This window comes from Sorex araneus, chromosome 5 (assembly GCF_027595985.1).
Source record: "Sorex araneus isolate mSorAra2 chromosome 5, mSorAra2.pri, whole genome shotgun sequence".
In the NCBI taxonomy this organism is placed as follows: domain Eukaryota; kingdom Metazoa; phylum Chordata; class Mammalia; order Eulipotyphla; family Soricidae; genus Sorex; species Sorex araneus.
This window is the reverse complement of record NC_073306.1, coordinates 57,166,856-57,382,997: the sequence shown is the minus strand read 5'-3', so window position 1 is coordinate 57,382,997 and position 216,142 is coordinate 57,166,856. Positions and strand designations below refer to the sequence as shown.

The 216,142-nt window shown below is 49.3% G+C and overlaps 6 protein-coding genes and 1 pseudogene across 9 annotated transcripts; 3 read left to right on the top strand and 4 right to left on the bottom strand.

Moving 5' to 3' along the window:
* Nucleotides 1-29,382: 29,382 nt before the first annotated feature.
* Nucleotides 29,383-117,892, top strand: SPEN (spen family transcriptional repressor). Of its 2 annotated transcripts, none has more exons than XM_004603362.2 (15): nucleotides 29,383-29,860; nucleotides 48,566-48,886; nucleotides 52,135-52,611; nucleotides 91,342-91,502; nucleotides 91,938-92,138; nucleotides 94,223-94,374; nucleotides 95,807-95,932; nucleotides 96,291-96,404; nucleotides 98,984-99,097; nucleotides 101,742-101,842; nucleotides 106,096-114,232; nucleotides 114,597-115,106; nucleotides 115,588-115,782; nucleotides 116,382-116,540; nucleotides 116,975-117,892. In XM_004603362.2, exons 1-15 carry the CDS (start codon nucleotides 29,778-29,780, stop codon nucleotides 117,104-117,106), a joined length of 10,983 nt encoding a protein of 3,660 aa, XP_004603419.2. In that variant the 5' UTR covers nucleotides 29,383-29,777; the 3' UTR covers nucleotides 117,107-117,892. The 2 variants fall into 2 exon arrangements, with proteins under 2 accessions (XP_004603419.2, XP_054995559.1); XM_055139584.1 differs by having other exon boundaries at nucleotides 29,414-29,860; nucleotides 91,321-91,502.
* A 252-nt stretch (nucleotides 117,893-118,144) lies between these two features.
* ZBTB17 (zinc finger and BTB domain containing 17) lies at nucleotides 118,145-146,669 on the bottom strand. Its single transcript, XM_012931636.2, has 16 exons — nucleotides 146,522-146,669; nucleotides 144,403-144,489; nucleotides 125,567-125,773; nucleotides 124,546-124,734; nucleotides 123,469-123,609; nucleotides 123,157-123,276; nucleotides 122,389-122,645; nucleotides 122,159-122,301; nucleotides 121,758-122,058; nucleotides 121,411-121,498; nucleotides 121,202-121,318; nucleotides 120,995-121,115; nucleotides 120,664-120,794; nucleotides 120,127-120,336; nucleotides 119,928-120,017; nucleotides 118,145-119,846 (listed from the first exon to the last, which is right to left on the bottom strand). The coding sequence occupies exons 3-16, from the start codon at nucleotides 125,769-125,771 to the stop codon at nucleotides 119,563-119,565; spliced, it is 2,397 nt and encodes a 798-aa protein (XP_012787090.1). The 5' UTR covers nucleotides 125,772-125,773; nucleotides 144,403-144,489; nucleotides 146,522-146,669; the 3' UTR covers nucleotides 118,145-119,562.
* A 5,767-nt stretch (nucleotides 146,670-152,436) lies between these two features.
* Nucleotides 152,437-156,392, top strand: SRARP (steroid receptor associated and regulated protein). Its single transcript, XM_004603657.2, has 2 exons — nucleotides 152,437-152,563; nucleotides 155,515-156,392. Exons 1-2 carry the CDS (start codon nucleotides 152,482-152,484, stop codon nucleotides 156,057-156,059), a joined length of 627 nt encoding a protein of 208 aa, XP_004603714.1. The 5' UTR covers nucleotides 152,437-152,481; the 3' UTR covers nucleotides 156,060-156,392.
* Nucleotides 156,393-157,040: 648 nt separating this feature from the next.
* On the bottom strand, nucleotides 157,041-157,449 carry LOC129404958 (peptidyl-prolyl cis-trans isomerase NIMA-interacting 4-like; annotated as a pseudogene).
* Nucleotides 157,450-167,967: 10,518 nt separating this feature from the next.
* Nucleotides 167,968-171,643, bottom strand: HSPB7 (heat shock protein family B (small) member 7). Its single transcript, XM_004603364.2, has 3 exons — nucleotides 171,379-171,643; nucleotides 170,807-170,940; nucleotides 167,968-169,454 (listed from the first exon to the last, which is right to left on the bottom strand). Exons 1-3 carry the CDS (start codon nucleotides 171,566-171,568, stop codon nucleotides 169,275-169,277), a joined length of 504 nt encoding a protein of 167 aa, XP_004603421.2. The 5' UTR covers nucleotides 171,569-171,643; the 3' UTR covers nucleotides 167,968-169,274.
* Nucleotides 171,644-176,004: 4,361 nt separating this feature from the next.
* On the top strand, nucleotides 176,005-187,303 carry CLCNKB (chloride voltage-gated channel Kb). 2 transcript variants are annotated; one of them, XM_004603365.2, is made up of 19 exons: nucleotides 176,005-176,114; nucleotides 176,623-176,751; nucleotides 177,378-177,506; nucleotides 178,156-178,295; nucleotides 178,465-178,542; nucleotides 178,628-178,706; nucleotides 179,052-179,177; nucleotides 179,675-179,759; nucleotides 179,834-179,935; nucleotides 180,416-180,500; nucleotides 180,700-180,873; nucleotides 181,607-181,676; nucleotides 181,816-181,926; nucleotides 182,268-182,481; nucleotides 183,540-183,673; nucleotides 184,659-184,747; nucleotides 184,926-185,009; nucleotides 185,629-185,715; nucleotides 186,592-187,303. In XM_004603365.2, exons 1-19 carry the CDS (start codon nucleotides 176,015-176,017, stop codon nucleotides 186,637-186,639), a joined length of 2,064 nt encoding a protein of 687 aa, XP_004603422.2. In that variant the 5' UTR covers nucleotides 176,005-176,014; the 3' UTR covers nucleotides 186,640-187,303. The 2 variants fall into 2 exon arrangements, with proteins under 2 accessions (XP_004603422.2, XP_004603423.2); XM_004603366.2 differs by lacking the exon at nucleotides 177,378-177,506.
* Nucleotides 187,304-187,413: 110 nt separating this feature from the next.
* On the bottom strand, nucleotides 187,414-205,644 carry FAM131C (family with sequence similarity 131 member C). 2 transcript variants are annotated; one of them, XM_055138748.1, is made up of 7 exons: nucleotides 205,147-205,639; nucleotides 193,481-193,581; nucleotides 192,205-192,240; nucleotides 191,872-191,965; nucleotides 189,544-189,726; nucleotides 189,330-189,440; nucleotides 187,414-188,176 (listed from the first exon to the last, which is right to left on the bottom strand). In XM_055138748.1, the coding sequence occupies exons 1-7, from the start codon at nucleotides 205,166-205,168 to the stop codon at nucleotides 187,896-187,898; spliced, it is 828 nt and encodes a 275-aa protein (XP_054994723.1). In that variant the 5' UTR covers nucleotides 205,169-205,639; the 3' UTR covers nucleotides 187,414-187,895. The 2 variants fall into 2 exon arrangements, with proteins under 2 accessions (XP_054994723.1, XP_054994724.1); XM_055138749.1 differs by lacking the exon at nucleotides 192,205-192,240 and having other exon boundaries at nucleotides 205,147-205,644.
* Nucleotides 205,645-216,142: the final 10,498 nt, after the last annotated feature.

The window sequence follows — 216,142 nt, the reverse complement described above, 5'->3', positions numbered from 1 at the left end:
GGACACAGGGCAATGGGATGAGGAGGTATGTTGTTTATGTATATAAATATTTTTCTATAAATATTTGTTTATATTTGTTGTTGGTGGTGGTGGGACCATACAGGGTGCAGGGACTGTGTGCAAGGCAAGTGCCTGATGCGCTGTACCATCTCTCTAGCTCCGCTTTGTTGGTTTTCACCCCAATAGCGTGAAAGCTAAAGCTGATTACTTGTCTGATGTGGCTGAGTAAGTCAGCTTCTGTCAACTGCCACAAATGAGTTTAGGAAGCTTCACTGGGCAGTCACTAAGGAAGGTGGCTTTTTTTTTTTTCTTTTTGGGTCACACCTGGCAATGCACAGGGGTTACTCCTGGCTCTGCGCTCAGGAAATTACTCCTGGTGGTGCTCAGGGGACCATATGGGATGCTGGGAATTGAACCCAGACTGGCTGTGTGCAAGGCAAACGCCCTACCCCCTGTGCTATTGCTCCAGCCCCAGGAAGGTGGCTCTTGATCTGAAAGACATTAGGGCAGCTTTCGAGTCACCAGGAGGCGGCTGATCAGACAAAACAAGCGCTCCTCACATTACGGACAGTGGGCCTCGTCGGACTCATGGCACTCACGCGTCTTTTCTGATGTCTACAGCAAGATGCTTCTCCTCATCTTAGATGAAACTCAAGTTCCAGTGACTGATACACCTGTTATTTAGTAAATTACTACCTAGGGCTGATACCACATTTTTCCTGACCCACAACCAAAGGTTCATTTGTTAAAGAAGATTATCAAGTGAACTTCAATATGCTGCCAAACTGGTAACCGGTGGTGGGGAATTGGCTTTTGCCTTATCTCATTCCCACTTTTATTTTTGGTTTTGGAGCCACACCCAGCTGTGCTCAGGGTTTATTCCTGGCTCTGCTCTCGGGGATCACTTCTGGCGATGTATGAGGGTCCATGCATGATGCTTCGGATCAACCCTGGTTTGGCCACATGCAAAGCAAGAGTTTTCCCCACTGTCCTCCGTGGCTCTGGCCCCCGCACTATTGCTCTGACCCCTCTAATCTCTTTTTTAGGTCCTATATCAACTTCTCACTTTGCCTTTACAGACCCACCAGTCCTGGGACCTCTCTTTATCTTGAAGTCCATTTGCAACCTGCTCTCACCTCTTCTTTAATATCAAGTGATGGCACCCAAGAGGTTAACTCAATGGACTTAGCATGTGGTTTGCATGCAGAAGACCCAGGTTCAGTCCTAGCCCTGCATGATCCCCTGAACACTGTCCGGGGTAACTTCAAGCACAGAGGTGAGAGAAGCCCCTGGGTAATACCAAGTGTGTCTCTAAGGGCAAAACAAACCCCAAACTCAGATTATGGCCAAGTTAAATGTATTATACCAAATACAAGAATACAGCATTTGAATGAGGAATATTTTTTTAATTTTTGTGTCACACCCAGTGGTGCTCAGGACTTACTCCTGGTTCTACACTCAGGGATCACTCCTGGCAGAGAGACCATATTGGCTGCTGGGGAATCGAGTCAAGGACAGTCTTGTGCAAGGCAAGTACCCTACCCACTGCATTATCTCTCCGGCCCCCGCTTTTACAGTTTTCAGTGGTTAAAATAAGAAGTTGAAAGAGGAGGCTGGGATATTGCTTACGTGATAGAGCCTGCCTAGCTGGGGTGCACCTGCATGGCACCACATGCCCCTGCTCTCAACACTTCCAGAGTGGCCTGTGGCCTCCAAGCAGCACCAGGCTGAGCAGCACAGTAGCACCAGGACTAATACCGAGCATCAGACCCAATTCTATGGAAATGATCCTGGGCGCCATCAGGGTCCACTATGTATAGCCTCTATTAAAAAAAATAATAATAACAATAGGGGCCAGAGTGATAGTACAGTGGGTAGGGTGTTTGCCTTGCATGCGGCACACCCAGGTTCAATCGCTGGCACCCCATATGGTTCCTTGAGCCTGCTGGGAGTGATCCCTGAGCACAGAGTCAGTAGTAAGCCCGCCCTGAGAACCCCCAGGTGTGGCCTCCAAACAAACAAAATAATAAAAGTGTTGCCACATCTGGTGGGACTCAGCGGGTACTCTGGACTCAGGGATCACTGATGGCAGTGTTCAGGGGACCATGTGGAACCAGGGATAGAACTTGGGCTCCTGCATGCAGAGCAGGTACTCCAATCCACTGGGTCATATCCCAACCTCTATGTAAAAAATTTTTTTTAAGTTGAGAGGGCTAAAGCACTGTTCTGGGAGTAGCTCTTGAGCACCACTTATGTGGTCCATACACACATACATATGCACACACACACACACACACACACACACACATAGTTGAAATGGTCCTAATGGTACTCCAGGATGAGGTGAGCTACCAGGAATGGAACCTGGGCCTTGTGCATGCAAAGCGCGCACTCAGCCCTTTGAGCCATCTTCCCAGTTCAGCATGTGAATATCATACAATATTTAATTTTGTAACAATGTTTTACTGGGGGATCAGAGAAGCACAAGGGTCAAGGCACATTACCTTGCATGTGGCCAACCCAGATTGGATCCCTGGTTCCCTATAGTATCCTGAGCACTACAGGAAGCAACCCCCAGCACAGAGCCAGCAGTAGCCCCCAGTACCACCACATGTGACCCCAAAACAAACAAGCATTTGATTGGAACACTCCACATTAATTTGCGTACATTTTATCCAGGGCAGCTTCTGAGTCAAATACTTGCTACAGAGAGAATACAGCCCACAAAGCCTTAAATAGTAATTATTATCTGGTCTTTTACAGAAAAAAAAAAAAATCCCTGACCTCTGAACTAGACTTTTTATCCTATTTGGTGGGAAATTGACACAGGAAAAGTGGTAAAAAGAGATTCCACTTGCCAGTGGATGAAATGAGAATGTCTCGTGCTCTGCACTATCATCTACAAGCGAACAAGCCAAGTGTCCTTAGTTTATCACAACAGGTCACTTGGTTCTGTTACATATTTTCTCACTGCTCTTTCTCACATCCTGGAAAAAAACAGGTTTCCATGCAGGCATCCACCTCTGTAACCTCAAGAGGGCAGCACTGACTCCAGGGACTCCCCGAAGCAACCATTCCAGAGGAAAAAGAACCCAAACAGAATCTGTGTGCTGTTTGTTAGAAAAAAAGGAAAAAGATCAAGAACAGCATTAACTGCTTTCAATGATGATAACATACATACTACAAAAAATGTAAGCTCCCACCACTATTTTGTTGTTGGTCCAAAGGTCCGAAGGTGAATTTTGGGGGCTGGAGTGATAGCACAGAAGGTTTGTCTTGCATGCGGCCAATCCGGGTTTGATTCCCAAATGGTCCCCTGAGCACCATCAGGAGTAATTCCTGAGTGTATGAACCAGCAGTAACCCTTGTGCATCACCGGGTGTGACCCAAAAAGCCAAAAAAAAAAAAAAGGGTGAATTTTGTGCAAGTTAAAAAATCTCTGTACCTGGATTGAAGCTACAGTACAGCAGGTAGGGCACTTGTCTTGCATGCAGCTGACCTGGGTTCAATCCCCAGCACACCACAGGGTCCCTGAGTCCTCCAGAAGTAAATCCTGAAAGCAGAGCAGGAGTAACCTCTGAGCACTGCTGGTATGCCCCGCACCACCTAAAAAAGTTTCATACCAAACAACAATATAAGGTTCAGAAGACAAGTTGGAAGCCAAATAAAGACAGGCATTTTCAGAGAGAAGAATCAGCTTATTGAAAAATACCTAGTGTTGGGGGTAGGAGAGAAAGGGGGCATAGAGGGAGAATTGGAAATCAGAGTGAGAAAAAAGGGAATTAGAAATGAGAGAATGAAAGTGAGAGAGAGGAAGAGAGGGAGGGAGGGGGAAAGAGAAAAAGAGAATTAGTTTTCTTGAGAGAGGGAGAGAGTGACAGAGAGAGAGAGAGAAAGGGAGAGAGAGGCAGGGAGGGAGAGACACAGAGAGAGAGAGAGAGAGAGAGAGAAAGAGAGAGAGAGAGGAGAGAGAGAGAGAGAGAGAGAGAGAGAGAGAGAGAGAGAGAGAGAGAGAGAGAGAGAGAGAGAGAGAGAATTAGTTCTCTTGAGCCCCAGGGACAGTTTTAAGTAGGCGGACAGGCTGTGCTCATGACCCAGATTTGTCCTCATTCTGAGTGGGCTGAATGGGGCCACAGAGACAGTACAGCAGGTAGGGTGAATGCCTTGTACGGGACTGACCTGAGCTTAATCCCTGGCACTGGCTATGGTCCTCTAGCCCCACCTGGGGTGATCCCTGACTGCAGAGACAGCAGTAAGCCCTGAAAAGAGCTGAGTGTGGCCCAACCTCCTCCCCAAACGTAAGCGGGCAGAGGAAGAGGTTCCATCTTTTCATTTGGGGGTGCCTAATCATAAAATGGGGGCAATGGGGCTTGCAGTCTGGATTCAATGAGGTATTCATGGGCTATAAATCATGTTTGTAACAGGTTTTGAGATCCTCTAGATTAAAAGGTGACTTGTGCAAGGTGCAAGACGGACTGGGGAGACTGTGAGGGCAGAGAGATTTTGTAGATGTCACCCCCGTTGTTCTGCACCGAGGCAGTGGGAAGGTAGGTTAAAATGAGGTGACATAGGCCAGAGAGATAGTAGTGAGTAGGGGACTTGCCTTGCACATGGCCAACCCGGGTTCAATCCCTGACACCCTATATGGTCCCCTGAGCACCCCTAGGGGTAACCCCTGAGCATTGCCAGGTGTGGCCAAAAATAAAAAAGGGGAGGCTGTGTCCAAAAAGAAAAAAGGGGAGCAATAGCACAGCGGGTAGGGCATTTGCCTTGCACGCGGCTGACCCGGGTTCGATTCCCAGCATCCCATATGGTCCCCTGAGCACCACCAGGAGTAATTCCTGATGCAGAGCCAGGTACAATCCTGTGCATTGCCAGGTGTGACCCCAAAAAGCAAAAAAAAAAAGAAAGAAAGAAAGAAAGAAAGAAAGAAAGAAAGAAAGAAAGAAAGAAAGAAAGAAAGAAAGAAAGGAAGAAAGGAAGGAAGGAAGGAAGGAAGGAAGGAAGGAAGGAAGGAAGGAAGGAAGGAAGGAAGGAAGGAAGGAAGGAAGGAAGGAAGGAAGGAAGGAAGGAAGGAAGGAAGAAAGAAAGAAAGAAAGAAAGAAAGAAAGAAAGAAAGAAAGAAAGAAAGAAAGAAAGAAAGAAAGAAAGAAAGAAAGAAAGAAAGAAAGAAAGAAGGATGATATGGAAAATTTAGATGAGGTGGCACATTTCTTCAGTGTGACCCAGAACTGGGCCATAGGAGACTTGTGCAGGCAGAGAAATGCCACTGAAAACAGATAACCCCCACAGGGAGAATGGTTAGCGTCAGGACATATAATCATGCCTTGGAGAAACCTGGCAGGCTAATTAGAAACACACACGGCTCTCCGAGGGAAGGGATGGAGCTGCTTTACTCAGCTAATATCTGCCTCCACCTGCCACTTGGCTTCTGAGGTTTTTGGAGAACTGAGTCCATTTTTGGATGTAATCCTGAAAGGCTTGGTGCTGTGTAACAACAGGAACTAGGCTAGTATCCTCATTGAGCATCCCCGCATCGCAATACTCAAACACACATAAGGAGCCAGAGCAATAGTAGTGATAAGGTGCTGGCCTTGTGCATGGCCGACCCAGGTTCAATCCCCGGCACCCCATATGGTCCCAACCCCACGTACCGCCAGGAGTAATTCCTGAATACAGAGCCAGGAGTAAGCCCTAAGCAGTGCCAGGTGTGGCCCCCAAACTAAAACAAAAAGAAAACAAAAAAAAACAAACATGTACAGGATCTAATTCGGCTTCTAAGGTCTAGTTCCTAAATTTAATCCTAAAAGATTCCACTGAGGAACCAGAGAGATAGTACAGGAATTAGGGCACTTGCCTTGCATGCAGCCTACCTAGGTTCAATCCCCAGTATCCCATAAGGTCTCCTGCTAGAAATATTTCCTAAGTGATGACCAGGAGTAACCCCTGAGCACTGCTGGGTGTGTTCCCCCCAAACATTTTGTTTAAAAATAAAATGAAAGATTCCCCTAAATTCTTTCATGACCTGAGCAAATTATGGAATAGCTAATTGTTAGTGACAATGATCTCATAAAAAATTTAAATGATGGCCTGAGTTCACACATGTCTCCTTGTAGATATTCATTCCACAAGGATTAGAAATAGTCTTAGCACAGGAATAATCCATGTAAAAGAAATTATTCTCAGGGGCCAGAGCAATAGTACAGAGGGCAGGGTGCTAAGCTTGCACTCAGCCAACCCAGGTTCAATTCCCAGTTCCCCATATGCTCACCCAATTCCCACTGAATGATCCCTTAATACAGAGCCAGGAATAAGCCCTGAGCACTTCCAGGTGGACCCTAAAACAAAAACAAAACAAATAGAAAACACATTCAGTCAAAAGATATATTGAGGGGCTGGAGCAATAGCACAGCGGATAGGGCGTTTGCCTTGCATGCAGCCGACCTAGGTTCGATTCCTAGCACCCCATATAGTTCCCTGAGCACCGCCAGGGGTAATTCCTGAGTGCAGAGCCAGGAGTGACCCCTGCGCATCGACGAGTGTGACCCAAAAAAGCAATAAATAAATAAATAAATAAAATAAAGTAAAAAATACATTGAAATACCAGACAGAGGCGGGGGAGCTAGCTCAAGGGTCTAATGGCATGCTTTGCATGTGGGTGCCCAGGGTTTTATCCCCAGCATGGGCCTGGCCTCCAGTACTGCAGGGTGTGGGTATTCCAGCCTCCACCCCTCAAAAAAAGTTAGCTGACTTAGATAGTTTTAGATGTTTTTTGGTTTTGGTTTTGGTTTTTAGTTTGTGAACCAACACGTGGTGATGCTCAGGGGTTACTCCTGGCTCTGCACTCAGGCATTACTCCTGGGCAAGTGTGGGGGGCCTTATGGGATTGAATCAGGGTTGGCAGCCTGCAAGGCAAGAGCCCTACTTGTACTGCCACTCAGCCCCCAGATGGTTATAGTTTTGAAAAACCACTGTTTTCCAGGCATGATTTTAGCTCTCTGAGAAAGGGAACAGAGCTGTTACTCAGCTTATATTTGCCTCCACCTGCACATGGCTTATTCTGATGTTTTTGAAGTATTGAGCCTTATTTTGGAAGTAATCCTAAAATGATAACCATTTAGTTACATACCATTCAAATACAACATACCAAGTCTACCAGAAATATTTAAGTGACTTGCCCAAGAACATAGAAAATAAATGCAAAATGTTTTGATTGGTGTACTGTATCATTATTCCCATCCTCTTTCAAGGGGCATGGGTGCACATCTGCTTATGCTCAGGGGATATTCTCTGTGCCCAGCGGCCACTCCTGGCAGTACCAGAGATCAAACAGGGGTTAACTGCATGCAAGGCATGCCTTAACCCCCTATACTATCTCTTCAACCCCATTATTCTTAAGTTGAGCAAATTAAGCATATATAACTTATTTGAAATTATTCTGTTTCTAAAACATATTACTAGTATTCTTATATTGACTTGTCAATCACATCTTTTAACCAGAAGTTGCTTTTGTACATCAGAATCTCCTGAATTCCATTCTAGGGAGATAGTTCCTCAAACTTAAAATGATTCATCACCAATAGAAAACCAGTGAACTGATAGAAATAGTTGTGCTGAGGGCTGGAGCAATAGCACAATGGGTAGGGCATTTGCCTTGTACACGACTGACCTGGCTTTGATCCCTGACATCCCACATGATCCCCCCAGCACCGCCCGGAGTAATGCTTGAGTGCAGAGCCAGAAGTCACCCTTGAGCATCACTGAGTGTGATTCAAAAAGCCAAAAACAAAAGAAAAGTTGTATTGAGAAGATAAAGGAAAAACAATGCTCTCTATAAACTGGAGAAAGCAATACTTCATGAGTAATTAGAATATAAACAGCTATACAATATGCCAGGATTTATATTTCAGCATAAATATACAGATTTCACAAAGATTCCTTCAACAACCATAAAACATTAATATGCCAGGATAAAACATGCATAATACTTTTCATCTGTAATTTATCATGTTCAATTAAGGAATGATAAAAACAATATAACTGATGATAAAATTTTGACTTCTATATTTATTGGTACATTGTACTCTAAAGGTGAAACCTGAATCCAGGGTAATAAACACATTTGTTAATAAAGCATGTCGCCAGTTTAGTTAACTATTGCTCATTTGTGGAACTAGAGCAGGTTCCAGTAGGGCAAGGGAACTCTATTAAAAGAAAACATTAACTCTTAGGGTTTTATCATTCTGACAGAATCCATTTACCATCATTATTCTAATTTTTCTTTTTGGGGCAGTGCTGGGAATCGATGTTCTAATTTTTTCTTTTACTTTTTTTTTTTTTACAAGAAGTCCAACAAAACCTGCAAAGTCATCAGTGATTATTGAGGTATATGCTTGAGAAACTAGGGCAAAGTCGGCTTTGCTGCATTTCTAAGCACTGCCTGACTGGCTGAATCACCTCAGACCACTAGTGCACACTGACGGTTATATAAATTCCCGGAAACTCTACTAGAGTTTTTTTTTCCAAGCTAGATTCTTTGTCCTACTGACCAAATTCTTCCAAGTACTGACCAAATCCCACACAGGTTTACAGGAAGAGAATTCTTTTTGAAATAGATTATTTACTATTCATGTCCTTATGGAACAGATACAAGGCTAGAAGTAGGTCCTGTCCTGCTCTGATCCAGAAACTGTGTGCGCATGTGCCTCACACAGGGAAGGGGTGTGTCCTTTTTTTTTTTTTTTTTTGCTTTTTGGGTCACACCCAGGGATGCACAGGGGTCACTTCTGGCTCTGCACTCAGAAATTACCCCTGGTGGTGCTCAGGGGACCATATGGGATGCTGGGAATGGAACCGGTCGGCCCTGTCTGCTGTACTATCGCTCCAGCCCCAAAGGGGTGTGTTCAACTGCTCAGCCATATCCCCAGCCCTCCAGAAACTTTGAAACTTTCTATCATCACAGTCCCTGGCATCCATTGTAGGACGTTTTCAAAGGTCAAATTCCAGGCTCAGTGTTTTCCTTCAGCCCAAGCCAATCAAGCTTTAGCCCCATTCTCACCAACACTGCTCTTGTGAAGGTCAGTAACACCCTTCTGGTTCCAACAGTCAATTCTCAAGCTTTATTTTCTCCTATCAGCAGCATTCCACAGTGGTTCACTTCCTCCTCCTTCCAACGTTTTTTTCCACCCTGACCTCTGAAACACTACCCTCTCTGGTTTAGTCTCCTACCTAACTGGTTACTTCAAGATTGACTTTGCAAGTTTCTGTCCTCTGAAACTCTGAAGTGTGAAGTGCCTCAGGGATTTCTTGGTTCTCTGTTCTGTGTCTATATTTAGTTCCTTGATGATCTCACCCAGGTTCTGGCTCAAGATGCTCTTCAAATCTGACAACTTCCAAATGTATACACAAAGAGCATGTATCTCTTAAGCATATCTCTAAAAAATTATATCTAAAGTTCATCAACATATTGATCTGTAGAACTCCACTGATGCCCAACAGCCTAATCTACTTTCTCTGAATATCTAATATCTAAAGATGAACCGGTCTCAAACAGTGAGAGAGCTCAGTTGGCTGAGCACATGTTTTTTATACAGGAGGACCAGGTTCCAAACCAGCACTGCTGAGTGTCGCTTCAGTACCTCTGGGTGTGGCTCTTCCCTCAAAAAAAAAAAATCAACAGGGGCTGGGGCAATAGCACAGCGTGTAGGGAGTTTGCCTTGCACCTGGCCGACCCGGGTTCGAATCCCAGCATCCCATATGGTCCCCTGAGCACCGCCAGGGGTAATTCCTGAGTGCAAAGCCAGGAGTAACCCCTGTGCATCGCCAGGCGTGACCCAAAAAAAGCAAAAAAAAAAAAATCATCAAAACCCCCAGAACTTATATTCCCTTAAAAAAACATACCATTAACCACAAGAGTGTGTGGGACTGAGGGGTAGATAAGATACAGAAGAGACCAGTATGACAATAATAGCTGGGAATGATCACACTGGACAAGATCTGAGAGTTAAAAGTAGGTAAAGGGATTCTTTTGATAATCTTTCAGTATCAATATTGAAAACCACAATGCCCAAAAGGAGAGAGAGAGAGAGGAGAGAGGAGAGAGAGACAGAGAGAGAGAGAGAGAGAGAGAGAGAGAGAGAGAGAGAGAGAGAGAGAGAGAGAGAGAGAGAGAGAAGCGCCTGGCAGGCATAGGCAGATAGGCAGGCAGTGAGGGGGTGGGGTGATGGGAGGGAACCTGGGGACACCAGTGCTGGGAAATGTACACTGGTGGGGGGATGGGTGTTGGAATACTGTATGACTAAAATTTAATTATAAGCAGCTTTGTAAAGTCTATCTCACAGTGATTCAATAAAAAGTTAAACAAAACAAAGCAAAACAAAACTGTTCCATCCAGCATTGCACATGGCCAAACTCTGTTTAATCCCCAGCATCCCATTTGGCCCTCCGAACCCTGCCAGGAGTGATCCTTGAATACAGAGCCAGGAGAAAGCCCTGAGCACCATGGGTGTAGTCCAAAAAACAAAACCAAATCAAAACAAAATAAAACTTTAGGCTCATTTCTCTTGTTGTTGTTTTTGGGCCACACCTGGCAGGAGGATTCCTGGCTCGGTACTTGGGGGAGTCACTAACAGCAGAGTGCTTGTAGGACAATGCGGTGCCAGGAGGCAAATGCTCTACCATTGAGTCATATCTCTGGCCCTTCAAACTCATTCTTTTTTGTGCCATACCCAGCAATGCCCAGGGTTCACTCCTAGCTCTGTGCTCAGGGATCACTCCTGGTGGTGCTCAGGGAACTAAATGGGATGCAGGGGATTGAACCCAGATTGGCTGCTTGCAAGGCAAATCACCCTACCCACTGTACTATTATTCCACCATATTTTGCTTTTGTTTTATTTTGGGGTTTGAGGCCACACACGGCAATGCTCAGGATTTACTTCTAGCTCTGACATAGGCCATCGTTCCCAGTGGTGCTCAGGAGACCATGCGGAACCTGGGTTTGAACTAAGCTTTCCGCATGCAAAGCATGTGCTCAATCTGTTAGCTTATCACTTCTGCCCTTCTGCTTCTCTTCTTAGTACACTTTCAGATCCTTCCCAAAACTTAAGTCATATCATAGAGCACCTTCTTTTCAGTAAAAAGCCGAAGTTCTGCTGTGTCTTATCTGTGTTCTGTTCTATAGATCTGCCTCTTAGTCCCCTTCCGCTGACCTTATCTCTTATTTTCTCCTCTTTGGTCATCCTATTTCAGCCACAGTTTCCTGAATTTCCTTGATATATTTTCTCCTCTTCTCTCTCTCTCTCTCTCTCTCTCTCTCTCTCTCTCTCTCTCTCTCTCTCTCTCTCTCTCTTGCTTATACTCCCTTAGTTCCTTCAAATCTTCAAATATCTTCTTAATGAGACCCACCCTAGCCACTTCATTTAAGATGGCAACATATGCTTCTTCTTTCTTATTGTTTTCATTTTCATGGCAGCACCTTTGTTCATTATCCTTTTGTTTTGTTTTTGGAGCCATACCTAGCAGTACTCAGGAGTTACTCCCTGTTTGGTGTTTGTTCCTGGTGGTGCTCAGGGAACCATCAGGTGCTGGGGATCAAAATTAAGGCTTCCAGGGTGGACTGGTAGTACAGAGGGGAGGGTACTTGGCCTTGCAACTGGCTGATTCAGGTTCGAGCACCACATATGTTCCCCAGCACTACATATGTTCTGCCAAGCCCACTAAGAGTAATCCCTGAATGAAGAGCTATGAGTAAGCCCTGAGCACAGCCAGATGTGGCCCCCAAACAAACAAACAAATAAAACCACTAGAGCTTCTACATGCAATGCATGGGCTCTAACTCTTTGAGATAGCCCCCCAGTCCCAACTCTTATTACTTTTATTTACTTTCTCATCTCCTTTCCAGCACTACTCCATGTGCCCCACTGGGTTAAGTTTCATGAGAATAAGAATCTCTTCTATGTGTTGATATATACTAAGTACTTGGAAATAAATCTGGCATAAAGTTGATGCTCAAACTTATTTGTTAAGGGGAGGGGATATAGCTCTGTGGTCCAGTGCTTGCTTTGCATGTGTGAGGCCCTGAATTCTTTCTCTTCCACCACAAAAAAATATTTAAAAAACAGAAAAAGCGGGGCTGGAGTGATAGCACAGCGGGTAGGGCGCTTGCCTTGCATGCGGCCGACCCGGGTTCGATTCCCAGCATCCCATATGGTCCCCTGAGTACCGCCAGGGGTAATTCCTGAGTGCAGAGCCAGGAGTGACCCCTGTGCATCGCCAGGTGTGACCCAAAAAGCAAAAAAAAAAAAAAAAAAAAAACAAAACAGAAAAAGTTAAGTTTTAAAGGAAATATTATTTATTAACTAAGGAAATGGCTAAAGACTTTGAGTGTGTTTTTTTGTTTTGCTTTATTTTGTTTTGACTGCACCCAATGGTGCTCTGGGCTTACTCCTGGCTCTGCACTCAGCAATCACTCCTGATGGGGTTCAGACTCGGGGACCATAAGAGGTGCTGGCCTTGAACTTAGGTTGGCGGCATGCAGGGCAAGCACCCTACTCACTATACTATTTCTCCAGACCCAACTTTGACTTTCAGAGACAGTTATATCTTGTGTAATTAGAAGTTTTAAACTATGATGCCAAAATGATAGATACAAGTTTCACATCAACTGAACAAATTATTATGATAGATTTTTTTGTTTTGTTTTCATGTCACACACTACAGTGCTCACCTGGCTCAGTGCTTGGAGGATGCTCCTGGTGGTACTTGGAAGATTGTGAGATGCCAGGGATCAAAAAAAGGTCTCTTACAGGCAAAACATACAATACAACCCATTGACCTATCTCTCTGGTCCAGAATTTCTTTTTTGGCAGGGTGAGAGGGGTTGGGAGTTTAGAGGTTTGGCAGTGGTTGTGGAACCAGGTGCTTCAACCCATTGAACTCTCTGTCTTACCTGCTCCCTTCTCTTCCCTCCTTTTTTTTTGTTTTTGGGTCACACAGGAAGTACTGTGGGGTTACTCCTGGTTCTATACTCAGGAATTACTCCTGGAGGTGCATGGGAAACCATATGGTATGCCAGGGATCGAACCCACATCGACTATGTGCATGGCAAGTGCCCAATCCACTGAACTATACCTGTAACACCCAGACCCCCACAACACACTTTTTTCCACCCTGTGCTGAGGATCCTTCATAATGCAAGACAAGTGCTCTATCACAGCTTTTATGATAACGATTGTTTTAAAAATGAGCGCTTGGGGCCAAAGAGATAGTAGAGGAGTTAGGCACTTGCCTTGCATTCAGCCAACCTCAGTCTGATCCCCTGTACTATATATGGTTTCATAAGCGCTGCCAGAGTTGTCCCTTAGCACAGAGGCAGGAGTAAGCCCAGAGCACAGCTGGATGTGGCCCAAAAACAACAACTACAAAAAATAGCAACAAGCACTTGTACTTTGGCAGGACAAACATATATTGAGTTGTCTCCGGAGTATTTGTTTTTATAGATGTATTTCTGCTTTTCTTAAAAACATATTGTTGGCTGCAAGGACTTTATTCTTTGAATTCCAATACTTCTGGAGTGCTGAACTGATTGCCTCTAAGGGGGAAAGACCATGACAGCATGTAGGAAAGCTAAGCTACAGCCAAAAATAATTTGATGAATTTCCCATATTACTAAGGTCTCTAAAGCAGCTCATTTATCTTTACCAGGAAAAAGCTACTATTATAGGTCAAAGTCCCTCCTATACTAGAATTTGGCATGAAAAGTGGTCCCTTCTCGGAACAATGGATAAAGTTATTTAGTATTTCTGTATTATAGGTTTTTTTTTTTTTTTTTTTTTTGCTTTTTGGGTCACACCCGGCGAGGAATTACTCCTGGCGGTGCTCAGGGGACCATATGGGATGCTGGGATTCAAACCCGGGTAGGCCGCATGCAAGGCAAACGCCCTACCCGCTGTGTTATCACTCCAGCCCCTTTTTTTGCTTTTTTTTTGCTTTGTATTATGGTTTTAAAAAGCAGAAATCAAGCTTCACCAAATGCCAAGCCATAATCAGGGGCTGGTGATGTAGCTCAGTGGTACAGCACTTTTCATGCATGTGTAAGTTCCTGGATTTGATCTCTGACACCAAAAAGCAAATAAATAAACAAAAACCAAGTAAAATCAAAGGTGTGTGACAAGGGGCCTAATGCACACATACAGCTTCTGTTCCAAATTGTCTTAAGGATCTGAGAATAATGAACGGTTTGGTTTAGGGGGGCTGGAGAGATAGCACAGACGGTAAGGAGCTTATGTTGTATGTGCTGTTATCCACGTTGTCCACCAACCCCCACTCAGGGGTAATTCCTGAATATTGAGCCTGGAGTAAGCCCAGAGCACTGCAAGATTGTGGCCCACAAACAAACAAACAAACAAACAAACAAACAAACAAACAGAAGCTGAAAGATTTACATTTTAGTTAGATAACACCTTAATGTCTTTCTGGAAGAACAAACTGGTGCACATTCAGAACATAGGTTTTATTTCATTACTGGAGAGCGTCTATACCCTTGATGGAGCATCACATTCCTGACTGTGCTCAGGAAGCGACCCTTGGTGGTGTTCTAGGGACCATCTGCTGTGCAGGAAATTGTAATGGAGTCTAGAGCATGCAAAGAAATGCCTTAGAAACTATACCATCTCGGGGGCTGGAGTAATAGCACAGTGGGTAGGGAGTTTGTCTTGCATGTGGCCAACCAGGGTTCGATTCCCAGCACCCCATATGGTCCCCCGAGCACCACTAGGAGTGATTCCTGAGTGCAGAGCCAGAAGTAACCCCTGTGCATCACCGGTTGTGTCCCAAAAAGCAAAAAATAAACAAAACAAAACAAAAAAACACCTTAAAAATCAATGAACCAACAAACAAAAGCTGTACCATCCTATACCATCTCTCTGGTACTATAGTAGTTTTAATATATATATATATATTGCTTTTTGCTTTTTGGGTCACACTCAGCGATGCATAAGGGTTACTCTTGGCTCTGCACTCAGGAATCACTCCTGGTGGTGGTCAGGGGACCATATGGGATGCGAGGAATGGAACCTGGGTCAGCCACATATAAGTCAAATGCTCTCCCTGATGTGCTATCACTCCAGGCCCTATTTTTATATCTTTGACCCCACAAGTAGTGCTCGGGATCACTCTAGGTGGTGCTCAGGGGACCATGCTGTGCCAGGGATTGGCTGCATGCAAGGCAAGTGGCATTAACACCAACAATATCTCTCTAGTAAAAAATAAATAAATCACAGGATTAACGAATTAGTAATCCTGGAATTCAGTAGTTCCTGCCTGATTTGACAAACTGAAATGAGAACTAGAACTACATGTACGAATGCATTTTTAATCCTGGGGCAGATCATGAGATTGGGTAATTCAGAATTTGTTTATTTGAACATGATTGGGGGTGGGGTTTGCCACTTCCTGTAGTGTTTAGGAACTACTACTGGCTTTGTGCTCAGAAGTGACCCCTGGCGATGCCTGGTGCTTATTTAGGGGAACCATATGTGGTGCTAGGACAGAAACTCAGGTTGACTGAATGCAAGGCAAGTTCCTTACCTTCTGTTCTGTCTGTCTGGCCCCCATGAATTGTTTCAGTTTGTGTGTGGGGAGTTTGGACCACAACTGCAGGTGCTCAGGGGCCACTCCTGGGACTGTACAGTGACGGGGATCAAACCTGATCCTCTCACATCACTCTAGTGCTTTGAGTCACCTCTTGGCCTTTGAACACAATTCTTGAATGATTCTTTGTTTAAAGTTCATTTGTTTAGGAGTCAGGGAGATGGTTTGTTTTTGTTGGATCACACCTGGAATTGCTTAGGGTTTTAACTCCTGGCTGCGTACTCAGGGATCACTCCTGGCAGGTTTGGGGGACAATATGGAATGCCAAGGATTGGAGTTAGGTTGGCTGCATGTAAGACAAACACTGTACTGGCTTTCAGGGGGATGGTTTAAAGGGTTGAAGCACATGCTTTCCATTCTGGAGACCCGGACTAGTTCTCAGGGCACCACACATCCTGAGAATACTCCCAGGAGTAACCCCAAGCCCCAAAATCTACCAGAATAGTCCAAAATCAACAAAAGCAAATTTTAAAAAGCAATAAAAAGTTTAACAATGCTTGGGTTTTTTGGTATAGAAAATTGGAAAATATTTAGAAGTTTAGGTTGGGGGAGTAGAGTTATTTCTAAATTTCTGTTCAACTGTTTATCATACATACATGGTATGGTCATAAGGAGAGGTGTACAGTCCTTTTGTATCACAGACTTAAATAACATAGATGGCAGGTTGGAGAGATAATACAGCAGGTAAAAGGGTTTGCTTTGAATATGGCTGATGAGTTCGACCTGCCCATTTGGTCCCCTAAGCCTTGCCAGAAAAGATTTTTTTTTTTTTTTTGCATTTTGGATCACACCCAGCAATACACAGGGGTTATTCCTGGCTCTGTACTCAGGAATTATTCCTGGCGGTTCTCAGAGGACCATATGGGATACTGGGAATCAAACCCTGGTTGGCCGCATGCAAGGCAAACGCCCTAACCGCTTTGCTATCATTCCAGCCCCCAGAAATTATTTTTGAGCTCAGAGCCAGGAGCAAACCCTGAACTCCAAAACCAGGAAACAAAACAAAACAAAACCAGAGCCCAGACCGACAGTATAGGGGTTAAGGCAACGCTGAGTATGAACCAAACCCAAATATATAAATTAAAACTAATACTAGAAATTAGAATGTTTAAACAGATCCTTTTATGTAAAAACCAAAAGGATTGTGCAATCATTCTCTTAATCTCAACAGCTTGCTAATTAGGGACAATATTGTTATATCCTAAATTTCCAACAAAATGAATAGGTTATATACTGTTTAATTTTTGCGGTGCAGGGAAAAAGTACAGTACTTAAAAGTACTTAATACCTAATAAGCTCTCACCACACCAGTGCATGCAGTATTGATTTACAGAATCTTGATTCCCATACAAAACCAATAAAATACTATGCAGTGTTTGTGTATGTGTTCTGTTTTTGGACCACACTCAGCGATGCCTGGGGATCACTCCTGGACGGCCTTGGGCAATTATATGTGGTGTCCAGATTTTAACCAGGGTCGACAGCATGCAAGGCAAGAGGTGCCTTAATTAATATTCCTGTCCAATCTTTCCGCTGCCCCCTCCCCCCAGCAGCTCAGCAGGGTTTTAGTCACAGTGGAAACAAAATAAAATTTGTGTTTTGTGTGTATGTATATATTTATATACACACACATATATATTAAGGTCGCAGGATTAATCTCAGCAGTGCTGGGGGACCTCGCCAGTGCCTGAGGGTCCCTTATGCCCGGCACTCCCGCATCATTCAGATCTTTCAGCTATCTTTTGGACCCTAAAACAAAATTTGGAATCTTCCGCTCTTACGTTTCTTTCATCTGGAAACCGTCAAACCCTGATTCCCTCAATAACATACTTTTTTTTTACCTTTTAATCCTGTCATTATGAGCTTAACCCCTCCACCCCCATTACTGAAACAGATAACCAACCGCTTATAATTATACATAGCAAGAAAAAAACAAAACAAAACAAAGCCTACAGTAACTGTGACACCCCAGATCTTGAACCAGAACAGGCAGGATTGCTTATGAGCTCATTTCTTGCTGTGAAAAATAACAAACTTAAAAACACGAAACAAAAATACCTTGCACAGAAAGCTAGGCTGGATGACAAATTTAGCAACATTACTCTTGAATTTCCTGGCTTTGTTGATGCCAGTCACAAAGTTAACATTACAACGCTACGCTTCGCATTTAAATATTTCCCTTGAAATCAGAAAAACAATAGCTCTTTCAGGATTTAGAACGACAGTTGGAAGACACATAATAGAAATTTTATTGAGTCAATCTTTTGTTTACATACTCATAAGGGATTTGAAAAAAGAGGTTAAACGGAAGATGTTCTCAACAGACAGAAATAAGATCTTCTAATCTATTGTTCCAGTTTAGGGCTCAGATATAAATAATGGGCTATAAAGCCTGATCTGAAAATAGTTGCGCAGTGCGTGCTTAGCGGCCAGCCAATGAAAAGCGATCTCTGGCTTTCCTAAGGCTGACAGCACTTCAAAGTCACCACTTTTTTTTTTTTTAAAGTGACCGACCTCGCGGTTACGCTGCTCCCCGGCACCTTTGTTGGGTTTTCCAGCTCACGAAACCCCGCCGCTTGATTTCAGAGTTGCAGAGTGCCGCTGTGGGTCAGAGCCTGCCACGGAAATCGATCTGCTACCCCCCACCCCTGGGACGGGGACCCAGAAAACGCTTTCATTCTCAGGGTGAAATTACAGCTTCCCACGGTGGCGTTCCGATCACTGCCTCATAAAATGTATTCCTTCCACAGGGCGAGGGTGGGGTGAGAAATCCCACTTTTGAAGGGCTTAAAGGGCAGAGAAGAACGGGGGACTCCACGCAACGCCTCTTGGCTTCTCGTCAGGGGTTCACACGTCGCGTCTCCGGGGCGGTCCGCGCGGGCGACCCAGCCCGAGCCCGCAGGCGAAGAACAAAGAAGCGGCGCCGTTCGCCTCCCCGCCCCGCCCCGCCCCTCCCTTCCGAGGGCAGCTCGGGCGCCGGCGCCGCCCCGCCCGCCGCGGGGGCGCGCGCCCCTCCCCCCGGCCCCGCGCGAAATGGCGGCCGCGCCACAAAATGGCAGCCAGGCCGGGCCCACAGCGGCGCCGACGGAGAAATAAAAGGCGTCGCGGACCCCTCCCCCCACAGCGCAGCCGAGCCCGCCCGTTTCCTCCGGGCGGCGGCGGCGCGCCTCCGCGGCCCCACACGGCCTTCCCACGCCGCCCCGCCCGGCTCTGCGCGAGTCCGCAGGCGCCGCCGCCGCGCCGGGGGGGCTGCTGTCCGTGCCCTTCCGGGTGCCCTCCGCTCCCGGGGGCTCGTGCTGGAGGGATAAAGGCTTGGGAAGGACCTGCGCGTCTTCGTCCCCCGCCCCCCGCCCCCCGCCCCCCAGCCCGGGCCTCGGCGCGAGCTCTTTTCAAGAGACTCCACACACGCAGCTTCAGCGGCAAAGTCGCCGAAGTCTCCGCTGGGGGTGGGGGTGGGGTTAGGAGGCAGGCGCTGCAAGCCCAGACCCGTCCACCCGCGGCCACCCTCCGGAGCACAGCGACGAGCCGCGGGTGGCTCCAGAGGGCGGAATCCGGCTTTCCATGCAGTGAGCGCTGAGGCTTTTCATCGTTCTCCCCGTGGGGAGGGGACACAGGCTAAGGACGCAGCCGCGGCCGTGGGTCCCATTATCACCCTGCCCTCTCCCGGCGTGGGCTTGGTGGGCTCGGGCTTGGCTTTGGCCTCCTAGAAGCGAGGCAGGGCAGTGCGCTTAGAACTTTTGCGCATTCTCTCAAAGGCTCGTTGCTTGCGCTCCCCATTCCCCCGCACCCACCCCCCCCCCAACCTCCAGTTTCCAGAAACTTGTCAGGGAAACGGAGCAGGGAGCCGCAAGCGCCACCACCGCCTCCCTCCGGAGCATGCGCGGCGGGAGGGGCGGCCCCCCGGTGCGTGTGAGAGTGGCGCGTGCGCGCGCGCGCGCGCGCGTGTGTGTGCGTTTCCGCCGCGCACGGCGGGGCGGGGCCGGGCGATTCTCTCACAATGAAGGGAACAGGTTTTTCCCTCCCCCCACGTTCCAGCGTTGCGCAAGCGCGTCGAGGCGACGAGCCCCCGCCTTTGAGAGCGGGGTGGGGGGGAGGGGCAGGGCCGGAGCGCTCGAAGCGCCGCTGCGCGCGCCTGCGCCTTGAGTCGTCTTCGCGCAGCAGTGTTTTCGGCGCTGCGGGCGGGAGTGTCTCTGCTGTCGTGTGCGTCTGAGCGGCGTCTCGTGTGTGCCCTACTCCCCTCTCCCCTCCACTCCCACTCGCGGAAACTGCCGCTTCTCGGGTTGGCGGGGGGTGGGGGGAGGTTATTAAGTCGGCACACGGGGGTTCCCGGAGCTTAGCCTTCCCTTTGTGTCTGAGGGCTGAGGGTGAGCCGGGTCGCCTTGGTCGCTCTGCCACTCCAGACTGCGCCATGTTTGGAGTGGTTCCGGACTGGATTTCGTGACTAAGTGTGTGTGTGGGGGGGGGGAGGGCGGGGGGCGGGGTAGCGCCTTCTCCAAAGCAGGGGTGGGGGTGGGGAAACAGCCCCGCCCTGAGGACTGGATGGTCCTGGCTTGTGCTGTGCACTGATCCAAAATAAAGGTGTGCTTAGCTTGCAGTGTTGCCTGGGATCGTCGGCAGAAGCATCTGCTCGCGCTGGCCGCCCGCTAGGTTGGTCCTCGGTGTGTGCACGCAGACAAAGAGAGGGCCAAGGCGTCCAGCTCCGTCTCGCTTTGCACAGGGGAGCTGGGAGATTGGTTGCCAAGAGCAACCGCGTTGGCTCGCTCTGAAAGTGCCACCCCACCCCCACCCCACTTTTAAGCGTGAAACGATTATTTCCAAGGTTGGGCATGCTTCATCCTCTTCTCCTCCCCCGCCCCCCAAGGGGGTCACCTTTATTCCGTTTGCCTTGGAAACCCCCTTTTTCCGAAACTGCGTAGGTTAAGTACGATTTCCTTGGAGGGGCATGGAGCCCGCACAACGTCCTGAGTGAGCTTTGTTTCCTGCTCTCAAGCCCCTTCCTTAGAAGCGCCCATTGCTTCTCTAGATTCATTCCCGTAGCTTGCACTTTCAGGTCCACAAAGAGGTAGGGTTCACAAGGGGGAGCTTGTTCCGAGGCCAGTACTTTGGAGGCACCTAACACTGACGTGGCAGTTGCAACTTGACATTGACATTTTTAGCCCCCCTCCCCCTCCCAACGTCCTGGCGAAGCTCATTTGCCTGCAGGTACCACTGCACCGTTGACCACGCCGGAGTTGAGGTCAGTCCAGGTCATCGTTGTGGGCGGAGCCTAGAGTTCTAACAAAAGGAGACCTTATGCAGGCTGGGAATGCAGAGTTCATGCTAAATTCTGGCTGGACCTCTTCGTGCCTAAGAACAACCTTATAAAACAATGACCTCGAGATGTTTGAAGAACAAGCAACCAATAGAATTGCCCCCTTGTTTATGAGATTATCACTTGAGGCTTGGGAATGACCAAGTCGAGTGTCCCTTGAATTTAAAGAATTTCTGTTATCAATCCTGTCCTTAACAAATTGTGGTTGAGAGTCCTTAAAAATCAAAGCCCTTGGAATAATTCCTGAGCGCAGAAGGAGTAACTCCTGACTACCGCCGGGTGGGCCCCCCCCTCTAAAAAAAATCCTTTACAGTAAGGGTAGTGCTAACTGCTAAATAAGGGGAAGGAAATTTGTAGTGTGCATGTCTTACAGTTTTTAAATACAAAGTCTAATAAATAGAATCTCTGCGAATTGATCTCCAGGCGAACAATATATGTAGTAAGTTGAGAACAATGAAGGACAAAGGTATCCTGACTTAAAGCCGCATTCCAGGTGCGGGTTTTTTTTTTTTTTCAAGTAAGATTTCTGTTTCCCTGAACACCTCCAGGAGTGATCCCTGAACACCACCAAATGTGGCCCCAAAACAAACTATTTGAGAAAATGAATGTGCACTTCTTTTTCTTGAATTCTCCAAACTAGAGGGGGGCCTTTAAGAAGAACAATAGGGAAGTCTTAAATGCAAAAATTGGAGCTGGAGAGATATGTGCATGCTTTACATATAGAAAGTTCTGGTTTTAACTCCTAGGATTGGTTTTTCCAAGCGCATCCAGGAGGGCTCTGGAGCACTGAGCTGGGAGTAGCCTTTGACCACCCTAGTATAGCCCCCCCTAAAAAAAATGCAGAAACATTAAAAGTATTGATAATTTACATGTATTATATTGATAATTTACAAGTTATTAAGCATTTATCTGGAGGGAGCAATGCTGGTTTTGGAGCCCTACCTGGCAGTGCTCTGGGCTATTCCCAATTAGAAGTTTCAGGAATATGTGATGCTGGGGATCAGACCTAGACCTTCTGCATCTGGGCATGGTCATTCGCCCTTTGTGGCCCACTAAACATTTTTTTGGCATTTTTGGTTTTGCAATTCCATACATATAATCTTTTCTGAATTAGTATCCTTCATTACATTAATTATATTTTCATTTCCTAATGTTTAAAGTTACAGTCTTCTAGACCTGAGGTGTTTGGGCTTATAGGTAGGAGGTTAACTTTTCTCCTCACTTAGGTTTAACTCTAGAGCTTTAAAAATTGAAATCTCTGGACTGGAGAGATAGCCAAGTAGTAGAACATATCCTGCATGAGTTTGATCTGCCAGGACCTCCAGATATAGACTATAGGTATGAAAGATATGAATTAACAGATAATAAAATTTTATTCATAAAGTATATTTAAATATGTTGATTTAATGTGTATATAATCAACTGTCAGCATTTGATAGGATCCCCTTAACTAAAGTAGCCCAGATGGTGACTTCTAAAAGTCATTAAAAGTTTTTCTTAATTGTTAGTATTAACAACCCACATAGTCCCCAGACATTTCTGGGAATGACTTCAGAACAACAAGCCTGGAGTAGCTTCTGAATACTACTGGGTGTGGCCCCAAAATAAAAAAGCCCAAAACAAAACACTTAAGACCCTCAAACATTAAAAAAAAAATCTTCTGCAGTGATAAAATGATTATGATGAAATTCTGCCCTAGTAAATATTTGTAACAAAGGCAGAAGCAAAGATAAGCTTTCCAATATTTCCTGATACAGTTACTATAAAAATGAAAAGCACTGAGAACATTAAACAATTGATTTGGGGCAAAGAGCATACTTCTCAGTTTTGTTGTTAAGAGCTTTGAGATAGCAAGAAGTTCAAGAAAAGGAGTAAGATGCAATCATTGCATATTGATTTGACTATCATACCTGACTAGTTATGAAAAGGGTATAAGTTTTTAATGACAAGTGTTTAACTGATGCTTTTGATATTGATATAAAATGATCAGTTAATAGTATTCATAATAATTTTTGGTGTTACTTCCAAAATTCTTATATATATTACCTCTTTGATACATCTAGCAATAACTCTTCTACATAGATTTTATTTTCATTAATATTAGGTTTTGAGGTCACACCCATGGTATGCAGGACCTACTCCTAGTGTGTAGTTTTGGGTTGCTTCTGGCATTGCTCAGGGAACAGTATGTTGCTGGGGATTGAACCTGGACTTCCAAATGCTTTGCATACTAGCTTTTTGAAATATCTCTCCAACACCAGAAATAAATTTTTTTAAATGATGTTATGGGGTCAGATGATAGTCTGTAGGGTATAGCTTTTGCATACATCCAACCTGGGTTCCTTGGCATCCCATTTAATCCCCGAAGCCCACAGGAGTCATCCCTGATCACTGCTGGTCCCACCCCCCAAAAAAAAAATTAGTTGAAGAACCAGAATGATAGTACTGTGAGTTGCTTTACTGTGGCTAAACCAGGTTTAATCCTTGTCCCTGTCAAGAATGATTCCTGAGCACCACAACACCCAAAAGGAAAGATAGACATCAAATTGGAATGCCCCGCTACAGAGGCGGGGTGGGGTGGGGGGATGGGACTGGGGGGTGGGAGGGATATTGGGTTCATGGGTGGTGGAAAATGGACACTGGTGAAGGGATGGGCTCTTAAACATTGCATGAGGGAAAAACAAGCACGAAAATGTGCGAATCTGTAACTATACCCTCACTGTGACTCACTAATTAAAAAAATAAATTAAAAAAAAAAGAATGATTCCTGAGCACAGAATCAGAAGTAAACCTTTAGCATAGCCCTGTGACACTTCCCTTACCCACCCCAAAATTAGTTGAACATGTTGCTTTTTAGTGCCACTTAATGACTTTTTATTTCTTGTACTATGGAGAAAGTATTATAAATACACATGGTTATTTTGTTTTGTTCTAGCTTATCCTTTTACATTAGAGGAGCTCTGTGGGAGTCATAGAAGAATACAAAATATCATATTTTATCATTTGCCATTAAGTCGTTTTTTTCTCAAAGGCAATTTTTTAGCTCTTGAATTTCTCTTCAGCATGATTTTAAGTGAGGGCTGCATATCAAAATGAGATATGCCCTGTGTTTCTCTAATTGAAAGATGCTATTTTCTGAATCTCCCTCATTGTTAATTTCCTATATTGTTACTTTATTTGGGTTACACCCAGCTGTGCTTAGGGATTCCTCCTGACTCTAAGCTTAAAGATCATAATCCTGGTGGCTTTTTTGGGGCCATATTCTATTGGGGATTGAATTTGGGACAGCTGCATGTGAGGCAAGCACCTTACACCCTATATTGTCTCTCTAGCTCTTAGCTGTCTCTCTCTCTTTTTTTTTTTTTTTTGCTTTTTGGGTCACACCTGGCGATGCACAGGGGTCCCTCCTGTCTCTGCACTCAGGAATTACACCTGGCGGTGCTCAGAAGACCATATGGGATGCTGGGAATCGAACCCCGGTCGGTTGTGTGCAAGGCCCTACCCTGTGTGCTATCACTCCAGCCCTCAGCTGTCTCTTTTAATGCACTTGAGTTTAATATTGTCTATTATTTGTGGTTACACTTTGATCATAGACTATTTGATCAAGACTAATTTAAATCTATCAGGTTTGGGACCAAAGAGATAGTACAGAAGGCAGGGTGCTTGCCTTGCCCTGTGTGTGGTCCACCCTGGTTTAATTCCAGGTACTCCAGGCCACGCGAGAGGGTCCCCTGAGCACAGAACCAGGAGTAATCCCTATGCACTATTGAGTGTGGAAAACAAAACAAAGAGTCTATCTGGTTTTATTACTAATTGTTTTTATCTATCCTTCTCTATTTGTTGTTGTGTTGTAATTACAGTGGCTGGGGTTGCATTTTTGAGCCAGTGTTTGGTTGTAGTGCTTGTTGGGGGTTGGTGCACTTTTTTTTTTTTTTTGGTGGGGGAGTTGGGCCATAACCTTTGATGCTCAGGGCTTACTCCTGACTCCGCACTCAGGAATGACTACTCCTGGAGGTGCTCTGGGGACCATATGAGATAGAACCTGTATTGGCTGCATGAAAGGCAAGTGTCCCTGTGCTGGTACACTTTAGTTGTGGTGCTTACACATACTTGGTTTCTGTGCATTGGAGGTCACAAACTTTGTTGTGGCGTTTGGGATTCTAAGGGGCAACTGATGGGATAATAGTTGGCATGTAGTGTAGTGTTGAGGATCAAATTTGTGGTCTTGTGTCTGCAAAGAAGGCATTGTTAGTACTATCAGATTATATATTTATTTACTTGTTTTTTGGAGGGAAGGGGTTTATATTCTGAGGTATTCAGGGATTACAGCTATTTCAGGGATCAGTAATTTCACTATTGGTAGTGCTCAAGGGATCATCCAGTGGCAGGATCCAACCTGGGCTCCTGCATGAAAAGCCTATAATCTAACCAGTTGAACTATCTCCCTGGCCCTGTTTATTAATTAGTTTTTTTGGTGTGATTCTGAAAATTCAACCCTTAGGATAAATATAATTGGTGTACTTATGAGCTATATTTCTAATCTTCAATTTATGAGATTTTTTTTTTTTGTGGGGGGTCACACTCGGAGGTCCTCAGGGATAATACCCAGCTCTATTCTCAGGCCTCAGTCCTGGTAGTGCTTATAGAACCACATGGTGCTAGGGATTATACATGGGCCTCTTACATGGAAACTATATATTCAGCACATTAAGCTATCTTTCTGTCCCCAATTTATCATATTTTGAATGAATAATTTACACAATTTTGTAGGTGGGGGACAGGCCACACCTCGTGGTGCCTGGGGGCTACTCCCAGCTCTGTGTTCAGTGATTTCTGCCAGTACTCAGGATACTATGCAGTGTCAGGGATCGAACCTGAGAGAAAAGTAGGCATTCAGCCCTTTGAGCTATCTTTCTAGCCCTTTTTATTTGTGGTGCTGGGGATCAAACTCAGAGCTTCACACATACACAGCAAGTACTCAACTGCTGAACTACATTCCTGGCTATTTTGAAATAGGTTTTAGATTGTGCTTGTTTGTGTTGAAATTCACGCTTCATGGAAAAACACGTCAGTTCAGGACTATGAGAAGCCACATCTACAGAACCAAAGTGTTTGTGAGTTTAGGTAATAAATAGTGTGCTAGCCTAACAGTTTTTTTTTTTTGTGGAGGAGGGGATATACCTGGTAGTGTTAAGGGGCTATGCTGGGCTGAGTTTGGGGATTACTTCTAGTGGTGCTAGGGGGACTATTAAGTTTGGACCTTTTGCATTACAAAGCACGCACTAAGCTCATTCAGCTGTTCTTCAGCCTCTGATACTTCTTAGTGATAATTGGGAAACAGCAAATACCACTTTTGACATATCCTTCATCTGGGTGTGGGTTGATTTGTGTTTACTTTTACTGGGGAATCAGTTCTATGATATTTTGAAGAACAGAAATTTCCATTTTATTTAACTACTCTGATTTGCATGAAGAGCAAATCAGTTTTGGGGATGGCACTAAATATCTTAACTAAATTATGAATGAGTGGCACTACTGTGGCAGTGCTTTTTCTGTTTCTAAATTTTCTAGACATCTTTCTATTTTGAGTCTTACTGAAGTCTCCAAAACAGTAAAAAAGAAAACAAGAAAAAAAAGAAAATAGGGCTGGGTATGTAGCTCAGTGGTAAAGCACAATATGGTAAAGCTTATCGTTCATGAAACCGAGGTTGAGTTTCCAGCACTAGGGGCAGCAGGGGGGAGGGAGTCAGAAAAAGTAAATAGGATAGAAAACAAACAGGTTAAATTACTTGGCTCAATCTAGACTTCTATTTACTTATGTTTTTGGTTTTTGGGCTACATGCAGCGATTGCTGGGAATCAGTCCATTGGACTGCTTGCCCCACTATTTTATTGTATTATATTGAGTCACACTTTTTTGGGGGCTTGGTTTGGGTCCCACTTGAGATGCTCAGGGTTCACTCCTGGCTTTGTGCTTAGGGACCACTCCTGGTGCTCAGGGGACCATATTGGGTGCAAGGATCAAACAGCGTCAGCCATGTGCAAGGCAAGCACCCTGTCCAGTATACTGTTGCTCCAGCTCCCTCTGTCTCACACATTAAGAAACTGATATTAGACTCCATGACAAAAAGCTGTTTGAACAGCTTTTTCTGTGGAATAAACTAAGCACAGGTGACTCCAGGTATTAGTGTCATTCCTTTGGCGACTATATTCTCCAATTCAAAATAGATTAGTTTGGGGGCTGATGGAGAGTTGAAGAGGTAAGGTGCTTTCCTTGCATGCAGTAAAGTCAGGCTAGTTCCCTAGTGCTGCAAATGGTCCCCCAAGCAAAGTCATGGGTCACTCCTGAGTATAGATAGAGCCAGGAACAGCCCCTGGGTATGACCCACCATCACTAACAAAATAGCATAGTTCGGAAGGGAGAGACAGCTCAAGGGTTGAGTGCATGCTTTGCACACAGGAGGTCTTGTTAGATCCCTGTCACCACACAACCACATAGTTCCCCAACACAGCTGGGAGTGACCCCTAATAGTTGAATGAGAATGGGTCTCTTCAACCCCCAGCATCACCAAATGTGGCCCCAAACACCCCTACTCCACCTCCAAAGTAGAACTAAGTAGAAGTTTGTTAAATTGTTAAATTCCATTGCTGAGAATGAAGAGGTATAAAGTAGAGTGGCCACAATAGCGGCTGCACAGTTTTTGATTTCTGTATTTTAGTATTTTAGTAACTAAGTCCAGAGAAATTTCTGCCAGAAATTGCATCATTGCAAGCTCGTATCTCTCTGCTACTTTATATTCCACATATGAGTCTTTCTATGTCTGTCTCTTTCTTTCTGACTCATTTCACTCAACATAATACTTTCCATGTTGATCCACTTACATGCAAATTTCATGACTTCATCTTTTCTGAAAACTGCATAGTATTCCATTGTGTAGATGTACCAAAGTTCTTTTAACCAATCATCTGTTTTTGGGCACTCTGTTTTTTTTTCCCCATATTGTGGTTGTTGTAAACAGTGCTGCAATGAACATAGAAATGCAGATGTCATTTATACTATACCTTTTTGCCTCTCCGGTATATATTCCTAGGTATTTTTTCAGTTTTATGGGCCAAACCCATTGGTGCTCAAGGCTTACTCTGGCTTTGCACTTTCGTAAGGATTTCTGCTGACAGTGCTTGGGAAACCCTATGAAGTGCTGGGGATCAATCTTGGGTCACTTGCATGCAAGGCAAGTGCCCTACCCTGATGTACTATTGCTTCAGCCTGGTAAGTTGTATTTAAAGAGAACGAATGGGACAAAATATTTGAAATCTGACCTGTACCTCCAAACACACCAGATTTTTTTGGGGAGCCACACCCAGTTGTGCTTAGGGCTTACTCATGACTGCAGGCTCAGGGATTACTTCTGGCAGACTCGGGGGAGTATACGGGGTGCCAGAGATCAAATCCAGCTGGGATGCACGCAATACAGGTGCCCACTGAGCCTTCTCTCCAGCCTCACATCTGATATTTCTATGGAAAATAATTGTTAATTCCAGGCAATTCAACTTTTCTGGATTCAGTACAGCTGGTGTAATTTTGTGAGTTTCCCTCTAGCTCTTAAAGTGGACCTTTACAAAAGTTTAATTGTGAGCCGGGACTGTAGCTCAGAGGAAGAAACGTGTGTGCGAAGCCCTGGGTTCACTCTCCAGCACCGTAAACCAAGCAAAACCACCTCCCCAAGACACTTTGCCCCAAAGCCCCCAACACCAAAATTATATGGCTTTAGAATCCCTTAGCCCTGATGACTTCTGTTTATTATAGTAAATCCTTTGAGGGTCACAATATTAACAAGAGATATAAATGTCCCGTTCCAGTTCCATGTCTCATTTTAGTTCGATTCCGAGTATACCGTAATGATCAGCAAGGATATCTTGCAAGAGGTTTCGCAAGACCTTACGTAAAAATTAAGTCGTTTAACGAGGCAAGCTAATGATTTTTGAGAAGGATGGGTTTCTGACTACGTCGTTGCTCAGCTGGGCGGCGAGGACGGCCTTCCTCGGACCACTTTCCCAGGCGGGCGGACTTTCGCGAGAAGGGGGTGCCTAACTTTCCCTGGGAGAGAGGTGCAGGGCCGCCGTGTTGACACGCAGCCCTGTCAGTAACGGGCTTTCCTCACTTTTCCTCCCCCTGGCTGACACCTGGGGCCCTCGTCGGAGGGGCTGGCGGCAGCGCCGTCAGTGGCCCGCACGCGACGCGCCGGAGGCCTGACAGAGCGCCCGCCCCAGGGCCTCTGCCCGGCGCTCCCGCGCGCCTGCGCAACGGGACCGGGCGCGCGAGCGTCCCTTCCCGGCGCCGCGTTCCTCTCTGTCCCGCGCGCCTGCGCGCCGGCTGGGAGGAACTCGACGTCTCGGACTCGGCAGGCGGGCGGACGCGCGCGCGCCCGCGGCGAAGGAGGTGGGCCGCGCGCGCCGGTGGGAAGCGTCCGGCTGCCTCAGCGCCGACTTCGTCGTAGTCGCTGCCTCCCGGGTCCCTCTCGCCCCTCCTCCCCGCTCCCCCCGCCCGCCGCCGCCCGGGCGCATGCGCTGCCGGAGCGCGAGGGTCGGCTTCGGGTGTGTGGTGGCGGCAGAGCGGAGCTGCGAGGCCCGAGAGTCAGAACCTGGGGGAGAGGGATGGTCTCTGCACGGGGGGGAGCCGGAGGAGCCGCCGCCGCTGCCGACGCCACCGCCGCAGCCGCCGCCGCCGCCGCCTCGGCGTCCGCCTCCCGACGCTGACGGGCTCGTACGAAGCCGGCGAGGGGGAACCCGCACCAGCGGTCGCCGGCACACCGCCCAGCATGGTCCGGGAAACCAGGCACCTCTGGGTGGGCAACTTACCAGAGAATGTGCGGGAAGAGAAGATCATCGAGCATTTCAAACGGTGAGTGACACGAGGCCCGGGGCCGCGCTCGCTCGCTCGCTCGCTCTCTCGGGCGCCGCTGCCCGCTCCGGCCCGTTGCCCGCCCCTCCCCGTGCGCCGAACTGGCGGTGTGGACCCCGGCCCGCCCGACCCCGCAGACGGGTGCGGGGGGCGCGCGGGCTGCCCCGGCCGCCGCTGTCCGCGTCGCGGCGGCGTTGGGCCTCGGCGGAGCGGGCTCGGCGGCTGCCCCGTCCCTTCCGAATAAGGAGACCGCGCTCGGCCTGGCCCCGGGGAGCCGGCGCCGGCAGGGTGCCCTCCGGAGCTGGCGAGCTCGCGCTGGGGTCGCGTCCTTGCGCGCCGCGCTCGGGGCTCCCGGCGGCCGCCAGCCCGCCGGCCCGGGACCGAGCGGCGCCGACCCGAGCCCGCATCCTTGCCCGCGCCGGCAGCCCTGGTCCTCCGCCCCGCCGAGCCCGGCCGAGCCCCGCGACGCGGGGAAATGTCTGACCCAGGGAGGGAAGGTGATACAAAAGCCCCAGTGGTAGGTAGCGCGGGGCCGCGCCGCGCCGGGCGGGCGCTGCCCGGTTCTGGGGCTCCCGGCCCCCCCAGCCGGTGTTTCTGTGCGGCGGTGGACGGGTGTCCCGACCCAAGTGGGTTTCGCCTGTGTGGGCTCTGTCGCCCGCCCGCCTGCAGCTCCGGGGCCCCGGAGGAGGCGCAGGCGGAGGATGGGGGGTGGGGGGGAGGTGTGCATGCCGGCCCTGCAGGCACCTCCGGAGGGGACGGTGCCCACCGCCCGCCCGCCGGCGCCGCGGCCGTGGGGTTTCCCGCCCACCCACACGCCGCTCTGTTGTCCGCGCTTGCGAACAAGCCGGCCCGACAACTTCCCCGATGATGCTTTGGGGGGAACAAGGAATGAATGTTCCTGGCGGATCTCCTCGGGGCAGGTAGCGCCTGCCCTCTTTGTGGGACGTTTCTGTGCCCTCCACGTTAAAAACAAGCAAACAAAAAAAACGAACCCTACACTTAAAAAGGGATGGTCTCCTTAAACGCTTGTGCTCGGGTGCCAGTTGAGGGGGACCGCAGCAAATCTGCGATCGCCCGCGGAAATTACGGTTGCCTACAATAGACGGGGCCCTGCAAGATTTTAGGTCTGATTTACGCTTCATTCCCCTTTACTATCAAGTGAGCGGAGGAAATTATGGAGCGCCCTATTAGTGATTCACCATGGGAAAATGAGATCGCGCCGCTCGCGCCGGAGCTGTTGGGTTCGGGAAATGGAAGCAGCGGCAGCCCAGCTCAGCTCCTCTTTGCCTTTTTAAATGGAGGATCATTGATTCTGTTGGTGGTTGCTGTTACTGGGGTATTAAATCTTCACCGCTGGAGCGCGCGTCTGCGCGTGTCCGCGTGTGAAAAGAGCTGGGAAGAGTGAGGCCATTCATAACCTGCTAAAGCTGCCCTCGCCGGGCTGGGGGAGGCGCGCTTCCAGGGACTCTCCTGGTGTTTACTACGTTGTTCTGAGAAACCCGGCGAGGGGAAGGCCGGGAGCCGAAACACGCCTCTGGCAGTGGTGATAAAGGGGAGATCTCAGGGCGTATTTGGGAAACAGGAAACTTTCTCTTTGCCCCTTAAGGATGACTTCCCCCTCACCCCTTCGTCATTTGGGTGGGAAAAAGATTAAGCGCAGGTTATTGGAGTGGTAGAGCCACTTATATCTCCACTTTCATCTTGTGGACTTTCTCTGTAGGTCTTTGCTAGGGAAATACATTTGCACGGATGTTCGAGCACGTGCATTGCAGCATTTGCTTTGCCCATCAGTGTTAGGTAGCCAGATGTGTCATTTCACTTGATGCAGACTGCAGAGACCTTGCTTCTTCATCGCGGGGAGTTTGGCACCCCCTCCCCCCTTCAAGAGTAAGACTTAGGGAGAAGAAAGAGAAAGCCGTCCAGGGGAATTTCTGTAAGATTTGTAAGTGGTTGGTGCTGCGGTCCAGCTTGTGTGAATGACTTTCTAAAATGGCGGCCAGGACCCACTTTATGTGGGAATCAGCCGAGCAGATCTCAGAATGCAGAGGGAGGAGGGGGCGGAGGATGCGGGCTGCCTTGGAAAGCGCCAGTCTGGAGGAACGTTACCCTGTAAGAGGGTTTAGCTGGCATACTGCTCACGACTGCATTTAAAGGAGTATTACCTATAGCAGAGCAAAGCAGGTGCTGATAAAAGCAAATTAAGCAGACCACGTGTTCCTGAAACATTTTAAAAACAATTTAGGATATTTTAAAGCCTGTCTTTATTCTTTGAATAGGGAGTACATTATTTTATGGTTTTGAGTGAAAGGGGGACCAGGAATATGGCTCAGTAGTAAAAAGCTTGTCTTTCATGCATGAAACCTGGGTTCAAATCTTGCTTGAGAAAAATCTCCCCTTCATTCCTTCCTGACTCTAGAATTCCCAGTTCCCATCTTCCCCTCCCCCTCACTACAGGTAATCTCTTATTTCTGTTTTTTTTGTTGTTGTTGTTGCTGTTCTTGCCTGCCTGTACAAGAAATGTTCTAATATTGATCCAACTGTAGCGCTCACTCTACAGGAGCCGTGAAGGAACTCAGACCTTTTATCTCTATTGTTGAAAGTGTTTTTTAAAAATGTGTGATTGCTATTGGAAAAGAAGATAGATATGGAAAATTTAAGTGAAGGGGATAAAAAGGTAGTTCTACCAGAATGACAGCTCTCCCAGAAAACTAAAGTATCTTCACTTAAGGTGTCTTCTAGAGATAATTATGAGAAAAACTGCAGTATCTATATTATTAAAGTGCCTGCTTTTACCCATTTCCCTAGCTGATTGCGACATTAACTAATAACTGTTTTACAGGATTAAGAGGTGTACACTGGGAATACATTATATGAAATGTTTTCAAAATGAATGTTCTCATAATAGTGATTAGGCTTTTCTAGTAACTGTTTGGATTAAAAAAAAATTAATCCAAACAGCTTTGGGAGTATAGCAGTTTAGAGGGATGATGGAGCCACTTTAAGAGGAAGATCAGTGCAAATTCTTTGTTTATTATTTGTATTTTGATCAGTTTTGGTAGAATATGGGTTGCGGAAAGACTGCTGATTTTTTTCCCCCCTTTTCTCAGTGCCATAAAAAGACCAATCCAACCGTAGTAGTCTGAGCATTTTCAAAATTTGGCTTTATCTTCTTAGAATAATAATCGTACATCTATTGTATTCATTATCTTTACAACTTTAAGTATGCTGGTTAAAAAAAAAATAAAACATGGACTATTTTTGAATCAGATTTTAGTTAACAAAGATCCATTGCAGGGACTGAATTTACACAATAGAGTTAAGTCCTTTCCTTTGTATGTGAGCTTGGTTGAAGGGGGGAAGGGAGGGAGTTATACAACAATTGATTGCTGTCTTTGCTCTCTTTTAGTTTTAAGAGGGAGAGAACTGTGTGCTAAGGCGACTCCCTGAATTAGAATGAGCAAATGAATAGAACCCTTTAAGGAATATCAGATTTTCTATTTTTAATTTTAAGACTTGTAGTAAATCACACTATCAGTTTCTATCTCCCGGCTTTTAGAGAATAGGTTGAAGATTATGTAGAAGTTTTGGGATGTCCTTACACAATATAAAATACAGTATAAGTGTTTCCATGTCCTTACATACACCCTAGAGATATTTTTAGACTTAAATTTGACTCACTAGTTCCTATATCATTGCTACATCTTTTCTTTTTGAAACCAGTCAGTTTTTTTGTAGAAGCATCTCTGGTTTTCAATCTTTTATATTTTTTGTTTGTTTTTTGTTTTTCTGCCATACCCAGTGATGATCAGGGGTTACTACTGACTCTGAAATCAGGAATTACTCCTGGCAGTGCATGAGGGACCATATGGGATGCCTGGGATTGAGCCCAGGTCGGTTGTGTGCAAGGCAAATGCCCTGCCCCGCTGTACTATGGCTCCAGCCCCTTATAATTTTGAATATCTATTTTATGATGGGCATTTGCACATCTTACCCCCCTCCCCCTTATGGTGCCAGGAATCAAATCCGTGGCCCCCTTTTTTGGAGGGAAATGAATTTGGGCCAACTGAGGAGTGTGCAGAGGCTGCTCTTGGCTCTAGGTTAAGGGATCACTCCTGGTGGTCTTCAGGGGAACTTTTGTGGTGCAGTGGTTGAATTAGAGACTGCTACATAAAAGGTAAGCATCTTATGTAGTATACTATCTATTTAGCTTCAAAACCCTGGATTTCCTAAAAATATAGCAGGCAGTCTACCACAGGGCTACATCTCCAGTCTTTTGCACATTTCGTTTTATGGGTCTACCTGGTAGTGCTAAGGGTTTACTCCTGGGCTCTGCTCTCAGAGATCACTTCTGATGGGGCTTGGGGAAACCATATGGGGTACCAGGGGTTGAATCTGGGTCAGCCATACACATGGTCCCTGAACATTTAGGGAATGTATTCTGCTACTTGAGTTATTTCCTCAGGCCATTTGGCACATATTAAAACTAAAATGTATGGTGTTATCATGATAATGAATACAGAATTTTGAAATGCATTTGCCCTCCAAGTAGAATACTTCTGGCAAAGTTGAAGGAGAACATATAGCTCAATGCTCGGAAGAATGATGGTGTTAGACCTGTTTAGAGGGCACCTCTCCAAGTACTTTTCTTACAGACTCTTGATTGCTCAGGCTTTGTTTGGTATGTTTATGAAGAAATTTCAGACTTGATTTTGAGACATTCCTAATCTTTGAGCAGTACTGCTTTGGAAAGATTTATATGATAGTTAACAAAGATATTGGTAATATGAGTTAAGATATTTTTCAAGCCCCTTCCCTCCCTCCCTCCCTCCCTCCCTCCCTCCCTCCCTCCCTCCCTCCCTCCCTTCCTTCCTTCCTTCCTTCCTTCCTTCCTTCCTTCCTTCCTTCCTTCCTTCCTTCTTCTCCCTCCCTCTCCTTCCCTTCTCCCTCCCTCTGTTTCTTTTCTTTCATTCATTCATTTTTGTGCCACAGCCAGCTGTTTCAGGGCTTACTCCTGTCTGTGCTTAGTGATCATTCCTGGTGGTGCTTGGGACTGTATGGGGTGCCCCAGGTCAGTGTGTGTCCTGCCCACTCTGCCATCTTTCAGCCCATAGATTTCTATTTTGTTGTTGCTGTTGTTAGGGGTTGTGTGTGTGGGTAAACCTGGTGGAGTTTGGGAGCTACTCCTTCCCCATTTTATGCTCAGGGAACCATGTGATACTGGGAATGGAACCTGGGAATGGGCTTCCTGAGTGCAGAGCATGTGCTCAGCTTGTTCTGTTACTTTCCAGCATCCAAATAATATTCTCTCAATTCCCTTTTGTGAGTGTGAGTGGTATGTGTGTGTGTATGTGTGTGTGTGTGTGTTGCTGGGGACCAAACTCATGGCTTCAAACATGAAAGGCAAGAACACTATCACTGGATACATTCTGCTGACTGCCCTCCCTTAGTTCAGAGTTTTGCTTGCAGTTTTTAAAAGTTTGAGTTATTTCTTGAAAATTAGCATCCAACTGGAGACATATGTCTTTTTTTTTTTAATTCCCCCATTTTTATTTTTTGTTTTCTTTTTGGCCACACATGACAGTGCTCAGGACTTATTTCTGGTTCTGCACTCAGGGATCACTCCCAGTGGTGCTTGGGAGACCATATGTGGTGCTGGGGATCAAATCATGTGCAAAGCAAGCACATCTTACCTGCTGTACTATCTCTATCTCTCCAGCTCAGGCTATCTACATTTTGAGCAAAAATAACATACTCTTGCAAAACCCAATTAAAATGTTTGACTGTTTTATTAGAACCAGTCATTTTTGTGTGATATCTATCTGATTTCAAGTGTGTGGAAGCATGTCTTGCTTGAAAAGATGTACTTGTTATAATTTTACATTATCTTGGAATAATTTTAAAGTGTTGCATTATTCCTATTTTTACCCTTCCATATCTCTGTCTGCCAAGCTAAATTTATAATAGAAAAACTGACAATTGGATATATTTGTAAAACCCTAACTTAAATTTAGTGAATTCTTGGATTTAACTATGATTTTATGGTTTTTGGCCACACCAGGCAGTGGGCAGGGGTCACTCCTGGTAGGGCTTGAGAGACCATATAGGGTGCCAGAGAGTGAACCTGAGTCAACTGTGAGCAAGGCAAACACCCTACCCACTGTACTGTCTGACTTCCTAACTAATTATGATTTTATTTCGAGTATAGAGGTGAATTGAAGTCTAGCATATTTAAAGATTTTATTATGTAATAAGGAATTGCTCTAGTTCTTACAGTTAAGGACTATTTGTGAGATAGTTCAGATGGGAAAGTTTTTGGATTTTGGGCTATCACTCCTGGCTGGATTTGATGGATCCTAAGTTGTGATAGGGATCAAACCATGGTCAACCAGCGCAAGACAAGTGCCTTACCTGCTCTACTATCTCCTTGGTTTTTAACTGTGTTCTGCTTAAAAACCTAGGATTTGATTTTTTTTTTTTTTCTTTTTGGGTCACACCTGGCGATGCACAGGGGTTACTCCTGGCTCATGTACTCAGGAATTACTCCTGGCGGTGCTCAGGGGACCATATGGGATGCTGGGAATCGAACCCGGATTGGCTGCGTGCAAGGCAAACACCCTACCTGCTGTGCTATTGCTCCAGCCCTGGATTTGATTTTCTTATTAAAAGTAATTTGTTTTCCTGGCTCTGTGCTCAGGAGTGACCCCTGGCAGGTGCTTGAGAAACCATAGATAATGCTAGGGATTCATATTGAGGTTGACTGGATGCAAAGCAAGCATCTTTTATTGCTGTTGTTTAGACACACCTGATGATACTCAGGGGTTACTCCTGGCTCTGCACTCAAGATTCACTCCTGATGGGTCTCAGGGAACCATATGGGATGCCTGAGATTGAACCCTGGTCAGCTGTTTGTAAGGCAAATCACCCTACCCGCTATACTATCGTTCTGGCCCCAGTAAAGCAGTCATCTTGACTTCTGCAGTATCTCTTGAGCTTCCAAAAACAATTTAAATTTTGGGGCTGGAGTGAAGAGATAATACAGTGGGTGGGCACTTGTCTTGCATGCAGCTAACCTAAGTTCAATCCCTAGCATCCCATATGGTTCTCCAAATCCCAACAGAAGTGATCCTTGAGCTCAGAGCCAGGAGTAAGCTCTGAGCAACACTGGGTGTGCCCCCAAACAAATAACAAAGCAATTTGTATTTTATAAAATTATATTTGGGATTTAATAATTTGTGTGTTTTATAAATAGAAATGAATAAACTAGTAGGTGGTATTTTTTCCCCCTCAGCCATGGTGGGGGGAAATTTTAATTTTTTAAAGATGGTGGTTTGCAAAAAGTCTCTTTCACATTTAGGATTTTTTGTTATTTTTTTGAGTTTGGGGCCACACTTGCAATTGCGCAGGGTTACACGTGGCTCTGTGCTCAGCACTACTCCTGGTGATGCTTGGGGGACTGTCCATATGGGATACCTGGAATCAAAATGGGTTGGCTGTGTACAGGGAAAGTACCCTCTATGCTGTACTATCGTTTTAGCTCTGCTCTTACAAATTTCTTACTAGAGTTCTTTTAGTTAGTAGGGTAGCATAACTGGTATCCATAGTTTTTCTACAAGCGTTAATCATCTGTTTTCATATTTTCATTATCATTGTATCACTGTCATCTCCTTGCTCATTGATTTGCTCGAGCAGGTGCCAGTAACGTCTCCCATTTGTCCCTGTCACGGTCAGGGGAATGAGGCCCATTATTGTTATGTTTTTGGCATATCGAATACATCATGGGTAGCTTGCCAAGCTCTGCTGTTCGGGAGAGCTCTTATTCGGGAGCTTTGTTTTATAGTCTCTGGATCTTGGCCATTGATGAAATTACATGGTGCTGGGGGCAGTTTGTGGGTATGACTGCCAACCTACTGGAAAACTGGGGACCTGGGTGGAGGAGGCCCAGTCCCTATCCTAGCAGGCTTGGAGATCTCAGCCACAGGTTCCGAATACCTGGGTTCCTCTGTCCATTCCTTCATGGGTAAGGCTCGTCTGAGCATGTGGAGAGTGGTCTTGAGCATGGCTTTGGCTGGGTTCTGGAGGTTTTCAACTGCTGGGGCTCTGCTTGGGGCGGGGAGGGAGACTTAACCCATCCCATCCAAGGAGGATCTGGTGAAGACAGCCTGGCGCAAGGACAGAATTTTCATTGTAATTGTCAATATCTTATTGTGCCCCTCATGACTTAGAAATTATAGCAGTTGTGTGTTTTAGGTGGATTTAAAGTGTTCTGCCTTGGAGAATTTGAACATAACACAAAAAGTAGGAAAAAAGTAAATGTGCTCTGCTCATCTTTAAGCCCCGACAATTACCAACTATTGTCTGTTTAGCTTTCTAAGAAAAAAATAAAGCAAAGTAGGGGGATAGAGCACTAAATGGTGTGAGAGTGCTTTATATGCCATAATGAAGGTCTGCTAATGCCTTGATACACTCTTCTTCATGTTTTATTGTTGACACTTCAATGACAGATGAGGCAAACAGCATGGATCCATCCTACCATTGGTAATTTGATCTTTGATCACATAGATTAGTGTCTTCACCATTTACCCTTGTTTGTTTAGCATTTTTATTGCAAGATTTTTTTTTTACTATTCTGATAGTCATTTCCATCATCACCCACCAGCCTTTCCCTAGACAACATTTTCCTGTATTGTATGCTTCTGTGATTTTGCCAAGTGATTATTAACTGTGATTGTTCTATATTTATTCTACTGTTGGTAAAAAATTTCCTGCATATGGTAGAAAGATATAACTCAGTGGAGTGCATGCTGAATTTGATCCTTGGCACCACATGGTCGCTTGAGCTGTGCTAGATGTAGCCTCTTTGCCCTTCTGTTCACCCCCTTCCAATAAAATAACTTTCCCACATATATAAAACAAATATAACACTCCAGAAGGTATTCATGATTTTTTTTCTTTCCCCAATGGATTTTTTTTCCCCCAATGGATTTTAATCTAGGACTTCTTTTGGCATCCACATCCTAGATTTGACCAGTGGAAGCATCTTCTAACCAGTGTTTGTAATACTGTATTATTATTATTGTTGTTGTTGTTGTTGTTTTGCTCTTTGGGTCACACCCGGTGATGCTCAGGGGTTACTCCAGGCTTTGCACTCAGGAATTACTCCTGGGGGTGCTCGGGGGACCATATGGGATACTGGGAATCGAACCCGGGTCAGCGGCATGCAAGGAAAACGCCCTACCCGCTGTGCTATCGCTCCAGCCCCAATACTGTATTATTTTTATATCTTCCCATCAATTTTTCCCTTCCACTTCCACCTTCCCCTTATTCCTTTACATTTATTTCTGGCACTACTAAAGCTCATTGTTTACTTTCCCTGTCCTAGTTTTGGAATTAGCCATTTTTCCAATTAGGGCTCTGATTTCTCTTAGTGTGTGTGATGGACGGTATGCAGAATTTGGGTGTTTAGTTTACCCATAGCCACAAAATTAAGATGTGACTTGTGCAGGCTTGCTCTTCAAGCCCATTTCTGTTCTCCCTTGAACACAAATATCACTTGTTTGTCTCTTTGCTTGCTTATTTCTCCATTCTGAGGAAGCCCATGTTCTCTCTTAAACACATTTTCCCTCCCTCTCTTCCTCCCTTCCCCCCTCCTTCTTTCTCTCACTTCCACCTTTCTTTCCCAGCTGTGCTTAGGATTTACTACTGAGTAATGTGCTCAGGCCTTACTCCTAGCTCTGAGTTCAGGGATCACTCCTAGCAGGCTTGGGGGACCATGTCAGGTGCCAGCTCAGGGTTTCCTCCTGGTTCTGCACTCAGGGATCACTCTTGGTGGGCTGGGGGATCATATAGACAGTCAGAGATTGAACCCGGGTTGACCATGTGCAAGGCAAACACCCTACCTGTTGTACTATCTCTGTCTTTCCAGCCGCCTCAGACTGCTTTTCCCTCCATCCTCTATATTACTCTTGGTTCCAACCTAAGGGAGTTTGTTAATGCATTAAGACTCTTTTAATTTATTTTTAATTTTTTTGGTTGCACACCTGACTGTGCTTAGGAATCATTCCTAGTGTATTCCAGGAGACCATATGTGGTTCCTGGGATTGAGTTTGAGTCCACTGCATGTAAACCAAGCACCTCATTCATTGTACTATATCTAGCCCCAAATTTCTCTTCTCATTTCTCTCTCTCTCTCTCTCTCTCTCTCTCCCCCCCCCCTCCCTCTCTCTCTTTGTAAGTGAAGTAAAATAGTTAAAAAAAAATAGCTATATAAGGGGCTAGGGTGATAGTACAGCGGGTAGGGTATTTGTCTGGCTTGTAGCCAACCCGGGTTTTATCCTCAGCATCCCATATAGTCCCCTGAGCCCCACTGGGAGTGATCCCTGAGTGAAGAGTAATTCCTGATGTTTGTATTTTAATACAGTCCCTGAACATTGCTGGGAAAATGCTTAAAAAAAAAAATCTATTTTAAGTGTGGAGTATGTTAAATTTGGGGGAAATGTGTGTGTCCTTTAACCACCACCAGAATCAGGATACTGTTGTTTTATTTATAGGGGAATACACCCAGTGCCTGTAGTCTGGGACCAAGTAGTACTAGGGCTAGAACTCAGGTTCTGGGGCCAGAGAGATAGTACAGTGGGTAAAGTACATGCATATGGCCAACCTGGGTTCCATTCCCAGTACCACAGATATTCTTCTGATTCCTGCATAGTGATTTCTGAGTACAGTCAGGAGTAAGCCCTGAGCACACACTGTCAGGTGTGCCTCCAAAACAAAAAACAAAATCAATAAATCAGGGTCTTGCTTATGTTATGCATGTGCTCTACCATTTGTAATAGCTCCTTGACCCCCACACTTTATGTTTTGATGTACATTGAGTTTTTTTTTTCTAATACTTTTTTTTTTTTGCTTTTTGGATCACACCAGGTGATGCACAGGGGTCACTCCTGGCTCTGCACTCAGAAACTACCCCTGGTAGTGCTCAGGGGACCATATGGGATGCTGGGAATCGAACCCTGCTCGGCTGCGTGCAAGGCAAACGCCCTACCCACTGTACTATCGCTCCAGCCCCTACATTGAGTTTTTGTTTTAAGGTTTTTGGGCCACACCTGGCAGTGCTTGGGGATTATTCCTGGCTCAGTGCTCATGAATTACTTCTGGCAGACTCGGGGCACCTATGAGGTTTGGGAATTGAACCCAGCTCAGTCTTGTGCCAGGCAAGTTCTGTTGCTTCAGCCATGAACACTAAGTCTTTTTGCATGGGTGGGAATTGGAGCCACCAGTGCAGAACACTGCAGGTACTGGGCAGTAGGGCATGCAATGCAGGGATGCAACTTAGGTCTTTGCACATGCTGAGTTTGTATTTTACGACTTACTTCCCTGGCTACAGTAAACCTATATTTTGATGTTCATGTGTGTGTGTGTGTGTGTGTGTGTGTGTGTGTGTGTTACTTTTGACTTTGCACTGAAATTCCTCCTGACATTGCTTGAGAAAACCATATGGGATGCTGGGGATTGAACCGGGGTGGGCTGAATGCAAAGCAAGTACTCTACCTGCTGGTCTTCTCTCAGCTTGATGCTTTGGTATTGTACTGGAGGTGTTTGGTAGTTGTGAGGCATTAGTGATTGAACTTGAACTGGGACCAGTCTCCCTGACTGATTTTTTTTTTTTTTTTTTTTGCTTTTTGCGTCACACCTGGCAATGCACAGGGGTTACTCCTGGCTCTGCACTCAGGAATTACTCCTGGCCATGCTCAGGGGACCATATGGGATGCTGGGATTTGAACCCGGGTCGGCTGCGTGCAAGGCAAACGCCCTACCCGCTGTGCTATCTCTCCAGCCCCTGATGTTTGTATTTTAATATTCATTTGTTTGTATTCTTAGGTATTTTATTTTAACATGATGCTGAGAAAGGGTTTTATAGGACTCACCAAATGGTTAAAGTAGTTCAGAATACTTTGGAATCTTTAAAAACCAGAGCAGTAGATATAGCCGAGTAGGCTGAGTGTATGCTTTGTATGCAAGAAGTCTGGGCTTGATTCTTGCACTGCATGGTTTTATTGGTACCATATGATAGATCCCTTGGCATCACAGAATGTGATCACTAAGCACAGAGCTGGGAGTAGCTCCCAAGTACTGCTGTCTGTGGCCCACAAACAAAAACATTACCCCCCTCCCCCATAAATAAAAAGGTTAAAAACCACCAGTTTAAGGTTGAGGAGATAGTTCAAAGGGTTGCATATTAGGTTTGATTCCCAGCACTGCATCTTCTGAGAACCCCTAGGTGTGTTACCCAAATATCAAACAAAACATAAAGAACTATTGATTTTTAGAGAAACTATTAGGTTGAGAATAGAATGCTACTAGCATATTGGGTTGTTTAATTTAGCTTTGACATAAAAAGATTGAGGTGGAAAAATTTGAAACATTAGAGTGGGTTGAGTATATTCTTTGCATGTAGGAGGTCCAGGTTCAGTACTTTAGGGCAGAGTACCAGGAGTAACCCTGGAGCACTACTGGGTGTGGCCCAGAAACCTGAAAAGGAAAAAAAAGAAGTCAAAACTGACCCCCCAAAAAACTGCTTATTTTTGGATTTTGCTTAGGCCTTAATACTGACTCTGCTCAGGAATCATTCCTGCTGGGCTTGGGCACCATTGGGTGTTGGGGGTTGAACGTGGGTAGGCCGTTTAATCACCTTGCCTCATATACTATCCCCTCTGGCCACTAAAGTGCTTATTTTCCTATATTCCTAATAATGTAGATATAACTAAAATTTTCCTCTCGGAGAGCCCGGCAAGCTACCAAGAGTATCCCGCCCGCACAGCTGAGCCTGGCAAGCTACCCGTGGCATATTTGATATGCCAAAAACAGTAACAAGTCTCACAATGGAGACATTACTGGTGCCTGCTCAAGCAAATCCATGAACAACAGACGACAGTGCTAATAGTGCTAAAATACTAAAATTTAAGTTTTTGTGTTACTGGTATTTTCTTTAAAAACATTGGATTTTCAAAATTTTGAGTGTTTTTATTATTTGACTATATTTTGCTCTTCAGGAGTTTTAATTTTTAATATGGCTTGATTTGTATGGTCTTTTCCTTTATGATTTATGGATTTTACCTCCCGCTGAGAGACTTTCTTAGACACATAATTATATAACAAACTAATAATTTTTGAGGAAGGGCAGAGAGAAAGAATAAATTAGCAAACAGTTACAACTCTCCTTTGTTCTTCTGCCACCCCCTGCTCCTTTCAACTAATCAAGTAGAGGAATATTTACGGATATGAGCTTTGCCCAAATTGAGACTAAGCCTCTACAGCAGATATCCTTTTGCTGACTTTAGTGATTGTCTCTTGACATCTTTAGTAATTACTCATATTTAAAGGAGTGTGACTAAGGATCTGGAGAGATAGTACATGGGTAAGGTGCTTGCCTTGCGCTCAGCCGACATGGATTCAATCCCAAGCACCACATATAGCCCCTAAACCCTGCCAGAAGAGTGATTCCTGAGCACAGAGCGAGGAGTAAGCCCTGAGCCTCTGAGCATTGCTGGGTATAGTTCCCCTCCTCCCCCAGAAAAAGATTTAAAAGGGCAATGTATTAATCAATACAGTTTTTAAGTTTGTGTTGTTCTGGTGATCTGGGAATCAGACCCAGAGTATAACATATGCAAGACAAGTGCTCTTACTGCTGAGTCACATTCCCTTCCTTAATAACAAGTTGTTTTATAAATTGTTTCATGCATAAGTAAAATTTACTGTAGATTTCCTATGACAGAATTCTCTATCATCATGAAATGAAGATATATTTTCACTGTTTATCTTTCCAGCAAGGTACGCTTGAAATAGAAAATGTCTTCCCAGTTTGCCTAGTTACAGGAAATATAGTATACAGTTGATTTATGATGCAGGCACTGGCAATTAAATGTCGAGATAACATTTTTTGTATTTAAAGAACAAGCTCTTTATATTTTCTTTTTAATATGTCTTAAGTATAATCCACACATAAAACTAACATTTTAAGTATATAATTCAGTTGTTTTTATTCTATTAACAGTGTTGTGCACTTTTAGAAATTTTCATCTCTCCATGATAAAACCCATAGCCATTAGTAGTCACTCTCTCTTCTCTCTTTTTACACCCCCAGGTAGCCAGTAATCAATGTACTAGTTATTTGAATTTATCAGTTTTAGGCCACATATATATACATATATTTATATTTCAGGGGCTGGTAAGGATAATCAATGCCTATTATGTAACTTATAAAATGATGAAAGGAGATCAATCATTGCAACAAAACTGGCAATATTGGGGCAATTTAAACATTTGTTTGGAAATTTAGAATATAGCGTTGATTAATGTTTTTTGAATATTATTATTATTATTATTATTATTTTTATTATTATTTTTCTTTTGAATTTTGGGCCACCCCTGGTAGTGCTCAGGTCTTATTTCTGGTTCATTACTAGGGAATCTCTCCTGTTGTTGCTTAAGGGACCATGTGCTAGGGATTGAAAGGGCACCTCCCATTTGCAAGCACTTCGGGAAAAACATTTTTAAAAAAGTTTGGGTCACATCTGGTGATGCTAAAGGGTTACTTCTGGTTCTGCACTCAGAAATTATTCCTGGTAGTGCTTGCAGGACCGTATGAGATGCTGGGTCAGTCGCATGAAAGAAGCACCTTACACTGTACTATTATCTTTCCAGTCTCAACTCTGGGAAATTATTATCTATGATTTCTTCAGTTAGTGGTTCTTCAGTAAATTTGTCTTTTTGTTCTTTAGGGACACCAGTGAATTTTACCATTTCTCTTGAACAATCTCGGAGCTCTCTCATATGCTATTTCTTTTATACTTCCCCCCCACCCCTACCATCTTTTAGATATTATCTACATCTTGGAAATATAGCATACAGGATATAAAGGACCCCCCCCCACCCCAACACACACACACACACAGTTATTCTGCTGCTTAGATCTACTATTGAGTTTTTTTTCTTTTTCCTTATGTTTTTTGTGCCACACCTAGCAGTGCTCAGGGGTTACTCCTGGCTTTTGCTCAGGAATTACTCCTGGTGGGCCTTGGCGTATCTGTATGGTGTTGGGTATAGAACCTGGGTTGGGCATGTGAAAGTTAATCATTTGTCTTATCCATTATACTATGGCTTCACCCCCTCTCCATTCACTTTTGTATTTTAACAAATATTCCATATACTACATTTTTAAAATCCGTTTTTAGACCATTGATGAACACCTGGATTGTTTTCATCTTTGGCTTATTTTGAAAAATGCTATAGTGAACATTAGTTTACATAAAGCTATTTGAGTTCCAGTTTTCCTTCTGGATGTATACCTAGAAGTGGAATTGCTGGGCTATATGGTAATTTTTTTTCTTTTTGGGGTCACACCCAGCAATGCTCAGGGGTTACTCCTGACTCTGCACTCAAGAATTACTCCTGGTGGTGCTCAGGGGACCATATGGTATGCTGGGGATCGAACGTGAGTTGGTTGTGTGCAAGGCAAACACCCTCCCCGCTATATTATCACTGCCCCTCATATAGTAATAATGCTTTGAAACCGTTCTGAACTTTTTTTTTTAAACCTTTTTGGGCTGCACCTGGTGATGCTCAGGGGTTACACTTAGAGGACTATATGCTGGGAATTAAACATGGGTCAGCCAGTGCAAGGCAAGTGATCTTTTCACTGTACTATCTGTCCGGCCCCAGTTCCCAATTTTTCAACAAAAGCGAACATTTATAGTCCTACCAACTATGCATGGGGGGTTCTGCCCTTTCCCTTTCTCTTGCCCCTTTCCCTTGCGCTTCACTTTTTCCTTTCCCTTTCCCTGTTCCTTTCCCTTACCTCCTCTCAGTACTACTCAGGGGCTCTTCCATTCTTTGTGCTCAGGAGTGACCCCTGGTGGTGTCAGGGGTTGAACCATGTTTGACTGCAGCATGCAAGGAAAGTGCCTTATTTTATTCTCTGTACTATCCAGCCCAAGGGTTCATAGTTTTCTACCTCCTTGCTAAAGCTTGTTCTTTCTCCATCCTTGTGGATGTGGGTGGTCTCTTGTGTTTTTGTGTTTGTGGGGGTACACCCTTAGTGCTGAGGGAAAAACATTTCCAGCTTGGTGTTGGGAGCCATTTTGGTGGTGTTCTGAGGGCCATTCAATATCAGAGATCAGACTGAGGTTTCCTTCATGAAAAACATGTACTTCAGCCCTTTGAACCATTTCCTTTTCCTCATTGTGGTATGAACTTGCGTTGTCCTTATGCGTTTTGAGCATTAGTGAATGAAATGTTCTGCCCATTTTCAGATGTTGAGAGGCCAGAGAGATAGTGCTGGGTTTAGACTTCCCTGGCACTGCTTAGTTCTCCAGCTCTGCAGGTATAATTCCTGAACACCACAAGGTGTGGCCCAAAGTAAACAGATTGTCTGTTCATAAGATTTCTTATATCCCAGATATATGTCCTTATAAGATGCACTGAAGGATATTTTATGGTTTTGGTTTTGGCGGTGCTCAGGGCTTATTTCTGACTCTGCACTCAGGAATCAAACCATGGTCAGTCATATGCAAGTGCCCTGCCCACTGTGCTCTCTCTCTCCCCAAAAGTTTTTTTTTTATGTTTGAAAAGAACTATTTCAATAGAAACCAGAGCTACAGTGCAGTGGGTAGTATGCTTGTCTTGTGTATGACTGACCTGGGTTTGATCCCTGGAACCCCATGTGGTTCCCCAAGCATTGCCAGGAGTGATCCCTGAGAGCAAAGCCAGGAGTAAGACCTGAGCACAGCTGGGAGTGGACTCCCCCCAACTATTTCAATTGAAAAGATTCCTTTATCAGATTATATAATTATGCTACTTCTAGTTCAGTTGTCTGATCAAACTGGATTTTAAGATTGTTTTCTTTGTAAGAGTTAATGATGATTTTTACCAAAATATAGGAAGAAAAGTTCTGTTTTCAGTTGTCAGCTTCTTCAGAGGAAGTTAAAATAATGATCTTGGATTGTCAGCAAATAGAACTGCTATATTTAAAAATGCTGTTCCTTCCTTACTAATATTACAAATTACATGTAAAGTTCAATTAAAGATACCCTAATATATTTTATTTACATGAACAATAGATACTTTCTGATTATTAAAAAAAGAATATGTGCCTCAAAGTATTATTTTCATTTATTAATATATGAAACATAATTATAAATTATGAATTCTAAGTTTTCTCCTAATCCTAGGAAAAAGAAAATTAAATATAGAAATATATTTAAAGTCATACTATCAGGTTGGGGAGATAGCTTCAGGACTGGAGCACATGCTTTGCATGTGAAGACCTGGGTTCAGTTCTCCTAACACTGAGGGAATTTCCCTTGAGCATGGAGCCTAGAGTAACTCCTGAATACCACTGGGTGTGCTCTCCCCCAGCCCCTCAAACTGAACAAACAAAATTACACTGTTGAAATATAAATGTAGCTTAGTGGTTGTGCACTTGCTTTGTATGTGAAGCCCCGATTTCAAGTCCACATGCACACGTATACATAATTAGGCTGTTACTTGTAAATAGACAAAGTAAATGCCTGAATTTCTTTTACCCTCAAGTAAGAAGTGTTTGAAATTATTTCACATTTCCAGTTTTATTATTTTACTTTAAAATCAAAATGAGAAATAACAAGGTCTAGAGAGATGACTCAATGATTGGAGAGCATTTCTTGCATGCAGGAGGCTTGGGTCACTTTGAACACTGATAGATGTGGCCCTAAGACAAAATAAAACAAAATGAAAATGAAACCCATAAAATAGCTATGTCCTAATGAATTTTTATTAAATTTAAATTTAATCCTTGAGTACAGAGCTAGGAGTAAGGCCCGAGCACTGCTGGGTAGGGCCCCAATTCCCCCTGCTGTCCTATGTGTTTTTTTTCCTTGGTTTTTGAGTCATACCAGTGGTGCTCAGGTATCACTCCTGGTGGGGCTCAGGGTGCCATTTGGGGTGCTGGGGACCAAACCCTGGGTAGACTGCATGTAATCCAAGTGCCTTACCTTCTGTACTATCTTTTTCACCCCAAGAATATGAACATTTCTGAGGTCTTGGCACTCATTTTAGCAAGTATTCTAGAAGGTAAAGGGTACTTTGGTAAATGTATTTAAGAAATAATAGCAATAAAATAGTGTGGTTAAAACAATTGCCTTAATAAAGGAACAAATATGGGACTAGAATGATAGAACAGTGTGTAGGACATTTGCCTTACATGTGACCCAGGTTCCATCTCTGGCCTCCTATATGGTCCCCTGAGCACTGCCAGGAGTAATTCCTGGGTGCGGAGCCAGGAGTAACTTCTGAGCATTGCCAGGTGTGGCCCAAAACCACCACCACAACAACAACCACGAAAAGAAAAAGAATGAGTATAGATGCATGTTGTTTGGTTTTGGTTTTGGCTTTGACTACAGCTGTGTTCAAGAACCATTACTGGAGTGACCTGGGAGACCATATGTGGTACTGGGAATCGAACCAAGGTTGACTGTATGCAAGGCAAGTGGCCTTCTTGCTATACTCTATCTTTGCCCCAAAAGTCATTTAAACATCTGCCCTGCCATATGAATATAAGTTATATAATGTCCTTTCGCATCAGAAAATAAGGTGTCTGAAAATAAGATATTTTCTAAGACTTTTAGAAGGTTATTGCTATCCAACAATAATGTCGACTCTATTTTTTTCTAGATATGGCCGCGTGGAAAGTGTCAAAATTCTCCCTAAAAGGGGATCTGAAGGAGGAGTGGCTGCCTTTGTGGATTTTGTGGACATCAAAAGTGCACAGAAGGCTCATAACTCAGTCAACAAAATGGGAGATAGAGACCTACGCACGGATTATAATGAACCAGGCACCATTCCGAGTGCTGCTCGGGGATTGGATGATACAGTTTCCATAGCATCTCGTAGTAGAGAGGTTTCTGGGTTCAGAGGAGGTGGTGGAGGACCTACTTATGGCCCCCCACCATCACTTCATGCACGAGAAGGACGTTATGAGCGGAGACTTGATGGGTAAGTTCCAAGGTTTCTGTAGGCAGGTATTTTATATTTGATATGGTGAGAAACAGAAACTCATATTTAGGGGCCCCAGATGGATTTAAAGTTGGGCATTCTCAATGTTTCCTATTTTGGGTTGGAAACGGAAGTGATTTCTATCACAATGGCTGGTATCTTATGGAATCGTAGTGGATATTTCCTGCAGCTGATTGGATATCTACTCCTGAGATCTTAAACAGAAGATTTGTATGGCAGCATCATTTTTGGAGTTACCTGTCTTCTAGAATTAATTATTTCTACTTTTGGATAATGTTAAGGCCTTCCTTGGATATATTCCTTTTACCTGATGGAGCTATTTGGCTACAGATTTTGTGGTTATGCTATATGGAATATTCCTGGAATATTAGAGTCTACAGATTCTGTTAGAAGTTGTGTCTCTCCTCAGTTTTCACTACATAAAATGTACAAAATTGGATTGTCTCTTACACACACACACACATACACACTCACACACATACACACTCACACACCCCTTACAGACCAATATGATTCAACCTCTTGGATTCTACAACAATACTTCGACCTGGAAGTGTGTACTTGGATGAAGAAGAGTGAAGGCAATGTTTGATTTGTTCCATTTTGGATCTACACAGTTTCCATGTTGGAATTTACTCCTTGATTACATGGGGAAAAGTTGAGATGATGGACGTTCCTAAATCCTGGAATATAGCCATATTTATTGCTGGGATGTCTGGGATGTCATACAGTCAAGATTTCCATTAGCCCAGGGAAGAGGATTACCATCTTGTTTTACTAAGCAAGTTGTGGTCCAGTTAAAGATACTTTAAAAATCTTTGAACACATGGTGACCATCAGTTGTGGATACAGCAATCAAAATTGACTGGGCTGGATGGCTACAAAAGTGAACTATTGGCGAGCAACTGTGCCTTTCTCATTTGATGGAATCGTAGAGGTGATTTCCTCTTCTGTCAGCTGCCTGATTGATACTTAGGGATGGAAATTTTTATGAATGTGGATCAATTTATATTGGCTACTATCTCAAGAAAGAAGTCTGGGGGTTGAGAGTTACAGTTTGTCTGGGACTACTTGCATCCAGTGGAATTATTTTATCTGGTCACTAAGATTTTTGTTTTTTCTTGTGGTTCATCTAAATATCACTTGACACCCTTGCCCATTAAGAAGGTGGATTACCCCCATAAGAGGGGCCAAAATTGGGGAAGTTATATTCACAATTCTCTCCCTAGATTTAATTGGGATTATAGGTCGTGTTTCCACACTTGGAAAAGGTTGGTATGTCCTGACCTGTGTATATTAGCCCCTCTCCTAACCCACGTCATACTCTTTTTCCCACTAACTCTAGAAGTATTTAGTACTAATAGATGAATCAAAGAATAGCTATTAGATTTCTGAGCTCTGCTAGCTCTTGTGCCTGCCTTCTGTATCTTCTTAATGGATAAAGACTTTATGTATTTTAAAATATCAACAGTAGTAGTAATTCTACAACTATTGCCTATTCTATTATTAATAATTGCTTTTTGTGGTTAACATTTGATAGAGTGCTAATTGAATCATTTCTAAATTTTTCTTTAAGTTTGAAAATAATTTTTTTGTTAAAAATTGAAATATTTAAATTCCGAAATATAGTGAATAAGAACAAAGAAAGGCATTTAGTAAATTTATATAGGAAAATTGCATTTTTTTAATCATTGGAAGTTGTTTTTCACAAGAAAGAAGCAAAAACTTCTTGTTTTTGTGTATGATTATGAAGTTATGTATGAAAATAAAGATAGCAGAGCGATTCCAAATCTAAACATGTCTTGAGAATATAGTATTGTTGTAAATTTTTGCCAGATATTTTCTTAGTAATATTTTTTTGTCAGATATTCTTCATTGGGGAGATTCTTATTTGCCTGTTGTTTATGATTTCTTAATCTTTTGATAGACTGTAGATCAAAGATTAGATTGAGAAGAAACTCAACCTCGAGTTGATATTCAAATGAAATAGTCTTTTAAAAACTTGGGAAATGAGTTTTGCTCTCTTTTCTGATTTTGGCCCACACCCAGAGGTGCTCAGGCCTTACTCCTGTTTTGAGCTCAGGGATCACTCGTGGCGGAGTTCGGACCATATAAGGTGCCGGAGATCAAACCTGAGTGACCACATGCAAGGCAAATCCCTACCCACTGTATTATCTATCTCACTCCTGAGGTCTACTTTCTTATATAAATTAAAGAATTTTAAGATTTCTTTTTAGGATTAGAATTGGTTTGTAATAATAATGCATGTGTGTAATTGCACGTGTAACAATTTTTGTACTCTTAAGTTGACATTCATAGTTACTGAAATATTTTAAAAAGTTGAACCATTGCTAAATAGCAACTTCAGATTATCTTAGAGTTTTTGAAGTTGCCTAATTTTATTAGAGGCAACTTATATATAGCTAAAATGTAAGAGAATCTACTTCCTTAACCGTTAAGTACATACATTAGCAAAATGGATCATAAAAAAATGGAGATGATTGAGATAATCCATAATTTTTAATTAAATAACTTGGTAAACCAATACTTTGACTTCCTAAGAGATTTTTGTTTTTCTTCCTGATTCCATTTTTATTAAATAACATGATTGCTTGGCATAGCAGCTTACATCATACTTTAGTAATTTTTACAATTTTCCAAGAAGTCAAAAGTTAATGAGAAAAAGTTACATATGAATTACTTTTCTAGAATTTTTTTTCCTGGACTTTTTAAAAAATGCCCTACTACTACTGGGACTTGCAGTGCTATAAGGCTTTCATGTCTGTGTTAATGTTTATCATAAAAATTTTGCCTAAAATAAATCTGCGAAGTAAATTGAAACTTGGCATATGTTTTAATGAAATGAAAGTATAGAGAACTTTCATGTTACATTTACATTTTCTTATTTCATTAAACTTAAAATAATGGAGATAGATAAATGTATTTATGTATATAAGAAAATCCTTAACAAGAGCAACCAATCTGAAGAAGACAAGTCATGAAAGCCCAATATTGAAGCAATGATTGCTCAGCTGTGAAGACAATATTTGGAGTCAAGTAAAATATTAAGCTTGTTAATGTTTGCTTATTACGTAAGTCAGTGCTGTTTAGAAAATACTCAGTTGCAAATTCAAAGACAATGCTGAAGTGAATGTTTGCATGACTTGCTTTTAGTTTTGCTTGCCCCTTTCTGATTGATTAAATATTTTTCCCCCTCCTAAATGCAGGGCTTCAGATAACAGGGAGCGTGCTTATGAACATAGTGCCTATGGACACCATGAACGGGGGACGGGAGGATTTGATCGGACAAGACATTACGATCAGGATTACTATAGAGATCCTCGAGAGCGGACCTTACAACATGGGCTCTATTACACTTCTCGGAGTCGAAGTCCAAACCGTTTTGATGCTCATGACCCCCGATATGAACCTAGGGCTCGGGAGCAATTTACACTGCCCAGTGTGGTACACAGGGATATCTACAGGGATGATATTACCCGGGAGGTACGAGGCAGAAGGCCAGAGCGGAATTACCAGCACAGCAGGAGTCGGTCACCACATTCATCCCAGTCTAGAAATCAGTCTCCTCAGAGGCTGGCTAGCCAAGCATCTAGACCCACACGGTCCCCTAGCGGCAGCGGCTCTAGGAGTAGATCCTCCAGTAGTGATTCAATCAGCAGCAGCAGTAGTACCAGCAGTGACAGGTAGGTTAACAGCCTTTTGTTATAACAAAGCTGTTGGATAGTTTTTTATAAGTTCTTTATCATCAGTTGTAATGATTTTTAGAGTAGAAATGTTTCTAAAATAAAAGTTTTGAATTGTGTATAATGAGTGAAGAAAATTGATTGCTTATGGCCTTTGAATTAATTATTCTGTACTTCAAACTGTGATGATTTGCAGAGACTTTCATCTTCTAGAGTCTCAGTAAATATAAAACTTACATTTTTATAAAGGAACAAAGTAGTAATTTTAGCTGATGGAGTGAATCTGAAAGTATTTTCTTAAAATGTCTGTTTGACTGAATATGTCTCTTGCAAGTATTTTAATTTGTTACTTATAGGATATTAATTTTTATCATTTTGTTGGAAACTTATAAAATGATTAACAGTATATTGGTGAAACATTTATACATTTCTAAGCAATGAATAAATTAACTCATTGTACACATTTTAACCAATTTTGATATCAGTGTGGTAACCAGTTTATAAACTAAAATAGAAAACCTTTAAGGGCACTTGTGATATTTCTGTTGTAAGGTGGAGTAAGCTAATTTCAGTAAAGTGCAAAATGTTTTACAAATGAGTTTTATTCTGAAAATGAAAATGATAGGCTGGAGTGATAAGTCCGTAGACTGAACAAACATTTTGCATTGTAGGAAGCCCCAGTTTGATCCCCAGCACTTTGTGGTTCCCTGAGCACTGTCGGTGATCCCTGAGCACCTCTTCATGTGACTCAAAAACACACAAAAAAGGTGGAGACAGTCTTTTTTTGCTGGGGGCGGGTAGGCTTTTTGACTCACACTCAGCAACCACATTCAGTGGTTTCGCCTGGGTCTGCATTCAGGAGTTACTCCTGGCAGTGCTCGGAGGACCGTATGGGATGCTAGCGATCGAACCTGGGTCGGCTTTGTGCAAGGCAAATGCCTACCCGCTGTATTTGGCTCCAGCCCAGGTAGAGACAAATTGAAGGCAATCATAATTGAAACTTAAAAGTTTTTATTGTTTTTTTTTGTTGTTGTTATGGGTCACACATAGTGAGCTTGGTGCTGCAGGATCACTCCCTAGTGGTACTAAGAGACCATTTGATTGATACTGGGTATCAAACCTGGACCTTACGCAAAACATGTGCTACAGCCCTTTGAGCCACATCCTGGTGTGTGTGAGTGTGTGTATGTGTGTGTTGAGATACTTAAATTACAAATCCAGTTAGATAGTATACCTTACTATTTTTGTGATGTTGGACAAGCTATTTATTTATTTATTTATTTATTTATTTTTAAAATTCTTTTATTAATTCACCATGTGGAAAGTTACAAAGCGTTCAGGTTAAAGTCTCAGTTATACAATGCTCAAACACCCATCCCTTCACCAGTGCACATATTCCACCACCAAGAATCACGATATACTTCCCCCCTTCCCACCTCCCCAGCCCCCCACCCTGCATGTGTAACTGGTAAATTTCACTTTACTTTCACTTTACTTTGATTACATTCAATATTTAAACAAAAAAAATTCACTATTATTGATTTGGAGTTTCTCCCCCCTAAAGTCGATCTGCTGAAAAGAAAGCATTTGGTAATTTGTTTTCCATTGCTGAGAATGATGAGATATGAAGTCAGGAGGCCGCACTAGCAGCAGCATAGTTTTGGATTTCTGTATTTTAGTATTTTAGTAACTAAGTCCAGAGAAATGTCTGCCAGGAATCGCAACATTGTAAGCTTTGGACAAGCTATTTAAAGCCTTCTCTCCTCTTGCTCAACTTTTATTATTTATAAGCGTTATACATGAAGTTATTATGAAAGTTTTAAGCAAAAGATGTATGCAAATTGATTGTTAATCAATTGCTTGTTTAATAATTGCTGCCATTAGTTATTGGTATTATTATTACTACATTAGATATTGATAACATTTGATCAATGTTCTCTTTTTTCAGTTATTGTTACCAAACTGAACCTGTTAATTTCAGATATTCTACTTTTATTTATTCTTGTTTGTTTTACACCAAATCACTCCAACTATGACTCCAGCCCCAGATATCCTTATTTAAAGTTTATGTGGTTTTGTTTGTTTTGTTTTGTCTTGGGACCACATCTAGTGGTACTCAGGGATTACTCCTGGCTCTGAACTTAGGCATCACTCCTGGCCATGCTTCTAGGGCCATATAGGATGCCAAGGATTGATCCTGGGTTGGCTGTGTGTGCAAGGCAAGCATCCTACCCTCTGTACAATCACTCCAGCCTCCAGAATTTATGTGATTTTTAAAATTAAGAATTTATATTTAAAAATTTTAGATATATTTAAAACATATTTTACATATATATTTTAAATATATTTTATATATTTTTAAAATATATTTTAAATATTTGACCTGATTAAAATTTTTTTCTTAGTATTTCTGCTTAGAATTAATTTTGTGTATAACTAATGATTTCTTGTTGTCATCTAAAATTTCTGTTTCAGAATAATGGAGCATTTTGTATATTAGTCTACTTAGATAAGTCAAGCAATCAGGCAGGTGGATCATGTTATATGAAACAAGCAGTTTAGGAAATCAGAATGGTTAGGTTCTGTTTTCAGCCTGAAGCTCTGACAAGGGTGATAATCTTTAATATCCTTTTTTATTGGAGGGGGGGCGGGTTGGGTTCCAGCCACACCTGTGATGTTCAGGCCTTACTCCTAGTTCTGTGCTCAGCAGTCACTCTTGTCAGGGCTCAGGGGAACTATATGTGGTTCAGGGGGTTGAACCCAGGTTGACTGTGTGCAAGGCAAGTACCCTACCCACTGTACTCTTCTTCTGGTTCCCCTTCTCTTCATTTGTATTTTTTTTTTATTTTGAGCAGGGTTTAGTTTTTGGGCTACACCCAGCTGTGCTCACTAACTTCTGGCTCTACACTCAGAAATCACTCCTGGCTAGGTGCTAGGGATTGTACCTTGTCAGTCTTTTTTTTTTTTTTAACATAGGAACATAGGAGTACTATTTATTCAGCTGATTGAAGCAGGCATGAATTCTGCATTACTTTTTCTTAATTTTGAAATTTAAAATTGTTTTCATAAAGTTGTTCACAATAATCGTTTACATTCAATATTTCAACAACAGTCTCACCATCACTGCACCTTCTCACCACCATTACTTTGAATGTTCCCACCACCACCCCAGCCTGTTCCTTAGGCAGGTGCCACATAATTTATTTTGTAATTGCTTGTCATGAATAGTATGATGTGTCACATGTCTGTGAAAGTGGCTGCGTGCTCCTGGAATTCTAAAATTTTTAAATATTTGGGGTCCAGAGGCATTGTGGTGTGTTGCTTTCATCCGAGATTTATTTGTAAGTCTCTGAATCATGGCCATTAATGCCCTTAAATAGTTACCCAGAGGCAGTTCTTGGGGCGTGACTACCAGGAAACCAGAATGGCAGGGAGATGGGGAAGGTCACCCATCTTTGACTCTGTGAAGCCTGGAGTTTTCAGCGACTGGTCCCCTGCATATCTTTTATTTTTTTTTTAAAGCAGATTCATTCTTGTGGTGGAAGGAGGTAGGAGTTGTGGGTGGGTTTGGATGAGCCTGTGAAGGTTGGCTGTGAGCATGGTAGTGATTTGGTTCTGGAGGCTTGTGGCTGCTGGAATTTATTTGGGGCAGGCGGAGGGACACACCTGCCCCACTCTGAGGTACCCCAGTGAAATCAGCCTGGCACGGGGTGGGAGACATCTCTGCAGCGTGCTGCTCTCCTCCGAGATTGACTTGTGAGTCTCTGAATCACGGCCATTAATGCGCTTAAATGGCCTGCTTTTGATCTCTTTTGAGATTTATTTATGGGTCTCTGAATTAAAGCTGATAAATGAGCTTGATTAGCTGACCCGACTGTTTAATTTCTCGGGAAACTTGGTACTGAGTTATTGGGATCCGGTCAGGGGCACGGCGGCAATTTTGGGGTATTAGGAAACCTGAGGGCACCATCAGGCTGCTGAAGCACTTGCCCTGCAGGTATAGGTTGGCTTGCTGGGCTGCACCGTGACCCGTACCTTGTCAGTCTTTTGCAAGGCAAGTGTCCTAAATGCTATACTATTACTTCAGTCCCATTTGACATAATTTTTTTTTTTCTTTTTGGGTCACACTCAGCAGTGCATAGGGTTTACTCCTAGCTCTGCACTCAGGAATTACTCTGGGCAGTGCTGGGGGACCATATGGGATGCTGGGAATCCAAACCAGGTCGGCTGTGTGCAAGGCAAACGCCCTACCCACTGTGCTATCGCTCCAGCCCCTGGCATAATTTTCTAGACAAATGATTGACAAGAATAATTTGAACTTTATAGTGATTATAAGATCTCTTCCCTCCCCCCCGCCACTTTCTCTTGTATAGAATTGTCTGAGTTATTTAATTTTAGTAATTTCTTTCACACCTACTCCAGTATAATGGATGCCACTATAATGGATCATGATAAAAGCTGGGTGGGCGGAGAGATAGATACAGAGGGTAGGGTAGGGTGCCTGCTTTACACGTGGCTGACCTGGGTTCTATCCCTGGCATTCTATATGGTCCCTCAAACACCACCTGGAGTAATTCCTGAGTGTGGAAACAGAAGTAACTCCTGAGCATCAATGGGTGTGGCCAAAAAATTAATAAGAAAAAAGGAAGCTAACCAGTTGTGGAAGCGTTGGCTAGAGGAATTGATGCAAAGAATTTAGGATGACATTTTATATTGGTGGACATTGCAGTTGTGGTTTTGGGCTCTGACTCTTGAACCCAAAGGTTATCTGATAAATTTGATGTGCTCATTTTTATTTGTATAATCAAAGTAGTGTATGCGGAATATCTGCAGTTAGAAAGGTAACTAGAAAGCAGAATGAGCTTAGAAAATCTGTATGGGGTGGGGCTGGAGTGATAGCACAGCGGGTAGAGTGTTTGCCTTGCACGCGGCCAACACGGGTTCGAATCCCAGCATCCCATATGGTCCCCTGAGCACCGCCAGTAGTAATTCCTGAGTGAAGAGCCAGGAGTAATTCCTGTGCATTACCGGGTATGACCCAAAAGGAAAAAAAAAAAAAAGATCTGTATGGGGACTGCATTATTATAGAAAAATATGTGATCAAGAAAAACCACTTCCCTGTTTCCCCTTCGTTGTTGCTGCAGTGACTGGGAGTTCCAGACATACTAATAATGATGCTTGTTCATTTATTGTGATGCTTTCACAATTAGTTGTACACCTAGCTGCCATGGCAGCCGAAATCATTTGTAGTGCCAGGGATTACAGCAGAGCTATTAGGATTGTGTTTGGCAAACATGACAGCACTGCGTGTTGTTGTTGTTGTTGTTTTGTTGTTGTTGTTTATTTTTGGCATGTGGTGAGGAAGCACATTCAGCATGCTCAGAGCTTACTTCCAGTTCTCACTCTGGACTCACTTCTGGCAGGGCTCAGAGGACCATGTGAGATGCCAGAGATTGAGCCAGTCAGCCACAAGGGCCCAAACCCCTGTACTGTTCCCTCCTTCCCTCCCTCCACCATTTTTTGGGAGCCACACATGGTGACTTGGGTTACTCCTGGCTCTGTTCCTCAGAAATCAAGCCTGACGGTGCTCGGGGAACCATATGGAATACAGGGGATCCAACCGCAGTGCCATTCCCTCTATACTCTCTCTCCACTCCTCCACTCCTTTATAAACAGCAACACCAACAAAAACTGTGTAAAGGACTATTCTTTTGTTAAAATGTAATCTTCCCCCTCCCCAAGGATAGGAAGATAGTTCAAAGAGCTCGAACAAATGCTTTGCATGCAGGACCCCAGGGTTAGATTGAACATCACTGGATGTTTCTTCCCTTTGAAATACTTTCTCCAAATACTTTCTCCTGAGAAATTGTTAGTGCATTCTACTTAGGTTACAGGTTATCTTTTACTATTAATTCATATTGTCTAGATTTCAGCTTTATAGATTGCTTTTGGTGTAGGTTATTTGAGCCTGTTATTGGCTTAGGTTTAGTTTCACTGGTTACTTTATATAAGGACTACTCTGTAAACAGCAAAAACAGTATGTGAACAGAATCGTTTTTATTACTGAGGAACAACTGGGAGGCACTATTGGGCTAATAAGGGTGTATAGAACTTGAACGAAGGAATTAAGTTTTAGGCTATATAGGAAACATTGCTTCTTTTGTTTTTTGGATCACACCCGGTTGTGTTCAGTGCTTACTCTTGGCTCTGTGCTCAGGGCTCACTCTTGGGGGGTGGGGTGGGGATCAGAACCATATGGAGTACCCGAGATCAAACCTGGGTCTTGCACCCTACCCACTGTTCTGTCTCTCCAGCCCTTAGATAGGATACATTGTGAGTAGAAGGAAGAACAGTTTGAGAAATACAAGTGGACACTATTTTGAGAGCAGTAAGTAATTTAGAATGACTTGACCATGCTAATGATTTTGGATTTTTGTTGTTGTTTCGGGGTCACACCTGGCTGTGCTCAGGGCTTTTCTCCTGGCTCTCTGCTTAGAGATTCTCCTGGCAGGGCTTAGGGGACCATATGGGGGGTGGGTTCAAACCTAGGTCAGCTGCCTGCATGGCAAGCAAGTCCTTTCCTGCTGCACTATCTTTCCAGCTCGCTTGGATTTTATTCTTTTTGTAGAGAAGAGCCATCAAGGAATTTGAGAAAGAGGATAGCTTTTGCAGATGTGCTGTGGAAGGGCCCTTGGTGACTTAGATTTACAAACATAGAAATTCTGGTTAGTAAATCAATAACTTGGAAAAGGAAAGCTTGGATTATGTGAGACTGCCTAACTTGGGACATATGGGAGAGATATTATACTAAGAAGAAAATTATGGTGATTTATGAAAACAGTGAACAGAATTAATTTTTTTGAATTAACTTTTACATCTTATTGCTGAATGACAGATGATTCATTTGGTGCTCTCCTCCAAGAAAGGGCAGGCCCAGTCTTTGTTTGTAGTGAAGAACTTAGTATGTTGATTGCCTTTCTCTGAGCTCTTGTTCAAGAAATAGTTGAAGTGCTTAGATAAAATTTTTATTTCCTCCCCTCCAGCCTCTCTATTGCTGATTCATTGCTTTGATTTGGGCTCACATTTGCTGATTGTGCTGCTTGCACACTGGTTGTGTTGATTGCTAAGGAGTCATACACTTTTTATTTTTTGTTTTGTTTTTTGTGCCACACCTGGTGGTGCTCTGGGGGTACTTTTGTCAGTGCTTGGTGACTGGGATTGAACCTGGGTCAGCCATGTGCAAGGCAAGCACCCTACCCACTGTGTTATCGCTCCAATTCCAGTCATAACTTTTTGGTTTTGTGCCACACTAGATGATGCTTAGTGACTACTGACTCCATGCTTATGGCACCATGTAGTGCTGGAGATCGAATCTAGGCATGAAAAGCATTGTAGTTATCTCCCTCCCTCTATATTTGTTATAACTTAAAAGCAGTAATTTCAGATGCAGTGTGGATTTAGAATGTTGCATCCTTTTTGAAGAACTAACATTTACATTTTATATTTGTGATTGTGAATCTGATATTCCAAGTCCTTAAAAATGTTAAGAATTAAAAAGCCCAGGGACGTAGCTCATCAGTGAGAATGAATACTTCCTATGTACGAAGACCTGGGTTTAATTCCTGTTATCTCTCTTTAAAATGAACATTCTTAATGGACAAAGTAGAACTTAGTTTTATTTATTAATAGAAACATGAGTGCATGATTGAAGGAAAGGGAAGTTAATTAAACTCTTTCTTGAGTGTAGGGGTGTTGGGCCACACCTGGCAGTACTGGAAAGTTATTCATCACGGTGCTGGGGATCATAAGCACACTCATAAGCAGTGCAGAGGATCAAACCAAGGTTAACCACATTCAAGACAATTATTTATTTTTAAGGGGGCACATCCTGGCAGTGCTCAAGGCTTATTCCTAGCTCTTTGCTCAGGGGTCACTCCTGGTGAGCTTGGGAAAGCATATGGAGTGCTGAGGATTGAACCTGGGTTGGCCACATGCAAGGCAGGCACTCTACCCGCTGTACTATTTCCCCAGCCCCACGAGGCAAGCATGTTGATACCTGTACTATTGCTCTGGTAGATTCAAAGTCAAAACTGTATTCCTATACCACAAAAATTAAATAATTGGTTTCCTTTCTAGTTCTTCTATTGCTTCATAAATTTAAAAACATTCTGAAACGAGGGAGAATTCTGTGAGCTGAATCATTCTACCTAAAAGAGGTCCCGGTATTTTTATAAGTTTAAGATTTACTGAATGTTAGTGTGATGGGGAAAGACAGGATTTTAGTAGAGGAGGGAGTTGAGATTTAGAAAATCCAAAATCTGTTCACACATCTCCTCCAGCGAATTACTTCCCTAAATCTCTTGGGCTAAAGTTAACTTTCATTTGTTTTTGGGTCACACCCATAACTCCCCAGAGCTTACTCCTGATTCTGTGTTTAGGGGTCACTCTTAGAAGAGCTCTGGGCATTGTCCATATATAGTACTGGGTATCGAACACTGGTGAGCTACATGCAAGGCAATTGCCTGACCCTACCTTTAAGTGAACTGTTATGTAGTTCTTTACTGTACATAGTATGCTTATTTTGAACAGCTGATACATATATATTTTTTATTTACCAAAAAGAGAAAAACCTAATTTGAAATTGAAGGCTTTTTATTATAGTACATAGTTTTTGAAGACCATATATTTAATTCTGAAAAATCAGCCTTGAGGATATACTCTTTCAATTAAAAAATTAGAATTTAGTAATATTAGTTATAAATATATGTACATACATACTATTTTGTGCTAGGAACGAAGCCTGTATCATTCATTATGTCTGCTACCAGAGTATTAGTAACTTACCACCTCTGTCCTAAGATTACCTCTCCTATGTCTCCTTTGTTGCCCACAGACTGCTATTCTGTTGGCATTGTCTCAGAGCTTGTTTCCACTGGGGATAAAGTTAATTTTTGAGCTTACATTGATCCCCTCAGTAATTTAAAGAAAGCTGTTTTTTATTGTTGTTTTTGAGCACCTGTTTGAACAAATTAGAACGTTATAACAATTGCTTTTTCTTAAAAATGTACTGAAACCTAAAACGACTTGATTTAAAAATATATTCAATCAAATACCCAAATATTTTCTTTCTATAGTTATTAAACATTATTGGGATTTCTTTTTTAATTATGTTAGGAGATACAGGCAAGTGTTTGGGCATAGGAAGGAAAAGAGAGACAAATAAAATCAATTTCCAGGATAAGCATACTGAAGTATAAAATAGTCTTTGTTATTTGTTTAAAGTGACAAGCGTGAAACTTAGAGCAGACCTTTTTATGCCACACCCAGTGGGTGCTCAGGGCTTACTTTTGGCCTTGTGCTCAGCAGTCTTCGGGGACCATATGGGTGCCAGGATTGAACCTGGGTCAGCCATGTGTAAGGCAAGCAGTACTGTTGCTTCTGCCCTAGAACAGATTGTTCAATTTTTATGCTGTTATTTTATTTTGTTTGCTATCTTTTTTTGTTTTCTTTCTGGGTCACACCCAGCAATGCTCAGGCTCTGTGCCCAGGAATTACTCCTGGCGGTGGTTGGCGGACCATATAGGATGCTGGGGATTGAACTCAGGTTGGCTGCATGCAAGGCAAACATCCTACCCACTGTACTATCCCTCTGGCCCTGTTATTTGATTTAATTTCATTAAGTGGCATAGGGGGTAGAGATTGGCCTAGGACCACTCCAGAGATGATAGAGAGGATCTCTGACAGTGCTTGGATGTGTCAGTGCTGATGTCTAACAGTGGTGCCAAGGATTGAACCTACTACTAGTCACATATTCTGCCATTTGAGTGTCCCCGACCCTTCTCATTCTCTCTATAGAAACATAAATATAAACATATATATTGATTGTTAGTTTAAATGTATGTGTTTGTATTGCTTTGTTTTTTGGGGGGCTGGAGTGATACAGCGCGGTGGGCAGGGCATTCGCCTTGCACGTGACTGACCCACGTTCGATTCCTCTGCCCCTCTTGCAGAGCCTGGCAAGCTACCTGTGGCGTATTTGATATGCCAAAAACAGTAACAACAAGTTTTACAATGGATAAGCTACTGGTGCCCGCTCGAGCAAATTGATGAGCAACAGGATGCCAGTGACAATGGTTTTTTTTTTTGTTTTGTTTTTGCTTTTAGGGTCATACTTGGTGATGCACTCAAGAATTACTCCTGGTGTTGCTCAGGGAATTTTATGGGATGGTGGGGATCCAACTCGGGTTGACTGGGTGCAAGGCAAAAACACTCTACCCGATGTACTATTGCTCCAGCTCTGCTTTGGTTGTTGAACCACACCCAGCTATACTGAGGCCTTACTTCTGACTACGAGTACAGGGTTCTCTCCTGGTGGGCTCGGAGATTGAACCCTGGTCTCCTTTACTGTAGTATTCTTTCTCCTGTCCTCTGATGCTATATTAAGATATGGTTGGACTTAAATTCTTTTCTCCCATATAATATATTAGCTTTGTAATAGAATATTGTGCCCATTTAGTTTAAACTTTTACTTTTTAAAAAATTTTTTATTTTCCTATTCCTTTCACTGTTGTGATGACGAGGAGTTACATTCATATGTCTAGCTGTGGTACTCACTAAATGACACATCTGTGGTACTTACACTTGGTTGTAATGCTTTCGGAGGAGTGTTGAGCTCCCTTAGTTGTGTTTGCACATGCACTCACTGGGGTCACCTTAAATTGTGGTGTTCTAGCACATTCTGTTTGTGCTAGATGGGAGTTGCTGCAGCACTCAAGTATATGCTTGCCAGAGGTTTTACTTCCTGACTAAAGTACAACAGTTGTGCTGGCACATCTTTTAGTTATGCTTTAGTTTCAGCAGTTCTTTTTTTTTTTGGGGGGGGGGTCCACATTTTATTTGTGCTCATGTTCACTTGGCTACTTTGCGCCTGGAAATCATTTGCAATGCTGAGGCTCACAGACAGCATAACCACCAGCTTCAAACAGCAAAGCATCCAGGATCATCAGTTGGAAATAAGGCAACATCAAGTAACTGAGCTTGTGACCTTATTATCTGCAAGGCAGATACTCTAAGCCCTAGTTTCTCAGACTGTGGGTTACAACTTCCTAGGGACCATGTATCTGAATGTGGGTAGTTGTGAAGAATTGGGCAACAGTAAAAGGTTTCTGAGCATGCAAGGAGCAAAAATTAATTAAAAATAAAATATGTTTAAAATAAATTTTTAAATAATATAAAAATAAAAAAAATAATTGAAAATAGTGGGTCAGAGTGATAGTACATCTAGGGCGTTTGCTTTGCATGGGTTCAATCCCCAGCATCCCATATGGTTCCCTGAACTCTGTCTGGAGTGATTTCTGAGTGCAGAATGCCAAGACTAACCCCTGAGCATTACCGGGTGTGACCCCAACACCTCCCCCGCTAAAGAAACAAAAAGAAAACCAACAAACCTGTAATGAATCAGAGGTGTTTCTAATAGCGCTCATCTGTCTTGGTATTTCTTCAGTGGAATGGGGTCCTGAATGAATGAAAAGGGTTTTTAAACTTTTGAGCTATTTCTCTTGGTGGGAATGTATCCCTCTTAGCTAGAAAAGCATTTTGTAAATGAAAGGTATTTTAAATTAATAGTATATTTTTGGTGATACATGTAGTGTTTAGTCATGAAAGTGTTGTCAGTCCTGGAGAAATAGTATAAGACTGCACTGTCCTTAAAGAGTAATGTATGTGCCTTGCATTAGATTCACCCCAGTTCAACCCCCCAAGCAGTGCTAGGACTGAACCCTGAGGACAGAATCAGTTGCATAGAAATTAACACTGCTGGGTATACACCCCCTGCCCCCAAAGGAAGCATATTTATCTGAAGTTTTATCATAAAAAATGATTTTTTTCTATAATAATAGACCAAAAAAAAGTCTGAATTTTGTTGGAGATAAAACTTTGTTGCACTGATTTTTTTCCCCTCCCCTTTGGTTTTTGGGCTACACCTGGTGGTACTCAGGAACCCTATAGTGCCTAGGTATCATTTCCTGTTCTTTGACCCATCTCCCTGGCCATAGACTGAATCTTTATTCTCAGATGTATTCTGCAGGGCCCAAATTGCTTATATTTCTTCTTTTTGGGGGGAGTTTGGGGATAGTACTGGGAATTGAATCCAGAACCTCACATATACAAGGCAAGTGCTCTACCACTGAGCCATGTCCCACCCTGTTCGTTTGTTTTTAAATATATGCCTTTTAATCCTAGGGGGAAAATAATGAGATGAATTAAACCTTGTTTTGGAAGTTGATTCTTAGTAACCATGTTTTCCCCTCCATCCCTTTGTTGTTTCAATATGTGGGGTTGCATACCTTTTATGGAGTGCTGGGAGACCACACAGTGCCAGGGATCACACTTACTGATGTGGAGTGGCACCAGTGATTGAACTCACAGCTGTTCTTGTGTGTGTACACAGCAGGTGTTTGATCACTGAGTCATATTCCTGGGTCCTTAAAATATTTTTCTGTTGGCTATTCTTTTTGACTTCCCCCACCCTCTGTGCTGGGGATAGAACCTAGAGTCTCACACATGTAAGGCAAATGCTCACTGAGCCACACACCCTTAGCCTCTGGGTTATTCTATTTATAGCTGCACAGAAATGTAGTTAGTTGTACTGAATAATGCCAATTTTTTCTTCTTTGCTCTGTTAGCTTGAGATGAATTATTTAACATAGAATGAAATAATTTTTTCTTTTTCAAATTCTTATCTTTTTTATCTACAGAAGGTTTATGGAATTTTTTTTTCTTTTTGGGTCACACCTGGCGATGCACAGGGGTTACTCCTGGCTCATGCACTCAGGAATCACTCCTGGTGGTGCTCAGGGGACCATATGGGATGCTGGGAATCAAACCCGGGTTGGCTGCGTGCAAGGCAAATGCCCTACCCGCTGTGCTATTGTTCCAGCCCCAGTTTATGGAAATCTTTAAAAAAGACTAAAGCTAATAACTTTTTTAGAAGGCATGTTTTATATTTTTATCTTTGACCTCTTTTTTAAAAAATTTACTTTTATAAAAATTTACTTTTATATATTTGTTCACAGTAATTTGTTACATTAATACTCCAACACCAATCCCACCACCATTACAAACCTACCTACCACCATATTTCAGATATTTGCACCCCAATCTCCAAATTCTGCCCCCAAAGCAAACCTAAATAATTTCTTTTGTACACTTGCTATGAATCCACTAAAAATGATCCAAAAATAAATCCTTAGAGGAAAGCGTATAAAGATTGTTTTATTTCACCCTGGAGCCATTAGATCCTTGTATAAGAGATTACTAACATGTTATTAAAGGTTGAGCCTTGTGTGCTTTTATATATGCATATATATGTGTATATATATGTATATATATGTATTTTTTTCTTTCCCCTAGATGCATTGCCTTCTACTTACACCCCATTAAATATGGTGTGCTACTCTTGATACATCAGTGTATGAGATGTTGCATTTGTGGGTGTGTGCTCCAGAAATAGGAGTTAATTTAATTTTTTTTTAACTAGATGGTGAATTTGGGGTACGGGAACATCTTTGTGGCATATCATTCTGTGTTGCTCTCTTCTGAGAGATTTATTTGAGAGTCTCGGATCATGGCCCTTGATGAGCTTATATGGTGCCAGAGGTAGTTCCTGGGCATGACTGCCAGGCTACTGGAAACACACAGGAAGATGGGGAGAGGTCGCCCATTTCCCTACTCCGTGTGAGCCTGGAGACTTAAGTCACAAGTCCCGCATACCTGGGTTTTTCAGCAGTTTCACTCATGGATGAGGCTCATCTGAGCCTGTGGAGATCTGCCAGGAGCATGGTGGTGATTGAGTTCTGGAGGTTTTTGGCTGCCAGGGTTGGGTTCTGTTGGATCAGGGAGGGGAACTCACCCAAAGTCCTCTGGATTGCCCCAGGTGAGATAGCCTGGCACTGGGTTATCTTTTTCCAAACCCTATTTTTGGGTCACTGTGATTTACTAAAACTTGTACTCTTATAGTAAGCCTAAGTGAAAAATGTCATATAATGTGTTATTTCCACCACCACCTATCACCCTATTGCATTTCAAATAGTTGATTTATTTCTGAATTTTACAGCATTTTTTTTTTTTGGCTGGTTTTCTTGTTTTGTCTTTCTACTCTTTTTGGAGTGGGAGGTTGGGGAGGGGAGATCTAGCAGTTCTCAAGGCTTTGTGCTCAGGGATCACTACTGCTTGCAGTGCTGAGGCACCAGATGTGGTTTTGGTGTTAGAAATGAGTCGTTGTGTGCAAGGCAAGCATCTTATTCCCTATACTATCTCTTCAACTATTTTTAATTGACTATTATTTATTTTTTACTTCCCAAGCTGTGCTTGGGAGGCCTGAGGGGCCATTTCTCTCCTAATTCTTGACCAGTAGGGCCAAGAGATTCACTATGAGGGCCTGATTATATAGACAGTGCTGCTCCAGTTCTTCTCCAGTTCTGCAGTGCTGACCACCTCCAGGGTCATCTGAACAAGTGTTCGGGGATCACCAATGACATACTTAGTGTGGTGCTTGGAACCTCCAGTGCTGTATACTTTGCAATGCTTGGGGAGCCATGCGGTGTCAGGGATTGAACAGGGGCTGATAGTGTGCATGCACCTCTAAAACCGATAGTGCATCCCCAGTCTTTATTATTTTTGGGTTTTGTATTGCACCCAGTGGTACTCGGGGTTTATTCCTGGCTCTCTGGTCAGGGATCACTCCTGGTGGGGTTTGAGGAGCCATAAACCACAAGTGGGCCTTTGTGCAAGACAGAGTGCCTTACTCTGTCTACTGTGTTTTTGTTTTTTGTTTTTTTTTTTGCTTTTTGGGTCACACCCGGCGATGCTCAGGGGTTACTCCTGGCTTTGCACTCAGGAATTACTCCTGGCGGTGCTCGGGGGACCATATGGGATGCTGGGACTCGAACCCGGGTTGGCTGCATGCAAGGTAAACGCCGTACCCGCTGTGCTATCACTCCAGCCCCTGTCTACTGTTTTTTTGACCTACCTTTTTAATTTTTTTAACCAGACAGTAATTAAAAGCTTTCCCCTTTGTTTCTCCTTTTTATGTCTTATTTGTTTCATTTTTGTTTGGAGGTCAACCTGGCAGTGCTGAGGGCTTAGTCCTGGCTCTGTACTCAAGCATCATGCCTGAAAGTGCTCCCTTCAGGAGTACTGGGGATCAAACCTTGGTTGGCCATAAACAAGGCAAGCACCCTGCCTGCTGTACTATGACTTCAGCCTCCTTTTACGTCCTTTTGTTAAATATAGGTCACATACACTTTTAGTTGCTGTGCTTCCCGAGAGTTGCGTATTTTAGCTATGGTGTTTGAGCATTTGGTTGTAGTGCTCGCACCCATTTAGTTGTGGTGCTCTGGTTATAGCAATTACTGTGATTCTGGGGAATCTTAATAGCAGTGCTTCTGGGATTGTATTCAGCATGGAGGGTTGGTACTAGGAATATGCTCACAAGGCTGGAACTATTGTTAAACCATTCCTCTGCTCTTTTACTTCTTTAGTGCTGAAATTATTTGATATTACAAAAAAGAAAACTGTCTTTCTGAAACAGTAGCTACAAGTTTTTTTTTTTTGTTTTTTTTGTTTTTGTGTCACACCCAGCGATGCACAGGGGTTACTCCTGGCTCTTCACTCAGGAATTACCCCTGGCGTTGCTCAGGGGACCATATGGGATGCTGGGATTAGAACCCGGGTCAGCCGTGTGCAAGGCAAACGCCCTACCCGCTGTGCTATCGCTCCAGCCCCAGTAGCTACAAGTTTAAGATAGAAATTTCATTTAATATCTGTCAATTCAGAGCAATAAAAACATTTACTTTGGGAGGGTGAGTGGTGGTATTGGGTGAAATACCCAAGAGTGCTTGGAGGTCATTCCTAGAAGTGTTTAGGGACCATGTAATGAGAAGATCAAACCTGGGTCTCCTGAACACAAAGCATACACTCCAGTTCCTGAGTCATCTGCTTAGCCTAAGACATAGTTAAATTTTTAAAAAAAAATTTTATTTGTTGGAGAGGGGTGGTGGTGGTGAAAGACCTCCCAAGTGGTGTTCAGGAGGTTCAGGCCCCAACCAACAATTTGCATTGAGCCACTGGTTCAGCACAACGGCCTGAGGATACAATACTGCTTGGACCTACAAACTTGGGGATACTTGGACCACCCTAGCAATGCTGTGAGCCTCCAAAGTCAAACTTGGCAGTGCTCAGGGCCTTGAAAGCAGTGGCCTGTGATTCTCAGGAGACAGTGTGTGGTTCTAGGAATCAAACTCAGATTGTGTGCATGCTAGGCAATGCCTTCACTGCTGCACTGTCTCCTGGCATGGACTAAAATCTTGCAGAAAATGACTAGAACTTAAAATTTGCCTTTATGGGTGGGGGGCGGACTGTGAGCTGGGAGGGGGAGTTTATACCACATCTACCTGCATTTTGCATCTGTTCTTGGTGTGTCACTCCTAGAGTATCACTCCTAGAGGCACTTGGGTTGCTCCTTGCCGTACTTGGTATGTTGGTGTGCAGGGAATGAAGCCTAGGACCTCACATATCTAAGGCAAGTGCTCTACCACTGAGTCACATCCCACACTCCAAGTGTTTACTCTTTTCAAAAATAATAGGTATTATTCATTTCCTGCTTAATTTAATGCTATTTTGGGCTTTTTGTTATAGAATAAATCTTCAGCAATATGTGTTTTGATGATGCGTGGTGGGTTTGTCTTCCATTATGGGGAGTTATAAATAGATTATTTTTTCTGGTATTTCTTTTTTGTTAAGGACCATATTTCAGTAACACTTTCTAGTGCCGAAGGTGTTGTTAGCTTTATGGTTCTGTATGCAGTAGGAGTGTATGTGTATGTTGGGAGTTTGGGCCACAATCAGTGGTACGCAAGGGCTACTCCTGGTTCTGTTTAAGAGTGACCCATGACAGTGCTCCTGTTGACAATACGTGGTGCTGGGGATCAAAAAGGGATCAACCACATGCTAATCAAATACTTTATTCCTATCTTTCCAACCTCTAGAATAGACAGTTTTGTAGCAAGTGATGGGGTGACTCATGTGTTTCTTTGTACTGGGAACTGGGATTATGCTTTCACTATAGTGCTCTGCTGGTAGGAAAACCAGAACAAACACTGAGGAACAGTTGAGCTGAGTTCACTGTGTGCTGCCATTCCTAAATATGTGGTCTGAATATGGGGGGGAAACTAGGAACTGCCTATTTGTTACTTAGACCAGAATAACCTGGAACCTACTAGTCTGAGTTGTCTATTTGCCATCTTCCAGAGCTCTTATTTGACCAGATTATGACTGGAAATCCTTGGCCCAAGGGGTGGGGTAAGGAAAACAGGCTGGAGAAAGGAGTAGATGAGAAGTGGCTGCCAGTTAACCTTGGTTTGTATCTAGGCAAGGAAGTATAAGAAGTCAAAGAACAGTTGATTTAAATATTACTGCTTTGTTTTATTTTTATAAACATTGCTTTATTTTTTCTTTTTGGGTCACACCTGGCGATGCTGAGGGGTGGTTACTCTTGGCTCTGCACTCCAGAATTACTTCTGACTCAGGGAACCATATGGGATGCCGAGAATTGAACCCTAGACAGCCGTATGCAAGGCAGACAACCTCCCCACTGTACTATCACTCCCCGTGTTTGCTTTTATTTTTGCATCTTCTGGGTGTGTATCACTCCCTGTGGGGCTCAAGGAGATGAAATCTAGGGCTCTAGCATGCAAAACATGTGCTCAAGTTTTTTGAGCCATCTCCCTAGTCACTTTATGTTTTTCAGGTGGGGCAGGGGAGAACCATATGTAGTGCTGGGGTCTGCTGCATGCAAAGCAAATGCCCTACCCGTTGTATTAATCTCTTTGGCCCTGGCACCACTTTATTTTATTTTTTCTGCTGCAGCTGTCATTTTATTATTATTATTATTATCATCATCATTAATTGAATCACCATGAGATACACAGTTACAGGTTGTTCATGATTAGGGGCACCACTTTCTTTAAAAAATAAAAATTCTTTTTCCCATTCCCTTTGTTGGCAGTTGTTGTGATGATCCATGTTCACTTACCTAGTTGTACTGTTTTCATAATTGGATCAAGGGGCTTTCCTGGAGTGAGGGGGATCCTATACTTTTGGTTGTGGGTTTACACACTTGGCTTTGCGCAAAAAATCACACACATGGGCCGGAGCAATAGTAAAGTGGATAGGGAGTTTGCCTGGCATGCGGCTGACTCAGGTTCAATCTCCGGCATCTCCTATGGTCCCTTGTGCCTCCTAGGAGTAATTTCTGAGTGCCGAGCGCCAGGAGTAACCCCTGAGCATTGCCAAGTGTGACCCAAAATGCAAAATACACACACACACATAAAATTTCTGTTGCAGTGCTGGGAATCCAGACTGAAGAGGTATTAGAACTAGTGGATGTTGCACTTGGGGTTGCACAAGGGGATCAAACCCTTAGCCTCCTACTTATATAGGATAGTGATATTTACCTACTGGATTTTGAACTCATGTTTCTGCACATCTTTTAATTAATTCCTTGTCTTTTTGTCTTCTGCCCTTTTAACCCAAAGCTTACCATACAATTTCTGCTATACCACTGCTTGGGTATAGCACAACATGGATTGTATTTGGTGACCCTCCCCCACCAAAAAAAAATCTATCACCAAAAAGTTAATTGTATTGCCAAAGAGACTTTGCCCTTAGTTAGGTTAGTATGTTTGAGTAAATTGAGTGAACAAGTGTTCATTTTATCTACTTGGGTTAATTTGGCTTTATTTTGGTTTGTTAGGTAGGGGAACTAATAAAAAGGGATGGGATAAATTAGTAACTGATATATTGTGAGTTTCAGTCATTATATAACTTTTTTCTTTTGTTTTTGGGCCACACCCAGGGTTTGCTCAGAGTTTGCTCCTGTCCCTATGCTCTGTATTATCTCCTGGTGGGGTTTATGGGACCATAAGTATGTTGAGATCACATTTAGGTCTGCTGCATGCAAGGCAGGTACCCTACCTACTGTATTACCTCTTTAGCCCTGTTTATGTTTTACCCGTGTGTTGTAGATGAGAAATGAAGTGGTAGCTTTCAGATATATTTAAATTAAAGCCTTTTTTGTTTGTTTTTGGGTTATACCAGAAATTCTCAGGGGTTGCTCCTGGCTTTGTGCTTAGCGATCCCTCTTGGTGGAGCTCGGGGGGCCATGTGGGGCATCTGGGATTAAACCTGGGTCAGCTACCTGCAAGGCAAACATCCTGCTTTCTGTACTATCACTCTGGCCCCTTGGTCTTTATATTTAAAGAATAGTTTTTGTTACCTTCTTAGTAAAAGAACATCTCTGTAGTTTATTTACTTAAATTGTTGGTTATTTATTAATTATATGCTGCTAGAATTTATTGCTTGTAAATTGTTTAGCTACCTCTGTAGCGTCTTCCAAATCCATTTTCCACAAAGAATGAACTTTGGCTTTCCAGGTAGACAAAGTAGTAAGTGAACTATATTATAAAATTACTTTGCCAAATAGAATATTTTTTTTGGTGGGGGAGGTTTGGGCCACACAGAGGGGAACTCAACGCTTATTCTTGGCTCCACACTCTGAAATCACTCCTGATGGCATTCAGGAATTGAACCTGGGTCACCCATTTGCAAGACAAGCACTCAAGCTTCTCTATTATCTCTCTGGCCCCAACTTTTTTTTAAGTTGGTTTTTCTTAAGAATCTCAGAATCATATTCTAAATGTTTCTTAGCATGAGCATCACTATGACCTAAAGACAAAAAAAATGATGAGAAGTTATGAAATACAGTCTTAGAATAAGATGGGGGAAATGCATGGTTGAGTATAGTTGGGTTGATTTGGACTTAGTTAATAACTATTTGATTTTGGGGTGGGGTGCTGTTTGGACCACACCCAGTGAAGCTCTTGGGTTACTCCTGCCTCTGTGCTTAGGGATCACTCTTGGAGGGTTGGGAGACCTTATTGTGATGCTAAGCTTTGAACTCAGGTCAGCCACTTGCAAGCAAGCACCCTACCTATTGTACTATCTTTCCACCCCCCCCAACCCCAACCCCCCCACCCCCGTTATTTGAATTTTTTATGCCATTCAGTTGAAAAAATTTTTTTTAATTTTTTTTCCTCCCCACCTTTTTTTTTGGTCACACCCAGCAATGATGCTCAGGGCTTACTCCTGGCTCTGGGTTCAGGAATTATTCCTGGCAGTGCTTGGGCACCATATGGGATGCTGGGGATTGATGCGTGCAAGGCAAATGCCCTACCCAATGTACCCTAAACTTTTAAATTGAATCACTGTGAGATAAACCCTTACAAAGTATTTATGATTTAATTTCAGTCATACAGTATTCCAGCATCCATCCCTCCACCCATTTCCTAGTACTAGTGTCCCCAGGTTCCCTTCCATCATCCCCCACCCCTCCACCCCCTGCCTGCCTCTGTGGCAGGCTCTTTTCTTCTCTCCCTCCCTCCCTCCTTTTGGGCATTGTGGTTTGCAAGATTGATACTGAAAGGTTATCAAGAATATCCCTTTACCTGTTTTAAATACTCAGTTCTTGTCCAGCATGATCATTCCCAGCTATTGTTATACTGGTCTCTTCTTTATCTTACCTACCCTCAGCCCCACACACAGTTTTGGTTAGATCCAACCATTGAGCAGTTCTCCTAACCCCCATTTTCCCTGGCCATGGATATTAGTTTTTTACTATATATTATATATATGTGTATATATATATATTTTTTTCTTTTTTACTTTTTTTTTTTTTGGTATATTGAATACACCATGGATTGCTTGCCGAGCTTTGCCGTGCTGGCGGGATACTCTTGGTAGCTGGCTGGGCTCTCCGAGAGGGATGGAGGAATCAAACCCCGGGTCAGCTGCGTGCAGGGCAAACGCCCTACCCGTTGTGCTACCACTGCTCCAGTAACAAGTAAAACAAATAAAACGTAACAACAAGTCTTACAGTGGAGACATTATTGGTGCCCACTCGAGCAAATCGATGAGCAACAGGATGACAGTGATACAGTGATGCTATATATATGTATATATATATATATATATATATGTTTATTTATATATTTTGCAGTCATTCTATATCTGTCCCTCTCCTTCTGACTCATTTCACTCAGCATGATGCTCTCTAGGTCCATCTATTTATAGGCAAATTTTATGACTTCATTTTTCCTAACAGCTACTTAGTATTCCATTGTGTGGATGTGCCATAGTTTCTTTATCCATTCATCTGTTCTCGGGCATTCAGGTTGTTTCCAGAATCTGACTATAGTGAATAGTGCTGCAATGAACCTAGGAGCGCAGATGTGTGTATTTGGGCTCCCAGGGTATATTCCCAGAAGTGGTTAGCTGGGTCAAATGGGAGCTCAATTTCTAGTTTTTTGAGAAATGTCCATATTGTTTTCAAAAAAGTCTGGACCAGTTTGCATTCCCACCAACAGTGAAGGGAGAGTCCCTTTCTCTCCATATCCACACCAACACTGGTTGCTTTTGTTCTTTTGGATGTGTGCCAGTCTCTGTGGTATGAGATGATATCTCATTGTTGTTTTGATCTGCATCTCCCTGATGATTAGCAATGAAGAGCAGTTTTCCATGTGCCTTTTAGCCATTCAGATTTCTTCTTTGAAAAAGTTTCTGTTTGTCGCCTCATTTTCTTATGGGATTTGATGTGTTGTTTTTTTTTTGTCGCGTTAAACCAGTGCCTTGTATATCTTTGATACACAAAGATCAGAAGGATATTGGGTGAGTATCCTTTCCCATTCTGTAGGCTGTCTTTGTAGCTTAGTCACTGTTTCTTTTGAGGTACAGAAGCTTCTTAGTTTAAGATAGTCCCATTTATTTATCTTTGCTTCCACATCTCTCTCATTGGCATTTGATCTTTGAAGATACCTTTAGCTTCAGTATCATGGAGGGTTTTGCTGACCTTTTCTTAAATGTACTTTATGGATTCAGGTCTGATGTTGAGGTCTTTAACCTATTTTTTTTTAAGTTTTTTGTTGTTGTTGTTGTTTGTTTGTTTGTTGCTTTTTGGGTCACACCCGGCGATGCTCAGGGTTTACTCCTGGCTCTGCACTCAGGAATTAATATTGGCGGTGCTCAGGGGACCATATGGAATGCTGGGAATCGAACCCGGGTTGGCCGCATGCAAGGCAAATGCCCTACCCGCTGTGCTATTTACCCCAGCCCCGTTCTTTTACCTATTTTGATCAGACTTTTGTGCATGGTGTTAGGTAGAGGTCTGAGCCTGTTTTTTTGCATGTAGCTGTCAAGTTTTACCAGCACCATTTGTTGGTAAAGGAGGCTTTCCTTGCTCTAGCTTTATATTTCTTGCTTCTTTATCAAAGATTAAATGATCTTATATTTGAGAGTGTGTGTAAGAATATTCAACCCTATTCCATTTGTCTGTGGATTTGTCTTTATTCTGATACCATGCCGTTTTAATCATTACCACTTTGTGGTATAGTTTGAAGTTAGGGAAAGTGATGCCCCCATCTTTTTTACCCCCAAGAATTGCTTTAGCTATTTGTGGGGGCTTCTTGTTCTATATGAATGAAAAAAAATATTTTTAACTTGTGAAAATTGTTGATATAATCTAAACAAAGAATGGTAACATTTGTTTTTCTAAATTGTACACTAAAGTTCTTGAAGGTGAAAGCACATTCATTTTATTTGAACTTTTTGTTTTTAGGGTTCTGGAAAGACAGTACAGTGGGCACCCCATATGGTTCCCTGAGCACCACTAGCTGTGGCCCCCATATAAAAAACACTTACATATTTTAATTTTTAGACTAGAGAGATAGTACAGGGGTGCTGCTTACCTTGTCTATGGCTGACTATCGCGTTGAATCCCCAGTACCACATATGGTCCCTTGCCCTGTGCATGTGTCCCATCCACACTCTCCGCCCCTGACTCTCCTCCTTCTCTTGGTTCAGTGCAAGAACTCTGCAGTGCTGCTCAGGCTTGTGGGGCTGGGGATTACTTGGACTATCCAAAGGGGCCTCAGGGCTACATCTGGCAGTGCTTGGGGGAACCGTGGGGTACTGGGATTGAATTGGGGTTTACCACATCCAAGGCATGCACCTTAATCCCTCTACTATCTCTCTGGCCCCAAGTTATTGTAAAATATGCTTTACTAAAGTGTTCTCATAAATGGTATTAGCATTGTAATTGTTTTTACATGGTGTTATTTATAGGATGAATACAAAACTTCTGTATTGGAGAAGTTTTTGGTTCTAAAATTAGATTATATTATCCAATATTATATCTGCTAGTCACACATGCCTATTGGGTACCTAGTACTTGATTGTGTGTTATTTTTTGCACTGACTTAAACTCTAATATGGGGATATGGATGAAACTCAAAAGTGGTTCAGGCTACAGAACAAGTTACCCAAAAGACCACATATTGTGGGAGAGATAGCTCAATGGGCTGAGCATTTAGAAGCATGCAGGAAGTTCAGGTTATGTCCTCAGGTAGGTACTGCTGAAAGCAGACCTCTGGCCACAGAGCTAGGAGTAGTTCCTGAGCACCACTGGGTGTGACCCCAAAAGAAACAAAGGCTATATATGATTCTCTATATATGAAATGTGCAGAAAGGGGAAATTTATAGAGACAAAAAAAGTATTGGGGGCGAGAGAGAGCACAGCATGTGGAGCTCTTGTCTTGCATGTAGGTGACTTGGGTTCAATCCCTATCACCCCATGTAGTCTCCTAAACCCCACCAGGAATTATCCTTGAGGGCAGAACCAGAAGTAAACTCTGAACACAGTGAAAAAAGAACAACAACAACAAACCCTGGGCACAGTAAAGAAAAAGCAAAAGAAATGTATACATACAGAAAAGTAATCGTTGCTTAGGGTGTGGGTGGTGATGCATTTGGAGTCTTTGTTAAAAGGTTTGAGGTTTCTTTCTTGGATGCTACAAAAACATTATGGGGAAGATACCATAAATTTCAAAAGCATGAATTATAGGTCCCACAGATACAGCTAAGTAGTAGGATATATGAGACTCTGGGTTCGATCCCAGGTACCCAAAACACAAAAGACAAAACCAAAATGCTGGTACTACACTTCTATTTTTAATTTCTTTCTTGTTGCAATGCCAGAGATTGCATTTGAATGTGACCTTGGGATTGCAGTGATGTGGGCTGTGCTGGGGCTGGACTTAGAATTTTAGGAATGCAAGGAATATACTGTGCCTCTGAACCACATCATTGGACTCCTGGTTATACACTTTGTTTTCAATTTTGGGGCCACACCTTGTGATGTTCAGAGCCTTCTTTTGTCTTGCTGAGGTGGAAGGGCGGGTGATATGCTGTGATGAGGATCAGACCTAGGCCTCCTATGTGCTAAACATGTATACTAGCCCTTTGAGCAATCTTCCAGCCCAGGATACTTTCAGAATAGCTCAGCTTTATGATGTGAAGTTATATCATTGGAAATATTACAATAGATACATATACACTGAATTTTTGAAAACAGCATTTTTAATTGATGATACTGAACTAATATTTTCATATGTATTATGTTCAATAAAGCATATCAATATTAACCTGTTTCTTTTTATTTTTAAAAATGGGATCCACTGGGGCCAGAGCCATAGTACAGAAGATAAGGTACTTGCCTGGCATGTGACCAGACCTGCGTTTGATACTCACACACCCCATGTGGTCCTCTAAGCATCTCCAGAAGTATTCCCTGAGTGCAGAGCTAGGAATAAGCCCTGAGTACTGCCGGGGTGGCCCCCAAACAAAAAAACAAAATTATGTACACTTATTTATTTGGAGAAATAGCTCAAAGGATCAGTGTGTATGCTCTGCATGTGGGAGATCCACATTTGATCCTTTATTCCACATGATCCCCTGGGCAACATCCTAGCCACATACTGTGCTTATCCTCTGAGTGCTGCCACCAAACAGACAACAATAATTGAAAATTTAAGGGGCTGGAGAGATAATATAGGGTAAGACATTTGCCATGCATTCAGTCGACCCCATTTCGATCTCTGATACCACATATGAATCCCTGAGCACCACCATGAATGATCCTTGAATTGCAGAGCTAAGAGAACTGCACATCACCCCTAAGTACTTTTCTTTGTGGCCCAATACTCCCCTCATTAAAAACATTTTGTTTTGTTTTGTTTTTTTTGGGTCACACCCGGCGATGCACAGGGGTTACTCCTGGCTCTTCACTCAGGAATTACCCCCGGCGGTGCTCAGGGGACCATATGGGATGCTGGGATTAGAACCCGGGTCGGCCGCGTGCAAGGCAAACGCCCTACCTGCTGTGCTATTGCTCCAGCCCCCTCATTAAAAACATTTAAGTTAAATTTTTTTAATTATATTTTTGTCTTTCAAGTTTTGGCTGGACAAAACTAGAAAGAAGTGGGGCTGGAGCGATAGCACAGCGGATAGGGCGTTTGCCTTGCACGCGGCCAACTTGGGTTCGATTCCCAGCATCCCATGTGGTCCCCTGAGCATGCCAGAAGTAATTCCTGAGTACAAAGCCAGGAGTAACCCCTGAGCATCGCTGGGTGTGACCCAAAAAGCAAAAAAAAAAAAAAAAAAAACACCAAAAAAACAAACTAGCAAGAAGAGATAATGTCATAAAGTAACTTGTTCACCCTTTTAGTTGCTTTTTGTGTCACACTCAGTGATGCTTAGGGTTTACTCCTGGCTCTGTGCTCAGGAATTACTCCTGGCAGTGGTTGGGGGACCATATGGGATGCCAGAGTGTGAATCCGGGTCAGCCACGTGCAAGGCAAATGCCCTACCTGCTGTACTATTGCCCCAGCCCCCAGTTGTTTTCATTTTAAAGAATAGATCCATCACTTTTCTTTAATTTTAAATTCTTCCAAGACTCTCATGTTCTTTTGTTTGTTTTGGGGCATACCCAAATCAGGGGCTACTCCTGGCTCAGTGCTTGCTATCATTTCTGGTGGTTTTTGGGGAACCATGATGTGCCAGGGATTAAACCCAAACTTCCTACTTGTAAAGCATGTGCTCAACCCTTTGAATTATCTCTCCAGTCCCAGAATAATGTATTTATTTATTTTTATTTTTTGAGCCACACCCAGTGGCACTCATGGCTTACTCTGTCTCTGCACACAGGAATCATTCCTGGCAGGATTTAAGTATTGCTTTAGATAGCACTATACCACTGTTGTCCTGTTGTTCATCCATTTGCTTGAGGGGGCACCAGTAACATCTCCATTATGAGACTTGTTGTTACTGTTTTGGCATATCAAATACGCCATGGGTAGCTTGCCAGGCTCTGCTGTGTGGGCGGGATACTCTCAGTAGCTTGCCGGGCTCTCCGAGAGGGATGGAGGAATCGAACCCACGTCTGCCGCGTGCAAGGCAAATGCCCGACCCACTGTTAAGCTTTAAAATGTTAACATACAGTGAAATCCTGGTGTTAAAATTAGATTTAGTTAACAGACATTTGTATTCCTTTTAGATATAGTTTATATAACTCAAAACTGTGAAGTTCTATGATTTTAAGAAAATGTTATTTTTAGTGTTAGGGTAGGTGCAAACTAACTTCCTGAATGTGCTATGTCATGATGATGGATTCTTTTAGACTGTAGCTTCTTAATAGTTCAGAAGTTGGATAGCAGACTTTCTATTTCTGAAATGTAATTAACACCAAATTGGTAAGTTAGAAAAAGGTAAAATCTGGAATTTAAACTTAATACTGGCCAGGGGACATGGTGGTGTTTGCAGATATACTTGCCTCGTGTTGCACTTCTTAGTGTGCTGCTTGCACATATTTTAGTTGCAATGCTTGTCAGAAGTCCCACCCTTTTGGTTATGTTATTTCACATACCCCTACCTGGTATGACCAGAAATCACTTGTGGTAATAGGGACCATACTAGAGTTACCAGATTCAAACAGAACTGCATGGATTGTTCTCTGCAAATACGGTGGCATATGGGACTGTTATCTGAGGCCACTGAACATTTGCCTCTAAATAACAGGTTTTCTGAATCTTAAGTAGTATTTTTAAAAATGTAATGCCATTGTGAACTCATACTCTGGAATTTAAGCTGAAAATACTCTTAAAACCAAGGTCATTTTGGACATCATGGAAATATGAGGAACAAGAGTTTTTCAGTTAAAAGGGCACTGTAGGAAGTGACTTCTGAGCATTGCTTTGTATTGCACTCCCCACCTCCAAGAAAGTTTTCCATTCTTAACAGAAAGTGATCATGTCTGACTAAAAACAAAAAAAAACAGAACAAATTAAAAAAATGAAAGCAGATTGATAAGTGGCCCTTTGTGACTAGTTTATGCCAGCCCATTGTCTTATCATTTTTTAAAAAATTTCTTATTATTTTTTGTATTTATTGGCTATTCCTGGTGAGTAGGGTATTCATGGCAGTGCTTGTGGATTGGACCTGGGGTTCCTGTTTACAGAGCTTGTGCTTAAATCATTTGAGCCCCCTGTCTTATAATTCTTAAAATTAGGGAATTTTATTTTATTTTTACATTTTTTAAATTTATTTTTTATAAGGGTGTTCACAATAACTTATTACATTCAGTATTTCAACACCAGTCCTACCACCATTATGCCTTATCCACCATCATTATTTTGAATTTTCCCAACCACCACCCAAGCCTGTCCCAATAGGAGGCCCTAAGTAATTCATTTTGTATTGCTTGTTATAAATAATTCTCTAAAAATTATCAAAAAAGTTTTCCTTAGAAGAAAGTGCGTAAAGACTGTTGTATCTGACCCTGGTGCCATTGAGCCCTGGTATTAGATTACGAACATGTTATAGGTTGAGCCTTGTGTGCTAATATTTTTCTAATTGAGATTGGTTGCTTTCTACCTTACATCCTATCCAATGTGTGCTACTCCTGATACAACAGTGGTATAGAGTATGAGATGTCACTCCAGAAATTCTAAAATTTTAAATAAGGTGATACAACTGAAGTTAACTTTTTAACTGTACAGTGACTTTGGGGTCTGGAGGCATCTCTGCAGCTTGTTGATCTCTTCTGGGATTTATTTGTGAGTCTTAGCTAGGGAATTTTAGGGACCAACCCCCCTCCCCACATAAAGACCACAAGAAAACAAGGCACACAATTCTGTTTCTTTGTTTCGCCATACCTGTTGATGTTCAGGATTACTCCAGCTTTGTGCTCAGCAATTAATTCTGGTGATGCTCAGGGGACCATATGAGATGCTGGGAATCGAACCTAGGTCTTCTGAGTGTAAGGCAAAAACTGTACAGTCTGTACTATTGCTCTGACCCCAACAATACTTAGTAATATAGAGCATAGCTTTCTTTCTTTTTTGGCTATTTAAAAGAACAGTTGGTCTTAACATTGCCAGAATGTTTAAAATGTTTTTGTTTAAGGGCTATAGCTGGCAGTGCTGAGGGTACTCCAGGCGTGATGCTGAATATCTTTTCCTGCTTAGGGGCACCACTTGGTGTCAGATTGAACTTGGGCCAGCCCTTTTGAGCAGTCTGGTCCAAATGATATTTTTTTATTTTTTATATATTTTTTGCTTTTTGGGTCACTCCTGGCTTTGCACTCAGGAATTACTCCTGGCAGTGCTCAAGGGACCATATGGGATGCTGGGAATCAAACCCGGGTCGGCCGCGTACAAGGCAAATGCCCTACCCTCTGTGCTATCACTCCAGCTCCCCAAATGATATTTTTAATTGCTCAGGGGTTACTCCTGACTACACTCAAGAATATTCCAGGTGGGCTGGGATGATAGTATAGTGGGTAAGGCAGCTGACCCAGGTTCAATTCCAGCATCCTTTCTGGTCCTGAGTGCAGAGCCAGGAGTAATCTTTAAGCACAATCGGGTGTGGCCTAAAAACCCAAAAACAACAAGAAACTCCTGGTGGTGCTTGGTGCACTGTGTGGGATTCTGGGGATGAAGCCTGGGTCAGCTGAGTACAAGACAAAGGCCCTGTGCTATGTCTCTCTGGCCCCAGTTTCTCTAAATATTTTGCTTTACCTAAAAAACAGAACAAAACAAAACAAAACAAAACACTGGTCTTTATTTTCCCTCTTGTGTAACTATTAGCTTCAGGATAGCAGGAGAAATAAACATTTTTTTAAAATTACAGTAGTTGGGGCTGAAGTGATAGCACAGAGGGTAGCCTGGTTCAAATCCCAGCATCCCATATGGTCCCCTGAGCACCGCCATGGGTAATTCCTGAGTGCATGAGCCAGGAATGACCCCTGTGCATTGCCGGGTGTGACCCAAAAAGCAAAAAAAAACAAACAAAAAAAAAACAAAATAAAATTACAGTAGTCATGGAAACCAAATACATTTTGTTATTCTTTTTTTTTTTTTGCTTTTTGGGTCACACCTGGTGGTGCACAAGGATTAACTCCTGGCTCTGCACTCAGGAATCACCCCTGGCGGTGCTCAGGGGACCATATGGGATGCTGGGAATCGAACTCAGTTCGGCTGCGTGTAAGGCAAATGCCCTACCCGCTGTGCTATTGCTCCAGCCCCACTTTATGTTATTCTTTTTTTTTGCTTTTTTTTTTTTTCGGTCACACCCAGCAATGCTCAGGGGTTACTCCTGGCTTTGCAGTCAGGAATTACTCCTGGTGTGCTGTGCTTGGGGGACCATATGGGATGCCGGGGATTGAACCCAGGTCGGCCACGTGCAAGGCAAACGCCCTACCCGCTGTGTTATCACTCCAGCCCCATTTATGTTATTCTTAATGTGTAAACAAGTACCTGTCTCAGGTTTAGACCTGCTTGCTATTTATGAATGCTAATCAGAAAAGCCTAGTTGGAAATTAGAACTCAAGATTTGTTCTGTTTCAGATTTTGGTTTTTGGATCACACCTGACCATCCTCAGGGATTACTTTTGGCTTTGTGCTCCAGGATCATTCCTGGCAGGTCTTAGGAGACCATAAATGTATGATGCTGGGTGTTGAACCTGGATTGGCTGCATGCAAGACAAGTGCCCTACCCACTGCACTATTTCTCTGGCACCAAAGTTAAATTTTTTAAAAAAGAAGTATTAATTTTAATAGTTACTGCTTTCTCAAACTACAGGAAAGATTTTTTTCCCCTTCCTTCACTTTTATTTTTAAAATTATTTATTTATTTATTTATTGCTTTTTTGGGTCACACCTGGCAGTACTCAGGGGTTACTCCTGGCTCATGCACTCAGGAATTTACTCCTGGTGGTGCTCGGGGGACCATATGGGATTCTGGGAATTGAACCCGAGTTAGCTGCATGCAATGCAAATGCCCTACCCTCTGTGCTATTGCTCCAGCCCCCTTCCTTCACTTTTATAGACAATCCCCTTGGAAGCCGTTGCTCTGATGAGGTAAGTACCAGAGCAGGGTTTGCAGCACACAGGGATGCAAGGTCCTAGACTGGGCGGAAGGCCACTGGGTAGGATGAAGTCCTTGTGAGACTTGAGGCTTGGAGCCAAGCAGAGTTGCTAGTACATAGGCTTACTCAAGAAGAAAAAAGACTAATTTTTGAGGCCTACATTTTCTACTTAAGAATCCTTATTGAAACAAACCATTACTTTTAATATATTAGCAATAAAATCTTATTGCGGTAACATTTTTTCTGGTACTGGAAGCTAGCTCAGAGGACTAGCTAGAGTATCTGCTTTGATCTCTGGCACCATATGGCCTCTTGAATACAGTTGGGAGCAACCCCTGAGCCACCATCAGGTGTGGTCCAAAAACTTTAAAAGAAAGTTTTTCTGTTGATGGATTGAGTCTTTTAATGCACAGACCTTAGTAAGAAAACTTTTCTCTTTTGTTATTTTTACTGTTAAATCTATTAAAGAGGAACCTTTACAGTTTATAGCAGCAGAATAAATTTAGTATACTGAAACAGTTAAAATATTAAGTTAAAATATGTGTTTCACAGAATGGGAGACTAACACCCAAGAGTAGTAGAGATAAGGACCAGGAGGTCTGCCCCACAGCTTGGAAACTGGCCTCACATGCTGGGGGAAAAGGCAGCTGAGATAAAGAAGGGAACACCAAGTAGAGGATGTTGGGAGGACCCATCCGCGTTGTTGACAGTAGACTATAAACCGAACATGAAGGCCACTCAGTACCTCTATTGCAAACTACAACACCCAAAAGGAGAGAGAACAAAAGGGAATGCTGTTAGGCAGAGGCAGGGTGGGGTGGTGGAGGTGGTGGAGGTGGGAGGGATACTGGGAACATTCGTGGAGGGAATGGGTAAACAATCACTGTATGACTGAAATGCAAACATGAAAGTTCATAAGTTTGTAACTATCTCACGGCGATTCACTAATAAAAAATTAAAAAAAAAAGAATATAGGAACATTATGTAACCTAAAAAAAAAAAAGCAGAGGGTAGGGCATTTGCCTTGCATGTGGCCAACCCAGGTTCGAATCCCAGCATCCCATATCCTGAGCACCGTCAGGAATAATTCCTGAGTGCATGAGCCAGGAGTAACCCCTGTGCATTGACAGGTGTGACCCAAAAAGCCAAAAAAAAGGAAAAAGAAAAAGTGTTTCAGTGGTGATAGAGATCACTTAGGGCCTCAGACATAGTACAAGGCAAATGCTTTCTCTATTAGGTCCCCTGAAGTTGAAAATATTTGTTCCATAATTTATGGAACATTTTCTCCATAATTCATCAATAAAGCTTTTCTCATTAATTACCCTAAATTGAAGAACTTAGATGACTATACATCTGGGCTCAAAAGATCAGACCTGCATTGGCCACATGGAAGTCAGCCAGCCTCACTATTGTCTTTTTTTTTTTTTTTAATCTCTATGAATTTCACCACCTTGTGTAACTCATATAAATTGTACCACAAGGGGCTGGAGTGATAGCACAGCAGGTAGGGCATTTGCCTTGCTTGCGGCCAACCGAGGTTCGATCCCCAGCATCCTGTATGGTCCCACACACACCGCCAGGAGTAAGCCCTGTACATCGCTGGGAGTGACCCCAGAAATTAAAAAAAAAAAAGTATCACAATATTTTCCCTTTTGTACTCATTTTACTTCAGAGTTCACTCAAGTTGGTATATATACTAGAATTTCTCCTCCCCCTTCTCATTCTCTTCCTTCTCCCCTTTCTCTCTCCCCCACCCCTATTCCTACCTCCTTTTTGCCACATCCAGCTGTGTTAAGGGCTTACTTCTGGCTCTGCACTTAGGAATTACTCCTGGCTGGCTCAGGGATGCTGGGATCAAACCCAGGTCAGCTACATGCAAGGCAAGCACCCTACCTGCTATACTCTCTAGTCTGAGAATAAATACTATTTCATTGTGTGTGTATATGTATATATATCGTATATATGTATATACCTCTGTTGATTTAGTCAGCTGTCATCTTTTGGTGATTAAAAATGGTATGACTGTGAGTATAGAGATAGATGTTCTCATTCCTGCTTTCAGTTCTTTTAGGTATATACCTAGAATCAGATTACTGTTCTAAGTGTCCGAGGAGTTGCCATACTGTTTTCCAGTGTCTGTTCCATTTACTGATCCATAGTGATGTACAAGGATTCAGGTCTTGTGTGTGTTGGGGGAGTGGGGAAGACATGAGGGGAACTGTATTGGCAGTCCTCTAGGGCTCCTGCTGGTTTGATACTTGGGGTAGGAGCCTGGCAATGTCCAGGGAACTCAGGCCTCCCGTTTTGAAAGCATGTGCACAGCCCTTTAAACTATCTTTGGTTCTTCAGATTTCTTAATAGCCACACTTATACTTATTATTTTCTATTTTGATAATTATGTTCTCAATGAGTGCAAAGTAATATCTTGCTGTGTTTTTGGTTAAAAAACAAAAGCAGGGCCAGAGAGATAGTACAATCACACGTATCACATGCGGCTGACCAGGTGCAGTTCCCATATGATCCCTGCAGCCCTGGCAGGAGTGATCACTCAGCACTGAGCCAGGAATTAGCCCAGAGCACCATTGGGTGTGGCCCCAAAACAAAACCCCCAAACCAAAAATCTTCCACTTGGTTGATGTAGGTCACACACTTGGTGTGTCACACACCGTTTACAGTGCACTGGAGATCCCAAACAATAGAGCCTCTGGGATTGCACTATGGTATGTGGGGATGATAGTGCCAGGGAATGAACTTTTGAACTCATACATACAAGACAGGTGCTCTACTGCTGAGCTAATCCTGGGCCCCCTAGTTTTTTGAATTGAATTTCCTGAAGGATTATGTGTGCACACACATGGATGTGTATGTGTGTTTAATTTTGGGAGACTACTGTTTATCTCCTTTGAAAATTTTGCTCAATTTCAGAACTGTCTGTTTCTGTATCTGGTTGTTTGCATTTGTTATTGCTACCTTTCCATATTTCTAAAGGTAAAATTAAGACCTCTTAAAGTTATAAACCAAAATATTTCATTAAGTTTTTTATGCAAGGTAAAAGTTTTTGTGATTTCTTCTGGGCTTGGTTTTCTGATGAGGAAAAATGTAATTGTGATATTAAACTACCCCCTAAATCTGTAGCTAGAGAAAACTATTGGGCTTAAATTTTTAAAATACGAGTGAAAATATTTTCATTAGCATGAAATAAATTTTACTAAACTAAGTGGAGCAATACTTTATATTTTGCCCATTATTTATTTAAAATAATGAAAATTTTGACTATGTACTTTAACCTCAGGATAGACATGGTAAAGCACATATTATAAAAAGGCTTTTTTAGTTTCTCTTCTCAGTCGTGTTTTCTGATATCAAGTGGTCCCAGAGTGTTTTAGATCCCAACTGTGTCTTGGGCATTATGCAAATTTTATTATCATTATTGTTGTTGTTGTTTGTTTATTGGGTCACACCGGGCAATGCACAGGGGTCACTCCTGGCTCTTCACTTCAGGAATTACTCCTGGCAGTGCTCAGGGGACTATCTAGGATGCTGGGAATTGAACCTGGGTTGGCTGCGTGCAAGGCAAACGCCCTACCCGCTGTGCTATCCCTCCAGCTGATGCAAATTTTAAGATCTTTTATAAGATCTTTTTTCATTGCTTCTGTGTATTTGAATTATCCTTAGTTATTGCAAAGTGATGCATTAACAGTAATGAAAAACAATTACTTTAAAGATCCCATGTTTAAATGATATCTTAAAGCATGCTAGAGTTTTCAAAAGAAGGGAACTTTTAGGGCTGGAGGTAGGTTCAGCGGGTAGGGTTTTTGCCTGCATGCAGCCAACCTGGGTTCAATTCCCAGCATCCCATATGTTGAGTACAGAGCCAGGAATACCCCCTTAGCATGCTAGGAGTGGCCCAAAAAGAAAAAAAAAGGGAACGTTAAAGTCTAAAATTGGTTAGTCGAAATATCATCAAAAATGTTTCTCACCCTTGACATTAATGCATATTTAGGGTCAGATAATTTGTGTTGTGGTAGATACCCTGTATATGTAGATTGTTGAGTAATTTTCCTGTTGCCTGCATACTTGGAAAAGTTTAATTTGCTGTTTGTGACTGGTTGTCATTAGGCTTACCTTTGAAACATTCCTCGGTTTAGATTTTGTTTTGGGGCCATAAAAGAGGTGCTCAGGATTTACTCCTGTTCTGGGAAGATTCCTGGAGGTGCTCAGGGGAACCATATGGTGCTGGGGTTGATCTTGGCTCAGCAACATGTAATACCAGCACCCTACCCACTGTACTTTCTCTCTGGCTCTAGTAGATATTGTTTTGATTAAATAGGTGCTATGGTAATAGATCATTAGGTTAATGGCACTCCTTGTTCAAGTAATTGGTCATTTTTTCACAAGAGATTGGTGAAAATTTTTATATTAGCTCCACTTCTGGTTATCATAATTTGTTAAAAATAAATTTGACCACATCCAGTGATGCTTAAGTGCTATTAGTCCTGGCTCTCTGCTCAGGAGTGACCCATGACAATGCTAGGGGACCATATGTAGTACCAGGGAGCTAACCAGGGCTGACAACATGCAAGGCAAGGGCCTTAATCTGCTGTTCATTTTCTTAGACCCATTTGTTAAATTGTTTTTGTCTTGTCAAGCTCATAGTTCTGATATCAGGTTTGTGAAATAATTGCTAGTCATATGATTTTTGTTTGACCAAGACCAGTGAAACCACCTGAGGGCTGCAAATACAAATTTGATATCCCAAGAGAACAGAGTACTGTCAGTGGGATAACAGATGGGAGTATACTCCTTAGTTAGGACTCCCTAAGAGCCAAACCTTCTGGTGTGAGTTATTTGAATGCATCAGCTTGTTTTATCAACTGGCTTATCAGGGGTGGGAGTGGGCACACCCCATGGGTGCTCAGAGTTACTCCTGGCTCTTTGCTCAGGGATTACCCTGGTGGTGCGGGGAACTGAGCCCTGGTGAGCCACATGCAAGACAAATACCCTACCTGCTGTACTATTTCTTCAGCCCTGTTCATTTCTTGTTTACTACAATACCAGAAATATTGATCCAGGTACAAGAGGAGATACTTGATCTGGGACAGACTTATTTAGCCAATAAATAACCTAAGACAAATCTACTACTTAAGCCTACCTTAGCAAGAAATTCAGTGGACTTTGTTATATAGTTTTGATCTTAGCAATAGATTTAGCTATAGTTGTCAGAGTTGAGGAACTTTAATTCTCTGTGCTTTTAAAAGATATACAAAGCAAGTAGTGAAAGGTAAAAGGAAGAAAAAAAAGTTTCATAGTAGAGAATGAAGATATTCATGGTCTTGGAATAGTTGTACAATCCAGGATACATTCTGTTCCTAGGGAGGAACCTCTCTAGTCAGTTTTACTTTTAGCTTTTGTGATGTATTTTGTTGTTTGGGGGCCATACTCTGTGGTGCTCAGGGCTTATGTCAAACTCTGAACTTCAGGACCACTCCTGGCAGGCTCTTGGAGGACTATATGGAGTGTGGGGGATCTAGTCTGATTCAGCTACCTGCAAGACAAGTGCCCTACCCACTGTACTGTTGCTCCAGTCCTGTAATTTTTTTTTACATCAAAAATGTTAGTGACACAAGTGGCATTTTGGGGGAAATATCTAATATTTGGCTCAAATATTTAATGCAATTAGATTGTCATAATTCCGCATTCAACCTGTACTTATAAGGTCTTTTCTCTCCATGAGTTATATAAAGAAAATGTTCCCTTACACAGATAATTGTAATAGGGAAAGATCCTTATAGATTCACTTGGTGGACCATGGGGTCCCCGACAGGTCTTCAAACCACATTTGGAGAACTAGTGAACTCAAAGATACAATTATCTTGAAAATCTGAACTTGCAGACTAAATAGGATTTTGAGGAGAAAGTGTAACTGATTTCTTTCAAGTTGTATTTATTATTATTTTTTTTCTTTTTGGGTCACACCCAGCGATGCTCAGGGGTTACTTCTGGCTCTGCACTCAGGAATTACTCCTGGCGGTGCTTGGAGGACCATATGGGATGCTGGGGATCGAACCTGGGTCGGCTGCGTACAAGGCAAACGCCCTACCCGCTCTGCTATCACTCTGGCCCCTGTATTTATTATTTTGATTAACTTTGTTTTTACTTTTGGTGGGGGGTTGGGAGACCACTTGTGGTGGACCACAGAAGCGCAGGAGGCCATGTGGTGCTAGTGATGCAACCCAAGGGCTCTACTTGCAGTCATGTGCTCTGCCCATTACCGCCAGCCTTTATAGTTCTGTTTGTATGGGTGGATAAGAAGTTAGGCCACACACAGCAGTTTGGGGCTATTTCTGTCATAGTGCTCAGGAGTTTCCCTTACATTGTTCAGAAGACCAGATATGTTACCAGGTATTGAACCCATGTTGACCGTATGCAAGGCAGTTGCTCTATCCATTTGTCTTCAGATCCTCTTTTTCTTTTTTGAGAAGTGTTTTGATTTTAGTTGTTGGTTTGGGGAACTACTCCTGACTCAGTGCTCAGGGGACCATACGGTGTGGGGATTGAACCGAGTGTCCTGCATGCAGGAGAAGGTATTGGTTTGCAAAGTATTGCTTCAACCACTTTGAGCCGTCTCTTTGGTCCATATGTCTTTTAAGCTTTACCATTCCTTTCTTCCTTTGCCCCCATTCTTTATTGGCAATTATTCTTGAAAATGTAAAATGGTATTTCAAGAAAACTTATAAGACTACTTTCTTAAAGTTATTTGTTGATTATTATCATTATTGCTTTAAAACTAGATGAGAATAGTTACTGAAAAATTATTTTTGGCATTTAAGAAATAACATGCTTTCGGGGCTAGAGTGATAGCACAGTGGGTAGGGCATTTGCCTTGCACTCGGCCGACCCGGGTTCCATTCCCAGCATCCCATATGGTCCTGTGAGCATGGCCAGGGGTAATTCCTGAGTGCAGAGCCAGGAGTGACCCCTGAGCATCGCTGGGTGTGACCCAAAAAGCAAAAAAAAAGAAAAAGAAAAGAAATAACATGCTTTGATGAACTATTGTGATTCTTTAAACAAAGCTATGAAAATAAGGATTTAAATAAATATATTCTGGGTATTTGGACTTTCAGGTTAATAGATTGAAAAGCATTTGGAGGTTTTCAGTTTTTTCCCCCATCGTGATTCAGTACTTTTATATCCATAATACATTCAATGGACTGTATTGGAATGCATATTGCTAGTTTAGCATGTAATAATGATCAGTTAAGGGGCCAGAGAGATAACTCATTGGTCTGGGGCACATGCTTTGCATGCAGGAGGCCAGTATTCAATCCCCAGCACTACAAACTTCCCTGAGTACTGTTAGGAACCACTCTATCTTTGAGCCTGGAGTAACCCTGAGCACCAGTAGATGTCAAAAGCACAAAACAAAAAAATCCAGACAAAAAAATTAACTCAAGCATTATCACTATTTTCTCATTCATAATTCATTTAATTATTTATTTTTCTGTTGGCATAAAATCCAGACCATAGCAGTCAGAACTGTCTTGGCAAATATGTTTCACCAGGGATTCAGGTCATGGCTTCACAATTTCCTTGGACACATTCTAGGCCACTGAGCCATCTTCCAGTTTTCGCTGGAAATCCCTAAACATAGCTGTCAGGATTGCCTCTGTGCTTGCCAGGGAAGCACTTAAATAACTCTGAACTATCTTCCAGTTTTTGGGGGGCTTTATGGTGCCAGAGATTGAACCTAGGCTACTAGTACGAGGTCCAGCCCTTTGAGCTCTCTCCTGGACCTTAGTTTAATTCTTAATCCTGTGTGATAGATAGTATTACTTTCATTTTACAGAAGTGGAAGCTGATGCTTACCAAGGGCTTAAGTGACTTGGTAAGCGTAAGTGGCCAACAAGGATATACTCTGTGTGTCTGAACCAAAATTTGAATTGAGACCTTTGACTCTTAAGACCTGTATACTCATAATTCTATCATTATTTGAGTTTCATTTACTAGCCTTATTTCATACGGAAAAATTTGTTCAGAATGAAACTTGTTTTAGGAGCCATGTGGTAGATGTTTTAAGAGATTGTTAATTTTAATTCCACATTGTCAGACCATTATTTGCTGTCTTGTTCCATGTCTGAAGGTAAAATATAGTGTGTTTTTTTGAAGGTAAAATATAAAATAGGTATTTTATATTTTATATAAGTATAAAATATATTTTATATATTCTTATATAGAGAAGTAGGATGTCCAAAACTAAAATTTAGACTTTTTAATTATTGCCAATTGTCAATTTTGAGAAATTTTATGTTACTTATTTTCTATTTGTTTTTTCACTAAAGTTTTTCCACCCCCATCTGCAGCAGTGATTCCAGCAGTAGTTCAAGTGATGACTCTCCAGCTCGATCTGTTCAATCTGCAGCAGTTCCTGCACCCACTTCTCAGTTACTTTCATCTCTGGAAAAAGATGAGCCTCGTAAAAGTTTTGGGATCAAGGTTCAAAATCTTCCAGTACGCTCCACAGGTAAAATTTTGTCTTAGTTTCCTCCTGGCTACTATTGGCCATATTTAAAAAAATCAAATTTTGCCATATCCGGTTTATCTATCTCAGTCTTCTTTGCTGGTTTTGTTGTCTTTTGGTGGGGGTGGGGTATGGACCTCCTTTAAAGGTATTCTTGATGCTAGGTCATTTCTTACTGACTTGAAGATACATACTTTTGTATTTTGGAAAATATAAGAACATTTCTTTTCCTGCATGTCCATAATATCACTCTTACCTAACAACCAACAGTATGTTCTAACACTCAGTTTATTTTTACAATTGTATAAAAAGATTCCAAAATACCTATTGCGTTTGAGAAATGTGAACAAAACTTAGGTCAGAAATTAAACAAAAAATATTATTGAGTTGTAACTAAATTTAGAAAAATAACCAGCCTGTTTTTGTTTGGGAATTTAGATACAAGCCTTAAAGATGGCCTTTTCCATGAATTTAAGAAATTTGGAAAAGTGACTTCAGTGCAGATACATGGAACTTCAGAAGAGAGATATGGTCTTGTATTCTTTCGTCAGCAAGAGGACCAAGAAAAAGCATTGACTGCATCAAAAGGAAAACTTTTCTTTGGTATGCAGATTGAAGTAACTGCATGGATAGGGCCAGGTAAGAGACTTGGAAGCTGAGTATTAAGGGTATTTTTTATTTCTATTCCAAATTGTAATAGGGGCATATTATCCTGACTGAATGCTATTCCAGAATTATTTATTGGCATGTAGTGAATACCTTTTACATTTACATTCCATTCCATTCCATTCCATTCCATAACATACATCATTACATTTTTTGCCCATCTTACTAAAATACATTGTTTTGGCTAGCAAAATATTGTTCTGATTCTGTAAGGAAGAAATACTTTTTTCTGTTTTTGAAGTTTTTGGGTCATATGTGGTAATGTTCAGGGGTCGCTGGCTCTGCACTCAGGAATTTCTCCTGGCAGTGCTTGGGGAACCATATGGGATTCTGAGGATTGGACCAGGGTCAGGCATGTGCAAAGCAAGTGCCTTACCTCCTGCTACTATCTCTCTAGTCCCAGTACTTATAAGACTCTGAAAAACAGTTGAATCCCCCTTGTTTGATCTGCTTTCCTAAAAGAATTAAGTTGACTACAAAAAAGAGATGGCTCCTAGAAGAATAACAACAGAGTTATCCTGAATTAGAAAACAAGCTACTTGTTAATATCTGTTGGAGGGACTAGTTTGACCACTTTTGTATGCATTGGGCTGGTGATAAATTGAACCTGTTATTCTGGTTTATATGACATTGAAAGATAAAGCAGTCTTGGGTCAGGGAGCTGACTGAAAGGATGTTGAAAATTTTAAGGGCACTTTTTATTAGCTTGAATCTCCTATTTAAAACTATTTTAAGGGACCAGGAAGATGGCACAGTGGCCTATGGCACTTGCCTGGGAAGCCTAAGGTCATGAGTTCAAGCTCAAAGATACAGTTGTATACACAAAAGTGTTCAAGAAGGCTTAAAGCAAACCACAATGCCATCTGCAAGTGTTGAGGCAATTCTCACAACCCTGTTGTTTGGGATCTCCAGAAGATGTTCGCTAGCTTAGAAAGCACCCATAGCAAGCATGAGGTCCTAAATGTAATCTCTGGTTCTACACATGCACTGAGAAGACCTTACCCTATGTCTGAGGTTCCCTGCAAGACCTGTTCTAAGTCAGAAAGTGATTTGTGGTGTTTAAAAATGCAGATTCTTGGGACTGGGGAGATAGTTCAACTAGAACTTTGAGAGCCCCTACATAATTTTGAATTTAAGATTAGACTGAATTAATCACCGTTTTCCCTGTGGTTTAAAAAGTTGTTTTACAAATGCTGCTACACTCCCCTTCCCCCTCTCTCTCTCTTTTTTTTTCCCCCCACACCCAGCGATGCTCAGGGGTTATTCCTGACTCTGCACTCAGGAATTATTCCTGGTGGCGCGAAGGGGACCATATTTGATGTCTGGGATTGAACCCAGATCAGCTGCAAGGCAAATACCCTACCCATTATACTATTGTTCCAGCCCCAAGCCTTCCCACTCTTTTTTTTTTTTTTAATTTTTTTATTTTATAAGGTGGTTCACAATATTTGATTAGTTAATATTCAAACACCAATCCCACCACCATTACACCTTCCCACTACCAAATTTGGGATGTTTCCATCCCAAGCCCCAATCCCTGACCCAAAGCACAACTGAAATAATGTATTTTGTATTGTCTGTCATGGAAAACCGCTGGGAATGCTACAAAGAAGTATCCATAGAGGAGACAATGTGAAGATTATTCTATTTTGGCAGGCGCCATTAAGACATTTTTAGACTATCACTAACATGTTGTTAGAGGTTGAGTGATGTGGGCTTTCATATATATATCTGAAACTTTATATGTATGCATATATATATATTTCCCTCGAAGATTTGATACGTACTATTTGAACTCCATCAAATGTGGTGTGGTACTTATGGAGATGGATAAGGAGTGTCTTTCGTGGCCGCACGGTCCAGGAATACGTTCACTCGTATGTGAGCCTCCCCAGTCTTTAATAGGTATTTTAAAATGCCTTTTGTTTCTCTTTCTGAAGGTGTAAGGGTATTCAGATCCAGTATTTCAGATATTTAGTTTCTTAAATGTAGGTTTTCCTACAACATAAAAACAAACATTAAAATACTCTTTTATTTTGCTCCCATCCCACTTACAGAGACAGAAAGTGAAAATGAATTTCGCCCTTTGGATGAAAGGATAGATGAATTTCACCCCAAAGCAACAAGAACACTCTTCATTGGTAACCTGGAAAAAACCACTACTTATCATGACCTTCGCAACATCTTCCAGCGCTTTGGAGAAATTGTGGTATGTGAAAGAAGTTTTATCTAGAGATAGCTCAGAGGACTTCAGAGCAATTCTTTCATGCAAATACCCTGAGTTTGATTCCTGGCATATGATCATCTCTTATCACTGCCAGGTGTAGCCCTTGTGACTCTAAGGTAGATGATGGCGGTTTCCCCTGCAACCTACAACGTTTTAGATCATTTTCATAAATGACTATACTTGGGAAGATGCTATTTAGGTGATATCATTCTCTAACTATAGTGTCGTTTTTCTTAGCTTCTACCAACCACTTCCATATCTTGTCCCCAGGTCCCTATGAGGCTTTAGACAAGCCACAGCACAAATGTTTTATTCACAAGACTAGATTAAGTCATAATAAAATGGGCGGGGGGGGGCGGGGGAGCACTGACGAGAGATAGTACACTGGATAGGGCACTTGCCTTGCAGGCAACTGACCCAAGTTTAATCCTGGAACCTCATGATCTCTCAAGCACCATTTGAATGATCCCTTGAGCACAGAGCCAGGGATAAGCCCTGAGCATCACTAGGTGTGGCCCCAAACCCAAAGTACTAATAAAATAAGGAGCTACAGAAATAGCTCAAAGGGCTGGAATGAATGTTCTGCATGTGGAAGACCTGGGTTCCATACTAGGTATCTTATGATCCCTCCATTACCATCAGGGAGCAACCTTTGAGCAATGAGCCAGTAGTTATCCTTGAACACCACTAGGTATAGCAAAAACAAACAAAAAACCACCAAAATGAAAATGAATGAATAAATAATAAGGATTTTTTGCTTAGAACATTAGTATATGTTTTTGGGCCACAGCTGGTGATCCTCAGGTGTTACTTCTGGCTTCCCTTAGGAATCACTCCTAGTGGTCTTTGGGGGGACCATTTAGGATAGAACCTGGGTTGACTGCATGCAAGGCAAGTGTCCTACCCATTCTGTTATCTCTCTGACCCCATCTGATAAAGACTTTAGGTATTCCTGAGAATTGTTGCTTAGTTCTTTTATTAAATAAGCTACCCTTTCTTTATTGTCATTTGTTTCTCTTAACTATAGGTTTTGTGGATTTTAAAGTTTGAATTTTAAGGTGTATTAGTAGTTGCTTTTATACAGAGCTTCACATGAGGATTTCAATCTGTGTTGTGTAGGGTTTTAGGTTTCTTAGTATCTCGCCTGCACGGCAGAGCCTTGGCAAGCTACCCGTGGCGTATTGGATATGCCAAAAACAGTAACAATAAGTCTCACAATGAGAGACGTTACTGGTGCCCGCTCGAGCAAATCGATGAGCAACGGGATGACAGTGACAGTGTATTAATATATAATTTTTACTAGTAAGAAATTGATTTGGGAGCATATGAATGTTTGAAGAAAAATGCACCTGTGTGGACCTTTTTATTTAATGTATTTTATTTTCATATCACTGGTATCCATTGGCTTTTTCAGGATATTGATATTAAGAAAGTAAATGGGGTTCCTCAGTATGCGTTCTTGCAATACTGTGATATTGCCAGCGTTTGTAAGGCTATTAAGAAGATGGATGGGGAATATCTTGGAAATAATCGCCTAAAGGTAAAATAATTTGTTTAAAATTATCGTATTGTCATAGTTGGGTATGTTTTTAATATTTGGGATTTCTTGTGTTTTATTTTAAATTGCAGTAGAATTAGATAAGCATAAAAGTGACAACACTTCATTGTATCCCTACTGTATTGTACTATACACTTAATATTTGCTTAGACACAATTACATTTTTGCTAACTTTTATTTTAATTAAAAATTGTCTTATAAACTCTTTGATCTCTGATTTTAAACACAATTCCCATTAGAGATGTTAGTTTAATAGGAACCCTACAGAAGATAAATTTTCTTAGGATTCTGTATTTTTTTACTTGGTAAAGTAATAGAAATTTCTCTTTTTTATATTCAGTTGGGTTTTGGAAAGAGCATGCCTACAAACTGTGTGTGGTTAGATGGGCTTTCTTCAAACGTGTCGGATCAGTATTTAACACGGCATTTCTGCCGATATGGACCTGTGGTAAAGGTAGGTGAACATTTTGGTGTGATTTAAAGTCACCTTTGACTTCTCTTTTTTTGGCATTTTATTTTTCATATCCAAATTCTTCTCATTTTCCTTTAATAATTCATATATTAAGTGATTTTTTCTAAAATCTTATCCAGATAATTGCCTGTATTGGTGGAACCCTTGCTAGCAGACATTCTCTTTTTAAAATTTTTAAACTTTATTTTCATATAGTTGTTCGCAGTAATTGATTACATTAAGTATTTCAACACCAATCCCACCACCATTGCACCTTCCCAGCACCATTATTTCCAAATTTCTCACCACCCCTTAAGCCTGCCCTACAGGCAGATGCAAGATAATTTATTTTGTATTGCTAGTTATGAATAGTAGAAGATGTCTGTGAGGGTCTATCTCACAGTAATGCAACAAAAAACAAAAAGAAAAATAGAAATAGTACGAGATATCGTGTGGCCACACAAGTGGCTGTGTACTCCTGGGAATCTAAAAACTAAAATAATTGCGATCCAGAGCCATCTCTGCAGCAAGCTGCTTGGTTCTAAGATTCATTTGTGAGTCTGTGGGTCATAGATGTTGATGCGTCTATGGCACCTGGAAGCAGTTTGTGGGTGTGACAGCCAGGGCCCCAGAAGATCGAGGGAAATGGGAAAGATGGCCGAGTTCTGACCCCTTGAGGCCTGGCCTTTTCAGTCACTGCTCCCACATGCCTAGATTTTTCAGAGGATTCATTCTCTTGCATGGGGACTCAGGACGAGCCTAGCAGACATCCTTTTAAAAGAAACTCTAAAAGTCTCCTTATATTGCTGGAAACAGCTATTTTCCAGACTAGAGCCTCCTTACCTATGCTGTGGATTCTTAATTTGTTTTCTATTATTTTATGTACAATGGTTTTTTGGTTACAGTGTATGATGGATGTGCATGAAAACAAATATATCTTTGGGAAAACAGTTTGCTAATTTAGCAGAGGAAAGAAAATATATCAAAAAACTATTTCAAGGAAGAATTTTGAAACTTGGATCTAGAGAGATAATAGAACGGCCAGGCCTCTTGCTTTGCATGTGGCTAACCTGGATTCATTCAGTCCCCCGCTCTCCATCTGGTCCTCCTGATTCCGTCCTTCGAGTGATCCCCAAGCATTGTGAGGAGTGGCCTCCCTCTCCAAAAACCGGAATTTGGAAATTAATCTGCATATTGATGTGGAATATTTCTTAGGGGATTTTATAATGTATCTACATTAAAGTTAGTCCATAATTATTCACATTCATGCTCATGTGATTATACTTAATTTTTTTAATTGATAAATTTATTTTTTATTATATGTTTTTTTTTCTTTTTGTTTTGTTTTGTTTTTGGGGTTTGGGGTCATACCTGGCAGTGCTAAAGGATGGCAGGGATGGTTCTTCTGACTCTATGCTTTAGGCTTACCACCTTGGCAGTGCTCAGTGGACTTTGCTGTGCCATGGATTGAATCTTGGGGCAGCCCACATGAAAAGCATGCTTTTGGTATACTTAGCTTCTTGAGCATCTCTCTAGCCTTAAGCTGTAATGACTTTAAGAGACTTTACTCCACAAACTATTCATGTAAAGTTTGTAGCCTAACACACGGAAAAGGGCTCCTTTTCATTAAATGTAGCACTGTAGCACTGTCATCCTATTGTTCATCAATTTGCTTGAGTGGGCACCAGTAACATCTCCATTGTGAGACTTGTCACTGTTTTTGGCAGATTGAATACGCCACAAGGGAGCTTACCAGGCTCTGCTGTGCAGGCGGGATACTCTTGGTAGCTTTCGGGGCTCTCTAAGAGGGATCAAACCTGGGTCAGCCACGTGCAAGGCAAACGCCCTACCCGCTGTGCTATCTCCAAGTAAAGATAGTATAATTAACTGTTTACATCTTTTTCATTTTGATTTTGGAGCCACATTTGGCAATACTCAGGACTTATTCCTACTATGCACTCAGCAATCACTCCTGGCAGTGCTTGAGGGATGATATGGGGTGCCAGGGATTGAATCTGGTTGGCCATGTGCAAGGCAAGCATCTTACCCACTATACTGTCTCTCTGGCCTGACAGCATATATATTCTGTAGTAGTAACATTGTATAACTGACATTTAAAAAAATTTTAACTTTGGAGAAAAAACACATGTGTTGAAGAGTGCTATATAAGTAAAAATCCAGCAGGCAATATTGCTACTTAAAGCAAAATTCAAAATTCACTGATACTCTTTGTTGATACAGAGATCTTTCAAGGGTGTTTACTTATATTTTAATTTTTTGATCCTGAGCTAGAAGAATGCTTAAATACAATACAGTATTCAGAATGGAAAACAAAATAAAGAAAAAAATGAAGGTATATTATACTTCAAGCTACAATATCTACAATTCTAAACAGTTTCTGTACAATTTATTATTTTTAGTACTATGGATATCATCAGTAAAAGCCTAAATAAGAATAAAGTAGGTTTTATTTGGCAGTGTCCTTGTGATTTAGAATTTCATTGGTAACTAACTGTATATCTAGTCGATGAGGCTTTTGGTTCTGTTGTTGTTGTTTTAATTTTGATTTTGTTTTTTTACAGGTGGTGTTTGATCGCATAAAAGGCATGGCCCTGGTTCTCTACAATGAAATTGAATATGCACAAGCAGCTGTGAAAGAGACCAAGGGGAGAAAAATTGGTGGGAATAAAATTAAGGTACATATAATTTCTTTAAGCAGGAACAAGACAAAATTATATTCAGATCAGCCCTCTTAAGAGTTGGCATTTTATAGCTGGCTCGCTACGGGGTAGTAGTTTATCAGGCATACATTGTATGAACTGTTTTTCAGCCGGTATTTTAATTTTTATACTTGGCTTTTTGAGGGCGCAGCATCTTTTAAACAGCTACAGAACATTCCCTAATATTTTCTTATTCAACAAATTATTCTTCTCTGTGACTTGATGATCAGATGGACATTGTTGGTACAAGATGGCCCTTGTCACTTATGAGTATCTGCACACCCAGCAGCTAGCTGAAAGCCAATGTGACTTCAGGAATGATCTTCTCTTCTACAGCTTTCCTCTCCTAAAGAATGGGTTATTACTAAAAATGTGAACATTTTTCTTCCTGTTGTTTTTATCCCCCCCAATTATTCTTTATTTATACATAAAGGACATATTTAATAAAAAAAAACACTGAGATTAAGCACAACACACAAAGAAAAGAGTGGCTGTGGCCCAGGAGATAAGGCCAGGGAGTTGGCAGACTGCTGTGCGAGGAGAGGGTTGGGGCAGAGCAAAGTGGTGGCGGTGGTGGGTGCGGCAAGGAGCAAGCTCCAGTAGGATCTACCACTATTGTTGGCAGGTCTGGTGGTGGGGGATGACAGTGGCCTTGCGGCTAACTGGGGTGGGTATCTTGTGAGTGCTGCCTACTGGCATGAGCACCTGGATTCTGGTTCCCTGGATTCGGGATGGCTCCCATTGCGGGACACAGGACAGGAAGCCTAGACCAGGAAGTATTAGTTGGGGTAAAGGCCAGGGAGAAGCAGGTGCTCTGTAGTTACCAGGAATCACCCAGGCACAGTAGTGGCTATGCATGCACTTATAAGCAGGTTATATGCAGGTCCTCCGCTCTGTATTTGCCAGGCACACTCTGACTAGGACTCAAGCAGGGATGATGCCTTCTCTTTAGGTGCCATGTAGCACTTTTATTGATGGCATAGGTTGGATATATCTCTTTGCCCCATTCCTCTATAAAATGGGCTGCCTCTTTTTCTACCCATTGACTTCATTGTCTGCACATTACCTGTGGTAGGTGGCCCAAAGTCATTAAACAGCTCCTAACAGTTACCCCAACAGCAGTGGGCTATTTTTGGCTCAAGAGGTGTGAGTTAGAGGTCAGCATGGGGTGGGCCAGAGCCTCCCCAGTGCTCCATGCCCCTGGCTGAATTAGATTCAGCCCATTCCTTCCAGAACAATACTGCTAGCCAGTTCACTCAACTTCAGGAACTGACAGTGTTTTTGTTTTAAAACACTAAAGGAATTTATGCACTTAATTATGATGGATAGATTGTATTAGTCTTTTGTGTGTGGGGTGAGATGGGATGGTGATGGGGATTGTGGACCCTGGACCTACTAAATGGCAGGCAGGCATGTCATTACCCCTGAGATGTATCTCTGGCTGTCTTTTTGAAATAAGATAGGGATAGATAATGATGATCATAAGCATTAGTGACTCTGAGGCTCAACTGTGAATAAAATGTGTTCTTCTATATTTGTTTTAGGTTCTAAGAGTAGTTCTAGCAAACTTATGCATAAGTGTTTCTGAGTTTAGTTGATTAATTTTTCCCCTTGTTAGGATAAATAGGGGCACACGAAATTTGGTTATGGTACTCACACATTGGCTGTAGCACTCACCAGGGTTAACATATCTGGTTATGGTATTGGACACTTAGTTGTGGCACTAGAGATTCTATGGTAATGCTGCCAGAATCAAATTCAGGTATGTAGTACTATGCTAGGAATTAAATAAATCCTTTGCCTCATGTCTGTAAGGCAAGTAGGTGTTCTAGCACTGAGCTATGCCTTGACACCTCATTTGATTAAAAAATTGACAGCCTAAGGGCTGGAGCAATAGCACAGCGGGTAGGGCGTTTGCCTTGTACGCAGCCAACCCAGGTTCGATTCCCAGCATCCCATATGGTCCCCTGAGCACCACCAGGGGTAATTCCTGAGTGGAGAGCCAGGAGTAACCCCTGTGCATCGCCAGGTGTGACCCAAAAAGCAAAAAAATAAGAAAATTAAAAAAAAAAAATTGACAGCCTAGACTATTGATAGGTATTATTTTAGTTGTACATTTTATTTTTCCACCTCTTCAGGACTGGATTCTGGAGGTTGGTTTTTGTTGTTGTTGTTGTTTTTCATGGCCATACCCAGAGACCCTTGGTCATTATTCCTGGTGTAGAGCTAGGCATCCAATCTAGAGCTCACCCTGCAAACAATGCACTCCAGCCCTTCAGGCCATCTCCCCCAACCCTTGTGATGTGGAATTTTAAGTTACAATGCTTTATCAAGATTTGTTTGGAATATGAGAGATATTTCAGATTAACAAAATAATACTTTCAATAATGATAACTTTCATTTAATTGAGATAGACTATTTTTTCTTTCATGTTTTTTTGGGTTTTTTTGGGGGGGAGGTCATCCTCTGGGTAGCACATAGTCATAGCTTTTGGTAATTCTTGGGGTACAGTGTTACAGATCATTCCTGGAGCTCGAACAAAGTATGCATGTTGAGATTGATATCTTTTTCTTGAAATTTGTCATGTTGGGACTTGAATCAAACACTTTTTTTTTTTTAGGTTGATTTTGCAAATCGTGAAAGTCAGTTGGCATTTTATCACTGTATGGAAAAATCTGGTCAAGATATCAGAGACTTTTATGAAATGTTAGCAGAAAGAAGGTATGTATATTAACATCACTTGAATTTAAAAATTTTTAATTTCTAATATACAACATTCAGATGGGATTAAATTCTGTCTTCATCCCTTTACTCTGATCTTCCAAAAGTTTTTTTATTTGCTTGTTAGTTTTGGGGGGGCTACAAACAGCAGTGCTCAGGGCTCAGTGCTCAAGTGATCCCTGAGCACAGAGCCAGAAGTAAGCCCTGAGCACCACCAGATATGGCCCAAAACAAAAAAACTGAATCTCTTTGTGAACTGTACGCCAATAATAAATAAATTGGTAATTTTAATCATATAAATAATAAACCTTATTTATTTTTGATAATGTTTTTCAGCCATGGTAATAGTTGACATTTCTGCTGTTACTTGTAGGAAACAGTTCAAACCCATTTAAAATCTCACAGTTCAAGATATATTTCTCTCTTTTCTTTTTTTAGTGAAACATGATAGTTTTTATTTAAAGGAACTTAGAAAGGAGGGATGTGTGTTCAAGAGGCTTCTCTAAAGGGTAAAAGCCTGGATCAGTATATCTTTTCACTTAAAACCTTAAAACTACCCCAGACTAGTAATTGATTCCTTTTTTTAGTTCAAATATACAAAGATATCCTAACGTCATATTTTTTAATAATGGATCACATTTTAAAATGAAGACTACCATTCATATAATCAAGCTTTTTGTCCAAACATATGTCTGTAATTAAGTATCCTAGAATGAGCTCTACCTCTATACATATGTGTCAAACAAAAGACTGTAATGTGTAAGATACTTTTTAGATGTTCAATTTAAGTATTAAAGAATTCCCTGATAGGGATGAATCTAATTCTGATACTGGTCCCAGAGACCTGATAAATGCTTTATTTATTTATTACTACCTCTTTTGAGGACTGAAGCGATAGCAGAGTGTGATAGAGCGTTTGCCTTGCACGTGTCTGACCCAGGTTCAATTCCTCTGTCCCTCTTGGAGAGCCCGGCAAGCTACCAAGAGTATCCCGCCTGCACAGCAGAGCCTAGCAAGCTTCCCCTGGCATATTCAATATGCGAAAAACAGTAACAAGTATCACAATGGAGACGTTACTGGTGCCTGCTCGAGCAAATCAATGAACAACAGGATGACAGTGCTACAGTACTACCTTCTTTAAGACCATTTATATATATATAACTTGCAGAAGGAAATACATTATTTCATTTCCTCATGAAATACTATATAATGGCCATTGAACAGTTGGAAGGTTTTTAAATTTAAAATTTACCAATGTCACCCCAACCCATGAGGCAAATTCCCCAAAATTTGAACTTCTAATGTTTCAAAGTCACTGATTACATTACGTGATTACAGGAATTCTTACCCAAGACTGAATATAGAGGGTTGATGGTCTAGTTGGTTGCATGGAAGACTTAAATTTTATCTTTAAATTTTCTGTATATTTTTAACTCTTTTTTTTCAAAGAACAGTGTCTTATGAGGTAAAGTAGTGTACTTGTTTTTAACTGATAATCAGGTTTTTGTTCATTGTGTTTTGACTCATTGTTATTTAGCCTTATTGTATGGTGTTTCTTTCTTAAAGCAAGAAGCTAGAAGGTATGGGACTTCATTATCAGCCAGTTTTGTCCTACTTGATTTAAGATGGTAGTACTTACTGGAATTTTTGCCTTTTCGTAGAGTGCAAAGACATTATCCCACTGTAGAGTTTATACCTGAATGAAAACAGTGTTTCATTTGTAACATTATATCCGTTCAGAAATTCAAATGATTCATTTGCCTAGGGCTCTGCATTTTAAAATTCATTTCATTTTTTTTGACCACGCCCAGCGGTCTTCACTTAGGGATTACTCCTGGTGGTGTTTGGGAACCATACATAGTATTAGGCATTGAACCAGGGTTGACTCTGTGCGTGCACTTTGCCCACTCTATAATATCTCAGACCCTCACAGTTGCAGCTTTGACATATTTTCTAATATTCTTTTGTTTGGTTTTTTGTTTTGGGACCACAACTGGCCGTGCCTAGGGGTTATTCCTTATTCTGCACTGAGGACTCGGTGGGCTCGGGAGGACCATATGGGATGCTGGGGATTGAACCTTGGGTTGACTGTGTGCAAGGCAAGTGCCTTAACCGCCATGCTCTCTCTCCAGCCCCTTTTCTGATATTCTTTCAACAAATATTTGAATACCACTATGAACCTAGCAAGCTACCTGTGGCGTATTCGCTATGCCAAAAACAGTAACAATAAGTCTCAAAATGAGAGATGTTACTGATGCCCACTCAAACAAATCGAAGAGCAATGGGATGACAGTGACAGTGACAGTTACTATGAACCAGACACTAATAAGTGAACTATAAAAATTGTGGACAAGATTAAAGTTTACTCCTCTAGGGATTTAAGTTCTGGATCTGTGGTTTTAGTGAATTACTAATGACAATGCTATATAGAATAACTATGCCATATCTACTTGAGACAACAAACATTTGAGCATAAACAAAAATGAAGGCATTGACCTGGTACATTAAAATTTCAGTTTATACACCGTATATGTTCTTATGTATATAGTTAATCCTGTTTAGAATGTGGGGAAAGATGTCACTATGGGGACAAAATTGACAGTGCAATCCTTTACAGTTAAGGGACTCTCATACAAGTTGTAATTATCTGATACTACATCAGTTATTAATTTGCTGTCAGTATTATACATGCCACATAGATGGGAAGAATTAAATTATTAATCTATTTTTTGAAGCAGAATTTCCCAAGTGGTGGTGAAGTTATCTTTTGGCAAAAAAAGTAACTGTGAAAGACTTAGAAATGTTGGGGTGGAGTGCTATTTTATGTTAGTGCATAATACTATTTATTACTATACTTATATACTAGTATATATAAACACTAGATGCTTATACTATACTATTATATACTATATTGTGTTATATACTTATAAGTATTAAGTATAACTACTTATATGCTACAATAGTGTATGTATAAATGCTATTTATATATTTATACTATAGATAATTTATATAGTATAATTCGTAGTATGTATACTGTTAGTATAGTATACAAGTATATAATATAGCATATTAGCATAATAGTATATGCTGTTATATAATACAGTAATATATAATGTACTAGTATGTATACAATTTATAGTACATAAATATATACCAGTATTTAATACTATTTCATACTAGTATATAATTCATAACACCAAATGAATAAAAATGGGCTGAATCACTGCATAATGAATGCTACATATGTGATTTGAAATTTTCTAGTAGCCACATAAAAAAAGCTATCAGAGTAGTACAGTGTACTACTGTACACTGTACAGTGTACTACTGTACACTGTACAGTGTACAGTGGATTGTACAGTGGATTGGGTGTTTTCCTTGCATGTGACCAACCCAGGTTTGATTTCCAGTATCCTATATCGTCCCCTGAGCACCACTAGGAGTGGTTCCTGAGTGCAGATCCTCTGAACATTGCTGGGTGTAACCCAAAAAGCCAAAAAAAAAATGCTAAATGTGGGGCAGGAAAAATAGTACAGCAGGTAGGGCGTTTGCCGTATATATGACTGACCTGGGTTCAATTTCCAACACCTCAGATGGTCCCATGAGCCCTGCCAGGAGAGATTCCTGAGTGCAGAGCCGGGAGTAACCCCTTAGCACCACTGAGTGTGCCTTCCCCCACCCCCCTCCAAAAAAAAAAAAGTTCAAAAGTGAAATTGATTTTACTCAGTAGATAAAACAATTTTCTAAAAATAAAATCCTGGATCTACTCAGGAATCACTCCTGGCAGGGCTTGGGGGAGGGGAGAAGCCTTATGGGGACCATATGGGATGCCAGGAAATTGAACTCAGATTGGCCACGTGCAAAACAAGTGTTCTGTGTGCTGTCCTATCAGTCCAGGCCCCTCTACTTGTAATCTAAATAAATTATTGAAGAAAACCTAAGTATCAAGTACTGTGTGTAGTCTCACTTCAAGTATTCACCTGTTACTAGTGGCTTCAATTATTAGAATGCAAATATTTAAACTAATGATTAATTACAAAGATTCTAGAATTTCTTTTTCATGCCGGGAACTGAACCCAGGTCTCATGTATGCATGACCATGTATGCATTTTACCATTAAGATATCTACTAAGCCAAATAATAGCAAAGACTTTTTAAAACAATACTTTATGATCTCATGCATCTAATTGAATGTAAAATAATGACAAGACAAAATACCTAAGAAGTCTTTGGTTTTTTTTTTTTTTCGGCAGAGAGGAACGAAGGGGATCTTATGACTATAGCCAAGATCGTACCTATTATGAAAATGTTCGTACTCCAGGCACATATCCTGAGGATTCCAGGAGGGACTATCCAGCTCGAGGGAGAGAATTCTATTCAGAATGGGAAACATACCAAGGAGACTACTATGAATCACGGTATTATGAGGATCCTCGGGAATACAGGGATTATAGGAATGACCCTTATGAACAAGATATTCGAGAATACAGTTATAGGCAAAGAGAACGAGAAAGAGAACGTGAAAGATTCGACTCTGATCGTGACAGAGACCACGAGAGGAGGCCAATTGAACGAAGTCAGAGTCCGGTGCACTTGCGGCGCCCACAGAGTCCTGGAGCATCGCCTTCACAATCTGATAGATTGCCTAGTGATTCTGAGAGGAGGCTTTATAGCCGATCCTCAGACAGAAGTGGCAGCTGTAGCTCACTTTCCCCTCCAAGATATGATAAAATTGACAAGTCTCGATTGGAACGTTATACAAAAAATGAAAAATCAGATAAAGAGCGAACTTTTGATCCTGAGAGAGTAGAAAGAGAGAGACGCTTAATTAGGAAGGAAAAGGTGGAAAAGGACAAAATTGATAAGCAGAAACGAAAAGGAAAAGTTCTTTCCCCTAGTTCTCAATCTTCAGAGACAGACCAAGAAAATGAGAGGGAGCAGAGTCCTGAAAAATCACGGAGTTTTAATAAACTGAGCAGAGAGAAAGCTGATAAAGAAGGAATTGCAAAAAACCGCCTAGAACTCATGCCTTGTGTGGTGTTGACTCGTGTAAAAGAAAAAGAGGGAAAGGTTATTGATCATACTTCTTTGGAAAAATTGAAAACTAAGCTTGATAATGACTCTGTTAAGTCGTCCCTAGATCAGAAACTTCAGATCTCTCAAACAGAGCCTGCAAAATCTGATTTGTCTAAATTGGAATCTGTTAGAACAAAAGTTCCAAAGGAAAAAGGACTTTCAAGCCACATAGAAGTGGTAGATAAAGAAGGTAGGATGAAACCCAGGAAGCACCTAAAACCAGAACAGACTACTGATGGAGTGAGTGCTCTGGATCTAGAGAAGCTGGAAGCAAGAAAAAGGCGTTTTGCAGATTCTAATATGAAAACAGAAAGGCAAAAACCAGAGGTCAAGAAAAGTAGTCCAGAGGTAGAGGACACTCGGGTACTTTTAAAAAAGCAAACTGACATACCCTCTAGAGAAGTCATTTTGCTGAGAGAAGGAGAGTCTGAAAGAAAGCCTATGAGGAAAGAAATTCTGAAAAGAGAATCTAAAAAAGTCAAACTAGACAGACTTAATGCTGTTCCCAGTCCTAAAGACTGTCAAGAGCTTTCCAGTATTTCTGTTGGGACTGCTTCAAGGCCCAGCTCAGATCTTCAAGCAAGATTGGGGGAACCAGTGAGTGAATCTGTGGAAAATCAAGAAACCCAGTCAAAAAAATCTACTTCCTCAAAACCACAGCTCAAACAGCTGCAGCTATTAGATGATCAAGGACCAGAGAGAGAGGATATTAGGAAAAACTATTGCAGCCTCCGTGATGAAACACTTGAATGTAAATCAGGACAAGAGAAACCACATTCAGTAAACGCTGAAGAAAAAATTGGCATTGATATTGATCACACACAGAGTTACCGAAAACAAATGGAGCAGAGTCGTAGAAAACAGCAGATGGAGATGGAAATAGCCAAGTCTGAGAAGTTCGGCAGTCCTAAAAAAGATGTAGATGAATATGAAAGACGAAGTCTGGTTCATGAAGTAGGCAAACCACCTCAAGATGTCACCGACGATTCTCCTCCCAGCAAAAAGAAAAGGCTGGACCATGTTGATTTTGAAATCTGTACAAAGAGAGAGAGGAATTACAGAAGTTCACGCCAAATTAGTGAAGATTCCGAAAGGACTAGTTGTTCTCCCAGTATTCGACATGGCTCCTTCCATGAAGATGATGATCCTATAGGCTCCCCTCGGCTACTGTCAGTAAAAGGGTCTCCTAAAGTAGATGAGAAAGGCCTCCCATATTCTAATATAACAGTCAGAGAAGAGTCCTTAAAATTTAATCCTTATGATTCTAGCAGGAGAGAACAGATGGCAGACATGACCAAAATTAAGTTATCTGTCTTGAATTCTGAAGATGAACTAAGTCGATGGGACTCTCAGATGAAACAAGATGCCAGCAGATTTGATGTGAGTTTTCCAAACAGCATAATTAAGAGAGACAGTCTTCGAAAGAGGTCTGTTCGTGACTTAGAACCTGGTGAGGTGCCTTCTGATTCTGATGAAGATGGTGAACACAAATCCCACTCGCCCAGAGCCTCAGTATTATATGAAAATTCTCGATTATCTTTTTTATTGAGGGACAGAGAAGATAAACTACGTGAGCGGGAGGAAAGACTCTCTAGTTCTTTAGAAAGGAACAAATTTTACTCTTTTGCATTGGATAAGACAATCACACCGGACACTAAAGCTCTGCTTGAAAGAGCTAAATCCCTCTCTTCATCTCGAGAAGAAAATTGGTCTTTTCTTGATTGGGACTCCCGATTTGCTAATTTTCGAAGCAACAAAGATAAAGAAAAAGTTGATTCTGCACCACGACCCATTCCATCCTGGTACATGAAAAAAAAGAAAATTCGAACTGATTCAGAAGGAAAAATTGATGATAAAAAAGATGATCATAAAGAAGAAGAACAAGAAAGGCAAGAATTATTTGCATCTCGTTTTTTACACAGCTCAATCTTTGAACAAGATTCCAAGAGATTACAACATCTAGAAAGAAAAGATGAAGATTCTGACTTTGTTTCTGGTAGGTTATATGGGAGGCAAACATCAGATGGAGCAAACAGCACAACTGATTTGATTCAAGAGCCAGTAGTTCTGTTCCATAGCAGGTTTATGGAACTCACACGAATGCAACAGAAAGAGAAAGAAAAAGACCAAAAGCCTAAAGAAGCTGAGAAACAGGAAGATACAGAGAGTCATCCTAAGACCCTAGAATCTGCTTCTGAGAATAAAAATGCAGAATTGAAAACTCCATCTTCGATTGGGCCTCCTGCGGTCACAGTTGTAATACCAGAGTCATCATCAGCACAGGAGAAGATAACAGTTGGTGACAAAGCAGGAGAGGTTGATACAGTCTCAGAAGAGAAGACTGTGGAGCCAGCCTCTACCTCAGAAGAAGCAAAATCTGTTTCTGAACATACTCCCATTGCTGTGCAACCACCTGAACAATTAGACTTTGCCCCAGAAGTGGTCACCAGTAAAGATGATGCTGAGACTCCTTTAGTTGTTGAAGAAAAGTCATCAGTTGACCAGCTGCCTTTTCTAGATACTAAGCCTCCAACTCCTGGGTCCTCATTTTCCCAAGTAGAGGTCAGTGTAGATCCAGAGCCTGAAAGTACTCAGCCACTTTCAAAATCCACTCAGAAGGCTGAGGAAGCTGATGAGCCCAAAGTAGAGAAGCCAGATCTGGCTGCTAATGTTGAGCCAAATGCAAATCAGAAAGCTGAAGTGATTCCTGAGGCTCCCCCTCAAGCTTCTGAAGATGTAGAGGTTGATCCTCCAGTTGTTGCAAAAGATAGAAAAACAAACAAAAGTAAACGTTCCAAGACCCCCATTCAGGCAGCAGCAGCAAGTGTCATAGAGAAGCCCGTCACAAGAAAGAGTGAGAGGATAGATAGGGAAAAGCTCAAGCGATCCAGTTCTCCTCGGGGAGAAGCACAGAAGCTTTTAGAATTAAAGATGGAGGCAGAGAAGATTACAAGGGCTACCTCTAAAAACTCAGCCACAGACTCTGAACACCCTGAGCCGAGCTTGCCCCTTAGCCGAACAAGGCGCCGGAATGTAAGGAGTGTCTATGCAACCATGGGTGACCATGAAAGCCGCTCCCCTGTCAAGGAACCTGTTGAGCAACCTAGGATAACCAGAAAGAGACTGGAGCGAGAGCTCCAAGAGGCAGCAGCAGCAGTTCCTACAACCCCTAGGCGGGGACGACCTCCAAAAACACGCCGGAGAGCTGATGAGGAGGACGAAACTGAAGCAAAAGAAGCAGTAGAAACACTTAAGTCAACTGAGGGATGGAGATCCCCAAGATCCCAAAAGTCAGCTACTGGTGGCCCACAAGGGAAAAAGGGGAGAAACGAACCAAAAGTTGATGCTGAGGCTGCTACTGAAGGGATTTCCCAAATAAATGTGAAAGAAAATAACACAAAATCTAAGACTGATAAAGAGGAAGCAGGAAGTGAACAGAAACGTGACAGAAAAGAAGTTAGCACTGACAGAAATGCACCTGAGACTCCCCCAGTTGAAGTGGTGGAGAAAAAAACAGGCCCTGAGAAAAACTCTAAATCAAAAAGAGGGAGATCTCGAAACTCCAGGTCAGCAGTGGATAAGTCTGCACATCTGAAAAACGTGGACACTAATGTCAACCCCAGTGTTACTGAAAGTCCTGTGGAGCTACCAGTGGAAAAGGAAGCTGGGGTTGTGGCAGTCTCACCCGAGAAGAGCGAGAGTCCCCAAAAGGAGAGTAGTTTGTCATCCCAGTTGAACAGTGATCTGGTTGATCCAGACAAAAAAACAGAGAAGGAAGATGGGTCTGCCTGTAAACCATCCCGAGAAGAAAATCAGTTAGCCAAGCAAATGGAGCTGGAACAGGCTGTAGAGAACATCGAAAAACTCACGGAAACCTCAGCGGCTTTTAAGGCTTCATCTGCAGATGCACCAGAGGGCCTTGCCACTGGGGATGGCGACAAACCTGCACACCAAGCAAGTGAAACAGAACTGGCCGCAGCCATTGGCTCAATCATCAATGACATTTCTGGGGAGCCAGAAAACTTCCCAGCACCTCCACCTTTCTCTGCAGAGTCTCAGAGAGACATCCAACCCCATTCTCAAGTGCTACAGTCTTCTGAAGAAGGAATGGAGCCCGAGATGGATGTGGCTGTGTCTGGCATCTTAGAGACCGAGGCTGCTACAGAATCTTCTGGGCCATCAGTCAGCGCTTCTGACCCCTCAGGAACAGGGCCAGCAGACACCAAGGAAGCTAAAGGAAACAGCAGTGAAACCTCCCACTCAGTGCCAGAAGCCAAAGGATTAAAAGAAGAAGTTGTTCTTGCTCGTAAAGAAAAAGGGCGCCAGAAAACTCGAGCACGCCGCAAACGGAATACAAATAAGAAAGCTGGAGTTACTGCAGATATCCGAGCCTCGGAACCTGACCAAGTTCAAAGCAGGAGTTCTGCAACAAATGAGGAAACGACACACCCTCTAGAAACTCCACAGGAAGAAAAGCAGAGTGAAAAACCTCAGCCCATTCCTCCTGAGCCGCGTGCTACTGACCCAAACAAGACCCCAACCACAGAGGATTTACCTGAAGAAAGCAATGTTGTTGAAGAAAAGACTCCAGCCAAATTGTCCATGCCCCCAGACCTTCCCCCTCCATCACAACCAGCACCACTGGATGAGGAGCCACAAGCCAGATTCAAGGTACATTCCATCATTGAAAGTGATCCAGTGACCCCACCCAGTGATTCAAGCGTACCAACACCCATAATTCCTTCAGTAACTGCAGCAAAGCTCCCACCCACTCCCACTGCTGGAGGACTCCCACACCAGAGTCCTCCTACTAAGGTGACAGAGTGGATCACTAGGCAGGAGGAGCCTCGGTCACAGTCCACATCATCTCCAGCTCTGCCCCCGGATACAAAAGCCTCTGACATTGACACCAGCTCTAGTACCCTGAGGAAGATCCTCATGGACCCCAAATATGTATCAGCCACAGGAATCACTTCCACAAGTGTCACAACTGCAATTGCAGAGCCTGTTAGTGCAGCTCCTTGTCTGCATGAGGTACCGTCTCCCTCGGTTGAAAATAAAAAGCCTCTTTTAGAAGAAAAACCTGCAGCCCCAGTAACAAGTATCTCTGACACACTGACCTCAGAGGTTCCAGTAGCTGCAGACAAAGAAAAGGTGGCTCCTGTCATTGCTCCCAAAATTACTTCTGTTATCAGCCGGATGCCTGTTAGCATTGATCTGGAGAATTCACAGAAGATAACTCTAGCAAAACCACCTCCTCAAACTCTGACAGGCCTAGTGAGTGCCCTGACCGGCCTGGTGAATGTTTCCTTGGTCCCTGTGAATGCGTTGACTGGCCCAGTGAACACCCTCAAGGGCCCTGTGAAGGGCTCAGTGACCACACTTAAAGGTTTGGTGAATACTCCCACTGGCCCTGTTAATGTTCTGAAGGGGCCAGTGAATGTTCTAGCCACACCAGTGAATGCAGTGAACGTTCTCACGGGCACCGTGAATGCCACTTCAGGCGTGGTGAGTGCTGCTGCAGGTGTGGTGAATGCTGCCACAGGCACAGTCACCGTCACAACAGGTGCCGTGACCGCTGCATCTGGTGGAGTGACAGCCACAACTGGTACAGTGACTGTGGCAGGGGCAGTGATTACACCATCGTCAAAGTGCAAACCAAGGTCAGGCACCAATGAAAACAGTAGGTTCCATCCAGGGTCTATGTCTGTGATTGATGACCGGCCAGCAGACACAGGCTCAGGTACAGGGCTGCGTGTGAACACTTCAGAAGGTGTCGTACTTCTGAGCTATTCTGGGCAGAAGACAGAAGGGCCACAGCGGATCAGTGCCAAGATTAGCCAGATTCCCCCAGCAAGTGCAATGGACATTGAATTTCAGCAATCAGTGTCCAAGTCCCAGGTCAAACCTGATTCTGTCACACCATCACAGCCTCCACCCAAAGGCCCTCAAACTCCTTCAGGCTATGCAAACGTGGCCACTCATTCTACTCTGGTACTGACTGCCCAGACGTACAATGCATCTCCCGTGATTTCATCTGTTAAAGCTGATCGTCCAGCGTTGGAGAAGCCTGAGCCCATTCACTTGTCTGTGTCCACACCTGTCACCCAGGGTGGAACGGTGAAGGTACTCACCCAGGGGATAAATACACCTCCGGTGCTGGTTCACAACCAACTGGTCCTCACCCCAAGCATTGTCACCACTAACAAAAAACTTGCTGATCCCGTCACTTTAAAAATAGAGACCAAGGTCCTTCAGCCAGCTAACCTAGGGTCTGCTCTCACTTCCCACCACCCTCCCGCTCTGCCTAGCAAACTGCCTTCAGAAGTGAACCATGTCACCTCGGGACCCAGTACCCCAACAGACAGAACTGTCTCCCATTTGGCAGCCACAAAGCCAGATGCACATCCTCCTCGACCCAGCGGGCCTACTCCATCCCCATTCCCAAGGGCATGTCACCCCAGCAGTACCACTTCCCCAGCTCTTTCCACTAATGCCACAGTTATGCTGGCTGCAGGCATTCCCATGCCTCAGTTCATCTCGAGTATACACCCAGAGCAGTCTGTCATCATGCCCCCCCACAGTATCACCCAGACAGTATCCCTTAGTCACTTGTCCCAGGGTGAGGTGAGAATGAATACACCCACACTGCCCAGCATCACCTATAGCATCCGACCAGAGACACTTCACTCTCCCAGGGCCCCTCTGCAGCCCCAGCAAATAGAGGTCAGGGCCCCACAGCGAGCTGGCACACCTCAGCCCACCACAGCTAGTGTCCCGGCTCTGGCCTCCCAGCACCCCCCAGAGGAAGAAGTCCATTACCACCTGCCAGTTGCTCGGGCTGCAGCCCCTGTGCAGTCAGAGGTGCTGGTCATGCAGTCCGAGTACCGACTACACCCATACACTGTGCCCCGGGATGTGCGGATCATGGTGCATCCCCATGTGACAGCAGTCAGTGAGCAGCCTCGAACCACAGACGGAGTAGTGAAGGTGCCACCCGCCAGCAAGGCACCCCAGCAGCCAGTGAAGGAAGTGGCCAAGGTGGCAGATTCCAAAGCAGCCCCTGCTCCTAACCCTCATGGTGAAGCTCGCATCCTCACAGTTACCCCCAGCAACCAGCTGCAGGGGCTGCCTCTGACACCGCCCGTGGTTGTGACTCATGGGGTACAGATTGTGCACTCCAGTGGGGAGCTGTTTCAAGAGTACAGATACGGGGACATCCGTACCTACCATGGCCCTGCTCAGCTCACGCACACCCAGTTTCCAGCTGCTGCCTCCATTGGCCTACCATCCCGGACCAAGGCTCCTGCTCAGGTGAGAGCACCTTAACCACCTTTCTGGGCCAGAAGGGTTGAGGTACCACTGAGGCACTTCAGGTAGATTGTCTTAGCCAGGATTTTAAAGAGAAATTTCGCTAAATTTTAGGAGAAAAGGGTCATCATTAGCCTCTTGGGGATGTGAGGGGGTACTCTGGGAATGGGTGATGTGGCGCCTAGCTGCAGGAGTGGGGAGGAGAGAGGGAACAGGGACACCTTACCAGAGCCTCTGTCTAGTGCCCCTCCCAGGAGCCAAGCGGAGGGTGTTACCATGCAGCAGTTCTGCCTGGGTCTGCTTGTAGGGAACCGGATGCTGTGCGTAATGGGCTCTAACTCTTCCTTTCTCTTTTCACCATATCCAGGGCCCCCCTCCTGAAGGTGAAGCCTTGCAGCCCACTCAGCCTACACAGTCTACACAGCCTCCCCCGCCCGTGCAGCCCCCTCAGCCTGCCCAGCCCACACAGTCCTGCCAGCCCTCCCCGCTCAGCCAGCCAGGCCAGCCACCAAGCAGCAAGATGCCTCAGGTCTCCCAGGAGGCGAAGGGGACCCAGACAGTAGTAGAGCAGCCCCGTCTCCCAACTGTACCTACAAATAGGCCAGTTGAACCTCATGCCCAGGTTCAGAGGACTCAAGCAGAAACAAACCAGACCTCCTATCCTTCCCCGGTGTCTGTCTCCTTGAAATCTGATCTCCCAGCTCCTCTTCCTGCTCAGGCTGCCCCAAAGCAGCCCTTGTTTGTCCCCACAACTTCAGGCCCCAGCACCCCTCCTGGACTTGCTCTGCCGCACATTGATGCCCAGCCCACCCCCAAACAAGATTCCTCTCCACACTTGACTTCCCAAAGGCCTGTGGATATGGTCCAGCTTCTGAAGGTAAAGATGCACAAGGGGCCTCCTCTCTACCTCATAGCTTAGTGTTGGGCTTCCCAGTGTATAGGAGGCCACAGGCGATCTTGAAGATGGCTAAACATGGAGGACCTAAGGATGTGGTTCCGCTTGGGTCCTGCAGAGCTGGGGGTTAGCCAAGCCACCCAGGTGGTACTTGTCGACCTCCAGGGCTGCACTTGGTGATGCTTGGAGACCATGTGGTTGAACCATACTCTCTCTCTTGCCCTGCTTTGTGCTCTCTTGGGGTTTTGTTTTTGGCAGTGCTTGGGTTTTTTTTTCCTGGCTCTGCACTCCGGGATCACTCCCAGCAATGCTTAGGGTGCCGTATGGGATCCCCCTGCTTTGTGGTATTTCTGAATGTTCTTCAATCCCATTTGACTTTGACTAATGATCTGCTGCTAGGGCCAGGTCTAGCATCTCTGCTCCATCCCATGAGCTTACTTCCTGTTTGTTTCCGTTTGAGCAGAAGTACCCCATTGTGTGGCAGGGCCTGTTGGCTCTCAAGAACGACACAGCTGCTGTGCAGCTCCACTTTGTCTCTGGCAACAATGTTCTCGCCCATCGATCCCTGCCCCTCTCTGAAGGAGGCCCTCCACTGAGGATTGCCCAGAGGATGCGACTGGAAGCTTCCCAGCTGGAAGGAGTTGCCCGAAGGATGACGGTAAGAGTGGGGCCAGGTGAGCAAGGGAAAGTGTAAGAGACCCCTCAATCTGCCTGTCTCAGGCTTGTCATAAGATGCCAGGATGGCATTCTGCATGAAGGCCACTCAATACCTCTATTGCAAACTACAACACCCAAAAGGAGAGAGAACAAAAGGGAATGCCCTGCCGCAGAGGCAGGGTGGGGTGGTGGGGGATGGAGAGGGCGGTGGGAGGGATTCTGGGAACATTGGTGGAAGAGAATGGGCACTGGTGGAGGGATGGGTAAATGATCACTGTATGACTGAGATGCAAACACGAAAGTTCATAAGTTTGTAACTGTACCTCATGATGATTCACTAATAAAAAATAAAATAAAAAAAAAGGATGGCATTCTGGAATGGAACTCAATAGGTTGGAGGGATGGCATGGCAAAATACCTCTAGACCTAGAAACAAGCTTAACCTTGTTCAGTGAGTATGAGGTTGTACTAAATAAAGATCATCTCAGGCGGGGCTTTTGTGGACTTAGAAAACAAGGTTTCCTGGATTAGACAGGCCTCTTCATGCATGGGCTGCTATTCTATGGGAATGACTGTCACTAACGGCTGTTTCTGCCCCAGGTGGAAACAGATTATTGTCTGCTGCTGGCTCTTCCCTGTGGCCGTGACCAAGAGGATGTGGTGAGCCAGACTGAGTCCCTCAAGGCTGCTTTCATCACTTATCTGCAGGCCAAGCAGGCAGCAGGGATCATCAATGTTCCCAACCCTGGCTCCAATCAGGTTAGCCAGTTTCCTTCCTAACACTTGCACAGGTTGCTAGGCTGGTCATGCCTCCACTGGTCTGGTGATGGGTTACCAGTGTCAACTAAGAAGTCCAGGAAAGTCTCCAAAAGTAGGTGGGTGAAGAGGTATTTTGGACAGGTGTATGGCAGAGGCATTGCTGCTCCTGGAAAGCTGAGATGAGAGGCTTCCCTTTAGCCGTGTTTAGAAGAGAGCCCCAGGGAGCTTGTTGATGCTTCCTTCCTAGCATCTAACTCGGCTGCTTCTGGTAGACAAATTCAGAGATGTTAGCCAGCTGGGAAACTGACCTAACCTGGCTTTCTGGACCGGGCCTTTTCAGAGCCCCCAGTGGAATTGTTTCAAGGGGAAAAATGGTAGTGGGATGGGTGATGTGAAGACAGGGTCCCACTTTTCTCTCTTGTTTCCCTCTCCAGCCTGCCTATGTGCTGCAGATCTTCCCACCCTGCGAGTTTTCGGAGAGTCACCTGTCCCGACTGGCCCCTGACCTTCTAGCCAGCATTTCCAACATTTCTCCCCACCTCATGATTGTCATTGCCTCTGTGTGAACCACCGAATGGTCATCACTCGGTGTGTTTTCCTGGGGCTCTGCAGCAAAAAATAAACACAGGACAACTCAGCCACGTGGAGGAAGAAGCTGCCGAAGGGGATAGACTCCACTGCCAGACGGCCAGCCTCGCCCTCCTGCCCACCTGCCCGCACAGTCGGACAGACCCCTGTGGGCAGTGGTGCTGCTACTCGTATGTTTACATGACATTTAGCCCAAGGACAGACCACCCACCGATGGACTCGCAGACACCTTGGGGCTGGGTTTCTCTCTCCTTTTTGGAGGAAAGGAACAGGGCAGTGGAATTAATTTTTGTTTTTGTTTTTAAGAAACAAAACAGAACTGCCTTTGCACTAAATTAGTGACTTGGACTTTTGCACAGTGAAGACAGGCTGCGACACTCTGGATGTCTTGGTGTGAACACACATCACAGACTCTAACCAGGACTTTGAACTTCTGCTGAAACCTTGGGGTCAAGGAACATTTCATCGGATTGTTTTGTCCCCACCCCATCCTTCCCCTTGCTCATTTGGATGTGTCACCTTTCTTAATTCTCTTGCCGCTACCATCTTTGATTCACCTGGGATGTACAGTTTACAATCAGAAAAGAGCAAACAAGGATTTTCTTTCTTGGTGGGGATATGCAGAACTTGGGATGTGTGTATATATAAATATATAATATATATAAATATATATAATACTGACTTAAATCAAATTCCCCTGACATACATTTTTTTTAATCTGTGCCAAAAATGTGTTTTCAGAGAAAATCTTATTTTCATACTCAGACTTTGTATTGTCACTCATTTGTATAAGTGAGCTTCGTTACAGCACGGGCCCTGCCCCTGAGATTTGGGAGTGTCACAGACACATATACACACACATACACACACACACACACACACACACACACACACACAGACTGTACAAAAAGAGACTGGCTAATCCCCTCTTCTTGTTACCTTGACCTCTCCCCCCAACTTCCTAACACTTATTAATTTATGAAACTGTTTTTCTCAGCGCAGTTTTGTTTTGTGTGTCCATTGGATTACAAACTTTATTAAAAAATACAAAACAAGTCAAGTGTGAATGTGATTGTCACTTGGGTGGGGAGACCAAGGGTTGCTCGCTTACGGGAAAAAAGCTATCCCTCCTCACATTTTGGCTTTTTCTCCCCGACCCCCTAGTTTGTAATGGGGGCTGACTTGTTCAGTATTTAATCCCCACCTCCCCAATACTAATCTCACTTACAAGAGATTTTTTATCACAGACACCAATCTTGAAGCATGTGCACTTGTGACACTGCAAGGTTTTGACTGGTTGAAAGGCACTTTAAATTCAATTACAAAATACCTTCATCTCCACCCCAAACTCAGAACCCCCTCAAGTGAGCTGTGTTGTCCCTCACCCCTTCCTCTTCTCTGGCTAAGGCACCAGCTGGCCTTGCAGCAGCAGACTGGCCTGGTGCTCCTGGTTTCCTCCTGCGGCAGTAGGACGGGGGCCAGGCTGGGGAGATGGGCACATGGGGACCACAGTGGGTAGTCTCACTTGCAATATGTTTCTCCTTTGAGGGGGAGAAGATGGCATTATCTCAGCGTCCAGGAGTACAGCTACCAGGGGCAAGCTGTGTGGGAAATGGCATCTGTCTCCCTACCCACGGGGGAAAGGAGCTGCTTGTAGTTTCTGTAACGCTGTGAGTGCCCCCACCCCCTGCTTCCCATTTCTCCACCAGAGCTGCTGATTGTTCCATCCTTCCAGACTCCTGGTCTGCTAGCAGAGACTGCGCTAATTCAGGGCAAATACATGTTCCCAACTGACAGCACTGGCTTGGCCTTAATCCTTGGGCCGGGATTACTGTGGTGTGTGTGGAGCCTTCCTGCTTCCCAAGCACACCGGGACTGGGCCAGTGGCCTGCTGGTCTGCCTACTCTGCTGCTCTGGGACAGGCTCTGAGCTGGGCTCTGTTGGGGCTCTGGGTTCTGGCAAACATGTGTGGCCAGTGCTTACTGGTCCAGCTTATTGAATTCTCAGGCAAGAGAGCAGAGTCATGTCTCTGCTGCAAGGTGCAGTGAGGCAGTCGAACCCTAAAACTGCATAGGTGTAAAGCCTGCAAAGAGGAGACTGGAATGACAGGGCAGGTGAGCCTGTGTTCTCTTGAGCCCCGAGTGTGCAGTCCCTACTCAGGTCACAGACCAGGCCGGTGGTACGGTTACTGTCCCAGTCTGTAGCAGGGACAGCCTGGCTTTCCCAAGAAAGAAGCAGGTCTCTGGCGGCTGGTTTCTTGTGGAGCAGCCCTTCTGCAGTATCGGCCCAGGTTACCAGCTCCCCACCCCACCCCCTAGGGAGCTGAAGGCAGCATTAGAAAATAATCAAATTTATTCTCTCTAGAGGATGGGGCCACCCCTCTCAGTTATAGGGTGCCATCCATCCTTAAATAAACAGGAGGAGGGATACCTGCTCACTCAGCAGGCGGTGGACATTCAGAGGCGCTGGGGGGCATCTCTGCCAGAGCCGGCTGCCCATCAGCCCCGTCCCGAGGGCGGAAGACCAGTTCCCCAGCCTGCAGCACCTGCCCAGCTGGCCATGTGCCGCCTGGCCCATACTGCTGATAGAAGTCTGCGTCCGTCTGGAACATGACCAGTGCCTGGGCTGTGTGGATTCGCACGTGCTGCGCCAGGCTGTTGGCATCCAGGAACTTGTCCCCACAGGAGTCACAGGCATAGAGGATATGAGTGTTGGGGTCTGTGGGAGGTGGGGCTATGGTCAGGACTGAAGGGATGCCTGGGGTCCACCAGCTTGCACACCCTAGCCGGCCCCTCTCACCTTCTTCCTGTACTTGCTTCACAGCTTTGCTGATCTCAGCTTTAAGCACTTCTGTCTCGTCAGCAGTCACTGCAGCCCCCACGGGTACCACTGTGGGCAGAATCAGCAGGACCTAAGGCTAGAGGCACCTGCCGCCTTGTGGCCATCCCAGAGGCGGTCTGCCCTGGACCACCCCTACCCTGTTGCCCACAGCCCGCACCTGTGAGCTGAGTGACGGCTGTTGCTGCCAGTGCCTCAGTGGCCAGTGTGACCATGTCATCAACAGTGACCACACTGACCTCACCACCCTCTTCTGGCTCCAGGATTTTGATGCCTGCCTTGCCCTGGTGCACAGTCTTCACATGGGAACGCAAGTTGTCCACTCGGTTGAAGCCTCGACCACACTTGTCACACAGGTAAGGCTTCTCTCCTGGGGGGGGAGGCAAGGTTCTCTCCTGCCATTGGGGGGAGTGGGGGAGGGGGGAGGACCTCAGTGGCCTCCAGCTTCCCCAGCAACCTTCTTATTTACAGTAGGAAGTGCTCTGGGGCGGCCACCAGAGCTGCACAGAAGACTCGAGTGGTCTCTGCACCTTCCGGAACGCCTAAGAAAATGGGGTCCTCCTCTGAACTCAATACCTTCAAGGCCACCTGCAGCAAGTGCCAGTATCCAAGGCTGGATCTGGGGTCCCTCCCTTCCTACCACCTCGCCCCCTGGAGCAGGGGTTGGGACAGGGCTGAAAGGTGGACACCTGCTCACCAGTATGGATGATGATGTGCTTGGAGAGGTCCCCGACATTGACGAAGGCCTTACTGCACACGCTGCACTTGTGGGGCCGGATGTTGTCGTGGTGGCGAATGTGATTGGCCAACTGGCTGGACTGGACAAACCTGTAGGGGTGGAAAGGAAGCGGCTCACCGTGAAGGGAAGCTGGGCGGGGGGGCCTCCTGCATCAGCGTCTGGATTGGAAAGGACTCTTGGGGACCCATGCTGCTCAGTTCCCCGCCGAGTCCTAGATGGGTCTTCTAACCCCCAGGGTGCCCCAGGACCCCTGTGCGCCAGGCAGGGGTGGCTGGCAGTGGGGCAGGACCTCTTGCCGCAGCGCTCACAGACGTAGGGCTTCTCCCCGGTGTGCTGGCGGACGTGGGCGATGAGGGAGCTGGCCTGGGTGAAGGCCTTGCCGCACATCACGCACTGGCAGGGCTTCTCACCTGGGGACAGAGACGGGAGAAGGTGGGGGTGCCCGCTTCGCCCAGGCCCCTCCCGGCCCCCCGCACTGCTGGCTATGCTCACCCACCCGTGTGGATCCGGACGTGCCGCTGCAGGGCGCCGGGGTCTGCAAACTGCCGCTGGCAGTGGATGCACACATAAGGCTTCTCCCCGCTGTGGATCCGGAGGTGCCGCTTCAGGTTCCCTGCAGCGAGACGAGGGTAGGCCTGGCACAGGGCACCAGGAGGCAGCTTCGGAGCTGAGGGCAAGCAGGCAGCCTGGGTGCCCTGGACCTACCTGAGGTGGTGAACTGCTTCCCACACTCGCGACACTTGAGGGGCCCATCTGCGATGTGAATCTTCAGGTGGGCCTTGAGGTTCCCCACCTGTGCCCAGATTTTAGGAGGGGTGGGGGTGGTGGTCATCAGGAGGGTCGCCCTACAGAACTGGCCTCAGCAGCCCCTCCCCTCAAGGCTACTGGAATGTTCTAGGATGCATCCGTGAGAGGAACCCTCCCAGTTCTTCCCGAAGTCTCTTCTGCCACAGCCTGCCCTCCCAAACTTCTCTAGGAGGAGCTCAACACCCTGGCTCAAGGAGACCCCTAGAGGCCCATCCGGGGGGGTGCCCTGCCCGTAGTCCCCACACCTGATTGAACTTCTTGTCACAGTGAGGGCACTTGTGCTCCTTGTCGGTGTCGTGGGTCTCCAGGTGGCGCATCTTGGAGGTGGGGTCGGAGAAGGAACGGCCGCAGTAGTCGCACTGGTAGGGCTTCTCGCCGCTGTGCACCAGCTGGTGCCGCTTGAGGTTGCCTGAGGTGGTGAAGAGCTTGCCGCAGTCCTCGCAGCGGTAGCGCGCCTCGCCCGAGTGCCGCTTCTTGTGCAGGTTCAGCAGGCTGATGAGCCGGTAGCTCTTGCCGCACTCCTCGCAGCTATATGGCTTCAGTGGGCTGTGGTCAGAGGCAGAGGGGCGAGGAGGGGTCGCAGGGTGCCCAGAAGGCTAGGGTCCGGCGGGAGGGAGCAAGTCGGGGGACAGGGGGCGGTTTGTACCTGTGGGTCTTCTCATGGGCCTTGCAGGCTGCCGGGTCGGAGAAGGCCTTGCTGCACTCTCGGCAGGAGAAGGGTTTCTCGCCCGTGTGGATACGGATGTGCCGCTTGAAGTTCCCCGTGTGCGTGAACTCCTTCCCACAGTCCTGCGGGAGGGAAGCAGTGATGTGGGGGTGGCTGGACCAGGCCCGAGGCCGGGGCGGGCTATGGGAGGACACACCCTGCGGCCGCACCTCACACTTATGGATGACCGAGCCATAGGCCTTGGACTCGGTCCGGTCGCCATAGGTGCCGGAGCGCAGGCCCCGGGCCTCTGCACCCAGCTCCTGCCCCGAGTCTGTGCTCGCTGACTCCTCACTCTCCTCAGGGGCCTCTCCCTTCTCCAGCTGCAGCCCCTCTTCCTTGACCATAGTGGGCGGGGCACCCTCCTCCTCCTCTTCCTCCTCCTCACGCTCCTCTTCTCCTTTTCTGGCAGGCTCCACCTCCATCTCTGTGATGAGAAGGGCAGCGCTGACATGGACGGGCAGGGAGGGCTCCAAGGGGCTCCAAGGAGGTGGCCATTGGGCCAGAGCGACAGTACAGCAGGCAGGGCGTTTGCCTTGCACGTTGCTGACCCAGTTGCAATTTCCAGCAACCCATACAGTCCCCTGAGCACTACTAGGTAAGGCTCAAAAGTCAGAGTAAAAAAAAAATAATATGAAGGGACAGCCCAGAGGCAGGCAAAACCCCAGGCCAAGTCAGGCCTGGCTGTCATGCCTGCACAGAGGAGTCCCATCCGTGGTCCCCAGCACGGCTGGGAAGCACCCAGCCAGACTGCCAAGGGGCAGTGGCTCCCCCACAGTGGGAGAAGCCAAAGCATCTGGGCTGGTCAGCAGCATGCCCGGGACACAGCCGAAGCAGAGCGGGGAGAGCTGAAGCAGGAGGACGGCTCTGGAGCAGAAGGGCCTGTCGGGGCAGGGGGCAGGGGGCCAGGCCCCGGGCCGGGAGTGCAGACATAGTACCTTGCTCCGAGCTCTCTGACAAGGCGGCCTCAGCAGCAGCCATGCTACTCGTGGGGTCGGGCTTGAGCTCCACAGGTGGGGGCTCCCGGGGGGCATCTGCCTTCTCTGTCGGCTCCGCACCTGGGTTGGGGAGTGGGGATACCAGAAACTGAATGAGGACACTCTGTCCAGGGGCCACAGGCCCTGGTGGAGGCCATGCCTGGGGCTGGAGCAGCACAACCCTGCACAGGTTGAACAGAGACCGACAAGTAACAGCAGATGATTCTGGGTCCCCTGGGCTACTCCCTGCACCCCCTCTGCACCCCCGCTCACCACTGGCTGCGCTCTCTGCCTGGCCGCCTCGTTCCTCCTTGGGCTCCCTGCCTGGGCCGTGAGGGGCCCTGCTGCTGGCGGACTCCAGCTCGCTCACTGTGGTGACCGCCGTCTTCTCCTCTTTGGCTCTCCTGTCCGGCCCTGGAGACAGACCCAGACAGATGCGCTGTTTCAAGCACTCCATAGGGATCCAGACTGCTCACAGGTTTCCAAATTTATTTTGGCCTATTGCCCTATTGCCCTCTAAAAAAAAAAATCACTCAGCAGCCCCTTGGAAATTGACCTAATAGAACAGAAAGCTCTCCCTAGGAGCACGTGTGTGTGTGTGTGTGTGTGTGTGTGTGTGTATACACAATATTTTCCCAATGGGTGTGTGTTTGTGGGTGTGGGTGCGTGCGCACGCGTTTGTACATCTTTCCCCCAAGGGTGCATGTGTATATGTGTGTGCTCCATGGGTGTATGTGTGTGTACATCATTCACCCAAGTGTGTGTGTGTGTGTGTGTGTGTGTGTGTGTGTGTGTACACACATCATTCCCCCATGGGGTCAGGGGGATCTGTACTGCCACTTGGAGTGGCTTGTTGGTTTCTTTGTTCACCAAATGCCATGCAGGCAAACAATCCACACCATGCTGGGTCCCAGAAAACTACAGTCACACAGGGCTATTGGGGGGAGCAGAGCGGCGACCGGCTCAGCATTCAGCTCTCAGGGGTCAAGTGCCACTCCCTTGAAAGGTTCCACAAAAAATCACAGCTGCCCGGGCAACAGCAAGCCTTCCCAAGGCGGTCAGGAGAGTAGAAAGGCACTTAGGAGATACAGGAGCAGCAAACCCCAAGCTCAAGGTCTTGAATGGGGCATGGCTGCCCGGTTCTCCCTGGCAGCAAAGCACAAGGGCAGGAAAGGAACAAACGGGCAGAAGGGCCCTCCAGTGGCCTGCCTGAGAATTAACTGTGGTAGATGCAGCACCTTCCATCACAGGCAAGACCAAATGTGGAAACTGAGCCAGAATGGTTCACCCCGAGAGGCACAGCCCCCACCAGAAGCCCTGTGCTCAAGAGCCGCCTGCCAATCAGCTTACCTTCTGTGGCGGGGACCTCGGGATTCCTGTCAGGGCTGGGGGTCGGCTCGGCAAGTGACTTGAGGGCATGACAGGCTGTGATGATGTCCTGCATCTGCAGGAAGCTGGCCACGGCCAGCACATCATCCACATTCTCAGGGTTCAGGCTCAGCTTGGCCGTGTACATAAATTCCAGCACCTGCCCCAGGCCTGCCAAGGACACACACCGCTGTCACAAACCCACTTCAATGCCTGTGTCAAAACCTGCCCAGCTGCCCCGCACACCGGAAGGATCTAACAATTCATGAAAAACGAGTGTCAGGCTACCATCTCCACCCCCACCCCTACTCCGCCGGTCCTTTTGGGGAGGAAAAGGCGGGGCGCTGAGATTCAGAGCAGACAGTAGTCTCCAAGATAGGGGTAGACACCCACCCTGCATGGAGGCCAGAGGCCATGAATTTGTGCAGGGTGGACAATGCAAGCCTCACAGGAGGATGGGACTAAATGCCCGCCCCAACAGTGGACAGAGGGTGTGACCACCTGTCCCGAGCACACTCCAACTGGAGTATGTCAGCGCTGTCTTTCCTTAGGGCTCGGCCAGTCACCTGACCTCTCTGGGTCTCTGCTTCCATATCTAAAATGGGGGGCTGCCTGCCTGACCTCTGGGCATGCCATACCGTTCTGGCTGGGGAGCCTGCGTCTAGAAGCAGTTCCTTCCTGATGCCTCCCCTGCCCCATTCACACCAGCCTCACTAGAGTGAGCACAGGAGGCGGCGCAGGCTTGACTGAGCAGTGACAGGAGTCGGACGCTCGGAGCCCACATGGCCTCTGTTCCCTCTGCTCAGCTTGTTTATCCCAGTCAGAAGAGGTGCCACATGTGGCAGGAACTTAGTACCCACACACTGATGGCCTGATTCCTGTGTGCGAGGCCTGGCACTCCCCAGCGTGAAGGGGCTGCTTGCAGGAGGGCAGGGACTGTGTCAGGAGGACCAGCCACAGCTTCCGGCCCTCAGCAAGCTGGGCCCTGGACCCAACAGGGTACCTGCCGCATTACTGATGTCCAAGTGCACCACGTCCTTCTGGTCCACGAAGAGCATCTTGAAGTACTCGCTGCAGGCTGCCAAAACTGCTTTATGGGCCTTAAAATCCACACCATCCACCACAAAAGTGCAGTCGCACAAGAGCCCCAGCTGCCGTTGCTGATTCAGCTGCTCCAAGACATGCTGACTGTGCTGGGGGAAATCCATTGCTGGGGAAAGCCCGGGACCTCGTGTTAGGCAGAGAATGGACGCGCTAGCCCCCAAACTCCAGGTGAGAAATGCAGAGAGATGGAAAGATTCACACAAGCCCACAAAAGAGGAAGGAACTACAAACGCCTGCTACCAGCAAGACCACCAGGGGTGTGGAGGACCCGAGGCTTACTGGCCAGGAAATTTCAAGAATCACAGAGCACTGCAGAACACAGAATGGTCACCTTTGGTCCTTTCTGGGAATCCCAGAAGTCAAAGCACAAATATAAACATCACTGATTACTGTCAGCAATTTCAAATACAGAAACAGGTTAGCTTAAGAGTTTTGTTTTGTTTTTTTCATTGGGTTTTTGTTTTGTTTTGTTTTGTTCTTGATTTTACAAAATGCATGACAAAAATCTTAGAATTAAAGACAATTAAAAGCATCTGGCTTTGTGAAGACCTTTCTCTTTTGTTCTGGTTTTTCAATGGTGAAATAAGTGTTTAGAAGGTTGATGTTACAGCCTAGCTATGTTAGGAATCAACCCTCCCTGGCCTCACCCTTGGGGTTCTGCGAAAGCTCCCTCGACGCTGGTGGAGCAGGCTGTGGATACCCCCCTCTGTCAGGCTGGAGACTCCATAATGGGGGGAGGGAGCTTCTACTTCCAGAAACCTCAGCCCTGAAGAATCCTCCCCCCCCCCCACCCCAGGCAACAGTCTCTGGGAAAAGCTGCATTTAATGTGCTATACCACACTCTCTCAGCCAAGGGCAGGAAAATGCCATGGCCTGGGGCTGGCTCATAAGGAAACACACAGGCCGTGGCAAAGGACTCCGCTAGAACAGCTCTCCCACCCCTCTCCCTTGCCCCCAGCCCCGCAGCCCAGGATCAGCCTCAGCTCAGCATTTTCAGCCTGTCCTGAAGAAAGATGCTGCTCCAAAATCAAAGTGTCCCCTCTCCTGGGGGTGGGTAACACCACTCCATGCGCCTCCCGCCCTGGCCCAGCAGGTGACAAGGGGCCATTTTTCTTTCTGCTCCTCCAAACCTCTTCTCCGAGGTCTGAGTCTGCCCAGAACTGCTCAGGCCGCTCCCCAGTTACATCAGCCTCTTGGGGATGAGTCACCCCACAAGGCGCTGCCGAGAAGGCGACCATGTATGGCTGTGTGGGTGCTGAGCTGCCTTGAAGGCCACACCCTCTCCTACTGAGCCTCAGGAGAACACAGCCCCCCTACCCCGCCCCACCTGGGGTGACCAGAAACTTTCCAGAGGTTGAAGACTCACTGGGGGCGGGTGGGGCCCCTCCAGCTCTCCTGTGCTCAGGATCCCACCCCACCTGCCACCACCCAGGCTGTCCTGCCTTCCCAGCCAGCCCTGCTGCTGGGAGCTCTGTTATTAGTGTCTGGTCAGAGCTCTTCAAAGTGTGAGCAGGCAAGGGCAGGAAGCCTGCCCTGGCGCCCGTCTGTTGAGGTAAGGCCTGTCTGTGGTGGCCAGGCCTTATGGTTCCTGCGTCCCAAACTTGGGCAACCCCGACTCTGGAGTCCCTCGCCCGGCGCGGAAAGGGAGGGGCCGCAGGTCCCACAAATCAGGCTCCTCAACCAGCCTCAGAACTTTCCAGTCAGTCCAAATCCTTCCCTCCTGGCAGGGGGCCCCCTTCCCTTCCTCAGCCTTGCCAGGTGCTAACCCCAAATCCTGGACTCAGCAAGCACCAGGTGACGCCTCCCCCCGGCCCCCAAACTGAGGTCTCTCAGGCCTTGGCTGCAGCCTGCTCAGAGGAAATTGTCCAGCTGGAGCACTACTAGGCCCGTGGGAAAGATAAACATGAGAAAAGCTGCCTGGCTAATGGGGGTGGGAGGGGGAGGGTGGGGAGGGTGCTGCTGGCTCCAGGGGACCCCACTGGAGAAGCCACAAGCCACATATGCTGGCAGCTTCCAGGGAACAGCCCCAGGCCAGGCACCTCCTCCCTGCCAGGGCTCTCCTCCGGGGAGAACAGGCAGTGCCTGCCTTGCTCTTACTTTCAGAGGCCTTGGGGAGAAGGCAGGGGAAGTCCCTGAGAGAGTGTGGGGAGAGCCTGTCCTTCCCTCTGGCCCCCAGGAGGGTGGCTCTGTGCTTTGCTCTCACCCACCGCTAATGACCAGAGTCTTGCCATGGAGAGACTGCCCAGAGCTCGCCCGGTGTGTGCACGGACGGAGAAAACCAGGGCCTGAAAATTCCCGGGGCAGCCTCCATTGCCAGTCCATCCTGGCAAAAAGTAGGAAGAGGAACAACAGGGCAAAAGGAAAGGAGAGAGAAGCCAGAGAAAGGGAGAAAAAGAGGAACTCAAAGAAAGGGAAAAAGAAAAGTGTCAGTCGGCCCACAGATAAGCACCTCTGAAGTTTAAAGAAGTCAATCATGGGGGCTGGAGCAATAGCATAGCGGGGAGGGCATTTGCTTGGCACTCGGCCGACCTGGGTTTCGTTCCCAGCATCCCATATGGTCCCCTGAGCATCACCAGGGGTAATTCCTGAGTTCGGAGCCAGGAGTAACCCCTGTGCATCGCCGGGTGTGACCCAAAAAGCAAAAACAAAAACCAAAAAACAAAGAAGTCAATCATGGGATCAGCCCCCCAGGAGTGGGAGCAGGAAGGGGTGACTCCCACAGGAGCTATAGGCCTAGGGCTTCTAGTCTCACAGGGTTGGTAGGGTTCAGGGGCCGCCAGGCTGCCTCACAGCAAAAGGCTCCAGTCCCCCAGCTGCTGCCCATTTAGAAAGATCACAGCGACTTCTCTCCCCAAGGAGTTGTGGTGAGCGGGAGCTCCTTCCTTCAGAGGGGCTGGGCTAGAACATGACAGCACCCGGCCTAACTTGTCACTGCCTGTGGTCTTCAGTGGCAGAAAACCCACTGGATCTAGGTTTTGCGGGGACCAGGAAGCAGTGACTAGAGGCCCTGCCTGGACCCCCTGTGGTGCACAGAAAATGGCGGGGAGGGGGGCCTGCCCCTCCTCAAGTGCTGCAATCAGCAGTCCCCGTAAAAAGTACTCAGGATCAGAGCCAGCAAGACTGTGTAGGGGACTTGCCTTGCACGTGGCTGACCTGGGTTGAATCCCCAGCATCCCATATGGTCCCCTGATCTTGCCAGGAGTAAGCACTGAGCATCATCAGGTGAGTCTGCTCTGCCCCGTGCCCTGCCCCACGCCCTGCCCCATGGGGAAAAAAAAAGAATGAGTAGGAGTTCTCCAGCCATCTATGTTATCTTACAGCCAGTTGGGGCCCAAAAACCAAAAAAAAAAAAAGGAAATAAGAAACTGCTGCTGCATTCTGGTGAGCAACGCGGCCCGGACAATGCTCCGGACCCGATTCGGGGCCAGCAACACCGGGGGGCCGGAGGGAGGAGGTGCCGCCAGCACACCTTCTCCGGATGGAACCCCGGCGCCACTGAGCAGCAACTAACACGGCTCCAGGATTCGGGACTGGGACAGATCCAAGCCACGCGGCCGCTAGCGCAGCCGCGCGACCTTTTCTAAAACCTGAAAACATACAATCTTTGAATGGAAAACTAATTATCAAATGCCTCCTTATTAGGGCTATCTTGTTTGGGGATATAACTCCCACAACAATAGTGAGTTTTGTGTTGAAATATGGAACGTAATCAAGGTGAAGAGAAAATAAAGTGAGGTTCATCAGTTATACAGTTGGGGTGGGGGCGGGGGGCATACCGGGGATTTGGGTGGTGGAATATGGGCACTGGGGAAGGGATGGTGTTTGAATACGGTATAACTGAGACATAAACCTGAGAACTCTGTAACTCTCCACTTGGTGATAAAATTTAAAAAATATAAAAAAAAAAGAAACTGCTGCTGGTCTAAGCCAGTATTTTATGTGGCTCCCTGGGACTCCCCCACACTACAGCCCCAGGCATTCTATGGGGACACAGGTGAGCAATCGCATACATGTGGGGGAAATCACAGCTCAAGATTAGGTGGCTAACTGGTAGGGTGTGGGGGGGAGGGGCACACAGGAAGGAAACCAAGCCGGAAGTGGCACGCAGTTGGAAAAAGACTGAAAACTACTGGGCTCAGTTATTGGACTCAGGTGGTTTGTTGGCACAGAGAGACAAGTAACCTAGAGGGGAGAACCATAAAAAAAGAATGATTCACCAAAACAACTTAGGAGAGCAGGGAGAGGCCAGCTGGGGTCTTCTGAGATACCAGGAGTCCTCTGTTCACTAGTTCGGACACGCCTAGATTGTCATTTAAATTTGGAGGTGGGGAAGATAATACAGAGGTTAAGACGCTTGAGTGTGCCTTGTATGCAGCTATCCCTGGGTTCAATCCCCAGCACATCTGGTCCCCCCAGCAATGCCAGGAGTCACTCCTGAGCACCACCAGCAATATAGAATTATATTATTATAATAAATTATAATTTTACTATAAATAAAACAAAGCAGAAAGCATTTTTTACGTAACAGTTAAAAGTGCACACTTCCGGGGCTGGAGCAATAGCACAGCGGGTAGGGCGTTTGCCTTGCACACGGCCGGCTCGGGTTCGATTCCCAGCATCCCATATGGTCCCCTGAGCAGCGCCAGGGGTAATTCCTGAATGCAGAGCCAGGAATGACCCCTGTGCATCACCGGGTGTGACCCAAAAAGCAAAAAAATAAAAAAAGGTGCACACTTCCTGTACTGCTGAGATTTTCCAAAATTGAACAAAGATTTGAAGAACATAGCGAGATGGGTGCTACACTACTCAGTGTTTGTGAAGAGAGGGCAGTTTCCAGCCCTGCTCCTGGCGGCTCTATTCGGGGGTTGTCCCACGACCTGGCGCATCCAGCACAGCTGCAAAAGCGGCCCTATAGGAGTGGAGTCTGGCAGGGAAGGGGAGGGGCTTAGAAAACTCAGCCCACCTCTGGCCTTCCGTTCCCAAACACCCACGCACTGCTGACCCAGGCAAGGTTCACGAAGTTCACACGGCTCTATCCAGCTGACTGGAATCCCAGGTCTCCCCCAGACAAGAAGAGGGCACCTATGTTGTTCAACACACCAAGCCACACGGTCCCAGCCCAAGCCTTAGTTCCAGGAACTACAAGCCTGATTGCTCTGGGCACCAAGTTTCACACTGCAGCTCTAAGATGTTGGTTGGGCCGGTTCGGTCCCAAGAGAGTGCACAGTGGGGAGGGCACTTGCCTTGCATGCTGCTGACCCAGCAGCCCCCGCCCCCCAGGGTCTCCAGAACCTGCCAGGAGTGATCCTTGAGCACAGAACCAAGAGTAAATCCTGAGTACCACCAGGTGTGGCCCCACACGCAGAACAAGACACACGGACTGGCGAAGAGGTTCAGCCCTGGACGACACTCGTGGGTCAGGCCAGCGGGCCCTGAATCCAGTTTCCACACCTCCCAGAGGAGCAGGTGGGCAGTCTCCAACAGTGGGGGAGAGCGGGCCTGCCCTCCTCCTGGGGCACAGGGCGAGTTAGGCTGGGGAGTGCCCGACAAACTGCTGTGAGCAGATACAGACTGTAGCGGGTGGTTTCAACCGGCCCCTCTGCTCAGCCCAGCGGGTGCACTCAGCAACTACTTAGTGGCTTGACCTGGTTTAGAAGCTGTAATCATGACCCATTCCTTTGAAATGGAACCTGGCAAAGCCTGGGACCTCAGTGGAGGGAGGGAGGGAGGGAGGGAGGGAGGAAGAGAGATAGAAACAGAGACAGAGAGACAGAGACAGAGAGGAGAGAGAGAGGACGGGCTCCAGGCAAGAACCACTCAGGGTGGTTCTCTCAGCTAGGAAAGCACTTTATATGGAACCAAGGCTGTGCCAAACCGCGAGGGTACCCCCAGGGAAAGAGGGAGCACCTGCCCCGAGGCCTAAGTGAGTCCACAGGCCATGCACAGCGCCATCTCACAGTCGAATGCGCCCCTGTCACACAGGAAACAGGACAGAGGTCATTAGCAAGCACTGACCAGCAGGCAAGCTGTCCAAACTGCCCCATAACCAGAAGCTGTTATGCCTGCTACAAAGGAGACCCTGATCCTGACAGACAACAGGCTCTGGCTCCCAGAACACGCTGGGCCCAGCTTCGGGCCTGGACAGGGCATGGCCATCTGCTATCCAGGGTTGAACAAACGGGGTGCCCAAGAGCAGTGAGAAGAATGCCACTGGCTCCCAGTTACTCTGGGTTCCTGATTTTCTCGAAATACAGGTGGCTCTGGTGCGTGGCTCAGCTCTCCCCAACCCAGGCCACGGCGATGAAGAGTCCACGTTAGGCCAGCCCTGCGCAGATGAGAGCCACCTGCCCCGGCCCGCTCCCAGCCCGCTCCCAGCCCTCAGAAGGATGTCACACAGAGAAGCAAAATCCACTGCTGCCTCCTCCCACTCAGTAAACATTGTTCTTATATTAGGCTTATACTTCACACACTGTTTTATTTAATTTTTTGAGGGGTGGGGGAATTCTGCTATGCCCAGGTGGTGCTCAGGCCTTTCTCCTGGTTCTGTGCTCAGAGAGCCCTCCAGGTGGGACTTGGGGGACCGTATGAGATGCCAGAGATTGAACTCAAATCAACTGCGTGTAAAGCATGTGCACTATCTGCAGTACTATCTCTCCAGCCCATTTCACACACTTTTCAAGTCAATTACCCCCTCAGGATTTTGCTCTGCTAAATGGAAACCTAATTCCACCAGTCCTGTATTCTGAAGCTACCTGCAGTATTCTGGAGACCGGAGAGATAGTACAACAGGAATGCGCTTGCCTTGTACACAGCTGACTTGGGTTTGACCTCTCCCTACACCACTAATGGTCACCCGAGCACTGCCAGGAGTGAGCCCTGAGCACAGAATCAGGAGTAAGCCCTGAGCAGCACTGAGTGCATCCCCCAAAATGAAACAAACTATTTGCAGTATTGGTGCAAACTACTTGCACTCCTAGATAATACCCTACACCTTGAAAATTACTACCATATCTACATATTCCTACCAGTCAAGACAACAAATTTGCTTTGCTGAGGTTTATATTATCTTTAAAATAACACTGATTTTTTGGGGGGAGGGAGGGAATCTGAGAATATCTAAAAACCTTAAACTTGTAGCACCAGGAGCTGGAGAACTAGTACAGCAGGGAGGGCATTTGCCTTGCACGCAGCTGATCTGGGTTTGATCTCTGGTATCCCCTGAGCACCACCAGGAGTAATTCCTGAGAGCACAGCCAGGAGTAACCCCTGAACATCACCAGGTGTGACCACCACCACCCCCCCAAAAAAAAAATTGCAGCTCCAGCTTAGAATCCATTTTCTTAGAAGTAGCTCTGAAGCTTGAAGCTTAAAGCTTGACTCAAGACAAAGGGCCTTGCTACTGAAAAATCGAGAATAAATGAAACTTTCAGTCTGATCTTTCTTGCACCTGTCATCCCACCCCTCAAAGCTTCCTGAGCAATGAGCACACAGCCCAGAATTAGACCCTTGCTTGCCTTGTGTGTCTCCCCCACCAGGTGTGTGTGTGTGTGTGTGTGTGTGTGTGTGTGTGTGTGTGTGTGTGTGTGTGTGTGTGTGTGTGTGTAGGGGTCTATTCCTCCCTTCTTCCTGCCAGCTTCTTGCAACACCTCCTCTAGGGCTCTCAAATGGCACAAAGCAGCCTGGGGGTGCAGAATGGTACTTTCTGACTGTTTTAAGTTTTACCAACCAAAAGCCAAAATATCCTGAAACTCCTGGCAAAAATGTTTATTTTATTTGGGGGGCTTGCAAACCAAGAACATAATAGACAAAAAAGCCAATATGAAATAAGAATTTCCTTCTCCGTGCCACAATAGCATCTATATGTTTTAGGAACAATTCTATATACATGAATGTGAAGTTCCCACAAAATAAAGAAAATCTGCAGTGTGACATGACCTACAACTACTATGTCCTCGCTCGGATTCTTCAGCTGCATTAGGAAACAGACACAAAAAAAGGATCGTGAGAGACACAGCTCCTCCAAGGAGCTGCATCCCTGACCTCTTAAAATGTTTTGTTTTGAGCGGGGTGCGGGGGGAGAGGGACACACATCTGGCAATGCTCAGGGGCTACTCCCAGCTCTATGCATGGGAGTCACTCCTGGCTTTACTGGGGAGCCAACCTAAGGCCCACTGCCTGCACAGCATGTGCCCAGTCCCTTGGGCTCGCTCCTTGCCCCGCCCACCCTGTCTTTTAAAGTTTTTTTGAGGGCCTCACTTGGCAATGTTCAGGCAGGGGTCACTCCTGGCTCTGTGCTCAGGATTACTCCTGGTGAGCCTGGGGGACCATATGGGGTGCCAGGGATCAGATCTGGGCTGGCCAATGTTCAAGGCAAACACCCAACCCACTGTACTACCCGCTCAAGTCCTCGGCCCCTTCCAAATTTTAAGCACCTCTTCTTGGGACAGTTCAAAGTCCCTTCACAAAACTGGCCCTTCCTAGGGAAGTGTGGCCGTGTGCAAAACCACAGAGCCTGCTGGGACAGACTGTCATACTCACATTCCAAAGACAATGACCTTACCAGACACCCCTGAGAGCACACAAGGGACTGGCCATGGGGGAATCCCTCACAGGAGCAGGGGTGGAAAACAGCTCCAGTACTGACTGACCAGTCTTTCTGCATCATATTTTTACCATCTGCAAATATTAGCTATTAAAAAACCAAACTGGAGAAGGAAAAAAAAAGGCTGAAAAAAGGAAGACAACTGTGCACAAAGTCAGAGCTTGCTCCTATCTTTTCTTCTTCTTCTTTTTTTAAATATTATTTATTTATTTGTTTTTGGGTCACACCCAGCAATGCTAAGGAGCTACTCCTGGCCCTGCACTCAGGAATCACTCCTGGCAGTGCTGAAAGGGCCATATGGGATGCCGGGGATCAAACCCAGGGTCTGCTGCGTGCAAGGCAAATGCCCTACCCGCTCTGCTATCACTCCAGCCCCTGTGCTATCACTCTTGCCCCCTGCTTGTTTCTTTATACCACAAAATCTTTAAGACGTTTTCTACAAGACCTCCTGACTAAAATCTTGATTTGTGGGGAGAAATGACAATAATAACAACAACAATATTGTTCTTCGGGGAAATGGAGAGAAAGTCACTTGCATGAAGAAGGTATCACTCGGGAAAATTCTGTGAGAATTACTGCAGGGATGTATTGTCAAGCCCCTGGAACAGCCTTTTCCAGACCCCTGCACCGGGACGAAGCCAAGCCTCTCCTCGAGGACATAGCACATAATCATGCAAGGGGCTGCAGAGGGAATCCCCAACACCCCAAACCCAGTTACAACCCCAGCTGTGGCAGCCAGGCAAATCCAAGCTAAGTACCTCTGGCAAGAGCACTTCCATTTCAGTGCCTGATTTCTCTCCTGTGCAAGGGAGATAATTACCAATGCTCTAGTCCCTGCCCTGTCTTCAAAAAAACAGATACAAAAAAGCTCAACTGTAACCTCCATCAGAGATAGAGTTTCAACTGGAAAAAAACAGTCCAGGAAAGAGTCCCGTGCACTGCAATCCTCAGTGTCCACAACAGGGGCTGGACACAAGGTAGAGGTGCTGACTCCGCAGCAAGAACCCCTTCTTCCTACAAGGATTCAGGGGGTGCAGTGAGGTTTTCATGGACAAAAACAGAGCATGACACTTCCAGAGGAAATGTTAGCTGTCTTGTGACACTCATTAAGATCAAGAATCAAAGCTGGGGTTGGGAGGCCCAGAGAGCTAGGACAGGGGGTAGGGGCCTTGTATGTGGCTGACTTGGGTTCAATCCTGAACCTGGAGTGATTCCTGAGGGCAGAGCCAGAAATAAGCCCTGAGCACCTGTGGGTGTGGTAAAAAAAAAAAAAAAAGACATACTCAGGTCTGACAGTATAGGAGTTAAGGCTTTTGCCTGGCACCTAGACAGCAGTCTCCTGAGTAGAGAGTCAGGAGTGATCTCTGAGCATAGCCGGATGTGGCCCCAATACCACCCACCACCCTAAAAAGAAAAACTAATAAAGGAGTAACAAATGGCTATGGGTAACAGACCCTGGGAGTTGGTCTGTAGAAATAAGTTTGCCAAGGTGGAGGGGGCAGATGAAAGGGCTCGTGTTGGCGATGCTTGACAAAATGGTAGTGGGGGTGTTGGGACACTGTATGCCTGGGACACTATTATTAAAAATAGTGTAAATCGGGCCGGAGCGATAGCACAGCGGGTAGGGCGTTTGCCTTGCACGCAGCCGACCCGAGTTCGATCCCTGGCATCCCATATGGTCCCCCAAGCACCACCAGGAGTAATTACTGAGTGCAAAGCCAGGAATAACCCCTGAGCATTGCTGGGTGTCACCTAAAAAGCAAAAAAAAAGAAAAAAAAATAGTGTAAATCATGATGCCTAAGTGAAAATTAAAGAAAAAAAGAAATTTGTAAAACCCCTAAGGCCAGGGGCTGGAGCAATAGCACATCGGGTAGGGCGTTTGCCTTACACGTGGCCGACCCGGGTTCGATCCCAGCATCCCATATGGTCCCCTGAGCACCGCCAGGAGTAATTTCTGAGTGCATGAGCCAGGAGTAAGCCCTGTGCAATGCCAGGTGTGACCCAAAATGAAAAAAAAAAAAAAAAAAAAACCCTAAGGCCAGAGAGACAGTTCACTCACCTTGGATGTGCCTGACCCAGTCTGGATCTCTGGTACCCCTTATAGTCCCTGAGCCCAGCCAGGAGTGACTGATCCCTGAGCACTGAGCCAGGAGTAAGCCCTAAGCACAGTCAGGTGTTGTCCACCCCCAAACAAATGAATAAAACACCTAGAGTGAAAAAAAAACACAAACTATAAATTGTTAATACATGATAAACTGATAAAGTTTATCATACAACTGATAAAGGATTAATATTAAAACATGAAGGGGCTGGAGAGATAGTGCAGTGGAGGGTGCTTGCCTTGACAACTGGATGTGATCCCCACTGCCCCATTTGGTACCCACCGGAGTGATGAGAGTAGAACTGAGCATCATCAGTCATGAACCCCAAACATACACACACACACACACACACACACACACACACACACACACACACACACACACAGAGGACCCAGTTAGATAATACAGGGTTTAAGGCATAAATTGTTTGCCTGGCAGGTAGCACCCTGGTTCAATCCTGACATCCCATACATATGGTTCCCCAAGCACTGAGCAAGGAAACATGAACAGGCTCTGAGCACCGCCAGGTATGACCCAATACCCTAACATCCAAAGAAAACAAGCAAACAAAAAGTTGGCTAGTTGGTTGGTACCTCATTAGTAGAGCATATGCCTTACATTATGAGGCCCTCCTCCCTGACCCCCTCCAAAAAAAAGAAAAGAAAAGAAAAGCCGGGGCTGGAGCGATAGCACAGCGGGTAGGGCGTTTGCCTTGCACGCGGCCGACCCGGGTTCGATCCCCAGCATCCCATATGGTCCCCTGAGCACCGCCAGGAGTAACTCCTGAGTGCAAAGCCAGGAGTAACCCCTGTGCATCGCCGGGTGAGACCCAAAAAGCAAAAAAAAGAAAAAAAAAAAAGAAAAGAAAAGCCTACATGGAGATAAGGTGCTTGTCTTGCATATGGCCAACCCAGGTTTGACACCCCCCCTACCAGCAATGGAACCACCAGGAGTGATCCCTGAGCACAGCATTCCCCCACTATGCCAAATTAACGTAAAAACAGATTTAATAGAAATACAAGCTGATTTAAACAGTTGTTTCAAAAAAGCCAATATCCTAATAATCAATCATTAGTATTAATCCAAAAGTTACTCAACTCAGTAAAAAATCAAGAAATGCAAACCAAAACCACATGAAGTATCTTTGAACGCCCTATTTTTAGTAAAAGAAAGAAAGAAATTGAGGACTGCTAACACTGTTAATACTGTTGCTGGGAGGATATGTAGCAAACAGAACTATGGCTGAAACTCAGATTGGGAAATCCACTCTGGAAACAACTTGGTTAACTGGTCAGACGAGGGGGACACACACCCTGCGACCCGGTGCCTCTCCGGGGTGCTCCTCAACAACCCAGGCTGTGCAGAGGCACCTGAACAGCCACAGGAGCACATCCTAGAAACAAGCCAACAGCCCACCAACAGCAGAAAGAACAGAAATACAACAATGCACAGCACTCACCAGTGAAGATGAAATACAACAATAAGCGCCATATATTAATCTCAAGTACACATGTTCATCAAAAGATGCCAAGTCATTCCAAAAATAATAGGATCACACTAAATTCCAAAATATGCAAAATTTGGGGTCAGATAGTACAGGCAGAAGGCACTACAATGTGGCTGACCCCAGTTCCATCCTGGGCACCTTACATGGTCCCCTGAGCACCACTAGGAGAGACCCCTGAGCGCAGAGCCAGGAGTGAACCTTCAGCACCACTGTGTAGCTCAATCCCGCCCCCCCCCCCCCCCCCGCCCTCAATGCAAAATTAAACATACAATTTAACAATACCTGTACAACTACAAAGAAAGGCGAGAGGATGAGAAAAGGTACAATTCAGCCCTTGCCTGGAGTTAGGCGCCAGACTGCAAGAAAGAAGGGGAGGCTACTCTAAAGAAACAGTAACATTTTTTTCTTTTTTTATAAATAGATAACATAAAATAACATGGCTGCTATTTTGTATCCTTATACTTCTACAAATTCTTTTGTATCTATTCCATCTTTAACTGTTTACAAAATGAAACAATGTTCCTTCTGCCCTTCAACAATGTTTCTAAGCATTTCCTAGGATAGCTCAGCCAGCACTTCGAAATAAACCAGGCCGCCAACCGGGTGTAGCCTCCAGGATCTCAGCTCGGGAGACCCACTTCCCGCTGGCAGCAGAAAGCCACTACTTAGACCTGCTAGCCCCGGCACCAGAGATGGCATGAGTGAGGTGGAGAGAACAGATCCTACTGCCGGACCCAGCAGGCGGCTTTCTGGCCCTCTGCCCGTGCCCGGCCGCAGTTGTCACCTCGGAACCTCCGTGTGAGCCACGCACGTTCCTGGCCATGCTGCCCTTCGCCTCCCTCCCAGAAGCTCGTGGCTTGGGAAGCCTCTCTCTCCAACTCATTAGGAGCAAGTTTAAATCTGAGTCCATGTCCTGGTTCTCTCTGTGGCCGTCAGGAGTGACCGAGAGACTCTAGTTATCGACACTCAGGAGAGCTGAGTGCTGGTACGCACGACACTCGCCTTTTGAAGGCTTAAATCACTCGGCGCTGAACTGCTTATTCTCTCACCGCTGTTATTTCGGTGATTGAAAAATTGTGACTAGTTTGCAGTTGGAGACACAGTACTTGACTAGCAGGCAGCCGGCCTGGGTTCAATCCTGGGCATCCCATATGGTCCCCTAAGCACCTCCAGGAGTGACTCCTGAGCAGTGCGCCAGGAGTGAGCTCTGAGCATAGCCAGGTGTGATCCCCAAAAATCAAAAGCAAAAAAAAACTTTCAATTAGCAAAATTCATCAACGGCCAACATCCAGAGACTATAAAACCAAGCTCCCGGAAGCAACATCTTATAACCTAGTTCTTCCTCTTGGAGAACCTGGCAAGCTACCGAGAGTTTCCTGCCCTCGTGGGAGAGCCTGGCAGGCTCCCTGTGGCATATTCATATGCCAAAACCAGTAACAATGATGGGTCTCATTCCCCTGACCGTGAAAGCGCCTTCAATGTGGTACCGTTGGGAAGGATGAGTAAAGAGAGGCTGCTAAAATCTTAGGGCTAGGATGAATGGAGACGTTACTGAGACCACTCGAGAAAATTGATGATCAACGGGATGATGATGATGATGATGATGATGATGATGATGATGATGATGATGATGATGAATTAGCAAAGTAGAGTGTGAGCTCCATGACAATATGCTTTGGGCACAGGATGTATGGGGGGGAGGGTATGCGTGGGGGCAACAGACAGACTTAGTTTTCTCTAAAATCAGGGACCCTCCCTATTGCAGTGTCCACCACCCTGCCAGCACTCGACTTGGGCACCTCTGTGTCACCAAAGGCAGCACCATCCCCCGGGAAACAGCAGGACGGTAGAGAGCAGGTCACCTGGCCCAACTGCTAAACTGCTGAAGCTCCACAGAAGCTGCCAGTTCTGCCTTTGAAGTAAAAGACTCAGAGCCAGCAATAACTCAAGTGATTTGGCTCTTCAAAAACGGGTCTCTCTCGGGGCCAGAAAGATAGAAGAAAGATAGTACAGCAGGCTGGGTGCTTCCCTTGCACACAGGCCAACCCAGAATCGATCCCCAGCACCCTATCCCTATCACTGCCCTGACAGGAGTGATCCCTGAGTGCAGAACCAGGAGTAAGCCCTGAGCACCACTGAGTGTGGCCCAAAATACAAAAGACCTCAGGCCAGATAGTATAGCGGTTAGGGCACCTCCCTTGCATGTTGCCAACCCTGGATCGATCCCCAACACCTTAGATGGTCCCCTGAGCACCACCAAGAGTGAATCTTGAGCACAGCCAGTGTGGCCCTAAACCCAGTCCCAATTCCAATCCCCAAAAACTCTCTATGTGCAGATATACACATAGAATACTCTGGAAGGCCACACAGACCTTCTTCAGTTATCCCGGAGGGGAACTGGGACCGCGTGGCAGGAACTTTCTGATTTGCATACCTCAGCATGAATTCCAAGACCAGACATTTCTTCCTCTACTTTGTTTCTTGCTCCTCCCAACTGCCCCGTCCTCTTCTAATACACAGCAACACTGGCCACCAATTATGAAGTGGACAAAATAAACGCAATGACCTTCCTGCCCCCAGAGTTCTCTGTGTGAGGTCCTTATTATTCCCATTTTACAACTGAGCAAACAGGCTTAAAGAGGTCCCCCACTCTGCCCAAATGGAATAAAACCAGCATGAGCCCAGAATGGCTACAGAATTTTTAGAAGTTCATGCTGGGGATTTTGGAAGGATTTTTGTTTTGTTTTGGTCCAGTTTGGGGGGCAACGCTCAGAGCTTATTCCTGGCTTGCACTAAGGAATCAATCCTAGTAGAGTTCATGGGACCATATGGGGTGCCGGAAATTTGAACCCCGGTCAGCTGCATATAAGGCAAGCACCCTACCCGCTGTACTATTGCTCTGGTCCCCCAGAGGTTCATGCTTCTAACCAGGACTCAATAGCCTTGTACTTTAATCTCTGGTTGGCAGACTGCCAGCATGCAGTCTATGGAAATTTCCTGGTGCTCCACCAAAAATTGCTCCTACTCCTCAATCCTGTAGTGAGTAGATGATTCAGGCACTACATGGGATAGGACAAGAGGCCTGGATATCATACATAAGCCAGTCCATGAAGAGTTCTCGTGTTTTCCTAATCCACAGGGATGAAAAGGTTAAGAAGGCTGCGCTAGGGGCTAGAGCAATCGTACAGCAGACAGGGCGGCCCTTTCCTTGTATACAGTTGACCTGGGTTCTATCCCTGGCATCCCATTTGGTCCCCCCACCCCCATAAGGAGTGATCCCTGAGCACAAACCCAGAAGTAAGAAACCCCTGAGCATTGCCAATTGTGACCCCAAAACAACAACAACAAAATACTGCTCAAACTGCAGGGTTCACTGCTGGGGCTAGTTTTGCACTGGACATTTGGCACTATCTGGAGAAATTTCTGACCCAGTAGGTGGATGCTCCTGGCATTTACAGGGGCATGACTAAAATGCCCAAAGCGTAGAGGACAGCCCTCCCCCAGCAAAGGCTGACCAGGTCAAATGGCAGGGCTGCCCCCTGGGAGGAAAAGACAGTCAGAGAAACTATCTTGACTTAAACTCACAGCACCAAGCTCACCCGAGTCCTAACCTGAAGGGAGAAAGTCCTCAGGTCCTCTCCTGAGTCAAGCATGCGCCAACCAGGTACCGCACAGCAGTGCTCGTCAGTCCAAATGCCATTTCCTCTTCAGTCTGTCAAGACTGACTCTGCAGACAGCCGGCAGCTGGGCAACCTGCACCAGCCTCACACCAGCAAACCAGCTAGCCAGTAGGAATGCCACATGGAGCCGGTCCCTACGTCAAATGCAGCAGGTCCAATGGAGAGCCCGACAAGGAAATCCACGGTTATGAGGGGAGAATGCACTCACTGAACGATCCATGCAGATGCTACGAATCACAGAGCGAACAGCTCCAAACTCCGCTAGGGGAAGCGGGGATTAGACAAAGGTTCCCAGAAGCATTTGGGCTTAAAGAGATTCAATAAGCAGCCGGGACCCACCTGCTTCCTCCTTCCTTCCCTGCTCAAATGATCCCTTGTTCAAACTTTCAGGATGCATCCCAACACTCCACAAACTGAGCTCTTTGCTTTTTTTTTTTTTTGGTTTTGGTTTTTGGGATCACATCTGGAGATGCTCAGGATTCACTCCCATCTCTAGACTCAGGGATCCCTGCTGGCAGGGTTCAGGGGACCATATATGATGCCAGGGATCAAACCCAGACAATGAGCAGCCCCTCAGCAGGCAAGGACCCTACCTGCTATACTGCTCCAGCCCCAAACTGACCACTCCCTGAGAACAGCTTGGGAGGCACCAAACTCCTTGATCCGTCTGCACAACCTGGGCAACTCCTGACACTGCCATCCACACAGGAGAAGGCTCCTTTTCTTTGCTTTGGGGCCACACCTGCTGGTGCTTGGGGGCTAATCATTTACAGCTCTGCTCCATAGTTGCTCCTGAGAGTGCTCAGGGCACTCTGTGGGGCTGAAGCCCAAGCCTCAGTGCAGAGCACATGCTCCTGCCTGTTGGGTCACTGCACAAGCCCCAGTTCCCTGCTTCTGCATCCTAACTGGTTTCAGAGCATCCTAACACTTCGCGAAAGGAGGTAACTAACAAGTACACTGTCCATGTTACGTCTGACCTCACCTAATTCACAAAATGAATTCTGTCCAACACTCTTATTCCCGTCTTACAGATCAGGAAAACGAGGCGTGGTTAGACACTGGCCCTCAGAACACAGCCATGGAACTGGGACACCAACACGGGCTCCACCTGAAGACACCTTTCCAGTTATTAATCCAAACCACTGCCACGCTGAATCTTCCTCTCAGAGCTGGGGAGGTGGCCCAGTGCTCCCCTTGCATGTCTGAGACACTGGGTTCCCACCCCAAGACCACTAAAAAGAGATAAAAATAGAAATTCTTGAGCCACAGGCTGGAGATCTAGTACAGCAGGAAGCAGCATGCCTTGCACGCTGCTGACCCAGGTTCGCAAGCCTTCTCAGAATGATCCCTGAGTGTGAAGCCAGGAGTAAGCCCCGAGTATTGTCCAGATGTGGCCCCCAAATAAAGAAAATAATCTGGAGCCAGAGTGATAGCACATGGGTAGGGCATTTGCCCTACATACAGCCAACCCTAGATCCATCCCTAGCATCACATATGATCCCCCGAACACTGCTAGGAATAATTCCTGACTACAGAGCCAGGAGTAAGCCCTGTGCCCCCCAAACCCAAATCAATCAACCTTCATCTCATGATTCTCCACAGATCAATTCTCTTCCTCTTTGCACACCACGCACTCGAAGCAGCTGTCCGCGGTGCTGCTGGGGTTGCTCGTGCTATTTCGGCATCGCCCATATGGCTCAGGCTCCTTCCTGGCTGGGGATGGAGTCTCACCCTGCTCCCAGGGCCCCATCTTCCTCATCTCCAGGTCCCAAATAGCTCAAAGTGTATCCTATGTGTCGGCCACAAAAAGCGAAGATGGCATAAACAAGCTTGGACTCCCTGGACAACAAAAGCCGGCCCTAAGTTAGAGCATCCTGCCATGGGGAGACAGAGCCAGCCCTTTCTCACTTGGGCAGTGAAGCGCCCCTCACGATGGCCCAGGCTCCAGTGTCAGCAGGGCTCAGCCAGCTTTCTCTCTAGCGTGAGAACAGCCATAATTTGTTCTTTGGTTGTACACCAGATGCTTCTGTTCATGGGCCATGTGGCCCCAAAATATGTCTCTTTAGACATTGGAACCTTAAAAGGAATGGGCTCATGCTCCTCACTCTCTTTCCCTTCCTACAAGAAGGACAGCCCGCACAAAAGCAGGCGCTCCAGCAGCCTGGCTATGAGCAGAACCACATGATCAGTGGAATTCTGTTCCCATGCAACTTCATGAAATGGATGCCCAGAGTGAGCTCTGGCCTACTTAGGGGTTAGGGAGTGAGAATAAACTTTTATCTGCTTCAGTCACTGCATTCCGGGGATTGCTCTGGGTTTTTTTTTTTTTTCCGGTTTGGGGGCCACACCCAGTGATGCTCAAGGGTTACTCCTGGCTCTGCACTCCGGAATCACTCCTGGTGGGCTCAGGGACCATATGAGGTGCTAGGAATCAAACCCAGGTCACCGTGTGCAAACCAAGCCCTGCCCACTGCACTACCTCTCCGGCCCCAAGGGCTCACTTCTGGTGGGGCTCAAGGAACTATATGGGGTGCCAGGGATCAAACCTATGAGAGCTGCATGCAAGGCAAGCACCCTAGCTGCTGTACTCCTTCCAACAATGTTGGAACGTTTTGGATGCACCTAATTAAAACAAGTTCTGACTACTGCAGAGTGATGGACCTGCTCTGGTCTTTGTTGGTAGAACAATGCCAAAGATCCCTGCACCAAACTAGGATTTTGCCATAACTTTAATTCTGATGAAAGGCTATCTTCAAAGGATGATTTGCATCAGAGAGTAAGCCAAGAGAAAAGAAGGACAAATAAACTGATCTGGTCTATTTCCTGCTCAAGGGTTCTATTACCTCAGATTTCCAAGCAGCCTGGGCTACTCTCTTCTGACAGTTTATCTGCGTCAACTCCAGCTTGGCTCGTCTCCTCCAGCTCATTACCTGAATAAGAGACACCCAAGTGAAAAAAAAGTGGTGAGAACAAATCTGAAGGATAGCTGCTCCCTACAGCTGTCATGCAGCAAACAAATGCAGAGCACTGAGTGCAGAGCCTGGCATGGCATAAGTGCTCGATCCATGTCAAACAAGCCCATTGCTGGCCTGTCGCAAACCAGACACAAAGATGATTAAATTCAGCCCACACCTTCAGAAACGTCTGCTCAGGGCGGAGTGATAGTGTAGCAGGTAAGGCACCTGTTCTGCATGTGGTGGAGCCAGATAAGATCCCCAGCATCCCCATACGGTCCCCTAAACCCTGCAGGAGTGATCCCTGGGGGTAGAGCCAGGGGTAAGCCCGTTAGCCCTGCTGGGTGTGGCCCCAAAACAACTAGAAACACCTGCTCAGTGATAGGTGGAACATTCTGTTGATAAACAAAAGGCCTGAGGCTTTGCCCAAGTATTTCTGCAGCCTCCTCCTTTCTCAGCTCCACAGCCCAAAGTAAGCACAGCTCCTCCCATGAACCCAAAGCCTTGCGGGTATCCACTGCTGGGTCACCTCTAGCATGCACTGACTTTCAACATGTTAGAGCGGTATCAACATCAGATACCTGGGATCAATTCTCCCTCCTCCCCGCCTCATCTAATTCCCTCATCTAAGCAAGTGGCCTAATGTGTCATTTCTACTTCTAAAACAGGCTCCCAACGCTCTGCCTAAACCTAACCTAACTCGAAGCCCTTTCTCACCTGGATTATGCGAGCTGCCTCGTAAAAGGCTTCCAGGCACACACCCTTTACTAGACTCCTCAACAGACAACAGAGTGGGCTTTCTACTGTACTCCTCACTGGACTTCTCCTTTTAGCAGCTCTTAAAGTCCTACACCAGCTTGACAATCCCCTCCCGCAGCTTCCTGTGCTCTCCCCACACAGATCTGTCTCCAGGTACAGAACCTCACTCAACGATTACAACACGGGTCTCTGCACTTGCTCACAAACTCCATTTTCCACTGAGACTATTCTCCTTCTTCCCTGCTTCCACTCCCCAAAACATCCTTTAGGTCTCAGGTTTGGGGAATAAAGCCCCTTTGCATCCATCCCTGGGTGCGAGGCTCCTCTATCTGGGCTTCCCGATTCTTTGCCCCTTTATCCAAAGTCTCCTGCACGCAGTCCCCAGGCTACGGGAGCTGGTGCCCAAACATAAGAGTAACAAACGTACACAACATTAACTGCACGCTGTCATCTCTGCACAGCACCCCTCCCCCCACACACACTCCCCGCGCCTCAACTTCCTTTTATCTTTGTAACTATCTTACAGGAGAAGACTTCGTATTACAGTCTCTGGTTTACACAGGAAGAAACCCAGACTGAGAGAACAAATATGCCTCGGGGACAAATCTGGCGGGCTGAGGGTAAGGATCGAACCCCGGGCTGCCAGGCAGCCCCTGAGCCCGGCGCGCTCCGCCGGGATCGCTCGCTGCAGCTTCAGGAATAAGCAGGTGCAAGAATGAATGAATGAAAGCTTAGCCGGCGACGGGTCCGGCCGCCCGCAGCTTCCTCGCTTCCCCGGTCCGGAGTGGTCAGCGCGCCGTCCAACCCCCAAAAGCCGGAGGACACGAGGAGCCGGGGGACGAAGGGGGAGGGGGGGGAAGGGAGGCCCTCGGCCACCAGGAGGTCGCAGAACGCCCACTCGCCGCGCCGCGCGGGGTCAAGGGGCGGTGACAGTCGGGCGGCGGGGGCGGAGATGCTACCAGCTGGGGTGTCACCCCGCCCGGGAGGTGACTCGTGCTCCTCTCGCCGGGAGGGCGGCTCAGCCCACCCACTCTCCGCCCGCCCGCTCGGCGGCGCCCCCCCCCGCCCCCGTCCAGCTGGCCCACGCCCTCCAGCCCGCCGGGACCCCTCTGCCCGGGTTCCCTCATCGTTCCACTTCCCTCCCCTCCCCCACACAACCGTTTCCCCAGCGTCCCGCCACGCTCCATCCTTCGCCACCGCCGCCCGGCCCCCGGGACTTCCCCGGCCACGGGTGCTTGCTGATCCTCACCTGCCATGTCCCGGACCCCACCGCCGAAGGAGGTGCATCACGGCCGCGAGAAGGCCGGGGACGGCACTTCAGAGCAGACAAAGGGCGCCGCCATATTAGAGTCGGGCGGAACCGACCTCGCCGGCTTCCAGGCTGCAACTTCCGGCGCATGCGCAACTCACTCGGACGCATGCGCCCAGCCACCTAAGGGTTCTACATTACAGTCCCTCTGCTATTAGAATTGTCCTCATTGTAACCCTTCCTTGGTTTTCTGTTCCAAATATAACAGTAACAGCTTTCACGTGTTCAGCGCTTACAGTATGCCCGGCACTGTGTTAACCGCTTTACGGATCATTATATCCTCTTACCGACCGTAATAAAGTATTCTTCTACCCCATTTGGACAAGACAAAAACCAAAGCTCAGAAAGGTTAAGTGAAAGAATAAATCGCTCGTTGCCCTACACCCTACAAGTGGTGAAAATGTGAATTGCAGATTCCTGATTATGTTTTTTCTACCTTCTGAACCAACCACTTCACCTTCCCCCTATAGGACAGGTGTTGGGGCTTGCCTGGGTGAAATGAGAGTTAGGAAAGCAGTATCTGCAGACTTAAACAGATTGACTGAGAACCTATAGCAACTTTTCAGCATCTCTAGGCCATTGGCTTCTCTAAAGTTTATGGCCTTCTCACTTCTTCACTTCTGATCATGTATATGTTTTCATAATTCCGAAGTTTAACAACATTCTTTCTGTCACCCTGAAATCCTTTGCTCCCCTATCCTTTTGTCATATGATTTGGTAAGAAAGCCAACTCCGGATGAATTCATCTGTTCCATTTCTCTTGGCCTGTGTCCAAATAGCCAAGCACAGTTGGAGGAAATATCCAATGATACAGCCTGTGCTCTGAAAATTCATGAGCACTAGCATTAAGTGGAACTTAACAAACTTCTGCTTGCTAATTCAGTATTCCTCTCTTTACATTGACCAGAGAAAATAGAAATCTCAATAACAGTTGATTTCACTTTCTTTTATAGAGAAATCATATCAACGCTGGGAGAAGCCCTCTTGTCTTCTCAATACTACCTTGGTGTGAATACAGTAGATTGCAACTCAGTCTCCATCCCTTCCAGAAGATATAGATAGATTCTTTAGCTTTTTCACATCCTTTACATCTTAAAAAAAAATGTTCAAATAAGCTCTCTATAGCTGAACATAGTTAGATGAATAGATAGATAAAGGTGAAATTTTGATCTCCCAGATTCTGTCACAGTCAGACTTCCAAATACAAATGGGTTTTGCCAGTTGTTAAAGCTTTGAAAAGTGAGAGTTGAGGCAGTAGCCTTTGTGATTTAGCTGGTTTCTTTCCTTTTTTCCCTTTTCTTTTTGTTGTTTTATTTGTTGGGTTTTGACCACACCCAGATGTGCTCAGGGTTTACTCTTATCTCTACACTCAGAGATCACTTTTGATGGGACTGAGGACCATATGGAACTATATAGGTCTGCTGGGGATGGGACACAGGTCTGCCATGTGCAAGGCAGATGCCCTACCTGCGGTACTATCACTCTGGCCCCTGACATTAGCTGGTCTTTTCTAGCACAGAGGATCGTGCAACTGTGGGAGTTTAAAGCTGGCCTCTCACTTCACAAGTGTTCCAGGGCATCTGTGAGATTGTGACTGCCATGCTCAGCTTTCTGGCACATGAGAACCAACTTCTAGTTCCAACTCCAGGATACTTGCTATGGTGATATGATCTTGAATAAAATCACTTCAGAGGTGAACTCTTTTTTTGGGGGAGGGGTCACATCTGGCGATGCTCAGGGGTTACTCCTAGTGCTCTGCACTCAGGAATTACTCCTGGCAGTGCTCAGGGGACCATATGGGACGCTGGGAATCAATCCTGGGTCGGCCGCCTGCAAGGCATACACCCTACCTGCTGTGCTATTGCTCCAGCCCCTCAGAGGTGAATTCTTGATTCCTCATCTTTCTGGTTGTAGCAGAATGTATTCTGATGGTTGAGTTAAATAGTGTATGAAAACTATTAAAAGAGCTGAATCTACCTGCAATTTATTCAGAGTCCCCCGCTCATCATTTTATAACCTGTAGTTCTCTGTATTCTGTCCTTTTCTGCCTAAACTTAGCTTAAGTTCTTGTGGTGACTGGATTTCTCAAGATACATACACATTTGAGTCCAGAGTGCTAATTCAGTAGGTAACTCACTTACCTTGCACATGGCTGAACCGGACTCCATGGCACCCCATATGGTCGCCCAAACTCCATCAAGAGTGATGCCTGAGCACAGAGCCCTGAGCACCACCAGGTTTGGCTCTAAAAATGAAGGTAAGTGCACATTTCAGAAAATTCAAGCTCAAATCTACAGTTGATAATGGTTCTAACACCTCAGTTGGTGGATTGAAATTCAACTCCAACGGTGGCCTTTATTAAATGAAGCTGAGATACCAGAAACTCTGTCTTTAGAATAATACAAAAGAAGAAAGCCAAAGAGGTGGCTGGGACAGGGCTGGAAGCAAATATACATGTACCTCCAAAAAAACACAAAGTTTTAAAAATTAAAATAGAGGGGTCAGAGAGATAATACAGCAGGTAGGGTATTTGCCTTGCATGTGGCTGACCTGAGTTTGATCTCCTGCACCCTATATTGTTGCCTGAGCCCTGCCAGAAGTGATTCCTGAGTGCAGAGTCTAGAGTAAACCTGGAGCATCACAGGTGTGGACTAAAAACATAAATAAACAAATATATAAATAAGTGAATACTTATAGATTTGTTGAAAAGTTGTAGATAGTCCAGAGAGTTCCTGGACACTCTGTGTGCAGTTTCCATGATGGTCACTATCTTACATAACCAGGGATCACTGGTCTACATAGGAAATCGATGTTGGCACATGTATCCTCTATCACCTGACTGTATTTGGTGTCACCAATCTTTTTCTTTTGTCCTCTGTTCTGTTGCAGAATCCCACCCAAGGTCCCCATTGCCTTGGGTCCTCGTGGCTCCCTAGTGTCCTCTGCTCTCCGGCGGTTTCCTGCCTCCCCTCATGATTCCTCATCTGGCAGTCTGAGGGGATTGGACAGGTACTTTCAATAAGTTGCTCAGTTTGGGTTCTTTCTTTCTTTCTTTCTTTCTTTCTTTCTTTCTTTCTTTCTTTCTTTCTTTCTTTCTTTCTTTCTTCCTTCCTTCCTTCCTTCCTTTCTTTTTTTCTTTCTTTGTCTTTCTTTCCTTCTTTCTTTCTGTCTTTTATATATATATATATATATATATATATCTTTCTTTTTCTTTCTTTTTTGTTTTTGGGCCACATTTGGTGCTGCTCAGGGGTAAGACATGCAAGGCAAGTGCCCTCCCTGCTGTATTATTTGTTCCTCCCTTCCTTCCTTCCTTCCTTCCTTCCTTCCTTCCTTCCTTCCTTCCTTCCTTCCTTCCTTCCTTCCTTCCTTCCTCTCTCTTCCTTCCTTCCTTTCTTCCTTTCTTTCTCTCTCTCTCTTTCTTTCTTTCTTTCTTTCTCTCTCTCTTCCTTCCTTCCTTTTTCTCTCTCTCTCTCTTTCTTTCTTTCTTTCTTTCTTTCTTTCTTTCTCTCTCTCTTCCTTCCTTCCTTCTTTTTTCTCTCTTTCTTTCTTTCTTTCTTTCTTTCTTTCTTTCTTTCTTTCTTTCTTTCTTTCTTTCTTTCTTTCTTTCTTTCTTTCTTTCTTTCTTTCTTTCTTTCTTTCTTTCACCCAGTGATTCTCAGGCTTACTCCTGGTTCTGCATTCAGAGATTACTCATAGCGTGGTTCATAGGACCATATGTGGTGCAAGGTTCGAACCTGGGTCTGCTACATGCAAGGCAAATGCCCTATCTGTTCCAGTTCCAGCCCCCGCCAGTGTTTTTCTAAATGATCCACCAAGGTTATGGGTTTGGAGGAAGGTGACTAGAGTCATAAAGCTTCCTTCTCAGCACAAGTATAAAGACATATGAAGCACATGTGCCCAGTCTCTCTTTATAAAAAACTAAAGAGACAGTACAGCAGGGAGGATGCTTGCCACTGTGGTACCCTGACTCAATCTCCAGCACTGCATGTGGTCTCCTGAGTACCACTAGGAGTGATTCCTGTGTACAGAGCCAGTAAGCACAGCTGGGTGTGGCCCCAGAACGGAACTAAAATAACAACAACAACAAAAAAAAAAAAAACATTGTCTAGCCTAGTTACTTTTGATATCTGGGCTAACACAGGCAACATTGTGTACTAGAGTTTTGTTTGATTTTGTACAATATCCACTTTTTGATTGTTTCAGTATCAAGGGCCCACATCTGGAGACTTCAATGACACAAACCATTCAGTCGGTCAAGTCCAGCAAGGGTCCTACTGGGCAAGAGTCCAGCCGCATCAGAAAGGTTCAATCTCCTGCACTGTGCAGGGTCTACGGGGAAACAAGCCTTGCCTTGCCCAATGCAGTTTTATGATTATTACTTATTATTATTATTATTATTATTATTATCATATTCGGGGCTGGAGCAATAGCACAGCGGTAGGGTGTTCACCTTTCACACAGCCGACCTGTGTTCAATTCCTCTGCCCCTCTCAGAGAGCCCAGCAAGCTACTGAGCGTATTGTGCCCACACAGCAGAGCCTGGCAAGCTACCCGTGGCGTATTGGATATGCCAAAAACAGTAACAATAAGTCTCACATTGAGAGACGTTACTGGTGCCCGCTCAAAATAATTATGTTCGATGTGCCTAAAACAGTAACAATAAGTCTCACATTGAGAGACGTTACTGGTGCCCGCTCAAAATAATTATGTTCGATGTGCCTAAAACAGTAACAATAAGTCTCACATTGAGAGACGTTACTGGTGCCCGCTCAAAATAATTATATTCGATGTGCCTAAAACAGTAACAACAATTTTCACAATGGAGACATTACTGGTGCCTGCTCGAGCAAATCGATGAACAATGGGACGACAGTGTGACAGTGTGATTATTATTCTTACTATTTTGGGGCCACACTCAGAGTTGCTCAGGGATTACTCCTGGTTCTGTGCTCAAGGATCACTGCTGGTGGTGCTTAGGGGACCATGTGAGATGCTGGGGATTCAACCATGGTCAGCTATAGGTAAGGCAAGCACCCTACCCGCTGTACTATTACTCCAGCCCTGTCCCCACTTATTGAAGCCATCTGCATCCGCTGACACACAATTCCACCCCTTTTTCAAAGCCAGTGACAGGACAAATCTCCCTTCAGCCATGAAGGCACCGTGAAAAGACAGCAAGGGGCCAGGCTGACTGCGCCCATCTGGCAAGAAGGACACCATGATTTCAAGCCCCATGAGTGCCAACCACATGTGCTGACTTCATCCTGGCAGCTCTGCCTGTCTGAAGCCCTCAGCCTCCCGACAGAGTGAGTGTGTGTGTGTGTGTGTGTGTGTGTGTGTGTGTGTGTGCGTGCGTGCATGTGTGTGAGCCCCACAGCCACACCCGTCCAGCCTTGCAGCAGAATGTGCTGGAGCCCCACCACTCAGGGTGTGCAAGCTGCTCGTGACGGCAGCACCCCAGGAACAACAAAGGGAAGCAAAGAGAGAAAAAATACCAATGAGGAGACGACCGTCTGCAAGCCAATCAGCTGGTCCTCATAAAACCCAGTCGGAAAGAACTAGTGGGGCTGGGAGATAATGGCTGAGGTCTGGGAAACGGGGCTGAGGATAAGAAGGTTCAAGGCCTGTTCCAAGGCAGGAAGCAGCTGGAGGTGGAAGGTTGGCCTCGCCGTGCCCCTACAACAGTCCTGTTGACATTAGGCGTCTTGATCAAAGCAATGCCCCCAGCTGCCCGGGGCCAGTTCCTGTGGCTGCTGGTGGAATTCTCTGAGCAGATCCATCCGGATCCGGTAAGTAGAAAAGGTCGGATCCTTGGGTGGGGACCTAGTTACATCCTGAAGAGGCTGCCGAGAACCTCTCCCTACTGCCAGAGCCAGGCCAGGCGCCGAGGCCGCAGCATGGTCCCCTCAGAAGATCCCAGGGACGGGAGAACCGACCCCAAGGTCACTGACCCTGAGACAGAGCTGGCCAGCGGTCCAGGTGAGTGGTCACAGAGGGAAATGACCCTGCAGAAAGGGCAGTGGAGAGGAGCTGGGGGAGGAGTGTGAGGACACCCACGGTCCCCTGGGGCTGCCAGGGTGCTCCAGCACCCGGTGGGCTGCAGACACACTCCACTGTTCACATGAGTAGCTGTCTAAGCCGGTCTCTGGGCAACAGCAGGTCATGGAGAGAACGGGCTAACCGGAACGATAGATAGTACAGTGGATAGGGCACTTGCCTTGCATGCCGCTGACGCGGGTTCGATCCCCAACATTTCATATGGTCCCCTGAGCACTGCCAGGAGTTATCCCTGAGCATCGCAGTTTGTGGCCCCCAAACAGCCACAAAACAAGCAAACAAACAACAACAAAAACAAAGAAAATGGATCTGTTCATTATTTGGGTCCCTAGAAAAGTTCCTTGCTGAAGAGCCCAGATTTTCTCATACAAGCCTATTCTGGCCATTGCTTCCTTGACCCACCCTTGTCTTCTCTATGCTCCAGCCTGGGTGTCATGTAGGACTCAGATAGTGCAGACATCCCCGGGGCAGATGACACTCCGCCCAGAGGGTGTGGGGGCTATGAAGTTCTGGGGTGGCAGGACCACCCCCATTTGTGCAAGGTGAACCTCACATGCCTGACCCCGGGAGGTGCTTGGGATTCTCCTCACTGTGAGCAGTGAGGAGAATGTGGTGTGGGAACCAGAGGCCCCAACATCTGCTCTCACACGAGATGCCCCCAGAAGGGCTGGAGAGATAGTACAGAGGGTAGATAGTACAGAGAGATAATACAGCCTGCCTTGAACTCAGCTGACCCAGGTTCTAGCCCCAGCATCCCATACGGTCACCTGGGCCCCATCTGGAATGATCCCTGAGCACAGAGCCAGAGGTAAGCTCTGATCACAGCTGGGTGTGGCTCAAAAAACAGAAGCAAAAATCAAGAAGACCACAGATTCCTGGACTTAAACACGGGTCTCAGGGTTAGAGAGACAGGTAGGGGGCTTACTTTGCACTTGGCCAACTCCAGTTTGATTGTTTGGGTTTGTCTGTCTGTTTTCTGCTTGGGGGCCACACCCAGCAGTGTTCAGGGGTTACTCATGCCTCTGCACTCAGGAATCAGTCTTGGCAGTGCTAGGGGGACCATTTGGGATTCTGAGGATCAGACCAGGGTTGGCTGCATGCAAAGCAAGTGCCTTACCCTCTGGACCATCGCTCCAGCCCCAGCCAACCCCAGTTTGATCCTTAGTACTGCATAGGATCCCCTGAGCACCCCCAGGAATGATCCCTGAGCCCAAAGGCATAGGTAATTCCTGAGTACCGCTGTGGTTCCAAAAACCAAATACATAAATAAAGATTCATTGGTTCCAAGCACGTAGGAGATGCTCTAAAAATAATGCTGTTGCATTTGAAGAATGAAAAGAGAAACAAACGTGGTATTGGGCACAGGGGGAGGAGGTGCTTTGTGTATTGAAGGGGAAACTAGAAATGACTTCACAAAGCCCGTCCTTCACTTGCTCTTCCCTCTCACCCGTTCCAGGACACCCCTCAGTAATGCTCCCTCTTCCTCCTGCCCCTCTCCCTGCTCTACTACATCATCCCTGACGTTGCTTGTCCAACTTCAAAGAAGAAAACAGGCGTTCGGGTTGTTTCTATATCTTGGTTATTTATGAAGTGTTGGAATGATGTACCTGGGAAACCCTCATTAACAATATTATAAGTCATAGACTTCAATCAATAAAAAGTTTTTTAAAATCAACAGTTGCTGGGGCAATAGTACAGCAACCTGGGTGCATGGCTGACCTGGGTTCTATCCCCAGCACCCCTTATGGTCCCTTGGGCCCTGCCAGGAGTGATCTCTGAGCACAGAGACAGGAGTAAACTCTGAGCACTGTCGGGTGTGGCCCCAAAGTAAAAAGCAAAGAAAGAGAGAGAGGAAGGGAGGGAGGGAGGGAGAGAGAGAGAGAGAGACAGAGACAGAGACAGAGACGGAGATGGAGAGGGAGAGGCAGAGAGAGAGAGAGAGAGAGCAACAGCACCAGGCACATTCCCTCTCCGGAAAAAGCCCTCCTTTGTTTCCAAGGCCTCCCCAAGCCACCCCCCTCCCCTGCCATCGTTTCAAAGCTGTGGACTCAGGCTGCGAACAGCCTCCCCTTCCCAGAGCCTGACAGCCTGTCCTGTCATCGGCACTGGCCCTGGCGGCTCTGTCCCCGGTTTCCCGCAGTGCTCTGCCATCCTGCCAGGACACCAGTGTCGCCGGTTCTGCCTCCCACATTATGGCCATTTCTTATGTCTCTCGCCCTGACTTCTTTGCACTGGAAAGCCTGCAGGGTTGAGTCCTGGGACTTCTCCCTCTGTGCACTCATTCCCTGTGTATGAGGGGGGCTGGGGGACAGGTGCGCTATTGGCTTTAAAGACCTTCTGGGGGGCTGGAGCAATAGCACAGCGGGTAGGGAAGTTGCCTTGCATGCAGCTGACCCAGGTTCGATTCCCAGCATCCCATATGGTCCCCCGAGCACCATCAGAAATAATTCCTGAGTGCAGAGCCAGGAGTAACCCCTGTGCATTGCCGGGTGTGACCCAAAAACCAAAAAAAAAAAGAAAAAGAAAAAAGAAAAGAACTTCTCTATCCCAAGACTCCAGGTTTTTTGTTTGATTTGTTTTATTTTTTGCTATTGTTGTTGTTCGGTTTGGGGGCCACTCGGAAATGCTCAGGGCTTCTTCCCGGCTCTGCACTCAGGGATCACTCGCAGCAGGGGGGTTGGGTGGGGGACTATAGGAGATGTCCGAGATGGAACCCAGGTCAGCCACGTGCAAGGTGAGCACCCTCCCCTCTGTGCTATCACTCAGCCCCAGGCAGTCCCCAGAGGAGTGAAAGAACACGTGAGCACTCGGAGCTTAATGAAAACACACCCTTTGCCGCTAGCACCAACCTTTGGTCTTTTCCTTCCTTCTAGGTGGGAAGCTGGCGGGCCATCAGAAGACCCTCCCCTCAGCGCACCTAACATTCCTCATGGATTGTACTCCCGGGAAGCAGCTTTCCCCGCCAGCCCCCCAGCTGCGTCCCCCAGCTCCCCGCCGCCCGCTGGGGCCGGTCACCCCTCCCATGAAGACCTACCTCGTGCTCTGTGGGGGCAACCAGCCCTACCACACTGAGGAGGTCCGAGCGGGTATGAGCCACTTCACCCCGGCCAGGGAGACCATGGAACCTTGCAAGGCCACGGAGACCCCAGCTCCCTCCCCAGCCAGCCCCCTCTGCACCCAGGAGGCCCCGGAAGCCAAGAGGAGCCCCGTGAAGATGATGCCTGTGAGATATACCTCCTCGGGGGCAGCCAAGGGCTTGCTCAAAGGGCTGCTCTACTCCTGCGTCTGTGGCAGGGGGGTGGCGAGCAGCCCGGAAGATGCGGCTGGCAAGCCAGTGTCTCGGTCCCCAGGGCCGCACGCCCGGGAGCCCAGTTCCTCGTCGCCAGCCCAGCCGAAGTCTCCTGTGCCTAAGCATTAGCCGTAGCCGAGGACATTCACCGAGGTCAGACACACCTAGGGATCCTATTTCCTCCTTCCTTTCTCTGCAGTCCTGCAGCGGAAGCAGGACTGGGGAACTGTGTTGAAAAGAGACTCGTTTATTCCTGCAACCCTCTTCTCTATAAATATATTTATTTTTAGATTACTTTTATAAGGGCCGTGCTGGAGGAGGGGAGGCAGAGTTCCAGGGGATGGGATTCGGCCTTGCCCACGCTAGGCACTGCCACCCGAGTTGTCCCCCCAGTCCCCTGTTCATGCATTCCTACCACACGTCCTGATGGCGCACCTTCATCTGCAAGGCCTGCAGAGCCTGGGGGGGCGGAGGGGAGACAGCACGGCCTTCTTGGGGCTTCTGTTTTGGGGGTGGGAGAAGGGTTCAACAAATAACCAAGTGAATAAAGATGATCTTTAAGAGCACTGCATGTTGTGGCGGAATCCAGATGGTGCTGAGACGCAAAGCAAGTGGGGCAAAGAGTTTTTTTCCCCAGGAAGTTGGGAGAGGCCTTCTGCATGGGTAGCAACGAACTGACGGTCGTGAAGGTAAGGAGCTGGCAGTGTGGAGAGCCATACCCTGGCGCCTCCTGGCCAGCAGCTTCCCTAGAGCAGGGACGAGGTTGTCCAGTACAGCCAAGAGGCACTGCACAGGCATCTTGGCTCCTGGGCAGGCGGGGAGGTCCCAGAAGGGCCTGGACCCAGGCAGGTGGGACCCTGCCATGGAGATGGGAAATTGGGGATCCAACTTTTCTTTTTTTTCTTTTCTTTTCTTTTCTTTTTTTTTTTTTTTTTTGCTTTTTGGGTCACGCTGGGCGATGCACAGGGGTTACTCCTGGCTCTGCACTAAGGAATTACTCCTGGTGGTGCTCAGGGGACCATATAGGATGCTGGGATTCGAACCCGGGTCGGCTGCGTGCAAGGCAAACGCCCTACGTGCTGTGCTATCGCTCCAGCTAAAAAGAATTTTTCATACAATTTTTTTTCTCCCCTCAACCATAATAATATGGTGACCAAATTTTGTCTTAACTGGAGGGTCTGTAAACACAGGCTTCTCCAGCCCACTCACAAGCAAGGCAAATGCTGCTTCTTGAAATGGTCCCACCATGGACCCTTTCTGGTCATCCAACCCAAGTCTCCCCCTTGCCTGGCATTATCGTCACTGTATTATGTGGCCACTTCATTGAATCGCATTCTGGCCTTTAACTGTTCCATGACTTCCTTGATTCGTCCACGTTTAGAATGTGTCTGACCTTTACTGCGTTGCCACCACCTTGGGGACCCTGAGCCTTCCTGTCAGCACTGTCACCCCCACTGGCTCCTCCTCCTTTTCCTGCTCTTCCAGAACCATTTTTTCCTTTGGGAGGCATCCCCGAAACCTGCCGGTGAGTTCAACTGCTTGGTAGCCTTTGGGATCCAACTTCTTAAGAGGGGCACACGGGTGCTGAAAAAGGAAAAGGAGGGTCATTTTTGAACAAACCAAAGGAAAAAAAGAGATTTATTGGAGCCAGAGAGATAGTCCATCAGGTAAGGCACTTGCCTGGCACGTCGTCAACCTGGGTTTGATCCCCAACACCACACATTGTTCCCCCAAACTCTGCCAGGGAAGACCCCTGAGCACCGAGCCAGGAGTAAGCCTTGAACACTGCTGGGTGTGGCCCCCAAACCAAACAAAAATAAGTTCCAGCCTGGTGGGAGAGGCAAGAGAGGAAGTGACTACTGCCTTTTAAAATATATATATTCTTTAGCTTCTTTATATATTTTGTTTGTTTGTTTGGGGGCCACCCTGGTGATATTGGCATCTACGCCCAACCCTGAGCTCAAAGATCCTTCCCAGTACTGCTGGGAATGAAACAAGGATTGACCATACGCAGACAAATGCTTAACGTCTGTGTTATCTCTCTTTCCCTGGCCTAGTTTCTTTTAAGGAAACAGTAAGAATACACAGGATGACGATGGCTGTAGGAGAGGATGTCCAGCCCATTCTGAGGGGAAGAGATCGGGAGGGCTTCCTGTAGGAAAGGCCCTCTAAACTAAGATCTGAGGGGCCAGAGCAATAGGACAGTGGGTAGGGCCTCTGCCCTGCCTAAAGCACACTAGAGTTTGACTCCTGAGATCTCACAGAGTCCCCCAAGCATCACCAAGAGTCATTCCTACATGCAGTGCCAGGAGTAAGGCGTTGCTGCGTGTGACTCAAATACCAAAAATTTTAAAAATAAATAAACTAAGATCCGACTGGTAAGTCACTCAAAGCGTGACGGGGCAGGGTGGAAGAACACAGGAAAAAAGGACTAGAATTATTTATTCATTTAGTTTACCTGGAGTATTTATTCACTCACCAAGTATTTCCTGTGCGCCAGGCTGTGGGCTAGACCGCGGGAGGCAGCAAAAACAGGACAGACAAGATCAGGGGCTGGAGCAATAGCACAGTGGTAGGGCACTTGCCTTGCATGCAGCCGACCTGTGTTCAAGTCCCAGCATCCCATAGGGTCCCCTGAGCACCACCAGGAGTAATTCCTGAGTGCAGAGCCAGGAGTAACCCCTGAGCATTGCCGGGTGTGCCGGGTGCATTGCCCCCCATCCAAAAAAAAAAAAAAGACAGAGAAGGCTGGGCCCCGAATGAGCTCACCTTCTAGCTAGGGATGACAGCAACAAAAGATGCCAGGAAAGAGGCACCAACCACGTCATGGGAAGCCTCACAGGCCTTGAGAAGGTCTTTAGAACATTTTCGGAAATGGAGACTATTGGGAATGGTGAGCAGAGAGTGGATATGGCCAGACTGACCTTTCGAAGGAATTCCTGGCTGCAGAGATGGCTCAGGGACTGGGCACACGCACGGAGCACTTGGCGGGTGGGGGCGGGGTTGGCCTCCAACACCACCAGGTATCACCCCTGAGCACTGCTGACTGGGAGCCTCTCAAAAAGCACAAGTGAAAAAAGGGATTCTTCTTGGAGCTTAGTGGCAAAGTGCACGCGTGCAACTGGGAGAGTCCCAGCACCTTCGCCACATCCCTGAGAGTCAGTCAGGGCCATCTCTGTGCTGTTGGACCCAGCAGGTGGCATCCTACGCAGTGACAGGATAACAAAGGGAGGGGAAGGGAAGGGGAGAAGAGAAACCCTCCAGCCTTTCTCAGGCCAGGCTCACCGCCAGTGTCCTCCACTGTGGCCACAAGAGGTCTGGGTGGACCCCAATGAAGTCGCCAACACCAACCCTGGAAACTGATCAAAGGCAGGTGCTAACCCAGAAACCTATGGCTGGGCTTGATGCTGGAAGACACCAGGACCCACCAGGAGAGTCACCTCTGGACAGAGGTAAGAGCAAGGTCACGCCCCAGGCCCAGAGGGAATGACGAGGAGGAGGAAGAGGAGGAGGAGGAGGACAAGGAGGACAAGGGAACAGGAGGAAGAGGAAGATGAGGAGGGGGGAACAGGAGGAAGAAGAAAGAGGAGGAAGGAGGTAGAGGGAACAGGAGGAAGAAGAAGGAGGAGGAGAAGGAGGAAGGAGGAGGAGGAGGAGGAGGAGGAGGAGGAGGAGGAGGAGGAGGAGGAGGAGACTCTGGCCTGGCCGCTCAGAAGCTCCCAGACTCACCGCCACATGTCTCATGGCCTGAACCCACAAGGGAAGGGGACATGTTCCATCTCAGGCAATGCCCCACCAGTTGCAGGCCGACCAGGCTCACAAGAAGCTCCTGGCTGGGCAGGTCTGAGACCAAGGGAGCACCTCGGTGCCAGGACAAATGCTCCAGCCAAAAAGGAGGAAATCAGCGACTCTCTGTCCAAGGTGGAGACCAAAAACCCTGGCCTTTCTCTCGTTCTGTACCGAGTGACTTTCATAGCCATTGATCAGTCATTGAGCAAGACTTCTAGAAAAAGAAAAGATGCCCGCTTCCCTGTGACTAGACGAGTATGCCAAGGAGAGCAGACGTCCCCGGGAACGCTGGCCTAGTGCCCTGCACTGAGCATGGCTGGAATCCACCACTGCCCTGCGGAGGAGTTGAAGGTGGAAAGGGTGAAGCTGGTGGTGGTACATCCAGCTTTGCACCAGCAGGTGTCGCCCCGTGACCAGGCTGAGGGCCAGTGCTCCGGTCTTCATGGAGAGGCCAGAACCTCTGTGTGTGTGTGTGTGTGTGTGTGTGTGTGTGTGTGTGTGTGTGTGTGTGTGTGCGTGTGTGAGTGTGCACACACTCTAAGAGGTAGGTCAGGGGGCCAGGGGTTCATGTTTTCAGAAGTCAAACTCTTTTTTTTAACTGACTTGTGGGGGGGGGGGTGATCACACCCATCTGTGCTTAGGACTTATTTCCTGGCACTGAGCTCAGGGATGGCTCCTGGTAGTGCTCAGGGGACCCATCGGGTGCCAGGGATCAAACCCTGGGTTGGCTGCATGCAAGGCAAGCGCTCTACCCACTGCCCTATCACTCCAGCCCCAAGGGAAGCAGCTTGACCTCAGAGCTTTATCTACAGACTACATGTCAGATCAAAGGAGTATCCATTGAAGGAAAAAGAAACACATTCACCGAGCTAGACAGGAAAGGTGTGAACGTGTCCGGGCTGCCAGCCATGCCGAACTAGGCACTGAGCATGTCCTGCCTCCATGTGCCTGGGACGGCTGGCTGCGAGGGCCGGAGGGAGGGCACAGGGGAAGTGCTTGCTCGTTTGCTCACCTTGCGTGTGGCTGACCCTGGTTCAATTCCTGGTACCATCTGGGGCCCAGCTCCCCAGCACAGAGCTGGGAATAGCTCCAGAGGCTGTCCAAATTTAAAAAAATATATATTTTGGGGACACCCCCCTCACCCCCAAAAATAAGAGGTGTGAAAAATAAGGAAGGAAAGAGGGAGGGAGAAAAGTAGGGGCCGCATGGTGTACACTGTCCTTTCCTCTCTGGCTTGCTGGGGTGAGGCTACAGGCCTGCTCTGGGCACTGCAGTTTAGTGCCCACAAGTCCTCACCCCCAAGGCCTCAGAGACTGCCGGTGACAGCTCACAGAAGCTGCTGGCCACCAGCTGCCCAGCTGTGCTAACTGTATATAACCCCGCCTGCCCAGACCCTGCCCCCGCCATGACCCCGCCTCCCGAGAGAGCCGGGACGGGTAGATCCTTGGTTTCAGGCTCAGGAGAAACCTCCACAGCTTTTATTTAAAAAAAACAAAAAGTATGAGAGTAATATCCAAGGCCAGGGAAAATAGGCCGGGAAACTGGTCAATGGCTGGAAGCTTACCATATGTGTGTGTGTGGGGGGGGGGTGGGCAAAGTGCAGTTAGGATGGAAAATAGTCAGAAATGACAATAATACAATAGCAGTTAAAAAACAATCACTCTGGACAAGAACTGAGTGGTGAAAGTAGGTAAAGGGGGGACTGGAGCTATAGCACAGCGGGGAGGGCGTTTGCCTTGCACGTGGCCCGCCCCGGTTCAATTCCCAGCGTCCCATGTGGTCCCCTGAGCACCTCCAGGAGTGATTCCTGAGTGCATGAGCCAGGAGTAACCCCTGTGCAACGCTGGGTATGACCCAAAAAGAAGAAAAAAATAAAAGTAGGTAAAGGGATATACATGATGATCTTTCAGTATCTGGGTTGCAAACCATAATGCCCAAAAGGAAAGAGAGAGAGACACAGAGAGAGACAGAGACAGAGATAGAAGAAAAAAGTGCCTGCTGTAGAGACACGAGGGGGTGAAGGCCGGAGGGAAACTGGGGACCTTGGTGGTGGGAAAAGTACACCGGTGAAGGGATGACTAAAACATCCAATCATAAACAACTTCATAACTGTGTATCTCACTGTGATTTAAAAAAAAAAATTAAAAAGATGACCTCAGTTCAAAAGAATAAAAACAAAAACACGGCAGTTTCGAGCTCAGCTCCAGTCCAGTATTTGCTGTGCTTATCCCCAAACACGGCGCCTCTGTTCCTCATTGCCCTGTGAGGGAGGGGCCTGGTTCCCAAGCAGAGACCCCCAGAGGCTCCAATCACCCACCCCTATGCCTGGGGCCCTCACAGCTCTTCGGAGAGGTCAGGGAAGGAGCTACCTCCCCACTGGTCTTTTTTGGCGGTGGAGACCCCGGGTACCAGGACAGCTCCCACCCAAGTGGTCCGAGGGTGCAAAGGGCAATGCATGGGTCACCCTGTCGGGGACCAAATACAAGCGAAACGGCAGTAGCTGAGCCTACAGGCATTTTCAGGGCATGATCTCCAGAAACTTCGGTCAGCTACATGTGTGGCCCTTTCTGTGCACTAAATCACAACACTAGAAATGGGATCCTAGAAGCCCCGATTTACAGGTGGAGCGACTGAGGCCCAGAAAGGTTAAGCGACTTGCTTTAGATGACACAGCTTAGACCAAAAGAGTCAAGATTCGAACCCAGACAGCCTGACTACAGGTTCTGACAGAACACCATTAAGATCTTTATTGATTTTTTACTTTTTTAAATTTTATATTTTACTTTTTAAAATTTATAGTTTTATTTTGGGGTTTACACCTTGTAGTTCCCAGGGGCTACTGCGAGCTCCAAGCTTAGGTGGTATTTGGGGACCATGTGGTGCTGGGGATCAAACCCCGGCCTCCTGCACGCCAAGCATGAGCTCAGCCCCTTGAGCCGTCCCCGGGCATCGCCCCCTTCTGTCAAATGACCATTTTCTGTGCCATCCTGGACCGGTTGTTCCCCTGCACCACTGTGGACGTCATTGATGAAGTCATGAGGCTGGTGGCCATCAGCATAGTAGCCCACTGGATCTCCTTTCGGGGAGGGTGGTCCACACCTAATTGTATTCAGGACTTACTCCTAGCTCTGTGCTCAAGGGTCACTCCTGGCAGTGCTCGAGGGGCCGCCACTCCTCACACGTGCCTCTCATCTGTGGTGCTGGGGATTGAACCCAGGGTTGGCTGTGTGCAAGGCAAGTGCCTTTGCCTTAACCCTTGTGCTATCACCCCAGGCCCATCCAGGATCTCTTAATGGTTCTGGAAACTTATTTTAATTAAGATGTACTCTGAGGGGCTGGAGCGATAGCACAGTGGAGAGGGCGTTTGCCTTGCACACGGCCGACCCAGGTTCGATTCCCAGCATCCCGTATGGTCCCCAGCACTGCCAGGGGTAATTCCTGAGTGCAGAGCCAGGAGTGACTCCTGTGCATCGCCGGGTGTGACCCAAAAAGAAAAAAAAAATTCTACCCTGAGTGGCATCTCCACCTTCCTTACAGTGTTTCTGTTTCATTCAGTCCCTGGGCGGCTCGTTGGGTCATTGGGGGCTTTGGGGATGGGCTCTGCCTCCATCTGGGTCTGTTCATCCTGGGAGGTCAGTTTCACTCTCATTCTCAGATTCTTCCAACGTCATCGCCAGCACTTTTGGAGGCGGCTTGTTCTGGGGCTCCAACTCCTCACCTGTGCTCCTTACGCATGTGATTTTGATTGTGTCAGGCTAGAACAGGTAGCATGGAAGAGGCAGGAGCTCTTGCATTTTTCTTCTTGGATAAATGCAGATTCAGAATGATCGAAGAATTTGCATCTGAGCTGAAATCACCCTCCAGTCTAGACGGAAGAGAGTTTGCATGTTTTTTAAAAAGGTGCAACAAAGAGGTCCAGAGGTCCAGGTGCTAGCCTTGCATGCAGCTGACCCTGGTTCAATACCCAGCACCCTCTATGACCTCCTGAGTGCAATCAGGCATGATCCCTGAGCCATCAGGATAAGCCCCCCAAAACAAAACAAGCACCAAATGAACAAACACAAAACAACAAAAACCAGATCCTGTCAGGGCCGGGAGATAGCTCAGTGGGTTGAGCACAGACCCTGTCTGCAAGAGGCCTGCGTTTGTTCCCTGGCATTGCCTGGCCCCTGACCAGCAGTGGTGCCCTAACCACTGTGCCAGGACTAGCCCCTGAGCAATCCTGGGCAGGGATTCCCCTAAAATCTTTCTAAAATATTTATAGTAGTCCCTTTCTGGGTGGTTTCCATGGCTTCAGTTGCCCTTATCAACAATGCTCCAAAAATACTGGTCCGACTGTTCTATTTTATTACTTTTTTTTTTGGTTTTTGAGTCACACCTGGCAGTGCTCAGGGGTTACCCAGGGCTTACATCTGGGATACTGGGGATCAAACCCTGATTAGCAGGGTGCTAGGCAAACATCCTACCTGCTGGACTATCACTCCTATTTTATTACTGACTATTGTAGTTCACCTCTTACTATGCCTGATCTATAAATGGAACCTTGCCCTGGGTGTGTGTAGAGGGCTGATACCTGTGGTTTCAGGCATCCCTGAGGATTCTGGAATGTATTCCTGCAGGTGAGGGGCGTAATTACTGTTCCAGGCTTGGGAGCAAGAGGCAGAATAGGAAATCTCCGTGCAGATCTGGGGTCCGAGGCAGACGGGGGAGTGGATGGGGAGGAGGGAAGGAGGGAGACATACCGACGAGGGTGCTGTTACTACCTCTCTGTTGTGGGAAATAGGGGATCCTTCTGGGCCAGCTGGGGCGGGGTCAGAGGCAGCGGGGTGGGTCTGGCAGAGAACCCTGCTCCGGGGCCCTGGGGGCTGAGGTCTTCATCTTGTCTCTGCACCTGTGTGACCTTGAGCAAGGCCCAGCTCTGCTCTGAGCATGGTCCCGCCAACACGCCATGAGGAGTTTGGAGGGACTCCTCAGAGGTAGGGCAGAACAGCCAAGTGGGTGGGGTCTAGAGTCCCCGGCCATTAGGCATGCACTGCCTTCATCCATCCACATTTAACTTTCTTTTATTGATGCATTCATTTTGGATTTGGGGGCCACATCCGGAGGTGCTGAGGGATCACTCCTGGTGAGGGTCAGGGGACCACAGAGGTGCTGGGGATAGAACCGGGACTGGCTGCATGCAAGGGAAGTGCCTGACCTGAAGGTGCTGAACTGTCATTTTTGCCTCCAAACCCTTCATTTTCCTTCTTGTTGTTTTTGGGACCACATCAGGCAGTGTTCAGAGCTTACTCGTGGCCCTGTGCTTAGGGATCACTCCTGGTTGGACTCGGGGGGCCAGATGGGGTGCCAGAGTCAGCTGAGTGCAAGGCAAACACCTTCACTTTCCTTTAGAGGCAAAGCCGGGCGTGGCTCGCAGGCTCTGCCTGTGACTCTGAGCTGGGAGCCCTGGGGAGCTTCGGAGAGCGGGTGCTGCTCCTGCACCTCGGGTTCGGCTGGGAGGCTGCAGACTTCATCAGGAAGGTCCTTCAGGAGGGTTTCTTGTTCCTGTTGTTTTTGTTTGGGGGGTGTCACCTGGAGGTGCTCAGGGTTCTCTCCTGAGTCTGTTCAGGGGGCTCTCCTGCCAGGACTTGGGGTGCCATGGATTGAACTCGGGCCACATGCAGGGCCACTCGGGTCACTCTCGTTACTGGCTATACTCTTGCTCCGACAGCCAATTTATGTCCCTCCCCCCAACCCCCAAACAATTTTTATGGTGTTGGGGACCTTTCCCAGAGGAGCTTAGGGCTATTCCTGGCTCTTTGCTCACTAGTGACCCCTGGTGGTGCTCAGGGGACCATCTGTAGTGTCTGAATTGAACTGGAGTCAGCCACGGGCGGAGGGGAGGGCAGACAGGGTAACCCTATGCTATCTTTCTGCACCGCCCCCCAGAGAAAACAAAATAAAGTTTTTTATTGTTTTATTTTTATTAAGAACACCGTGATTTACAAAATTGTTCATTATACAGTTGTTTCAGGCATTTAGTGTCCCAACACCACCCGTAGGACCTTCCCTCGACCAAGGTTCCCATTTTCTCTCCCATCCTCAACCTCTCCCCTGAGGCACATAACAAATTTAGTTTATGTTACTTGTTCCAACAAAACTTTAAGAAAAGGACAATTTGAATGATCAGAAACTAAATCGACAAGAGGCAATTTGTGATTGCTGTGTGATTTGCACCTAAGTAAATAAGGAAAATAAAATACTTTGATATAATATAGAAAATACTTATTCTCATTTACATAAGTGACTTTTCAACTCTGGAATCTAAGATATATTGCATTCAAATTTTTTTATATATAGACCTCATTATGGTAATAATCATGCATCACCTGTCATTAATAAAACTTTGAAACTCTGTGCTAATATAATTTGAGGTTTACATGAAATAGGTAAGGCCCATGTAAAATAGTTTTTTAAAAGAAAAAGCGAAGGAAGGAGGAAGAGGGTCCTGGCCCACGCAGGCGCAGGTCTGTCCCTGGGGTCTCCAGCCCTGCCCTCAGCTCTCAAACGTCTTTTGCTTCTTTCCTGCTTCCTTTGCTCCTGCCAGCGTTTACTACCACAGCCCTAAGGAGCCGCCACTGCAGAAGGCGAGTGGGAGTGATGGGAGACGGGTCCAGCCTGACCCATGGAGTTCTTTGCAGAGCCACCGACGGGAATTCAAAGCCCCGGAGGGAGATTACTGCAGGTACTTGCCTGGCGCATGGAAGACCCGGGTCTGATCCCTGGTACCCCCATGAGTGATCCCTGCGCGCAGAGCCAGGAGTAAGCTAAACAATAATACCCCCACACCCTCAGGCCTCGTGTGACCCAAAAAATTAAAAAAAAAAAAAGTCCCTTGGCACTTCCAAGCTGTGTGACCTTGGGCCACTTGCCTGCCCTCTCTGCGCCCTCAGTGCTCCCAGGTACCTACCTTACGAGATTGTTGCGGGGAGGGGCAGAAACGAGATTGTTGCGGGGAGGGGCAGAAACCTCTGCCACGCACCCTGCCCTCGGTGAATGGGCCGCTAAAATTACTCTCCCCCATACCGACGGTGGGGGTGGGGAGGCCCGCGGGCCGGCTATATTTAGCCTGGGGGTGGGCGGAGCCTGCGGCCGCCACCTCCCCGCCCACTGCTCCCACCGGGTCACCTTGGCCTGATGGCCCTTCAGAACGGACGTGGCCGGCTGGACACCCTGGGAGCCGCCGTCTGAGGAGGGGGCAGCGGGGCTCCCGGCTGCGCCGCGTGCTGGGGGCGCTGCGCCCCCTCTCCGGTGCTCCCCCGGGGAAGCCAGGGGGGGCCTGACCCCGCGCGGGGGTCGTGGGGGGGGGGGGCGGAGGCGAGCCCAGGAGGGTGGCGCTGCAAATAGCGCAGTGGAAGCGGTGAGTCACCGGGAGGAAATACCGCCCCCTGCTCCCTCCCCCGCCTGCCGCAGGGAAGGACCAGCGTCAGGCCCGGCCCAGCCAGGCAGGTCGCCCACCCTCTCTGGGCTTGGAGAGGGCTGGGACTCAGCGCGGCAGGCGGCGGGTGTCCCGCCTCCTGCCGCGGGAAGAGAAGGAGCCAGGTATTTCCTGGACGGAATTCGGAGATTCCTGCCCAGGTGGGTGGGGGAGCCGGAGGAAGGGGCCAGAGAACCCCCACATTTCCATGAGGTCTTGAGAGTGTTCTGAGCTGTTACCTGTCTCCTAGAAATTTTCCTTTTGTTTGGGGGCCTGCACCTAGCCAGGCTGGGGTACTCCCAGCTCAGTGCTCGTCGCTGCTCCCAGTGGGTGGGAAGGGGGGCGCGCAGGAGGCGACTGAGCTATGATAAGCACATACCTACCTCTAGGCCCTGGAGTTGTTCCCCCAGCCATGTTCCCAGACTCCCTTTTAGGGGTGCAGGTTGGACCCCACCACCATGCTCGGAGGCTGCTCTAAGCCTTGTGGTTGAGGATCCTCCCAGCTGTGCTCTGGGAGCCCCATGTGGTCCCAGGCGTGGGACAGGAGCCTGGTGTGTGTGAGCCAGGCCAGAGCCCCTGCACTGTCCCTCCCGCCTGCCCCGCATCTTGAGGAAAGTGTGTCTGTGCTTCCGGGGGGCTCCCTCCGGCCCCCTCCCCGCCCGGGCCCAGTTTCGAGAACTTCAGGCAGGTGCTGTCAGTGCATCCGTGTTTATTGTGTGCAGGAGACCAGGCCAGGGCCTTCCCGTGCTCTGCCATCCCCGAGGGGCCCAGATGGCAGGGGTGAAAGGTCACCCTGCAGAAGGCAGAGGTTCTGCCCAGCCCCCCCCCCCCCCACCGTGAACCATCACTTCTGTTCCTGCAAGTGGGAAGCACAGGTCATGGAGCACTTGGGGCTCCCCGGACTGGCTCTGGAGGTGGGGCAGGCTCTGTTCTCTGCTGCCCGTGAGGGTCTGTCTGTGCCAGAGCAGCGTCTCATGTCCTGGCTGCAGACCACTGCTCAGAGACTCCACTCCCCGCCCCCCACCCCTCAAGATGAGAAATCTGACTTTAGGATGCTCTGAGCTGGGCCTTCGCTGAAAGCAACACTGAATGTTTGAAGGAGTGAGTGTGTGTGTGTGTGTGTGTGTGTGTGTGTGTGTGTGTGTGTGGCTTGTGTGTGGCGTGTGTGTGCATGTATGGATGTGTGAGAATTGTGCATGTGCGTGTACGTGAATGTGTGAGTACTGTGTGTATGTTGTGTGTTGGCATGCGTGCGTGTGCACACACACATGCAGTCTATAGATTCATACTTTAAAGAGGGAAAGGGAGGTGGGAAGGCGAGGGGGAAGCTTAGGGAGAAGCTGGATGCAGCCCGGACCCCACCCCCACGCGTGCTCCTTTCTGCCCGACTGGGTGACCGGGTTTCGAGAGCCCCAGGCCTGGGGACAGGGAGAGCAGGACTCGCTCCAGCCTTTGCCCCCGGGGCTTAGCAGGGAGCAAACAGAAGTTTTGCAGTTTGTCACGATCCAGCTGTATTTGGAAAAACCCCATCTCTGTGCAGACACAGCGTGGTCCTGCCCGGACACAGCCGGCTGGAGGTGGGCTTGGAGCGTGGCCCAGGAGACGCGTCAAGCTGTCACCTCCGGCCCCCTGTGCCATGGGATCTGTCATCTTTCTCAGGCCTCCTCCCCCACGGGCCCAGGGGAAGCCACTGGCCTGCCCTAGTCTGCAGTGATCCCACAGATCACGTCTGTCTCTCTGGCGGATGACTTGCCCAAAGGCCTCCCTGTTCTAATTCCTCTTGCCCATGGTGCTGACTCTGCAGAATTCCCCTCTGCGACCTCCATCTCTATTCTAGACTAAGGAGAGAAGCCAGCTCTAGGATCTGGGGGTTCCCGGGTGAGGCAGGTGGTCTCCGGGGTGCATGGGCAGAGCCGAAGATGTCTGTATTATGGGGGGGTGGTGACCCACCTGGGGCCTAGAGGGGGCAGGGCTGTGAGGGGGAGGGGCTGAGATGTCTTGGAGGCTGCTCTGGAGGGGCAGGGAAGCTTTTCTGGCAAGGCGGGGAGGGGGGGAGGGACAGGTGAGGTGCAGGGGAGAGGGAGAGATGAGGGGGACCCTCAGATTTTGATTTCCGTCCGGAAGGTCTGCTGGACGTGCTCCGTGTGGGGGTGGCGCCGGGCGCGGATGGTGAGGCTTCCGTCCTCTCTCAGGGCCGAGGTCACCGAGGTGGGGTCCACGTCATCCGGCAGCTGGCACTTGTGAGCGAAGGTGTTCATGACTGTGCCATCGGCTGCCAGCTGGGGAGGCGGTCAGGGGTCAGGGCAGGTGGCCGCCATCCCACCCATCACGAGTCACAGCACCCCCCTTCCTCCAGCCTGACCCCTGCACGGCTCCCCTGTGCCGCGGGTCTCAGCTTCCGGGCCGAGCGAGGGGCCAGCCACCGTGGCCAGAGGCTCTGCAGGGACAGACCCAGCGGTGCTTGGAAGAGCTCCTGGCTCCAGGGGGTCACAGAGACTGGGGGTGCTCAGAGAGACAGGAGGCTCGAGCCGACCCTGGAGCACCCCAACAAAGCCGGGGGCTCCTCCCAGCATGGCGCTTAAGGTCCCTTGGTGCCCAGTCGTGCTCAGGGGACAGCAAGGTGCTCTAACCCTGCACGCAGAGCCCACGCTCCAGGCCTTTCTGCGTCTCCCCGGCTGACAGTGGGGCTTTGAAGCCATGAGGAGAGCGCCCAGGACAGAGCCGTGCCCCCTGGGGCACCCAGAGACACTGGTGTCCCCGGCAGAGCTGGCCACGGCCCCTCCCTCATGCCCGCCAGCACACAGTGTCCAGGGAAGCCAGGCTGAGTCACAGGCGGGGCTGCAGACTGGCACGTGCTGCCGCTGTCCCGGTGCCCAGGGCCTTTGGATTCCTTGGCAGGGGTGCCCAGGTGCCCAGGGAATTAGCCGGCCTGTGACAAGCCGGCCGCGGCCCCGCCAGTGTCCCTGTTCAGGACGCGCCACACCCCCTCCCGCACATGGCTTCCTGGGGAGCTGGTGCCCGAGACCCATCAGTCTGTGGGTGGCCAAGGCCTCCGGTCAGCCTTGGCTTGATTCGGGGGTCCTAGGAGGCTCAAAGAGGGCTAGAGGGGGTGTCTTTTTCTTGGGGGGCGGGGGTACATGCAGCAGTGCTCAGGGCTTACTCCTGGCTCTGGACTCAGGGAGCACTCCTGGTGGGCTCAGGGAACCCTTGAGGTGCCGGGGATCAAACCTGGGTCGTTGACATGCAAGGCAGGTGCCCCCTCTGCTGTACCTCCTGCCCCAAGGGGGACCTCTCTCCACTGCTGCCCGGGGACCCTGCTCCTGCCCACAGGCCACCAGGGGAGCTGACTTGATGCAAACACGGTCTCTCCCTCCGGAGACCCCTGCCCGCTCCCCAAGGCTCCCTCTGCAGCCCTGGGCTCCTGAGAAGGGACGCGGAGCCCTGGGGTGAACAGGGGCAGGAAGGAGGATGCTGTGGCCCGTGAGCGGTCCAAGTCAGATCTTCAGCTGGCCCTGGAGCGTGGGGGCGGGGGAGGGAGAGCAGGGGAACCCTGGTCAGCATCTGGGGCCCCCAGAGAGGACAAAGGCCTAGGGACGCTGAGCGGAGGGCCCAGGCGGGGTGTCCTGCTCACCTTCTCCGCCCGCACCTCGATGTGGTTGTTGGAGGTGGTGACGATGATGTCCTCTGGGGAGAAGTCGCTGACGTCCACAGCGAACTCATAGGTGTCTCCCAGCGTCTTGATGTGGCCGGGGCCCCCGGGACGGGCTGTGTGGGGCAGGGTGGGGGGGTCTTCCGTGAGCTGAGCCCAGAGCGGCCGGAGTCCAGTTCCCACTCTTGTGGGGAAGGGGCCACTCCCCAGGCCTCGCCTCCCCCTGGGTCCACTTGCCACGGTCCACCTCTGCCCCCCGCCCACAAAGTGCCCACGGACACCTCCCCGGCCTGGAGCGGGGCACGTCCGTCCCCCAACCTCTCAGGCCCATCCGGCCCTCCAGGGCTTCACCCCTGGGTCCCGGCCTGAGCCCCGGCCTGAGGTTCCTCCTCACCTGCCTCCGTTTCTCCTGGCTGCGTCTTTCCAGGGGGCCACATTGTCGGGGCACCTGCTCTGGCCGCCCCGCCCACATGCAGCCTACGACATTCCCCGGTGTCCCCAGCGGGGCTCCCCCTCCCTGCGTGACTCCCCGGCCCTGGGCCCCGGGCACTTGCCTGGGAAGGCCAGGGGCTCTGAGTGAGGCCGCATGAAGCTGCCAAAATCCTCCGAAAACATGCTCAAGGCCTTCTCCATGGGGGGGTCCGGGGCACGGGAGGAGGCTGAAGAGGAGGACGAGGACGAGGACGAGGAGGAGGAATGGAAGCTTCTCTCCGCTCTGAAGGTGGAGGAGGTCCTGTGGCTCATTCACGGGCAGGCAGCCGGCCCGGCCCGGCAGGCGGCAGGCAGGGTGGACAGGAGAGGGTGTGGGCGGCCTCTGGGGGAGCTGGCAGCGCCCCGACGGCCGGCGCTTTATAAAGCCCTACCGTCCCGGGCTCGGGGCCAGCCCCTTGTCTACCAGCTAAATTTAGGCCTCTCGGTGGCCCAGAGGGGCTGGAAATCTTCTCCAGTGAGTCGGCCCCGCTGACAGACCGACACACAGGCCCGAGATGACGGCTGAGCTCACAGCCGCATTCCAGGCTGATAACTGCAGTGGGGGCCTCGTGCCATGCGGACCCCAGCCTGCCCCCGGCCACTTGGGCGTGGCCTTCCAGCTCCTGGGGGACGGTTTCGTCCATGTCTTGCCCCCCAGCCCCACCCCCTCCCATCCCCATCCTTGGTGAGAGGGGGGGTGGGTGATCAGGATGGAGGGGCCCCTGCTTCCCCGCTTTAGCAGGCAGCGAGGGGCCCGAGAGATAGTACAGCTAGCGGGGGGCATGAGGGGGTGTCTTTCATGCGTCTGACTCAGGCTCCATCCCTGGCATCATCACCCACGGTCCCTCAGCACCGCCAGGAGTCACTCCTGAATGCAGAGCCGGGAGTAACCCCTGAACATTCCCGAGCGTGACCCCAACACAAAAACACCCAAAACAGCGCACAAAACTAAGCCCCAGAGCAGGAGGTGAGGGGTGGGTGGGGCACCCCAGCTCTGGGCCCCTGGGAGGCCTCCTGGGACAATGGTTAGGAGGAAACAGAGATGGCTGGACCAGGGGATGTCAGAACGTGCAATTGGCCCAGCCTGTTCCCCTGGGGCCGCGTCCCAGGCTGGCCCTCCTTTTCCCTGATGCCGGGACCTTTGGGAGCCCCAAAAAGGAGGAAGCTGAGGGCTAGGGCTGGGCCCACTGGGGTGCTTGTCCCTCGGGGAGTCTAGGTCTTGTTCCCAGGGACTCTCTTGGGCTCCTTGACGGTGTGATCTGGGCTCAGAGCAGGCACTTCAGGACAATGGGAAGGAACGTTCCAGAAGACAGCTACTCTGACCTGTCCGCCTTTCTGGGGCCAGCTGGGGCCCGGGCTCATCTGTGGTCTCCTCACGCGGCCCGAGCTTTGCGGGGATGGTGGGGGCGCGCGGCGAGTGGCAGAGCCAGGATGCCAGCCCCAACAGGAAGGATGGTTGGCCCCTGAGAAGCTCTGGGGGTGCCAGCAAGTAGAGCGGGCGGGGGGGCGGGGGGTCGTTGGAAGGAGACCCCCTTCCCCACCACCTGACTGTAGCGTGGGGTCTCTGCTCTCACCCTCCCTGCCGGCTCTCTCCTTCCTGGGGAGGGTCCCACAGCCCACCCGGGGCAGGAGTATCCTCCCTGACACACCCCAGCAACGAGCAGGGGGGGCTGGGGACCCTGTGATTTCTCTGTCCCCCCCTCCAGATAGCAGCTCCCCAGGCCAGGAGGTCACTTGTGTCCCCGCTAGATTGGGGGCTTCTAAAGCAATGTGCTTTCACTTCTCAGGCTCTCCCAGAACTTCCTCCTGGTGGGGGTCATAGCTGTTTCTGGGGGAGTCCATGGAGAGGGTGCGGCTGGGGCCCAGGCCGGTGGCTGAAGCAGAGAGGGGGTCTGTCACCCCTTCAGGGATTCCTGACTGGAAGTGAGGCAGAAAGAGGGTGGGGGCCCACAGCCTGTCACCCGCCAGGACACGGGAGCCAGCGGCTAAAAGCAGACACGCTGTCACAGAGCTGAGGGCCTGAGTCACCGCTCCTGGACATCAGACCTCGGTCCCCGCCCCCACCCCTGCGCCTCCTCCCCTTCCCCCGGTCCCCGAGAGGCGTCACCCACTGGCCTCAGAGGCCAGGAGGGACCTCAAAAGGTCATCCAAGTCATTCTCTTGTCTCCGGGCATGCCTGTCCACCCGGGGCAGTGATGAGCCTTTCCTCGTACCTCGAACTTGCTGGAGGATCCCATGCACCTAGGGGACTTTTGGGGTGGGTGAGGCCACACCTGGCGGTGCTCGTGGGTCCCCTCCTGGCTCTGTGCTCAGTGGTCCGGGGACCACATGTGTTTCTGGGGATGGAGCCAGTGCTGGGCACCTTAATCCCTGTTCTATCTCGCTGGCCCTCTCCTGGGGGGCAGAATCTTGTGCCCCAAGATACTGACATGTGGACTTGGGAAGGGCCGAGGAAGCTGTAACTATCCCCTGCGGCCAGAGCTCGGCCGACTCCTGTGACTGGGCACTAGGCAGGTGTCTCCTGAGTGTCCCCTTGCCGGGGCACCGTTGTAGGCTCTGGGGGGACTCTTTTTTTTAAATTTTTTTTTGGCGGGGTCACACCTGGCGATGCACAGGGGTTACTCCTGGCTCTGCACTCAGGAATTACTCCTGGTGGTGCTGGGGGACCTTATGGGATGCTGGGAATGGAACCCGGGTCGGCCATGTACAAGGCAAAGGCCCTCCCCGCTGTGCTATCGCTCCAGCCCCTCGGGGGGACTCTTGCTGGAGGAAGGTCCCTCTGTGCCTCGGGGGCTCCGTGTAGGGCACAGAGGACGGGGCAGTGTGGGGAGCTGAGGAGTGGCAGGACTCTGCTGACTGCCACCCCCGCCGGCAGTGACTGGTCCAAGGATTCGTCGTGGCCTCCTTGCTGCCCTCTCTGTGTCCTCATGCCTTCAGGACGAGTGTGAGGGTGTGGACGGAGCCAGCCGAGGGCTAGATGGTTGTGCCGGCAGCTGCCCCCGCCTGGACCATTGTGGTTTTCCGGAGGGAGATCTTTGGGGTGAAGGAGGACGGTCCTTGTCTTGGGTCTCCAGCTGGAGCCTTCCCCAAATGGCATCAGACACAAACCCTCTACTTCGTGCCCCAGTCCTTGCCCTGATCGATTGCATCAGAAAAACCACAAGAGCTCTGGGAAAGGCTGCACATCTGGGTCTGGGATCAGCGCCTGCTCTGTGTCCAGAGCGGAGTGACTAGGCCTCTCTGGTTCTTCACTTGACTTCTGAGAAACAGTGATGTCGTCCTGACCTAATGGTGGAATTGGGGGTCAGGGGCCGGGCACAGGGGGGAGGAGCTGGGCAGTGGATGTCAAGAGTCTGAAATGTTGGCCTGTTTCCCGGCCCCCATGTCCTTACCCTCTCTTGGGGTGGGACAACATTGGCAGCATTTACCCCAAAGCCCCAGCAGAGCCAGTGCCCCTGGGGGGCTGGAGTCAGGCGGCTTCCTGAGGGGCTGGACACGAGGACCCAGTCCCAGTCCCTCCCCGGCCGCCTGCTGCCTGTGCCTGCTCCAGCTTTGCCCCGCACCCCGCACCCCGCACCCTGGGCCCATGAGGCTGGGTGCAGGCTTGGAACCTGCGCCATGGACCTGCGGCCTTGCCTTGGGGGGGCACCACGTTCCTCGAGCAGAACCCCCGAGGGGCCCGGGTGACAGTCCAGCATTGCACAAGGCCAACCCGAGTTCGATCCTGGCACTGCATACAGTGCCCCGAGCACCTCCCGCAGTGATCCCTGAGCACAGAGCCAGGAGTCAGTCCTGAGCACCTCTAGGTGTGGCCCCAAACTCTCCCCCCGCCCCCCGCTCCCCGGGAGGTCTCAGTGCTCACCGATTCGCTGCGGGGAGTACAGAGCCCGGGCTCTGGTCAGGCAGTGGGCGCCAGGGGACGGTGCCTGGCCATCCTTGCTCCCCGTCCCCCTCCCGAGGCAGGCGAGGGTCTCTGCCCCTCACCACACCGCAGAGGGCCCTTCTCACTGCCCGTGTGTGCGGGAGCTTCCCCTTCCCGGGCCCCGCTCACTCTGGGGCTCCGCTGACCCAGAGGGAACCCTGGCTGGTCCCTCAGGCAGCTTGGGCCTGCACGGCCCAGTTACCCCGGGCAGTTTCAGCCGGTTTGTCAAGGACGTTCTCAGTGGCCACAGTAAACCCCGAGGCTGGGGGGGGTGGGTGGGAGGGGGGCCCCGCTGCTGATTGGCGGAGCGCATACCTGTCCAGTTGCCCGCGCCCGCACGCAGGGGAAGCTGAATCAGAGGAGGGCCCACACGGAGCGCAGAGGTGAGGGCTGCGTGCTGGGCTGCTGGAGCCCCCCAGAGCCAGGGTGGGCGCCTGGGAGGAGGGGGGGAGTCAGGGCAGGGCAGGGAGCCGGCACCTCCCGGGCACTTCTCTCACTGCAGCCTTTCTCTTCTGAACCTGGGGTTTTCTGGAGCTCCGGCCTCTGCGGGCTGAGCTGAGGGTGGGCTGGGGGACGGGCATGAGGGTGAGAGCCATTCGTGGGGTCTCCCCCGCCCCCCCGAAAAAGTGACTGAGGAGCAAGTGGGGAACTGAGGCTTGGGGACCCCTCTCGGAACCCACCCTGCACACACAGTGCAGGCCAGGTGACACCCCCAGTGCCTCGACACCCTGCCTCTTCCCATCACGGCTTCACACAGGTAAGGAGGTGGAGCCGGTCCGTCTGTCTTCAGCCACTCCATGGAGGAGCTGGTGGGGCTGCGCCGAGGCTCCCCTGGGACCCCGGTGGCACTTCGAGAGCTGTGGGGTCCATGTCCTCGCCTCCGCCGAGGCATCCGAGGTGAGTGGACAAGCCCTCAGGATACCCCCTTAGGGAGCCCAGCGCAACTCTCGTCCTAACCTTTGACCCCGGATGGCACTGCCCGGGGGTTGCTGGGTGTCTGTCTGCCCTTGCATCAGGGCCTGGGCCATCTGCCCTTCCCAGAGCGGCACAGGAGGCGGGATGGATGAACACTTGGCATTTGCAAACTGGGAGCCCCAAGTACACCGGTCCCTGGGCTGGGGTTCAGGAAGGGAGGGAGCCGAGAGAGGCTGAGAGCAGCCCGGGGCTGGTGCTGAGCTGGGCAGAGCCAGCCCCTGAAGCCTTGGGGCCAGGGGCCACCCAGGCCACTCTGGGGCTGGGGTGAAGCAGGAGTCTGTGGGCCGGGACCCCCCCTGCTCTCAAAGCCTCACTGTGCGCCCCTTCGATCCCGCTCAGCACCGCAGCAGAGGCGGAGGGGACGGGGCCTGGTGCCAGGACCCTCTTGGGCACCTGCCCCCCCGCCCTCACGGTGCCCCCTCCTGCCCAGGGGCCCTGGAGTGGCTGAGGCAGAAGCTGTTCCTCGTGAGTGAGGACTGGTACTTCCTGGCGATCCTCGGCGTGCTCATGGCCCTCATCAGCTACACCATGAACTTCGCCATCAGCCGCGTGGTTCGAGGTGACGCTCCTGGCATGCGCCCCTGCCACCCGCCTGGGGCCATCTTCGGGGCCTGAGGAGCCACGGGGGTGCGGTGGGGTCGGGAGGGCTCTGATTGGGTTTCTGCCTGCACCCACTCCTGGCTCGGCTCTCTATGTGCCATGTGACCCTGATTGGGCTCCACCCCTCTCTGGGCCTCAGTTTCCTCGTTTGCACAGTGAGGAAGAGGGTCCCACACATTCTGCAGAGCCCTTTGTGAGTAGTGTCCCCGTTCCCCCTTCTCCAGCTCTGCTCAGTCCCTTTTCCTCTAGAGGGCGGATGGGTGGGGGTTCTTCATCTAAACCATTAGGCATGGAACTTTCCCCCTGCTCTACCAGGAGGTCTTCCTGGAAGAGGTGGCTGAGCTCAGGCAAGGTCCCAGCTGTGCTGGTGCTGGGCAGTGAGCCCATGAGGGGGGTTCCTCCATCCCCCCTTTCTGTGGACAGAAGTTCAGAGGGTTTGAGTCACTTACTTGCTCAGGATCACGCAGCCAGGGAGCCGGGCACTGAGTCTGGGGGGCGGCCTCTGGGGTGGGCCTGGCTCGCCCTCTTCTGGTCAGTGCGTAGACACTGAGCCTGCAGACATCCCCTGACCCCCGCTGTCCCCAGCACACAAGTGGCTGTACCGGGAGATTGGGGACGGTCACCTGCTCCGGTACCTCTCCTGGACCGTCTACCCCGTGGCCCTCATCTCCTTCTCCTCCGGCTTCTCCCAGAGCATCACGCCCTTCTCCGGAGGTGAGCCCGGGCCCCCCTGCACCACCTGCCGGCCTGCGTCTCGGTGCCATTGGCCTCAGCCTTTCCTGAGCCCCGAGCTTCCTGCAGTGGGAGGCAGGAAACTGTGGCCCGCTTCTCAGCTGGACAAGCAGGCTCAGAGGAGTCTTGCATCTTGCCCAAAGTCACACAGCACGGAGGCCGGACCAGGACAGGGGTGGGATGGGGATGGGGTGGGGGGTATACAGTGCAGACCCTGAGCTTTTCTGAAAGTGATCTAGTCCCTCTCAGCTCCAGGCCAGTATGGAGACACCCGGGGGAGCGTCCAGCCTGATTCTGTGCTGGGCTCCCCCTGTCCTGTCCCTGGAGTGGGTGGACACGCGCATGTCCTTCTGCTCCTCAGGCTCCCCTTCTGCAGACTCCTCGCACAGCTTCTGCTTCGCTCCGTTGGGAGGCTGCACCCTGCAGTGCTCAGGGTCGCTCCCAGTGCCCAGGGGAATGGGTGGTGCCGGGGATCCGGCCCAGGGGTCCCCCCGTGCGAAGCCTGCAGCCAGTCCATCGCGTTCTCCCTCCAGGGCAGCCCCCACCTTGCTGACAGGGTTTCGGGGCCCCGACAGGCCTTGCCGGGGTGGGACCCGCCCCGCCCCTCACCCGCTGTCCCCTCCCCACCAAGGCTCCGGGCTCCCCGAGCTGAAGACCATCTTGTCGGGCGTGATCCTGGAGGACTACCTGGACATCAAGAACTTCGGGGCCAAGGTGGTGGGCCTCAGCTGCACGCTGGCCGCGGGCAGCACCCTCTTCCTGGGCAAAGTGGTACGTGTGGGCAGGCGTGAGGGCACCCACCGCGCCCGCCCTGTGCCTCCCCTGGGGGCGGGGGCTGGGCAGGAGACAGACCAGAGCCCAAGGGTGACGGGGCGTGGGGTGAGGGGGGGCAGTGGCTCCCGGACCCCCGGCTGAGCCCTGCGTCCCCACCTCCCTGCAGGGCCCTTTCGTGCACCTGTCGGTGATGATCGCGGCCTACCTGGGCCGCCTGCGCACCAAGACTGTCGGGGAGCCCCAGGTACGGGGCCCAGGGAGCACCCCTCGAGGCCTGAGCGCGGGAGGGCGAGGCGGCCCCTGAGCCCCGACTCTTTCCGTCCCCGCAGAACAAGAGCAAACAGAACGAAATGCTCGTGGCGGGCGCGGCGGTGGGCGTGGCCACGGTCTTCGCAGCGCCCTTCAGCGGTGAGTCCCCTCCTGCCCCCTGGGCCCCCCACCCACCCTCCCAGGCCCCACTGACCGCCTCGCTCCTCTGTCCAGCTCTGTCCTTCCTCTTGCTGGAGGCACAGGGCGCTCGGGACGGCATTACGTGGTGTGTGTGCGGGGGGGGGGGGGGGGGGGGGGGGCGGTCCCAGGCGACCCTGGGCCCATCTCCCCGCCCACACCGTCCCAGGCCCAAAGGGCTGCTCTGAGGACTGAACTCCTCCAGGGGGCGCCGCAGACCGGTCCTGCCCCAAGGCAGCTCAGGACTAAGGCCAGCACGGCTGGACATGGCGGTCGGCACCTGCCTGAGCTCAGTGTCGCCCCCAGGGGTCCTGTTCAGCATCGAGGTCATGTCGTCCCACTTCTCCGTCTGGGATTACTGGAGGGGCTTCTTCGCCGCCACCAGTGGGGCCTTCATGTTCCGCCTCCTGGCGGTCTTCAACAGTGAGCAGGGTGGGTGACCGCCCCCGCCCCCCCACCCCGGGCTCAGAGAGGCCCTTCCCCTGCCCTCCTCCTCCCTGCCTCCTCCTCCTCCTCCTCTTTTCTTTCCCTCCTCCAATCCTCTCTCCTCTTCCGAGCCCATCTCCCTCCTCCTCTCCCTCCTCCCCTAGTCTCTCTCCCCCTCCCTCGTCCTCCTCTTCTCCCTTCCCTCCTCCCCCTCCTTCTCTCTCTTCTGTTTCCTCTTCTCCTTCCTCTTCCTCCTTCTCCCCACCTCCTCCTCAGAGCCCGGGCATGAGCTGGGCTGGGCCGGGCATGGAGGATGAGGGGTCCTGGAGGAAGAAGGGGCCAAGCAGGGAGGGGGGTGGTGGGGCCTCGAACACCAGGAAAGGAGTGTGGGGAGCAGCAGTGGCTCACTCTGCCCGCAGACGCTGGGCCTGGGGGCAGGCGATGGGGGAGGGAGGAGGTGAGGGGAGGGCGGGGACCCTCACCCCACTGCCCTCCTTCCCCAGAAACCATCACCTCCCTCTTCAAGACCAGCTTCCGGGTGGATGTCCCCTTCGACCTGCCCGAGATCTTCTTCTTCGTGGCACTGGGGTGAGTGGGCACCGCGGGCTCCCGGAGAGGCCCCGGGACCTAGCAGGGGTCCGCACTGACCTTGGCGCCCCCAGGGCCATCTGCGGCATCATGAGCTGCGCCTACCTCTTCTGCCAGCGGACCTTCCTGGGCTTCATCAGGACCAACCGCTTCACCTCCAGGCTGCTGGCCACCAGGTGAGCCTGGGGGGGGGCCTCGGGGAGCCCCCGTTCCCGAGGAACTAGCCTCGAGCCCGTACCTCCCCCCTTACGGAAATCACTCTGAACCCTTCCCTCTATGAGCACCCGGAGCCTTCCAAGCCCGCACCCCCCAGAGCCCCCGACTCCCCTTCAGCCCCTCTCCAGGACCTGCACTCTGGACTCCCCCCACCTCCCCTCCTTCCAGGGCTACCGACTCTCCCCTGCACCTCGTTCTTAATTAAGTCTCTCCCATTAGCCCTCCGCCCCCACTGAGCCCCACGCCCCCTTTCGGCCTGCACCCTCTCACTCAGCTCCTGTGGCCCCCCAGCCCTGCCCCTGGGGGTGAACGCTGAGGAGGGGAAAGGGGTGCAGAAATCCCAGGAGCAGGGCAGGTCAGGGTGCTGCCCCTCCACCCCCACGGTGGGGCTGCTGGCATCGCCTCATCCCTGCCCACCCGCCCCCACCCCCTCCCCCCAGCAAGCCGCTGTACTCGGCCCTGGCCATCCTGATCCTGGCCTCCATCACCTACCCGCCCGGGGTGGGCCGCTTCATGGCTTCTCGGGTGAGTTGGGGGGTGGGGGGGACAGGGGCGGGACCTCCTCTCTTTGCTCCCTTTGTGCTTTAGCTTCACCCAGCAGCCCTGATGGGGGGTCACGGAAACTGGGAGCTCAGGGCAGGGGAGCTGAGCCTTTCCCAAGGGGCGGGGGCCGAGGAAGTGCGGTTCAGGTCAGGGGTGGGCCCCTCACTGAGCCGCCCCACAGCTGTCCATGAAGGAGCACCTGGACACACTCTTCGAAAGCCAGTCATGGGCTCTGAGGACGAGGAACGCAACCCCGACCTGGCCGGCCGAGCCGGACCCCCAGAACCTCTGGCTGGAGTGGAACCCACAGCCATTCACGGTCTTCGGGACCCTCGTCTTCTTCCTCTTCATGAAGGTATGTGCAGGGCGGAGAGCAGCCGGGGGTGCACGGGGGAGCCTTCTCACGGGCGACAGGACCCTGCTTCCACCCAGCCCTCTCCTGAGCGGGACCCCTGCCCGCTGTGGCCCTGGGCAAATCTCTTCCCTCATCCTCATTGTCCTCATCGATTTTTAATTTTTTTCTTTTAAGGTTTTGGGCCACACCCAGCAGTGCTCAGGGGTTACTCCTGGCTCTGCACTCAGGAATTACTCCTGGTGGGACTCAGGGGACCATACGGGAGGGTGGAGATTGAACCTGGGTCAGGAGCATGCAAGGCAAAGGCCCTCCCCGCTTTGCCATGGCTCCAGCCCCCTTATAGCTCTTTTTAAAAAAAAATTGAAAAAGGGGCTGGAGCGATAGATAGCACAACAGGGAGGGCGTTTGCCTTGCACTCGGCTGACCCGGGTTTGATTCCCAGCATCCCATATGGTCCCCTGAGCACAGCCAGGAGTGATTCCTGAGTGCAAAGCCAGGAGTAACCCCTGTGCATTGCTGGGTGTGACCCCAAAAAAAGCAAAAAAAAAAAATAATAATAAAGAAAACGAGGTGACAGCGTTCATGCCTGCCTCCCAGGAAAGGTGAAGGGAGGGGAGCCCCTGACTGAGCCCCTCACATGGCCGGGGGGGGGTTGCCCTGGGCCTTCCTGTTCCCGTCCACCCCCCAACTCTAACCCCGACCCTCTGGGCTCCTCTTCCCCATCCCCCTGCAGTTCTGGATGCTCATCCTGGCCACCACCATCCCGATTCCCGCTGGCTACTTCATGCCCATATTCATCTGGGGTGAGTCTGGGGTCCTGGGGCTGCTAGTCCCGACCGCCTTTCCCCACATCTTGGAGGCTGGTCCCCAGGAGTGAAGGGCGGCGGCGGGGGGAGGAGGTAAAGGTCAGTTGGCTCCTCCTCACCCTAAGTCTGTGGCCAGGCGCTGCCATCGGGCGCCTCCTGGGCGAGGCCCTGTCCCTTGCCTTTCCGGAGGGCATCGTGGCTGGAGGGGAGGTCAACCCCATCATGCCTGGAGGCTATGCCTTGGCAGGTCAGTGAAGAGTCCCCGCGGGCTGGGCAAACATCCTGGGGTGAGGCTGGGAGATGGGTGACAGTCTCCCAGAGGGGCCTGTAGGATGGGGGGTGCCCTCGGTGGATCCCGAGAGCTCTTGTCCCTCCCCAGCCTCCGGGCCCCCTTCTGTGGGGCACACCCTCTCCCCAAGTCCAGGTCCTGGGCGCTCTAAATAGTGACTGGTGCGTGCACCTGGGCAGCATTCCCCGCCCCCCTCGTCTGGGCCCTAGCCTGCCCACCCCCCTACCTGGCCCTCTGCAGCTGATCCTGGCCAAGGGCCCAGCCTCCCCTCCCCCCACGCCGGGCTCTGCCCACTGCAGGCGCCGCCGCCTTCTCGGGCGCCGTGACCCACACCATCTCCACGGCCCTGCTGGCCTTTGAGCTGACCGGCCAGATCGTGCACGCGCTGCCGGTGCTGCTGGCGGTGCTGGCGGCCAACGCCATCGCGCAGAGCTGCCAGCCCTCCTTCTACGACGGCACCATCCTGGTCAAGAAGCTGCCCTACCTGCCGCGGATCCTGGGCCGCAACCTCGAGTGAGCGCCCCCTGGCGGCGGGGGAGGGCGCTGCGTAGGTGCGGGGACCCACGGCCGCTGAACTTGGCCACGGGCGTCTGGGAAGGGCCTATTGCCGGGGCCCCGTGTCTCACTAGCCACCAGTCTGTCTTCACGACATGACAGCTTTCACTCATTTGTCGGAAACAGGCTTGGCAGTGTACCTTTCTGGCCCTAGCTTACCCGGCGTGAGCCTGGACATGGGGGCAGCAGGTCTGCGGTGGGGAGAGTAGAACAGAAACGGTTCCGGGGTCCTCATGCCACAGGACGGCCCTGAGGTTCAAGCATCTGGGCGCTAAGTCCTGAGCCAATGCTTGCTAGCTGCTGCCCCACTCTGGACCTCAGTTTTCCCATCTGTACATTGGGAATGACAGTTCCAGTGATTTCCAATGTTTAAAAAAACAGGGGGAGGGGAGAAAAGAGATAGTACAGTGGGTAGGGCACTTTCTTTGCACTGACCTAACTTGGGTTCCATTCCCAGCACACCATACGGTCCCCTGAGCCCCACCAGGAGTGACACCTAAACACAGAGTCAGGTATAAGCTCTGAGCACTGTCCCAGGAGTGGCCCCCAAATAAACACAATTTTGTTTTCCTTTGCTGTAAAACGTTTCTTCAGATAAAATTCCTTGAGGAATTTGTCTGACCCAAGCCTGATACATGGAGTTGGTCCGGAGCTGGTCTGGTTCAGTGACTCCACATCTCATGAGAGCTACTCATTTCAGGCATCCCTATTTCTTACCCAGTTGTTTGCTTGTTTGTTTGTTTGTGGGCACACCTGATAATGCTCAGGGGAAACTCCTGGCTCTGCACTCAGGAAGTGTTCCTGGTGGGGCTCGGGGTACCATGTAGATGCTGGGGGTTGAATCCAGGATTGGTCGTGTTCAAGGCAAACACCCTCCCCACTGCCCTCTCTCTCCAGCCCCAAGCCCCTGCTTCTGACCCCACTCGAGAACCCATGTCACTCTTCCCAGGGGCTCCGCTGGCCCTGGGGTGGTGCAGCCCCACTGCAGCCCTGACAGGGGTCCCCTGTGCCCCCAGCCCCCACCGTGTGCTTGTGGAGCACTTCATGAACAGCTCCCTCACCACACTGGCCAAGGACGCGCCGCTGGAGGAGGTGGTCAAGGTCGTGACCTCCACAGACTCGGCCGAGTACCCACTCGTGCAGAGCGCAGGTGCCAGGGGCCTTGGGGCTCCCCTTCTTCTTGGGCATGGGGGCTCCAGTCCGGAACGAGGGGAGCCAAGCGGGGTGGAGGCGGAGTGTGGGAGTGGGGGGCGGGGGTCCTGCTCAGCAGTCCTTGGAATGAGTGGAGGTTTCTTCCTTTGCTAGTCAGGGATCACCAGAGAGCGGACTTGTCAGAGTTTCTCACCCCAAATGTCAGGCCCTTCCCCGGGTACATCGGGACACCCTCGACCTTCCCCCACAGGACGAGCCAAAAATATCTCATTTGAGAATATTTGCCCAAGGCTGACCCCTTCCGTGAGGCCTCCCCTCCTAGAGTGGAGACAAAACGGGCATCAGACTCTACTTTCCCCTAAGCCCCAGACCTGCTCTGGCTTCAGGGGTCCTATGGGCAGCCCCCAGGCAGCTGCCCCCTCCGTATCAGAAGTCACCTTGGTTGATCTCTCTGTACCACCAAATCTCAATTTTCTCCTCCATGAAAATGGTAAATCAGGGACAGAGAAATAGCTCCGTGGGTAAGTCACTTGCCTTGCTTGAGGCTGAGCCTAGTTTGATCTCCGGCACCACAAAGGTTTCCCTGAACACCTCCAGGAATGACCCCTGAGCACTGAGCCAGGAGTATCCCAGACCGTTGCCAGGAAGAAAGAGGTGGCTAGGGGCTGGAGCGATAGCACAGCGGGTAGGGCGTTTGCCTTGCACGCGGCCGACCCAGGTTTGATTCCCAGCATCCCATATGGTCCCCCGAGCACCGCCAGGAGTAATTCCTGAGTGCAGAGCCAGGAGTAACCCCTGTGCATTGCCAGGTGTGACCCAAAAACCAAAAAAAAAAAAAAAAAAAAAAAGAAAGAGGTGGCCAAAGCTCCTGGCCCAGAGGTTCTACAGGCTCCTGAGAGACATCGGGGCACCTGCTATGACCCTGGACACACAGCTCTGGCACGTCTCAGTGAGTGGACGCTTCTTTCCCTCTGCCTGCCCAGACTCTCAGATCCTGGTGGGCACCGTGAGAAGGGCCCAGCTGGTGCAGGCCCTCCAGGAGGAGCCACCCCCCTGGGCACCAGGACAACAGGTGGGCATTGCTGCAGGGCATCGGGAGGGGTATCAGGTGGGCACCAGGTGGGCACTTGCTTTCAGGAGGGGTTGGGGAGCTGCAGGCGGGGTTGACTTGAGCTCTGGTCGGGGAGAGATGCAGCCTGGGGAAGAGGGAGGTGGACCCGGACCCCCATAACCCTCCTTCCCATGGTCAGCGGTGTCTCCAGGACATCCTGGCTAGGGGCTGCCCCACAGAGCCGGTGAGCCTCCAGCTGACGCCAGAGACCTCCCTGCACCAGGTAAGTAACGAACGGGCAAAGCTCTGGGGCAGAGAAGAGGCCTGTGGGGACTGGGGCACCCTGTAGAACGGGCACAGGTGCCCTCTCTGGACTGACCTCCCAGGATTGCTGGGGTGATGCAGAGTCTAAGGATGTGAGAGAGTTTGGGAAATAAAAGCCTCTGGGGAGAGTCAGTGGTCAGTGCACGGCACACGGAGGTTCCAATGTCAGTGGTCAGCCACGTTCTCCCTTGTGTTTTGAGCCCAGTGATCACACTGCTGGTCCCCCACACCTGCCTACCAGCACAGAGCCTGACACATGGGGTCAGGGAAACGCGGAAGTATTTCCAGAGCCTGGGCTGAACCCCATAGGTTGTGCCAGTGGGCGACGCCAGAGAACAGAAACAGGCACCTTGCGTGGACTCTGGTGCCCTCTGCTGGTCATATTTGAAACTGCGACCCTGGACACCGCTCTTGCCTCGGTCCCCCTTTCCCTACTGGGAAATGCGGAGGAGTGAGCCCGCCTGGGCAGGCGTGGCCGGTCCCCGCTCTGCTCTCTCTACCCAGAGGCTAGGGCGAGACTGACTTCAGAGGGATGGATGAGTACCACTTGTTCCCCACCTTTTCCCAACCTCCCCCAGGCACACAGCCTCTTTTTGTTGCTGAAACTTCAGTCTCTCTTCGTGACATCTCGGGGCAGAGCTGTGGGATTCGTGACTTGGGTTGAGGTACCAGGGGGCCCCGGGGGTGGAGCCAAGTGCGAGTGCCTTGCTTGAGCCGGCCGGGGAGGCGTGGAGGGTCCCCAGTGAAGTTTGGACTGCCTCAGTTACTCCATTTGTGCAATGGGGAAGCTTTGGCTCTAGAACTTACCTCAGAATCAGCTGAGGGGATCAAACAATCCTAAAGGGTCCCAAGTATCTTGGGGGAGGAGGAAGGATAACTCAAAGAGCTCGTGTGTGTGTGTGTGTGTGTGTGTGCGTGCGTGCGTGCGCGCGCATGCACGCACGCACACTTTGCATGCTGGAGACCCAGTTCCACCTCAGGACTCCTGGTCCCCTGAGCACTGCAGGAGCAGCCCCAAGTGTGGGGCTGAAAGTAACCCCTAAGCTCCACTGGGTGTGGCCCCCTAACAAACAAGCTGATCTCAACGCAATCCCTGAGGAGCTGGAGAGACAGTGCAGGGCTAATGCGCTTGCCTTGCTGGAGGCTGACCCTAGATCAAATCCCCAGCATCACATAGGGTTCCTTGAGCAATGCCAGGGGTCACTCCTGAGTACGGAGCCAGGAATATAGCCTCCTGGGAGTGCCCCCTCAAAAATAAAATAAGGATGACTATTTATTATTATTATTATTATTATTATTATTATTATTGTTTTGGGTTTTGGACCACACCCAGCAATGCTTAAGGGTTACTCCTGGCTCTGCACTCAGTAATTACTCTTGGCAGTGCTCAGGAGTAATTATGGGACTCTGGGGTTAGAAACTGGGTTGGCCACGTGCAAGGCAAGTGTCGTACCCGCTGTGCCATCGCTCTGACCCCTGCAGCCTCTACTCTAAACTGCTTCTATGTCCTGCCCCCTCTAATGCCTCTTTCTCTGTTCTAGCTGAAGAAAGCCATTTCCAACTTGATAAACCCGCCAGCCCCAAAGTGAGCCTGGGAAGATGGAATAGGGCTGGCCCCGCTGGATGCAGCTGGCCTGTCACGGCACTCTCCTCCTCTCTAGCCCGGCCAGTTCCCTAACTGTTCCCACTGTGCCCCACCCTGGGCTGCAGGGAACACCCCACCCTGAAGGGGCACTCAGAATGCAAGAGGCAGATCTGTGCTAGGTGCTGGGTGCTGGGTGCTGGGCACTGGGCACTGGGTGTTGGATGCAGTCATGCCATTTGTGTATGAAGAGATTGGCATCGCCCAACACCGGCATGGATGTCCTCTGAGGTTATCTCATTCCCCCAGGGACTCCTGAAAAAAACAAAACCGAAAACAAAACCCATAAAGCCTGCTCCTGATTCTTCCTCTATCCTGTCTGTGCGGCGAGCACAGCCACCTGGCACGGTAGGTGCCAACCTGTGCTGACTCCAGGGGAGAGTGAGGCCCCCTGCTGGCCACAGGGGCACTGCAGGTGGGTCCTTGCTGGGAGAAGTGGGGCAGGGCAAGGTGGGGCCCCCACGCGTCTCCTGCTGAGGCCATCAGGACTCCATCACCCGCACCCCGGTGCCAGCTTCGTCCACGAATGAATCAGGCTGGCTCCAGCTGGGTCCTGGCATGTGCTTCCGTGGGGTGCCGCAGAGCTGAGGCATGTTCTGTAAGAACTCTCCTGGCTGGGCAGCAGTACATGCAGCGGGGGTCCTGGGGACCCTAAACTCTCTACCCTCAGCTCCTGGGGCCTGAGGCCACGCCTTCCCCAGAAGAAACCAGGGACAGGTCACCCAGGGCACACCCACCACTTTAATGTCTTCGGAGACCCTTCAGGGAGGGAGAGGAAGTGCACAGAGGGGGAGCAGGGGTTGAGAGAGGGACGGACAGACAGATGGACACTCTGAGGAGGAGAGAGTCTCCAGGGCTGACAGCTGATGCTCAGCTTCCCACCCCCGCTGGGGTGCGGGAGCACAAAGGGGAGGGGAGTGGCCGGCCCCAGGCCCCGCCCACAGGGCATCCCAGGCCCCGTCCCAGGGGGTGTGCCCTCCTCCCAGACCCCTCCCCTGGGTGTCCCAGGCCTTTTCCCAGCTGTTGGTTCCTCTGGGCACCTGAGCAGACTTGAGCGGTCCCCTGGAGGGAATTCTGCAGGGGAAGGTGCCCACCTGAGCCAAGAAAAGGGGGACGCGCAGAGTGCCCCCCTCGGAGTGCTGGCCCCGTCCCTGCTGGCCAGAGGGGTCAGGAGCCGCTCGGCAGGCGCTGTTGGGGTGGGCCTCAGTTATAGAACACCTCATCCTCCTCCTCCGAGGGGACACCGCAGTCCACCGAGGGCAGAGAGCCCCGCAGGCGGGCAGCTCGGGCGGGGTCTGGGCCCCCCGGCTCCCGCTGCTGCTGCTGTCCCGGGCTGGGGGGCTGGGGGCCAGCCACTGCGAGTGGGGGCTCCTCGGGGGAGGGCCAGCCTTCCGGGGAGAGGCCAGGGGAGGAGAAGGCCAGGAGACTGTCGTCCAGCGAGAGGCCACTTCGCAGGCTGTCCTGAAGGTAGACGCTCTCCAGGTCTGGAAAAGCAACGGGAGGGAGGGGAGCTGGGGGTCATTCCCTGCTCCTCAGCCCGGAGTGCCGTGTAGCCCTGGGCAAGTCACTGACCCTCTCTGAGCCCTGGGGGCCCTGAGGGCTGCCTCTGTCACTGAGGGCGAGAGATGGGGGTGGGTTCGGATCCTCCTGGGCTGCTCTGAGACAGGGTCTCCTTCCCTTCCTGCCCCTAACGTGAAGATGGGGTGTCACCCTGACCTCCGAAGGTGTCACCTCCGTGATTCAGATTCCCTGAGTTCTTTATGGTGATCCAAAGCAGCTTGGTGCTGTTGGGCTCAGAACCTGGCTCTGGTGCCTCTTGGTGCCTCAGTTTCCCTTATTTGTAAAGGGGAGCGAGGAAGGATCTACTTCCTAGAGCTCAGAGGGTGACAAGCAGCAGCAGCCGGGAGCCCCGCACTCCCATCACTCAGCACAGCGACGGCTGTTATCTGTCTCCTCCGCTGGCTGCCCCTCTGCCCATTTCACAGACCAAGGGGGTAAGACTGAGGGGCTGGCCCAAGGTCACTGCATTTGGTGGCCGAGGATGCCCAGTAGACAGCCAACACCCTGCAGACAGTTAGCCAGCACCCAGCAGACAGACAGCACCAGCAGACAGACAGCAGTGCCCAGCAGACAGACAGCACCAGCAGACAGACAGCAGTGCCCAGCAGACAGACAGCAGTGCCCAGCAGACAGACAGCACCAGCAGACAGACAGCAGTGCCCAGCAGACAGACAGCACCCGGCAGACAGACAGCAGTGCCCAGCAGACAGACAGCAGTGCCCAGCAGACAGACAGCAGTGCCCAGCAGACAGACAGCACCAGCAGACAGACAGCACCAGCAGACAGACAGCAGTGCCCAGCAGACAGACAGCACCAGCAGACAGACAGCACCAGCAGACAGACAGCAGTGCCCAGCAGACAGACAGCACCAGCAGACAGACAGCACCAGCAGACAGACAGCAGTGCCCAGCAGACAGACAGCACCAGCAGACAAACAGCACCAGCAGACAGACAGCAGTGCCCAGCAGACAGACAGCACCCGGCAGACAGCCAGTGCCCAGTGGACAGCCAGCCAGCACCCGGCAGGCAGCCCCAGACCACCCACCCTCAGGCTCCTCCCTGCGGCCCCACCTCTACCTTGAAGCTGGACGGTGTCCCGGGGGCTGTTGGTGGGGTGCAGCTCCTCATCGTCCAACGAGGACCAGGCACTCAGCGTGGCCTCCGTGATGGCGAACTGCTCTGCGACCCCTGGGACCCAGTGAGAGCGGCTCAGTGGGGACCCCGGGAGTGGGGGAGGCAGCAGTGCCCAGGACCCTGAGGCCAGCGCCACCCTCCCCCCACCCGCACTGACCGGCGGCAAAGCGGGCCTCGCGCAGCTCATCCGAGAGGCAGCAGTAGGGCTCGTCGTCGTCCGGGGACAGCTCCCAGGCTGACTGCTGCGCCGTCCAGCCCTTCCACTCGATGAGGTGGGCCACGCGGCCGCGCGCCATGGCCGTGGGCTTGGTGATGTGGTCCTTGATGCTCTGCACCACGCCTGGGGCAGGACAGTGGCAGTGACCCCCCATCCCCAAGGACCCCCGGCCCCCGTGCATCAGGCCCACACTGGCAGCCCTGGAGGGTCCCAGCCTGGTGCCCACCACACCCAGTGCCTTTCCAGTTCCTCGTGCCCTGCCAATGCCTGGCACCCCCGAACCCTAAGCCCTCCTCAGCTTTGTTTGTTTCTATGGGGGCCACCTCTGGTGGTGCCCATGGCTGACTCCTGGCTCTGTGCTCAGGGCTGACTCCTGGTTTTGTGCTCATGGCTGACTCCTGGTTTTGTGCTCATGGCTGACTCCTGGCTCTGTGCTCACAGCTGATTCCTGGCTCTGCTCAGGGCTGACTCCTGGCTCTGTGCTCAGGGATGACTCCTGGTTTTGTGCTCAGGGATGACTCCTGGCTCTGACTCCTGGTGGGGCTTGGAGACTACAAGAGGTGCCGGGGATTGAATCCAGGTCAGCCATATGCCAGGCAGACACTCTGCCGCCATGTTCTCTCCGACCCCAGCTCCCTAACTGCACCCATCCCCAGAGTCCTCCTCCTGTCTGCCTTCCTGCCCCTGGGTGCTTCCCTTTCATTCCTGTCAAGCTCAGGCCCATCTTCCCAGCAAGGACCTTCCACTCTGTTCTGCCTATCCCTGCTGTCCCCACTGAGGGATTAATGATCTCTGGGAGCCATCCCCTGAGCTGGCCGGAGCTCGTTCACTGAATAGGGCGCTGTAGGGTGTGCCAGGCTGGGAAGGCTTCCTAGAAGAGGTGTCTTGGGGAAATTGGAATTGTCCTTGAAGGCGGGTTGGGTTGGAGAGATGGACTTGAGAGGGGGTTTATTTCAGAGGAGGACAGGGAAGAAGTGATTAGGGGTGAGATCTGGGAGCCCTGCGAAGGCAGGGGGCAGACCAGAGGGTGGGGCCCCTGGGAGGGTGTGATGGGGGAGGTGGGGGGTACAGGGCTCATCAGGGACTTTGAAGGGGTCCAGCAGGAGGACCAGGGCTGGGCAGAGGTGGACAAAGGCCCCGGTGCTCTGAGGAGCAGGGGAGCTGCAAACGAAGTTTGGCGGAGGGTTGAGGCGCCCCCGGTATCTCCCTCACAGAGCTGGGGCCGCCCTGCTAAGACAGGGCTATGCCACAGGACAGACGCGTACCCGGGATGCTGGGGAGATGGAAGCAGGGACAGTCCCCAGCTGGGAGTGTCCACTCTCGGGCAGGGCTGGGAGGAGGTGTCTCAAGTGACCCTGAAGGGCAAGTGAGGTGGAGAGAAGGTCGGTGGAGGATGAAAAGGAATAAGACAGTAGGGACCAGGTAGTACAGCATGTGGGAGGGGGGAGGGGGAGTTTGCCTTGGAAGCAGTTCAATCCCCAGTTAGATCCCCTGGCATCCCATATGGTGCCCTGAGCACTGCCAGGAGTGATCCCTGAGTGCAGAGGCAGGAGCAACCTCTGAGCATCGCCGGGTGTGACCCAAACAAAAACAAAAACAGATAAAGAAAAGAAACAGCAGAGTCCAATGTGAATCTGGCGTGTGTGGGGGTGGGGGGGGCAGCCAGTGGCACGAAGGTCAGGCTGAGGCAGCGACGCTGGCTGAGATGGGCCCAGGCGGTGGTGCTGGGCTGACTGAGAGGCAGAAACCCCAGGCCTGGCACACCCTGCCCAGTGCCCCCCCCAACACTCGAGACTCGCCATTAGCCCTTGGGAGCCTCGTCCCCCGGAATGACGGGTGCAGTGGGGAGGGGGTGGGGGAGGTGGACGAGTGCTCTCCAATGGCCAGTGACGGAGCAGGGAGGGGCTGTCGGTCACAGCTCCCCAGGAACAAGGTGGATCTTCGTCCCACCCCCATCTTCACTGAGTGCCTTCCTCTGCCCCGGCCCGGGGTCCCCGCTGCTACAGAGCAGCTGCCCCAGAAAGTAGCCCGGCAAAGTGCTCAAGTCCCACCGCAGGCGCTGCTTCTGGGACCCCACCCGCCCGGGATCTCAGCTGCCACCGAGAGCTGAGGAGACCCTCGGGGGGCAGCTGAGAAGTGGGGTCGCTTCAGCAGGGGTTGAGGACGCCCTGCGCTTAGCCATCACGGAAGCCACCGAGCCTTCCGGCTGCAGTTCCGCTCCGTCCCCTCCCGTGGCCCCGGGGACAGCAGAGGGCAGCGGGTGCCTACCCACAAGGGACGAGGTGGCCAGGGCGGCCACGTTGTAGCTGCTGGAGCAGGCCCTGGAGTCGGACAGGTAGCCGCTGGTGGTCTGGAAGCACCTCTGTGGGGAGAGAAAGGGCGTGGGGCGCCGCGCTGTCAGACAACGGCCCCCACCCCTCTGCCCACCTCCCCAGTCCTCTGGCCAGTGGACAGGCAGGGGCCGCCCGGCAACTGCCACAGGGCCCACCCCCACCCCTCCGCCGGGGTAGGCGGGCTGAGTCCTGGTGGACCGGGCAGAGGGAGGGCAGGGGCGTAGCTGGGGCTGGCTGTCCTGGGAGACCCTGGGGGCCGGGCACGGACCTGCCAAGGATCCCAACAGAAATCCATCTGTTTGTCCTGCAACAAGAGGAGAGAGAGGGTGAAGCAGGGCCCGCCCCGCCCGCAGCCACGCCCTGAGCCCTGGGCACCAGGCGTGCACTTGGCCCCGGGGCTCTGCCAGTCAGAGCTGGCACTCACGCACAGGGGCCTGCCAGGAGAGGTGGCAGGTGCGGGGCGGGGGGTGTGGATTCGGGGGGGAGTGCTGTTTCTGCCCGGCTGTCCTGTGCCCGGGTGATGTGAGAGCGTCAGGCTAACTCACAGGCTGCGGAGAAGCGGCCACCACAGCATGTAGGCAAAGTGCCAGACAAAACTTGCCATGTGGCATGTCATAGGTCCACAGGTGCGCATCATGGGTGAGTCCATGATGTACCTTCTATGTGTGTGCATACATGCCATGGGTGTGTGTGATTGTATGTGCACGAGTGCATGTGTGCATATGTGTGCATGCCTAAGGTGCACCTCCATATGTGTGCTGGTGCCAGGTGTATGTGTGTGCCTGGGCAGTATGTATGGATCATGTGTGTGTGCATACATGTGTGTCATGGGTATATGTGCATGTGCAGTGTGTTGCATATGCATGCATGTGAGTATACATGTGTGTGTGCTTGTGTGTGCATGTACATGTGTGCAGGTGTGTGTAGAAATGTATGTGTGTGCCTGGTGTGTGTTGTATGTGTATGAGTGCCTGTGTGCATGTGTGTATGTCTGAGTGTGCATGAGTGCGCTTGTGTCTATGTGTGCATGCCTGTGTGTGATGTTCATGTGTGTGCAAGTGTGAGGACAGGTGTGCATATGTGCATGCTAAACATGTCCCAGCATTTCTTTATGTGTGGGTTTTGGTTATTGTACCAACGTGTTGGTTCAAGCCCCCAGCTCTGAGGCCACAGGGTGGAAATGATACACCAGATTCTGAGGCTCCTAAAAGACTTTCCTGACCAATGAGAAGAATTCTATTCCTTCCACTCCCCAGGAGGCCGCCTCGGAGGCAGGGCTGGTCATGACCTTCTTTCTGACCCGCAAAGGCTGAGTTTATTTGGGCAGGAACCCATTGAGGTGGGGGGGATCCTCTTTCCAAACAAGTTGGTCCAGCCCCCGGAGGCCCGGCCCTCTCAGAACTTGGTCCTGCGGGAAACCTAAGCTGAGGGGCGCTGACCCCGCAGGAAGGTTTGAGGGAGGGAAGGAGGAAGGGGTGTGTTTTGGCCACCCCCACGCCCCGGGAACCAGGGCATGGGCATCGGGGGACAGTGGGGTCACTTACCTTGCCAATGACATGGTCTGGAGCAGTAGCGGGCAAGTCTGGGTTCAGGGGGTCCGCGCCGTGGGGCAGGGGGCAGTCCTTGTGGGCACTTGTGAACAGGTCTGGAGACGAGAATGACAGGCGCGTGTGGGCTGGCCGGGCGGAGTCAGCAGCCGTTGCCGTGTCTGCCCGGCCTACCTGTGTCCTTTCCGGGCGGGTCACCTGCCTCCAGGGCTATCCTTCTGCTCACCTCTGCACCCGCCCTGGCTGCCAGGCCCTGCAGCCAGCACGGCCACACATGGGATACTGACCGGCTCCCCCTGACTCCGGCCTGCGACCTTGGTCTTGGCAGATACACCGCCACCTTAGCCTCTGCCAGCGGGGAGAGTCTTGTGTCTCCTCCCCGAAGCAGCCCTGGCACCTGCTTTCCCCAGCCCCGCCCCCACCCTGGCCGTCCGAAGCAGCTCTTTTCCCTTCTGTGAAGAGTCGCCCCACCCCAGCTAAGACCAGGCCCTCTGAGCAGGGGGCTCTGTGCTTACTCCAGGGGGCTTCCAGGCTTTGCCAGGGCCCACGGCATCAATGTGGCTATTGCCCCTCTTCCCTAGGGACCCCAGCCCATGCCGTCCCCTCACTCCAGCATCCCTCCGACAGCCCCTTTCTCCCGCTCCCGGCAGCGCTGCTATTTCCCAGCCCCCAGCCCCACTTAGGGTCTCAGGAGCCAAACCCCTAGGACAGGGGCTGGAGCGGTAGCACAGCAGATAAGGCGTTTGCCTTGCACGAGGCTGACCCGGGTTCGATTCCCAGCATCCCATATGGTCCCCCGAGCACTGCTAGGAGTAATTCCTGAGTGCAGAGCCAGGGGTAACCCCTGAGCATCACCAAGTGTGACCCCAAAGGTGAAACAAACAAACAAACAAAAACCAGGACCTCATGCGTGTAGGGCCAGTGCGCTACCGCTAAGCCACACACCCGGCTTTTCTCTCAGGCTTCATTTACCTGCTCCAGGGCCAAAGGGCTCACGCATGAGTGGGAGAACCGGGCTCCACCCCCAGCATCCTGGGAAGAGTCCCCGGTATGACGTAACCCCTAAGTACTGTGGGGTGTGGCCCCCAAACAGACAAACGACCATCTCCTGCCACTATGTCCCTCGTGCTTGTCCATTCCCGAGAAGAACAGTGTCCAGCTCAGCCTCCTCTACTCCTTTTCCTTCCCACCCAGCTGCCGCAGTCAGGAGCCCCCAGTCCTGAGACACTTTTCTAGCCCCATCCTCACCACCGCCACCAAACTACATCTGCTTCAAACTCTCGTGAGCTGGGTCTGGAGAGAGAGGACAAGGGAACCCGTTAGATCCCCAGCACTGCCTCTGGTCCCCGAGGGGCTGGAGTGACAGTACCGCGGGTAGGGCATTTGCCTTGCATGTGGCCAACCAGGTTTCGATCCCTGTCACCCCACAGGGTCCCCCGAACACCGCCCGGAGTGACCTCTGAGCACAGAGCCAGAAGTGAGCCCCGATCATAGCAGGATGTGGTCCCCAAACACCAACAAAACATATGGTCCCCCACGTACCATCAGTCTGACCCCTCAGCATCGGGCCAGGAGCAAGCCCTGAGCACCTCCAGATGTGGCCCCCCTTGGCTGGGAGGGAGGGAGAGCTCAAGGGGCTGGCACAGGCCTTGCAGGAGAGACCCCCGTTTAACCCCCGGCACCTCATGCCCCTGCCCCGCCCACAGCACTGCTGGGTGTGACCCTGCCGGTCCCCAACACTGCTGGGCCACCACGTTGCCAGGTCCAGGCCCTGGACTGTCCGGTCTGGTTGGCTGAGTACACTATGAGTATTCTCGGGGCCCCCTGAGCACTGCTAGGGCCCCCCACCCCGAGACCCTCCACTGGCTCTCTTCAGAAGACCCAGCACGGCCATAGCCTCCAGGGCTCCCTCCCACTCCCTAGGGCCCCCTCACTGTCATGCTCTCTGCCCCAAAGATGACAGGCTTATCCTTTGTCCTCGCTGTCCCCTCCACCTGGGACACTTTCCCAGAATTTCCCTGAACCTCCTGATTCGGGTCGGCTGAGGCTCAGGTTACCTCCTCAGGGAAGACCTCTCTGACCACCTCCCAGCCCAGGCCAGCGATTCTGCAGTACCCGGACCCTCCGGCCTCCTCATCTAAGGGTCAGTCTCTCCCACCTCACATGCATGGACACACTGACCCTCCCCCCACTCCCCCACCCCTGCTCTGTAGAGTCCCTCGAGCACTGCTGGAAGTAACCTTAGCACTGCTGGGTGCTCCCCTCCCTCCTCCCTCGAAATAATAAATACAAGACAAAGCATGAAGAGGGGCTGGAGAGACAGGGCAGTGAGGGGGCGCTTGCTTGGCAAGTAGCTGACCCGAGTCTGATCTCCGGCATCCCACAGGGCCCGCTGAGCACCACCAGGAGTGATTCCTGAGTGCAGAGCCAGGAGGAACCCCTGAGCATTGCAACCCAGGTGTGGCCCGAGAAACCAAGCATGAAAGAGGTGACAGGGAGTGCTGGCGGGAGGGTGCACCTCGAGATGGTGCTGGCAAGTGGGGGGCCCAGGCCGAGGGGTCTGAAGGACACGCAAGGACCACCAGCGGGGAAGTCTGCATGGCTGCAGAGAGCGTGTGGGGCAAGCTGGGGCTCAGGGTCCTCCCAATTCGGGTGTGACAGGGCTCGGGAGGGCAGGGGGACCCTGAGGCGGGATTATGATGGCTGGCAGTGACAGGGCCTCTCCCGGGGCAGGGCTTCAGTCAGGGGGGCTGCCAAATGATACCCCGAGAACTGACCTGAGCAAACCTAGGAGAGCCCCGGCCCCCCTCCCACCCCAGGTCCCCCCCGCCCCCGCTCTTGGCTTCCCGGCAGGCACTTGGCTCCTCTGCCGGCTCCCCTCAGACACGCTGGCCACCTCAGACCATACAGGCTCCTCAGGCCTCTGCCTCGGTCCTGCTGCTCTCCACGGGGAAAGACTCACGCACGGCAGTTCACACCCTCACCCCACCCCTCAGCCCTCACCCCTCCGTTCCTCACTCCATCACTCCTTACGTCATTGTCCCTTACTTCTTCGCCCTCACCCTCAGCCCTCACTCAGCCTTCACTCACTGGGCTCAGCTCTAGCCTCGACCTCCTGGAGACTGCTCTCTGCTTCTGTGTGTGTCACACACACACACACACACACACACACACACACACACCATGCACGGAGGGGGTCGCTTTCTCCATGTGGAAACTGAGTCGAGACACAAAAATACATTCACTGCTATCAGTTCTGGTCAATTAAGTTTGAAAATTATAACTCTTTTTTTTGGGGGGGGGCTCACCCGGTGGTGCTCAGGGCTTACTCTTGGCTCTGTGTACAAGGACCACTCCTGGTGGGGCTCAGGGGACCATATGCGGTACAGGGGATCAAACCCAGGTCAGCCACATACCGGGCAAGTGCCCGCCTGCTGTTGCCTGCTCCGGCCCAGAAAGCCGTCACCAGTTTTCCAGGGAGCAGGAGCCGAGGTGCAGACACACCCCAGGCCCGAGCCACAGGCTGCCCTTGGGAACGCGGAGGGGTGCTGGAATATTCCACGAGCTGTTTTAGGGCGCTCTCCCACAGCCGGACAGCGAGGGGAGCTGCGCCCAGGGCGCTGGCAGGGGACGCAGACACAGGCTTGACCCAGGTCGGCCCGCCAGAGGGGGTGCGTGTCGGGGGACCTGTGGCTCCCAGCACCTCCCCAGCCTTTGTGCTCGCTGCCTCAGTTGGGTGCACGCGCCTTCACCAACGCTGCCTGCTCCCTCTGAGGACTTGGGCCCCGTGATGTCACAGGCTGGTTGCCGTGGAGACGTCAGGTAATGATGCAGCCCGGGGTGAAATCACAGGCTGCTCTTGCCCAGCTGGGACCGCCGGCCACGTCACCATCGGCAACTGGAAAAACACTGAGCTTCACGTGGGGTGGGGACTGAAGAGCAGCCTGGGGGGACCCCAGGTCTCCGGGGGGGACTTCCTCTCCCCAGAGAGAGCCAAGGGGAACCCCCTTTCCCACTCCACAAACTACTCCCTTGACCTCAACGTCTGGGGAGACCCTTCTGAGACCTCCTCCCCTCAGAAGCAACAGCCTCTGGTTGTCATGGCAACGGGAGAGGCCATCTTGAGGGCTCAAGGAGACTGGTCTCATCCAGATGCCTCCTCCACCCCCTCTGCCTTCAGCCAGAGCATCTCCGCTGCCCCCAAGGGCACTTCCTGCCTTCCCTTGGAGTTTAAACCACCCAGACAGTCCCTCCTGCTGTCTAACCTAAGTCCCTCTTGCTGCGATACACCCATGCTGGCTCTCTCTGCCTGCACTGGGCGGGGGCGAGTGTCTGCCGCAGACCCTCTCACTCAGGCTCTTCTCGAGTGCTCCTGAGGCCACTGGCCCCTGGCCTCTTGGGGCACCCTGTCCCAGTCCACCCGCCAGCACGGTTGCCATCTCCCCCCAGGACTCCTCCCTAGGCCCCGTGACCCTGGGGGCAGTGAGGGACCCTGGATAACCCTGCAGCATCCTGGGGCTGGGGGGTGGAGGAACCTCCTCAAGGAAAACACGCAGGAAGGAGCAGGAGCCCGGGCACCCGGGAACCCCGTCCTGGGCTGCTGGGCCGGCATGGCGGCTGCCCACCCCTGCAGCCCACCCGCCAGCAGAGACCAGCCGGACCCGGGCTGTGACACGCCCGCCTCTGTCCTCGGCACGAAGAACTCTGGGCAAGGTGCTCCTTACGTGGTTCCCGTCCCGGGTGCAAGCCCGAGGCCCCCCCTGCTGGCTCTGAGCCTGTGTCGGGGCACGTGACCTCGTCCCTGGGAGCAGCAGGGCTGTCACCTGCCCAGGCGGGAAGGGCGGCCTCACGCCACCAGCGCTCCACCCCTGCCTCCTCCAGCACCGGGCAGGTCTCGGTCACCACCCTCTGGGCCTGTGCCCGGAGCTGGAGCTGGCCTGGGAGGGCGCTGCAGGGCCGAGTCCTCACCCTCTGCCTGGATCTCGTGAGTCACTGAGGGGCAGCAGGGCACCCGTGAGCTTGGCAGCGCCTCGGCTTTGGACACAGTGCCCCAGCCCCAGCCCCCAGGGCACTTGTTTGTAGGTCAGGCTGGAGGCAGAGGCAGCCAGGGCTTAGCCTCTGAAAACATCGGCTCTGACCTCACCTCCTCCAGGCAGGCTGCCCATATTAACTCACCTCTGTTAGGCTACACGCGGAGCTGGTACTCCAGCCTTCTGCACCCTCTCCCCGGCCCCCTTCTTAGCAGTCCTCTTTTATTTTGGGTGTGGGGGTGGGGCTGGTTTGGGGGCCACACCCAGAGCTTGCTCAGGGCTTACTTCTGGCTCTGTGCTTAGGGGGGGTCATTCCTTAACATGCGCAGAGGACCATATGCGGTGCTGGAGACTGAACCAAGGTGACCGTGGCCAAAGGTCGACAGGACAAGGCAAGAGTCCCTTAACCCTGTACTACTCTGGCCCTTTACCTGCAGTTTTCTCCACCCCCCCACCCCCCGGCCCCTGGCTTGGGACAAGACGGAGTGCTGGGCTACGCTTGGCTGTGTTCAGGGCTTGCTCCTGGCTCTGTGCTCAGGGATCACTCCTGGTGGTGCTCAGCGGATCATATGCAGTGCCAGGAATTGAACGTGGATAGTGAGCAAAGCAAGTGCTTGACCCACGGTGCTCTCTGGCCCACACCCGCAGTCGTCACGGGCAAAGGCGGCTACAGGCAAGGTTATGCCGCCCCAGTCCTGTGAGCGCCAGCTCTGCGCCAGGCGCTTCCCAGGCTCTTTCCCCTGCTCCCCCGCTCTCTCCGTCTCTCTCTCTCCTCTCTCTATCCCTCTCCTTCTCTCTATCCCTTTCTCTCCCTCCCTTCCTCCCTCCCTCCCTTCCTCCCTCCCTCCTTTCCTCTCTCCCTCTCTCCTCTATCTCCTCTCTCTCTCCTTCTCCTTCTCTCTTTCCCTTTCTCTCCCTCCCTCCCTCCATCCCTCCATCCCTCCTTCCCTCCCTCCTTTCCTCTCTCTCTCTTCTATCTCCTCTCTCTCTCCTTCTCCTTCTCTCTCTCTCCCTTTCTCTCCCTCCCTCCCTCCTTTCCTCTCTCCCTCTCTCTCTCCTCTCCTCTCTCTCTCCCTCTCCTTTACCCTCTCTCTCTCCCTCCCACCCTCCATCCCTCTCTCTCTATCCTCTCTCTCTATCCTCTCTCTCCTTCTCCTTCACCCTCTCTCTCCCTCTCTCTGTCTCTCTCTCTATCCCTCTCCTTATCTCTCTCCCTTTCTCTCCCTCCCTCCATCCCTCCCTCCCTCTCTTCCTCCCTCCCTCCCTCCTTTCCTCTCTCTCCTCTCTCTCCTTCTCCTTCTCTCTCTCCCTTTCTCTCCCTCCCACCCTCCGCCCTCCCTCCCTCCTTTCCTCTCTCCCTCTCTCTCTCCTCTCTCCTCTCTCTATCCCTCTCCTTCTCTCTCTCCCTTTCTCTCCCTCCCTCCCTCCCTCCTTTCCTCTCTCCCTCTCTCTCCTCTCCTCTCTCTCTCCCTCTCCTTTACCCTCTCTCTCCCTTTCCCCCTCTCTCTCCCTCTCACCCTCCATCCCTCTCTCTCTCTATCCTCTCTCTCTCCTTCTCCTTCACCCTCTCTCTCCCTCTCTCTGTCTCTCTCTATCCCTCTCCTTCTCTCTCTCCCTTTCTCTCCCTCCCTCCATCCCTCCCTCCCTCCCTCTCTTCCTCCCTCCTTCCCTCCTTTCCTCTCTCTCCTCTCTCTCTCCTTCTCCTTCTCTCTCTCTCCCTTTCTCTCCCTCCCACTCTCCGCCCTCCCTCCCTCCTTTCCTCTCTCCCTCTCTCTCCTCTCTCCTCTCTCTATCCCTCTCCTTCTCTCTCCCTTTCTCTCCCTCCCTCCCTCCCTCCATCCCTCCCTCCCTCCTTTCCTCTATCCCTCTCTCTCCTCTCCTCTCTCTCTCCCTCTCCTTTACCCTCTCTCCCTTTCCCCTTCTCTCTCTCCCTCCCACCCTCCATCCCTCTCTCTCTCCTTCTCCTTCACCCTCTCTCTCCCTCTCTCTCTGTCTCTCTCTCTGTCTCTCTCTCTGTCTCTCTCTCTGTCTCTCTCTCTGTCTCTCTCTCTCTCTCTCTCTCTCTCCCTCCCTCCACTCTCTCCCTCCCAAGTGCTACTAGAGAACCCAGGGGCTACCCCCGGAGCTCTCGGCCAACCAGGCCAACGTTCAGGGCGAGGGTCTGAGGATTCGGGGTCGCTCAGGTCCTGCAGGATGAGGATTACCTGGGCCACCCTGGCCAGGCTGGGGCACTGGGGTTGCACCCAGTGCTGTTCAGGGAACCATGCGGGGCCAGGGATCGAACTAGTGTGGCCCCGTACAAGGCATGTTTCTTAACCCCTTTACTATCTCTCCACCCCTTTTTCTCTCATTCGACCTTCACAGAAGCCCTGCAGAGGGCCCTACTTCACAGGCAGGGAGCTGGAGACCCCGAGAGGTTAGATCCCTTCCGCAAGGTCACCACTTGGTAAGGAGCAGAGATGGGCTCCCACCTAGGCCTGTCTGAAATCGAAGCTCTCATGCTCCCACCACTAACCAGTTCTGGAAAGACCTTAAGAGAGTCCTCAGGCCAGGGGTGTGCACGTGTGCATGTGTGTATTGTGCATGTATGCATGTGTATTGCACGCACATGTGTATATTGTGCATATGTGCACATGTGTTGTGCATACATGTGTGTTGTACATGCATGTGTTGCATTGTGTGTACACGTGTGTCTGCCTGCTTGTGCATGTTGTGTGCCTATGTTGCACATGCATGTGTGCTGTGTGCATGTGTGCATGTGTTGTATATACATGCATATATGTGTGCTTGTGTATATGCATGTGTTGCACATGCATGTGCGTATGTTATTAGTGCATATGTGCATGTTTCACACATATGTGCACCTGTGTTGCACATGTGTGCATGTGCATGTGGCACATATGTGTGCATGTTTGTAGGAGGCTTCTGTGCCTGGAGTGGGCACCCAGAGTCTGGCGTGGAGAAAGGGCAGAGGGGTCAGTCACTGGCAACTACAGCAGTGGCAGCAAAGCCAGACCAAACAGTGACTTTTTTTTTAATTGTATTGAATTACTGTGAGATAGTTACAAGCTTTCATGTTTGGGGAAACAGTGACGTTTGCATGGTCCTAGAGCAGGGCCACATGCTTACAGCCTCTCTCCGAGTGGGGAGCTCAGGAGAGCAGAGGGCACGGCTTCTGTGCTCAGACCTGGACTCAGACCCTGCCTCCCTGTGTCTGTGCTTGCGACCTCAGGGAAGTCGCTTCCCCTCTCGGGGCCCCACGCCCCCCTCCCAGAGCTGAGTGAGGACTAACTGGGTCAGGAGGGCACAGGCTCGGTCAGAAGCAGGAGAAGCTCCAGCAAACAGGAACTTAAAAATAGATCATGCGAGCCGGGGTGACGGCTCACAGGCCTGAGTGCACGCTTACATGTCGGGGGCGGGGGGCTGATCCCAGCACTGAACGACGCCCTGAGAACCACCGGGATCAACCCCTAGCACAGAGGCAGATGTTGCCCTAAGCAGAGCCAGGTGTGGCCTCAAAACCAAAATAAGACAGAAAGTGTTGCTGGAAACAGCATTCAGTGCCCCAATCTGGCTCCATTCAGCCACTGGGCCATGTGCTCAGCAGCTCCAGTCCCCCTCCCCCCTCTTCCTTCCTTCCTCCCTCCCTTCCTCCCTCCCTCCCTCCCTCCCTCTCTCTCTGCTTTCCCAAGGACTGATCGACCCCAAGGGCTCCCGTGAGCAAGGCCTGAGCTCCACCACTGAGTCACATCCCCCCAAGGAGGGGCCAGGCGGCTTTGGAGCTTCTCCTTTCCCGGCCAGGAGTGTCTGGGTTATTTGTCTGCACAGAAGGGGAGTAATATAGAAGCAGGAAATGGGGCCTGAGAGATAGGACAGGACTGAAGGTGCTTTGACTCTGCCTTGCACACAGTCAACTCTGGCTCGATCCCTGCACCATATATGACCCTCCCCCCGCCCCCCCCGAAAAAAAAAACCACTGCCAGGAGTAGTGTTTTTTACCCCTGAGCATTTCCAGGAGTAAACCCTAAGCACCAACAGGTGTGGCTCCCCAAAACAAAACCAGGAAGTAAGTAAATGATAAATAAAAGTAGAAAATGAGGGGCTGGAGTGATGGCACAGCAGGTAGGGTGTTTGCCTTGCATGTGGCTGACCTGGATTTGATTCCCAGCATCCCATATGGTCCCCTGAGCACTGCCAGCGGTGTGATTCCTGCGTGCAGAGCCAGGTGTAACCCCTGAGCGTCACTGGGTGTGACCCAAAAAGCAAAAAATAATAATTTTTTTTAAGTAGAAAACGAAGGTGAAACTAATACTTAGGAGTGCTTTCTGCATGCCAGAGGCTGGTCTGAGCACCCCACATGACTTAATGATTCCCCCTCCCCACACAGCAGTCGTGGGCCACCCATGCTGGGGCTGCAGTCTCGGGGCGGGGTGGGGGGCTGGGTGGGGAAACCCCAGCTAGACATAGCTCTGGGCTCCTGTCCTGGGCCTGGCGGCAGGTCCTGTACCTGACACAGGGACTCCCTGAAAGGAGGAGGAATGGGTGCAGGTGATAAGGTGGGGACTGGGGCCAGAGAGACCGTTTAGTGGGTAAGGCATTTGTCTCGCACACGGCAGATGTTTGTGTGCTGTGTGTTTGTGTGTGCATGTATGGTGCATGTGTGTGCATGTGTGTGCGTGCATACATATGTGTACTTGTGCCTGCATTATGTGTGCATATATGCATGTGCAGTATGTTTGAGTGTGGTGCATGCACGTGTCTACATGTGCTGTGTGCATGTGTATGTATGAGTGTTCATGTATGAATGTGCAGTGTATGTGCATGTGTCTACATGTGCATGCATGAGTGTGTGTATGAGTGTATGTGCAGTGATTTTGCATTGTGGTCCATGCACGTGGTGTTGCATGTGTGTGCATGCATGTGCTCGCATGCATGCAGGATAGAGGGGGCTTGGGAACTCATGGAAACTGCAGCTGGAGCCAGGCAGGCCAGGAGAGCACCTGGCTCTGAGACCTCCCTGGGACCCGGGATCTCGGCCCTGGCTCCTTCCTCTGTCTGGGCCAGGCGGACCCCGCTGCATTCCGTTTCCCTCCATGCAGTCCCTCGTTGGTAAAATGGGGGCTGTGCTGGGCCCCCAGGTTGCAGCCAGAGATGAGCTGGAGGCACGCAGAGGGCCAGAGAGGGAGCAGTGAGAGAGGGGGCCCGGCTGCCCCGTCTCTGGGACTGTGGTGACCCTCACCCCGGCTTGTCTGAGACCCGAGAGCACAGGTGCCAGGCCCAGTCCTGCCACCGCCTGGTGTGACCTTGGCAGGCCGCCCTCCTCCGCCTCTGGGCTGTGCTCATGGGCCCGTGGCTCACAGGACAGCCGCGCAGTGGAGAAGAGACACGGGCAGCCAGGAAACGCCGGGGGGCAGGTCCCCAACCCCTGAGCTCACACAGAGCCACTGAGGGTCCGGGGACACCAGGATTGCCGGTCAGTTTTCAGAATACATGCTTTGTTCTTAAGCCCACTTCCCCTTGGTCAGGCAGCTGCCCCCTCACCACCAAAACAAAACAGGTGCCATGTGGGGGTCATCACCGCCTGATGCCCACAGGGCCCAGGCCCAAGGAGGTGTGGCACGAACATCAGCTGAGTAGACAAGCCCGAGAGCGGACCTCCTGAGGCCAGCCTGCACCCCAATATTCCTGAGCTCTGAGCCCAGCTCCCGTGTGGGCTGCGGAACAGAACCCCTCAGAGACCAGAGGGTGGAGGGGGGCTGCTCTGCTCCTTCTTCAAGGTCCCCCAGGACGGCCCCGCCCTCCCTGTGGCCCAGTCACCCCTCTGGGGAAGCTGTAGAACACTGGAGGGGGTTGGGGGCTGGGGTCAGTGGGTGGGGCCTCACCTGATCCCACTGAGTCCAGCGAATATGACAGAGGCTCAGCCCAACCACCTCTCACCCAGAGGCTTCTCCTCAGAGCAGCCCCCCGCCCCCAAAAAGATAAACTTTCTCAGCAGCCTGTTGGACACGCCCAGGCTCTGGGTGAGACCCCACCTATGCACCCCAGGGCAGTTTAGCGGGGAATGGTGGGGTTCAGGCACAGACGGGGAGAAAGGGGTGTCAGGCAGCCCTGAAACTCGGACGGGAAAGACCTGGGTGACGGGGGTCATCAGCAGTCTGTCCCTTGCTGTCCCCTGACCAAGGTGGGGGAGGGATGAGGGGGACTCATCACCTGTTCCTTCCTTCCAAGGGACTCCAGGACTCAGCGGACAGTGGCATGGAGGTGTGGGGGGACAGAGTGGGGGTCACGGAGCTAAGAAGGCCTGTTTTCCATTCTCCTAGTGCTCCCCACCTCCCTCCAGAAAAACCCGGTGCGCCCCTCCCCTCCAAGGCGCGTGGCCGGGGAAGGAGGCAGGGCTGCGATCCGTACCTGGCGGGGTGTGGCCGCCGCGGGCAGGGGCTGCGGTGACCTCCCCGCTGCCTCCCCGCCCCCTCCGCCCGGCCCTGTGCCCCTTCTGGCAGCGTGTCCCCCGGGCGCTGCGGCGGCGGTGGGCGCGGCGCCCCTCCCCATGCCGCCCCCCGGCTTCCGCGGGGACAGCCGAGGCGGCCGTGCCCGCGCCCCGGACCCCGAGTCCCCGCCGGCCCTGCCCCTCACCTCGAGACACGCAGGAGCCCATCACGGGGCCGCGGGGCCGCGCCGCTGCGCCTTGGGTGCGTCGCGCTGCCGGGCGCTCATGTCTCCGCGGACCCCGGGCTCGGCGGACGCGCTGGCCGGGGCTGGGCTGGCGCCGCCGCTCGCGCTCCCGCCGCGGTGCCCGCCGCGGTGCCCGCCGTGGTGCCCGCCGCCGCGCCCCGCTCGCCTCCACCGCCGCCTCCCGCGCCGCGTCCGCTCGTGAGGGCGGGGGGACCCGGGGGACCGCGCGCCCTGAGGCCCGAGGGGCCCCGCCCCCAGCTCCCGCCCTCCTCCTCGGCGCACCTGTTGTCCGGGTGCGGGCTGGGGGCCTCTGGGGGCCAGGGCACGCGGGGAGCCTTAGAACCCAGGGGGCAGCCCCCGGCCCTCCCCTCCAGCAGCACTGGTGACAGGGGGCTGAAGGTCAGGGAGGGGGCGGGGAGAGCCCGGCAAAGGGACAAAGCGGCGCACGTTCATCTCACTGCCAAGATGCCCAGCAGCCCGAGTGCCCGCGGTGCCCACAGAAGGCCGGTGCACGCTGGGAACACTAAGCTCCATTCTGGGGGCTCCCTGGCAGGGTGAGACGCAGGTACCAGCATCTCTGGGCTGAGGCACGGAGGCTCTGGGCCTCTCTCAGGCCTGCGTCTCCCCAAGAGAGTAAATGCTGCTCTAGACACACACAGACTCTCAGTCGCTCACACACGCTTGCACACATACGCTCACACACACAGAGTTGCTCACACACGCACATTCACAAACACATGCTCATACACACATGCTCACACACACTCTTACATGCTCACACACATGCTCACACACACTCACACACACTCACACACATCCTCATATCCTCACAACATGCTCACACACATGCTCACACACACGCTCACAATACTCACATACATGCTCACACACACACTCTGATGCACTCACACAGATGCTCACATAGAAGCTCACATGCTCACACACAATCTGACACACACACAAGCTCACACACATGCTCACATGCTCACATATTCATACATGCTCACACATGCTCACATCATGCTCACCCACTCACAGTGCTCACACACATGTTCACAGATGTTCATACACATGCTCACATTTGCACACAAGCTCACAAGCATGCTCTCACACACACATGCTCACACACACATGATCACACATCACTCATGCTAACACATTTATACCCTCACATGCTCACATGCCCTCATGCTTGCACACCACACCCTCAGACCCTTGCACACTAATGGCCTCCCCACCCCTTTGTAGTCTCCCCACACCTGCTCCCTGGCAAGCCTGTGTCCACAGCGTGTCCTGGGAGGAAGCTTCCGCCCTCTTACAATATCAGTCTCAGGCGGCTCCCCACCCGTCCACCTGCAGACACGTATTGAGCAGGAGGCAGGCTGTGCTCAGGGCCGTGCCGTGCTGGCGTGGGCTCAGGGCTGGGCCACGTGCTTTCCCACTTGGCTATTTTCCTCACCAGGCAGCAGCACCTCTGACAGACAGGAAACCAGGATCACAGGTTCCCATCGTAAGCCCAGTGCTGGCCCAGCAGGGCTTGGAAGGATGGGCACAGTCTGTGGGCGGGCCACGGGGTGGGCAAGCTCTGGGCGCTGCAGGACTGCTGGGACCCTCTTGGAGTCGCCTGTGTGGAGAGAGGCCTCCGGTCAGCAGAGCTGGGGAAGGGTGCCTGGCTCCTGGGCAGCTCGCTCCACCTCTCTGAGCCTCAGCCGTGACCCCTGGGCCTCCCTCCCAGTGGAACCTCCGCAAGGACTCGTGAGATAAAGCGTGCGGCCAGGACTGCAGCAGGTGTGTGACTCGGGGCTCAGAAAGACGCAAGTGGCAGTGACCTCCAGCTAGGGCACTGGGGTCCCACAGGAATCCGGAGACCCCCCCTTCAGGGCCCTAGACCTGTGTGCCGCCCAGGGTCAGTGATGTGTCCAGTGTCCTGGGCAGCAGACCCCCGGGCTCTGCCCGCACCGGAACTGCGCCCTCTCCTGGGCTGGCCCGTGTGTGCCCTCTGGTGTGCCCTGCCAATGGTCGGGCTCCGGGGTCCCGGCCCGAGCAGCCGCGTTTGTCCTTCCTCCTGTCCTGCAGACGAGTGACGACTGGCTCTGACTCACCATGACGCAGGGCACTCGCGCGCTGCCGGGCTGCTCTGGCTGGCAGGCTCACAGGTCCAGGAGGACAGGGACAGGGCAGCCGCCGGGTGTCAGGGCTGCTCTCTGCACCCCCCACCTGCCCAGGATGTGGCCCACCGCAGGGTCCTGGCTGCCCAGCTCAGGGGAAAGCCCAGGGTGGACTGAGGTGGTTCTGCCAGAGGCGGCTGCCTGAGTCTCCAGTGCTCAGGCTGGTCCCCTCCATGCCGCCTCCATCCTCTCATTGCACAGACAGAGGCTCAGAGAAGGCCGGGGGCTTGTCCAAGGTCACTCAGCAATTTGACAGCAGCAGAGCAGAACCCAGGTCCCCTGTCTGCCAGCTCAGCCTTGGCTCTAGTGACACTGGGCTGTGAGGGGCTGAGAGGGGGCAGCTCCCCTGCCCGCCCAGTCACCTTCTCAGTCCTTCACGTTCTGCTGAGACTGAGGATTTCTGGCTTCTCAGGCGGCTCCAAGCTCTGTGGGTGCCCACGCCCGCAGCAGGCGGTCCTCTGGCACCTCGGCCCCCAGCCCAGCTGCCCGTGACCTTCCCTCCCCACCATCCTCCAGGGGCCCCTGCCCCCCCTTCCAGGGGAGAGCAGAGCGGGGCTCTGGTGTGTGAGGGACCCTCCCCCCCCAAGAGAGTGCCCAGGACCTGCCTTCACACCCCCAATTCCTTTGCCTTGTGGTGTGGGGGATGCACACAAGCCCCCTGCCCTCGTGGCCGACCCCTCCTATATCTGATTGCCAGGCCCCGACGCTGGCGTGGAGCACAAGTGCTGCAGCTGTGGCCTGAGCATGAGGGACCAATGGGGCCACCACAGGCACGAGTGACACAGGCCCTGCCCGAGCTGGGCTCTGGCTTGGGGGAAGTCGGTGCTGTGAGAACTCGAGGCAGGTGTTCTGCCAGCCAAGCATGGTGCTTCTGCCAAAGGTCGTGGGGACCACGGGGACCCTGCAGGGGGGTGGGGGCATCAAAGGTGGCGTGCAGACACGGCCTTGGGGTGCACGGGGGCTGGCACTCACGACTTCGGGGGGACTGGAGAGAAGACTTCTGCACTAGGCTTTTGTTTTATTTTTCTTTTCCTTTTTAAAAGTTTTTGGGTCACACCCGGCATTTCCCAGGAGTTATTCCAGACTCTGCATTCAGGAATCACTCCTGGCAGGGCTCAGGGGACCTGGGATGCTGAGGATCAAGTCCCGGGTGGTTGCGTGCAGGGCAAGAGACCTCCCTGCTGTACTATTGCTCCAGTTCCCCCCACCCTTTTTCTTTTTTTCTTTTCCTTCCTTCTATTTTACTCCTTTTGGTTCTGGGGCTACATCCAGCAGTGCTCAGGGGTTACGCCTGGTTCTGTGCTCAGGAATCACTCCTGGTGGGCTTGGGGGAGACATATGAGATATTGGAGATTGAACCCTGGTTGGCCACATGCAAGGCAAACACCCTACCTGGCGCACTGTCTCTTTAATCCCTGGACTGGGGTTTCCCTGTCCAGATGAAGGAGTCGTTTGTTGACAGGATTCAAGAGCGTGAGATTAGTCCAAGGCTGCATGCAGAGGTAGTACAATGGGTAAGCACCTGACCACTGCTGGGTGTGGCTGCCTCTACACCCCCCCCCAAAAAAAAACCAATCAGACAAGGCCACATGCAGAGAGATGGGCAAGAGAAGGTGGGCTGAGCACCTACTCCGTGTCTGCACGGCAAGGTTGCTAAGATTATAGCAGCAGAGAGACGAGGCCCCTGTTCCCTAGGGAGAGGAAGCAGCACTGCACCCCCGGGGGGGGGGTGTGGGTACAAACCCAGCAACGGGGGGTCCCCCACATGAGGAAGGTTGTGGGCAGAGAGAGAAGGAAGGACTCACACTGCCCTCAGGCAGAAAGCTGCAGGGCACCCAGGGGAGGTGACAGTGAGTCTGAAGATGAGTGAGGTGCGGATGGGCAAGGGACAGAGGTGGGGAAAAGACAGTCCCCAGAATGATCAGGGGCCACAGGGGCCACAGAGAGCCGTAGTGGGCCACGGAGGGTCCCAGCAGGCCACAGGGGGTCACAACAGACCTCAGGCCAGTGGGCAATTCCCTCTGTTCATCCACAAATTCAATCACCTCCCAGGCACTGGCCAGTGGAGGTCCAGGGTCAGGTGAGGCTCCCGGGAGAGCGTTGTGTCTCTGCAGGCCTGCTGCACCTGGTGGTCCGAAGGACCAGGGTTTGGGGCCTTTCCTGGAAGTCACAGGTGGCCCTTGGGATGTGGCCCAGAACCTGGGGCACCCTGCTGGGATGAGGTGGCAAGCCAGAGCCCCATGTCCGCCTTCAGCAGGGAGAGAGGAGGCAACCCCGCAGTCTGATAGGGGAGACAGGTGTCCCAGGTTTGACAGAGGACACCAGCTGCCGTGCTGGGCTGGGGGACATGGGTGAGACCCCCAAACCCTGGAGCAACTTCAGCGGGAGCAGGAGTCTGAGACACGAGTTCCTCTGGCCCTGGCCAGCTCCATAGTGACTGCTTCACAGTGGGATTTCTTCCTCAAGGTCCAAAGGCTGGTTCCGGAACCCCTGAGTCTCAGCCCACTTCCTGACCCACAAGAGTAAGTCTTGGGTCGCAGCTCAGCTGTGCATGTCATGCCATAAGTAGCCACAAGGGGGCAGCATCTCTCTCCTTTGCTTCCATCCTGGGCCAGCTGACCCCAGAGAGGGCCCCACCGCCAACTCTGACTTAGCCATCACCGCGCAAGGCCAGGTGCCATCCGACGCCCTGCACAGAGGTGCCGGGGCAGCAGGCAGAGCACTGACTCCCTGCTCTAGGCACCATGTCCTGAGCTCTGACACGGCCCTGTCCAGTCCCAGACCTGGTTTCCTTGGGCTTGGGGCCACTCCCAGCAGTGCTAAGGACTTCGCCCTGGCTCTCTGGTCTGGGATCACTCCTGGAGGAGCTCAGGGGACCATAATGAGCTGTTGGGGGTCGAACTGAGAAAAGCTGCAGGCCAGGCAAGCGCCTGAACCCCACTTCTCTGGCCCAGGTCACATTTTCTCACATCACTTCCTGGCTGAACAATGTGCCACGGGCCGCATCCACCCCACACACTGTCTACTAACCGTTCTGTCACTTCTTTTTCTTTCTTCTTCTTGGGGGGACGGGTGTAAGGTCACACCCGGCAATGATAAGGGCTTACTCCTAGCTCTTAACTCAGGGGTGACCCCTGGAGGGTTTGGGGGGACCATCTGCAGTACTGGAGGTTGAACTCAGGTCAGCCATGTGCAAGGCAAGCGCTCTACAGAACTGTACGATTGCTCCAGCCCACGTGGTCCCAAATGTCACTTTTAACCTCAGGTGTCACTAACCCCAGCTGCCCTGAGACCCGGCTGGGTAGAAAGCCAGCTGATAGGTAGGTAGGTAGGTAGCCACAAGGGGGCAGCATCTCTCTCCGTTGCCTTCCATCCAGGGCCAGCTGACCCAGAGAGGCCCCGGCAAAAGGCTCAAGGCCAAATCTGGACCCCACAGACAGTGGAACCCTCAGAGGCACCTGGAGGGGTCAGCTGCGAATACTGGAGGCCTGCTGTGGGGCCAGGGGTCACGCTGTGTGCCAGACGGGAAGTCTAACATAGAGGGTCACTGCTGACCTAGAATTTGTCCACTCTCTGTCTAGGGGTCAAGGACAGGGGCTTTTGGATGGAGTGGGTAGTAGGTCAGAGTCCCGATCAGGTAACTCTGTGGGCCTTATGAGGTTGGGAGACAGAGAGAGAGAGAGAGATCAAGTCCCCATCTGATGGGGGGGGGGTGGTCCTGGGCCAGGCAGGTGGGACAGTGAGCACATCAGGGAGAATGTCCCAGCTGGTGAGTCACAGGGGTGGAGTGACAAGTTCAGACACCCCAGCTCCTCTAGGGATAGGCCTTTTGGGGGTCCTCTTGGGCCCAATCCCCTGGGGTGGTTCTCTGTGTGAGGGGAGTTTGAGGTGTTTGGGTCCATAGCAGCAGCAAAGACCACCATGGCAGCTGAGCCCTTTCTCCATGCTGGCTACTGGGCCCAGGAAGAGGGACTGAGCCATGGTCACTCTGGTTACCCTCTTTCTTCACCTCTGGGTGGTCCTGAGCCTGGTAGTGTCCCTGCCAGCCTCGTGATGTCAGCGCATGCCTCCTCCCCAACACATGTCCAGTGTCCCCAGAAGTGTTTTTTGTCTCATTCCCTCATTCACAATTCATTCATCCAATAGCAAGTGAAACAGTGCCCACATTATACTGTCTCCCCAAACAGTGGGGCGCAGTAACCAGAGAACTCCTATCTTCGTATTTCTGTAAAATAAAGTTTTATTGAAACACCCATGCTCAAAGGTTTACCAACGTTGAGGGCTGCTTTACCTTCTGGAGTCGTGCAGTTACAGAAGAAAAGGAAATGGCTTCCAAGGTTAAAAATAAAATGGGTGTAGAGACGAAGAGATAGTACAGTGGGTAGGGTGCTTACCTTGGATTAGGTTTGATCCCCAGTACCCCTATGGTCTCTTGAACCCTGCTAGGAGTGATCCTTGAGTACAGAGCCAGGAGTAAGCCCGGAGCACCACCAGATGTGGCTCCAAAACAAAACAAAATGAGTTAAGAAGATAGTTCAATGGGGCTGGAGCAATAGCCCAGCGGGTAGGATGTTTGCCTTGCACGTGGCCAACCCGGGTTTGATTCCCAGCATCCTATATGGTCCCCTGAGCACCGCCAGGGGTAATTCCTGAGTGCAGAGGCAGGAGGAACCCCTGTGCATCTCTGAGTGTGACCCAAAAAAAAAAAAATAGTTCAAAAGGCCAGAAAGCATGATTTACATGCAAGAGCCAAAGACTTATCTCTGGCACCACAATGTCCCTCAAGCACTATCAAAAGTAGCCCCCAAACACCACACCACTAGAACCACGTATGGGCCCCAGACTGTGTCTATATCATATGACCTTGGCAGAAAAAGTAGCAACGCTGGACCAGAGTCCAGCAGAGAAGACAGACATTAGCAGTTCACTGGAGGGGGGCAGAGACAAAGTCTGGGGGTCAAGCGCTTGCTTTGCCTGTGGCTGTGGCAGCAGAGACCCGGGTCTGAATTCCTGGCACCATCTATAGCCCCCCAGTCACTGCCAAGGGTCACTCCTGACCACTGCTCAGTATGACCCTAAAAAAGAAGAAAAATCAAACAGATCCCTGGAATAGAGAAACGGGAAGGTGTCCGACAGGTCACCCTTTCTTGTGACCTCCCTCTCCTCACCCTCAGCACCAGGCCCACGAGGGCAGCTGTGGGCAGCAGCTGCGGTGGGCTGGCCAGTACCGGGATGGTGCAGACTCCCCCCCCCCCCCCCGTGTTCGCCAGGCAGGGGGAGGACCCGCTGCAGTCTGCAGTTTGGGCCGCTGCCCCACCCCCGTCCCTTCCCTGCCTCCACTCAGTCCCGAGTGTTCCCACTTCGCCCAGCCCCCGATCCCGTGTGTGGGTGGGGGGCTGCAGGATGCGGAGACCGTTCCCCCACAGACGTGCTTTATAGTTAACGACTGGGCCAAGTCCCGGGGAGCTGCAGAGCTTGATGTCGTGGGAAAGCCCCGGATGGACGGTATTTAGGACACGGGGCTTCCAGCCCGGGACTCATTGGGACAAGTCTGTTCCCTCTGGGCCTCAGTTTGTTCATCTGGAACTGAGAGGGCTGGAGAGACAGATCCGGGAGTTCTTTCTGGAGCTGCCAGCAGCACGCTGGGGCTCGCCCCGTCAGCTCTCCAGGGCCTCGGTTTGTCTCTGTAAAGTGGGGAGAGAAATCCGGGGCCCTCCCACACTCTTGGGGCTGGTCTCCGGCCAGGGAGATCACAGGTGGGAAAGTGCTTTGAGCTCGATGGAAGAAAGGGGTTCTATAAACCTAGGGGGTTATTACGGTGATGAGGATCAGAGGGGCGGGGGGTTGACAGTGGGGCAGCCCCGGGGCAGTGTTCCGGTCTGACCAGAAGAGGGCGCTGCTGGGAGCGGAGCCGGGAACGGCGCTGCATTCACTTGGTTGCTCCAGAAAGTGCCACCAGAGAGAACAGTGTGCATGGGGGTGGGGTGGGGGCGTGCTGGAAAGCGAAGGGGACCTGAGACGCCCCCCCCCCCAGGCCCAGGGCAGGGCCGTGTGGCCATCGGCCCTTAGGCTCCTGAGACTCTAGGGCAGGTCTTGGCTGGGCCCACGGGAAACGGGGCGATGCCCAGTGTGCAGTCCGGGCTGGGGCTGGTGACACGAGGAGGGGAAAAACACACGGGCTGCCTGCGGTCCCATCCTGGTTCTGCCACCTTCGGGCAGGTTCCTAGACTCTGGGCCGCGCCTTCCTTGCTGGCTACATACAGGCCAGAGTGGTGCGGAGGGTTAGGTCATCAGGTCTGAAACATGATGGCCCCTTGGTGAGTGTATTGCAAACCACAACACCCAAAAGGACAGAGAGACCAAGAGGGGCTGTGCCTGCCACAGAGGCGGGGGGCGGGAAGGGTGGGGGTGGCGGGAGGGACCCTGGGAACATTGGTGGTGGAGAATGGGCACTGGCGGAGGGATGGGGACTCGAACATTGACCGAAACACAATCATGAAGGTTTTTAAGTCTAACTGTATCTCACAGTGATTCATTAAAATAAAAAAAAAAAATTAGGGGCTGGAGCGATAGCACAGCGGTGAGGGTCTTTGCCTTGCACGCAGCCCACCCGGGTTCGATTCCCAGCATCCCATATGGTCCCCTGAGCACCGGCAGGAGTGATTCCTGAGTACAGAGCCAGGAGTAACCCCTGTGCATCGCCGGGTGTAACCCAAAAAGCAAAAATAAATAAATAAATAAATAAATAAATAAAAGTTATCAGGTCTGCGGGTGGTGCGTGGGGGCAGAGCTCGACTCGTACAAGAAGACCCTTCATTGTTTCTGCAGTGACCTGAAGGGCCCACTGGACGTGATGCTGGACTGCGGACGCCCTCCCAGGTCTTACCTCCTGGAGGTGAGAATCCTGGGGAAGAAGGAGGGGTGGCAGCTGAGGATGGGGTGTGCTGAGGGGAGGAGGGGAGGGGGGTGAGGTGCGCTGAGGGGGTGCTGCACCCCAACTAGGTCCCCCCTGCCCCGGCCTGCCCCGTCCTCAGCCCTGTGCCCCCACAGGGGGTGGGGGTGGGGCGTGGGTGGGCTCTGACCCTCAGTCTCCTCCTCTGCAGTAGGGAGGGAAAGCTTCTGGCTCCAGACAGGAGCTTGAGTGCCCCCCTCATCGTCAGGGTAGCCCCCGTGTCCCCGTGAGGGGCTGGGCTGGCTCTGTCCCCACAGCCACTGCCACCCGTTGCTTTAGAAAACCAGCTGGGGGCCGGAGCGATAGCACAGCGGGCAGGGCGTCTGCCTTGCACGCGGCCGACCCGGGTTGGATCCCCGGCATCCCATATGGTCCCCCAAGCACTGCCAGGAGTAATTCCTGAGTGCAAAGCCAGGAGTAACCCCTGAGCATCGCTGGGTGTGACCCAAAAAGCAAAAAAAAAAAAAAAGAAAAGAAAACCAGCTGAAGGGGAAAGCCCCAAAAGCAAACACCGTCCCCTGGTCTCCCCTGCCCTGGCCTGCCCTGCCCACCCCACCTCCCTGCCCTGCCCTAGGAATGGGTGGGGGGGTTGAATTGATACTCTGGGAAAGTCATGAGCTGGGGGTGCAGAAACCAGGTCAGGGTGGAGCTGGCAGAGGCCCCTGCACTCACCCCAGGTGCCAGCTGCTCCTGTCCGCGCACGGGGACAGCGGGCACCCACTAGGGTGAGTCAAACCTGCATGGGGGCTCCCCTCACCCCATCCTCCCAGCTCCCACTCCCCTCTGCAGAGACGTGAGTGGGGGGTGCTGGTGGAGGAGGCTGAGCAGATCCAAGGGGGCGTCTCGGAGAAGGCAGGGGAGGGAGGGGTGGGCTGGAAGAGGCGGGCTCCTGGGCTGGGTGCCTGGGGACGGGCCACACTTCCAGGGGCCTGGGGGCCTGAGAGGAGGCAGCAGAGAAGCCCGCAGTGAGGACTGGAGGGAAGAACACCCGAGGGGGCTGGGGACATAGTACAGAGGGTGGGCGGGGGCTTCCTTGCACACCGATGACCTGGGTTCTACCCAGAGCCAAAGGAGTCCCGCCAGGAGTGATCCCTGAGCACTGCTGGGTAGAGTCCCCCACCCCCAAACATAAACAAGAAAGAAAGAAAGAAAAAAAGAAAGAAAGAAAGAAAGAAAGAAAGAAAGAAAGAAAGAAAGAAAGAAAGAAAGAAAGGGAGGGAGGGAGGGAGGGAAAAAGAAAGGGAGAAAGAAAGAAAGAAAGAAAGAAAGAAAGAAAGAAAGGAAGAAAGGGAGAAGAGAAAGAAAGAAAGAAAGCAAGATAGAAAGAAAGAAAGAAAGAAAGAAAGAAAGAAAGAAAGAAAGAAAGAAAGAAAGAAAGAAAGAAAGAAAGAAAGAAAGAAAGAAAGAAAGAGAGGGAGGGAGGGAGGGAGGGAAAAAGAAAGAGAGAAAGAAAGAAAGAAAGAAAGAAAGAAAGAAAGAAAGAAAGAAAGAAAGAAAGAAAGAAAGGGAGGGAAAAAGAGAAAGAAAGAAAGAAAGAAAGAAAGAAAGAAAGAAAGAAAGAAAGAAAGAAAGAAAGAAAGAAAGAAAGAAAGAAAGAAAGAAAGAAAGAGAAAGGAAGGAAGGAAGGAAGGAAGGAAGGAAGGAAGGAAGGAAGGAAGGAAGGAAGGAAGGAAGGAAGGAAGGAAGGAAGGAAGGAAGGAAGGAAGGAAATGGGGACAGGAGGGGGGGCAGGGGGGCAGGATGTGGCTTTGCCTGGGGCCAGTCCCGCTATGTGTCGGGGGTGGGAGAGGGGGGTCGAGCTTCGGAGCAGAACTGCCGTGACGCTCCCAGGGCCAGG

Excerpts from the sequence above, each read along its gene's own strand:
- SPEN (XM_055139584.1), top strand. The coding sequence starts at position 29,778 with ATGGTCCGGGAAACCAGGCACCTCTGGGTGGGCAACTTACCAGAGAAT. Across the intron at positions 48,887-52,134 it reads TATGAGCGGAGACTTGATGG|GGCTTCAGATAACAGGGAGC; the intron begins GTAAGTTCCAAG and ends TCCTAAATGCAG. Across the intron at positions 52,612-91,320 it reads AGTAGTACCAGCAGTGACAG|TTTTTCCACCCCCATCTGCA; the intron begins GTAGGTTAACAG and ends TTTTCACTAAAG.
- ZBTB17 (XM_012931636.2), bottom strand. The coding sequence starts at position 125,771 with ATGGATTTCCCCCAGCACAGTCAGCATGTCTTGGAGCAGCTGAATCAG. Across the intron at positions 123,610-124,545 it reads CGAGGTCCCCGCCACAGAAG|GGCCGGACAGGAGAGCCAAA; the intron begins GTAAGCTGATTG and ends GTCTGTCTCCAG. Across the intron at positions 123,277-123,468 it reads GGCAGAGAGCGCAGCCAGTG|GTGCGGAGCCGACAGAGAAG; the intron begins GTGAGCGGGGGT and ends TCCCCAACCCAG.
- SRARP (XM_004603657.2), top strand. The coding sequence starts at position 152,482 with ATGGTCCCCTCAGAAGATCCCAGGGACGGGAGAACCGACCCCAAGGTC. Across the intron at positions 152,564-155,514 it reads AGAGCTGGCCAGCGGTCCAG|GTGGGAAGCTGGCGGGCCAT; the intron begins GTGAGTGGTCAC and ends CCTTCCTTCTAG.
- HSPB7 (XM_004603364.2), bottom strand. The coding sequence starts at position 171,568 with ATGAGCCACAGGACCTCCTCCACCTTCAGAGCGGAGAGAAGCTTCCAT. Across the intron at positions 170,941-171,378 it reads AGAGCCCCTGGCCTTCCCAG|CCCGTCCCGGGGGCCCCGGC; the intron begins GCAAGTGCCCGG and ends TGCCCCACACAG. Across the intron at positions 169,455-170,806 it reads TCGAGGTGCGGGCGGAGAAG|CTGGCAGCCGATGGCACAGT; the intron begins GTGAGCAGGACA and ends CCGCCTCCCCAG.
- CLCNKB (XM_004603365.2), top strand. The coding sequence starts at position 176,015 with ATGGAGGAGCTGGTGGGGCTGCGCCGAGGCTCCCCTGGGACCCCGGTG. Across the intron at positions 183,674-184,658 it reads CCCACTCGTGCAGAGCGCAG|ACTCTCAGATCCTGGTGGGC; the intron begins GTGCCAGGGGCC and ends CTGCCTGCCCAG. Across the intron at positions 185,010-185,628 it reads CAGAGACCTCCCTGCACCAG|GCACACAGCCTCTTTTTGTT; the intron begins GTAAGTAACGAA and ends AACCTCCCCCAG.
- FAM131C (XM_055138748.1), bottom strand. The coding sequence starts at position 205,168 with ATGGGCTCCTGCGTGTCTCGAG. Across the intron at positions 191,966-192,204 it reads TCTGTTGGGATCCTTGGCAG|AGGTGCTTCCAGACCACCAG; the intron begins GTCCGTGCCCGG and ends CTCTCCCCACAG. Across the intron at positions 189,441-189,543 it reads CGAGGCCCGCTTTGCCGCCG|GGGTCGCAGAGCAGTTCGCC; the intron begins GTCAGTGCGGGT and ends ACTGGGTCCCAG.